Below are 288358 nucleotides of genomic sequence, written 5' to 3'. Positions count from 1 at the left end.
AACCAATGGGTCCAAAGTACATAAAATGTATTAATATAAAATGAAACACAAATTTGACTATGTCTCTAGAAAGAAAATGTGAATAACTTTATTAAATTGTTTGAATGAAATAAATGTACAGTATAAAAAAACCTGCAGCCTTTTCAGGTCACTGGAGTACAACTGGTTATGGTAGGAATGGTGCAGCAGGTCGGTTTTTATATCAGTTCCAAAATCCCCCATTATCAATTTCTGCTGGTGACGTTTTCAGCAAAACAACCTCTATTTTGAAAAACATCAGTTTTGGCCTGACTTGAACCCATGAAACTGGCACATTTAAGTTCGAAATTGTGCCTAAAGATTGTGTTTGAGCAAGGCAAGACGGAAAGATTGTGAATGAGTGACTGTTTTTAAGTGTGAGCTGAGGAGTGCTGGTCTAGGTGAGAGCAGTCGGTAATTGTAGTGATTATAGCCTTTGCTTCCTCTTCACCCTCTGATGCAGTAACAGCACAGCATTACCTTTTAAGAGTGAGATATCGTCCCAATTACAACCCTAACTTCGTTTCATTTTCTGTTTTACACACAAACACAATCTCTCCACAAGCGAGATGCAGGTCTACCGGCAGGAGGACCGTACCACGGAAAATAGGAGATATTGGATTAATCAGAACCTGTGGAGCACCTATTCCAGCACAGGCAAGTCAGTGCCTGCAGTGGGTCTGGCTGCAAAATTCCTCAACTGAGTTCGGAGCCAGAGGGCTAGAGAGGAAGGACACCCAGGGCCCGTGACTTGTGGACTTGACTGGGGGAGTAGAGAGCACGTCTTCACCTCAGGGGAGGGGCCAGCTGTTGTCACCGTATTACTGAATTCAACGTGTTCGGACCTGTCAAAACACAGGAAAAGATGGGCTCAACCCAGATATTGTAAGACCTTGTGAAGTTATTGGGTGTTGCCCAGCCCGCCGATCTGCAGATGTCTGCTAGTGAGGTGCCATGGCCAGTGCCCACGAGGATGCCACACTCCTTGTAGAGTGTGCTCGAACCCGAAGGGGGCACAATAGCATCCACGATCCCGTGGGCAAGCCTCTGTTGGAGACATTCCCTTTCCGCTGTCCACCAAAGCAGAAAAAGAGCTGCTCAGAGTGTCTAAAACGCGATCCAAGTAGGTGCACAAAGCACGCACCGGACACATCAACGCTAAGGCTGGGTCTGCCTCCTCCCAGGGCAGCGCTTGCGGTTTCACTACCTTAACCCTAAAAAAGGGGTCGAAGGAATCTTGGGCACGGTCAGGGTCTCAGGATGACTTGAGAGTCTGCCGGACCGGGCTCCAGACAAGGGTCGCTGACAGAGAACGCTTGCTGTTCCCCAACCCTCTTGATGGAAGTGAGCGCAAGGGAGGGAACAGGAAGGGAGCAGGCATGACCTAGGTGGGTTCAGCCTCCTGGCGCCTCTAAGGAACCTGATGATCAGGTCATGCTATCCAAATGACTTACCGTTCACTGCAGTGTGGTGAGCCGCTATGGTGGCTAGATAGACCTTCCGGTCCTCAGGAGCTCTGGCTTGAGTGATTGTGTCTAAGCTGGTTGGTGGTAGACCGTTTAGATCTTCCGCTTCCCATTCAAGGGCTAGAAATGGAGGTTCCAGAGGTCTGGGTACAGATGCCAGAGGGTAGAAGGTCCTTCCTTTTGGAAATTTGCCAGGGAGGTGCTGTTGCAAGGAGCGAGAGATCCAAGAACCAAGTCTGAGTGGGCCAGTCGGGGGCCACTAGAATGACTTGTTCCTTGTTGTCCCTGACCTTGCACAGGACTTGTATAAATAGGCTCACTGGGGGGAAATGCGTACTTGTGAAGCCTCCGGGTCCAGCTTTGTGCCAGCGCATCTGTGCCGAGGGGGGCTTCCTTCAGAGGGTACAAGAGCGGGCAGTGGGTGGAATCTCATGAGGTGAACAGATCTACCTGTTCTCTGCCGAACCAAGCACAAATCAGCTGGACTACCTGAGGGTGGAGTCTTCATTCTCCGCTGAGCATTACCTGTCATGACAACACGTCCGAGGTGGTGCTGTGGCGTGCAGCAACCTCAGTGACTGCTGACTCCAAAGGAGTAGATGGTGGGCAAGTAGCAGCATGCGACAAGATCAAATGCTGCCTTTTGCAACTTGGAGGCGTCTGTAGTAACTACGACACATCTGGACACCTGCTGGAGGGGGACTCCAGCCTGTAGAATACAGAGGTCTGTCCAAGGGCTGAATAATAGACGGCAAGAGGGGGTGAGGGTCACACGGTATGTGCCGCGGCACCATGCCCATCTCGAGACTCGAGTCTGAAGCCAGTGCTGAAGCGGTCTCATATGCATCAACCCAACCGTCACTGAGGATACTATATGCCCCAGGAGCCTCTGAAATTTTTTCAGTGGAACCACTGTGCCTCGCTTGTGAGGCGCAGTCATTGAGACTGAGTCTAACTCCATGCCGAGAAAACAGATGCTTTGAATCGGAGAGCGCTTGCTCTTTTTCCAGTTGACCCAAAGCCCTAAACAGCTGAGGTGCATGAGCATCAGGTCCCTGTGTGCACAGAGCTACTGTCGAGAGTGTTCTAAGATTAGCCAGTTGTTGAGGTAGTTGAGTATGTGAATGCCCACTTCCCTTAACAGGGCAAGAGCTGCCTTTGCGTCTTTCATGAAGACGCGAGGGGACAGGGACAGACCGAAGGGGAGGAACTTGTACTGATACGCCTGGTCATCGAAAGCTAACCGCAGAAAGGGTCTGTGACTTCAGGTCTACCACCGCAAACCAATGTTGATGCCGGACGCATGTCAGAATACGTTTCTGCGTCAGCACCTTGAACGGGAGTCTGTTTTAGGCCCCGTTCAGAAATCGCAGGTCCAAGATTGTCCGCAACCCACCGCCTTTCTTGGGTACAATGAGGTAAGGGCTGTAGAAACCCATCTCCATCAAGGGTCGCGACGCAGGGTGGAGGCGTTTTCGCCCTGCACCGAGGTAAAGCAGATGCCGCTGAAATGGGGTGGGCACCTGGTAAACTGAATCACGTAGCCGAGACGGATGTCCTGGCCAGCCACCGCGATGGTTGGAAAGCGTAAGCCATGCGTCCAAGCTCCGGGCGAGGGGCACACAGGGGATGATCAAGTGTGACATACCTGGAGGTGGGGCCTCGTGTCGGTGGGGAGCAGGCGACTTCACGTCGTGGAGCGTTGCTTCGTCCCGAGGTGGCTGTGCTGAGGAGAGGCTTGAAGCATTTACCTTGCTCCGCGTACCTGACCTGAGGTGGGTAGGTGACTGAGGAGTAGGTTCTGTAGTGACAACCTCTAGACTCAACACCACCTGCCGGCCTGAGGCGCGGGTGTGGTACAGTTGAGCACGTGAAGGTGGAGGGTCCGTGTTCATGGGGGCCTGACTGCAAGTGCTTGGTGTCTGATCGCCGTGAGAACAGCGGTTGTGGACACCGGCTAAGGGACACAGGGAGTGAGGAAACGGCTCTTTTTTTGACAATGTGAGAACCTGCAGCCTGTTGGTGGTGCAGCAAACAAAGAAAAGGAGCAAAAGATTCTCCACTCACCATCCACTGGGGGATGGAGTGGTCTGAACACCAGCTCTGTGGTAGACGTCTCTCTCCCTGGGTTGCCCGTCTCAGGAGCATTTGGGAGCCTTCTGTGGGGAGGTCTGTGAGAGGGGGGGCATCCACCTCCTGCGGGGAGCTCTATTCTGGTGCTGAGAACTGGGCCAGGGCTGGGTTGGAGCTGCCTGGGGAGCAGACGGGGTGCGGGATCTTGAGCCGCAGCAGGGCAAGATATGTTGGAAGGCCTCCATCTGCTTCTTTTCCGGAGAGAACTGCTGGGCAAAGTCCTCTACAGTGTCGCCTAATAGGCCGATCTGGGAGATGGGGTAGTTGAGAAAGCGAGCCTTGTCAGGGTCCCACATCTCGACCAGATTCAGCCACTGATGACATTCCTGGACCACGAGAGAGTGCATGCGACATGACCTTGGTGGCCTGGAGGGCGAGGTCAGTCGCCGAGAGCAGTTTCTACCCAAGTAAAGGAGGGCCATGGTGTGCAGAAGGGGTGCTTTTTAGGAGATGACGTCAACCTACAGGCCTTGGAGGAGAGTGACAGTCGATCCCATGGGGATTTACCCAGCGAAACCACGTGCGTTGAACTCCCGAAATCACCCTCAGCACCACCGGGCTGGCCCTAAACCCTTGGGTAGAAGGTGCGACGCGGGGTGGCTGGAGTGGCTTTCCCCTGGAAGAAGGAAAGCCATGACCGCAACATTGCCATGGCCATGTTCTCACAATGAGAACATGAACCATCCACAAATGCTGCCTCAATGTGTTCTCTGCCCAGATACGTGAGGCAGCACCTGAGGCAACATAAAATTTGTTTGACACCCCTGCTATAGGGTAAATTCAGTTTTCTGTAAGTTTCACTCAACATTAGTCTATTGACTCAAACATTTTTCAGGCCTTTAAAAAAAACTAAATCTAAACATACCTACCTCACCTTACAATCATTGCTCAGGGATGCTGGTTCGAGCCCCACAGCCACCACAATTGTGTCCTTGAGCAAGGCACTTAACTGCAGGTTGCTCCAGGGGGATTGTCCCTGTAATAAGGGCTCTGTAAGTCGCTTTGGATAAAAGCGTCTGCCAAATGCGTAAATGTAAATGTATGTGAGCAGGGGCCACTTCACAGAGTATAAGTCCATTTTTTAGTAGAGGAATGCAAGAATATAATACAAACAAGATCACATTTGCACATTAACGAGCTTTATAACATGACAAGGATATACAGTAAGTAAAAAAAAGTATATTCAGAGTATAGAGTCTATACGTATGCGTATTTGCTATGATAATGATCAAATTGCTTTCATGTACTTACTTTATATAATCTCCAGGTATGATATAAGATCCATAAAAAAAAATTCAAATAAATAAATGTTTCCATTCCAGAGTCCGATTACAGAAATTAACTGATTAAATCATTGTAAATGTGGGGTTATATCCTCAAGGTTTGAGTACGATGACTGGAGTGTCCACTCACGAGTCACGACCGAATGTAGTGTAAATAAAACATAGAGATGAAACTGTCCCTGTTTACAACTGTATTATATTCACAAACGGGAGACTGGGGGGAAATTACATTAAATGCTGTCTCTTCAGACTTGAGTTGAGCACAAAAATCATCTGGGAGTAAGCTGAACAGAGCACGCAGCTCCTTGTGAACTGGGAAAACTGCGCCGAAAATCGCCTTGCTCAGATACTATTACAGATTAAAGTGGTAGATAACACATGGTGAAGTACTGAGTTACTCGAAAGAAACGATTAAATTACTTATATTTACTACCAAGTGCATCCAATTCTGCTTAATTTATTTAGAAAATCTGTGATCCTCCATAGACCGATCGATGGGTGGATGTTTGGTTACGCTACTATTCGGGGCCATGTGTGAGGACACGCGGACTGTGAAAAAGGTCTATGGCTGTGTCCAAAACCAGGATAATGCTGCCTCAGGAGGCTGTGTACGGAGGCAGGAAGAAACCAAGGCATTCCAAATCCAATGTTCATGTCACATACTGTATACTGAGATACTTTCATCATAGATGTATCCTGTCACTTCTCGATCACTGCCTATGAAGTCCCACAATCCTGTGCGCAGATTCACAGCGGTTGAGTTGAAGAAAAAAATGGCAGCCGAATAGGTGGTTGATAGACAATTTGTGAAAACAATTAGGTTTTATTAACTTTTTCCAACTTTTGATTTCATTTCTAGTGAGAAAGTAATATTGTAGTTATTAAATATACACTTAGCTATCGCCAAAACTCTCCTGATTTTGTTTTAGATTATTAGACCATTCAGTCCAGCTGAACCACAGAGAAGCAGACGCATTGCCTTTAATGCACACCAGATGGCGATAATAAGTTGCTGGTATCCTAGCAACGATATAACCTTATGCTGCTTCAGTGGCTTGTCCAAAACCAATTTCTGGAGGTATCTTTGTACACGAACGCTGTCTGTTGGGTCATTGACTGATAGGGCAGCAAGGCAACAAGACAGCTACCTTTGGTTTCGGACACAGCCTATAGTCTTTTTACCTTTTTTAAAAGGGATCATTCACAAGCGCACGCTGTACTCTGTCGCATACGGGACTCATGCGCTCTGCTCTCACATGGTGATTAATAGGATGGACAGCATGTGAATAGTTGGCTGCGTCCGAAACCAAATTCTCTTCCCTATCAGGCAATGACTGAACAGACAGTGTTTACATATGAAGATACCTCCAGAAACTGGTTTTGGACAGGCTACTGAGGCAGCATAACACAGTTGCTAGGATACCAGCAACTGATTAACGTTATTTGATTTCCATTAAAGGAAATGCATTTGCTTCATTGTGATTCGATTGGACTGAATGGTCTAATAATCTAGAACAAAATCAAGAGAGATTTGTCGATAACCAAGTGTATATTTAATGACTACAATACTACCTTCTCGCTAGAAATGTAATTAAAAGTTGGAAAAAGTGAATAAAAGCATACATTATTCACAAATTAGCTATCAACTGCCTCTTTGGCCGGTGTTTTTTTTCATCAACTCAACCATACATCTATGCTGCCTTCAAAAAATTATCAGATGAAGGTATTTCAGTGGACAGGATGTGACATGACATTAGATTCAGACGTGCCTTGGTCCCTTCCTACCTCTGTATACATTTTCCTGGTTTCGGACGCAGCCCTTGAGGGTTGTGTCTGGAAGGTAACCTTCGGGTTCTCGTGAGAGCTCCGTGCAATGTTCACACAGTTCATTGTGTTTATTTGGAGTCCTGCTGAAACCCTACACCCACCCCTGTACCTAACCCTGACCCTAAACTTTACCATACCACTAAGGCTATGTTTCCACTGGTGCAGAGAAAATCCACTCGACTACCATAGAATTAAAAACACTTGCTCAACTTCGCTCAAAATGCGCCAGTGGAAACGTACCGTAAATCTTAACTTAACACTAACCGAATGAGACGTTCGCGAGGCTAAAGCTGCCGGGTGTTTACTTCTAGACCCAGCCATCACTGAGCGTCTCCAGCTAATTACTCGTCCCTTCATGTTAATGAACTGCGAGCAAAAAGCAGCAGGGAGGGACTAATTAACAGTGCTTAAAAACCACTGGATGACAAATAATTGTGCCGGTGTTGTGTTGAAGTCTGTTCCCCCCATGTTTAATGTTAAATGGCGCTGTCGAACTCTGTTCCACTATGTTTCCCCATAGGTTAGTGTTCCCCGTAGCGCTGTTAATCATTAAACATAGAGGGAACAGACTTCAACACTAACCTATGGGAAAACAAAGGTGGAACAGACTTCGACAGCACTGTTGAACATTAAACAAAGGGGGAACAGACTTCGACAGCACTGTTGAACATTAAACAAAGGGGGAACAGACTTCGACAGCACTGTTGAACATTAAACATAGGGGGAACAGACTTCGAAGGCAATACATATGGGGAACAGACTTTGACAGAACACCGGCCCGACTTGAAAAACAAAACGATGAGCTTTGTTTTGTCACAGGCAAGAGTACTCAACAAAATTCAACATCACTCATAACATATTTATGCTAGTAGCAAGATATGGTGAGTTTGTTGGACAGATGATTTGCCAGTAATCCTATATGTGTATATGAGATCATATTAACTTGACATTTTGAAAATTCTCTCTGGTAAATACCAGTATAGCACTTTTATCTGTCTATGCTAAACTCTTTATTCTGATGAATGACAAAGATCTTTCTCACTCTCTCTCTGTCTGTTTGTCTCTCTGTCTGCTGTGACAGCATTGTGGCACACGCTATGTTTTGTTCTCTTTATTAGAGAGCAGCCTCTGGTTCTAATGCCTGCTGGAAACCTGTATAGAACTGCCTGCGTAATCCATTCTGTAGAGGAAAACATCCTGGCTATTGTTTAAAGACTGACCAACCCATGTTCGGTGGCTCTGGTTTAGTCCGTTTTCAGCAGAATGATCAGCCTATTGTGCAAAGCTGATCCACAATAACAAGATACTCATTAACAAGCTCCCTTTTTAAATGTCTAGTTATAATTATTTTTGTATATTTTAATATTGTACTTTTTATTGTGGGGCTTTGGGTGCTATAGATTTATTTACAGTTGGATCAATTCTAAGGGTTAATTTCTACATCGCTAAACCAAATCAGTATACACTGATTAAACATGTAATTTACACACCAATATCACATTTCATAGATCTGTAAAGGAAAGAGAAAACATTGCTGAAGTGGTCTTAAAATGACAATCAGGAAAACATTGTCAGTAATTAGCCATATTTTGCACTGCAAATTTAATATGGAGCGATGTTCAACAATGGCACTATCATAGTTCCATGTATTGACCCCGGAGGCATATTAAGAGTTCTCCCATTCCAACACAGTCAAGTCATATTAATAGTATAAGATGGTGAAAGCATACAAGTCGTCTAAAATATGAATGAATTTACTGCCATAGAGTAGAAAGAAAAAAAACCCTAATGAATGATGTTATTGTGATTTTTAACCCCTAACCTAAAACGAATTAAGCGTAAAGTCAAAGCACTTATCCAAACTCTAAAAACCCAGTCAACCATAAATAAATATGGAACGACTAACCAAATTTGTTCATCAGGGGTGTGAAGTAATTGAGTAAAAATATATAAGTATTATACTTAAGTATTATTTTTGGGGATTTGTACTTTACTTGAGTGCAATTTTAAAGGAATACTTGTACTTTTACTTAAAAAATAGTACTTTTTACTCCTTATAATTTTATTTAAACTTGAAAAGTACTCATTACATTTTTGCATATAATTTTCTTTTCATCTTACTGGACAGAAGCTGCCTTTTCACTGCTGTCAGTTATTTTAAAAGTGAGTGTCGCACGGCGGCTGTGTGGAATTCCGACCATCGGCAGAGGCGGAATCTTGGATCTGATTTGAGCTTTGGATATTTTGAAATATTTGTGTGACTAGACCGTATGTGACTATACATATCTGAGTAAATATTAAGCGTAACATTTTTGCAAAATAAAAGTATGTGGTTTATTACATGTCTCAGGGCAATTCCGAAGTGAAATGTCCACTGTGTGGTGCTAAAAGAGGTTTTAAAAGTTCTATCAAGAGTTCACAACAAAACTGACCTCCCTACCATAAACCTTGAACCTAAACCTAACCAATAGTATAATAAAAAGCATATGTGAGATGAAAAACACAAATGCGGCATTTTATGGAGCTTCTATGACACTTTCGGCTCACTTGTCGACTAGCGTGCTCTTCAGGACTCGTGCCCTGGTCATTTGTATTGCAAGTGCAATGCTCTATCAGTTGAGCTACCGTGCAATTTGATCACTTAAACAAGCTTGTAAATGTAGTTGTTTATTTAATGCAAACATAAAAATGCATCATGCTCTATAGTAAACGTGTTTATATGTCATAAGATAGCATTGCATGAGGGACAGAGTGAAATATAAGTGTTTATGAACTGATAATCTGCCGTTTTACTTGTGATTTGAGTGAAAAGGGATACAAGTCATTGTTGTTTTAGGATTTCTAGTGTTCATTCAACCTGGAAATGGTCATGTTACATACAAAAGGCCACATAAAAATCATTTTGAAATCATGCATTTATTGTAATATGACCTGTGACCAGGTTGCGAATGACATTGGGGATGAGAGCAAATATGCCAGAGACAGTAAAAAGGCGACTTAACAAACCGATCGAATTTAACAACAGCCTCTCTCACATAATCTCCTCTCTTGATTTCATTCTAGCTAGGAAAAAAGTTACTTTTTACTTTGTTAATACTTATGTACAATTTAATGTGAATAATTTTTTACTTTCACTCAAGTACAATTTTGGCTAAATACTTGTAAAATGTTCGCTCAGTATACTTACTTTCACTTAAGTATTATTTCTGAATACTTTTTACACCCCTGTTCACTGACGTTCCCTTTCAAAAAAACAAAAAACAATAAAAATAAATTAAAAGGTTGGTAACAAAAGTCATGTGATATATTTTTATTTTTCCATCTTGGACAAACTATTATGATTTCTCATGAGACTATGTTGCCTATTCTACAGTACTTAATTCATTTTTGCCCAGTCTGTTACTGACCATTTATAATTAAAGGAGCAGTTCAGCAAAAATGAAAATTCTTTCATCGTTTACTCACCCTCATGCCATCCCAGATATGTATGATTTTCTTTCATCTGCTAAACATAAACAAAGATTTTTAGAAAAAATAGATCAGTTCTGTTGGTCCATTCAATGCAAGTGAATGTTGACCAGAACTTTGAATCTCCAAAAAACACAACACAAAAAGGCAGCATAAAAGTAATCCATGTCTTCAGAAGCGATATGATATATGTGGGTGAGAAACAGATCAACATAAAAATCATTTTATACAAAATATTCTCCTCCCTGCCTAGTAGGTAGAATGCAAATGGACAAAAACAAAAGAAGAACAATGTGAAAGTAAAAGTTATATTTTTTAAGGAATAGTTCACCAAAATATGAAAATTCTCTCATCATTTACTCACCCTCATGCCATCCCAGATGTGTATGACTTTCTTTCTTCAGCAGAACACAAACATAGATTTTTACATTTACATTTATGCATTTGGCAGACGCTTTTATCCAAAGCGACTTACAGTGCACTTATTACAGGGACAATCCCCCCAGAGCAACCTGGAGTTAAGTGCCTTGCTCAAGGGCCCAACAGTGGCATCTTGGTGGTGCTGGGGCTTGAACCCCCAACCTTCTGGTCAGTAACCCTGAGCCTCAACCACTGAGCCACCACTGCCCCATTTTTTAGAAAAATATCTAAAAGCAACTAAAGGCAGCATAAAAGTAATCCATAACACACCAGTGGTTAATCCATGTCTTCTGAAGTGATATAATAAGTGTTGGTGAGAAATATATAATAATTAACTACTTTTTACTCTAAATCTCCTCTTTCACTTTCACATTCACATTCTTCTTGTGTTTTTGGCGATTCACATTGTTTGTGTATATTGCCATCTACTGAGCAGGGAAGATAATCTATAGTAAAAAAGGACTTATGAATGTATCTGTTTCTCACCTACACCTATCATATTACTTCTGAAGACATGGATTGAACCACTGGAGTCATATGGATTACTTTTATGCGGCCTTTATGTGTGTGTGTGTGTGTGTGTGTGTGTGTGTGTGTGTGTGTGTGTGTGTGTGTGTTCAGCAGAAGAAAGTCATACACATCTGGGATGGCATGAGGGTGAGTAAATGATGAGAGAATTTTCATTTTTGGGTTTAATTCTTATTCTAGACTAGTCTAATGAATTCTGAAAAGTTTCAAAAATGATTTCATTCTGTGAGTCTTAGTGAACCAACCTTGTCTAAAAGCCACCAACTAAGTAAAAATTCAAGATTGAATTGTTTTTGAATCGCTGTGAAAATAATGAGGCTTAAATGATTCGATTAATACATTTCCATGATTTCACACACAAATGTACCTGAAAAGCACCAGACTTCTCTTGTCAGAGGTTTATTCTACATAATATAAGCATCTTGAATCTTTTTTAATACAAGGATCCTTAACAGAATCTATAGAGTGTATGTAAACATTCTACTCTTGTGTCAGGAGTTTGATTGACATCCCAGACAAACAGAATTCTGATATTCAAAGCCCAGCTCTTTTATGTGGCATAATGATATGTCTGCTTCTCTATGTGCATAGGGGCTTGTTTGTTTAGTGCTTGCATCGGCTGCAATGTGTGTGTTTGTATATGTGTTGAGCATGGGGAATATAATCTTGTGTAAACACTGAGCATGTCTCCCAGGTGGAGTCTTCATATGAATGAGACACTCGGTCTCAGAGAGCCATGTGAGTGTCTGTACACGTGAATGGGAGAGCTGTCTATCAGCAGAAGCAGGCTGTAATCAGGAGAACTCCAGTCTTTCAAACTTTACAGAAAAAGCAAAAGCCTGAATGTTACAATTGTGTTTCTATTACTCGTTTTGTGTGATGCATTTTCTGCAGTCCATTTGACAAGAATCTAACTTCAGTGTTGATCATTCCTCTGCATATGATCAGTGAGGTCTCTCAGATTGACTAGTTAAAAAAAAGTGCCAGAACTCTCAAACACAACAAACAAACCAGGTGATGAGACCAGAAAAATAGGTTTAGTCTGGTTTAAAGGAATAGTTCACCTAAAAATGAAAATTCTCTTATGCCATCCCAGATATGTATGACTTTCTTCTGCTGAACACAAACAAAGTTATTCAGTAGAATATATCCGCTCTGTCAGCCCATACAATGCAAGTGAATGTTGACCAAATCTTTGAAGCTCCAAAAGCACATAAAAGCAGCATAAAAGTAATCCATATGACTCCAGTGGTTCAAAGTCTTCAGAAGTGATACAAGTGTGGGTGAGAAACAGATCAATATTTAAGTCCTTTTTTTACTATAAATCTCCACTTTCACTTTCACATTCTTCTTGTGTTTTTGACGATTCACGTTCTTTGTGTATATCGCCATCTACAGGGCTGGGAGGAGAATCTATAGTAAAAAAAAGACTTTAATATTAATTTGTTTCTCACCCACTCCTATCATATCACTTCTGAATAAATGAATTGAACCACTGGAGTCGTATGGATTACTTTTATGCTTACTTAATGTGCTTTTTGGACCTTCAAAGTTCTGGCCACCGTTCACATGAATTATGAGGACCAAAAGAGCTCAGATGTTCTTCTAAAAATCTTCTGTAATGTTCTGCAGAAGAATGAAATGTATACACATCCGGAATGGCATGAGGGTGAGTAAATGAGAAATAAATATAAAACGATGAGACAATTTTCAGTTTTGGGTGAACTATTCCTTTAAAAAAAAATCTTCTTTTTTTCAGCAGGGCAGAGAGGATGTAGTGTTTTGCAACCCAAAAGAACCCCTCTAAACAAGCTATTTGAAATTCATCTCTGAAACACGTCTCTCCTATAACTCGCCTCTGTTTAAATACTCTACCGGCTTCTGTTATCTGATACAGCAGTGACAGAGAAGGGTCGGACCTACATTAGACAAAATCAACACGCTCTAACCCCATAATAATGCCGGACCTCTGGGGAATAAAGCTGCTCTCTTTTTCCCACATCCCGCCGTGCTCTGGGATGCCTTTTTGTTTACACTGCCCTCACAATGAGCGCTATAGTACCCACCAAACGACTTGTATGGGAGTGTTCTGGGCCTGAATGTACAGCCAGCCACCGGCCTGCTCTGAATAACCCCCTTTGAATATTGCCAAGACCCCCGCTTGTATTGTTCCGCATTATTCCCCATACAATAGATATCACACTTTGGAAGTAATTAAAAAAAAAAAGGCTTGGCTGAATCAAAATAGTGGTAGCTTTTAGCTTTTGTTTTCTCTCTCTCGCTTTTCTCTCACTCCACTCGCTCACTTTCTTTCTTTTGCTTCGCGCCAGCCCCGCATTCTTTCTTCTCTCTCACCAGTTGTTCCCCTGTGCCTCATTCGGAGTTCTCCATTATAGCGGCAAATTAAATAAACCACTCGCCTAAAGAGGCTGGGGCCCTGACTGAGCCAGGCTAGTCCGCAAGAACCAGGAGAGCGAGGCAGGCATGCACACTGGGAGAGAGAGCGCACCTTCTAGGCTTCCTCCACCTCTCTCCCACTTTCCTCCATAGTTCTTCAGGCAGAACGAACGAAACGTTTTGAGACGAAGCCGAGGACAGGGAGTGGATGGGAGGGGGAAATGAAGAGAGGGTCCCCACCCCTCCGTCTCCACTGGAGATGGGCAGAAGGACAAAGGATCCCTCTCTCCTTCCTCCAGCCCCCCTCCTCAAAAGGGCAGCAGGTACGGGGCATGGATTTTTTTTCTGAGGTGGGTCAAGGGATACTGGGGCAGTTGTAGGGGACAAAGGGGTTTATCAGAAGACCTCTTCTAGGGAAAGGTTAATTGTGCACCGGCATCACAGCAGGACGGAGGAAGATGAAATCAGATCAGGTGTAAGGAGGCAGCCATGGCAGAGGAAGAAAGAGAGTTCTGGCAAACTCAGAAATTCAAGTTGTATGCAAAAGCGGTGGAATATTGTAACTCTTCATGTTATGAAAGCATCTTTAAAGACTTTGGGGAAACAAGTTGATGGTGAAATTTCTTTTGCTTCATGTTTATTCAGATATCCAGCATGGATGCATTTAGATCTTGATTATAGGGGCTGAAATCATGTGAGGACTGAAGTGTATCTTTGTCTACTTTTGAATGGTGCTTATTTTTTTGTTATATGTTATATATTGTTTTTGGAATATTAATTTGGAATCAACAGGTGCAAGGACAGAGAAAAGTGAAGGGGTTTAAAAAGACACTTTGAACATGGTCTGCATTGTAAATAAGGGTGAAGAGGTGCACCATAACTGAAATAGCATACTTTTTGGTAACATTGTCATGCAATTTGAGTTATACTGTGTATATGGTTTGAGTGTAGCTATATCCAGAATGTGCTGTTTATATTGACTATTTAGTTATAGTTATTGAAATGTAAAAATTTAATATTTTCACATGACAATTAAAAAACAAACGAACGACATAAGTCCATGTGAAAAATTAAGCAAGTCCACCTGTTTTCAAGCTTCTTTTTTTCTTAGAAACATCTCAGAGTCCATTTAAGGTATCTTAAGAAATCATTTATGAAAAGAGAGTGAAAGAGCGATAGATTCCAAATAGAAGGCCAAAGGGACTAATAGACAGCCTCTAAGAGAGACAAAACAAAGACAAGGAAAGGCCAGGTAGAGCGAGGTTGGCTTTGAGCACCGTTGGGCATCAGCCTGGATGTAGCGTGAGAGATGACCTCATTTAGAACGTCTGGAGACTAAAGAGGAAAGAGGAAGAAGAGGGGAGTTTGAAGAGGGGCCGTCCCGCTGAGTGGCTCACACTTAACCCTGCTGGGATCCGATCAGGGCCCAAACTACTATCAGACAGGGGGTCTGGTCAACTCCCTCCTGCCCTTTCTGGCAGGAGAGAAAAGAAAGGGGTGCACTGAAAGTTCCACTCCAACTGGTTGAGAAGAAAGGAGAGTGAGGGGGTGGGAGGGGAAAAGAGGCCAACTAATGCGGCCCATGGGAGGACTGTAGGTGAAGTGGTTGAGAAATAGGGAGAGAAGGCAGGTTAAAGGGAGACCGAACAAGCGGACATGACAATGGGACAGAAAAAGAGAGGAAAGATAAAAACGAGAGCAAGACAGACTGTTGCAGACTGAAATTTTTAAAATGTTCTAACGATTTAGAGAATGTGTCTTAAATGGAGAGTAAAAGAGAGAGGGAGAGATTGACAGGAGGTCAGGGGCATTTGGACATTTTGAGGCTGAAGATTATTTTATGAGAGTTGTTAGCGTGTCAGGTCTGATTTGCTTGGCTAACAGGGCAGGGTTAAATGAGATTAGCAGCTTTACACACATTCACCGAATTGCACTTCTGCTGATGGCAGTGTTTCAGCACAGTTTAGTAGTCGGCTGTTTTTTCCTCTTTGCAGGGGGAATCTAAGTTTAGTTATTCTTAAAGGAATATTCCGGGTTTAATACAACTTATGCTGTATCGTCGGCATTTGTGGCATAGTGTTGATTACCACAAATGTTTTTTTGACATTTCCTTCCAATTCTTTAAAAAAGTAAATAAATGAAACTGTGGGTTACAGTGAATCCGGAAGCCAATCAGTAAACATTAAAATACTAACTGTTTCAAAAGTATAGAGACAAGATGTTAACAATATGCGTGTTAATAATATACTTATTAACCATTTCTGTGTAAAGTTATAGCCAATTTTAGAACTTCGTTGCCATGACGATATACACCATAAACCCTCAAATCCTAAAACGACTGTTAAAATGATGGTTCAAACAACTTTACAGCTTAAATAATACAATACGTTTTAACAGAAGAATTAACGTAAGTGCTTTTATAAAATTACAAGCTTCACATTTCTGCTGGTAGACCCTTCAAAATTTGGCCCCATTTACTTCCATTGTAAGTGCCTCACTATAACCTCGATTTAAGAATATTTTTTTGTGGAAATCAACATTATGCCACAAATGCTGTTGATTGAGCTTAACTTGTCTACCTTTAATAACTTTATTCTGTATATAATACAGTATGTTTATCTTTATGTAGCTTTAAATTTATTCACACTGAGGAAAACAAATGGGCCATCACGGGGCTAGTACCACTAGTTTGTAAATTGTTAATAGAATATTTATAACTCATTTTAGGTACACATTTGTACCCTAAGTGCCTATTAATTTTTTTCTGAGCATGTAGGACATTTGATGTGGTTTCACTTTGGTATAAATGGTATTTAATTTGGATAAATTCTTAATACTACTATGCAGTTACTGTCAGGCTATTCTTGGGTTTGGTAAAAATGGTTCTGTATATATACACTTAATTGAACACAAAGTAAATCATGTTTATATGCAATTTATTTACAGATACAGTGGCCTCCTAAAGTATTTGGACTCTTAAGCCACACTAAAAATGTATGAATGTCATTTCTTGACATGACAAAATATCAAACCAAATGGCATTTAATTATATAAAGATAATTTTTGTCTCCCATTTTTTGAGCATTACTGTTAAGATTGATAGATACAATTAAAAAGTATTTGGACAATTTCTGGTCATCAATCAGTGGAACATGGTTGATGTGATGGACTACATCTCTGGTTACTCTACTTGGACTCCTGTGGAAAATTGATAGAACCTACTACTAAAGTCATTGCAAAAATGGCTAAAAAGAGTATTTCATATGCAGATAACACTTGATTTGAAATGTTAATGTCTAGTAAAACAAAATTCATGCATTTGAAATTGGGTCCTAAGTGTCCAAATAATTTTTTGGGCCACTGTACATAAATACACAAATAAAAACAGGTGAATTAACGTACTACTAAAGTATTGTAACTATCACATCTCCAAATGACCGCAAGTGTCCAGTCTCCAGTACAATATCATCTCCCTCCTCCGTGCTCGGCCACAGTACTCATTATTGCTCTGGCTCATTTCTCTCTCACTGAACAGCGCAGTACCAGGGCAGCATCACATTTAATTTAATTAGCCCAGCTGCACTGGCACTTGCACCATTGGCTGGTATTGTCAGCACGTTTCGTTCCGTGGCACACACAATCGCTGATTGCTTTCCGATAGGGAGAAATATAATTAGGGTTTCGGAATGGCATGGAGAGAGAGAGGAGAGAGAAGGAGGGGTGGGAGGGGGTATATAAGAGCCTTATTAGTTTCATTTGAAATCTGTAGATAAATAGGAAAGTTTTATTTGAGGCGTAATGAGATTGTAGCTATTTGGACAAGGATGGGTGACCCTTGTACATGTATTACAGAGGGATTATGGGTAATAACATGGCACGGCTTTGAGAAGTGGGGTATTGATTTGAGGTTTCTTTGATGTTTTGTACTAAAGAACCACTGCTGATTTCACCTCTAGGTACATTTTTTAAAGTGTATACAAACTGCAATTTTAGGTGCTTAATGGGAGTGGGTCCTAAACCTTTTTTGTTTTATGAACCTCCACAAGGCTCAAGTACCTCATCATTGACACAAACCAGAAATTTTGGGTATATATAAACAGTTGATATATTATACATTCTATTATATATCAACTGTTTTATATATATATATATATATATATATATATATATATATATATATCAACTGTTTATTTAAACAGTTGATATATTTAATTTATATATATATATATATTTATATAAAACATGTACATTGTTTATATATATATATATATAATAACATGAGAGATAATGGATGTCACACACTTTTTATAACACACTTTTTTACATTTGGTAAGCGTCATAGGCAGTGTCAGGCACTTTTCCATTTATAAAATATCTGCCACTTGGTTTTGATTTAAAAGGGCATTTTATAATTTTTCGAAGCCAAATAAATAAATATACAGTGCCATCCTTTTATATCAAATACTTCCAATTGACTCTTCGCTAAACCCCAACTTAAAGACACTTCTGACCAATCATGTCTTGTTGCCCTGCTGCCATTACTCTGACAAGCATTTGCTGTTTTCCAATGACAGCCTATGGAAGTAACGTGAGTTAGAGTTTAAGCAGGATTTTATCAAAATAATAAAAAAAAAAAATCAAACACGTTGTTACAGTGATTTTCTTTCTTTTTTTAAATAATCTTTAAATAAATATGGAGAAGAGCATGTTGTGGATTAAACCAACATGATCACACGTAAAGTCGGCATGAAGTTTCCGATAGATTCGGTACCCTAGGATAACGACTGTATGCCGACGTGCTGACATGCAGCAACTCCTGGACATAGGAGAATGCCTATATGCCCTACAACACTTACCAGTTTGGCCACTGGGGGCAATGTTTAGAAATTTAGGTCAACGTATACCGATTTTGACGAAAGAAAAGTCGGTCTACTCTTTCTGATTGCTCCAAGGTAAATTAAATCCAATAACTGAACATTAATTAATTTATGTATTGATTCAAGTCTTGGTAAAAGTGATAATAAAGAGTTCACAGCATATAAATGAGTGTGTTATGAGATGTAATAAACAGCTCTGATCACTTAATCTACTGTTATTTGATGTGTAATTGCTATTAAATTACGACTGTAATAATAATTTGCCTTGATTCTGATTTGCAGTTTCCACAGTGTTTACTGTGTAATTTAATAATTTATTTTATAAAAAAACTGCAGATAAATATGCATTACAATGTAACTCTTCATACCAGCCCACGTAAAAATATTATCCGTTATGTTTATGAGAATATTTAGCCCAAAATGCGTCGTTCATGGCAATCTCCCATTCATTCCAATGGGGAGTTCTGCAGAGCTTGTCAGAGCGAGCGAGCGTAACCAAGGGGGCGGAGCTGAGCGATTTGAATTACTAGATTGAGAATGTATTACCTCTTACCCATAAAATCAATCAGCATAAACATGTACTTAATGCACATGTACAAGTATGCCTAAATAGAGGAATTCATTAGGGAGTTTTATTTTTTGTTGCTTGTCACGTGAGCACCCCTTTCTGACCTTGGTGGGAATACTACTTTTCTTTTTTTCTTTTTGAAGCACAACCCAATTGTCTTAATCTAGATTAGTTATTTAAATCTATTTTTATAAAATGTAACTAAATACAATGTTTAATATTTCCAAGTACCCCCCAGGGAATACTGGAAAATGAAATGACTGCTTTGTGGTGTACAAATTAAATTTAGCTGAAAGACAATGACCCCCTTTTTCTGTCAAGTTTTTTTTTTTTTTTTTTTTTTTACAGTTTACAGTCTCTTATTGAGTGTTTTCTGTGTTTCTCTTTCTGAAGGCATGACATATTTCAAATCAGCCCACCCTTTACTCATTCACCTGCAAGTCACAAAATATGCTCTTCTTTCATCACCAATGAATCCACCTCCAGCAAAACAAAGCCCTTTCCAATAGCAACAACAAACAAAAAGTACAACAACTAACAAGGCCCAGCTGTAAAGTGGTTAACCAGAGATACCTCTCTTTCTCCTTACTGGTGCATAGCAACAGCTGCACAGAGCAAAAAGCCTTCTCTGGGTGAGTCAGGGCACTAAAATCCTATGAAGAACACACTTGTGCTTTGTCAAACACCCATCAGAATTACACCATCATAACCCACTAATGATCCACATACTGTCAGCCACATCATAATTGTGTGAGATGCATGTAGACTTTGTTGAGTAGAGTAAGAAAAGGAAATCAACTGACTGCTCATTGGGTATCAACAAAAGATGTTGAATTACTGTGGAACAACTAGACAAACTGGTCAAATGTGAATTAAGTGTATGGCTTGCTGTGCTGGCTATTTGATTCTTTGATTCTTGATCCTATATTTTGTGGCAGAAATGTAAGGATCAGTATTTGTTATTTATTTTTTTTTGTATTTCAAATTAAAATCCGATTAGATTCTAGAAAATGTTGGAACACTCAAAACTGACATGGTTAATTATGGAATTATTGTTCTGAAGTTATAGATCTGACAACAGCAGAAATATAAAGAGCTGGAACATTTTAATTAATGTTACTTGTGAAATGTTTGCTTTCTTGTGGCTCTATTCTTCAAGAGCTATAATGTGCCTTTTTACTTCTAACAGTATATGATAATCTTGAGTTTTGTTGAAGAAACAGGATGTTTAAATGTCTACTTCAACAACAACTATCATTTATTCACTTACATTTATAAATACGTTGACTGTTCCGGGTTCATCCAAATTTTGCTCAATCAACAGTATTGTTTAAAATCATGTTTAAATGTATAATGTTTGTGGCAAAACAATGTGTATTTTAACATTTATTGACAGGCCCCATTCACTTCCATTGTAAGAGCCTTACTGTAATAGCAATATTTTTTTTCTTCTTTTTTTTTTTTTTTTGACAGTAGGTAATCAATTTTTTTAATTTTTGTGGTAATCAACACTATTCTTTAAAAGCTGTTGCTTATTCTTAACTGGTATTGGACTCAGAATATTCTTTTAAGGTAATGCAAGTTGTTATATAACTTTTAAATAGAAAAGTGTTTGTTAAATAATCATGGAGCTTTTGTGTTTAGCATGCTGAATTTAGCAACCAATCATCTGTTCATCTCTTGCATTTAGTCATCTACACCAGGAAGTGTGTGTTTACAAACTCAGCAGTGTTATTTAAAGGGATAGTTCACCACATCTCATCATTTATCCACCCTCATGGCATTCCAAACCCGTATGACGCAAAGCAGAACACAAAAGAAGATTTTTTAGAAGAATATCTGTGCTCTGTAGGTCCATACAGTGCAAGTGAATGGTGATCAGACCTTTGTAGCTCAAAAAAATCACATAAAGGAAACTCCAGTGGTTAGATCCATATATTCAGAAGCTATTCTATTGGTTTGGGTGAGAAACAGATCAAACTTTACGATCTTTAAGATCTGAAAGTGAAGCTGAACAGGCACCGTATGATATTTTCAGATGTAAAAGTGAAAGTGGAGATTTAGAGTAAAAAAAGGACTTAAATTTTGATCTGGTTCTCACCCAAACCAATTATATCACTTCTGAATATATGGAATTAACCACTGGAGTCATATGGATTACTTCTATGTTTCTTTATTTGATTTTATCTGCTGAAGAAAGAAAGTCATACATATCTGGGATGGCATGAGAGTGAGTAAATGATGAGATGTGGGTGAACTATCCCTTTAAACATCACATTCTCATAGGTGCCACTGGACAACTTCATCTTGTTCCTCTATGGTTTTCAGAAAGCCTCTTTATCACAGCAGTCTTGCCACTATACCAAGGCATGTTTCCTACACCATGTGGAGATCTAAATACAGTAGGAGCATAGTGATTTTATCTTCTGCGCATACAGTAGAGCTGACAACAGCTGTGACGGGCTGCTTAAGCAAGCCATCTGCTGTAAAAGAATGCCTCTGATACCATTAGCCCGCACGGTGCACTAACATGTTGTTTCTAGAAGCTTCAGCTGAACCTGTGAAGCTGGCTGAGGTGGGAGACGACTGTGGGCTTAGAGATTCCTGCACTAACAGCAGGGAGCTGTTCGCATGCAGGCAGAAACCCATACAGTGATCATAGTCTGTGTGCGTGTGCGTGTGTGTGTGTGTGAGGAACCTTTGAGCTTATGATGAGCTGCTAATTTGATCTCAAGGCCAGTCAGAAAGCAACGCTCTCTGTGTACATGTGTCTGTGTTTGTTTGTATCACCTGAGTGTAATGTTTTTTTCAAACACATACAGTATTTTGCGTTTGATAATTGAATAAAGGGGCTCTATTACTTGTAGGTTTTTTCTCTTACCTAGTTTTCTATGCAATGGTGCTTAAAGGAATATTCTGGGTTCAATACAAGTTAAGCTCAATCAACAGCATTTGTCGCATAATGTTGATTACCACAAATAATGATTTCAACTCGTCCCTCGTTTATTTAAAAAAAAGGCAAAAATTACGGTTACAGGGAGGCACTCAAAAATACCGTTGTACTAATTAAATTGTATATTCGCAAGCAGCAGCAGTGTGCAAGAGCTTTTTCTTGTTTGTTTACTTACAGTGAGGCACTTACAATGGAAGTGAATGGGGCCAGTCCTCCCTATTAAAATACTCACCTTTTTAAAGGTATAGCCACAAGACATAAACAATATGTGTTTGTTAACAATATTTTAGCATGATAAAATCAGGGATTTACAACATTACGTGCTAAACCAGATTACAGGGTGTATGGCATTAAGTTGTCATGACAACGAAGTTGTAACATTGGAGATAACTTTACACAGATAAGGTTAGTAAGTGATTTTTATCACACTAAAATCATATTAACACATACAAAGTTTACATTTTGTGAATATATGCTTTTAAAAAAGTGTGTATTTTTTTAGTTTATGGAATGGCCCCATTCACATCCATTGAAAATGCCTGTAACTGTGATTTGTTTTATATTTGTATTAATAAACGAGGGACAAGTAGAAAATATATTTTGTGATAATCAACATTATGCTACAAATGCTGTCGAATGAGCTTAGCTTGTATTGAATCTGGAATATTCTTTTAAGTTCTTTTGTTGATATTTCAGATTCTCACTTATAAGTTTTCTCTGCACCCTAGTAACATATCTGGTAAAATATCTACCGGTAGATGAAAAGGCAACAAAGATTTGTGTCTTGATAAGGGGTTAGATAAATAGCAAAGGGGTTATGTATTTGTGTGCTTAGTCACTTTGCTCATTGTATGAATGCCCCCCCCCACCCCCCAACCACCCCTCTTCAGCTCCCCATGGCTTCTGCTGTAGGGGCAGATTTCTGTGTCAAAACAGTAGTAACAGAGCTTTATTTCAGAGGGTTAATTTCTGAATGGAAGCTCCGAAGCTTTATAACATCTGTTTACTGGTGCAAAAAATGGGGAGAAATGTACATAACTTTGTTGAAATATGGTTTCAAGTGTTAAATACAGATGCACCGATGTATCAGCCAAACATTAATATTGTCCAATAAAAGCAAGTATAAAATTGAACATCGGCCAATTGTTTAAAAACAGCTGATGGACAGATTACTTCCTGTCAAAAAATGTCCGACAAATAGCCTACAACTTGTGCTGTGTGGGGGAAAAATGTCTCTTCTTTGATTTCAATGACAGCAGAGTTGCAATTTATAAGCTTTGCACTGCTAGAATTGCATGAAGTGGAGCTACCGTTAAATCTTTTAATACAACTGATTTGGGGGGTCTGAGTAGCTCAGCAAGTAAAGACGCTGACTACCACACCTGGAGTCGTAAGTCCGAATGAGTGACTCCAGTCAGATCTCCAAAGCAACCAATTGGCCCGGTTGCTAGGGAGGTTAGAGTAACATGGGGTAACCTCCTTGTGGTCACTATAATGTGGTTCTCTCTCTCTCTATGGGGCAGGTGGTGAGTTGTGCATGGATGCCGCGGAGAATAGCGTGAAGCCTCCACATGCGCTAGGTCTCTGCGGTAACACGCTCAACAAGGCACGTGATAAGACGATTGGATTGACTGTCTCAGAAGCAGAGGCAACTGACATTCGTCCTCCGCCACACGGATTGAGGCGAGTCACTACACCATCACGAGGACTTAGAGCGCATTGGGCATTCCAAATTGGGGAGGTTGCTTAAAAATAGCAGAGCCTCCAAACTATTAGTGTCAGTATTAAACAATTTACAAACAATCTGTATCATAAACATCAAAATCAAAAGACATCTGCGGAATGTCTTATTGACATCCGAGACGTACAAATTAACAAACGTCTTATAGATAAATTGGAGATGAGCAAACAATGTTAAAAGTACTCTTCCAGATGTAAACACACATCAAATAGATGTCTGGGTGATGTATGTTTGCTATACTGGTGACTTATGCTAGAAAGTAGAGATTTAGAGATGACCATGTGACCTTGATTTTTAAACTCTTTGTATAAAAAGCATTTGAGTCAATGAAATCTGTTACCAAAGTATGTTTGATACCAAAAACATCTCAGACCAAATAGGAATAAAGAAGTCTGTTATAGCTGGAGTAAATTTTGATTTTGTTGCATAATATTTTTAAAATCGTAGTATAATATCATCTGCAGTGATCGACTATTAGTGTTTGTGGCTTGTGTTACTGCCTTTTATTTTTTTATTTATTGTCTACAAGAGGTTAATATACATTCCTCTATGTTTCATTATGGGTCCCAGTATCTTTGTCCTGGGTAGAGTGCCATGGGAGATTTGGCACCTGAAATTGCTTGCTCGGATTATATTGATATGTTGTGTAAAATGAATGTCACACACATTTGTGTTGATGTGGTGAGGGTCATAGGTGTGCAAACTCCCTTCTTTTCCTGAGCACAACCCTATCATACTTCCCCCATCCCTTCATAATCCTCTTGCTCTGCGCTCAGTGTCGGTGTCAATGTGTAAATTACACCGAAATATAAAGTCTGAAAATGTAAAACTAGGCTTAAAATATGTGAGACACCCTCTTCTCCCCACATGCTGCCCTTGCTAGAACCCCCCCCCCCCATCCAATTATGTTTAAAACGCGGTGGAGAGCGAGAACAGGCGCACCTGACAGATGTTGACCATTTTTAAAGCCTGCTCGCTCTCACAAGTTCAAGAGACTCTCTAATTCACTTTGCAGTCGGGACATAACTGAGAGATGCCACTTACCGTGATCTCACAGGGAGCTTTTGGAACACAGAATAACATGCAGGATTTTAGTGCTACAAAGCTCAGATCAGGCTAGAGCAGCTACAGTATCCAGCAGTCCACTGAGGCTTATAGTACGCATTCTTGTTCATTCTTTATACTGCATTTGTTTGCTGTTTCCTTGCACCTTATTTTGTTCCTCCTACAGTAATTTACATGAAATCATACAAGGATTCTAGATCATCTTAAACATTATATATACCTAGTGTTTTGCTCATTTAAAACTCCTCTTTGAATAAATCAATAAACAAGTGATGTACATTAATTACTATTTTCATTATTTTAATTGTAGTCATCATAACTGCTGCTGTTGTCAGTTAAACTGGAAAATGAATGTACAATATAGACCTATTGTAAATGAATAAATACATTATCCCACTGACCCATATGGTTTGTACAGTATTTAACTATGTCATCTTAATTCTAACAGATTTTTCTCAGTTAATCTCAAAAACATGTGTTAACTACTACATATACACGTTTTTATTAATTAGCCTTTTAATAATAAACCATAAATCCTATTTATTATAATTAATGTTGAAGATATTACATTTTTCAAAGCACATCCCATTTGAACAGATTTACATTTTATCATTTAACCGATATTTGTTCTATAATGCATTTTATTTTATTTTTTTGGTATATGAAAATAATATTTGCTGTCCTCAAACAGATTTTTTCATGGACACTTGCAGCTTTTATACAGCTATTCCTTCACCTACAAGTACTGATTTACCGTATATAATCCGGATAGCATTGTTAAACCAACTGTGCAATCCAACAAATAATCAAATAACGCATAATGGTAACGCCCTTCCCAATTTGCCTCTTTTAACAATTAATGGAGATATTCCTAGCAAGTCTCCTGTGAAATCTGAGCGTTGTGTCTGCAACTCCCTCACAACGTCATTGTTTAATGGCATACACAACACATTTTAGAAAAATTCGTAACATATTTTATCCTATTTAACTTGTTGTCTTACGTTTTTCCTTTATAATAATAATTATTATTATTTAATTATAATTATATGACTCTTCTACACATTGTCTTGGGTTTCTCATTTACAGTAGTCTACATAGTCTATAATAATTTAAGGTAGTAGTAAAAGTGTTTGACAATACTGTGATAGAGTGTCCCCATATGATCACGTCCAGTAGACGGCGATCACACACTATAAATTAATGTAGGGCACGATATGTATTTTATATTATTATATTATTATTATTATTATTATTATTATTAATTAATTAGCCTACTGGTATTAATATTTTTTTATTTATGTATTTATTTATTCTCTTATTTATTTTTTTGTTGACAAAATAATTATGGTTCAGTCAAAACAAACCATGGGACAAGAAACGCGTGAGTGCTTGGAAAATTGGCGTTGAAAATCTGCTCTCCGTAATTCAAGTGTTTAGTGGATGTTCTTGTCATTTTACATTCAAGTGACGATCGTATTTAAAGGTGGTTATTTCACAGAAGTTTGAACTGGAGAATTGTGTAATTTTGTTTTAATTCGCTGAGACGAATTTAAGTCATTCAAGTTGAAAACACACTCAGATTTTTTTATTGGCTATTGCAAAGTTGAAAAATAATAAAAAGATAAGTCACACCAATAGGTTTTTGCACATAATAAGCCATTTCAGTGCTGTTATGCACTTTGCACTTTGATGATAAAGGCTCTGGGATGGCACGTGCACTAGGCGTGAATCACCTGTTTCTTAGCAACCATCACAACAGGGAAAACTTGTGGCATCAGTTTATTCAAAGCGACTTTTTAGCATTTAAAACTTCTTATTTGGGACTATATTTAATTTTTCGGAAGGATTTACGTCTTATTAGGGTGAAAAGTAGGAGAAACAGTACACAGACTGAATTATGTGTGGCTTAGTCCTATATAACGGACATTTTCTGAGAGAAGGATAACCTTGCGGATAAAAACGTTGGCATTTACGGCTGGTGTTGATTCTGAAGCTTTTAGTATAGCCTAAATACGCTTCTACTGCAAATAACTTGACTGGTGGATTGGTGGTTATTTTTGTTAAAAAGGGAGATAATTTGCCCAAAATAACATTTGTCAACAGAGATGTTCTAGCCAACTGTTTACCTTCCGCGCGTCGGAGAAAACCCCTTCAGCTGCGCCTGTGACTGTTGCGCGCTCTCGCCAGTGCGCGTCACCTGACCGTGAGCCATATGCAAATCAGTCCCGTCCTCCAATGCCATTGGCTGTCTCTCACTCATTTATTCCCTGTCAAAGCGCATCATATGGCCGCTCTCCCACTAACTTTTCTACCCCAACGCTGAAAGTAGCTCAAAGACAATTCTGCACAGGACGTGAGAATCCAACCAAGGGGAAGTTAGAATAAAACAAAGGGAGACGCAAAGTTGTCATTTATCATCTGTTTGGATTCTGTCTCTGTTCCAAGCGGCCTCTTGTTTTATTAGGAGGTTTTACGCGTGTGCGCCAAGGAACGGGGGCGCTGAAGGATTCTGTGTGTGAGCTGAGTAAGTTAAAGCCGAGTGAATGTATAGCATGATGATGGAAACGGACTTGCACTCTCCAGGACCCCAGACTAACACAAGCACGGGTCACACTGGACCCAACAGCGGTGGCAAAGTTAACCAAGACCGCGTTAAGAGACCCATGAACGCGTTCATGGTGTGGTCTCGGGGTCAGCGCAGAAAGATGGCACAGGAGAATCCCAAAATGCACAACTCGGAAATCAGCAAGCGGCTGGGAGCGGAGTGGAAGGTCATGTCCGAGGCGGAAAAGCGACCCTTCATTGACGAGGCGAAAAGATTACGTGCCATGCACATGAAAGAGCATCCGGATTACAAGTACCGGCCCCGGAGGAAGACCAAGACGCTGCTTAAGAAGGACAAATACTCCTTGGCCGGTGGCCTGCTTGCTGGATCTGGGGCCGGAGGTGGTATGGGTCTGGGAATGGGTGTCGCGGGGGTCGGGCAGAGGTTGGAGAGTCCGGTGGGTCACGGTGGGAGTACCGCGGCGAGCTACGCACACATGAACGGCTGGACAAACGGCACGTACTCGGGGCAGGTGGCAGCCGCCGCGGCTGCAGCTGCAATGATGCAAGAGGCTCAGCTCGCCTACAGTCAGCACCCGGGCAGCGGAGCGCATCACCACCACGGGCACCACCACCATCCGCACAATCCCCAGCCCATGCACCGCTACGAAATGTCCGCTTTCCAGTACAGCCCCATCTCAAACTCTCAGAGCTACATGAGCGCTTCACCTTCAGGCTATGGGGGAATATCCTACACGCAGCACCAAAACTCCAGCGTGGCTTCATCAGGGGCTATGCTGGGATCTCTGGTGAAATCAGAACCGAGCGTAAGCCCTCCCGTTACCACTCACCCCCGAGCCCCTTGTCCCGGCGACTTGCGTGAGATGATAAGCATGTATTTACCGACGCCGGAGACAGGGGACCCGTCAATCCAGAGCAGACTTCACGCTGTACCACAACACTATCAAAGTTCCACGACGAGCGTAAACGGAACCGTTCCACTGACACACATATGAAAAGGACGCATTCAGACTGAAATAACCAAATATTTACCTCTTTTAGAGCATAACTACCTTTTTGTACAGAATGTTTGTTCTTGTAAATTTGAAGGCGATATTATTTAAATATAAAACTTTAACAGAGGGATGGATTTCGTCTGAATAATGTGTCCATATTTCGACATGCGTGAGGTTTACACGTTTGAATTTTGTGTGCGCGCGCGTGTGTGTGTGTGTGTGAGAGAGAGAGAGAGAGATGGTATGTTAAAAACAGAAAAAAGTGTGCGTGTTAAAGTGTAAAATATAGTCAAAATGCAATGTTTTTGAAGTTTTCTAAGATTTTTCTCTATCCCATTTTGATTTGTCAATAAGTGAGTTACTGTATTTGATCCATTCCTTATTTGTTTGTTGTATTTTTCCTTGTACATTGTGAATATTTTCCAGAGACCATTGACACACATCTGTAAAAATAATTAGATTTTGCCAGGGGAAAAAAGGAAACATTTTGCGTTGATGTGAGAATAAATTTAACAGCTTTTGCTCTGATTCTGGAAAGTTCATCTTGCTCTGTTGTTTTGCCTTTTACTCCTTTGGCACCCGCAAACAAGTTATTTAAAATACATGTATTTTCAATGTAGCCTACTGTTTACATCTCTATATAGAGGTGAGGGATTTAGTCGTTTATAGTCATTTTAATCTCTTAAATATGGGGATAAAACACCGAATAAGAACAAAACAATTTTTTGAGCTCAGATTAATTTCAATCACAGGCCTGTAAGTGCAGCCTATATTCTTGTTTGAACATATTCTTGCAACATGGTGACGGACATTGTAAGAGAGAAGAAGAAGAAAGAAATCCATCCCATTTGTCAGGCTACAGATATAGAAAAATGGGCTATTTAAACAGAAATATATATGTCAAACATAAGCATTAGATATAAGCTATAGCTACTGAAAATCTTTTAATGAAGTCGAAAGTAACTGAAAATTTGATGGGGACTTCATACACACGTGTATTACTATTTCATGTTCATTGTTGTTGTATTAATTATTATAATTATCAATTCGCGTGTTTATATTGTCATATACACATTCTGAAGAAAAGTATCATTGTTATTACATGTACTCATGCATTACAAAATTATCCATTAAAATCTATACAAAATAATTTGCAAATGATTTAGATATTTCTCGTTTCTAAGGCACTGAACACATTGCAGTAATCGTGAAGAGGGAAAACGGGAAAGCATCCCGGCTAAACATATTTTGGACTCTCTATCACTGCGAAAAGTGAGTTGATTTTAGTGGTAAGAGGTTTCTAACTTGTCCTGCAGAAGACACCTCCAAACACTTACGAATTCTCCTCTTAATAATAACAGTTACGTCTGAAGCTTATGTGGTTATGTGTGTCCCAATGAAAGCAGTTTTTTAATAATTAGCCTTCTATTTATTTATCCACTATACTCTGTCATGCGTGATTCGCTGCACTGTTTTTGTGTTTGATCACCTGCCATCACATTGAAAAATGATCTGCAGACATATTAGTCCAATTTTAAACGCACAGGTGATGTTGTAAATAACAGTGAGGTTAAACAAAGTCCGTGAAGCCTAATATGCCCTTAGGCGTATAAACGTCATTGGCTGTAGTGGGAATTAAAAGGAGTGCGGTCGCACGATATCATACGAATTAGTCACATTTAGAAAAGTCGTTCGAATTCAGACGATTTCGCCGTGAGAGTGTGTTGCGCTTAAATGAGAAAACAAAAAGATATTTCTACAGTAAGCAAATTGTTTGTAATTATTATTATTAGTAGTATATGTATTTATTTAGGCCCTATGTATTTATTTTCATTTAGGAAGCCTTCCTAAGTGGTGTTGTCACTGTGTCTCATTGGATGGGAGGTCAAAGTTCAAAACCTCTCAAATAATGAATGTTCAATGAAAAACAGCAAAAAGAAAACGAACAACATTAATCATTGTCCAATGGACCAACCCCTGTTTTTTCCCTTTTGAGCTCCGATTTGGCAGACATATGCTTTAAATCCGCTCCACTTCAATTAAATCCGTCTGGGTACCCCGTGAGCCACTCTTGACTATTTAAAGGATGTGAAATAATACATCCTGAATGGAACTAATTTTTTTTTACTGTTTATTTCCACTTTTGATATGCACTTTAGGCAGAATTCTATTTTTTATTCATTGATTTATTTTATGCCTCCTGGCTTATTATTTTCTTTTACTAAAATTGACAGCATAATTTCCTTTATAATTGAGTCACTGTTTGGCCGTCAAGCAAATGTTGCTCGTACCATCCGTAGGGTGTCAGTGGGATTAAGATGAATTCAGAGTGCGTGGCAGAGATTTTTTTGTATCAGGGGAGAGAAGAGGATTAGACAGCCTTAAAAACTGAACCCCCGGGTCAGCGGCAAGTCTCAATGAATGACATCCACCGGAAGAGTGACGTGAAGCCGATTTCCCGCAACAAGTGCAGCATTGAGGGAGGTCTTTGAACCTCATTTTTAAAACTCTGCAGACGCGCGTGAAACAATCAGTTGAAATTTGTTATAGTTTTTAAAATAAAAGTAATATTTAAAAAAGAACTGAAAACTCAAAGTGACACGGTATTCATTTAAAATTCCACTTAGTATTTATAGTCATTTATATAATAAAAAAAAAAATAGGCCTAATAATTTCTTTTTTTTAAATTTTTTTTTAAAATTTTTTTTATCGTAGGCTATTTTTCACTGCAAGCGCTATCACCAAAATAACATTATAGTATTGGCATAATTTGGTTTCAGTTTTGTTTTTTTAAATCTTTGTATCAACAGTGAATGGGTTATTTAAACCAGGCCTATAGCACTCACTGTATTTTTCTACACATATTCCCCTAAAAACATATTTCAAATATTGAGCTCTGTCCTCCCGTGTTTACAGGGCAACTGCTCTTAGCAACATGGATTTGCATCCAGAAACACAGAGTGATGCCAACATGGGCACCAGTCCAACCTCATGTACCTTCATCTTCAGAAATGTCTTCACTGTCAATTGTAAAAAAAAATATAGCCTAATAATACATGTTTAATTAATTAATTAATTAAAATTCAACCAAAACACATTACCAATAAATATAATAGTCGGAGAGAATTTTATATCATGTAGACAACGGTGATATGACGGAAATCGTCTAAAGTGCCTGTATATTTTGTCAAAAACCCGTCGATCCTTTGCACTCATTGGCCTAAATTCTCCTAATTAGCATCGGGTTTATCATATCCCTGCATATTTTCTTGCCTCTTCAGAGAAAAAAGCTGGTTGCCGTTCTGCCAAGGAAGATTACGGAGACAGATTGCAAAGGACGAATGTGCGGAGCTAGATTAGCGGTGAATAGAAACAGCAACCGGGCCAATAAATTCCTAGCGCGGGCCTTATCGTGCAATTACACGTTGACATGTTGAACAATCGCGCGGTCTTTTTTCCTAATCCACGAACCCTCCAAGAGGCACGTGACATTTTGTGCTTTTTGTCGTTTCAGCATCAAGACGTGGTTAAATGTTTACTCAATAGAAACTAAAGAAATAGCCTGTTCAGCCATTCCACCGATGTGAAATTTAAGGTGACAATGTTTCTTTAAGAGATGTTAAAATGTATCAAAGACATTATATGTACTTTACGACTGTCTTCTGTACCTTTAGGTTACAGCTTTGCCAACCATTTGAACAAACAGGACTTATTACACACACACACACACACACACACACACACACACACACACACACACACACACACACACACACACACACACACACACACACACACACACACACACACACTCCCCCTGTTAACAGTGTCCGCCTGTGCGGAGGCCTGCGGCGAAGTGATTGTGAGAGACTGTTGGAATTTGGCAGCGTGGCGGCTTTGGAACGGCGCCCCGTGCTGACTGTCATTCAGCGGGCCTGCGCGACTCACTGTGCCGTTGGGAAGTGTCGCTCATCCGTGCACTCATTGGCTTTACAAAGCTGATTACAAGCATCAGCGAATTCCTGAAGGCAATGAGAGTCGATGCAGGTGCACGGGATAGGGGAAGTTCCTGGTTCGAACATGCGTAGAAGTTCGAGCCTCACCCAATCACACTTTGAATGTCCCTGAGCTGCAAATTAACTGTAAAACTGTAAAAACCTATCCGTCCGGAATGCAGTAAATAAATTACCATTTCTGAAACAAAACATTATTTTCTGGTTGAGAGATACTATAAAATGTTGGACACACTTGGACCAGATTAGATACTGTTTTTTGGAACATGAAAGCTGGTTTCTAGCTGCACTGTAAAAAAAAAAATCAGTAATTTTAACGGTAAAAAACTGTAAAAATATTACAGTAATAAAACGTTAATTGATTAACGAATATTAACTGTAAAATATACAGTAAAAAATTACAATACAGTAGTTTCTACAATAAAATTAGTAAAAATAAAATATTTTAGATGGTAAAAAAAAAATTACATTAAGTTTAACAAGAGAGTGCATAGTTTTTGCAATAAATTATTGTTAAAATTACAGTAAAAACAATAATCGGGCATTCCCAATTCCCTGCATGACCCATCATATTTCATTATATTTTATGGTAATAGTTGTTTCTTCTTATTTTTAACATCAGTTACGTACATCGGGGTGCTTTATAATGTAGATTAGTTGATATTTATTGCCTTATTTAAATTTCACATGTGTTACCCTGATGGTGTTTAGTGTTTGTGTGAGTGAATGTGAGCACTGTCACATTTATTGGTGATTGTTCCTTGCCACTGTTGGTGAACTTCATTACATCATGTGCTCTCCTGTAATTTTACAGTGATTAACAATAACTTATAATGTAAAATGCAGATCTTTACTGTTCCAGAAGGTTAATCTCAAGTTTACGACATTTTTACTGTAAATTTAACAGATTTGTTTTTACAGTGCCATCATGGTCATGTAAATTACAACAGATTTAAACTTTAAAATATACTGGTTGTTTTGACAGTATTTATTATTTTTTTTTTTACATAATTATTCTGACATCCACAGACAGTTTTTATTAACAGTGTGGTCATGAGCTGGTCTAACTGGTCATTAGCGGGTCCAAGCTGGTTTTTGGAAGATGGTTGCTGGTCGACCAGTTCATGACCAGCTTGGACCAGCTCAGGACTATAGCTTCGACCAGCTACCATGTTCCAAATCATACCAGCTGAAGCTGGATTTTCGGTTTGCACCATTTGATACATTATTTTGTAGGCTACCTTTTTTTTTTTTTACTTTGTTATTCACTTTATCTTGTGGTATCCACAAGAATGCGACTTGTAATTATGTGAATAAGTCTTTAAATACTAGATTGATATCAAAACGCTTTCAGAACCAAATAGTGTCACAAGTGTCAATTAAAACTAAGAGGAGCGCGAGAGCGATCACTATATCATTGGAATCTCTCGATTCCTCTTCTTCCTCACGTTCCTCAAAGGAAGATCCGTCACCTGAGTGCTGTCACCCCGCTGTCACTTGGTGATTAACGGACAAAAGCGGTCTCTCGGACGGTCTATGGCAGTCAGTCAACCAGAACGGACTATGCAAATGTTCCGGAACAGTGCTGTCAATTGTTCGTTGGATTTCACAGCTTTCCGTGTGCAGCTGCACCTCTGTAGTTAGCCGGGACACTATTTTGCATTCGCTTTCAGATGGGTCTAAACTAAAGACGCTTCTGAAAGAGTTTCCCCCGATATTAAAAATAATTGCGAATGATATCATAAACGGGGTTTATTTAGACGTGTTTTGCTTTTTTGTATTTAGCGGCAGAAATAGACATTTCTGAATATTTTTAACAACTTTATTTTTAAAGTATATAATTTATAAATGGTAAAAGGAGGAAAACCGACCAACCGTTTGCATATGGAGCTGTCCAGGTGCTGAAATCCAGCAGCTTGGCTGAAAGTGGTTGTTGACTCACCTTTCAGTATCTTCATTATTGGACTGTGCTGTTATTAAATATTTACAGTAGTCAATGATACATAAGTACAATTAACTATTTATTATGATACACATTAACCAGAATGAAAATTTTGTTAGTAACTATGTTAGTGTCTCATTATGTTATGTTGAGATTTAAAATAATTTGGGTTATGTTTCTTTTTTTAGGGGTTGCTATCATGGAGAAGAGTGGAGCTTGTTGAGGATCAATACATGTTGAGTATTCTGCATATTGCTTTATCCATTGAGCAATTGCCGTGTTAACCATAGCATGGTGACCAAGTTGTGTTCAGCATGCTTACATTTCCGGTCACTGCAAGCATAAAAGAGTTTTCTTTGAGTTATTTTGACAAGTTACATTTTGTTGTGGTTACTTGATTCAGTTATGTTTCCTCTACTTGAAGTATTTAAGTTGAAATTACTTTGTCATTTTAATGTAATAAAACTCATTTTAAACATGTGTTACCACTGTCCATGACTAAATCAAGTTCAGCCAAAAAGTGTATTTTTTAATACATGCTCGTATTATATACAATGTGATCACAGCACAATTTAAAGTTATGTTTGTAGGCTTTTCAATTTTTTTTTTTCTTGTGACGATGAACTGACTATATTATATATATATTACACATTATAGCAATACTGCTATAAGTAAGTGCTCACTCTCTTTCTCTATCACCCCTACACATTTTCAATTGAGCACAATTTGCAGTAGGCTGGTGGGTAAAATGTCACCTCAAATCTGACTCTTGGCTTTCTTAAGTCAGAGCTCCCAAAATATAAAAGGCTGTAAATTAGCCCCATTTGTGATGCTTACTGTGTAATTTAGTGGCATTTAGCATTAGGTGCCACTGGGTGAGGGTCCAGAAAAAGAGCCGGAACCTTCTGTTGCACTTTGGGGCATTTATGTTAGCACATAACAACTTCTTCATCATGGGATGAAGTCAAAGTCTTCCTATCGTGTAATGGGAGGGGGCCCCATTTGGTCTTGTCTAGGCTGGGATGGTGTTCAAGATGACACATAACACACTGTGGCCAAAGCACATATGTTTGCATGTTTCCTGATTGTGTCTTGCGTGTGTAAATCCTCAGCATGGATTTTATAAACCACATAGCCATGATTGTTTTTGAAATTCTCCCTATTAAAGGGAGAGAATTAAGGATTAATACCACATTAAACTGTGAATCTCATGCAGTCTTTAGGTAGTAATTCTTAATTTGAATCAGATCAATAGATCTGCTATATCCTTTACAGATTCAACAAGAGTGGTAAATAAAATATAAAACAAATAAATAAATAAATGCATACAATTAATTCACAGCAATTACGTAAAAATAAATCAGTCTATCCATAAAGTACTTTGATGTAGAACTGCAGTAAAACAGAGTTAAATTGTAATCGGGTGGAGCTTATGAGGTTGTAGTGTGGTTCTTACTCTAATCAGTGAAGTATATGGCTAAGTTTTTGCTTTCGTGCAGGTCGAAATTGTAATATAAATTGTGTCGTTAAAATGGTTTGGGAAGGGATTAAGCAAAGCTTGACGATGTTCCCACCAGTGACAAAGAAAAAGAGAGAGTGGAAAAAGCAATCAACGGAGGCGAAGCGAGGAAGAGTGGGAAGGGAAGAGTGTTCAAATAGTGAGTGTGACCTATAGGTATAAGAAGATATAAATATATAAATCATCTCTGAGATAAAGGTCTATCCACAACATGTCCAACCATGAGAGAGTTGCCATAAAGTTAAACGCATCTATACCTATACAAACACTTTATACTTTGTTTTCCTTGTCTATGTTGCTTCCTTTCTCCCTATGCTTTATTATGTATTACATTCTGTCTTTCACTCTCCTTTTGTTTTAATGAAGACAACTGAAGTTTGAACCCTCTTTTCTTGTCGTCCTCTGATAAAGCAATGGTGACCACATGAACAATGCATGAAAAATCTGTGTTGTTTGCATTCATAAAATCACAGAGGCCTTGTGCTTCAATTGAATGTTTGGTGATTAAACACAAGTCATGGTTTATCCTTGATCTGGGGTCAAGTCTCAATCTAAACCCTCTTTTATTCTTTAAACCACAAACCACGGGTCTTGTTTCAGAGTACTGGAACCATATCTGCACTGCTTGACACAATGAACTTGACAGACAACCAGATTTCCCTGCTGAGGGTCTGGTTAGGGTTACCCTGATCTTATTATGCTGTCTGAAAGAGAACAGGTAATAGAGTCGGAGGTTAGGTGGAGGACCGCAGACTGCGCCCTTTATTCAGGTCTACCTTGATTACCTGAAACTCAGGTAATTGCCACGGCTCTATTTCAGACATTGTTTACCCCTTCACAAATAATCATCTGATCAGTCTGCCCTCACCTGGGGCAAAAAGTGTTGGGCTGTCACATGCACTGAGCTACCCAACTCCCCTATCATTCTCGCTCCTCCATTGATTGCAAAATTTGGTTTAAAGTTTTCTACAGTATTCTGCTCTCTCAAAGGCTGCCACACCTGTGCCAAAACTGCTGTTTAAACATATTGGTCCCACATAGCAAACACCCATCACTGTATAATCACTTGGGTGACTGACATCTCTAACATTTGTGACAATTTGCCAGAGACTAAGTGCTGTTACAGTATGTTTAATCTGATTAGGAGGCTGAGAGCGAGGGATGGTGGAAAAAAGAAAAGAAACCCCTCTTCTAGACCATGGGGATAGCAGACCTCTTGTATTCTGGATCAGTATGCCTCTATTTGACTGTAACTATTTCCAGACCTCCTGCCTGCTTGGTTTGCCTATAGTGCAAAGCAAGCCACAATAGTGTCCCGTCACGCTGTTCTGGCTGCCTCCATGCTTTCAGGCAGAGCAGAGCCTTGCTGCCGTGGTGATTCATTATTCTGTTGCCCCCGGTGACTGGAAACAGGCCAAGCCCCTTCTTGCCAAACAGACCACTAAGTGGCGAGACACGAAATGAGTGACATTTCCTAAAAGTTCTGGCCTTTGTTTTCCCATCACGTAAACTACTAAATTAGAGAAAAATTAGCACACACTGAATGTAGTCTGACATGTTTAAAGGCACATATTTTTGCTTTTGGACTGCCTTTGTCAGGTGCTATTTGTCTTAATATTTAAAACATTGCAGATGAAAATCACATGAAGGTTTTTTGGACCTACCCCCTTCACTTGTCCGGATCATATTTAATCCCAGAAGGAATTAGAAAGAGTCTCATTCTTTAATAATAATAAATAATACATCTGAAATGTGAAAAAATTATTATGTAAAACATGTTAGGGATGTTGATTTGAATGCGAACAAAAATATTGAACATAAAAAACGTGTTAAAAATAAAATATATTGTTAAAATATTATTACAAGCTTGAATTGCTCCACCTGTTTTCAGCAGGGGGCAGTAAGCGAAACTCCAGCTGTATTGGACACATGCAGTTGCACAGTCAGCAAACCAAATGCAGTCTTGCAGTTTTGCACAAGAGCAGCATGCGTTCTTGCATTCAAACACAGCTGGATGGAGCACAATTCCGAAAGCAGGGATTTCCAGACATGTTTAACTTCACATATCAAACTAAAACTGCTCTTTATGATGCCATACAACCAAAGTGAGATGCTCCTAAAGCGTCTATCTGTCATGTTGATGCTTGCTTAGAAAAATCCTTATAATTAATCTATCTTGGACGGATTGAAAAATGGATTGCCAGTGTTAAGCTTATGTTCAATAATAAGCCTTAATAATAAGGAGGGTGTTTTCTTTAACCATCAGAGACCCAAGATGGATCATGTATTATGTGTTTCCTCCTTTAAAAAGCTGTATTTTAAAGCATATTTTGAATGGATTGATTTTTAATAAAAGCTCAGAAAACAATGTCAGTCTACATTTTTCAGCACATTATGCTTTCAATATGCTATTTTTATTCTACAAAGCTGTTATGATTCTGTTCAAAGAGTCACCTAGTGTCATGTGTATATATATATATATATATATATATATATATATATATATATATATATATATATATATATATATATTATAATAATAATAATACAAATATGTAGTCCAATTTATTAATTGTAATCTATCGTTGAAATTCTGCTATTCTGGGTCTCTGTGGGTTAAGCACAACATAGTTTTTCAGTGAGATTTATCCAAGGTATTTTATTAGCTTAAAAAAATGACATAATCGGCTGAATATTCAAAGTGAGGCTAATCCACTTTAAAAGTAGGTATATGACGTGAATTTTAAATGCACTTTTTGACGCGTGCTATTGTTCTTCGAGCTCTCGCGGCTGTGGACCCACATCTGCATTGCCCAACGTTAAATGGCGTTGATCTCGCGCGTACCGTACCCCCGCGCTGCGTGCGTCTCGAACCTTAACAACGGTCACCACTTTAAGCCACTGTCTGTCTCCATACCTCGATAATAATATCCTGACTACCCACTAGAGCCCCAACAATCAACCTGACAACGGACGCTACGGCTGTAACGGCTGCTCGGCGAGATCTGTCGGTCACTTTGAGCTGCGCACATGCCGCGCTCGGACCACCGCTAATTGGTTGAATTGAACTCGGCATGTGGCTGCCCTCTGTTCTCGGCAATCAACATGTGTTTCAGCTGCTGGAGACATTAGCTATTATATTTATATGGCTATTTCATACTCGCCCCCTTCCTCTCCACCCTAATGGACTTTAATAGCCTACTCATGTTTCATGAGATTTTGAAATTTTATGTCTTTATATATACATCAATATAAATATATAAATATATATATATATATATATATATATATATATATATATATATATATATATATATATATATATATATATGGCTTATTAGGCTATAAATTGAAACAACTAGGCTACTGCTAGTTTGGCTGTTCTCCTTTTGCTTAGTTATTTACTTCACTTGTCAAATGGTGCCCTCATCAGAATAAACTGACTGTATATATCTAGCCCAGCATTAGCGGTTTTCTTTTCTCAAGAATAGACATATCTAATATCTGTTGTTTTTATTATTTGATTTATTTCTCTGTATCTCTCTCGTTTATTCTGATAACTGGGGGCTCTGGGCAAAAATGCCACCAAAAATATATTTTCAAACTGTGAAATTCAAAATGCGTGGTAAAAAAAATAAAAGCCATCATAATGGATTTGTAAAGTAGATGTAGGCTGAGTAGAATCCATAAGCGGGTCTTTATTAAGGATCTGTGCAAAGAATCCAAACAACAGTCACAATTCGAGGTCAGGTCACAGGCATAGGTCAGAGCACATGTAAAACAATCCAAAGGCAGACAACTCCAGAAAACAGCAATCCAAAAGCATGAGTCAGGAAACAAAACAATGATCATAACAGTAACTCAAACAGGATAGTAGGATGCTTAGTAAGGCAGAGAACTGGCAATACTACGCAATAAGGCAGTGATAGCACAAGGCTTAAATACAGAGTAACAGGAAATGACAAGACAGGAACTGATGTGGCAGGAACAGGAAGTAACAGAGTTCAAAATTCAGGTGATGGTTCCCTCTGGTGGACTGGTGCCTGATTAAACGTTACAGATTCCTCTCCCTAGGAACACCTCCAGGTGTTCCTCTTCTAGGACGACCCCTTGGTCTGGGTGCTGGACGATTCGGGTGGGCTTGGTGGAAGTCTATGATGAGTGATGGATCCAAGATGCCCTTAGTTGCTACCCACGATCTCTCCTCCGAGCCATATCCCTCCCAATCTACAAGGTATTGCATCTGACCCCTTCTCCTGCGAGAATCTAGGATCTCCCGAACTAGGTAGGCAGGAGCTCCATCGATCTCGAGCGGTGGAGGAGGTTCTTCGTCAGTGGTCCTGGGGCTCGATGAGCCATGGGCCGGTTTCAGGAGGGACACATGAAAGGAAGGAGAGATGCGGTAGTTATTGGGCAACTGTAAACGGTATGTGACAGGATTAACTTGACGTATAATCTTAAAAGGGCCAACATACCTTGGACTTAATTTCTTGCAAGGGAGTTTCAGGCGTAGGTTGCGAGTGGAAAGCCACACCATTTGACCTGGCTGGTACGCCGGATGCGGACGTCTGTGTTGATCAGCTTGGATCTTTTGAGATCGAACAGCTCGCTGGAGATGGACATGAGCATTGTCCCAGACCTGTTCACTTCTCCTAATCCAATCATCCACAGCAGGTACTTCAGATGGTTCCCCAGACCAGGGGAACAGGGGAGGCTGGTATCCCAGGACACATTGGAAGGGGGTCAGACCAGTTGAAGAGTGCTTGAGGGAATTTTGAGCATACTCTGCCCATGGAAGGTATATGCTCCATTTTTCCTGTTCCTGGCTACAGTATGATCTCAAGAATCTACCAATCTCCTGATTAAGACGTTCTACTTGTCCATTAGCTTGAGGATGGTAGCCCGATGTAAGACTGACATTGATGTTTAAATGTTTGCAAAAGGCTCTCCAAACCCGTGAAGTAAACTGTGGCCCTCGATCCGTTACTGATATCATCAGGTAATCCATAAATTCTAAAAACCTGATTAAACAGAACTTGGGCAGTTTCCATGGCAGTGGGCAACCCTTTCAATGGAATGAGACGACAAGACTTAGAGAAGCGGTCTATGGAGACCATGATGGTGGTGAATCCTTGAGAGCATGGAAGGTCAGTGACAAAGTCAATAGAAAGGTGGGACCAGGGTCGTTGAGGAATGGGTAGTGGTTCTAGTAGTCCTGCAGGCAGTTGTCGAGATGCACGTGACTGAGCACAGATTAGACAAGCAGTTACATACCTATTAACATCTGCAGATAATGTAGACCACCAAAATGAATTTCTGACCAAAGCGATGGTGCGATTAATTCCAGGATGTCCAGAAGCTAGGGATGTGTGGACCCATTGAATGATTCTGTTGCGAAGACTGGTTGGAACATAGATTTTCCCAGCTGGACACTCTGGAGGGATGGTTTCCCTGTTGGACTTGCTGTATCTCATCCATAATATCCCACTGAATGGGTGCGATGATGACGGAACGTGGTAAGATAGTTTCTGGTCTCATGTGTGAATCAACAGAGTCGTGAATACGTGACAATGCATCTGCCTTGCTATTTTTGCTCCCTGGACGGTATGTGACTGAAAAATTGAAACGTGTAAAAAGAGTGCCCATCTTGCCTGGCGAGGATTCAAACGCTTGGCTTCCTTGATATACTCCAGGTTTTTGTGGTCTGTAATGACTTGAAAGGGATGAAGGGCACCTTCTAGCCAGTGTCTCCATTCTTCTACTGCGGCCTTGATAGATAATAATTCCTTGTTACCAATATCGTAATTAGCTTCTGCTGGAGTTAACTTTCGTGAGAAGAATGCACAGGGGTGTAACTTGCCTGGTGTTCCATGACGCTGGGAGAGGACAGCACCAATTCCACAGTCCGAGGCATCAACCTCTACGATAAAAGGAAGTCTTGGATCAGGATGCTTAAGAATAGGAGCTGTGGTGAAACTGGACTTGAGTTTGTTGAATGCTGAAGCAGCTACTTCTGACCACACTAACCTCCTGGGTTTTCCTTGAAGAAGTGAGGTGATAGGTGCAACTATGGTACTGAAGCCACGGATGAATCTACGGTAAAAATTTGCAAATCCTAGAAATCGTTGTAACCCCTTGACAGTGCTGGGTATGGGCCAGTCCATGACAGCTTTTACTTTGGTGTTGTCCATTTCAACTCCAGAATAACTAATATTGTATCCCAGGAATTTGGTTGAGGTAACATGAAACTCACACTTTTCGGCCTTGACAAACAGGTCATTCTGAAGCAAACGTGACAAAATAGTTCTTACATGACAGATATGTTCTTCCATGGAACGTGAATAGATCAGGATATCATCTATGTAGACGATCACATACTGATTCAAGAGATCTTTGAATACTTCATTAACGAAGGACTGGAAAACTGAAGGAGCATTAGCAAGCCCATAAGGCATAACCAAATACTCGTAATGCCCCCTAGTGGTGAGAAAAGCCGTCTTCCACTCGTCACCCTCACGGATTCTGATGAGATTGTAGGCAGACCTGAGGTCCAACTTGGTGAAATACTGGGCCTCTCGTAATTGTTCCAGAGAAGAAGGAATAAGAGGTAGGGGATGGCGATTCTTAACCGTGATTAGCGTTAAGAGCTCGATAGTCAATACAAGGTCTTAAGCTACCATCTTTCTTGTCAACAAAGAAAAACCCAGATGCTGCAGGAGAGGTGGATGGTCTAATAAATCCATAAGATAATGCTTCTTCAACATATTCTTCCATGGCCTTCGTTTCTGGTATGGACAATGGGTAAACCCGGCTTTTAGGTGGAGATGTGTTAGGAAGAAGATCGATTGCACAGTCTGAGAGGCGATGAGGTGGCAGCTTGGTGGCCCTGTCTTTACTAAAAACCTCAGCCAAGTCAGCATACTCCTTGGGAACATTATCTGGCAATGGAAAAGGATTCTTGGCTAGATGAGTGGTGCAGACAGTAAGTTTTGTGGGCAGTTCCAGACAGTGAGCGTAACAATGAGGTGACCAACGGACCAATTCCTTTTCCTTCCATGAAAATTGTGGATCGTGAGAAGACAACCAAGGATATCCAAGGATGACAGGGTTTCGTGGTGATGATATGACGTAGAAAGTGATTTCTTCAGTGTGAAGCAGGCCAACTCTGAGTTTTATGGGGAGAGTTTGATGAGTGATATGACCGGTACCGATGGGACCATCATCAACGGCAGTGACAGCAATAGGTGATTCACATTTGGTCGTAGGAATGTTCAGCTGCTTCACTAAATCTTCATGAATCACATTAGCAGCTGCTCCAGAATCTACTAACGCTGAGAAATGATGGTCTAGATTAGCAATGGACAAAATGATGGGAAGTGACAAACATAAACTGATTTGTAAAGTATTAAACATGTGACTCACTCGATCACTTGGAGAGGGGTTGGTCGTGGGTTTAACAGGACAGTTAGCACAACGATGACCTGATTCACCACAGTAGAAGCAGAGTTGATTGAGAAATCTTCTTCTCCGTTCATCAGGTGGTAAGTGAGTACGTCCTATTTGCATGGGTTCAGGTGGACAAGACTGATATGGCATCTGAGCAGTAGTTGCAGGCAGATAATAACCAGACTTGGGACTTGGTTGTGTTCAGTAAGAGATTGTCAATTTTGATAGCAAGGGTAACAAACTGGGAGAAGTCAAGAGAATCATCTTTACATAGCAATTCTGCTTGTAATTTAGCAGACAGACTTGAACGAAAAATGTGCTTCAAAGCAACATCATTAAACCCGCTCTGGGCTGCAAGGGTGCGAAACTGGATAGCGTAGTCTGAAGCAGATTTGTAACCTTGACGTATCTGAGTTAGTTGTGAAGCTGCGTCCATGCCCCCAGCAGGATATTGGAAGACATCACGAATCAATTGAACAAAGTAATTGTATGACTGTTTGATACGGGTGTCGTGATCCCAAACAGCTGTGGCCCACTCTAAGGCCTTCCCGGTAAGCAAAGTCATAATAAAGGAACACTTTGTATGATCTTGGCTAAATTTTTCAGTTTGATTGGAAAAATATATAGAACACTGTCGTAAAAAACCAGTGCAGGTGTCTGGAGAGCCATCAAACTTATCGGGTAAAGCTGAATCTTACCGGGTCAGGATGTGGGGAAGGAAGAGAATGAATATACTGTGTCAGATGTTCGTTTGAAGCTTGCAGTGTCCGTAGCTGGTGTTGAAAACCATTGAGCAGATCCTTTTGATACTCTATGGTAGAGAGGAGTTGAGCGACTTCCGCTGGATTCGCACGGGCGTAGTATTCTGTAAAGTAGATGTAGGCTGAGTAGAATCCATAAGCGGGTCTTTATTAAGGATCTGTGCAAAGAATCCAAACAACAGTCACAATTCGAGGTCAGGTCACAGGCATAGGTCAGAGCACATGTAAAACAATCCAAAGGCAGACAACTCCAGAAAACAGCAATCCAAAAGCATGAGTCAGGAAACAAAACAATGATCATAACAGTAACTCAAACAGGATAGTAGGATGCTTAGTAAGGCAGAGAACTGGCAATACTACGCAATAAGGCAGTGATAGCACAAGGCTTAAATACAGAGTAACAGGAAATGACAAGACAGGAACTGATGTGGCAGGAACAGGAAGTAACAGAGTTCAAAATTCAGGTGATGGTTCCCTCTGGTGGACTGGTGCCTGATTAAACGTTACAGGATTCTTCTGTTTTTTTATTTTATAATTATTATTAACATTATTTTTTATATCTGACATAGTTTTTATAATTTTATTATAGCTTTAATATGATATTAATATTATGGCATAAGATGATGTTCATTTAATTTATATCTTGAGAATTTGAGAATCTTGAGATAAGTGTATAACTGTATAAATCAATTGTATAAATTAATGCATTTACACATTTGGCATAAACAGTTGGCACAGTTTGTATTTGATGGTTAGAGAAAACAAATATGCCATCATAAAGGTGAAAAGAGCTCCTGAAAATCAAACCCAGGGGCAAATATGGTTCTGACACTGAAGCATAACAATGTAAAGAGGAAAGAAAAATCACAAATGGGATGTTTTCAATATCTCATTTCTCCTAGACAGAAACGAGTTTTAACAAAGAGCAAATTGAAACTTTAGCTTCTCAGATTTTTCTACTGAGAAACTAATTATAATAATCTGACACATCTCCTCAAGAGTTCAAGATGAAGAACTGAACAATGTCACAAACTGTGCTCATATTCCAGTATCATTCAATTCAGCATTCAGAAATCAGAGATCATAATATGAACATCAAAAACTCCCAAGATCAACCATCTGAGCAATCCTATTTGTTAATGACTATAAATTGTCTTATTAAGCCTTTAAGGCCTTATCTAAAGAAATATCCATAAGCAAAAATGATAACTAAGACCAAAAAATTATAACTGAGATCTCTATCAATCCTTGCTTTGTTTTTCTCCTTGCCTCTCTCGCTCTCTGTGTGTGTGTATGCAGGGCTCTATTGGCTTCGGCCAGTTAACAACCACCCATTGTGGTAGCAATCTGTTGTCTGTGATGATGGTCAATGACAGTTTTGATGGTAAAAAGGGAATTTCAGGGAATGACATTAAAGGGTTAGTTCACAAAAAATGAAAATCCTCTCATACTTACCTTTAAGTCATCCCAGATGTGTATTACTTCCCTCCAGCAGAACCGAATTGAAGATTTTTATAAACTCAGTTTGTTCATACAATACATGTAAATGGGTGCCATCAGGCCGCTGGCTGTTTGACGGTCTAAAAGGCATATTTAGGCAGCATAAAAGTAATCCACATGTCTCCAGTTGATCAATTAATGTCTTCAGAAGCATATCGATAGGTTTGTGTAAAAAATAAATAGATAATTAAAACTTTATTGACTTTTAAGAAATCGTGTCCTGCCAGCAGTCAAAGCATCAGTGATTTAAGCACAATGGTGCATGTGGATTATGAGTCATGTGGATTACTTTCTGCTGCCTAAATATGCCGTTTGGACCCTCAAACAGCCATCAGTCTGATGGCACCCATTTACATGCACTGTATGGACAAACTGAGCTAAAATGTGCTTATAAAAATCGTCACTTCAGTTCTACTGAAGAAGGAAAGTCTTTTACACATCTGGGATGTCTTAAAGGTAAGTAAATCAAGAGAGAATTTTCATTTTTGGGTGAACTAACCCTTTAAATGTCCAGTCAATGCCAATGGAAAATGAAAATCATGCCCTAATTTAAAGTTTCAATGGTGATTGCAGTTTTAAATGAAAGTTACAGTAACATGCCATCTTGCTCTTAATTTTTTACTTTAACAGTCATGCATAACATATACAGCCAACGGTCTCCTTAAAAGTTGTAAGGATAGTAAAATCCTCTAAATCTGAGGCCATGGTTCTCATCAGGAAACCGATGGAGTGCGTACTCCAGGTAGGGAAGGAGGTTTTGCCCCAAGTGAAGGAGTTCAAGTACCTCAGGGTCTTGTTCACGAGTGAGGGGACAATGGAGCGGGAGGTTGGCTGGAGAATCGGGGCAGCGGGGGCGGTATTGCACTCGCTCTATCGCACCATTGTCACGAAAAGAGAGCTGAGCCGAAAGAAGTTAGTTGAGGTGGTTTGGGCATCTGGTAAGGATGCCCCCTGGCCGCCTCCCTAGGGAGGTGTTTCAGGCACGTCCAGCTGGGAGGAGGCCTCGGGGAAGACCCAGGATTAGGTGGAGAGATTACATCTCCACACTGGCCTGGGAACGCCTCGGGGTCCCCCAGTCAGAGCTGGATAATGTGGCTCGGGATAGGGAAGTTTGGGGCCCCCTGCTGGAGCAGCTGCCCCCGCGACCTGACTTCGGATAAGCGGTTGAAGATGGATGGACGGATGGATGGATGGATGGAGGATAGTAAAATATGGTAGAAATCATAAAAAATAAATAAATAATACTTTTACCCCATAGAGAAAAATAAATGAACTACAGAATATTGTTATGAAAATTGTTACTATTCATTTTGATTATTTTATTATTACAAACAATTCCATTACGAATTTTAACCCCTAACCCAAAGCTAAACCTAACTGTAAAGCCTAACCCCTAGCCCAAAGCCTAAATCTAACCATGATTTTAACAGGAAAATACTTTTTGTGTACCACAAAAGAAAGAAAACACCAGGAACGAATGGAATGAATGGAGGGTTGCGTATAACAGGTTATTGACATTCATTAATCCTGTGAAATACATGCATAGATTTGGATTGAGTAACCACATTTGTTCACTGATATTTCCTTCTTTAAAATAAAGTGTTGGATTGGAGGCTTGCGAAAATTCGATGCCTGTATTGTATCGATTTGAAATTCTGTTTGTTGATTGGTTGGTCTTTATGGGAATAAAAGTTGTATGTTCTCGTACAAGCCAAGCTGTGGACACCATACCAATTATTACAATTTCTCTTGAGACTATGTTGGTTACAGCCTAGTCAGCGATTACTAATCTCTTCACTGGTACCAATGAACAGGTAATATATTAAAGATAATACTTACCCTAAAAGCATTTTTGGTCTTTAATATTAAAAAAAGAATATTAGGGGTTTGAGGGGCCTCCACAAAGAAGTTTGAGGATGGAAATATGGCCATCAAAATCTGTGGGACCAGTCACTAGAGCTTTCTCATGTTTCTTGAAAAGTTAGTTTAAGAGCAATAAATCAACTGAGTGAGCATAATCCACAAGGTCCTTTGAGGTTGTTATGAAAAGTACTGTTTAAAAAAAAAAAAAGTCAGTATTGCTGTAATGCCATAAGAAGTGGAAATTGCTTGTCATTGCTGAAAGGGCTTCATCGACCCTTTCTTCAGCTTCATTTTTCAAACAAAACAAAAAACACCCACTCTCCCTCTTACTGTCTTTTCCTTGACACCATCTATTCATCAATACCTTCCTCTGACCAGTGGGGATAAAAACAGTCAGACTGATCGGAAACAGTAGGTTGACTTTTCTTTTGTTAAAATCGGTCTGTGCTCACTGAAATTCGAAACACTGCCCCCAGTGGCCAAAGCGGTACATGTTGTTGGGCAAATGTCCATGGAGAGGCACTAAATTGACATTTGTGAAGCTAGTTGTTTTCAGCTGTACAGGATGTAACACAGTGATGAGGAATGCATATTTTACATACCGTACCCACTAACCCAATCCCCACACCTAAACCTAACCATCAGTGGAGTAGAAATGTAATGTTAGAGGGAAAAATGCAACCTTTGAATCACACTTGTCACTAATTATATGACCTTGATTACTTCCTGGTCTCATTGCAATACAGTAATAACACACTGATGGGCTTTTTGTATTTGCAAGTAGTAAGGTGGCCTGTAGGAAGCCATTTTCCTTCATAAGAATAGGAAATAGCTAAATGGACTAATAATGACTTAAATTCAAAGCAAAGACAATGACTGAACCTCTATTGTCTAGTAGTCCAATATCCAACCATTTACATTAATGGGATATGAGATACCCCAATTCAACCACCCGCCCTGTCAGATCAGAGCAATCAGCTTCTTAAACCACCTGCTCTCGGCTAGGACTCATTTCGTACCTTTTAATTTATTCTTGCTACCCAGGCTTGGATTTTAGTAAGAAAGACAAAGTGTGTAGGGAGTATCTAATGGAGAGTACCCAGCAGGGTGCAGGCAGCTTTTGGGACTGAGCCGTGGCCTAATGTCAGATGAACTGGAATATGCAAGGAGGCACAGAGGATGCTGTATATTTATAAATTTTTCTTTCCTGTCCTTAACCTTCTTTGACCTGCTTTTTGCATCTCTCACTGAGTCTGAAGCTTATATCTGCCATATGTGGAAGTCCATAGTACAGAGAGATTCAAAAGTGAAATTGCATTGTGAAATGCAATTGTCTTCTCTAGCAGCGGATTTGTTGGTTTCACACACCATTTTTTAAATAAGTATGAAAATATGAAAATTACCATATTAAGGGAAGGGTTCTTCCAGGGTTCTGAACTAAAGGATTCTTACCAATTGTGATTCTTTCTAAATCCTTTAAACAGTAGTCGTGAACTTGAATAGCCCTCTACCTCTACCTGAGAAGTGGTAAATAAAATTACACCTGAGATATTACTTCTCAGAGTGACTAAAATTGCAACAGATTAAAACTAGAAGGATGGAACCACTAGTCCTTTTCACCTAACAACATGTACTTAATGGCTGTTGTGGAATTACAGCTGAAGTGATTGACTTGGCAATAAAAATCATTTTTATACATGAATGTGTATGGCAGTGACATATTCATAATTCAGAAAGCTCCCTGATAATACTGTGTAATCTGTAATGCAGTAACAGTGCCCCCTTTTGAGACAAGAGGCCCTTGAACTGTAACCTTAAAATAGTCCATGAGTGTGTGGTTGTACACTTTCCTATATTTTCTGTAAGATGTTTATGAATCTTTAATATAAGCTCTAGTGGTCCCTTTGAAATTCCCAGCTGAGATATGTTCTTGTTTATTTCTATTTGTTTCTAATTATATCTGTCAGGAGAAAGAGGTAAACTATATGTTTCTTTTTTCCCTTCTTATATATATACATATACAGTATATCCAGAAAGTATTCACAGCACTTCACTTTTTCCACATTTAGTTATGTTACAGCCTTATTCCAAAATGGACTAAATTAATTATTTTCCTCAAAATTCTACAAACAATACCCCATAATGACAATGTGAAAGAAGTTTGTTTGAAATCTTTGCAAATTTATAAAAATAAAAAAATCACATATACATAAGTATTCACAGCCTTTGCTCAATACATTGTTGAAGCACCTTTGGCACCAATTACAGCCTCAAGTCTTTTTGTGTACGATGCTATGACCCGACTTCGGATAAGCGGTTGAAGATGGATTGATGGATGGATGCTACAAGCTTGGCACACCTATTTTTGGGCAGTTTCTCCCATTCTTCTTTGCAGGACCTCTCAAGCTCCATCAGGTTGAATGGGGAGCATCGGTGCACAGCCATTTTCAGATCTCTCCAAAGATGTTCAATTGGGTTCAAGTCTGGGTTCTGACTGGACCACTCAAGGACATTCACAGAGTTGTCCTGTAGCCACTCCTTTGTTATCTTGGCTGTGTGCTTAGGGTCGATGTCCTGTTGGAAGATGAACCTTCGCCCCAGTCTGAGGTCCAGAGCGCTCTGGAGCAGGTTTTCATCAACAATGTCTCTGTACATTGCTGCATTCATCTTTCGCTCGATCCTGACTAGTCTCCCAGTTCCTGCCGCTGAAAAACATCCCCACAGCATGATGCTGCCACCACCATGCTTCACTGTAGGGATGGTATTGGCCAGGTGATGAGGTTTCCTCCAGGCATGACCCTTGTCATTCAGGCCAAGGAGTTCATTCTTTGTTTCATCAGACCAGAGAATTTTGTTTCTCATGTTCTGCGAGTCCTTCAGGTGCCTTTTGGCAAACTCCAGGCAGGCTGTCATGTGTCTTTTACTGAGGAGTGGCTTCCATCTGGCCACTCTACCAGACAGGCCTGATTGGTGGAGTGCTGCAGAGATGGTTGTTCTTCTGGAAGGTTCTCCTCTTTCCACAGAAAAACATTGGAGCTCTGTCAGGGTTCCTGGTCACCTCCCTGACTAAGGTCCTTCTCCCCCGATCGCTCAGTTTGGCCAGGCGGCCAGCTCTCGGAAGAGTCCTGGTAGTTCCAAACTTCTTCCATTCATGGATGATGGAGGCCACTGTGCTCATTGGGACCTTCAATACTGCAGAAATGTTTCTGTACCCTTCCCTAGATCTGTTCCTCAATACAATCCTGTCTCGGAGGTCTACAGACAATTCCTTGGACTTTATGGCTTGGTTTGTGCTCTGACATGCACTGTTAACTGTGGGACCTTATATACCGGTGTGTGCCTTTCCAAATCATGTCCAATCAACTGAATTTACCACAGGTGGACTCCAATCAAGTTGTAGAAACATCTCAAGGATGATCAGTGGAAACAGGATGCACCTGAGCTCAATTTTGAGTGTCATGGCAAAGGCTGTGAATACTTATGTAGATGTTATATATGTATTATTTGTAATACATTTGCAAAGATTTCAAACAAACTTCTTTCACATTGTCATTATGGGGTATTGTTTGTAGAATTTTGAGGAAAATAATGAATTTAATCAATTTTGGAATAAGACTGTAACAACAAAATGTGGAAAAGGTGAAGCGCTGTGAATACTTTCTGGATGCACTGTATATACTGTAATATATAATATAATGAAACCAATCTGAATACACCCAAAATCATCATCTGTCAAATTAAAAGCAAATCACATTTAGAACACCAAACAGGGTTTTCTATTCGAACTGAAGACAATAGAGTTTCACATACTGTATGGGAAACTTACAAAACATTGAGCCTTTCATAATTATAATCTTGAACAATTTAAACAATCAACATATACAAGCTGTATCTTTTATCATCATAAAATGCTATGCTACACCTGTAGTGTAGTGTCCTGTATATTAAAGCTGCTTTGCCAAGCATGTAACTCTAATTAAGTGTGCATACATGCATGATCTTACACCTATTATGCTTAATAAGCTGACAATGTGTACGGTCATGTTAACTCTTTAAACAGTGTTAGTCTATTGGGGTAAGGACGTAAGTGGTTTAAGCAAAAACTGAATAACACAGGTAGATTTTTGCCCATTACCCAGGTTTGCATGTTGTAAGCATTACCCTGGCGACTACTAGGGGTCACTATGTATATTTATTGTTCTCTAGTCTTTCATTTGCTTATTTAGTTTGTAGTTCTTTTCCTTAGCTGTGTCTCATTTCAAAGGCTGTGTGCTAGGTAGGATGCTTCCTTTGAAGGCTGCAGTACATCGAGTGTCCTTTAAACAAGCCTTGTTTAAACGAGACGGCCTTCGTAGGACGAACAGAACTGTAACGTAACATGGTTGCTATGACAGCCCGCCACACTTGAGTGCTTCGAGTGAGAAGGTAACAAATTCCCTTTGGAAGGGAATGTATGAGGTACATTTTAGGAGAGTGTAACGGGGTTAAGATGGGCAAGGAGGAGGCGAGAACCGGCTTGTCCATCTTAACCCCGTTACATTGGTGCCGAAAACCCGGAAAGGAGGCAAGAACTGGCTTTACAATATAAATAATATTTTAATGAGAAACTTAAAAGACAACAAACACACATATGACAGACATGTACGTAAACTATCTCTCTCTCCCGCACAATCCTCCGCAGTCGGCCTTTATCCCTCTCGGAGGCTTGATTAGCCAAGGGAGCAGGTGTGTATGATCACGACCCGGCCCCGCCGGAATGTGTTGTTTATCGCCTCAAGGAATGCCATAGAAAGTGTCCATGTGCAGCTTTCAGTGAGTAAAGAAATTACAGTATGTTCAACAGACTGTCTCCACTTTCTGATTTCATTAGTGAAAATGATAAGAATTAGAGAAAAAACGCAGCTGTACGAACGAGTGCAATCGCAGCTGAAAACATTCAGATCAGCTTGATGTCTTGTCTTTAAGTAAAGTAGCTCATTGGTCACTTGACGAGAAGATTTTTCTATCATGTTGGATCTTATTTTCCATTGCTGGGAGCATTAACTAAGCAGGGAGTCCTGACGGTCAAGTCATGAATGACCTCCCATGGGCAGATGCTAATGTATGTTCATCTCCCTCCTCCTGGCTGGGGATTATGTTAATGAAGCTCACACCTGAAAATCACTGGAACAATTTGCTTGTGTGGTGTCGGCTTTACCGACAGTTTTGCAGAGATCTCAAACTCTTCAGTCGGACACATGCCAATTCAGAATGGTGGAGGGGTGAGAGACATAGCAAACGAGGCGTGCCATAGAATGGGTAGGTCCTTTGCATCTTTCAGTGAGTGAAGGATTTATGCTCAACAAAAACTGTTCTTCCTCCACTTTTTGATTTGACAAGTTATTTAAGTGTAAGAGAACCTCAGTATAAATGCTTGGTGACAGAATCACTTTGGATTACATTTGGCGTTTGTGATGATATGCGGCTGATTGTGATCAAAGATGAAAATGTTCAGATCAGCATGACATCTTGTCAGTTCTTGAGTAAAATAAGTTAATTGGTCACTAGACCACAAGAGGGTCAGACAAAATGTCTAACAAATTTGATCTGCTTTACCAGTACCATTTATTCAGCAGGGGGTCCAAATGGTCAAGGGATTAACAACCTCCCGCTGGCAGAGGCTAATTCAAGCTCCATCTCTTACGTACTGGATGGCGATTCTGAAAATTAATGTTACGCCTGAAAACCGCTGGAAAAATAGACTAGTGGGACGCTGACTTTACCAGTTTATCTTATGTGCGCGAGTGTTCTGTGTATGCCTGTTTACGTATTGACATCAAATGCAGAGAATAGAGCTGTTCAGCTATGACGTCAATTTGTAGGCGAACCCAGAAGGCTAATTCAGCATGGGTTCTCTTGAGAATTTCCTATGGGTTTTTATAATAGGGTTTTTCATTTATGAGTATAATAAGGTCTGTGGTAAACATTACTTTAATACTAATAGATGTTTTGTTCTTCAACATAAATAACACAGTCATACTGTACCTAAAGCGTGAATTTTGAAAACAAATTCAGAAGTTTAAAATTTCACATTTTGTGTATGACCTTATTTTACTCATAAATCCAAAACTGCCATATAAAAACCCATTGGAAAATCCCAAGGGAACCCATGGCTCAAATTGGTAATCCACTTCTTGGTTTTTGGACTACAACCTGAACAGCACTATAACCCGATGATTTTACGTCTCATGTAAATGCGGTTTTCTTGCATTGCCAAATTTTTGGGGCTGAAATGTGGCAGTTATCAGCATATTGGTGTGCATGTAAAAGCACTTGTTTCTTTGTTTAGCTGCATGGAATGAAAAAATAATACAAGAATACACAACAGATGAGAAATATGTAGGAGAGATTTGAAACCCATCTTATTTGAATACCTCTCCTTGTTAATAACAACAATTTAATGCTTATTGGATCAGTCTTGAGAAGGACAAAAACCCCATTAAATTAACTTCCCTTCTGTTGTATATGATTTATTCATGATAAGTGGCCTGTTTTAGCTAATCTTAACATTATTTGAGAACATTAAAGCCAAGTGGTGAATGATTAGCAATTTACATTGCTTATACTTCAGATACTGTAAATCATGTACCGTAGACTGAAAATCATATTTAACTACATGGAACCAAAAATAACAAGTGTATATGGGTCACATATACCTGGGATGTGCGACAAGTCACCTGCTTTAGCATCCCAGAAGTCCTAAAATCTTGGGAGCTTGCCAAGAGATGTCAATCATCTGTAAACCAATCCAACATGTGAGTGGGAGGGTTCCAGGGATCATGTTCTGCACGGCACCAAGCGGCCTTCAGCGTTTACTGAAGTCAAACATCAACAGTCTCACATTAACCTGCCTCTGATGGAAATGATAAAACCTTTCAGGGAGGCAATAATGAGAGAATAAGACTGAGAAAGCCTGCATTTTACAAACCTACCTGTGTTGGCAGCTCTGACAAATTTTAAATGCTGGATTGTCTCTCCCAACTTCTTTCTCGCAATCGCTAAACGTGTACTAAGGTTTGTAGAGTTTATCATTTCTAAACCTCTCATGAAATTTAATGATTTCAAACATTACACGATCTCATTGACATCCTGTAATACTCTATGAATTACAATGACCAGATTCAATTACAACAGCAATGGAAATGTTCTGTCTGCAGGTTACTCAGCATCTTATTGAAGTCTCTTGAGTCGATGTGTATCTGATGCGATATGATGTACCTCAGGGAGGGTACTTGGAGAGAGTCTCTCACAGATCAGTGATATCACTGATCCCATAATAATCCAATGATAATCCTACTGTGAGACAGCACTTAATCATCCTGTTTGTAATGTGATATGGATTAGGCCATTAGCTATCAGCATGGGCACCAGACTGACACGCCATAGGCACTAATACAACCCAACCAGCCTGGAATTGAGTCATTGACATGGGCCACAAAGCAGGTCCCAGTGAAACTACCTTTCTCAAATGCTCGTGCTAGGTTACATACCTCTCTAAAAACTAAAATCTCCAAATATTGTACATTTTGATAGAAAGTAAATGTTAGTATTAAAATAACTTACACTTTGTTTAAAAAAGTTCAATATCTAAATAGCAATATGCAATTTCCAAAATAATGCCGATATACACATAAAACAATTTCATCACAGGTAATCAGACATGTGCAAAATTGCTGAAATGAACACTTGTTTTTAAACAATACTTACCCAAAATGATTTTTTTTGCTAAAACATTGAAATTGACAGCAGATTTTGAAACTGATACATACTAATGAGTCTGCCAGATTGGTAAATCGGCCATTGGGACACAGCAGTCGTATGTTGCCAATATTTTCAAAAGTTTCCAAAGTAAATTGCCAAATTTCATATAATTAAAGATGCTGTGAGCAATATCAACCATTTTGCTAATTTCAACAACAAACCCTCTCTTCAAAATCCTGCCCTCTAAATCTGTTGTTAGCAAACCTGTATGCACATGAATGCACACATGATTGACATGCATCGAGCATTTCGGGCTTATACTGTTTAGAATGTTTAATATATATATCAAATGTATTTATTCCTGTCTTAAAATTATGCATTCTAAATGGACACAAACTGATGACACTGTGAATTTAACAACAGTGTGGCTGAAATAAGCAAGAAAAGTTTTGCTGCTGAAATCTGCCGGTGCTTACCGAAATTCAAATCACTGCCCCCGGTGGCCAAAGTTGGAAATGTTGTTGAATGGGTATGTGTGAGTTCCAGTTTCCAGGTGAAATATCCCCATAGTGGCACTAAAAGCGAGTTGTGTTATTAGTTGTAATCAGTGGCTTAGCCATTACTTGCGAAACACGCTATCAATGGTGCTAAAGGGAAATTTTAAGCTTGAACTGATGCAAATATGTCTGATGGGGATGATGCTTGTCAGTAATTCTGCTGAATGGTGTTGATTTCGTAGTACATGAAATGATTTTGTTTGTGATTCATGTTGATGAATTCACCATCAACATGCTTCACATGATATCCATAACCAGGTTTGTGTGTGTGTGTATCAATGACTTGTACTTTAAAAGCTTTTAATTTGGTCTGTATTGTTCTATTAAGTCACTACACACTCACGCTAGCGTGACTGCCCCTTTCTTCATGTCTGTCACACTGCCAAAGGGCAACTTTCATCTCAGATCAGGTGGCTGACTAAAGCTTCATCAGGTATGATCTCTGCTGCAGAGGGACCTAAGAGACTCTCCTCCACACACATACAAACACTGTTAAACACAAATTCAATAACACAACTAAGGTCACGCAATACATGAATACTCTCTGGACAACATATAAAAAATCAATAATTAAAGCATTGTGGTACAATCACGATATAATGCAAGGACACTGGTTTCCACAAATAACTACTGCTGCTCACCTTTAAACATCTCGCTCACCCACAGTTGTTTTCACATGTCGTGCTGGCCTGCAATACAAAATACTCCCTTGGGTCCTTCAGAAAAGTTCTTCAATATTATGTGGTACAGTGAGATCAGAGATCAATGTAAACCTCAGCAATAAAAGGAAAGTTTGTGTCCTTATGACATTGCTCTTTGGGTGACCTCCAGCAAGTGTGCTCAAATACATAAATTCTGCATATTGTGTTGATTAATTGAATTTGTCTTTGAAGAGCAAACCCGGTCGATAGTGTACAGAACTGTGGTCTGAATGCTGCTCAAGGCTATGTTCCCGCTCTAAATGAGAACAAGAAGTAGGGTCAATACGCACACATTTCTTTATGTATGTTGTGTCAATGTGAGATGGTACTTCTTTCACATAATGAGGAACCTCAGCCTTGGGTGATCTTAAAGGCTTCGCTCTTTTGATTTAAGAGGAAGATATTCTTGAACAAAGAACTGTTACCAATTTTGTCTTCCATTGGAATCTTGCCATGAAAAAAATTATTTGATTAAGAAAAGAATTCTCATGTCATTCAAAAATGAAAAACAGCAGCATTTCCAAGGTTAACACACATGGAAAAAAGTGCCGTTTCAAATGGAGAAACCCAATTTACTCAGATTGTTCTCATGGCTACTGTTTTTCTGAAAAGCGTATACGCAGTAGTTTGCTTACAGGGCTATGAAATTTACAAAACAAAAAAAATTTACAAATTCAAAACGTAATGGATCATCGCCTGTGGAAATGCAACATGGAGCCTTAAATGTCACTGTAAATGGAAATATGTTTCTCTCCTCCTCAAGTCAACACACTGCATCAGACAGTCATGTGGGATGTTCAAGGAGCTGTGAGTGCTATCCTGTTTACACTCTCTCAGATGGGACCCCGAGCACCTGGTAATTAAAATTGCTAATCATGCACAATTACCCATCCAAGCTCCCCACTCCGAAAGTGGCCTCTCATACTCTTTGGAAGTGTGGGGGGTAAAGAGGGAAGAATTTTAGTCATCTTTTGATTAGCGTTCTGTACCAGGAGCACCTCACGCAGCAGTTTTGTCCCACGGTGCACCCACCGCGAAGTCATGGACAAAAGAGAACCGAACATCTGCTAGAGGTTGTCCGATGTTGCCAAGACCACCAAGCCAGGTGCAGACTTTACTGAGAGAGCTTCTTCCAGGGAAAATAGCATGCAGCGACATCTTCGCAGGGCAAACATCTCTGCACCATCACCTGTTTCTTTGTGTGACACTAGCTGAGCTTGCAGGATCCACAGATGCCTCAACCCTAAAACCCTGCTTGTGATTGTTTTATCCCAATCCGAATGAGTCACCTATTTTAAACCGATCGCCTCTGGCTTGTTTGTAATGGAAACCATTATTTGATCAGAAATAATGATCTCTATGCTTAAATATGTGGGCCCCACATCTTATACAAGTCCCCCTCAGCAGGGCCCTGTGACTATGAGGGCCCTCAGTCATTTTATAGGACCCCTTTGCCTTCCTGTTTCTAATAAAAAAAATTTAGCCACTCTTTAATCTTATAATGCCGCCTGGTGAAAGTTTTCCTGCTTTTCTGGAAGTAGAAGACCTTGTAAAATAATTTCCAAAATAGCTACATTCATGTTTTAATGCACTCACCTTTTTATGTGAAATCTTTGCTGATTTAGAGAAAAAAGAAAATTAACAATAATGTTTATATTTTTACAGATATTTCAAAATTAGTATTTATTGAATTCGAGCAACATGTGCTTTAAATTTCATTATTTTCTAGAAAATTTGTTTTAAACATTTAAAAAAATAAAATAATTTAAATATAAATTTTTAATTTATATATATACAATTTTCTGACTTATTTCCTATGCTAAGCTTTATATGGTTAAGCTTTATTCTTTGTATAAAAGGTTATTTGTATAAATTATACTCTTCATTGCTACAACTGCATGTTTGCCCTACGGTTTAAAAATAACTGGTCTTAGGTGTTTGGTGAAATGGGGGCGTGGCCAATTCAACGGCTCAGTCAAGTGAAAGCTTCAGGGCATTAAAATCGCTTACAGCACCTTTAAAGGGCTTGTGTGTACGTTTTGACATCTGAAGTTTGAAATTACCGACATTCCAAATCAGACTCATATTTAAATATTGTGTCAATGTAATGTAGTCTAGGGGATGTTTGGATACTTTGAAAAGGCATAATTTAAGCCTTTAAAAGAAAAGAGAAAGAAAATTGGCCCTGGGCCCTTGCTAGTTATAAACCGCCCTGGATGAATGTAATAATGAGTTAAAAAGTCATAATCATGGAATAAAAATCCAAAATTATGAAATAGCAAATCAGAATTATTAGATTAAATTAAAATGATTAATAAATCGTACTTATGCGATTAGTCAAAATTATGAGATAGAATGTTTAAATTATTAAACAAATTATAATTATGACATATTAAGTTATAATTATGAGATACAAATATCTAATTAGTATTTTTTTATTATGACTTTTCTCTCATAATTATGATTTACTATCTCATCATTTTGACTTCTCATCATTTGGATTTTTATGTCATACACATGACTTTGAATCTAATAATTATGATTTTTAATCTCATAATTGTGATTTGTAATCTCATAACGTATGACGTCGTATATAGGCCTAATAATTAGGACTTACCACAGCACAATTTTTTCAGTCGGTCATATTTTAGTTCAAATTAGTTGTGGTGTTCAATGTCAGAAGGAAAGATTAGTTACGAGTAGTTGATGGAGTGATTAGCAACTGTAGTAGGAGGGGAGGGGTCCAGAAAACAATCGTCCTGCTGTTTTGCCGAAGTTCGAGCCCGTTGAACTGACCTAATTGGCCGTGTAATAATGTCGACCTGAGGAGGGCTTGCGTGAAAGGGCTGTCCCGGTTCCCACAAACCCCGGGGCCAGCGCCAATCTAGCTCCGCGCTGAAAGACTGAAGGGAAGAAAAGCGACTCCGTACAATGCCTCGCTCCGCGGATTTCACCGTCTAATTAGGCGCGTCCTGTTTCCAAAGCCACACAAGGCCCAGCAGGCCTGCTGCGCGCGGGCCATGCCGAGCACCATGGGTAGTCAAATTCAGACCGGTCGCTGATTAGGGCATTGTTCCCCTGTTTATAATCGGAGCTGGTAATTACCTCCAAGATTGATCGTTAGCTATTAATGAGTTTCACGCATATTAGGCGAAAAATCGATTTTTGGAAGCCTTTTAGTTGGACCAGTAATTAGAGGATTGGTTAATACAGGCCTACTCACTACAAACACGACTAGAACGACATATTTTGATACATCAAATTGGCTCACGGGGGCTTAACACAGTCACATAACGTATGTTTTCCTAAATAATTAATTAAGAAAAAAATGATGAATTAATTCGTATTATTGTACATGTAATTAGAGACATTCCTTGTTCAAAGGAAATGTGTCTACAATCATCTGCATGGATCATTCTGGACCATTCCAAAACAGACTAGACACACACATGATGGTTGGTTTTAAAGATAAACTCAGATTGTTAATGTGGAAATAAATTAATTGAATTTGTTGTCTGTAGCCTAAGTATGACATAGCCTATATGTTTCCCTGCATTTCTAGACAGATATTGAGCAATGAGCACATTTCTTTAAAAAATAATCATTTTAAAACTACAACAAACAAAAGGTTATCAAATCTTACTGTGCATATCAAACACGTCTTTCTATCTGCAGTCTGTATGTAATTGGTCTTTCAGTGACACACAGCGTCCTCTACTGGCAATGCTTGAAATCATCTATGAACAGGCTGAGAGAAACAAAATGTTTATGTTTTGTCAGATCAATAACAGGTTATCATTGTGATATTTACTGCAGGATTATATGGCTCGTGTATGTCTCGTAAGTGAACATAGAGAACACAATCAAGACATATTGCCATGAGAAAATCTGTCAAAAATGATAATAATAATGAAACAAATACATACATAAAAAATCTAATTTAATCACTCCATTCCAAAAAATGTAACAATTTTGATAATAATAATGAAAAAATGGCATACAGTGGCATACTTCTATATTGGTCTTTCAAACCATGTTTTGGTCCTTTAATATGATAAAAATAATAAATCAATCATTCTTTTCTTCTCAGGCGGTCGGGTCACAGGGTTGGTGGTTTGATTCCCGGCCCGAAGTGTCCTTGGGCAAGACACTGAACCCCAAGTTGCTCCCAATGGCAGGCTAGCACCTTGCATGGCAGCTCTGTCGCCATTGGTGTGTGAATGTGAGTGTGGATGGGTGATTTGGACACAGTGTAAAACGCTTTGGTAACCTCTAAGGTAAAAAAAAAAAGCGCTATATAAGTATAGACCATTTACCATATTCAATATTCTAAAGTCTGCTTATGCAAATAGTGGCTTTCAAATCAAAATGCCTTTCAACTTGATCTGCTATTTTTTTGAAAGTGATGTCAGTGTAATCCTCTGATGTGAGGAGGATGTGTGCCAGGTCTTTTGGAAAGAAAAGACTAGGAAAACTTCAGGCCCAGGCGGTGTCTCACCTGCCTGTCTGAATGTCTGCGTTGACCAGCTGGCCCCCATCTTCACACAGATCTTCAATAGATCACTGGAGCAGTGTGAAGTTCCCTGCTGCTCCAAATGCTCCACCGTCATTCCGGTCCCCAAAAAACCCCAAGGACTTAATGACTACAGACCTGTCATTCTCACATTTGTGGTCATGAAGTAATTTGAGAGGGTTCGGCCTACCTGAAGAGCATCACTGGATCCCTGCTAGACCCCTTTCAGTTTGCTTACCGCGCAAACAGGTCTGTGGATGATGCTATCAACATGGCACTGCATTATATCCTGCAACACCTCCACAGAACTGGGACTTATGCAAGGATCCTATTTGTGGACTTCAGTTCAGCCTTCAATACCATCAAGCCTTATCTTCTCTCAACCAAACTGACCCAGCTCTCCATGCCAACCACAATCTGTCGGTGGATCAACAGCTTTCTGATAGATAGGCAGCAGCTAGTGAGACTGGGGAAAATCACATTTGGGACACTCACTATTAGCACTGGTGCTCCTCAGGGATGCATTCTCTCTCCACTGCTCTTCTTCCTGTACACAAATGACTGCACTACAAAGGACCCCTCTATCAAGCTCCTGAAGTTTGCAGAGGACACCACGGTCATTGATGGCGACATGATGACGAGTCTGCATACAGACGGGAGGTTGAACAGCTGTCTGTCTGGTGTGATCACAACAACCTTGAGCTGAATACGCTCAAAAGAGTGGAGATGATAGTGGACTTCTGATATAATTCACTGTAAAACATGCATGTCTTTCCCCTGCTCTCTAATCATCAGATGTGTACACGCACACAGCGATTGAAGGCTATACAAGACACCAATTCAGGGTGTGCATTCCACTTAGACAAAAACATTGATTGAAGCATTTAAATGCAATAAACTGTTTTCTGGTTAAAAGTGTGCTGCATAATTATTGTATTACAGTGTATGCAATGTATGTAATTAGCTATTAATATTATCAGTCATTCATGTGTTTTGGAGAGTCATGGTGCATGGTAAAGGAAAAGTTCACCCAAAAATAATCATTTACCCACCCTTATGCAATCCCAAATGTGTATGACTTTCTTTCTTTAGCTGAACACAAACGAAGATTTTAAGAAGAATATTTAATCTGTGTAGGTCCTCACAATGCAAGTGAATGGGTACCAAATTCTTTAAGCTACAAAAGCACATAAAGGCATCATAAAAGTAATCCATACGACTCCAGTGGTTTAACATTTCTTCAGAAGCAATATGATAAACGTGGGTGTGAAACAGATAAATATTGAAGTCCTTTTTTTTACTATCAAGCTCCACTTTCACATTCTTCTTTTGTTTTTGGTGATTCATATTGTGCACATCACCACCTTCTGGGCAGGGAGGAGAATTTATAGTGAGAAAATAACTTATATATTGATCTGTTTCTCACCCACACCTATCATATAACTTCAAAGACATGGATTAAACCACTGGAGTCATATGGATTTCAATTATGCTGTCTTTATGTGATTTTTCGAGCTTCAAGATTTTCTCCACCATTCAATTGCATTGTGAGGATCTGAAGGGCTTAAATCTTTTCCTAAAAATCTTCGTTTGTGTTAAGCAGAAGAAAGAAAGGCATACATATCTGGCATGGTATGATGGTGAGTAAATGATGAGAGAGTTTTCATTTTTGGGTGAATTATCCCTTTAAGTGTGATGGAATGTATAACATCAGTGAGCTTTTTCAGTATCTCCATCAGTGCACTTCTAAACTAATGAGAGAAACTATGAACACTGCCAAATTAAATTTCAGTGTGCAGTTTGTTCTTTTGTAGTAAGAGGTTGAAAGGGGACCATTTATCAATTCACTTATTTCTTTCTATTTTTCTCTCTCTTGCTTTGCTCTTGCTGCATTCATTGCTCCAGGTCAGTGCTGGAGGCATCTGTGAGGTTAAGACTCTGACGGTAAGGTCAGAAGCTTCGCTGTTGTTTGACGTGTTCTGTCACAGAGATATAGAGATGAAGATGGGGTGAGTGCAATAGGCCTGTTACTAGTGTTCTGGCATTTTAAAATAGGTATGGAGAATGTTTTCACATTCCATGTCTGCCTTGGCATTTAAAGTATATTCAGTGTTGAAATTAACCAATGGCCTTATTCAGTAGCATGTTGTATGTGTACATTTATTTACACTGTTGAATGTTTGTGATGTGATATTGCTTTTATTTGATTGATGTAAATGTAGTGTATATGTACAGTATGGCTCTATAACAAAAGTGAGAAGCCTAAGCCTGTACACAGCATTGCTAAATGCTTGCGACGAGCTCAGTGAAAAAATCCCTGCAAGATTGTGGATTAAATTGTGTAAACATGGTATTTATCAGAAAATACAGACTAAACAAGTTATCCTTAAAATTTGAGTGTTTTACCCAATATTTTTGTGCACTATGTTTTTTTAAATGATTATTAAACTATTGCCAAAGTCTTTCTAACAAGTCAGTCCACTGTCAGTTATCTTTGGAATGCTCCCAGAAGGCTATTTCTAGTCATGCCGGTGCAGCTCCAGACTATTTGAATGGGGGAACACCGAAATCTCAAAAACAGTTGGTCAAGATTTCGATCAAAGAACATATTTTAAATCAGCAATAAAACCTTATTGTGCTTCTTTACCTCATATCACGCAAAAAAAATTCAATTTTCCTGGATTGCATAGCTAATGCGCATGTGTGTTCCCGAGTTGTTTGACGGCCAATGTCTCTATCTAAAAGGCGATTGGCTCTTTTAACTTTATTGCAGGACTTGCTTTCTACAACTGTTGGCCATTGGGCACTAGTGCTCCTTGGTTGGGTGTTCCAAATTTTCCCATTCTTTTTAATAGAAGTGGCCCATCTCTGCTAAATAGTCTCTGGTATTGCGTTGTTAGCGCAACATGTTAACACCAATCTCTAATGCAAATCAATTGCGAGTCGAGCCATCCATTCGCTTCATGCGAAGAGCATTATTTGTAATATGCTATAAATCAGTCACTTTCATAAATCAGGTTTCATTTCAGCTTCTGCCTTAGTGGCTGCTCACACCATACGTGTTTTCTGTTGTTTTTCTTCGTAAACATACTCTAGACAGACGTCTTTGTCTGTTGCACTGCGTAACGCAGTTATTTCAGCTTCTATTGCAGGAGTGGCAAGTTTTTTAGTCGCTGTGTCAAGCATAAAATAACTTCAACGTTTAAAAACGCATCACGAGAATCTGTCTCCTGTTCTGTTTGTTTTGTTGTGTGTAGCTTTTTTAAACATTCAGTCGGAACAGCCCCTTAAGGCAGCTGCCCATGTAAAAAAACAAGTTATTATTTCATCCAAATAGTTTATCCAAAACGAAAATGATCTTTTTCTCACCCACACCTATCATTTCACTTCTGAAAATATGGATTAAAACACTGGAGTCGGATGTATTACTTTTATGATGCCTTTATGTGCTTTTGAAGTGTAAATATTTTGGCACCCATTCACTTGCATTGTGAGGACCTACAGAGCTGAAATGTTCTTCTAAAAAATCATAATTTGTGTTCTGCAGAAGAAAGTCATACACATCTGGGATGGAATGAGGGTGAGTAAATGATGAGAGAATTAGAATTTTTGACTGAACTAAACCTTTAAGATGCTGCCTTAGAATTCAGCTGCCAATGTAGGCAGTGGACCGCATGGCAGAGTTTGGAACAGAGCCGATATGTGTAAAGGCTGTATTTCCTGCTAAAACAAATCTGTAAAAAGTAAGCAGATTTAGATTACGCAGTTTAAAATCCATTCATACCACCGATATAATGGATGAAACGTTTTCGGAAAAAGGTTGTGTTTAGCTAAATTCCCTCTATCTGGTATTCCCAGGCTTGTCATCACATCATCAGACTCACATCAAATAGTAAGAGGCCTTTAGAAGCACTTCAATGTGTTCTGAACCATTGAAAACTCATTTGAAATCAATAATGAACCTTCTAGCACTGCCAAAAATAAAAAAGAGAGAGAGAGAGCAAAAAGTTAAATGACTCGTATCTTAGCAAATAACAGCAATTTTAGATCTAATAGAGATTTCACAAGTCAATGAGCAAGCGTGTGCGACACACACACACACGGGAACACAACAAACTTACACTCCATTAAACATATTACAGTAAATGATGACTTGGTGAGAGAATTACAATTTAAAGAAGCCTCCAGCTGTGCCACAGTACTCATTTATCCTGATTAATCCTAATTTAATGATATACTGTAACATTATATTATGAGACTCGCCCATGGAGTGTATAACAGGAAGACTGGACTATAAACTCAGTAGTATGATGCAAACATAGCATAACATATTACAATAAACAATTATATAATTACAAACTCAGCTTAGGCAATACTTTCCAGTATCATTATGAAATCCTCCAGGTCTATACATTCCAATATATTCCAAATATTCATGACCTTTTTAGAGGCTATACATTCCAGAAATATAATACCATGATTAGCATGACTTCATCAGATGTATACATTATAATATCATTATGACCTCATTTGGGCCACACATTTGAATTATCATTATGACTTCATAAGAGCGACGGTATTCCATCATTATGAGCTAAAACATTATTTTAAGGAGATTTTAATATATGGAACATTGTAGCAGTCATTGCTTTATGCTGCTTTGGGCTAAGGATATTTGATTATATTATTAGATATAAATATATATATAAAAAATAACTATAGACTTACACTGCAAGTTGTTTCTCTCTCTCAAACAAGCTTAAGGTAGTGTTTGGATAAAGGGATGCCTGTCTCTATAATACTACTGCAATATTATACTTCTCTGTTATATAGTGTTAAATTATAATATTCTGAGTTGTTTTGAGTCCACATTAAATGCATTTATGCAAGCGTAAACCACAAGCAATAAATACCTACCTGTATTTATTAAAAACCTTTCTATTTTTCTACTTTATGTCACTGAGAAGCTGACTATGTTAAGTGTGGTGTAGTTTGTTGAGGTAGTCTCAATATGTTGCAATTTGCTGCCATCTTTTGGTCATAAAGTACAATTACACTGTTACATGCCCTTTATTATTTATGCCCATGACATGCCAAGTCAATGATTTTGGCACCAAAAGAAATGGACTTTTGAGATACAAACATCTGTAACTTGCAAAATTATGTTGTGAAAATATGATACTATTTTATGTAACTATATGTAACAACTTATTGGGAGCTCGTCCGGGATTTTATTTATTTTAAAAATGTTTGCAATGGTGGCATTGCACAGGGTTATAGGAGTTGATTTGCGTTGATACACATATATACAATACATTTTATGTGTATATTGTTAGTTTTATATTAAAAAAATTGGAAAACAAAGAAAGGCTCAAGGTGTTCAAACATTTGCATTTCTTTATTATAAGCAAATTGACTTTTTCTTGCTGTTAATGGCTACAGAAATAAATGGCAAAAATCCACATATCTACAGACCTTTTTAAAACTTTATACAAAAGGAGCCCAAACTGTACAATAATATTATTACATATAAGCAGTAAAGTGTACAGTAGTATACATATAATGAATTGATGAGCAAAATCACGCTTTGTGCAGATGAAACAAAAAAGTAAAGATATTGTGTTAATCTGAATAGGCTGGCACAGACTAAGCCCCACTACAGACAGTAAAGCCTTCAATTGTAGCATCTAATGAAATATTTGGTTACACCTGCCTTTAAAACAATGACTGTATTTCATTTGTCTTTCTAGTGTCGGTGTGAGCAATGACCATGCAAATGTCATTTTAAGAACTATCCCACACGTTTTGTTTATAATGATAACCCCCCACCCCCCACCCCAAAAAAACAACAAAAAACACAGACAGTTAAAGCTATTTATTTTTTGTTTTTTAACTTCTGTATTTACTGCAACTGATTTCTCCATTGACCTTTTGGTTGTTTTTAAAACAGTAACATTCTAACTCAGTGACAGTAAGTGCTCTTCACCCTCTAGATACAAAAGTAGCAAAAAGACATTTCCACAAGATATACAAAATACCTATATCATACAGCCATTTCAGATAGACAGAATACAGTGTTTGCCAGTGCCTGAATGCACCCGAGGCAGCTAGCGTTTAGAGATACAATTATTTCTACATTACAAAAAAATTGTTCTGATTCAAAACAATAGTTTATCGGACACACACACACACACACACACACACACACACACACACACACACACACACACACACACACACACACACACAAACAATTGTGAAGGGGGCATTTGTTCTAGAATAAACTTGAGCTGTGGTAATATGTAGCTTTTATTCTCGGCTACATGATTAACGCTATGCCATTTTTGTGGTGCACAGCAGTAACGTTTTTCTTTTTTGTTACATTCAGGAAGCCAGAGAGAGCTGCTGAGCAACAGCAATAGTTGATACAAGTGGTAAGAAATTCAGAAGAATGCAAAACAATAATATAAATACATTGACAGGCTGAAATTAATTAATCAGTTTACCCCTATTATTATTTGGGTATCTCAATAATATAATTCCAGCACATTCTTGTTTTCATTTAGATTTGCGAGAGTTGTATCGTTGATGTGTGTTACATGACTTAAACTGGACTCAGAGACACTTTAACAGAAGTTATAAAAATGGTTTATTAATTAAAATATGACACGACAATGCTTCATAAAGCTCAGTGGTTGGTCCATTACTACAGCGACATAGAACATGCAAATATTCAGATCTCGATAATCAATGAAACTGTTTTTTAGTTTGACTTCCAGATTTGACATTCGATGAGTAAAATTATACACTTTTGGACCAGAAATGAAATTTTTCCGTGAAAATATTAGATAAATATATTATTCATTCATCCACTTGCCCTTTGTAAACCTTGACATCAATATACTCTAGATTTAGATACATTATAATGTGTGCATGAAAAAGGACATTCCATTATTGCTATACTGACTGTGACTTTTCATCCAAATTAAATCTCTTTTAACCACAAAAATAAATGTCCAAAAGTGACCCTTACACCCCTTAACAAACTAATGTTACCCATATCAGCATTGTATAATTAGACATTCACTGTTGTAGGCCAACTGACGGGCAACATATGCATGTGCATGCTGGAGTTTCCCAGAATTCAACGCTTCACTGAACTGAATGCATGAACATACACTGAGGTGAAAAAGCACCAGAAGGCACCTACCCACAAGAAGCTTGGAGTACCAATCAAACCAGTGAACTTGAAAGACTTTGACATCACCTACTCTCTCTAACCAAAATCCTGACTCTAACATGGATGATGGTTAAAACGGTGAAATGGGCGTCTGGCCACGTGAGAACTGAATGATGATGAGGAAACACATGCAAGGAAATAGGTGGCGATTAGATGAAAGAGGACAGCTCCAGGAAAGCAACACTACATTCCAGAAAACAGAGACAAAGAAAAAACAGGCATGGAATGAGAAGGATAGCAGGAAAAACATGCAGACAAGCTTCTGAGAGATTTTGAAGATCAAATGCAAAATTTTTTGGTTCGGGTTTATATCAGTTTAATCAGTATTTCAATACAATCTGGTATTTCCACTGAACTGAACTGCTTTCACATTACATTTCAATTCAGATTCAGTTTGAATAAATATGAATGTGAATTAATAGATTGGACGGAAATAGCACTGAATGATGAGTAATCAAAAAGTAAATGCTTTTTATGGGAATGTTTTATAAAATGAATGTGAATTATTATACTTGACAAAGATGAAATCGAACTAAGAGTCATCACATTTCAATTCTTTGACTTTTTATGATAATTGTATCATATTAAACAGTTATTACACTGAACTGCTTTCACTTTGGATTTCAATTCAATTGAAATTAGTGTGAACATGAATTTATAAACTCAACAGAGATCAAACAACTATAAATGATCAAATAGCAATTTTTGACTTTATGATAACGTTATCTTATTAAACAGTTAAGACATGACTCTGAACTACAACCCCAGTTCCGAAAATGTTGCGACAGTATGAAAAATGCTAATTAAAAATCAAAAGGAGTGATTTGTTCATTATATTCACCCTTTGTTATATTGAAAGCACTACAACTACACATTATATGATGTTTTACCTTTAACAGTTTTTTTTAATGTGCAGTCATTTCAAATCAGATGATTGAAACACACTCCAAAAATGTTGGGACAGTCGAGTGTTTACCACTGTGAAACATCATTTCTTCTAATAGCACTTATTAAGAATTTAGAAACTAAAGACACAAGTTTGTTAAGTTTAAAAAGTTGCACAATTGTACGGGATCATTGTTGCCGTATCGTGCACTTCATAATGCACCACACATTCTCAATTGGAGATGGCCTGGATTGCAGGAGATGGTTGTCCTGCTGAAAATGCCAGGACGTCCCAGGAAAAGACGGTGCTGAATGGAAGTATACGCTGCTACAAAATTTGTACATATCTGTCTACATTCATGGTGTTCTTGCAGATGTGCAAGTTACCCATGCCATGGGCTCTGACACAACCCTGGTCCATACAGACACTGGCTTTTGGACCTGATGCTGATAACAGCTCTTTGGCCCAGAGAACACGACGGGTGTGTTTTTAAAAAACTATTTAAAATGTGGACTCGTCAGACTTAAAAATACCGTTCCACTGTTCTATATCCATCTAGGATGAGACCAAGACCAGAGAAGTCGGCAGTGCTTCTGGACAGTGTTGATGTTGGGCTTCTGCTTTGCATAGTAAAGTCTAAACATGCATCTGTGGATGCAGCGGCGAGTGGTGTTGACTAACAAAGATTTACTAAAGTAATCCCAAGCCCATATTCATGATATCCATTACAGATGAATGATGTCTTTTAATGTCTGAGGGATCAGAGATCACGTGTGTTCAGAAATGGTTTCCATCTTGCCCCGTACACACAGAGATTTGACCAGGTTCCTTAAATCTTTTAATTATATTGTGCAATGTAGAGAGTGAAATGCCCAAAATCCTTCCAATTTGTCTTTGTGGAACATTGTTCTCAAAATGCTGGACTATTTGCTGATTCATATGTTGACAAATTGACAAGTCTCGAATGATCCTTGCTCTTGAAGGACTAGGTTGTTTTTGGAGGCACCTTGTATGCCATGACGTGATAGCCTCACCTGTTTAACATTGCCTTGTTATTTTAACTCGTCAAATTGTTATTAGTCTTAAATTGCCCATCTCAACTTTTTTAGAGCATGTTGCAATCATCTGATTTGAAATTACTGTACATAAAAAAAACAATTAAATTCACAAGGTAAAACATTATATAATGTTTATTTGAGGTGCTGTCAATTTAGCAAAGGGTGAATATAATTTACAAATCACTCCTTTTTGTTTTTATTAGCATTTTTCATACTCTCCCAACTTTTTTGGACTTGGGGGTTGTACTTTCACAGTGGACTTCACTTAAAATGAATGTTAATGACACATCAAATAGCAATCATGTGTTAATAATAAAAATATAATAATATAATAATAAATAATAAAACTGTGTTTTATGAGAATGCTGTCTTCCTAAACAGGTAAGTCATATGGTGTGTGTGAGGCACGTTCTCTGGATACATTTTAAGAAGCTAATGTTCTATGTGATTTTCTATCAAAGTGCACAGGACAGTGAACAGAGGCCATCTATGATGCTGACCTTGCTTAGGCTGTTAGTTTAATGAGTTGTTTGTGATCAGTAGCACAGGCTTATTATATCTGACTTATAAGATGATGATGAATTAGTAATGTTCAACAAAGAAATGATACAAACAGCGCAGCACAGGGCTCCAAGAATTACAGACAAAATGCTTTGGGAACAGTCAAATAGGATGTTACAGTACAATCATGAAAATACAATGACACGCTAGTTTGTCTAGACTTTTGTGAGCATACAGACATTAGGACCAATGTCACTTTCTGACAACTTTTTCAGCTAATATGCAAGCTGTACGATAATTTTTTTCAGGAGCCCTGGGCTGTTTTGTTGCCGCTGGAAGATGTCGAGTACTACTTTTATTTGTCAACATCCTCAGCTGGTGCAATGTCAACTTAAGGCAGTGTGGTGGGATTCTTCTAATGCTATCAAATACTTTTACTTCATTTCTCTTTCAGCATAAGGCAACTAACACATTTGTATACAACCTTTGGTACCAAACTGGGGTGTACAAGATGGGAAACGTTGTATTAAGGCAGAACATTTATGCTAAGGTCACTAGTTGTGCTAGCATAGCCTTTAGCATTATGTTTCTAGCACTATACTAAAACTAAGCTATAGGAATATTTGATTAGGGGGTTGTAGAACTTAAAAGCAAATCGTTAAGCAGCTAAGTAACTGCCCGTCAATAACTTCAACAAGGGGCCCATTCACACAAAACACGTTTTTGCGTAATTCTGCACTGTTTTTCACATTATTTTTCTGTGTAAACATGCTAGATGGACATCTTTGAGAGTTGCGGCACATCTCGCTGTTTTTTTCAGCGTCTTGCAAAAGAAGTTCCGCAGTTTTTTAGACGCTGTGTCAAGTTAACCGAAATGTAAGAACCTACAACATTTAAAAACATGTCTCGAAACATCAGAATACTTTACCATTTGTTATGCTGCATCTAGCTTTTGTTACAGAACGTGTTCAGTCTGAATGGTCCCTTAGGCCACATCCACAATAATCCGTTTTTGTTTGAAAACTCAATTTTCAGTTTCCTAATGCCACCCTTTTCCAAAGTAATTTTCTAAATGCACCATTCAAAATGCATGAGGAAAATGCTGTTCTACTGTGGATGAGAGGCATAAAAGTAGCAAAAACAATGGGTTTTCAAACAAAAATGTATGAGTTTGGATGTTGCCTCAATCAATGGATTTAGAACTTCAGAGCCGTTGAATGTGAAATATCCACCAATCTTGAAGTAAAAGGGTTAAATATAATGACAGTCCAGTTACAACTTGTGTTCTTGTAGTTTTTTTAACAAATGCCAATGCAAACACCCACGGTAAACACACCAATGTTGCTCTAGTACAGTGCAGCAGAAATGGCCAAATTTAGCCACTTACAATGCAATCTGACAAAGACAATTTCAGTCTATGGAGTGTTCCTCGATAACATGCTTGCACAAAGGCAACACCAGTTTGTTCTATAAAAAAAGTAGGATGAGAAAAGAGAAGGAGCACAGGACAAAAGGGAGGGGTAACGACAGAGGAAAAAAAGAGAAAAGAAAAAAACAGGACAGTCAGATTTAAGAGCATCCAAGGCCATTTTAACTGTCATCCACAGGTTTATATTCAGACATGTTGTATCAGTGCTTGATAGGGAAAGATTTGTACTACTACTGTCGAGTGTATTTGTTTCAAGTAATTTTTCACATGACGGATTACGAGAGGGAGTAAGTGAACTAACACAAACACTCACAAACCACAGTGTAAAGGGAAAACACACTCGCGTTCAAACATCTACACACACTCTACATAAAGAAAACAAGGTAAATGGGTCCCAAGGCTGCTTAGCACAGTACCCCACACTTGCAGATGGTGCAGGCAATTTTGTTTGGCCTTCCATCAGCCTATAAATTAACACACAGCATCACTACCGCCCATGTGTTGCTTTAGTGTACAGTAAGTACACAACAAAAGTGTGCATTTCCGTGCTTTTGTTTTAGGCAATGACATGGATAACAAGTCATGATTGAACTAGATTTAGTCAAGATGCAATCCAAATCTTGAATTTGGGATAATCTAGGTCAAAATCAGAGCTCTGGACCAGTATAGACTAAACCGATTAAACTTTTGTTTTTCATTTAGAGACCATCATACAGAGGTCTCGGGCCCTGGTGCACTGTAAGCGTAAGCTGCCCCGGAAAATCTTGGGTTCTCCCCTATTCGGGGAAAGGAGTTGAAGGTGCAGTAGTCAGGCCTGCCCCCCCAGTAGGTACACATTAGTTTTTTGGAAGGGGAGGAGTCAGACCTGCAGTGGGCGTGGTTCAGGCTCTCATTGCCCTGTCTGTCGTGTTTCCGCGCAGGTGGAGCGTGGAGGGAGGAGAGGGGGCTGAACTCTGAGAGGTGGCCCTTATATAGTCTATCAGCATTCTGGAGAAAAGAATACAAAAAATACAGTGAAATACAGGCATGTATGTGCAGACATTGGACATCAACATGTCACAAATGCAGCTGAAACAACACACTTCCAAAGCGCCAGTTAGAAGCAGTGCAAACAATAACAAAGTATCACAATTAATATGAAATGACAACCCATGTTTACCACATGCAGTTGCAAAAGAGTGTGTGAGAGAACTCAGTCCTAGAAAATTCACCAATTAGACCACTTCAGAGTAAGCTAAATTTATTCATCAAATAGAGGTGGATTAATTGAGAGGCAGTTAGTGCCATTTTAAAAGGTTGAATGGAAGTTTCCAGATTAAGTGGTTTGATAAATACAGCTAGAGTGTTTTGAATTCAATGGTGGGTCTAGATTAAAATGACTTTCCAAGTCTTCGGTTACAATATTATTCTGGAAATGGCCTCAGTGGTGTCCCTAAAGGAATTGTTCACCTAAAAATGTTAATTTAATGTCTCATTTACACCCAATATTGTCATTCCAAACCCATATGACTTTTTCTAATGCAGGACGCAAAAGGAGATATTTTAAATAATATCATGATTGCTGATTTCCATACAACATTATATTCCAAATATAATAAAAATATATTAAAAAATGTCATAAAAGTAGTCCAAGTCGATTTATCTTTTAATGCTCCAAGAGTTACTCATTGTAATTTTATTTTTACTGGTAAATTAGATTAGATTTACATTTTAAATTAGAGTGCTATGTAATTAAAATCCGTACTAGTAAAAATTTAATTATGACGAGTTAATTTAATTTAGCCTTCCATTGTCCACACGACTTATGCATCATATCCGAGTCTTCTGAAGGCTTACGTTCACTTTGTATGGTGAACAGACATATAAAACAGATAAAAAATCACTCTCAAATCAAATCATGACTCAAATAATTTTGAGAGCCCATATCAAATATGGCGACACATCAATTACATCAAACCTCATTGGTTCCAATATGCTTTGATGTTATTTACATTTAGCTATATTTTATTTGGGCTCTGTATGCATACGTTGATCATTTGAGAGTAAATACCAACTTTAAGTCTGTTCATCATACAAAGTGATCGTATGGAATTTGATGCACAAGACTATCATGATATTATATGGAAATCCTTTTGTGTTCCGCATAAAAAATGTCTTTGGGTTTGAAACGTCATGAGGGTGAGTAAATAATTACAGAATTTTACATTAAGGGTAAACTATTCCTTTAAATTGTGCCTTAATTTTGCAAGTTGGTTTAGTAAATATCATGCCTCAAATCACTTATCATATGTAATAGAGTGTCCTGTGCATGTTTTAGATTAACAGAAGTGGTCATTTTCTAGGACAGAATAGACACTTAATGGCATTAAAATCTAAAGGGTTAATTCACGCAAAAATGAAAATTCTCTCATCATTAACTCATCCTCATGCCATCCCATTTGTGTTTGATTTTCTTTATTCTGCTGAACACAAATGAAGATTTTAAGAAGAATATTTCAGCTCTGTAGGTCCATACAATGCAAGTGAATGGGTGCCAAAATATTCAGGCTCCAAAATCCACATAAGGACAGCATAAAAGTACTCCAGACTAGTCTGGTGGTTAAATCCATATATTCTAAAGCGATATGATAGGTGTGGGTGAGAAACAGATCAATATTTAAGTCCTTTTCCTTCACTTTCAATTTCTCCTTCTGTTTTTGGTGATTCACATTCTCGTACACATCTCCCTCTACTGGGCAGATAGCAGAATTTATGATAAAAAAATTAGTTAAATATTGATCTGTTTCTCACCCACACCTATGATATTGCTTTAGAAGACATGGACTTAAACACTGGAGTCGTATGTATTACTTTTATGCCGTATTAATTTTGGCACCCATTCACTTGTATGGAGCAACAGAGTTCAAATATTCTTCTAAAAATTTTAATTTCTGTTCTGCAGAATAAAGAAAGTCATACACATCTGGGATGCCAGGAGGGTGAGTAAATCATGAGAGAATTTTCATTTTTAGGTGAACTATCCCTTTAAAAATATGTAAATACTGTATGTATTTTCACTTATTTAGTGACAATATACAGTAAGAGACAGAATCAAGAGAAGCAAGATAATCATGCATGTCAGGGGGTTAGATGGTAAGTTGTTTACTGTTTATACAGTATAATGTGTTTTTGTTTATATGTTTGTGTATGTTGGGAGCAAAGACTGTCCAGGTGACCTGTTGGCTGCACATGTTCCACACACCAAACTACATACCAATACTTTATAGCACACAATAGCTTAATCCTGAAGCTTCAAAACTACACCAAATTAGTCTGGAGGTTTCACACCAAGCAACAAACCCACACAGGTGTACCAAAGATCTTCCAAACTTTCACTGGTATGAGCCAATTAGTAGGATTCTAGAATTCTCAGATCACCTAAATTCTAGAACAGCACACTTCTTCTGAGAACTCTAGAGCTCCAGTTGAGATTGGATTAGTTCTGTCTGGCTTTAGCCTTGAACTCCACATACTCTTTACCATCAAGCTGCTAGGCCTCAGAGGTGTTCTGAACCCCATCTAGAAGAGAATCCTGACTGTGTGTTTCAACCCTTTCAAAGATCTTGTCAGCCCTCATTCTCTGTGAAATATCACATAGAAGCAAACTCAAATATTGCATAAAAGAACAATGTGCAGTTTCTAATTCTATAATTATATTGCCTTTGACATTTCTTGACTGAAGTAAGGGGGTGTTTACAGTAGTTCATTTCATGAAAAAAACTAAATAAAATAAAATAAAATGCATTTCTATTATTAAGTACATATTTAAGTACATATTACAGATTGTCACATCATCAACATAAAATACACATGCAATACAAACATACACATCCCCGCTGAACCAAAAGTTTAAACCAGCTTAAGCTGATTTGCTGGTCTGTTCTGCTGGTTTATTTTGGGTACTTGTCAGATGGTCAGGCTGGGAGACCAACTAGACTAGCTGAAGACCAGCTTAAACCAGTTTAGACTGGTTTTTACTCAGGGATTTTATGCATGCACACATGTAGCGTTATAATACGGCTTAGAACAGATACAAAGACACAAAAGAGTACTACAAGATCTGTTACTGGCCTGTTGAGGTACAAAGAGTCCTGTCATTCCTTATGTGTAAATAAACACATTCATTACCCTGTTGTGTCTTAATCACTCACTGACAAACACATACACATGCAGAGAGAGAGAGAGTGTGCAGAGGTTCACCTCCTGCTCAGTTTAGAAACTGACACTGCTGGAGGTTTGAGAGAGCATAAAGATGGTGGACTGCTCGGCAGTTAGACACTGCCGCTTTGTCTGCCGTTACCATGGGTCACAGGTCAAGGGTTAAACACACAGGGGAGGGGACAGGTCAAGGATCAAGGCCAAGCATCAGAAGAAAGGAGAAGAGAAAGAGAGAGACAGAGGAATAAAAAGACAGGGTTTAGAAAGGTTAACAACCTGATAGCTAAGAGATTAATAAGGGGTTAAGTGTTAGCTCCTTATTTATTTTAATATTTAAAGTGAACATGAAATAAAAATGTACCTCTTTCTTAAAAGAAGAATTCAGCCAAAAGGTTTTATTATCTTATAATTTACTCGCCCTCATGCCATCCCAGATGTGTATGACTTTCTTCTGCTTAACACAAATGAAGATTTTTAGAAGAATATCTCAGCTCAGTAGGTCCATTCAAAGCATGTGAATTGTGACCAAAACTTTGAAGCTCCAAAAATCACATAAAAGCATAAAATTAATGTGACTATAATACTCCAGTGGTTGAATCCATGTCTTCTGAAGCAATATGATTTTTGGGTGAGAACAGACCAAAATGTAACTCCTTTTTCACTATAAATCTTGATATCAGCAGTCTCCTTGGCAATCATGATTTCAAGCTCGATTACAATTCCTAGCCATTCCATCATCTACCGCTCTGCATCTAGCACTAGGAAGTGTAATCGAGCTTCAAATTATAATGGTGACAAGAGACTGCATTGCCAAGGTGTACAGTGAAAAAGGAGACACATTTTGGACTGTTCTTACCTTAAACTGATTGGATTGCTTCAGAAGACATGGATTAAACCACTAGAGTTTTATGGATTATTTTATGCTGCCTTTATGTGCTTTTTGGAGCTTCAAAGTGTTGGTCACAATTCACTTGCATTGTATGGACCTGCAGAGCTGAGATATTCTTCTAAAAATCTTAATTTGTGTTCTGCAGATAAAAAAGAAAGTCATACACATCTGGGATGGCATGAGGGTGAGTAAATGAAGAGATAATTTTTATTTTTGGGTGAACTATTCCTGGTCTTATTGCGTATGATTTATCAATGGACGCTATTCAAAAAGAAAATTATTTATGACTCGCTAAGCCTATTAAACGACTTGTTCTTTTAGTCGATGTCCCAAATCCCTCTTAGGCCCAATGCAAGCATTGACAATGTGTGGTATGCTTAAACATGCTTGACACGTTTCCTTGCGATACTGTGGCGGTAACAAACCGCAGTCCTCAAAGGGGCGATAGAGTTACCTTCGACAGTCTGTGACATTAAACTCGATGTATTATTTAGGCAAGTTATATATATAGATCAGTGGTCGTGCTATGATTAGCTGTCTGACACATTTTGGAATGCAACAACACATGAAATTGAGCTTGCGTAGCTAGAAGTGTCTGCGTTCATGTATTTATGCAGAGTATGCTTCGGCCCGTACTCAACCACCAACCTTTCACGATCTAGTCGATGCGTATAATCCCTTATGAATAAGTCACATTTTTTTTTTTAGCATGAAATATCCTTTAGCTCGTAAAAAACACAGAAGTAAAATGGGTTGCAAACAGCGTTCATGTTGGCTTTCATGTCTTGCAGCTTTATTACTTTTATTGTATTATTGGATTTACAGTTAAAACTTAATGTGAAGATAACAGTATAGCTCTGGAATATTCTACAGTTTAATAGGGAAGGTTAGTGAGAGAAAAGGAACACACAGGTTAAGTCAGTGGTAAGGCAGTATGTCACACATACAAATACATTAAAGGCTTTATTTTCATGAACACGAAAAGCGCAGTGCTACGCGCAACGTCTTTTTCAATTTTCATGAAAGCACTAATTAAACCGAAATCTCCTAAACGTTTGGCCAAGAGTACGATCAAAGGGACATACTTCAAATCAGTAAAATCTGAAAACACCTGTATCATATATTGTTAGCAATTTTCTAATCTTGAATAGCTAACGCGCATACGTGCCGTTGAGTTGATTGACAGGCTATGTCTGTATCTAAAAGTTGATTGGCTCTTTTACCCTTAAGGCGGGGCCTCTTTTCTACATCCGTTAACAGTTGGCTGCCGTTGGGCGTTCCAATTTCTCCCATTCATTTTAATAGAAGTTTTCCATCTCTGCTAAATAGTCTGTGGCCAAACCTATTTGCACCTAGATTTTAGCGCATACTTGCATGAAAATACCAAAACTTGATGGTCATGAGCACTGACTTTGTGCTTATGACTTATGGCAAAGTGCTGCACTTAACGCTAGTGCTCTTAAATAGGGCCCTAAATTTATACCATGTGTCTTGACACAAATACATACAAATAATTGAATACATTGTTTCACCTAGAGTCAACAAATTCAACATTAATTGAATGACTCAAAACTCAAGAGTAATCCAATGTGATGAAGAATCTACAAATGAAGGGAATCATGAACTGCACTCAGAATTCACTTACATCAAGCATACTGGTAACCAATCCGATGCAATTGTAAGTCTAAAGACCATTTTGTACCAATTATAAACAAACTATACAACTATTGACATGCTTCAGCTTGGCAATTATTTATACAATATAAATACTGTATATTATGATATATAACATATTCATTCCTAAGGAAATGTGCATTTCCTAAGGCAAAAACCAATGTTTACAAGGCCTGAATTGTATTAATGATTTAAGTTCAGGTTGAAATGAAAACCTGCATTTTAATTTAGTATACAAAAATGATGATGATATTTTTGTCGGGTACCTTTTTCTAATACTGGCAATGTGACATTATCAAAATGTAATCTTAAATGTTGACATTGTGAAATATATATACATATTTTTAAATCTAAATATTATTAAATATTGTAGATGTTTGGCATCTTAGATGTTAACTATTTGCAACATAGACTACACATACAGATACTTTATTGTAAATGGTAAGAGTTCTTACCTGTATTCTCTCTGTGGTTGTAGGCCATAGAGCTCTACACAACACTTTCTTCACCACATCAGGCAGAAGACTGACTATAATCAGCAGAATTATACTGAGCCATGCTGGACCACTGGACAACATCTGCATGAACACATAGTACATTCTCTGATAGTTCAGGAAAGGCCTACAGAGAACAAAGAGGAAGCATACGTAGACTGATAAACTATTCAGGTTTTTATGCAATATGCTTTGTAGATCATTAAGTTGTGACATTAGACCGTACCAAATGATGCCTCCCCACAGGAGAGAGAAGATCACGTAGAAAAGCAGAGACCCCCATATGACGAAGTGGTTAATCCACGTCCAGTAATGTGTGTCCAGGGCAAGCTAAAGCGTACACACACACACACACACACACACACACACACACACACACACACACACACACACACACACACACACACACACACACACACACAGAGAGAGATGGGAGGATACAGCAGTTTAAAGGAACAGTTCACCCAAAAAGGAAAATGTTCACATTATTTACTCACCGTCATGTTATCCCAGGTGTGTAATACTTTCTTTCTTCACCAGAACACATTTGAAGAAAAATAGAAAAATATCTTACCTCAGTAGGTCCTTAAAATGCAAGTGAATGGCGATTTCACAGACAATCAGCATAAACGTCATCCATACGACTCCAGCGGTTACATTAACGTCTTCTTAAGTGATACGATCACTTTTGGTGCAACAAATATTCATATCTAAATCATGCTTTCAGTCGGCAGCGGTACGCGTGTGACATAATCGCATTGGCATTTGAAACAGGAGAACTGACGCAAGTGGGTCACAGCGCTGTTTACAAGTGAGAAGGAGGAATGCTGTACAGAAGTTTGGTGGATTTTGGCATAGATCTTCATTGATCTGTTTCTTTACTCACGACGGTGCGTTTGCATGCTCATCCTGGATGTCTCAACCAAGTGGAGAATGTGAGATTGCCTATGTAACCATGGCAACGTGAATACATCACAAGAGAGACCGCTTGGACTCCACCATCTCCTGGATTGTTGGATTATAGTTAAAAAATACTTAAATATGGATCTTTTTTGCACAGAAGACATTAATTTAACAGCTGGTGTCATATGGATGACGTTTATGCTGACTTTCTGTGATTTTTGGAGCTTCAAAAGATAAATCCTCCATTCACTTGCATTTTAAGGACCTACTGAGCTAAAAAAAGAAGAAAGAAAGTCATACACACACCTGGGATATCATGAGGGTGAGTAAATAATTAGAGAATTTTTATTTTTGGGTGAACTAGTCCTTTAAGAGCCAAGATCAAGATACATATTCTTTCCAGCAGTAGATCTCATCCAGCTAATAAATTAAAGTTCTTTAAACATTTTCCAAGCATTTGTTTTTTTTGTGGTTGTGGGACCTATAACTACATTTTTTTTTATACAAGTAAAATGTTTTTTAAAGGCTCCAGAAAACTTAACATCTTTATCAGCTTTCACTTACAGAAAAAAATGAATGAAAACTAGTTTTAAGGACACGAACAATGTTGCACAAAGAATGTTTTCCCTGACATTGTGAGAACTTTCATTAAATAGAAATAACGTTATAAGCCAAGTTGTTGAGAAATTCCCATTTAGGTGGGCAACTTGCGACCCAGGGGCCGGATTAACTAAAAGCTTTTAATGGAAAAAAGATAAGAACCTTCTTAAGAAGTCTTTTCGGATATATAAAATATTCTTAACTTTTTGGAAAATAAGAGGAAAAAAGTAGAATGTTTCATGAATCTGGCCCAAGGTGCGCTCAGTAACGCGGTTCTGTGCTAAAGGGTAAAGGTGCGCTCAGTAACTTTTTGCTCATATCATCTAGGATTACAGTGACACCTAGTGGTGTGGATGCAGCATCATTCAAAATCAATAGTTTTCAGTTACTGATGCCATTGTAGAAATTCACTTTTCACAATCAGCCATGATTAATTTAATCCAAGAGTGAAAGAGTCCAATAACAAGACAGTTCCTGACATTAAATGAGTAGTACTCAGCTGGCCATGTGATTCTAAAATGGCAGCCCCCATGAGGGCGCCCCTGCCCCATGTAGAATAAAACAGCTTTTAAAAGGTTACTGATATGACTAAAGTCCTCATCTCATGTGAGTGTTCATGATTTTATACATATGTTTCAAATTTACAATTCATTTCTTTAGGAGTAAAACCTTTTAATGGAGAAAAAATTACCGAGTGCCCCTTTAAATGCAAACAATAAAATGCAACAAACCATACAGTATAATCATGCGTATTGTAGTTAAGAGAGCAAAATTAACAGGCTTATCATCTTTTGAAAAGGAGTATAAAAAGCTTCCCATATCTTCTGTGGTTAAAATGCATCCAATCATACCAAAATGATAATATTTTGTGTACAGTGTTTAGCATGGAACAATGTGTTTTGTGTGGTAAATTGTTGGCTGATGAAAGCATGAAACCATCCACACTCAAGAGATGAAACCAAACATTCACTTATTTTGTACATTGCTTGGCCTATTACAGTTCATGGCAATATTGATTAATTTACATCTTTGATTTGACATTTTTGTTCACTTTTTGTACAATAAAGAATTTCTGTACTATGTTGTGTTGCCACATTATGTCCAACATAAAATCTGGACCCTGAACACAACCAGTTGAAAACCACTGCATTAGAGTGTATGTGTGTTTATGTGTGTGTGTATCGATGCCCAGATGTATTACCTTTAACGTGACCGTGAACACCAAGACAGTGAACACAAGTGTTCCAAATGTCCAATTTCCAAACATCTGGAACAGAGAAATATTGACAAAAGCACAAATAGATTGTCACAGATCTGTAAAAAGGCACTTGAATGGGTGTTAGTGCACAGCTCACCCTCTTAGTTTTGCAAACCTGATCCACTGCAGGGTTGTGCATGTTAATGCTGTCAGTATAAAAGCCTGTTTTCCTCCCTTTAACTGTGCTGAACACTGACAAACAGGCCTCTTAGACTGAAAGAATTGAGTAGCACTAGGTAGACTAATGGAAACATGACAGAACATCTGACTTCTATGATAAGAAAACATTAAAGACATTAAATACTCCATGCAAATCTGACCGGGGTCACGTGATCACAACGGAGCATCATTATACATCACACATATCCTTAACACAGACTTGTTGAATAGTCGTTCAAACAACCATATAATGCCCTGAACTAAACTGCTTGTGCATAAATGTGGTTCGCTAAAGCATGTAAATATATGCTTAGGACATTCATGTAAATATATGTAAATGTAAATATATGCTTAGGATCAAGTGTTCATTAAAACATCTACTGTGAATAAATACCCGGAAAAGTGTCTGATCTGTAGCATTATATCGTCATTTTGATAGTGCTGTACAAGAAAGTTCACCTCTGTATCTTCCTACATTGTTTTATGGAGATCATTAACAATGTCTGAAAGACTTAGTGGTGTCACATTCATTATATATGTTTGTTAATAAAAGCCACATAAATGAATGTTGAGCTTAGAAAGTAATTTAAAATGTTATAATGGATTCAGCATTGCCATTAGGGCACAATAAAACCCTGTGCTTGTGATTTAAACTCTTTGTTTTGGGGGTGGGGGTTTGCTTCCTCATTGTTTACAGTCCTGGCAAACAGCTGAATTTAGACACAATGGATATCTCTTCTAGACCTTTCCTCTATCGGCACGGACTGTCTACGCTGTCAGTGACACAATGAAAAACAACATCAACTCTAGAAAGAGAGCGCTTCATTAAATCACTGGATCTTTAACTTTAAAAAGCACGAATCACAAAAGTCAACAAGTCACAGCAAAACACAACTAGGTCAAAGGATGTATGGCACCAAATGGTTTTAGTGAACTTCATAATGTCGATGAGTTGCTAGTAAAAAAAAAAAAATAACAGTACGAAAACACAACAGAAGCCAACAAGTTTTGAAGAAATGTGTTAACTTACCTGGGTGAGCAATCAAAATGAAATTAAGTGTTAAAAACCATGTCAAGGGCAAATGATATATAAGGATATTGCTAAAGTGAATCTTACTATTTCAGTAAAAAAAATAAGAGAGCGAGAGAGAGAGAGAGAGAGCAGAGAGAGAGAGAGAGAGAGAAGAGAAATTCTTAGTTTTCAGTTTTGTGTTCAATCTGATGATGCTTAAATGCCCAAAAATGCATAATTATTATTATTATTTTTTTTTTAAATTATGGGTTTATTTTTATTACGTGGAACACAAAAGGAGAAAAGTTGAAGAATGTACTGTACACTCTTTTCTATATAATTACAGTGAATGGGAACTCGGGCTGTCAAGCTACAAAATGACAAAAAACCCATTAAAAGTTTCATAAAAGTATGACTTGGCAATTCTTCTGAAATCATACGCTTGAATTTTAGTGAATATATATATATACAGGTTTGGGGAGTAACTAAATACATGTAACGGGATTACGTATATAAAATACAAAATATAAGAAACTGTTTTCCACTACAGATACAATTTAAATCATTGGTAATTAAAATACAGTTACATTCAAAAGTATTTTGATTACTGAAGAGATTATTTTGCAATTTATTGTCATTTGTTTAATTTAATATTTAGTCCTTTCAGATGGAAAACATTTATACATATTTGTGTGATCCAAAAATGATGTGATCCAAAGTGCATTTGAACAGCGGTGAAACTAAAAATGCTAAAATGCCAATTTACATGCACATGTTACCAGACACGATCATATTTTTTATCAAGAAAATTCAAGTTGGATCATAATTTCTGTTTTTCTAGTAAGACCTTTGATATTAGGGCAAAAATCATATTCTTGATAATCATTTTTGTATTGTTTTCCTGTAAAAATATCTATAAACCTTTAAAACAAGATCAATTTGAGAACGTATTTTTAACATGTGAATTTTGATTTACTGTACTGGCAGAGTTTTTATAGTCAAAACAAGTGAAAAAATCTACCAGTGTTGAAAAAGTAATCCAAAGTATTTAGAATAAGTTACTGACCTCGAGTAATCTAATGGAATATGTTACAAATTACATTTTACAGCATGTATTCTATAATCTGTAGTGGAATACATTTCAACAGTAATCCTCCCAACCCTGTGTGTATATATATATATATCACTACAGTTGAAGTCATAAGTTTACATACACCTCAGCCAAATACTTTTAAACTCAGATTTTTACCATTTTTGACATTTAATCATAGAAAACATTCCCTGTCTTAGGTCAGTTAGGATCAGTACTTTATTTTAAGAATGTGAAATGTCAGAATAATAGTAGATGGAATTATTTATTTCAGCTTTTATTTCTTTCATCACATTCCCAGTGGGACAGAAGTTCACATATACTGTTAGTATTTGGTAGCATTGCCTTTAAATTGTTTAACTTGGGTCAAACATTTTGGGTAGCCTTCAACAAGCTTCTCACAATAAGTTGCTGGAATTTTGTCTCATTCCTCCAGACAGAACTGGTGTAACTGAGTCAGGTTTTGTAGGCCTCCTTGCTCGCACACGCTTTTTCAGTTCTGCCTGATAAAACGTTGTTGTCCTTAAGCCATTTTGCCACAACTTTGGTGGTATGTATGGCTGATGTCTTAAGATGATGCTTCAATTTATCCACATCATTTTCCTTTCTTATGATGACAACTATTTTGTGAAGTGCACCAGTCCCTCCTGCAAGCAAAGCACCCCCACAACATGATGCTGCCACCCCATGCTTCACGGCTGGGATGGTGTTCTTCGGCTTGCAAGCATCACCCTTTTCCCTCCAAACATAATGATGATCATTATGGCCAAACAGTTACATTTTTGTTTCAACAGTCCAGAGGAAATTTCTCCAGAAAGTAAGATCTTTGTCCCTATGTGCACTTGGAAACTGTAGTCTGGCTTTTTTATGGTGGTTTTGGAGCAGTGGCTTCTTCCTTGCAGAGTAACCTTTCAGGTTATGTCGATATAGGTCTCGTTTTACTGTGGATATAGATACTTGTCTACATGTTTCATCCAGCACCTTCATAGGGTCCTTTGCTGTTGTTCTGGGATTGATTTGCACTTTTCACACCAAATTACGTTCATCTATAGGTGACAGAATACGACTCCATTCTGAGTTGTATGATGGCTGCATCATCCCATGCTGTTTATACTTGCACCACTAACGTGGTACCTTCAAGTGTTTAGAAAATGCTCCCAAGGATGAACCAGACTAGTGGAGGTCCACAGATTTTTTCTTGAGGTCTTGGCTGATTTCATTTGATTTCCCCATGCTGTCAAGCAAAGAGGCACTGAATTTGAAGGTAGGCCTTAAAATACATCCACAGGTACACATCCAATTCAGTACAAATCCTATCAGAATCTAATTGCCAAAAAGGCTTGACATAATTTTCTGGAATTTTCTAAACTGCTTAAAGGCACAGTTAACTTAGTGTATGTAAACTTCTGACACACTGGAATTGTGATATAGTCAATTAAAAGTGAATCAATCTTTATGTAAACAATTATTGGAAAAGTTTCTCATGTCATGCACAAAGTAGATGTCCCAAATGACTTGCGAAAACTAAAGTTTGCTAATGTGAAATCTGTGGAGTGGATAAAAAAATGAGTTTTAATGACTTAAGTGTAAGTGTATATGTATTTTTCTTTTAAATAATTTTGGACCTCCACAAGTCCCCATTCACTTTTATTATAAAAAAAGAGTGCTCTGCATATTCTTCTACATTTCTCCTTTTGTGTTCCTCAGAAGAAAGTCATATGGGTTTGGAGCAACATGAGGTTGAGTACATCATTTCAGAATTAAAATTCTTTGGTGAACTATTCAGAATAATCTCAATTATGTTAAAGTTAAATATTACATCTCCTCTTCACTCATTTGCCCTTGTGGTGAGTTATGTGAGGATTGATGTGTATCCAGTACAGGCCAATGAGAATGAGTATGACAACACATGGGATGGACACACTCCAACTCGATCACAAAATGATAGACAGAGGAAGATGAACGGGGGGTTGTTGCTACTCTACACCTACAGTGACTGGTCCTTTGGCACAGGGGACACTGGGATGTCGTAAGGTACTGTTTGAGAGCTACGATATGTAGTAAATGGTTAGTAGACACCATGTGAGTGAGGGAGTATTTAGGGTAAGGGGGGTGGAGGAGGGTAACAGTAAACTAAAACTAAAAATAGGATGAGAAACAGATAGGGACAGGCTTACCATCTGTGTGTTGGTGGCCATTAGCTGAAGAAAGGAAGAGAAGCAGGAAAAGAAAAGAAAGGCAAAAAAGGGAGAGGTAAGAAAGTGCAGAGACAAGAGAGAGGTTGAGATATAGAAAGAGTGAGAGAAAAAAAATAAAAGATCAGAGGGAGAGGGAGGGAGGGGATAAAGGAGCAAGAAAGTAAAGAAAAAATTAGGATGTTATAACTGAAAAAGGAAATCAAACAGGTAAAAAAGCAATTCAAAAAGGTTACTATGATTTAACTTAATGGCACAGAGAAAGATGTCTGGTCTGACTGATTAACCCAGCATGCTGTGTTGCATTAATGAATGGGGAAGCACCTGTAATGATTTCAAACATACGCAAAGGAGGACAGACTGAAGTCTGCATGCTGGATAAAGACCTCAGTTAACCACAAATACTGTAAGTACATTACGAGCATTGAAACTACTTTACCAAAAACAAGCAACGGCCACCCATTCAATCACTCTGATTGCTTTATTTGATTGAGAAAATAAACTAAAGGCAAAACAACGAGGCTGGTTGATTAAAAAACACACACTTATAAAATTGGAAAACAAAGCACTGGTTTAGATGGTCACTGAATTACCTGTCCATTGCTGGTGAAGGTTGTGTTGTCGAAAAGGAAGAAAGCACCAAAGAAGAAGACCATTGCATCAAAAACCCCCAGAAATGTCCAGTAGACGAAGATGGGCCATCTCAGGAGAGAGTTCTTCGCAATATCTCTGTAAAAATTTAAAAATTCAAAGTGAATTGATTCATATATTTTAACTAGCATTTTAAATTGCATTTTAGGATTCTCCACAACTCTGTACTACTTCACACTAGTACCTTACTATTATACACCAACTTCTATGCATCACAGTAGCAACATCAACTTAAATGGTCACGCTTTCTATTAAAAGGGTCATGACATGAGGAATAAAATTTTCCTTGATCTTTTGACATGCAAGAGGTCATTGTACTATAAAAATACTATATGTTTCAGAATTCAAAACTTCCTCCTCACTGCTAAAATAGCATTTGTTGAAACCAAGCTGCCAAAACGACTCGTTCTAAACTTCCTCCACATTGTGATGTCACTGCGGTAGACATTTGCATCTGACCAACTTCACAACAACACATCAATGCCTACTTTACCACATCAGCTCCATAGCCCCGCCCAGTTGCTGTTAGCAGTTAGATGGCAAAGAGAGAGCAGGTCAGTCCAGAGCAGAGAGCCAATCATAACAGTGGGCTTTACTGTCAAGTCTTTAAAGGAGAAGCAGCAACAAAACCAAGCGTTTCTGACAGATGGTAAGAATGAGGGTGGAAAATTATAATGTTTAACAAATATATGACTTATATTATAAGTGAATCTCAAGAAACATATAAAAATTATAAAAAAGGCATGTCATGACCCCTTTAAGTCCTGGTATACCGTAATTAAGTATTAGAGTATTTTACCGATTAATCGGTGCTGACAATTGCTTTTTAAAACTATCGGTTATTTGCCAAAAATGTATGCAACAATTTTTTTTTATCCATGAATAACGATCACGTGGGGATTTTCTAAATCATTCATCAATGACAATATTCATTCACATTTTTACCCTTTTTTTTATTTTTTATTTTTTTTATTAGTTAATCAAGAGTTCTAAATTGAAGCGATGACCTGCAAAGAAAAATTTGACTATATGGAAAGTGCCCTGTCAGCACACACATTGTGTCTCCAACTTCATATTTTGTGAATAATAATAAGCCTTATTCCTCATTAAACCTCCTCTGGTGACATATTTATATATAAAAAATTATATAGGCCATAAAAATCTTAATTTGGTAAATACATATTTATGGAACATTGTAACGGAGTCAAGCATCCGTCATTTCAAAATAAGAGTCCCTTGTGTGTTTTGGGCTTTTTTATAGTTAAAAGTCCTAAATGAAATCTGTGTAGAGTTATAATGTTCTACATATGCTCAATATGGCCTTGTTTTCTACTTCAAAGTATGGGGGAATATTTCTGTAAAAACATTTCCAAGTTACATTTTTGAGAATACAGAGGGGTGGATGTCAAGAACATGTCCAGGTAATTTTTCACCCCAAAATTATGTATATTTTATATATATATAAATTTCGATAATGAAAATGAAAATCTTTTGGGACTATTCAGATTTTTTGCAATGTGAAATAGTTTTCATAACAATTAGGCACATTTACCCAGAAAACATACCATACAAATGTTTCACTGTAAGAACACAAGTTAATTTATAAGTGGCTTCTCAAAAAACAACAGTTTAGCTTCAAACTAAAATGACGTTTGGATGGAGCATGTCAACTGGAAAAAAAAAAACTCAACATAAAAATACCAGATCAGCTCTTTTCTATTGAGAAAGTCCTTGGATTACAACAAGTGTTCTGAAGTTTGTCAGTAATACTCTGTATATGTATTGAACAAGCAATGCCAGGGCATTTGGTGATAAAATACAGAGAGTTTCTAACAGTATTTCTGCCCAGAGCTGTGTGTGGAACTTGAGTTTAGAGTAAGGGCATGTGCGCATATGTTTGCCAAATCTGATCGAACTGTCCAATCATTGCAGGGCTGAACTTGTGTGCCCATGTGATGAAGAGAGAATACCTAGAGGCCTAGGATGAAAAATGACTAAAGAGGCAAATACAGAGAAAGACATTGGGCAACATGTAAATATGTATAAACTTCCTAAAAAAAAAATCAGAAAAGAGAACAAAAGGTTTCAAATTAAGTGATCATATTAACTGAAAATGCAATGCCATTTTAAACAACTCAACTAATACTGTTGAAGTAAATCAACTCATTCTTTAAAAAGTGTTTTATGAATGACTACAAAGCTTCTCAAAGACAAAAGATGAAGAGACATTTAATATCTGGACATAAAAGTATAAATGTCAAAAACTGACCTACTTGTAATATGATTGACATGCATGTGTATGTGTGTGTGTGTGTGTGTGTGTGTGTGTGTGTGTGTGTGTGTGTGTGTGTGTGTGTGTGTGTGTGTGTGTGTGTGTGTGTGTGTGTGTGTGTATGTGTGTGTGTGTGAGCAGGTTTAAGTGGTTTACGAGGCCTTTTTTAGGTTACAAACTGGTAATTACAAGGATATAATGCTATAAATGTAGTTTATGAGGACATTTCTAGTGTTCCCATAATTCAAATCACTTCAAAAACATTATAAATTATGTTTTTTGAAAATGTAAAAATGCCGAAAGTTTTCTGTAAGGGTTAGGTTTAGGGGTAGGAGATAGAATATATAGTTTGTACAGTATAAAAACATTACGTCTATGGAAAGTCCCCTTAAAACATGGAAACACAACGTATGTGTGTGTGTGTGTGTGTGTGTGTGTGTGTGTGTGTGTGTGTGTGTGTGTGTGTGTGTGTGTGTGTGTGTGAGAAAGCAAGTCAGCAATCATGAAAAAAGGAGGCCAAAGTTAGTAATAAATAGCCAGTGTGTTGACAGGGATTGATCAGCAGGTCTCAAAGAGGAAACCAGAGATAGAAAATAGTGACCATGCCATCCTGAAATATCTTCCCCGTGTACCACATGCCAACTAGGATCTTTAAATATGTAGATTCTTTAAAAATCTTGCAAGTTTACTTTATTTTTTGTGAACTATTCATTTAAAAATTAGGCTGTTACAAAAATAAGAATGCTAAAATTGGTATTATAATGACATCATCACATTGTCAAATCAGAAAAACTTTGAGACAGCTCATGTTATAATGTACCCACAGAATCAGGTGACAAGAATTTTGGTGTGACCTGGATTTGAAACACCCTAAACTGGCCTCACCTGTAGAGAGAGGGGTCCCGTTTGAGGATGTCCATGTTAATGTGCTGCTCCATCAAGCTGTACAGGAGGATGGGTAATGACGTGAAGCTGATATTGTACAGGGTCAGATATGCCGTGTCGTATAGTGGCTGCACAGAGACAAAAACAATTAAAGGGAAAATTTAACCAAAAATGTTAATGATCTCATGATTTACTCAACCTCATGCCATCCCAGATGTATATGAATTTAATTTTGTTGTAGAACACAAATGAGTTTTTTTTTTTTTTTTAAGAATATCTCTTAGCTCTTTAGGTCTATTCAATGCAAGTGAATGGTGACTAGAAATTTGAAGCTCCAAAAAGCACAAAAGGAACCATAAAAGTAATCCCTACAATTCAAGTGGTTATATTCATCTATTCAAAATGATATGATAGATGGGTGAGAAACAAACCTATATTTAAGTCCTTCTTTACTATAAATCTACAACATTCATCAGCCCTGACCAGTAGGTGACAATATGCATGAAGAATACGAATCGCCAAAAAACAAAAGTAGAATGTGGAAGTGATAGTCTCCAAAAAAGAAATCTCTAAAAAAGAGATTTATAGTGAAAAAATATTTCTCACCCACATCTATCATATCACTTCTGAAGACATGGATTAAACCATTGGATCGTGTGGATTACTTTTATGCTGCCTTGATGTGCTTTATGAAGCTTCAAGGTTTTGGTCACCATTCACTCTCATTGTATGGACATAAAGAGCTGAGATTTTCTTCTAAAAATCTTAATTTGTGTTCTGCAAAAGAAAGAAAGTTATACACATCTGGGATGTCATGAGGGTGAGTAAATGATGAGAGAATTTTCATTTTTGGGTGAACTATCACTTTAAATATACTGTATAAAAACTTCTTTCATTCTGTAATTATTACTAAGGCTGAATACTTTAATGTGGTGTAAAATCTAGTAGTGATAAACCTTTATATGTTTTCAAAAATGGTTTACCTGCTGAGAGAAGCCACAGAAGAACTGATAGAGAAACTGAGGAAAAATAAAGCACACATTCTGTGGAGAAAAAACGCACAAATCTCAGTACCGATTCTCAGTACCTGATGAAATAAACAATTTAGTGTGTGCGTGTAGTTTGTGGCTATTAATAGCACTGCATTAGAGTTGCATTTTCAACAAGATTGTTTAGTGGTTTGGTCAGAACTCCAGGGAAAAAATAACATCCATAAGCAACTTTTTTTAACTGTGTTTACACCTGAAGAAATTTGGTGTATGTGTTGGAACCTGTCCATTAAACTAGCGATCTACTATTTCACTTGAAATGAAACAATTTAGAAACAATAATATGTTTAATTGTCAAAACACATTTATCTATAACAAAAAATAAAAAATAAAAAATCCTACATTTAAATTGTTTGTGTATTGACGTTTATACTATATTTGACTAAACATGTGTCTACCAAGGTTTTTCCCTCAAAATCTAAAAACACAGGAGTTATATAATCCATTATAACAACATCACAAAGACTTTATTACATATTAATGTAAAAAAAAAAAACCATCTGATTTATTCTTCTTTTCAATGAAAGAAAAATGAAATAAAACCATTTGAATAAACTGGAATGTGATTCACCTTATAGAAGAAGTACTGGACCAGCTCAGCGATTCTGATGTAATAGTAGTGCCCGTGAACCAGCAGCATCTTCTTCAGGTGTTTGAACTTGGTAATTGCATAGTCACTGTTACGGGCCGCCTGACGCCCCTCTTTACCCATGATCCCTAATGCAAAATAGTCAGTCAATAAAGAACCATAGAATAAAAATTGTTAAAGGGATAGTTCGTCCAAAAATGAAAATTCTCTCATCATTTACTCACCCTCACATCATCCCAGATGTGTATGACTTTCTTTTTTCAACAAAACACAAACGTAGATTATTTTGAAGAATATCTCAGCTCTGTAGGTCCATACAATGCAAGTGAATGGTAACCAGAACTTTGGTATGGTAACTTTAAAGCTACATAAATCACATAAAGACAACATAAAAGTAAGCCAAATGACTCCAGTGATTAAATCCATGTCTTCAGAAGCTATATGATAGGTGTGGGCGTGAAATGGATCAATATTTATTATACCTTTACCTTTTTATTATAAACCTCCACATGAACTTTTACCAGACCTGACCAGTAGGTGGCGATATGCAAGAAGAATGTGAATCGCCATAAAACAAAAAAGAATAAGGACGTGAAAGTGGAGATGCATAGTAAAAACGGACTTCAGTATTGATCTGTTTCTCACCCACACCTATATTATCACTTCTGAATATATGGATTAAAGCACTGTAATCTTATGGATTACTTTTATGCTGCCTTTATGTGCTTTATGAAGCTTAACATTTTGGTCACCATTCACTTGCATTGTATGGCCATACAGAGCTGAGATTTTCTTCTAAAAATCTTAATTTGTGTTCTGCAAAAGAAAGAATGTCCTACACATCTGGCCTGTGATTGAATGAGGGTGAGTAAATGATGAGAGAATTTTCATTTTTGGGTGAACTATCCTTTTAATATAATATATTTCTATAGTTTTGTTCTATAATTAAATCTAGCAGAATACATCACACATATCCTTAGTGGCCTAGTGAAGATACTGCACCAATTAGACTCTGAATAAGAGCATGAATTTACCTATTCCCACATGTGCTTCCAGGATCATGCTGACATCATTGGCTCCGTCGCCGATGGCCAGCGTGATTGGGTGTTCTTTTGATGTTTTTATCATCTTAACAATCTGGGGTAAAAAAATACAAAAGTTTCATTTATGGAGGTCACATTACAACAACTGAGCGATTCGATTATTAATCAGGAATTATGGCTGTTTGTGTGACTAAGGGGACAAATAATCTCAAGTGCTCCATATATCTTCCTTTCCTGAAATGGACTGACCCTGACATCAATCTGGCTTTTACTACATATGGATTACGCAGGATTTTACTGTGCATTTGCTTTGATGACATTGAGAATTCAATAACTGCCTTGTAATACTGAATTAACGTGCAATTCTCTCACTTCTTGACTTTACAGCCTCAGCAGCCCAACAGGCTGATTGACAGGTTAAGTGTGTTGTAAAAGATATTGAGAAAGAGACCAGTTTCATGTAACTCTGACTGAGAGATTGAAATAATGGAATGGAATGAGAATATGCTTGTTTCAGGGGGGTATTCAGGTTGAATTTGAAATTGGTCTGGGATCATTCTTCCTTGACGTGATCCGAATAGGGAAAGATTTGTGGCATCTGTTGTTTTGTTTCCTTTATACTTTTATTTCCCTGTAATATCTAAAGGATCATTTGTATTTGTCTTGTATCTTTCTAGGGAGCATCTCTTTACCCCTGTTGCCTTTGGCTTTAGTTGCCTTTAGAGGTTATAAGGCAATATTCTATATAAAGCTCAATAATAACACTGTTTATAATGCCCTTTATAAATATGCTTGAATTGAAATGAAAAAGTCAGGTTTATACATGTACTGTAACATAGCTCTAAAAGTGTGCAGGAAAAAGAAATGCTATTAAATTAAAATGAAAAAAAAAAAATATATAATATATATATATATATATATATATATATATATATATATATATATATATATATATATATTTGTATTAGAGTCAATAATTTCAAATTTGTAATCCAATTAATTAATTACATGCTATGCAGATGAATTAATCGAATAAATCACAATATTTAAAAACCTATAAATATTTTACGAGAAAGACCCCATATAACAAATTATTTAATATGTAACGTTTATTAAATGTATATATATATTCCAAAAATATTCAGAAAGCTATATATACATTATATACAGAATATTTATATACTGTATATATATATATATATATATGCCAGGAAACAAATCTGTGCCTATGTTCTTTGGCATTAAAGTGTCATATTACCTGTGCTTTTTGTAAGGGTGCCATACGGCAGCAGAGAACTGCGCTGCAATTTCTGCAGATTTCCAAGAAAATTTCCTTATAATTTCCTCCACTGCTGGTACCTTCCTGTGTCGGTTTCAGTACAGCTGACAATGTCGCCCCATCGATTATCAGACCGTAATCCTGGCAATCACCTGAGAGCCTGTGGGGACAGACATTTGTGTGAAGGTATCTGTCTGTGCGTGTGTGTGTGTATGTGTGTGTGTGTTTGTGTGTGTGTGTGTATGTCTGTGTACGGATTCCCCTGCACCCACCCTGAGAAAGTATCCCTGGTCATGTTGCCATGTTGTCTTAGGACAGTCCTGCTCAGATCAAACAGAACGTCATGGAGATTCTGCTCTTCTGTTCTTTTGGTTGTTAGTTCCAGGATCTGTGTATTGCGATGGAACAGCTTGCTAGCATAGCATGTGGCTGCTGCAGTCTCCATTTTGTCTCCTGTGAGGACCCATACCTTTATACCAGCTTTGTGTAGAGATTCAATGGTGTCTGCTGCTTTATCCTGAAGCCTGAAATTGAAAATGACAACCAAGAATATTTTATAAGCAGCTCATTTACACAACTAATGATTGTTCAGTGCAGGTACAGGAAGCCAATTTATTATTTCAAGTCATTCATTTTTCTGTTTGCAATCAACTTTAATTTATCTCATCAGACTTTCATGTAAACAGTCATCAAAGCACTACCTAAAAATATACTGTGCAATGTGATTTTTACACAGGTGTTAATTTAATAGCCCTGCAAAGCAAATAACACTGCAAAGAAAAAATAAAATAAAAAAATCAATCATTATTTTTAATGTTAAGAATACCAGTAAAAATATCTAAACATCCTTGAAACAAGATATATTTACTGGAGAAGAAACTTTTTCTGAGAATTAATAAAACGAGAGACAAATTAAAATACTTTTTTTGTGGTAATCAACATTTTGCCATACATTTTGGTAATGGAGCTTAACTTGTTTTGAACTTGGAACATTTCTTTAAAAATATTTTGCAGTGTAATAGCAGCAGAATTCGGCACAGATCTTAGCAGTCCGTGCTTTATTCTGTATGCAGTGCTGGAGTGAAAGTTAATGTACAGTGCTGGGAATGGCTCGGAGCTGGAGAGGTCTTACACCGCAGTGTGATGTCTCAGCCCACTTCACTCTGTAATTAAGCAGCCCAGCAGTCAGGATATACAGTGTCACACTACTGCCAGATAATTAAGACTCCACCCCCCACTGCACCTCGCTCACAACCCAGCCAAGGATGAAGTGACATTCTCACAAAGACTCCCAGGAAGAAGCTTCAAGACATTCCATTACACTCCATATTAAACACTCTAATAACACAAATAGGATTTCACTCGACAACATTCTGTTTAAATTAAACAGATTCTAACATTCTAATTGAGCCATTAACATTCATTTAAATGAATTTCCTCAACATTCTATTTGGCTCAAGAACATTCCAAAATTTTTCAATTGTGGCATTGTACTACATTCACATCCTGTCAGAAACCATCAGATTTAAACCAAAAATATGTGTAAACTACCTTTAACTGTCGAGGCCAATGCCATTGGATCATTTCTGAGTTTACAACTTGTAATAATGAGTTCTACGAAGACGCGAACAGTCGGAATCCCGTAATTACGGTAATTCTGGCGTGATGTGAACACACCATCAAAGTCTACATGAAAGCAAAACTAACCCCATTTGCTTTCTTAATACATGAGTTTTATGAAGACGTGAACAGTTTTTACAAGTCAGAATCCCGTAATTATGATAATTCTGGTGTGATTCGAACACATCATCAAAGTCTATATGACATAAAAATTGACCCTATTTGCTTTCTTAATGCACAAATTCTACAAAGATGTGAACGGTTCTATATTTCCGTCGGAATCTCATAATTACGGTAATTCCGACATTACGCAAACACACCATTAAAGTCTATATGAAAATTGACCCTATTTCATTTCTTAATAGACGAGTTCTACAAAAACATGAGCAGATTTTACAAGTCTACATTTTTTAATGCCGGTTTAGTACTTAAGTACCGGCATAACGCGGAAGTTCGTTTTAAAGTAAATAAAGGTGCACTCAGTTACTTTTTATGTATGTCTTCTTGGATTTGGACACTGACACCTAGTGGCATGGATGCTGCATCCTTCGAACGTAGTAGTTTTTCTTTATTTTACAATGCGTGTACTTTCAGCATACTTACAGTGTACTTACCCAAGAAAGAACTGAGTGGAATTAGGTAACTACATGTACTTAGTAGATTAGGTAATTACTGTAGCCTTTGTAATTGTATAGTATGCAAATGCAATGCTACCTAGCTTTCAGTTACCGATTACATTGTAAAAATTCACAGTCAGACATGATTAATTTAATCCATAAGTGAAAATGTCCAATATCAGGGAAGTTACTGAGATAATGCGAGTAGAATTCAGCTGGTCATGTGATCCCAACATGGCAGCCTCCATTAGGGGATCATCTCCATACAGAATAAAACAGCTTTTACAAGGTTACTGAGATGACTGGAGTGTTCACCTTATGTGAGAAGTCATAATTGAATACATACATGTAAGTTTCAACATTACTATCAATTTCTTTAGGAGTAAAACTTTATTAATTGGGTAAACAAATACTGAGTGCACCTTTAAGTCGACATAAAATCAAAATCGTACTTATTTGCTTTCTTAATACATGAGATCTACAAGGACATATATGGTTTTTATAATAACAAATCTTGTAATTATGGTATTCCGACATGACGTGATCAAACCATCAAAGTCTGCATAAAATAAAAATAGACCCTATTTACTTTTACAATATATGAGTTCTACAATGACATGAACAGTTTTTATCAATTAAAATTACGTAAATATGGTAACTCCGACATGAAACAAACACACCATCGATGTCTGCATGAAATCAAAATTGCCCTATTTGCTTTCTTAATACATGAGTTCTATGAAGCAGGAACAGTTTTTACAAGTTGAAATTCCATAATTACTGGAATTTTCCTTATAAATACAACATATGACAGAACAAAAAGAACTGTTTCTGGGAGCTCTTCTATCAGTATGCAAACTCCTGTTACAAACAGTCAACTCTAATTAAATTAGCTTCCTGTACATATATTTGCTCATAAGTTACACATGATCTTATAAAGCCTTCTTGAAGACACAAACAGGCTGCAACCAACATGGCACTGATTGCATCCAATCAACACAGCCTGGCAAAACAAGTTCCTGTCTGGTAATCACTATTTGTTTTGCTCTGCCATATTCATTAATGCAGTCGACACAGATTGATGTGTTTATCTATAACGTGGCATTGGACAGTTTCCATAAGTGCATAAGCCAAACAGTAGTTCGTCAGAACTGTGTCTGCCCAGCCACTGATTGATTCAAGAGGGGGTCTAATTACATTAGCTGCTCATTATCAGGTGATACTGGAGCCGAACGGATAGACTCTTATTGATTGGCTGTGCAATTACCATTAACCCACAGTGGTTCTGTCAGACCCAGGGATGGTCACGTCATCTACACAGTTGTTGGCAGATCAGAACCTTGGCATTCAGCAAGTTAAAAATGATAAATGAATATTACTAATGCACATCTACACTCAATTGCAGATGAAGTACCTAAATTGTTTACTTGGGCAAATGAGTTAAGGACTTTATGAGCAGCGTTGGTTAATTTGAACTAGTAGATGCATTTACTTGCGGAAACATACAGTATTAATCATGTTGACACAACTGGCTATCAAACACTTACTGAGCTTGTAAGCAAAGTTTACATAATTTCAGTACTACATCCAAATGACAAAGTCCAAATCATACTGTTCATGTGTTACACTTGCTATAGTTTACTTCCGCATTGCATAGCCATGTCAAACGTAAATCAAAACAATTACTGAAACATAAGTGCCACCTTGAATAAGAAATAGCATGTCATAATATGTACAGTATGTATACGTGCATATAAGATACTGATAATTCATCATTGTCTGACAGAAAATCAATGTGATATAGTAATTATTTCTATGAAAATACTACTCATTTGTCTTGCAATAAACAAAGATATAGATAATAGTAAACTTATGTAGATATGAAATAATCATATAAATATGACACTTTTACATATCACGTTGTGGTAGGGCGGAGGGCGGGGCAGGGTCGTGATTCCGCACACCTGGCCCGTAATCAGGCTAATCAAGCCTCCGAGAGGTGTAAAGGCCAACCGGAGACGGCAGTGCGACAGAGAGAGAGAGTTACGGGCAGCTGTTCGACACCTGTGTGTGTTTGTCTTTTTGGTTAAGTTCATTATTAAATAATCATTTATATTGTCAAGCTGGATCTTGCATCCTCCTTTCCCTTTTACCTTGTTACACATGGGTCTTTAATGACCCTATACACTTAAGCAGTTATAAAATATTTTTACAATTTTGTCTTTTTTTGTTGTTACACTATTCAGGAGTGAAAGAATGAGGAATACTAAAAATGTGTAAACATGGATGAGGTACTGGGGGTGGAATGAGTTCCCGGGTCACTAAAGACCCGAGGTATGCATTAAAGGGTTAACATAATTTAAGTAATCTGATATAAATATAATTTAATTACCTTTAAAATCTTTCAGAAACTTAGTGGAAGAGCTATTTCCATTCTGTATTTGACTAGGGAATGCGTAATACAAACAGATATAGAGCCGACTTCTCAGTTCAAAGTGAAAATGTATTTATGGTCAATTTGATTCTCTTCAACAGAAGAAAATGTAATTCTGGTTAATCAAATTAAAAATGGTCTTTAGACTTCAGGGGCTGTTATTCAGATTCATTGTAAATCTTTAAACAGTGATTCACCTGTCTTCTACAGCCGTGGCTCCCAGCAGGATGAAATCCTTCTCGATGACATCATAAGCCTCAGACAGTTTCTTGTCACGTTCCTGCAGAGCCAGTTTGGCACTGGTGAGGAGACGGCACACCTCCTCATACTCTATATGAGTCAGCTTCTTGTATGCCACACATAGAGTCCGTAAACCCTCCTATAGGGTAAAGATTTAAAACAAATGTTATAGTATAGCTATAGTATATAGCCTAGCCTGCCAGCTCCATTCATTTTCAAATATGGGGGATATAAGATTCAACACCAGAAATCTTTATTTGTGCTAAAAAAAAAAAAAACGATATATACAGTAGGTCTAACTAATGATATAAAGTATAGGCACTGCTCTTCTTTCCTTACTATTAAAGGGATATTTCACCCAAAAATGAAAATTCTGTCACCCCCATGTTGTTCCAAACCTTATATTATTTTCTTCTGTAAAACACAAAAGGAGATTATTTTGAATAATGCCATATGTTAGCTTTGCTTCAAGTCATTATTCACTGAAAACCTTCCCCTCTGCCAAAAAAACAATTAAAAATGTACGATTAAATAAGTGATTTTTACTAATTAGATCATGTATGGTGTTTTTTGACAGCCCCTGGTAACTGTATGCTGTATTTCATTATATGGAAAAGAGCAGCGTGAACATTCTGTCAAACTTTTTCTTTTCTGTTCCACAGAAGAAATAAAGTAATATGGGGTTGAAACAACATTAGGCTGAGTAAAGATAACATTTATGGTCAAACTATACTTTTAAAATATAGATAGACTATTGAATGCAAAAATTGACTTGCATTCATGCACTTTTTATTACTAATGTAATTAAATGTTTGCATTATTAAGTCATAAAACACTGCTCGCAGAAAAGTACGTTCAAACTCCTTCACACAGTCTTTAGAACAATTATTCTATCTTGTTTTTCTCTACAGAAACCTTTTCAGGGTGTCTGCCAAAGTCATGAATCTGCACTAATGCAGGTGCAATCAATCCCCTTTTTAAAGTAATGTCATTCCTGTCCGACATCTGTATGTAGCACAATGAAGTCACATTGACCGTAGTCGGTCAATGTGCTTATAGTCATTACCATACATGGGCCAGTATTACTGTATATTATTTTTCATTATAATACTTCTGATATGGATAATTAAATATTTTGGGAAATTGTCAGTGTGACATACTCTTTATTTACCACATATATACTCCAAGTGGTTACACTCATCTAAAATCATTTTAAACATGGTTTTGCTAATTATTATGTATATATATATATATATATATATATATTCTATGGACATGGTTATGTGTCAACTACCCATTATAAACAGCAAACGTGTAATCATCCCTGATATGAAAGCTACTGAGTTCAGGGTTGGGCTGCAACATAAAATGAAAAGAAATACATTATCTTTCTCTCTTTCTGTTTTTCTTTCTCTTTCTCTTTCTCAGGAAGGCTATAGGCATTCCTCAGATACTTTCACACTAACGGCTCTCTTTGAGGACAGCGTTGCTCAAGCAAACACATTTGAGAAGCCCTTTTTTCCGCCAAGATCTGCAAAGGTGCTTTGTGGCCTATAAATAGCACTGCTAAAATAAGAAAGGAGGAGATGAAGATGTTTCCAATTTCTGCTCACCACAGCGTTGTGCTCTACTCGCGCTCTGACTTGCTCCACCTTCCCAGAAACCACCCGTGGGAAAATAGAGGAATCTGCTCCTTTACAGAACAAGTAGTACTCTCCTAGAACAAACAAACAATTATGAACACAGAGACACACAAACAAAAAAAACAGCATGCCATGCTTACAATTCAGGAATTATTTCATAAAAATAATAATAACAATCTATTTATTGGCTATTTTTCCAAATTTACTCTTACAGCGTGTCCTAACCAGACTAACCAGTTGCAATGCACTAAATTTCCAGCTGCAAGCAATTTGTCCATCCACAATGAATGGAAAAATGCAGCGCAAAGAGGCAGAGTAACAACCAATATTTGATTTTTACTATATAGTTATGAGGAGCAGGATTTGGACCAATGAGAATTCAGTGTGGGTGAGGCTACCCAGTGCAATACCACAGCAAGAGAAACCAAAGGATCAACAAAACGTCCTCTCGCTTGTCGCAGCTGGTAAGAATAAAAAATGTATCTACTGTACATGGAAGAGGTAGCATTTATCACTTATGTATTCAAGAATCTTCTGATTGCATTTAAATGAGAAGATTGGTTAGCTAGTCAGTTCATTGATTTATGACTGAATATATTAAGATGTCTGACAGATGTCTGAATCTAGCTTTCATTTGCATGCTAGTGGCACACTGACCCACTTGCATTAACTGGCCTGGACTCCATTTGGGCACACATGGTGACTCAGACACATTTACTGGAATGTGTTACAGCCGCTTGCAGTTCCAGAATGTTTATGTGTGTTTACTTAGCTACTTACTTATTTTGGGGACAAAAACCCCCCATCAAAAAAAAAAAGAAAAAAAAAAGGAGTTTAATCTGGCAAATACTTTGGGGACGGCAGGGGCATCTTCAAAGGGAAAAATAATTAAGAAATAAAATAAATAATGTTTTTATTTCTATTCCTAAATACTAAAAGTTTTTTTTTAAGGTTAGGGTTTCATCTTTAGTACTTACAGTATAATTAGCTTTATATCAAAAACAACAGAAGTCTATACTACTGTGTGCCCCCATTTAGACAGCTAAATAACGTGTCGTGTCTGTGTGTTTGAGTGCACTTCACTATAGTTTGAGGACATTTTTGTCCACAAAAGAAAGCAATATCTGAATAACCTTTATTCAGTGATGTCCTTAAATTCATTTCAGTTCATTAAAAAAGGAAATTCTGTTTTTCTAAAAAATATTTACAAATAAAGTAAAAAAGATTTTAGAAATGTAAGACATTTTTAAAGAAACCTTAAATGTCCTACTTGACCTGATTCTATTTTCGGGAAACCACATCAAATAATGGAAATATAAAGGCCATCCATATGACTCCAGTGTTTAAATCCATATCTTCAGAAGCAATATTACAGGTGTTGGTGAGAAACGGATCAAAGTTGAAGTCCTTTTTACTCTAAATCTCCACTTTCACTTTCACTTTGCCTGTTTATTTTCATTTTCAAATCTGAAAGTGAAAGTGGATATTGTGGATATTGTTTTTCACCCAGACCTATTATATCACTTCTGAAGATATGCTTTAAACACTGGAGTCATAAGGATTACTTCTTGGATTGTTTCCTTTATGTGATTTTGGAGCTACAAAGGTCTGGTCACCATTCACTTGCATTGTATGGACCTACAGAGCTGAAATATTCTTCTAAAAATCAAAGAAAGTAAATCATGAATAAATGATTAGAGAATTTAATTTTTTTTGGTGAACTATACCTTTAAGGGTATGGGTAGGTTAGGGTTTATGTCATTCTATTAGATTTATACAATTAAAAATGTAAAAAGTCTTTAGTTTTTCCCCATTTAAATAACCATAAGTATTTAAATGGGGACATACCATAAATATATGTGCACTAAAAGTAATATTTTTGCATACTATTGAGATTTTCGCATTTCAATTTCAGGACAAAACGCCATCAAATTAAATTGTGTAATATAAAAAACAAATAATAAAAATAAGAAGAAGACGTTTAGATTTATTTACATTTATGCATTTGGCAGATGCTTTTATCCAAAGCGAATTACAGTGCACCTATTATAGGGAAAATCCCCTGGAGCAACCTGGAGTTAAGTGCCTTGCTCAAGGACACAATGGTGGTGGCTGTGGGGATTGAACCAGCAACCTTCTGATTACCAGTTTTGTGCTTTATCACCCACTACACCCCCACCACCCCTACGAGAATATTTAAGATCACTCAACTGAATTTAAAGGAATTTTGTTATGATGCTTCAATCTTTTTTTGAGTGCGTGTGTGTGTGTGTGTTCACCTTACCTGTGTTTGATCTTACGATTACACTCATTCTCCTCCTCACCGAATCAAAATTCAACACCTCCAACAGTTCAAATCTGTGAATACATAAACAGACACTTACACACACACAAATTGTCTTTCGATTCAAAAGGTTAATTAATCAACTAGCTCTACTAATTACACATAAATCAGTGGAATAGGGGGTGTTGTGTGGGTCCTGTGGGGTCTAGAGACAGACAGTTTTATGTGACTGGGCTCTCTGCTGCTGTCCCTCATGTTCTCGTCTGTAGGACAGCGTATAGCTGCACTAATTATGGCTGAACCTTGTCCTCCAAGTGCGTGCACGTACACGCGCACACACACACACACACACACACACACACACACTAATCCTCTCCATTGCAGGCACACCTGTCCCCTTTCTCTAAGCTCATCAACAGAGAAACAGGGGGTCTAAAATTCCTTGCTCCCCTTTCCATATAACAGTATTAATTTAATACACGTACTGAAACAGCATCACATTAATATGACAACCTGCTGAGTATGTACACTGATGATTATAGATAAGGCTGAGCAAACCTGGTGCTTTGCTGAGATTAATTTCTCAAACCATATGTGGCCAAATATGGACAGCATGACAAGAAAATCATAGCTACAGTCATCACACAGGTGTGTTAGCAGGCCTGGTAGTGGCTTGGAAAGAAGCAAAGGAATGTGAGTGTTGTGGGTACATAGTGAGTAGTTGTAGGGAGAACTGTAGACATCACTGCACATTGTGCATGACACTGCATCCACATCAAGTACCAAAAGATGTGAAAACTCTTCAAAGTGAACAATGATTAATTAAAAATAAAATAAAAAATGATTTTACGGTTGGGGTTAGTCTATCGTAAATATAATTAGTTTTATATAAAAACAATAGATATCTACGGTCCGTAAGCTCCCATTAAGATGACTTGCAAAAGTGATCAATATCTGACAAAACCTTCCTTTGGGGACATTATGGGATGTATGAATGTGGTTTGGATTGTTGTTGTTTTTTGCTGATGTCCAGATGGCTCACCTCTCCATCTCATCCTCTCTGTTAAGGATCTCCATGTGACTGTCCTTCAGACGCATATAGGTGAAGCCCAACCTGAGAAGATGTCAGAAAGAGAAAGTAAGCTCTGTCTGTTATCATGACTAATAAAGCATGTTTGATAACACATGCATGTGTATGTGTCTTGCCTCTTCATGCCCTCCACCAGCGCCACCTCGTCTGGAGAAGAGGAGATGTAGAAGGAGGTAGATTTGCCCTGATGTATTCCTTTCTTAATGCCATCCACCGTCTCTTCTTCCTTCACCTGGACTGTGTGACACAGACACAACGCACGGAAAAACAACTCCTCGCGCTCCTGAAGACACACACACACACACACACACACTGGTTATTTGACACTATATCTCCCTTTATCTAAGAGCAAGTCAATGTAGTGGCCCCGAATCATTCAACTGTCTCCTCACACACAAGATAAAGAGAGATAGAAACAAAACAGATTAAATGACAGAGAAACAGAGACAAAGGGAGAAAAGCTATCTGTGTGTTACTCTGAACAACACAGTCAATACCCGTGCATCCAGTAAATATTTGGATCCATTTGATACAAGCAGGAATTAAAAGTCTCACAGCAGTAACAATAATTAACTTTGATATCGTACTATATTATGCACACATACATATCATCTCTACAGAATCTGACTGAATGAATCCACTGAAAATCAATCACTTAAAAGAGAAAAAGACAGTTTTGGACTGAATCCTTGGTAAAGGGAATTTGAAGGGATTCATAAATATTACTTTCACAAAATGCAGTAGACAAGAGATTGGGGGTGAAATTCAATCTTATAAATACTTTGATGGATTTTTTTTTTTTTTCAGTTAATCTACTGAATTAATTTGTCATCACTCTGAACTAATTTATCAAATGTATTAAAATTAGAATCCATCCATCAGCCTTGCCATCTACAGCTAAAATACTCATCTGCAATAACTTGCCCTTATTTTAAAGTGATGGATTTGTGTAATGAAATGTAACTCACTGCTAATAATAACTCATTAATTTCTCTCATCTTATGCAAATAACTTAGTAGCAAGTACCATAAATGTGTTTCTACTGATGTACCATTACCAAAATAAAGTGAATACTAGGAATGTACAGATACCATTTTTTTGAGAACGAGTACGAGTTCTGATACTTCATTTTTGATACTCGTCGATACCAAGTCCAATTCCTGTTTTTTTGTTTTTTTTCTGAACTCCATTTTAAATTTGAATGAAACTCTGTTTCATTTCATCATCAAAATGGTGTACAAATAAATTAATTCATTAAAACTTAATTAATTTTCAACATAATATATTGTATTATTTTTCATCAAATTAAGTGCTTATACACAGAACCTCACAGCACAATCCAAAATACAACATTGGAGTTAAATTTTCTCAAATAACGTGCTGCATAACAGAGCATCACAGATGTTAAATATAATACAATTACTACTGATTTATTATTATTATTATTAGTAGTAGTATTAGTAGTAGTAATACAGTAAATATTACACAAATTTACAGTAGTGATAAATATCTTTTTTCCTATAAATGTAGCTTTTATTTTGACGGAGCTTTTATTTTGACAGAGCTTTTATTTTGAAGTGTTTCTGTGTTGTTTTGACAAAGGAGCTCTGACATTATTACGGCAGATTTCCACTCTGGATAAGCCGGTCGCTATGTGACGCTACAGTGTGAATTTGCACTCTGTTTACTGTCATCTGCTACAAACAGAGCACGCGATGCTCATGATGGTGTTTTCCCTGTATGAGACTTGGGAGGAGCCTTAAAAGGTATGAGCAGCAACACTGTCTCCACACATTCACAAGCGCTCACATTTGAATTATAAGTAAACTATATATTTATCTTATTAAATCGCAGTTTTGCAGTTAAATAATCTCACTAGGACATAACGTGATTTTAATTTGTGGGCTGAATGTTTCAGTAATGACATTTGCAGGTCTGATGGTATCGGTGTTTGGTAGCATTTTCACAAGTACGAGTACCAGTACATGAGTGTGGTATTGGAACATCTACCCTGATGGTAAAATCAAGTGTAATCTATTCATGGGATATTAATTCAATAAATAGAAACATAGTGCAAGTAGTACTTACAGCACATTCATGCTGTACAATACTAAACTGCAGACTGCTCACGATGGAATACTAGTGCACTGCTTACTGCATACTACACTGTATATGCACACTAGTTTGCATACTATACATGTGAAACAGTACAGAGAATGCAACTATACACATTTCAAACACCAGCATTTTACGTTTGTGTCACACAACCTCAATATAATAAATACTGGATTTTTTAAATATTTTTTTATCCATTTTAGAATAAAAACACCTTGACTTTTAAATAATGAGTATAAAAAAAATATATAAATTACAGTTGATATCACTACCAGTTTAAATGTTACACTTGGAATGGATAGGTCATCAGGGTATTCCATTCAGAACAGAAAATGTGGTCCCACTTTATATTAGGTAGCCTTAACTACTAAGTACTTAATCAATTGATACAATGTATTATTATGTATTTGCATGTTGTTGCATTGTAATTACATTTCAAGTACTTGCATTTAATCGCATTTGTAGTTACACTGTTAACTTTACCCCAAAACCTAACTCTAATCCCTAATCCTAACCCTAACCTTACCCTTACTCTTAAACCTACCCATACCTCAACCTCAGTAGCAGCAAATGTAGGCATTTTACAGAACAACATGTAGTTACACAGTAAATACATAGTCTTGTCTGTATTTAATGTTAGTACATAGTAGTTAAGGCCACCTAATATAAATGTGACTGAAAAATGTATACTGTGTGGAAAATATTAGTAGGATGGTAGTATACCACTCCGAACATAGCTTTAGACTACATAAAGTGATCACAACACTTTTAGCCTTACCTTTCCATCTACACCTGGAGAAGAGTCAATCATGTCCATGCCAGCGGCTCCAGGTAAGACCTGCCCATTGCAGATGGCATGTGGCACGTAAACATGCCCGTCCACACAACATTCCCTCAACTCCATGTTATTTTCTGTCAAAGTGCCTGTCTTGTCTGTGAAGACATATTCCACCTGTAACAGACAGAGAGAGACTCTGAAATATATACTGCACTGATCCAGACAGCTCAGCAGATTTTACGTTGACTGAAGAAGCTTTACTACTGTACCTGTCCCAGTTCTTCATTAAGGTCTGATGTATTGACGAGCGGTCTCTCTCCTAGCTCCTCGTCAAACATGTCATCATCCCACAGAATAAAGTACGAGCCCAGAAACTTCTGCATCTCCACGGTTACATACATGGATACTGGAATGATGTAGTTGAATAAAACCATAAAGGCCAGGAAATCAGTGAACGCTCGGATTAACTGAGGGAACAAAACAAAGGGAGAGTAATTTGTCACACGTGCATATTGAGAAATGCATTTGTTTGCTGGAGTGGTGGTGGCGTAGTGGCTAAAGCACAGGGCTGTTAATCAGAAGGTCGTTGGTTCAAACCACGGCCACCACCATTGTGCCCTTGAGCAAGGCACTTAACTCCAGATTGTCCCGGGGGGATTGTCCCTGTAATAATTGCACTGTAAGTCGCTTTGGATAAAAGCGTCTGCCAAATGCATAAATGTAAATGTAAATGTTTGCTTTGAATTTCTGAATGAAATAAGAAACTTGTTGTATTCCAGCTAAACCAAAGGCCTGTTCATACCAATGTAACTGAACAAAAAACAAAACATCGTTAATATAATATATAGTTGTACAAAGTTCAAAATATTTCAATGTACTAGGCGAAAGTCGAACTATTTTCATACAAATAAAATGTAAAAAAAAATATGGCGTCTGAAAATAAAAAAGTCAACAAATTGCTGCCGAATCATTTGCAATTCTCTAAAAACATTTGAGATGTATAAATACATTTCTCGTAATCTTACTTTGTAAGGATTAATTAACAAGTAAGGATTCCTAAAATAAAATACTCCATTTTTATTTATGACTTTTCAAGCTCAAGAGTACAACAAACTTATAATACAAGAACAAATATAACAAATGTAAAAATCTCAAAAGTAAAGAAAATTTCTTTTTTTTTAAATTGTAAAATAGAGTAAAATCTCAAGTCTATTTTACAGTGTAAATGATCTGCACTTATATAGCACCTTATTAACCTTAGCGATATTCAAAGCTCTTTACACTGTGACTCATTCACCCATTCATTCAAACACCAATGATGGCAGAACTGCCATGCAAGGCGCTAGCCTGCCATTGGGATTCAGTTACTTGCCCAAGGACACTTCGGCATGTGGAGTCGTGTGGGCAGGTAATCGAACCACCAACTCTGCGATTAGTGGCCAACTTGCTCTACCACCTGCCCACAGCCGCCGCAAAGTGTAAATGAGGAGACAAGCTGTATTCAGCAAGTATCGCAACAATGTTTTATAATGTACATACTACATGTCGTTGCCTCTCTGTCTCTGTTTTCTGGTTGTACCAGGGCTCATCTCTGTTCAGGTCGGCCTGCCAGGCGTACTTCAGTACAGTATTAATCAGAGCTTTACTTATCAGAATGCAGAGGTACACAATCAGGTAGGCATTCATAGATCTGCAAAAGAAACAGCATTGAGTTGATCCAAGACCTGGTTCATTCATTATGTGCATAATCATTTCTGAGCCTAATGGCAAAGACATGGACATGCATCAGGGTGACAAGTTCTATCCGCAGTAACCGGCCCTAAGTGTCATATTCTGTTTAATAATGCTCATATCCTGTTTAAAAAAATCTGTCTGAATGACATCTACTAGATTAAAATAAGGCCTAAAAATATCACATTTATTTGATTGAAAAATTCAATCATATCGGAGCACTGAAAGAGCAGAACTCACAAAATGCTCTCAAAAGTATACAGAGTTCAACATAAACCGATGTGGTGTATTTTCTTAATGACTGCATCCATCTGTCTGACAGAGCTGTCAGTACGACATATGTGAGTGTAACTTGATACAATTCGTGACATGAATTTCACAAACCCGATGAGCAAACAATTTGCTTTACAAACAGGACACTAAATACATTACGCCATACATGCTGACAATAAGATAATACGATCGCCACAGCCCATCACTGTGTCTTACTTTTCAACAGCTGAGCGTTTTTGAGACTTGGACTGGTAGTTGAGGGCCATCTTGGTTTCCATTCCTGTGTAGATGGCCACAGCTGAATGAAAGGAGAACAAGAAAAAGAATAGCATTATGAGATTACAATTCCCCTCTATGGCAGTCTTTGCACAGCCTCTTTGATGTATGTACATAACTGAGCTCTTTTATTCTACCATACGGTACCATTATGTCATAATGACTCCTTTGTAACAAAGTTTTTAGAGCCCTGCACTACAAGACCAATGCAGAAAGAATCCTCACGTGTAAAAATGTGACATTCATCACCCTCTCTCGCCCTTTCTCTCTCTCTCTTTATCTCCATCAATTAAGTACTTCACTGTGATCTCACAAGCTTCAGTGGCTCATTTAATTACAGTGGGAACAGAGTGACAGAACGACTCAATCAGCAACTTTCTCTCTCTCATTCTCTTGCCCTTTTACCTAAAACATACACTCTGATCACAAAACCATTTAATTAAGTTATAGTGATGGAGCTTGAATATGACATCATTGACTTCAAAAAGTGTAAAGACAGTGCAAACAGCATTATAAGAAGTATTGTTTTTCAGTTACCATATATGCATTCAGTGTTTTTCAGCGTGGCCCCTCGAAGCAGCAGGTTCTCAGAACCAAGAGGTCTACAATAAACAGATCCAGCATGAGAAAATTACAATTACACTTCATTTCTAGCGTTCACATTACAATTACAATGTATTTACAATGTAATTACATATAAAAAAATTACATTTAGAGTAAAATTAATGAACAACATTAAAGGTGTCATATCATTAAAAATCAAATGTTCCCTGATCTACTGAGATACACTATACACTATTTTACAGTGTCCATGTTTCAGATTACAAAGTAATTAAATGTAGAAACTGAGGAATATTAATTAACAAAATTAAAGAGGTCATATAAAGAAGAATCTAATGTTCCTTGATCTTCTGAGATAAAAGACTATGTGAATACACTATTTAATAATGTTTGTGCTACAAATTACAATGTAATTACAAAGTAATTAAATGTAGAAATTAAAGAATATATATTAACAAAATTAAAGAGGTCATATAATGAAGAATCTAATGTTCCTTGATCTTCTGAGATAAAAGACTATGTGAATACACTATTTAATAATGTTTGTGCTACAAATTACAATGTAATTACAAAGTAATTAAATGTAGAAATTAAAGAATATATATTAACAAAATTAAAGAGGTCATATAATGAAGAATCTAATGTTCCTTGATCTTCTGAGATAAAAGAGTATGGGAATACACTATTTAATAATGTTTGTGCCACAAATTACAATGTAATTACAAAGTAATTAAATTTAGAAATTGAAGAATATTTATTAACAAAATTAAAGAGGTCATATAATGAAGAATCTAATGTTCCTTGATCTTCTGAGATAAAATAGTATGGGAATACACTATTTAATAATGTTTGTGCTACAAATTACAATGTAATTACAAAGTAATTAAATGTAGAAATTGAAGAATATTTATTAACAAAATTAAAGAGGTCATATAAAGAAGAATCTAATGTTCCTTGATCTTCTGAGATAAAAGAGTATGGGAATACACTATTTAATAATGTTTGTGCCACAAATTACAATGTAATTACAAAGTAATTAAATGTAGAAATTGAAGAATATTTATTAACAAAATTAAAGAGGTCATATAAAGAAGAATCTAATGTTCCTTGATCTTCTGAGATAAAAGAGTATGGGAATACACTATTTAATAATGTTTGTGCTACAAATTACAATGTAATTACAAAGTAATTAAATGTAGAAATTGAAGAATATTTATTAACAAAATTAAAGAGGTCATATAAAGAAGAATCTAATGTTCCTTGATCTTCTGAGATAAAAGAGTATGGGAATACACTATTTAATAATGTTTGTGCTACAAATTACAATGTAATTACAAAGTAATTAAATGTAGAAACTGAGGAATATTAATTAACAAAATTAAAGAGGTCATATAAAGAAGAATCTAATGTTCCTTGATCTTCTGAGATGAAAGAACATGAAACTTCCTCCTCAGTCCAAAAGAAAGTGAAGCTGCAAAACAGCTTGTTCTGAAATCCTTGGATTTCTGGTTTAAGTAATCTGACACATTAAAGGGGTCATGACATGAGAAACCAAATTTGCCTTGATCTTTTGGTATATAAGAGGTCTTTGTATCATTAAAACGTCCTGCAAGTTTAATATTTTAAGACGTCCTCCCCATTCTAAACGAATCATTTATTTAATCAAGCTCAAAATACAGCTGGTTCTGGATTCATGGTTAGAAGTGACGTGTCGGTTAGAAGTGACGTAACAGCGTTTGCATATGACCGCCTCCAGCACAACATAACTACGCTATAAGCGCAAGACAACTACGCTCATTTCATATCGCCGTGCGCCTCACAAGTGTTCAGTCGATGGACAGCGAGCTCTGACAGAGACTACTTGTGCACAGGAAAATTACGATGCCACACAGATGTACTGTTCCTGGCTGTGGTCAAACAAAACCTCTGAATAAGCTGCCGAAAGATCCAGACGTCAGGGAAAAATGGATGCAGTTTATTTTTTGCGGACGACCCAGTCACGGCAGTGTTAACTTAAGCGTTTGTTCTGTACATTTTAAGGATGACTGTTTTGAGAACAAATCTCAATATGATGCTGGCTTTGCCAGAAAACTGTTGCTCAAAGATAAGTCCGTGCCGACTATTCTGGGAACAACGACGACGCAAACTGTAAGTAATCTATTTTAAACTTTAAACTACTTTTTAAAGCGCAATTTCATTCATTATGAATAATCACAGTGTTTTTACTTAGTTTACTTGCATATTGTTCTGGCTGGGGCGTCAATAATTGATACATAGGCACTGACGTTAGCCAATCAAAACAGTGGGCGTTAACACTGAAGTCTTAAATGGAAAACGCCCCCAAAACAGACTGTTTGAATCAGAGGATGAGAAACAGGGTGGGAAAAGGTCATAAATCACTAGATTTTAAAAGTTTTTCTTAAAAAAAAAATATATTAATACTATAATTGCACCTAAGGGAACATAATAATACAATAAAAAAAACCATGTCATGACCCCTTTAACATATGACCATCCACATTAAAATTATGCCTATTCGGTGTTAAGAAACTTGGCCCACATCGTAATAAGGATGCAGGATGGATATTACAGTATGCTTTTAATTAGCTTTTATTGTTAATATAATTAGTATTGTTACTATTGTATTTTATGTATTTACATATATCTTGGACACTACAGTGTTACAGTAACAATATTACAAACTTTACTGACATTTTACGTAGGAAGTCAAGCTAGAATTTACAACAAGGAAAACAATGCAATGCTAGAACCGTTTCTAAGGTAGGACAAAGTCCCGATCTATGAAAGTGATAAATTGTCCCTTCTGAATTCAATCTCTCACACACTGGCCCTTTAATTATGGGTCAATTTCCTGAGTATGGATTTACCTCGCGATGGGCTCGTCACGATCCAAATATATATTGATGCGTCCCACAAATCTACAGAGAGACAGGAAGAAAAGACAGAAATAAATGTCTAGTCTGGACTCAAGTGTCACTGATGTGTGTGTGTGTGTAGTTAGAACACCTTATGACGATATCTGTGTGTGTGTGTGTGTGTGTGTGTGGCATTCTGTTGTGAGGGTCCAACAATAGTTCTGTGTATGCATTTGTAAGAGAAAGAGCATTTGTTCATGTATTTACTGTTGATAAATGTGTAGACTCACTTGTACAGGTCTGGCTGGGGTTGTTCACATTCTATGATAGCATGTAGTGTGTCCACCTCCTCTGCTGTGTTGAATGCCTTTGTGTCCTGAACTGCATAATAGGTCTTTGTGTGGAGAGGAGAGCACGAGAAAAGCCAGTCAGCATTCCATGGTCACACACGCTCATATACACACAAACGTCTACTCTCACCCCCTCTAATAGGCAAAACTGGTAGTGCCCAGTTGTGCAGGCCAAAACATTTCAGTCACTATGCAACAGATTTAGCTTTATGTTTACTGCCATAGAAGTTAAAGGGTGAATATACTGTAGAATACAAAACAGAATGTAAAACGTCAAACAACAGCCAATAAGTTTAGGCAGCAAAAAACAGCAACAGGTAAAAAAAAGAAAAAAGAAAGACCCACTCTTGAAAGACCCGTCCCCTTTGTAGATATCGACCAATCACCTTATGACTGGACTCTCCGTCTAAGCTGGCTGTTGTGACAAAACATGTTCCGTCTTCTCGACAGGTGGACAGCAGTATGAGGTCACATGGAAATGTCTCATCCTCCTTTACCTGAACAATGTCACCCACCTGAAAGGTCAAAGGCAATAAAAAAAAAAAAAAGAGTCAAATTCCAACATGTCTCTCCAAAATGGCAGTTATGAAGCTGTTAGAACCATTCTGAAGAAAACGTCAGCGGAGCTTGGATGGCAATTTTACACCAATTTTTAATACCCAAGTTTGTGGCGACATTTGTGCAAAATCATATTATGTGGCTCATTATCGTAGCAGTTCTGAGGTGGAATGTCCACTGAGTGGCATTAAAAGGGAGCTTAATTATCTTCCAAATACAAAGGATTTTAAGGTTAATGTTCAATTGAGGTTTAAATCAACAAAGCCTACCCCCATACCCTAAACCTAAACCTAACCAATAGTGTCAGAAAAAGCAAATGTGAGATGAAAAACACAATTACTGAAGCAACCAGGTCATTTTGTGGTGCTTCTATGACACTTTCAACTCATGTGTCGACTTGAGTCCTCTTCAGGACTTGTATTATGGTATTTTGCACCGTAAGTGCGACGCTCAGTTGAGATATCATCCAATTTGATCTTGCTCGAGCAAGCTTGTATTTGCAGTTGGTTATGTAATGTAAACGTTACAATGTATAGCCTTATAAGTCATGCAGTATAGTAAAAGTTTATTTGTGTAAAAGTGCATGATTCTGCTTAGCTTAGCAAATTGGCAAGTACAATTGAGAACATTGATCCAACATTTATGAGTGTGTACTTTATTAAAGTGTGCTTATACTTTAATAAGAAAAGTGATAGTCACAATGCAAAAATCTTTTTATGTTCAGTATTTCCAGTAAAAATAGGTAAAAATCCTTAAAACAAGACAATTGTACTTTTTGTGTATTATTTAAACAAAATGTAAAAAAAAAAAAATAAATTGCTTTTACATTCAAACCTCACTAAATGTTGTTATATTTATGCTTAAAAAATAATATTGTTAGAAAAATAATCTTTATGCAATGTATATTCTCTAAAAACAAGACACAACACAATTTTGCTTCTCAAAAAAGGATCTTTAGATATTTTTACTGGAAACAAGACAAAAAATACATATAGGAATATTTCATATTCAATACAAGTTAAGTTCAGTCGACAGCATTTGTTTCATAATATTGATTACCACAAAATTCATTTTGATTTGCCCATTTTATTCTTTAAAAAAAGTTAAAATCTAGGTTGCAGTGAGGCACTTACAATGGAAGTGAATGGAATTTTTAAATATTAAAATACTCACTTTTTCCAAAAGTTTAGCCACAATATATAAACAATATCTGTGTTAACATGATTTAAGAGTGATAAAATGACTTACTAACCTTTTCTGTGTTAAGTTTTAGCCAATTATACAAATTTGTTGCCATGACGATTTAATGTAAACAAGCCTTACAATCCTAAAATTTCTGTAAAATTTACAATTTAAACAACTTTATAGCTCAAATATTACATGCGTTTTAACAAAAGAATGAATGTAAGTGCTTTTATAAATTATAAGCTTTACATTTCTGTTTAAATCCTCCAAAAATTGTCCACATTCACTTCCATTGTAAGTGCCTCACTGTAATCTATTTTGTTTTGTGCTTTTTTTAAGAAAAGGAGGAACGAGTCTAAATAACTTTTTGTGGTAATCAACACTGTGCCACAAATTCTGTTGATTGAGTTTAACTTGTATTGAATCCAGAATATTCCTTTAAGTAGGAAAAGCTGTAATGGTTAATGAAACGTCCACTGCCTTTTTATATCCCCCCAGTTGCTCTCTTTCTCTCTTATAATTTCACATTTTATTGCATGACACCATCATGCAGAATTAATTCCCTTCTCTGAATACCAGGAATCAAACCATAGAAAAAATATATTATGGGGAAATTGTAAAGTTACGGCAAATAAACACAAAATCTTTATTATTTTAGTGTTCATGTATCTCTATAAAGTCACTCTGAACCCAGAATATTCCTTAAAAAGTAAATAAATAAATAAATATATATATGTGTGTGTGTGTGTGTGTTTTATTCAAGCACAAATCAGAACATTTAAAAAGTCTTGCACTTAATTTTTTGGTATTATCATATTTTCCTCAGTCAATCTTATGTTAATTTAAAAATCTAAACACACGTTTGCACTGACCTAAAAAAAACTACTGATGGAAAATTATTTTAATAACTTCCCTGCATAGCTATTGTCAAAATAAAATATTCAAGCTCTGCATGACACCAATTTCTACAACTGAAAAAAAAAAAAAAAAACATACTCATGAATCTACATAAATGAAAATCCTGATCAGCACTAGTTGTTCCTGCTGGCCTGATAGCAAGTGTTGCGTAACGGATTACAGATGCTGGCCGGATTATCAGCGGAACAATCTGTAATGGTTAGTATTCAAGCTCATTCTCTATTTAATGTCCACTGCCTTTCTTTCTGTTCCTCTAGTTGCTCTCTTTCTCTCTTATAATTTCACTCTTTATTGCATGACATCATTATGCAGAATTAATTTCCTCATTTGAATACATGGAATCAAACCACAGTAAGTATATAATGGGGAAATTGGAAGGCTACAGAAAATAAACCAAAATTCTTTATTATTTTGGCATTCAAGCAGCTCAACATGTAGAATCATTCTTTTTCCTCATCCGTTTGATGACACCAGAGGCGCAAAAATTCCATACAGTATTTTTCACCTTAAACCTCTCTCAGACATTTAGAGTCATTTATCTTATAAATGTAATTCTGTGTGGTTACGCACCCGTAGCTTTTGACTCTGTTTTCGTATGACTTCGCCATGTTGGATGACGTGGACTGGACATTGGTTTATAGCGTTGTCTGCTTTGTGTCTGATCCAGTCCTCATAACCCTGCAGACCGAAAGAAGGGAAGTTAAAAAGTGACATTACAGTTATGACACCTTTAAGAGAGAGAAGTCATGAGTCTTTTCTCACCTGTTTAATGGCCGTGACGGTGATGACAAAGAAAAGTGGCAGACCGCTGGTCGTAGGACTGGTAGGGGTGTCAATGATCAGCTACAGAGAGAGACGGTGAGAGGGGAAATATCACATATCACTCTGTCACAAAAAGGTCAGCTCATGCTAAAAGGACAATTTCCATAAGCGACATCATCACACACCTGCACTAGAAAGATGATCAGGAAATAGAAATTGGCGATTCGTCTGAACTGCTCAAACAGATTCTTCGGTATAAAATTCCAAAAAGTATACTGTGGACAGAGACACAGAAATGTATGTTAATATCAACACAGCACAGTCCTCTTAAATGCTTGATTCTGATTGGCCAATCAAGGACCAAATTTGTATAATGACAACTAAAATGTAGAATTAATTTTCTTACATAGCTGTGTAGTCTATTTCATATAATAAAAAAACATTTAAACTCAAATCAATATGTAATCTCCATTTATTTATTTAAATGGATATGCAAAATGCCTAATATGCAAATAAACAATTTCAGGGATAAGAGTAAGACCCTTCTTTGCATATTGACCAGCTGACTGTACGTTATCCATTCCATTCATCTTTTTGGATCAGATCGACTCACCTTTGAGGAGACAATTCTGTTGTCGGGAAATCTCTGTGGAATGTACGCTTCAGTTCCTGGTGGAGGTTCTTTATGTCCAATATACACCGTTCTGCTGTCCACCCAGCTCTCCTCTCCTGTACACTAAAACACAGAGACAGTGCATTCATTTATTCATATAGGTTCATATATCCATGCATCATTCATACATGAACTGCAGTGAGATGAGCCTGACGTAAGCCTGAACGTGAGTTCACAAGTCAGATTCGCCCAATAGAGACAACAACTGCATAAACAAATGATCCAAAGGAAGCGACTTTGAGGTCCAATTATTGGGTGTGCTCTGATAGTACAGTTAGAGAGAGAGAGAAAGGGAGCTGATACAGAACTCATAGTTCTTGTCAAGCTTGATTTGGCTCTCAAAGGCAGAGAAAACGTTTCATAACACACACAGAAAGAGGGAGAGAGAGAGAGGTATCAGAGAGGATACAGAGAAAATTCAAATACTACGTTTGTATATTTTCTGAAGAAAATGTGAGTGGTGCTTGCCTGAGCAACAACTCGCCACCACAATGCTGCAGTAGGGTGTTGTGGGCGATTGCCAGTGCAATGCTTTGCAGTTGCTAGGATGTTCTGAGTGGCTGCTACGTGGTTGTTTTCAGGCCCAAGTCAAATGAACTCAGCCTTAAATGTCAATGATGTTCTGGAGCTAGATCCACAAAAATCTTCTTCAGAATAGTTTTCAGGATGAATTAAAAGAAGTTTGAATGAATGTTTCTTAACTTTTAGAAAAGTATAAAAGAAGAAGTATGAGTATTTTGTAGATATTCTCATGTAAAGTGTGGTTCTAGTACACGTATGTTTTCACAAGACAATGAAACGTACATTACTGACACATTGACATCATCTAAAATGCAATTCATTTTACATACGAACAATAACAGAGACATACAAATGTTTACAAATCCTTATTTAGCCTTAATCCCAAGCTCTCTGCAACCTTCATGAAAAATAATAAAATAATGAAAAATAATAAAAGATGTGAATGTAATAAATCCTAAAAATAAAACGTAATAAAATCCTAAAAATAATCATTAGGGAACGTAGTGCATAAGTCCTTATTAAGTTGTCACACAAAACCCTATTTGCAACGGTCTGGGAAGGTGGTTATAAAAATTATTTAACTAAAAATAACCATTAGAGAACGTTCTGTATGTTACTTTGAGGTTTGCACAAAAGAAAAACCTCCCTGCAACGTTATGGAAACGTTAGTGTATGGTAATAAAAATATAAAACATAAAATAACCATTAGAGAACATTCAGTATAAGTTGTTTTTAAGTTGCCCAACACAAACCTCCCTGCAATGTTCTGGGAACATTATATTATGGTTAAAAAAAAAACTAAAAATAACCATTAGAGCACATTCTGCATATGTTCTTTTTAGGTTGTCACACAAAAACCTAACTGCAATGTTAAGGGAATGTTAATTTATAGTTATTAAAAATAGAACCCAAAAATAACCATTAGAAATGCACTATATAAGTTCTTTTTAGGTTGTCACACAAAAACCTCCCTGCAATGTCATGGGAATGTTAAATTATAGTTATAAAAATAGAACCCAAAAATAACCATAAGAGAACATTCTGTATAAGTTATTTTAAGATTGTCACACAAAAACCTCCCTGCAACGTTATGGAACGTTAGTGTATGGTTATAAAAATAGAACCTACAAATAACCATTAGAGAACGTTCCTAGAACGTCAGGAATAAAAATCCCCAAATATTTCCAAATGGTAAACACGCTAAAATTAGGGGAATGTCCTGTGTTTGCTGGGAATATTGATCGAGAAGAGGAAGAGAGGACACTGGACTCTGTAGCTGTCATGCGCACTGCTACTGTAAATCTTTAATGTAAAATGCTTTATTTCCTGCTTAAGCATATTAACTAAAAGCAAAAAGCGGAAATAGATGTGGTAAATAAATGCAACAGCATGAAATACTAATCCTAACAGGTTTGCACATATCTTCATTTTCTGTTACTCATACTTTGATCAACACCGTTGCTCATTTCACTCTGGCTTCGTAATAGTCGAGTTCTGGATTATGCAATGAAAGCTGATCCTGGATCAGTGTGAAAGGTGTCACTTAACACGGTGTGTCTTTACATTCCAGTACAACAAGCAACCTGTCTGCAGCAGCTAGTGTCGGCGACTGTTGCGTGATTGGCTGGCAAGATGCTCCGCCCTCTCCCTCTCCTTCTCCATCAGGGTGAGAATAAATCCGCCCGAGCCTCTTAAACCCTTACGTAAGATGGGAAATGTGAGCTATTACAACTTCAAAGATAGGACTAGCATTTTTCTGTCTTAAAAAGATAATCAAGGGGCTAAAGGGATAGTGCACCCAAAAATAAAACTTAATTTGAATTTTTATAATAATGTACAAAAATCATCTGACTTTCTTTTTTGCATGGAATACACAAGGAGTTATAGTAGAATGGCCAAGAAACTCTTTTCCAAACAACGAATGTGAATGGTGACAACAGCTGTCCCTGGTCCAAATCCACTTACATTGTATGGAAAAGAGCAGCTGTGACATTCATCTAGATATTCTCCTTTGTCTATTTGGCATTCAAGCAGGATGTATTGAGGGGTTTAAACCAAAGTCATCTAAGGTTTTTGTCCACTGCTGTCACATGAAAAACATCAATTAAACAAATGAAATCCTAAACCTCTCAAAATGACGTCATAATGCGCAACAATGTCAAATTAGTCGTAGTTGGATCACCTTGTTCATGACAGTAATTCCTAAGAGACTCACAGGAAGTCAGTTTAAAGTTTCTCTTTGTGACTCATGCATCTCTCTCCATTGCGTATTTGTGTGTGATGTGTCTGTGCGACTTTGACCTTGTAGACTGAGTTCAGACACAATTCAACTACACAAATAACTCAGAGTCTTTCCACTCCTTTAAAGTGACATTACACAGTCAAACAAAACAAAGACAAGAGTGAATCTCACAGAACATTTTAGGTCAAGAAAATAATATTTCAATTAAAAGAAAGAAATAAGAAAACATCAACATATTACATACAATATTATAAAAATAAATATGATATTTTGTTTAGAAGAAAATTAAGACATTTTTTTATTATTATTTTTATGACAATTAAGCACCCCCAATCCCCTATTATAAATATCCTATTCTCATTTTGCTATTTATATATATATAAATATTTATATTAATGACAATTGTATTATGCTATTGATGTAAATTACACAATATTTATTTGTTTATTGGGAGTGACTTGATTTTGTGATGTTGTAGTGAGATTTAGGGCTGGGCAATATGACGATATATATTGTGACAAGGATATAAAGTGTCAATCGATAGAGGTTTTGCTATATCGTGTATATCGCGATATGTAAATATTAGGGCTGTCAATAGATTACATTTTTTAATCAAATTAATTACATGGTGTCCCGATTAATTAATCGCGATTAATCGTATATAAAAATATTTGCTGAGAAAGCCCCTCATATAACAATAACTCAATGTATAATGATGAAATAATTATACATGGTTATCTTTAAATATTTAAAAAATTATATATATATATATATATATAGAATACAATGTATTGTTTTCTACCATATTATTGATCATAAGTCAACCATTGGCATACAGTTCACAGCAATCCATTACACAAGCGAATTTGTCAATCAGTTTGAGATTTATTATGAGGGCTTGTTTAAGGACCCATCAATTTGAACAAGCATCAGACATGCTTGTGTAGTGCCTTGGGTGCACTGCGTCATAAACATACATTTTTAGGTCACTGTGTCAAGTTAAATATAGTTTAATACTTAAAAAACATCTTGAGATCCCTTAGTTCTGATTTGTGCTCCAAGTATTTTGAACACAAGAACGTAACGCATGTTTGTGTTGTTCTGCCAGTGCCTACTAAAGTGTTGTTTTCTTCACTGTATAAACTGCACGTTGCTCATACAGCTGAAGTTTCATTTACTGCCCTCTGGAGTGAACAGGTGGTACTACAAGCTTGCATTTCTCAGGAATCTTCCATATTACAGTCTGGGGGCATTGCGATTATTTGCGTTAATTTTTTTAACGCGTTATTTTTAATCAAATTAATCGCACTGAATTAACACTTTAAATCGACAGCCCTAGTAAATATCCATGTGCACAGTGTGGGCTTCTCTATCTCTGGACAGGGCTTCATGTGAGATTGAGAGAATTAAAGTAACATGGACAGGGTTTTTCCAGCATTGAACACCTCCACAGAACGGAACGACTCCAAAACAGGTCAAGAAAATGAAGAAGAGCTTGTTATTAAAACAGGTGCGACGTGTGTGTTGTGGGTTCACAAAAACTGGCACAGAGCAAAAACATTTAATCTGCAAACTGTGTCACACAACGATATAATCACTCGTAATACAAGCAATCTGTTTTATCGCCTCAAAATAAAGCACGCAAAAGTATATTATGAAAGCCAAAATATGAACTCTGCAATAATTTGGTCGTTTGTTTATTTTGCAAGATGTGATATTTATTTGAAAAAAAAATTATATTTTCATTGGATTTTTTATTTTATTTTGACTTATGTTTTATTTTCATTGTCACATTGCTTTGAGAAGATATTACGTTTCTTGAGGAAAGTTTATAATAATAATAATAATGGTCAACAACATTTCAAACTGAAACGTAGAATTTTGGTAAGGTTCATTTCTGAAAATAAGTTGATTTTCATTTTAATTATTATTTATTTATTTACCTTCTTTGACATTGTTTGTCTTTTTCCAAATAAAGAGGTAGTAGTTTTCATTGATAAAGTATTTAATTCACAGACTGGAGTATCGGTAATGATATATATCACTATATAGAAAAGGTTTTCTGTAAAATTAATACAAATGGTTTTATATATTAAATAACCTTATTGTAATGCCTATTTCTGGCCTTGTTACAATAAGGTTATTTCATATATAAATCCATTTGTATTAATTTTACAGAAAACTTTTACTATATCGTGATATATATCATTACCGTGATATAAAATTACTCATATCATGATATAAGATTTTGGTCATATCGCCCACCCCTAGTGAGATTTACCCTCAAAAAGAGGTCAGAGAAGTATTCTAGAGTGCAGGGATCTGAGGTTGCTTGACAGAATGCCCTAAAAATTCCAGAAATGTAAATTATTCAGTACTGTCAGACAAACAATACAGACTGACACACTGTGTTTTCTCTGTGTTTGAGAGGTGGCTTTAAGCAGACGGCACTGAGCAGCTGGTCAGAGGCTTGTTCAACCCTGAGCTCCTGTAATCACACCTAATCCACTCTGTCCTAAAACCCATACACACAGACACACTCATATCAACACCACACAGTAATGAATGAATCTGTTCTGTGTTCTTCTGATCACCTGATGTGTCCGGTATGACACATATATCTACCCAAGATCACCAACACCACACAGTTTTACAGATTTAGTTAACTGAACTCATTACAATCATCATATGGTTATTGTATTGCTGCAACAACTAACTTAATCAATGACTCTAATCGGTTGATAATGTGTTTGATTAATCAGATGACAAAGATTATTTGTTGAATCTTCCAAATTTATTGTAATATTATTTCTAAATTTTGATATAATTAAAAACATGTTATTGTTTTTATCATTATCCATTTTTTCCACTCGCTTCCTCTCCATCTTCTCATATCTCTCTGTACCAGCGTGCCCGTGACCTCCGCAGAACCTGGGTAATGAGTGAAACCAGTAAACCCTGGCATCCTGCCCAAGCATCTTTGTCTGAGCTATTGTTAAATCTCATGGGTGTCGGAGTCAATCCAAAAGTCCTGTTGTTTCAGCGCAATACAAAAGGAGAAAACAGAAGGATAGACTTCCTCTCCTGGGCCAAAACACAATAAAAACAAAAACTATTCCCATTCACAAAAAGAAGATGTACAAATTTCAACTGGGACAGCAGAATTTTTAAAGGACGTTTCAGATTTTAAAGAGATAATTGGGGCCTTGAGGATTTTAAAGGACAAACATCCACCAGATTTCTTTTGTAAATATAATGGAATAGGACGACATTTTTGCATTTCAAATAAGGTGTGGGAGGAATCAAATTTCCACTCCCCTCTCTCTCTCTGTCTTCCTTTCTTACTCATTCTGTAAAAAGGCAAAGAGCAACCTGTTGTCTTAAGCGGATGCCAGAAATAAACTCCCACACACACATTGCCTTTTCACTCCCCCACACACACACACACACACACACGGCAGATTTCTTTCTACAACACATACACAATCTCACACATCCGCTCCACAGGGGAAAACATGCCCTTTCAAGAAAATAACAGTGTAAAGACATTTTCATGGATGTGAAGAGGAGGAGAGCAGGTTTAACTTTGAGTGGTAAATGACTATAATTACTCTTAATGCTCTGTTGACATATGAACTCAAAACCTTTCTATTACCAACCTCAGCTGAGCCTCACTAAAACAACCCAGCAAGAACAACAAATCTTAACTATGCTGCAAAGATACTATGGTACTAGTTTCATAAAGGATAAAGCATAAAGTCTAGTCCACTTTGCAATCTGACTGGCAACCACAGTTTTTTCTTTTAAATAAAAAAAACAAAACAAAACAAAAGAAACAATAATTTCAAATATGTTGCAAATATACTACTAGCTTAGCTTTATAGCTTTGTATATCAGCATAAAGTCTGGTGCAATTTTCTTGACCAAAATCTGCATACTTAAAATTGAAGGGGCTGTCTAGTCTAACTACAGTTTATTTCTTTTTACGTGACATTTCGGGGCAAAATCTGAAATCGGTGTGATACGGCCCTGTTTACACCATGCGTTTTGTGTGATCCGATTACAAGCGGACAGGCGAGACACATCACCGTTTACACCTGGTTGTAATATTCATCTCAATGCATCTTTTTTAACCACTTGTGTTGAGGAGGGTGTCATGACAACATACATCAGTCACTATATACAGTGTGTGTATTACTGCATGGTAATAAAGCCCACAAGCATCAATAAAGACAAAAAATGCTGCACTGGTTGCGCATAATCTAAGCATAAGCATAACAATTATTTATTTGACAAAGTTTAAACTGACAGGTGTATAGGTGTCACTTGTCTTTAGTGTCATACCGTTTCAAACAGATCGACCTTAATGCAAGTACAAGGGCTTAGTATTACAGAATAATGTGCAATAAAGCGGCAGCTCTTTCAAATGAATGCACAGCAGTTTCCTTCACAGTTTGTAATGGCAAAAAAAAAAAAAAAAAAAACCTAGTAGAAACTTTGAGGTAAGAATTTCCATTTGAACAAAAGTACCTTTTTTCACGTAAATAACTTTAAAACAAAGTGGAATATAGTTTGGAGCTCAGGGATACCCTGTTTTCTTGCTAGCAAATGCTTCAAATAATAATCCTGAATGATTTGGCAAATCCAGCACTAGAACTTCCTCTGAATCTCTCAGTGTAGCATAGTGATACCTTGTAAAAATTACTTTGTTTCCCAGCGGACTGAAAAAGACTAAGACAGACAAAAGATCACATTGTGGTAAACTTATGTATCAATATATTCATATTTAAGATCCTGCATTCTGCACCGAGGTTCTGAGAGCAGGTGGTAGGGATATATGCTCAGTCTTAAAAGTAGCAGACAGATGGTGTTTCATTGTATCTATAAAGGATTAACTTTAAGACTAAGACACATGACGATGCGGAGAGTGAACTACTTATAGAAACTAGTTGAAACAAGCAACAAAAACAAACAGACAGGAAGAGCGATTGCATGCTTGTTAGTAAGAGAAAGAAAGAGCAAGGTAAATAGGAGATGGATGGATGGATGGAAATCAGAAATTTTTTCAGATAATTATTGATATATCAGCATGTTTTGTTCATATAAAAATATGGCTAATCATTGCACAATGGTTTTTGCCTCTTCATACAAATTTCTCAACAGTACTTTGGAAAAGTTTGAGTGGCAGGGTAACTTAAAGGGTGTCACACACTGGAAGAGTCTGGCGGCCAAAATGGCGCATTCTAAAATAAGAAATAATAATTTTCTATGAAGGTACGCACTTCACCACCATGGCAATGCTACATGCTGAGAAATAGCATAATAAACGTCTCCATTTATAATCGTTCAGTTTGAGCAGTTACGCCAGTTTCATACACTAACCTGCAAACTCATTGACAACACTTTGTTCATTCTTGTAGTACAAAATGCTTCGTAACATTTGTTTTGCGTGTATGTTGACTAGATTCACAACTTTGGACTGCCCCCTGCACCGCATGGATGCGTAATTTAGTATTAAGTACAGTAAATTATATATTACCTTGTGGTCTCACAAAGCTATTACGCCACCATACATTAAACGGAAGGCCAACTGACAGTGAATTGGAAAGCACGCAAATTAGGCTTATCATTTAAATGTTGCTTAATAATTATATATCAATGCCTCAAAAACATATAGAGAAACTAACATGCTGATCAATAATCAATTTATTGATATTTAATGACATTCCTACAATTTTGTCATCGAACAAATCAACAAATTGCCCATGTATCCCTGACCTTTTACTGAAGCAGTTCTGCTCTTGATTATGCTGTTAAGTAAACAGTGCTTGGAAATATGAATCCATTGAAAATGTTGCTATGTGCACGCAGACTAACCATAAAAATCCAGACATTTACACAATAAGCTACTCAGTTTATGCATCATTTTACATTCCTTCCTTCCTTCATTGCAAAAATAGACATATCAAATTTTACAAATCAATAAAATATAAGTGCAAAGTCCTGATTGCACAATAAAAGTACTGAGCTGTTTCAATTAAATCTTGTTTTAAAGTTTAAAATACGCATTTATTGTCTGTTTCATTTTTTATGTGGTTTGGAAACTTTTAAAAATTTTTAAAGAGCAGGCAGCAAGTATCCACATCTCAATTTGACTGTGTGGAATATAAAAACAATAATAGAGTGTTTATCAAAGAACATTCCATTATATGAAAGTTACAGCAGCGCTAGCAATGGAATCAGTACACAGCAGGTTATATAACCAAGAAAATCTGTAAGATTACATTATAGTTCCACAAACTTTTCAATTATTCAGAAGACCACTGCGATATGTTTCTAATTCAATGCAGGCTTTTTAATAGGGCATTTTATCAATGTCTGACACAACAAACAACAAAATACCAGGGAATGCATGTGCACCTTTATGCATCTGATTAATGCACATTAATGGTTTTGTTTGTGCCTACATGCTTTCAAGTAAATGCAATATGTATACAGTAAAAGCATTGTGTATTACAGACTTAGTGTTATAAAGAAACCAAGTCAGCAAATATGTGTTTTCAAGCAACAACGCCGCAAACACTCTTTCTGGTATATCAGAAAATCCATACCATTTAAATTAAGCAAGGCATACATTTAGTAAGACTAAAAGCAGTAGAACTTTGCATTTAGGCACAAATAAAACCACACTACTTAATTTCATTGCTGCTAAGTACTGTTAAAGAGCAGATAACCAAATGTGGTTCAGACATTGATTCAGTTTTAGCTTTTAAATACATCTACATTGAGGGTACATTACAGAGCTGTCTGTGTTTGATCAAATTAAACCATTTCTTTATTCACACAGGCAACTCAAGGCTATTTATAATATAAAAGTAACACATGGAGTTTCGACAAAGAACTTCAACGAAGACATTACCATTTTTTACTAGTAATTTGTACCTCGTAATTAAAGCGATTTTCAGCTTAATTCAGACACAAAATGAAATTTTAGTTGCAGCTCTGGTAATTGTAAGTAGTAGGCTGGTCTTGACCAAAGTCTTTCTAGCAAGTCAGTTCACTGTCAGCCATCTTTGGAACGCTCTTGGAAATCTATTTCCAGTCATATCAGTGCAGCTCCAATCTATTTGAATGGAGGGACACCGAAATCTCAAAAACGGTTGGTCAAGATTACGATCAAATAACATATTTCAAATCAGCAATTAAATTTGATTATATTGGAATAATAAACTGTGCTTCTATATCTAATATTACGCTAAAACACGCTATTTTCCTGGCTTGTATAGCTAATACGCATGTGCGTTAGTGAGTTGATGTCTTTATCGAAAAGGTGATTGGCTCTTTTACTTATAAGGCAGGACTTCGTTTCTACATCCATTGACCCTTGGGAGCTAGAGCTTCTTGGTTGGGCATTCCAATTTTATACATTAATTTAAATAGAAGTGGTCCATCTCTACTAAATAATCTCTGTCTTGACTCAACTCATGTCCAGACCACAAACAAACAAACCTGCTTGTGTTTTATCTCACCCACCGATAAGCAGTGCGAGAATGACTGAAATCTAGCCATTCAAACACACCCACACACATTGTGGTCATTTATTCAGTGGTAGCTCTGGTAGCATTTGTTTAACACTTGTGTATAATTCATGGATTGTTCACAATAGTAGCTTAGTGATAAGAGCTATCAGGCTTGTCCAGTCAGCTTGTCTTTAAGGTTAACAACATTTTACAACACAAAAGGCATTTGAAATATAGTTTGTTGGGAGAGGTGGACAGGCCCATACAGGACTGAGATAAATAGTGTTGTCAACAGCCAAACAACCAAATAACCAGTCCTTAGACAAGAAACAGGCTAACAGACAGATGTGTTTGGTAAATAGCTCCAGGTCGCTAGTATGATGCTAACAAAGAATGCTAACCAAGATTTTACAGTTTTTCAGTCTGTTCCTGACATAGAAAAAATTGTTGTACTCTCCTCTACTAAGTGGGGTCTTAATTTCTTTAATATATATAGATACTGCATACTGTGCTGATGACAAAATTTAAGTTGCATGGTGTGTGCGCGAGATGTAGCAGAAAAGTGTGAAAAGTGTCCATAATTGGTCAAATTTGATTAATTTACACATGTGAAACAGGGCTGGGTGATATATCAAACATTCACTATATCTCAATGATTTTGCTGGCGATAAAATGAAGCAATATTGCAATGATTGTGGTGTGCTTTTATGTCATGAAACTAATATCACGATCCTTCTGGTCTGCACAATTAATCAAAACAACATCAAAATCTCAGTATTGTTATGTGTGATTATTAAACCACAAAAGGCTGCGATTTAATTCAGGTTATGTGGTCTCTGTTGATATGCTGTTTTTTTCTTTACTTCATTTTGCACTAAACAATGCAAGTTTTTCAGATAGCTAATGCACATGTGCGTTCTTGGGTTGATTGACAAACAATCTCTGTATCTAAGAGGTGATTGTCTCTTTAACCTGTAAGGCGGGACTTCCTTTCTACATCCGTTGTAGACACTGTGACTTTCTACACACTGTTGGGCGCTCAGAGCTGCTTGGTTGGATGTTCCAATTTCTCCCATTCATTTTATTAGAAGTTGCCTGTCTCTGCTAATTAGCTAATCTCTCGCATGCATTATGAAGTAGCACAATTCCAAACAATTGTAACCGCTACAAGTTATTATACACATCTAAAATCAGGACACTGTGTCACAGAAAAGGAGGAGATGACAGTTTAAACAAAATTGAAATAAGCAACATTACAAACTGACAATTATTACATACTACACTTTCAGTGTGCCGCCAAAATAAAAGCTCCAGGTGAAGGTAAAGAAAATACGACAAAAATGTTTTATTATTATTCAAAAGAAATATATATACAATTAATTATAATCAATATAATAATTCAGTATTGTATTGTATTATAATAAAATGTAACTGTGCTCCAAAAAGTAATTGAGTGAACTTTTTGAAATGTTTTAGTACAAATATATGAAGGTAAATATTTCATTTTTTTAATGTAAAGCCACGTAAAAATAATTTTGCAATGTAAGTATAGTAACGTAATTCTATGAGACAGGTTGTCTTTAACTTTTACTTAGCTGAGGTACTATTTAAACCTTTCCAAACTGATTGCTATTAAGTCAAGCTGGCAAGCCAATTTATGTGATATTTAAAACAGAACCACTCTACAAGCTAACCTTGCAGAACAACACTGGCCATCTTTGGCAAACACAATACGCATCTTCTCAGACTGAAGTTCATGTTGTTGCTGGTGGAGGTGCCTCTATAATAAACGCTACATTTCTCTAAATAATGCTCCATCTGTTCGCTGTTTCTACACCTGGAAGGAAGCAGAGGAGTCTAGAAGCTACTAGCAATGAATGTCATCATGTTCCTCTGTTACCATACTTTATCACCACTGTCTTTACTCCAATGCCATTAACACGGTAGAACTAACTCACTGGTGTATGTTGCCTCAAAGGGAACGCCAAGCCAATGTGCTACATGTGCACATAAAATATTTAAGCACCTAGAGTTAGTATCCATTAGTGTAAAGTGTACCCATCCTTGTGTATTACAATATTTTGAAGCACAGTAAATGGAAAGCACAAAAAAAAGACATAAAAGGCAAACTGATGTTAGCAAATCTAAAGTCCTATTGTTTAAGATCGAATATAAAAAACCACCACACATGTGGTGTATTATGAACTCTACAGCAACTCCATGGGCAGTGTGTAAATCACAAGAACATTTAGTCCATAATGTAGAGACAAAAATATATGCATTCTTTTACCACAACATGGTTGAATGCTTAATTCTGATTGGTTGACAGGCATTTCAAGTTCCAAGTTCCATCTCAAAAACTGCCTGCCAAGGCCTACGTTTAAACGACATATTTCAAATCAGCAGTAAAATCTGAAAAAAACTGGTATCATAAATTGTGCTTCTTTACTTCATATTACACTAAACAATGCAATTTTTCCGGCTTGTATAGCTAATGCGCATGTGCGTTCTTGAGTTGATTGGCAAATTATGTCTGTATCTAAAAGGTGATTGGCTCATTTACCAGTAAGGCAAGACTTCCTTTCTACATCCGTTGACTGTGGGGCATATAGAGCTCCTTGGTTGGGTGTTCCAATTTCTCCCATTCATTTTAATAGAAGTGGCCCGTCTCTGCTAATATTCTCTGACGCATTATAGTTCCATATCACTTAGTTATGTTCTTTCTGAACATTTCAAAGTAATGGACCTTCAAAGAGCCATACAGCCCACCACAGCAAAAGAGCCAAAAAACAACAAAGACTGTTAAAGCAAATCTGAAAAAAAATGGCACTTTCCCCCCAACTTAAATATCTAAATGGGGATATTGTTATATAAATTGGAAATGGAGACATTCTCAAATGTTCCCAATGAGAAGTTTTGCCAAATATAACTCACTTTTGAGGACAGTTTTTATGCTTTCGAAGCAGGACCTTAAGCTGCTTAAACAGTGCTGTAAGAAAGCAATTCTAAACACAACTGTGTTTTTGGGTTGAAAACCTAAAAGATTCATGCAATAAAAAACAAACAAACTTGTAAATCATGGTAGAAGTACAATAATTCTGAAATGCTGCTGTGACCAAGATGACTTCGCAGCTCTGCAAGAGCCAAATCATAAAAACTCTCACACAGAAGAACATCTCCACATGACAAAACACACCCTACTGAGCAAGGACCATAAAATGCAATTCTCACCCACATCTGCCCCCCTTATTTACATACCTCACTTAAAGTAATTTTAGAGTCACCAAAAAAACTAAGTAATGACTTAGCCTGTTCTCTAATGCAAAAGGATTTTTTGATCATACATGTTTGGTATCATTTAAGCGATCTCAGTCCGACTGGTAATACCATCTCATTCCCTTTCAGCAAAGTCAAACCACAAGTAACATGTAAGAACTTAGTATAATACTGCATTCTGTCAGAAGCATAACCCCTCCCAGATCTCACAGAGTCCAGAAGCTGTATGCAGATTAGATGCATTCTTTGTAAACATCAAAAGACCTACTCAATCACAAGTTTCAAAGGTCCACCTTCAAACCCCTAAATTGTAAACCAAAACCTGGATAACATCAAACATACACATCTGAAATAACAATAGAATTGCTTGATATTTAAGGAGAGATGAAAAAGGAATCGGGGTCTCTCTGTAGCCAGATTGACCCACACAGAAAACATTGTGTGTAACTATCAGGTAATTGCAATTTGAATTTCATATGTTTGGTAAATGTTTGAATGGAATGCAACTTTAATTACATTATTATGCTTGGTTCATTGATAGATTTAATTTTGATTTATTATTTTCATTTGATTGTTTGAATGTATTACTTAATTGACTAGGGCTATCGGATCAAACTGAGAACCTATAGGGACTTAGTCTAAAACGTACTAATATCTGAATCTGATGAGTTTTGTAGTTAAAGGACCTGTGTCCAGCTGGCACAGGAACCAAATAACATTGAAATTACAAATGCAGTCTAGAAATAATACAAATAATACGATACAAAACTTCAAATTCAGAGCATAGATACATCAACAAGGTTTTTCATAATTGGAGTCAGATGAAATAAAGAAAATAATAAATTATAAGATTAATAAAACATGGAAGTCAAATCAAATAATCAAAGTATTATTTAATGCGCATGATAAGACCTTCAGCCACACTATTGGATGCCGCCATTGGACCAATAGGTGGGCTCCCCCTTCAATTCACTCTGATTAAGTGGTTAAATTATTGAAAAGTAATGCCCATCTGAGATTTGCATTGTGGCTGCATTGCCACCACAATATAGGGTGAGAATACATTTTCAATAATTCAACAGTCCATCACATATTCCACTGGTAATAATCAATAATCCAAAGCTCTAAAAGACCATGCACAAAATAAACAAAGATTGCAGCCCAAGCCCGAGGACACATAGGTGACATATGTTGGTCAAAACATATAATCCTTCAGTGGGCAAGCGTGGGAAAGCACAGAAGACATGTGTCACATCCTGTCTGTATGTGTACACATCAAACTGACACTTAGAGACAGCCAGCAGATTGCTCCAGATGTGCAACACTCTCTCTGGAGTCAGTGAGAGAATGGGGAGAATAAAAGGTAAGCTAGAGCTTTCCAGAATTATATAAGACTAATCACTTTACAGCTCTAACCCACTCTATCTTTCAAATCACAAGCAATATTCAATCTGCACAAGCATGTGATCAGCCTCAGGACTAGAATCATGCAACACAAACACACTCCAATCTGTCACGTTTTGAAAATGGGACCAAGAGAGGTGGAGTTGTAACACACACATCCATCACATGAGGGTTGTAGTTAATCTATAGCAGGAGCCAACAGATTGGATCAACAGACTGAAAAATGTCATAGACATTGTACTTGCAAAACATTGCCAAACAACCCAAATAATCAATATCAATATAGACTTCTCCGAAAGCTCAGTTTGATCATTCCATGTAGAATAGAGCCCTATTTTTACATAGAAAATTATATGAAGCATATGATTATATTCCTTGGAATCTCTAACTATAATAGGAAAAGCACATATTGAAGGAAACAAAGTGGAAGCAATATCACTTCTTGTTCACTTTGAAATCCATCAAATATGTCAAAAATAAAAAATAAAATAAAAAGAGAATAAATACATATTGGCTTATTACCAGCTAAATGTATTTTTTGCAACTACATTTTTCCATCTTGGAAAGCTAATCGCTAAACTATCTAGATTAGATACATTATCATTATGGTTAACATTTACATGATTAAATTATATTACAATTATATTAGTGTGGCAGGGCGGAGGGCGGGGCCAGGTCGTGATCCTACACACCCGGTCCCGTATTAGGCTAATTAAGCCACCGTGAGGGATAAAGGTCGACTGCAGGGGATCGTGCGGGAGAGAGATCGTTTACGGACATGTCCGTCGTGTGTGTTTATGGTGTCTTTTAAGTTTATCATTAAACCATTATTTATATTGTCAAGCCGGTTCTTGCCTCCTTTCCATTGATCACGTTACACTGGTGCCGAAGCCCGGGAAGGAGGAGTGATACGCCATAGTAGAGTTCTCGCCACTACCGTCCATCCCAACGGAGCAGCTGCGGCCATCTGCCGGGGGACGAGGAGCCCAGCCGCCTGAAAGAGGACGATGGCCGCCGACCGCGAGGGAAGAAGGGGCTCCTAACCGACCACCTTGTAAATATCAAGTAACTTACATTTTAGACCCAATATGACCAGCTATTTCAACTACCGTATTTTTGATCAGCTGTTGCATGTTGCCATGAAACACGTTAGCTTGCAAACGCGGTCAAGCATGATGCAAAGAGTGAAGCATTCCAGTGCTGTTATACTAAGTGTTATATCACTCTTGGAATGCCCCACATCCAATCAGATAAGATGAACTAAGTGTTTAATAATCATTCAGTAAGACTCCAAGGGTGCATATATGTCAGTTCTGAGGTTAAAATTGTTTACCGGGGATCAGTTACAACCTTTATATTGAATTGCCTGTGATAGACCAACAGGAGGGACCCTATCCTAGATCTGATTTGGGTGTCTGGGACATTTATCTATCTCTGGTAAGCCAGTCTGCATGTATAGTCACAAGGCCTCTGTGGTCCTGACCTGCAGGAAGAACTTACATTAAAACACATTTGCTCCTCTCTTCTGGGTCACTCTAATTAACCTATTTACCAAATCAGTCATACAGAAGCTCTGCAAGGCTTCACTTATCTGCAGCGTAATGCAGTTTTTAACACAGGCTCTAGAGTAATGAAGCCTTGAGCAATGTTATCATAATGTACAGGATTGTGTTTTATGTATTTAGCAGGCATCTACAGGGCTCCAGACTGGGACCAAAAATAATTGATTGCGACAATCATTTAAAATCGAATCGCCATTGGGGACAGTTTGGTTGTGTCTGTTCATGCGGTTTCATCAGATATCATCTTTTGAATTATTGAATAAATTTTTAGGGCACGCACCATCAGTGTGTCTTGTGCCACTTTTCACCCGTTCAGTTGTGATGAGCTCGCTGCACTGACGCAACAACGTCTCAAGTGCGAGAGAGTCGTGAACAAATAATTTTTCTGAACAGGGTTTTTTCATGAATCACTGGAAAAGAACTGAGGGTTTCAACTCAGGAGCTCAGGTTAGTTTGAACCAGATTCCCTTTCTCAGAGAATCACCGGTCAGTGAGTCACAACTGGGAGTGCATACATTTCAAAATAAGAGTCCCAAGTGTATCACAGGCTTCTTTATATTTAAAAGTCCCATATTGTTTACCAACTTTTCTCTTCTTCTACTAATGATTGATTGGGATTGGAGTAGCACAATAAACTGCATCTGGGATTTCATTCATTTTGCAATCTTGTAGTCTCTGTGTCTGGGCCATTAAGAAAGATTAAGGCACTATTTTAAAACAAAACAATTATATATATATATATATTGACACTTGAGGGACTTGTACACAATTATTACACAAGGTGCAAACATTCATTGATGCTCTACTATACTATACTTTATGTAAATATCTGTAATGTAGATTCTGAAGAGCAGTACTAAATAAAAAATCATTTATCTCTTATATTTGCATAAATTATGTAAAGGGGTGTGAACGTTTGAAACAATAGGGAATGCAAACTTACGTATCTTCTCAACTATATATACTGTTTATTAAACCTCTGATTAATGGGTTATCAGCTGTCTTCGGCTTTCTACCTTGTTTCTGTCTAAATCAAGTAATTCTGTGATTTGACAACTAAAAACAGCCATTTGGCTCCTTAATGTTTCAGTTTAGGAGCCACTTTTTGGAGTAAATCAATGTTTGAAGTGTGTAGGAAACCTGCTTGGAAACAATCATTACTTATGTAATTCCACTTGGTGCCACAAGTGGCGCTGGAATTTAAATTCTATAACTCAGAATTGTATATACATATCAAAAACCTAGCATGACATGATTGTTTTAAGCCTTATAGTTTCTGACATCATGTTGGCAGTTGACTTTACATGGTCACAAAGAAGATTCCAGAGTATTCAAACAATCTCAAGAAATTATTTGAATTATTTAAATTATTAAAAAGAAATCATGCATGCATGTTGGAGCAAAACATATCAGCGCGCAATGTGCAACTGAAGAAACATGAAGAACATTGGCGTCAATGTTTTATGAGCTACACAGCAAATGTGATCCAGACAAGGATCAATGAACCACTCTCACGGTCAGCTAGGGTTCCTGCGTTCCTGATAATTGAAAAATGGAGCCAATGGTTTGTAATTGACAGCACACTGCAGCAGAAAAACTCACTTTTGCCCCTACTGTGATCCCAACTGATCCCAACTGAAGAACCAGGCACAATTAAGAATGAGAGAGTAATTGGTTTGTCAATTACTTCAAACATTATCTCTTCACCAGTGATACAGACACTGAAACACTCTAACAATAAAGAAAGTGACTTGAAAGAAGAGAAAAAATATATGTATAAATGTACATTTTAGACAGAGTAACTTTTTTATGTTCTTTTTTTCATGATGGAACTTCCTTTCAAATGTTAAAGCTTTCAATCATTCCAAGATATACTGTAGCTAAGCCATCTTTAAGTGAGGTGTAAAGATATATAACAGGAATGTAAGAGAACCATGCAGATTTACAGTAAATTGCTGTTTAAGATCCATCGATTCAGTTGGCTCTCCAGTCACAATCTTCTAATCCATTATTTTTCTTTATTCACACTTTATGCACTTTAAAAGGGTTTTCATAGAAATCTGATAAAGATCCTTCCCAATGCCTGAGCTCTTTTACCTAACTGAACCCTGTCAGTATAATTCAGTTCTAGTGCTAAAATTCATTTTCACATTTCGGTCTTTAAATTCAAGAACTCAGGTTATGTACCACGAATGGAGATGAATTCTTGAATATTAACTGTATTGAATCTTTACTGTATTGTGATTGCTCAGCCCCTATTCCATTCAATTTCCATGCAATCAGTGATATAGCTTCAGCTTTTCTTTCAGCAAAAATGCATGTTACATAATCTGCCTGTTCTTTCCACCTGCCAGTAGCATTCAGTAAGCCCCTAATACGGCGGGACTCTGCCATGACACTGCAGTGTTTATCGTGTACTGCCGCAGACCATTCTCATGTGTCCATACACTAAGATAACAGACATCTGACTTACAGAATCTGGGAAAGTCGATGCATCCACACAAGGATGTTGAATAAAGCATGGTCCAATGTTAAGTCTCTGAAGAATACATATCTGAAAGTCGTAGGCAAACATTACATAAGCAGGGCATGCACCTTCAAGCAGAAAAGGCAGAGGAAATCTGAGATTTCAATGTTTGAGTTTTCTAGATTTCACCCTCAAGCCATTTAACTCCAAAATTATCCCACTTTGGGCACCAAATGCCTCCAAACATACTCAGTATATCAGAGTATTTAAAAAAAGAGAGTTTTCAATAGAACAATATAATAATGGCCCAGACTATTAAAATGAGATCAACTTTGGCTGGTCAATTTAAGCACATAATGGTGATAATGCTACTAAGCACAAAAACCGGCCAAGTTATTATAATTTTACAAGCTGATACTCGTAAAGATATTATGCTCTTTTATTTTACTATTACTCATTACACTGCTGTTCCCACTATGAAATACCCCCTCTTATTGTGAAACACAATTAGGGGCAAATTCTGCTCTCAGATTAATTTACAAAGTGGCTTAATCCTCCACTTCACAATGAAACTGCTTCAAACTCTTTGAAACTTACTCTCATTCACCAATCACCAGTTTAAAGAAACATTTTCATTGTCATGGTTTATCAACCAGTGAGGATTGTGGAGGTCGTATGAGGTCCAGGCTCACTGTTGTGCCCATTAACAGCTTTTCCCAGCATGATTTTAATGTTACACAACACTTGATCCTGCCGGTTGAACCAACCTCTTTTCAACTTTTCAGCTCAGCAAGTTCAGCTTAGGCTGCAATAATGAGTGTAACAGGTCAGAGATATTTCTGTGCAAGGTGCTCGCGCTTGTGTCGCAATGCAGAAGGTAGATTCCAAAATATGTATGATTTCTTCACAGCTAAATGAATGGGTAGCGTTTCAAATGGTCTATGCATAAGTCCATAGGTTTTCAGTATGTAGCTGTGAGAAGTCATGTGTGAAAATAGGCTGAATTACAACATAATAATTCACCAGAGGACCGAACATGGCTGGGTCTACGGAGGGCTGGGTGTGGGTCCTTGTCCCACTCTTAAAAACATTATTATATATTTAAATATGTTTTGAAGATATATATTTCATATATAAATATACAGTATTTATACTGTAAATACTGTATATAGTATAGTACAGGGCAATTGAAACATTTTACATAGTTAGGAAAATAATAAAACAAATTATGCCATAAATAGTTTTCATTCATATATTAACATCATACCAAGTCCAGTAAACATAAAAAGCTAAATCAATATTTAGTGTGAACAAACTCTACCTTCAAAACAGCACCAGTTCTCCTAGGTATACCTGGACACACTTGTTCTTGGTTGTTGGCAGATAGGATGTCCCAAGCTTCTTTGAGAACTTGCCACAGTTCTTCTATCTATTTAGTCTCAATTGCTTCTTCATGTAATCCCAGACTGACTCAATGATGTTCAGATCTGGGCTTTGTGGAGGCCATACCACCTGTTGTAGGCTCCTTGTTCTTCTTCGATTCAATTCTATTTGTATTTGGCATGTTGATATCTAAAATTTATATTTTTCCACTGATACACTAAAAGCATAATAAATAAAATATCTGTTTTAAGACTGTTTTGAAAAATATAATGCACCTAAGAATTTACATATATACAGTGTGCACATGCTGGTCGAGACCTCGCCCAACCCCCCTCCCTGCACTGCTGGCAATGGAGAGTAAGAGAGAAGGTGAGTCGGAAAATCCCACTAACATCTTCTTTGACCTGTTCCAACAGGTTTCAGCAGGAGGTTCCTTTGGCCAGGAACAAAGAGAGGATGAAAGGCTAAAGCACATCTGGAATCAATTCTGAGTGATTGAAGGAGTCCCCCAGCAACCTGCTCCTCACCCTTCTCCTCACTTCATTATTGAGAATGGGCAACTATATTGTGTGGCGGAAAGGCATGAAAAACAAAAGTGACTGTTTGTGGTGCCCCGAAGCAAAACAGAAACCATCTTGACCCTGGAACACAGACATCCTGTTACGATAAGAAGGCGGAGGCAGACGGGGAGTTTGGATCTACTTGCGGGTTTATTGAACAAAATGAAAATAAACAAGACAGGTACAAAGTAAACAACCACGATGGGAAAACGGGAACTACAACATGAAGACATCGAAGGAAAACGGACTGGAAAAACACGGCAGGATGCACACGGCTAGGACAGGAAACAGAGTAAACATAAGGACCTTCCAAAAACATCAAAACAGTGGGAACAACGAACGACAAGGGAATGGAGGAACAGCACGGTTTAAGTACACAGACACATGATGATAACAAACGACAATCAGGTGCGAACAATGACAGAGTGATGAGGGCCGGGAAACATGGGAAGTGTAGTTTGTGACGGTGACACGAAACACGGGGCAGACAACAGGGGATCGTGACACATCCGATGGCCGGACACCTGGGACCCCAAAATAACACCCAACGAATCCTCGACAGGTTCCACTGGCTGGGGCTAGAAGGCGAGGTGAAACTGTTCTGTCAACGGTGATAAGTCTGCCAGAGGACTGCCCCTCAGCAGCCTCCACGTAGCCCACTCATTCCATTGCCAATAATTGATGTGAGCACATTGGCATCGTGGGACCGCTGCCTAAGTCTACCAGGGGTCATGAATACATTCTAGTCATTTTGGACTATGCCACCACTTATCCCGGAGCCATCTCTTTGAAAAAAGCCACATCCAAGAACATTGCTAAGGAGCTGTTCCTTTTGATGAGCCATGTAGGAATCTGAAGGAGATTTTGACTGACCAAGGCACCCTTGTTGTTTCTCGGTTAACGGTGGTTCTCTGTAAGCTGCTGCGCGTCACCTACATCCACACCTCAGTCTACCACCTGATTCAACCAGACATTGAAGAGGATGCTGCAGCGGGTGGTCAGTGAGGTTGGCCGTGATTTGGACCTTATGATACTTTACGTGCTCTTCGGGCCCCTACACAGAACTGGAGCGGCTGGGTCCCGTCAGCTATCAAGTCCGCCAACCAGGATGCTGAAGAGTCGAACAAGTGTACCACGTCAAGCTCCTTAAGAAATGGATCGACCCAGAACCCCACCGACTCGTGGCTCTGACTCACAGGATGACCACAGTGATGGCTTGTGGAGAACATCTGAACCCAAACCAGTGGAAGGACATCGAACACCTCCTCCAAGGATTTTCAGACGTGTTCTTTGAGACCGCGGGCAGGACACCAGTCATCGCCCATGACATCCTTACTGCCAACCACACTATCATCAGGCAGCGGCCCTACAGAGTACCTGAGGCTCGGCGACAAACTATAGAGGCGGGAGTGGAGTGGATGTTGAAGCTGAGAGTCATAGAGGAATCGCACAGCACCTGGTCCAGCCTGATTATTCAGATGCTTCAGAACTATCCTTGAAGCTGTCCTTTCCCAAAATTTCCAGCTGAGTAGCACCCAGTCCTCTTCCTTAGCCGCAAACTCTCCCCAGCAGAAACCCGTTATTCAGCCATGAAACGGGATGCCATGGCCTGGAACTACAATACCACCCCCTGGGACGTTCGTTCACCCTTGTCACTGACCAAGCACCTCTTTAGTGGTTGGCAAAAGCTAAAGGGACCAACACCAGGGTGACACGATGGTTCTAGGCCGGTTCGGACACACAAGCACTTGGAGCACGGGAAGCCTGAAGAACACTGTGTGTTGTCTTTGCCTCACTATTCACCCTGCACCAAGCTCTAAACCAATATCACTGTGTGTGTGTGTGTGTGTGTGTGTGTGTGTGTAATACCCCTCTGGGGATGTTAAGTAATCCCTACTTGTCTGTGCCTCATTCACAACCTGCCACTATATATATATATATATATATATATATATATATATATATATATATATATTTACATTTACATTTATGCATTTGGCAGACGCTTTTATCCAAAGCGACTTACAGTGCAATTATTACAGGGACAATCCCCCCGGAGCAACCTGGAGTTAAGTGCCTTGCTCAAGGACACAATGGTGGTCCATTGTGTCATAAACATATATACATATATTTATATTATATTTTAATAAATGCTGTATTTTATCATAAAATATGAGTAATCCTTAATAAATTTATATTTTATTATGTTATTTTAAATAATAAATATAATTAATTTATCACATTTATTATGTATAATTTAATCATATAAATTTCCACAAGAGCGAACATAAGCAAATACCCACCATGTTAATATCTCTTACTATATATGGACCTTTCACTTCCCCTGGGGAACATTGTTAAAACAGTAATAAAACAAGTTTCTGCTGAGCCTTAAGACAAAGGATAACTTCGTACATTCATATGAATGTTTTTACTGGTGGGCTGATCCAGGATCAGTTTAGTAACAGTGCTGCATACTAGACTATTGCAAACGTGCTCTTAAGTTGGAATATTTTTCACCCATTTTATCAACCTCCTGGTGACAATCAGGTGAAAATCTGATTGCTTTGAAAAGTAATAGCACATGTCTTCACAAAATTAAACATGATTTGAAGTGTCATTTATGTTCATAGAACCTGTTCATGTTCATAGAAATAATGGTGCTGGACACATTAAAATGCACGTTTAAATACTTTAAATAGGTTTTGGGGATTTAAACAAATTCTAACCCCAAGCATGAGCAATCATAATAGTGATGTTTGCATTGGCAAACACTACTAAAACAAGATGCGAAGAGAGGATGTTGACAATCCAAAATTAGTTTATCAAGGTTACTGGAAAAACTAAAAAGGTTGCTCTTCTCCCATGAGTTGTCCAAGTCTAAAGTGGGTCAGAACGTTAAGGATATTAAATGTGGTGACCAGGACCCAGTACAAATGTATCCCCACCAGCATTAATATTCAATACAACAGAGGAATTAAGCTTCCTATTTAAACTGACAACAGGCTCTCTTATAATGATAGCCCCCTAATATTCTCATCCGGTACTACTTATCAAAACAATAAATGGCCACTAGAGAAAATGGAGTGTGTTTGCAAGAAACTGCATCATGTAGCAGCAAAGTTTATTTCCGAATATCCAGCAGAGAAAGAAGACATCATTAACAATAACACCAGCTAATTATGAGTAATGCTGAAATCTAAAAGATTCACTGAGAGTCACAGACAGACGCCACTATTATTCCTCTATTCATTATTGTGCGACACTGGCAAATGGAGCTGTTGAAAAAAGCCAGGTGTTCTCATGAGATTTAGTCCAGTATGCCAACTCTTAATAAATCAATGCTCCTGCTTCCCTTGTCTGAGTTCCTGGGCAGACACGGTCCACGGCATGTACTTAAATGAGGAGAGGTACATATAAGTAAATGCTAGAAAAAGATGTAGCACTCTCTTTTCCTTCTTCACAACCTCTTATCAGGCAGCGTAATAGGCAGTGGTGCAAGTTCAGTGGAAGCCACATATATTGTTAAGCCTTTACAAGACTTGTACATTTTGATTAATTAAAGGAGAATTTAGCAACAGTGGATGCCTCCAACAGTAATTATTGCTGCAAGCAATGGTGAAAATCTATAAGAAGCAGTAAACAATGGAAGGACAGAAAGAGATATAATGAGAATATCGATTAGAGAGTTTGATCACCTATGATGGAGCACAACCAGAAAAAGAACCAGAACGCAGGGTCTTGACATGTGTTTTTCAAAGTTCAAATATTTTTTACTAGACCAACTAGACTAACAATTAGAAAATAGCACAAACGGAACTTGCTAGAGTTCTTGAGTTGTCATAATATCCAGAATAATCCATATAAATTATTATTATTTTATTTATGGTTGTTATTGTGGATAAATGGTTCTTGCATAGTCGTAAATATATTTAGGAACATTTCCTTGGTTACAAGTAACTGTAATATTTCAATGCCCTTTGCATTTTTTCGTCAACAAACTTTATAGTTTTATAATCTTGAGATATACAAATGGATTAATGCAACAAGTGACACTGACTCTGCGATTAATTAATCAACTTTTCCTGTAGAGATCTCTAATAGGCAACATGGCGCCCTGCTAATTAGCTAGTTCTCATTAAGAAGCCTCCGTACAGGGAGTACTAAACTCGTAATATTGAGTTATGGACATATTATTAACATGACCTCATCTGTGACTTTGATCTCATGCATAATTAATCAAACTAGCAGGAAGGAAGGAAAACATGTTTGAATTCATAATCAGCCCTGATGGACTTGGAAATTTAAAGGGATCAGGCGGTAATTACAATGTTGATATGTTACAGTGTTTCTAAAACATGAATATAGTGGGGAGGGGAGGTGTGGTGTAGTGGGTAAACATATCTAGGATAGAAGCTGAAAAATTATAAGTATGAACCCATAAGAAATGATATACTTGAGTAAAATAAATATAATATAAATTACTTTACTTCCATACATAAATGTATTGGATGTATGGATGTATGGATGGAATGGATGGAATGGATGGGATGGAATGGATGGATGGATGGATAATGGATGGATGGATGGATGGAATGGATGGAATGGATGGGATGGATGGATGGGATGGAATGGATGGATGGATGGATGGATGGATGGATGGATGGATGGATGGATGGATGGATGGATGGGATGGGATGGAATGGATGGATGGAATGGATGGGATGGGATGGAATGGATGGATGGATGGGATGGATTGGATGGATGGGATGGATGGAATGGATGGGATGGGATGGAATGGATGGGATGGGATGGAATGGATGGATGGATGGATGGATGGATGGATGGATGGATGGATGGATGGATGGGATGGATGGATGGATGGGATGGATGGATGGATGGGATGGCATGGGATGCAATGGATGGTTTCCTTTTCTAAACAACAAAACTAAAAACAGCTTTCTGATGCAGTGCAGCACTTGTCACTCCGACCAGAAGAGAGAACATCTTATTATAGCTTTATACAGTTGTGATGTTTTGATGTGTATGATAGGGCTGTGGGTACATGAGTGAGTACAGATAGACTGTTTGGCTGTGGTGCAACTGTTATCTAGTTTCCTATTTTTCTCGCACCTGAATTAGGCAGGCTGTACATCATTCAACACGTAAATAGGCTTTGGGACAATCCCCTGGGAAGACTGTGCTACACAGTGTGACGTTTTGTTTCCTTTCTCATTATCGGAAGATATGGCACAGGTCTATGGGGAACTGTAAGTTACTGGGTCACACTGTTAAAGGGCTTCCAATTCATGCCTTTATTTGTAGTGGTCAACTGATATATCGGCGAAGCCAGTACATTTTTTCGTTTTTGACCAAGAAACGCCCACTCAGACGTTAAGGTAATGAGCTATCTGACTGACATGAAAAATAAACTACCAGTTTGTTTTGTAACATAACTAATAGTCTAAATGATACCACAAAGAGAGAGCTGAGTGCAACTGATGCGGATATCTAGAGATCATATTGTACATTATTTTTACAGAATATATGCTAAGAATATTTCTTGTGAGAATATTATGTAAATATAATGTACAATAAATGTTGTTTAGCGTTTAAATATTCTAATATTAAATTCTGTTTTATATATTGGCCAATTGGCTAGTAGTTTCAGACATAAAAAAAAAGCAAGATTGGTTGACCATTATTCAGTTGCCATCTCCTATGTTTGGTTTTTGTGAGAGGAGTGTAGATCCCCAGCACTATGTCACATGCTCAGCTTGTGAGGCACACCAACAAGGACTACTTTTGTCTGACTGAGACACACACATACACGCACAATGCCTGAAGAACAGCGAGATGATAACAGCTTTCTTGTATAACAGTTGATAACCATTTAATTTCTCCATTCTATACAAACAGCCCCACTGGAAGACAAAGACGATATCTTTCAGCTGAAGTACAAAAACACCTTGACATAACAACTTAATTAAGAACTAAAACAAATTAAACAAAAAATCTAACTAAAATGTACCATGAAAACCATCGTTTCCAAGTGTTTCTTTGACTTCAGACACGTTCATGTCCCAGGGGTTGTTCATATTACCTGATATAAAATGATTTCAAAATGTTTTCATTTTTTTATATTTAGGTCACATTAAAACTGATATGGAAACTTTTTACCAGGCCTTCATCGTTTATTTCTGTTTACTTTTCAAATTACTTTAATATATAGATTTTACGATTTTAGACCTTTTCCAGCCCAAGACTTTAAACTATAAATTAACATTAAACTATAAATATTCATAATAATAAAGCTAATTATTATCTAAATAAAGGATGAATTAAACATAAACTTTTTCAATATTTATTGTGTGAAAATAATTTCTTAACATTAAAAAAAAATACATTCAATACAGCTGTCCCAGAATTGTGGTGTTATTTTCACCACACCAAACATATTTTTGCCCCTAATAATATTTTTGTTTTTCACAAGTTAGTGAATTGTTTACCAAGTCAAAAAAATATCAGTGAAAGCATGCTTAAAACAAAATATGAGACATATTTCTCCAGTTTGAAGAAAACAAAGAAAAATCAAGGTAAATGCCACCTTATTTGGCATCATTTCCACTCAAGTTGTAATTTTGCCAGATTATGCAAAAAGTGCAAAAAAAATCATATGTTTAAAATTAATATTAAACTAAATAATATAAACTATTAATTCATTGTAATTTAAATAATGCATTAAATAAAAGTGGTGTATTTAGGATACATAAAATGCTACCTTTTAAATTACCCTAAGCAAGACAAAGAAGTCTGCCATTATATTGTAATTCAAAAACATAAAATTTAATTTCTATCAACATCATTTCCACAAAGGAATTCTATTAAATGCAATACAGAATTTAAGATGTGGTGGAAATGACACGTGGTAAAAATGTCATGACTTTCAGAATAAAATAAAATACAATTACAAAAATGATAAACCAAAAATGATATGTGCATACACGGTTAGACATTGTAAGCAGAAAAGTTTAATAAAATAATGTAAGTGTAAAAACTGGTTTATTGAAATTTTACTCTCAACAAGTCCACAGAGTAAAAAGTTCCTGACGTTGAAGAAACAAACTTCCAACCAAACGTTTACTACATTCATTGGTATTTAAATAAATCTGATATATTTTTTAAAAGAAACTTCTTATTGACCTCCAATATAATGGGAAAAAACAAACAGAATGATTCTGAAAGTTTCTCACACTGGAGATGATTTAACAGTAGCAAAATATTGTCGCAGCAGAGTAACAATAGTGTACTGTAGCTACGGCAATATATACATTATTATTAGCTATGTTATTTGCAGAAATGTACCATATTTAACATGGTTTACATTGTAAAGGACACTATGGTTGCTGTCCAATAAATATACAGCAGATTACACTCATATACTGTAATATTGTGACAATTATCATCACTATTTCAAGTACACTATCACATTCCCACACTGAGGGAAAAAAAGAAAACAGTAAGAATGTGAGTCTGTCTGATTGACTACAACAGGCGATACAAATGTTATTCCCTTCAGTTTCTTTCTGGCCTGGTTCTTACCACCTGGTGCCTTATGGGATCAGACAGGGGTGAGGTCACATGACCAGACTTTTGGCAGCTCAATCCGCTGAACACTCCTGTCGGGTTAATCCCCTTTAGAGCATTCCAGACAGAACACTAAGTGATGTTTTTTAGTGATGTGGGATGGGCTGAAAAGAAAAAGTGAATGAGAGGATGTGAAGGCTGTTTTTTTTAAAGGGTGGATTTTGATAGATTAAACAAAAGATTAAACCACTCTGTTTCTATACTTCGATATGGACACACCTGTGAAAGACAACTGTCCTTTACATACTAAATATAGACCTTTCAGCATAACAATACTTGTATTGTAAACTGATTTAGAGGTGTACCCGTGGATGTATTTTAAGGCCTCCCTTCAAACTCAGTGCCTCTTTGCTTGACATCATGTGAAAATCAAAAGAAATCAGCAAAAACATTTTTGGACCTCCACAAGTCTGGTTCATCTTTGGGAGCAATTTCCTAATGCCTGAAGGTACCACGTTCATCTGTATAAACAATTAATCCGGATCACGCAGCCTTCATACCACTCAGGAAGGAGATGCATTCGGTCTCCTAGAGATGAACGTAGTTTGGTGCGAAAAGTGCAAATCAATCCCAGAACAACAGCAAAGAACCTATTGAAGATGCTGGAGGAAACATGTAGACAAGTATCTATATCCACAGTAAAAGTCCTATAAAGACGCCTATATCGACATAACCTGAAAGGCTGCTCAGCAAGGAAGAAGCCACTGCTCCAAAACTGCAATAAAAAAGCCAGACAACAGTTTGCAAGTGCCCATTGGGAAAAAGGTCTTACTTTTTGTAAAAATGTCCTCTGGTCTAATGAAACAAAAAATGAACTGTTTGGCCATAATGATCATCGTTATGTTTGGAGGAAAAAGGGTGAGGCTTGCAAGCTGAAGAACACCATCCCAACCGTGAAGAATGGGGGTGGCAGCATCATGTTGTGGGGGTGCTTTGCTGCAGAAGGGACTGGTGTACTTCACAAAATAGATGACATCATGAGGAAGGAAAATTATGTGGATAAATTGAAGCAACATCTCAGGACATCAGCCAGGAATTTAAGCTTGGTTACAAATGGGTCTTCCAAATGGACATTGACCACAAGCATACCTCCAAATTTGTGGCAAAATGGCTTAAGGACAACAAAGTCAAGGTATTGGAGTGTCCATCACAAAGCCCTGACCTCAATCTGATAGAAAATTTGTGGGAAGAACTAAAAAAGCATGTGCGAGCAAGGAGGCCTACAAACCTGCCTCAGTTACCCAATCATGTCAACAACAAAAGAAACACTGAGATGTTAAAGGAAAAGTTCACCCAAAAATGAAAATTCTCGAATCATTTTCTCACCCTCATGCCATCTCAGATGTGTACTACATACTTTCGTCTGCTGAACACATACGTAGATTTTTTGAAGAATATCTCAGCTCTGTAGAACCTCACAAGTGAATAGTGACCAGAAGAGCAGCATAAAAGTAATCCATAAGACCTCAGTGGTTCAGTCCATGTCTTCAGAAGTGATATAAAAGGTGTGGGTGAGAAACAGATCAATATTTAAGTCTGTTTTTACTATAAATCTCCACCTTTGACCAGCCCTGAGCAGTAGATGGCAGAATGTTGAAGTGAAAGTGGAGATTTATAGTAAAAAATGACTTAAATATTGATCTATTTCTCACCCACACCAATCATATCACTTTTGAAGACGTAGATTTAACCAGTGGAGTCTTATGAATCACTTTTATGCTGCCTTTATGTGCTTTATGGACATTCTGCATTTTGGTCACATTCACTTGCTTTGTATGGACCTACAGAGCTGAAATTGTTATTTGTGTTCTGCAGAAGAATGAAAGTCACACACATCTGGGATGGCATGAGGATGAGTAAATGATGAGAGAATTTTCCATTTTGGGAGAACTATTCCTTTATTTCCAATGGCCAGCATGCAGGGACACCTGGATTAAGCAGCTGAGCCCTTGTAAGTGCTTCCATCGATCTATGTGAGTACACTGCATAAACTCAACAACCCTATATGATATAAAGACAGCCTGACTCAGCAAAGAATATCTGTTGAATAAATCAAACCAAATGTCAATTTTATATCTGTGCATATTTTTGTACACAAGAATGCACAATGCAGATGTATCTTAAGGGGCTGGGTGATACCCTTAAAACATCCCCATAAGCAGACTTTTATGTTACGAGGATGAATTTTTCATTCTTATTTATTGAATGGCAAGCCAGGTTTCCCACAATTTTGACCAATTAATTCCCACAACTTTTCCATGAAGTTTTCAGTGATTTGAGATTACTGGATAACTGGATTTTTAACAGTCATTTTGAATCAGATCAGTTCGCTAATAAATCATTCAGTCCAAATCATTTTGAAACAAGTTTGACGAATTCACTGTACAAGAATGACTTGCTCACGAATCAAACATCACTTTGGCTTGCAAACAAGTTTTAAACACAAGATAAAAGATATTTCCTGGTTTTCAATGACCGCTCGACACCTGAACAGCAGTGAAATATTCCCCAAATGGGAAAATACAGTAGAAAATCAGCGTCTTATGTGTCAACGATTGGACTGTTTTAAGTAGTTCAACTAATGCTCATGGTCTGTTTAACACAAATACCTCCATTCTCCCACCTCTCCCCTCTTAAAGTTGAATGTAGTGCCAAAAATCCTCTTAGAAAAATACATGCCACTCACTTGCATTTTGACTATTGCTGGGGAATGGATGGTCATGTGTTCTTTTACCAAGCTCAATTAACTTTCACAGACATCAATAGGCCATTATTCCTCTGACTGTTGCGTTAGGAGAGCAGTAGGCCCTCAAGAGCTACTGTATGTCATGGGATAAGAGTTTTTTCAAATGGTTCCCACTTCAACCTTATTATAAAGGGAATGTGTGGCAGATTTTAGCAATCCGAAAATGTTTAAATACTAAAAGCACGTTGGTCTTTCTAAGGACAGCTGAAGTTTATATAAAGGGATTACACCCATAAACTCCAACTCAAGGACGTTTGTCATTTTCAATATAAAGCTCTTTCAATGCTTCCTTTCTAACATGTAAATTCTAGAATACTGTCTCATCTTTACTCTCAAATAGAATTGACCTGTACTCAGCAGTCTTTTGCTAATTCGGCAGTCTTGAAACTATACTTCCAACTGCACTCTCACCCAGTTGTGGTCATATGATTCTCAAATGACTCTTTCCTTCAAGAAAAGATCAAATTAGAACAAGACAGAGATCAGGATAGTACTTCACTTTTCACTGTGCATTAAATGAAGCACTCTTATTGGATCACAAAGAGGAGAGATTGATATTTTGTATCATCCAGGGAGTGTGATTTCTTTCTGGGGAACATTAAACATCCCCAGAAAAAAATATTGCTAAGAGGTTGCTTTTTCACAGCTCACAAGGAGTTCTCAATTATGTTTAAGTTTTTATCTAACTTAATCACAGATGTGTAGGGGATAAATCTGAGAAGCAGGAAACATCGTACATTTAATCTAACCTAGGAAAAGTCATCAAGTCATCAAAAGAAAAGTTCATGGAAAAATGAAAATTATATTTTCATTATAAGTCATAATTTTCTCACCCTCGATGAATTTCAAACCTGTTTGACTTTCTTTCTAATGCGAGACACACAATTTGATACTTTAATGAATAAACTGATATGACTCACTTTAAAACCAAAAAAAAGGAACTAAAAGTAATAGAAAGTGGTCAATGAGACTCCTAAAGGTATACAATATTGTTTGGTGGAAACAACCCCAATTCGAAGTCATTTTCCAGTCAAAATCTTGACATCTGTTGCGTGACTCTATAAAGCTGAATAAAAAAGCCCCAAAACTATCATAAAAGTAATCCATACACCTTCTGAAAGCATGCAATAGCTTTTGGTGAGAAACAACCCAAAATGTAAGAAATGTTTCAGTGGCACATGTGAGACCTTATGTTGTTTTTAGCAATTAAACCTCCACTCTAAAATATTTTCATAATTTTAACAGTAAAATTTTGCAAAAATGCTACATTTAATAAAAAAGTGAATTGGTTAATGGGTGGCTACTTTTGCATATATAAAATTGATAGTAAAAAATTACAATATATTATCAAGACTATATAATTTAATGGTAATATAAATCTATACTCTATTTATTCTTTTTAATTATATAATTAACATATTTTTTTAATTTTATTTAGTTTTTTCCGATTTAAAAACTAGGATTTTACAGAATAATTAATGATACAAATGAATTTATGTTTAACAAGAGAATACATGTACAGGTGAAACTCGAAAAATTAGAATATCGTGCAAAAGTTCATTAATTTCAGAAATTCAACTTAAAAGGTGAAACTAATATATTATATAGACTCATTACAAGCAAAGTAAGATATTTCAAGCCTTTATTTGATATAATTTTGATGATTATGGCTTACAGCTTATGAAAACCCCAAATTCAGAATCTCAGAAAATTAGAATATTGTGAAAAGGTTCAGTATTGTAGGCTCAAAGTGTCACACTCTAATCAGCTAAACACCTGCAAAGGGTTCCTGAGCCTTTAAATGGTCTCTCAGTCTGGTTCAGTTGAATTCACAATCATGGGGAAGACTGCTGACCTGACAGTTGTGCAGAAAACCATCATTGACACCCTCCACAAGGAGGGAAAGCCTCAAAAGGTTATTGCAAAAGAAGTTGGATGTTCTCAAAGTGCTGTATCAAAGCACATTAATAGAAAGTTAAGTGGAAGAAAAAGGTGCACAAGCAGCAGGGATGACCGTAGCCTGGAGAGGATTGTCAGGAAAAGGCCATTCAAATGTGTGGGGGAGCTTCACAAGGAGTGGACTGAGGCTAGATTTACTGCATCAAGAGCCACCACACACAGACGGGTCCTGGACATGGGCTTCAAATGTTACCTGGGCTAAAGAAAAAAGGAACTGGTCTGTTGCTCAGTGGTCCAAAGTCCTCTTTTCTGATGAGAGCAAATTTTGCATCTCATTTGGAAACCAAGGTCCCAGAGTCTGGAGGAAGAATGGAGAGGCACACAATCCAAGATGCTTGAAGTCCAGTGTGAAGTTTCCACAGTCTGTGTCATCGGCTGGTGTTGGTCCACTGTGCTTTATTAAGTCCAGAGTCAACGCAGCCGTCTACCGGGACATTTTAGAGCACTTCATGCTTCCTTCAGCAGACAAGCTTTATGGAGATGCTGACTTCATTTTCCAGCAGGACTTGGCACCTGCCCACACTGCCAAAAGTACCAAAACCTGGTTCAATGACCATGGTATTACTGTGCTTGATTGGCCAGCAAACTCGCTTGACCTTAACCCCATAGAGAATCTATGGGGCATTGCTAAGAGAAAGATGAGAGACATGAGACCAAACAATGCAGAAGAGCTGAAGGCCGCTATTGAAGCATCTTGGTCTTCCATAACACCTCAGCAGTGCCACAGGCTGATAGCATCCATGCCACGCCGCATTGAGGCAGTAATTAATGCAAAAGGGGCCCAAACCAAGTACTGAGTACATATGCATGATTATACTTTTCAGAGGGCCGACATTTCTGTATTTAAAATCCTTTTTTTAGTGATTTCATGTAATATTCTAATTTTCTGAGATTCTGAATTTGGGGTTTTCATAAGCTGTAAGCCATAATCATCAAAATTATATCAAATAAAGGCTTGAAATATCTTACTTTGCTTGTAATGAGTCTATATAATATATTAGTTTCACCTTTTAAGTTGAATTACTGAAATTAATGAACTTTTGCACGATATTCTAATTTTTCGAGTTTCACCTGTATTTGTACGGTAAACTATTGTTTACATTACGGTGAAAAACTATAATCCGGGAAGTCCCTGCATGACCAGTTACATATTATTATATTTTATGGGAATAATTATGTGTCTTCTTATTTTATTATCAATTACAATACATTAGAGTTATCTGTGTTATATTTTATGTTGTTTAGTTAATTTTGATTAGTTAATGTTTATTGCATTATTTTAGCTGCCGGCACTTTACTGTAAATTTAAAGGAAATTTTTGTGTGCGTGTATTATACCTTCAGAAGACCTTGAGTATGTCACAAAAGTAGCATCGACTACTTTTATGAGACTTTTGGGTTCATTTTCAAGCTTTAAAGTCAGTTAAGTGCCATTGCAATTAAAGACAGACTGGAAAGTTCATTAAAAGTTTTATTTTTGTGTTTTACAGAAGCAAGAATATCATACGAGTTTGGAAATGAACTGCGAGTTTTGGAACAGTCTTTTTCTGTCTCTATCTTACTCTCGCTTTCTCACACACACACACTATGTATATCCACCCCAAAAGTAAAAAATTATTTCCTCAGTTTTATTTTTGTGCTTTTTGTTTTTAAACTCACATCCAGCCCCACAGACACTGGGGAACAAACATCAGCATTATTACATCATCTTTCACCACGGCAACTGTCATTAGATCATTCCACTCAGAATAGTCACATGGAGCTGCAGTCTAACAGACCCCAAGGGCCCTGGGCTCCACTGACAATTTGCTGTCACTTATCACTCGCTATGAATGGACTGCAGCTGACCGGTCGGCTGGGAAGTATAAATGAGAGTTTGAAAGAACTTATTTAGTATTTTGGTAGCCAAAGGTCTAGTATAGTTTCTTAACATAGCTCACAACTCTGTAAACACCGGCAAAGGCAATGAACTTCATTTGAACTATGATGGACACATCAAGCGTGAAGGTAATTATCATTTCATCACCCATATTGATTACCAGCAAGATCATTTATCATTGGAGGATACGGTTCATCGGGTCAGTGGCCATTGTCTACGGGATGAGCGATGAACCACTGTGCGTGCATGCATGTGTGTGTGCACATGTGCAGGGGCTACATTTCATCTGCAGCATATGAGCCATTAATGTTGTTAGGCAAACTGAAGGATGAACTGCTAGGCATGACTTCCCACTATGTTTCACTTTGTGACCAGCAGAACAATACTCTTGCTCATATAAGATGATTACCAAGAATGTCTTTCCTGATGCGGACAATAGACGATGAGATTACCTCTGCACACACAGTTCAAATTTCATCAGAACCTCCTGGGTCAGGATATGGCCAGTCAGGATACTTCGTGTACAAGCTTGGAAATTATTCAGAAGCTGTGATGGCTTTTAAAATGCCCTTTTTTCACCAATAGCTCTTACTTTTATTCTGTAAATCACTTGTAAATAAGAAAGCGGCAACTGATAAGATAACGTTAATATAATGTTGTACAAACATTAGGGTGTCAACTATTACATAACCAGACGGGAAATCGTTGTGACTCCCTTATTGTCCTCCTTTTCCCGGCCTGCTATTTCTGTTTCCCCTCTTTTCCCAGTGTTAATGGCATTAGTCATCATTGCATACTCATTTATCTTGGTAGTTTCCACTGGCAATCTGTAGACAGCAGTTGTTTCCCATAACATGCACTCCACCGCTGGTCACATGATTGAGGACAGAGATATTTTCTGTCATGTGGGATAATTATATCACTCATGTACGTTCTACAGTGTTGCTGTCCAGGCATTCAGATTTACCACCTAGCATGAACCACCTTTCAATTCAATTCAACACAAAAACATGACAGGATGGGCTGGGCTGGGCTGGGAAATAGAAGAGGAATGGTTGGGAGTGTAGAAATGAGAGAGAGAGAGAGAGAGAGAGAGAGAGAGAGAGAGAGAGAGAGGACTCGTCTTTTTTAACGAAAGAAGAATGACACTCTCACCAAGACAATGCAATTAAAAGTGATGACTTAAAAAATCATGTTCACTTGCTCTGTCACTCTTTCTGTATCACACACACTCAAAGATACATACTTACACATTTATAGTCTTATGCATGCTGTGCGTAATTTGTAGATGTTAAAATACTTTCAGCTTAATATTCAGAGACAACTATAAGTAAGCAATTTGTAGGTTCATTTGGCCAAAAATTTAAAATGCTGCTCTGTGGCACTATCAAAACATTGGTTGTTTGTTTGAGCATCCCGACTGGCCCTAACATGAGTTGGGGGAAGGACTTTCTGTTTTACAACCAATAGCAGAGAGGGGGAGTGTTTGGGAAACCTGTTTGGAAACAGTCAATCTGGTAATGCTAGTGCAAAAACACCAAAAGAGTGTGGAGTAACTACATAAGGGGCGGGGTTACTTCAGAAAGGGGTTGAGCCCATTGCTAGTGTCGCAGAAATTACCAGCCTGATCCCATGAAAATTATGTGACTGTGGTAACATTTTTGCAAAATGACATTACGTGGTCCATTACATGTATCGTAGCAGTTTCAAGCAAGTAGGTATATCTGCATCCCGAAGATGGGGTAGGGGAGGCAGAAACCCCAAAAGAGGGTGGAGTAACTACATAAGGGGCGGGGTTACTTCAGAAAGGGGTTGAGCCCATTTGAAAAGGGGGCAACACTTCCACACAAGTCTAGGTTTTGAGAAAGGGTTAGGTTAGGGTCTCTGTATACCTTTGCTGGCAAGCTCCTTCCCTGCCCTCGTACCCAGTACTACCGCACAATCAAATAAGTAAATGAATTGGTTATCTAATGCAAACGTTAAAATGTGTTGCCTTACAAGTCATGCACTATGGTAATAATATTTGTATTAATACAGCATTGTGTGAAGAACAGGGCTAAAAGTAAGCTTTTATAAGTTTACTGATATGACTAGAGTCCTCATCTTGTGAGTGGACATGATTTTATACATATGTTTCAAAATTACAATTAATTTCTTTAGGAGTAAAACATTTTTAATGGGGGAAAATGACTAAGTGCACCTTTAAGCAGATAAGAATAAGCATAGTTGAAATGCAACAGATATTCAAACAGAAAACACTTGTCTGGACTTCAAAGCAGACAACAACTTCATTATACTGTATTTAACTCATTATTCTATCTGAACACAAATAATGAACTTAACATTTTAAATGTTCAAACTGCATTTCAAATTGAAACAAAACAAAATGGGATTTACATTTGTTCTGGTAAAGGGGGTGGTCTTGTGCTGATTTGTCGTAGTGATCTATGGACCACCTAAGTGATCTGCTTTTGTTGCTTTTCTGACAGCAATATCTCCCATTCTAACTAATCTGTGTACTCTGTCCCCGAATATTATTTTAAAGGGAGATTTTTATATTCATTTTGATAACACCACCAGTACTCAATATAATGATTTTTATTCTGGTTTGGATAGTTTTGACTTTAGTCTGTTTGTTAATTTTCCAGCACATAATAAAGGTCATATTTTAGATTTAGTTTGCTGTTCTGGTGTTTTGCCTTTTAATCTTACTTCTATTGAACTTCCAGTTTCAGACCACAAGCCTGTCTTTTTTAATGTTTCTGTTCCCTTGTCAAATGTTAAACCAAATATTTGTATATCATTCCACAGTATTAAAAATGTCAATCTTAATGATCTTGATGGAATAATCAATCTCTCTGTTATTTACAGCTGTTCCTCTTCCTCCATGTCAGATTTGGTAAATTATTATAATGATTGTCTCTCTCTTGACACTCTGGCTCCTGTGAAAACCTGTACAGTTTAATTTGTTCATTCTTCTCCATGGTATTAATCTGAACTACGGCACCAAAAAGCTGTAAGTCATCGATTGGAGCGATTGTATAAAAGAACTGGACTTACTGTACCCAAACAGATGTACTCTGATCATTTGATCTCATGCAAGACTGCACTTAATGCTGCTAAATCCTCTTTTTACGCAAACATTATTAGTTCTCGACAGAGTAATACAAAGACTTTGTTTAGGACTTTAACAAATTACTGAAGCCTCCAGAAGCTGTTTCTTCTCACTTTATTTCCCCTAGTCAATATGTTCAGCCTTTGTGGAATTCTTTAGGTCTAAAATTGCTAATATCAATCAACAGCTGGCTTGTTCTGCATCAGTGTCTAGCAACTACCTAGTTTTGAATAGCCAAATATGGTTGCCCACAACTACTCTATTTACCTATGCACCTCCATCGGTAGAATATATTACTAAGCTTATTATGAAGTCTAAATCTTCCACTTGTTCACTTTACCCTTTGCCTACTACTTTTGTTATAAAGCCTGCATTCACTCAATATCCCCCATTATTACAGCTATAATAAACACTTCTTTATCTACTGCTACTGTTCCGTCATCATTAAAAGTGGCATCAATTACTCCTATCCTTATAAAATCTGGTGTAAATCCTAGTGATCTAAATAATTACTGGCCCATTTTCAATCTTCCCTTTATTTTGAAACTTCTTGAATGAACAGTAGCTACTCAAATGTACATTTACAGAGTAATAATCTTATGAGCCTATTCAGTCTGGTTTTTGCTCGAAACATTGTACTGAAAAGGTTCTTGTAAAAATTACGAATGACCTTCACCTTGCAGCTGACTCTGGCTTTCTGTCCATCCTTGTTCTCCTCGACCTCAGTGCTGCCTTTTACACTATACATTCATTAATACTGGATCGTTTGGCTAGCATTGGGGTACTGAATACTGTTTTCCGTGTCATTTTAACAATAGAAAACACTTAGTTCAGGTTAAGAATGTTCGATAAGAACCAATCCCAGTTATTCAGGGTGTTCCACAGGTGTCAGTGTTAGGACCGCTCCTATTCATAATTTAACTACTCCCTCTTGGTAATATTTTCCATCATCTTGGAATTAATTTCCATTTTTATGCCAATGATACCCAATGATATATACCTCCCTTCCCCCTCCTGAACTTGCCAAATGTCTGAAGAATATCAAAACCTGGATGACTAAGAATTTTTTCATGTTCAACGCTAATAAAAGTGAAGTTCTTCTTATTGGGTCTAAGTCAACTTTATCCAAAACTTCACCCTTCACTCTCATCATAGATGACTGTCCAGTTAAAACTTCCCCCCAAATAAAAAGCCTTGGTGTCATATTTGATGTAAATCTCTCTTATTTGGTATCCCTGACAAATCACTGCAGTGCCTCCAAATAATTCAAAATTCAGCTGCAAGGATTGCCACTCGTACAAAGACCACTGAACACATCACACCCATTCTTTTTCAACTTCAGTGGCTACCTGTTCAATATTGTATTCACAATAAAATTTTATTGCTAACTTTTAAAGCTACTCATAATTTGGCCCCACTTTATCTTTCAGACCTTCTCCAACCATGCATTCCATCACATTCCTTAAGATCCTCCTCTGCTGATTTACTGATTGTTCCAACATTTAAACTTAGTTGTATTGGTGCTAAAGGTTTTAGTTGCTCTGCACCAAAACTTTGGAACTCATTGCCACTCCATATTCGTCAGATGGATTCCATCTCAGTGTTTAAATCTAAACGTATTTGTTCAAATTGGCTTATTCATTACATAAATAATTTACTTGTGTTTAAGTTTACTTTTGTATTAGTTTTATTGATCTTATCTTGGAACGATTGTATGTTTTACTTCTTTTGTATCTTAACTTTCTTAATTGTTGCTTTTATGCTCTAAGGTGTCCTTGAGTGCTGTGAAAGGTACTGATAAATAAAATGTATTATTATTATTATTATTAAAACAGGTCTTTTCACATTTATCTCCCTACATTTCTGTTCAGCAGACAGACTCTTAGCATGGAAGTGAGTGCTACTACAGGTGGAAGCAGATAAGAGCAAACCAGCTAATTCCACTGTCATTTCCATTGTTGTGTGGGCCAGTCAAAACCACACAGGGACCTATTTGACATTCCTTTGACCCATCTCATTCTCCATCCTTCTTGTTTCCTCTCGCTCTATCTCTCCTCTCTTCTGCCTCTCTAATCTCACTCTGCCAACCTGCATTACCATGCATTAGATCAAAGAGCAGGGGGTTGACGGGGGAAGGAGTGACACTGTGCTTTTCACAGGCAATCTTACACACTCATGTGACAAACACACTCAGTCCGATCTCATGACCACAGCTCTCTCTAAATAACCGGTTAGGGAAGGATAAAAACAATGCTTTTTTCCCCCAAGCTAAGCTGACTTTTGTATTTGTCTAACTATCAAAAAGATCTGTACATACAAGGTTAGTTTGAAATCAATGTTTCAAACCTCACTCACTTCAAAATCATATTTGCATCAGTGAGGCTTGAGGACAATGCTTTGTTTAAAATGCAAAGCAATACAATGCAAGGCACTGTTTCCAGACTTTTAAATGATTTTATCCCAAGGCAAAGTTTAAACATTTAAAATTGTATTTGCCCTGTGCCAACATTTTCATTGGCTCTAGCACAAGAAAAAAAAGGGAACATTTTATAAACACATTGCTATGTGTCAGAAAAATAAATATATTAAACCAAAAGTGAAACAATTTATATAATCAAACAGTCTTTAATTTGCCATTTATTTGCCATCTTTGCCAGCTCTAAATACATTTAATCACACTTTTCCAACCATTCTAACTGATGCTTCCAAGACTATCATAAGTCATTCTAGCAGTTTTAAAAAAAACTATTTTCCATTATGTCAGCCATTTAGATGTTACCTTGGTGACACATTTGTAGAATCTACAACATCAAAATTCAGTGCATCAAAGAAAACCAAATGTTTGCAAGGCATAAAAACACACATGGCCAACGAACACAAAATCAACTCCCGAAACTTTGTTTATTGGGAACTGTGTGTGTTACATGATTTACCGTAAAACTGGTGCAAACAAAACACATACACACACACACAGAGACAGGTGAGAGGTGTTTGTGAAATGACAGTCATTATTGCTCATCGTGTTTATCCCATACTACTCCACATCATTTCATCGGGTATTCTAGACTGTCTAGACACACCAAGAGATTTTGCTCGTCTGTTCGCATGTGGGCTTGATTACGGCGACAGACAACAGAATAACAGATTAATATGGCCTTCAATGATGGAGGACTAAATGCTCATGTCCTTTTCATTGGCTTTTGCCATTCTAGCAACCAAGCAATCATACATCACCAACTGCGATAAACTTCATAGACAACTTAGGCTTAATATCTGCCTTATAATTGAAACTGTCAGATTGTAACATCGTAAAATGTTGTTCTATCACATCAAATATCAACATTATAACGTTTATTTATACTATATATTTAGTGATTTCCACAAGTATTATTTTTTTCTATTATTATTTAAATTGCATTTGTGTTTCTCTTCAGGTTTATACATCTAACATTACTCCAGCATAAGAAAGATACACTGTAAACTTATTAAGAATTAAATATTTTCCAGATAATATTTTAATAATTTCTTTTGGTTTTAATAGAATAGACAATATAAAAAACAATTATTTTATTTTGCAACATGAAGTCTTTATATCATGTTTACTACTTTTCTCACACAGGGGGTCCCTCACAAAATGTTCATCAAATTTGGGGGGTCCTGAGCAACACAAAGTCTCAGAACCTCTGTCTGATTAAAGGTGCACTCAGTCATTTTTGTAGGGGTGTAGGTGCAGCATCTTTCAAATGCAATGTTTTTAGTTACCGTTGCCACTGCAGAAATTCACAGTCTGCAAAGATTGATTTAATCTATGAGAGAAATGTTTCGATTAAATTGTGGTTACTGATATTTAGCAAGTAGTATTCTGATCTTAACATGGCTGCCCCCATGAGGAGACCCTCTCCATGTAGACTAAAACAGCTTTTATAAGATTACAGATTTGACTGGAGTCTTCATCTCATGTGAGTGCTCAATAAAAATACAATTAATTTGTTTATGAGTTAAACATTTTAAATGAGGAAAACTGAATGACTGCACCTTTAAATTCGGCTACTGAGCAAATCTATTCCTCTAATGTAGTTGCTCCTGTACTGAGCAGCTAAGTGGCTTACAAGCAGCTCTAATCTGTGTAGGAATGACATACAGTACTATCGACTCAACGCGTCTATGAAAACGATTGGATTGCGTAATACTAATATGATGTAGAAAGAGAATTATAAACAAGGTTACTTTGTTTCTGATGGAATTTGCGTGTCAGGAATCGAATGACGTAGAACAATGACAAATAATGCGTAATTTAGCCTTTTATTGGTCAAATAAAGTGTAATATGTAAGTTTGTTTATGTCGTGTAAGGGTAATATTGCCCGTGTCATGAAACTATTCGCATTATTTTTTTAATTGGCCCACACCTGTTCGCGCATGCGCAATACAACATTCATTTCAGTATTTTGTCCGATTTTAGTTGTTATAACCTAGTGTCTGTCGTGAGATACATCTGTGATTCTCTACCAGGAGCTCAGGGGGAACTGATCTCAGTCGGGGGTGTCAATACGCAATGAAATATACAATTATTGTCTTCAATTAAGAATTTAGGTCATTGCAGTGGAATTGATAGCCTAACTTCATTCGTGTTTTTGTTTTTATTAGTTACTATAATACCGGTCATTGTGCTGTGTAATTTGCTCGCACTTTCTACAATCACAAAGACACATGATGCGCCCATGATAAACGGAGAGATTAAGATCCAAACATGTCATCTACTGTATATACAGTGCATGCGCTTTATGGCATAGAAATCTGTATTACAGCATAACGGCTACACATTGGACACTGCAGCCTTTCCGAATGGAGCAATCAGACCAACAAGTTGGTGAGACTGCTCGCGGTCACCGTATAGCGGCTGTACTCACGCATCTAGTGACGAGGTTCCGAATGGTGCTGAAATCCATTCTGCCCGAGCCGCTTCAGGTGCGCTGTCTTCGGTTTCTCCTCGGATCTTGTAGAACAGCCACATAAAACGCTAGCTGATCATTCTATCAACTCTCTGATCCATGACTGTCTTCTGTGCGGTCTTCTTTTCGGCTTGACAACTGACAGTCCTACGACTACTGCGAATATTCCATCTAATGATCACCTTTAGAAATGAAGAAGGCTCCTATAAAGTCCAAACGCTGTCATTGTGCCATAGTCTTCGGTGTCACTTGCATACACACTGTGATGGAGAGGAAAACAACAAATTCTCGCTTTTCAAGGCTTAATATGTTAAGGGACTGGCTACTTCTTTCTTGTCAAGTGTACCTTCGGGCTCTACTGATGTACTCACTCTCCTTTGGTGTAGTAGAGCCCTTCCGACTCCCCCGTCTGCTCGCACCGGAGACGTCATGAGCATCGCGAGCGCACGCGCACTCTCGAGCATTTACACCCACCCGCCCACGGGGATTATTCAGTCATGCCTCCAGTTACTCCCAGTCCAGTGGCAATCAATCTCAAGCAACAAACCTGAAAAGGGTGATGACATGGCCAATCGCTAAGCAATGTAAAGTGGCAGCATTTTAGAAACAGCTACATTACGTGACAGAACATAGCTCATATTTTATTTTTTTTATTATTTTTTTCAGGGGGTCGATCAATCCCTAACAATAAACTAATCATATATATTTTTTTCTAAATTAAAGATATATATTTTAAATAGGCAAATAATATTAAAACAAGAATGCATTATTGTTTATGATAACAAATAATTATTAAGAATACCTATTAATTAACTTCTTAAAAATAGTCTACATATTATGGTGTTATAATTTTTAATTATTAATTCTTATAATTATTAATTAACTCAAGTATCTGGCAATTTCAAGATTATCGGCATAAGTCAATAACAGTACCCTCTTGAGCAATAACATAAGTGTTTTTTTTCCCCTTCTGTAACTTCCAAACTTTCTGGGAATTTTGTGGAAAAAATTTTTAGGTAAATAAGTGTTTTTTTTTTTGTTTGTTTGTTTGTTTTTTTCTTTATTGTTTAAGTCTCCTTTGCTTTTATTATTAAAATGTTATTAAGTGTCAAATACAATAATCTCCAGGGAGCAGTATGGTCGATCTTATTATTTGTAGGCCTGTATTGTTATTAGAAATATAATCAGATTTTTGTCATGCTTTCCTTTAGTTTAATTTTGTGTACAAATCTTTGTATTATAGTGATAACATGAATATTCAACGTTTCAGTTGAGTTAGTAGGCTACTTATTCATATGATTTTTATTTCTGGACACCTCTTAAACATTTTAATCCTGTGCTTTTACTAAATGTACATGTCAAAACCATTAATTTTTCCCTTTGTAGTGTTTATTTGTAATGCAGAGCGAGATGCCCAAACCACGGCCCACGGGACAAAGTTGGCCCGTATGACCTTTGATTTGGCCCGCTTTGCCAAGAGGGGGGAAACATTTATAGAGAGAAAAAATATGCCATTGACGCAGATCTTCATTGCTAAGCATGCTTTGTCCCACGGGCCGTATATATATATATATATATATATATATATATATATATATATATATATATATATATATATATATATATATATATATATATATATATATATATAATGAAATCATAAAGGAGGGAACCTGGGCAACTTTTATATTGTAATATGATGAATTTTTATATAATGCAATGTTTACTTCCGTCCCATGGCCCTCAAGACAAGTTTGCTTTTTGGCCTTTCGTTTTAAAATGTTTGGGCATCTCTGTTGTACTGAACTGAGTCGTTCAAATTAACGGATATTTCGCGTTTATTTGGGTAACAAATATGGATAGGAACATTTTCCGGGGTCTCATTTTCCAGTCGGCAGTGTTTTCGCTGCGCACCGTTGCTGTGTTTACCGTTCACTGTCCGACAGGGGGTGCCTTTCGGCGGGTTCCGTAAAAATGGCGCTGCTGTTGCCAGGAGCTGAAGCCCACCGGAGGAATAGAGATAGCGGATAAAATTACACCCCCGATACCGCTTCTGCTCGAACGGGAGGTGGATTTAACCGCATCATGGCGACGCTCGATCAGAAATCACCCAACGTGCTTCTGCAGAGTCTGTGCTGTAAGATCACGGGCAAGAGTGAAGGTAAAGAGACACAAAACACCCCATTCATTGCATCACTGTCAGACAGATGCTAAAACATGATTGTTTTGTGATGCAGTTGTGTGTAAATATGTGGTGTACTTCAACATCATGACTGCATTGTCATGATGTTGTGTGATGGAGAGTCAGATATTCACTGATGAGATGCTGGAAGAGGATCAGGGAGATGACAAATAAGCTTTTTATTATTGTAAGCTTCACAATTCGGCCTTTTAACCCTTCATAAATTGGCCCCATTAACTTTCATTGTAAAAGCCTCACTGTGACCTACATTTTTTGCTTTTATATTTAAAGATAAGGATGAAAGAGTGAGAACTGTCTTTTGTGGTAATCAACATTCTGCAACAAATGCTGTTGATTGAGCGTAACTTTTATTAAACCCGAAATATTCCTTTAAAATAGTTGTTAGTTCTTTGCCTCTTTTGTAGTTGATCCAAGAGTTCACTATAGACAAACAGATCAGACATAGACTTTTATTTTATTTTGGTATGTTCAATTCACTTCATTTTGTTTGTGTATTAGTTTTCACAATGCATTTTGTTGCATATTGCCTTACAAAAATCACAGTGAGCAACCCAAAAGCGACAGTGGAAAAACTCCATAAGGTCTTTGGTGGCAAAGAAAATGTAAGCACTTGATGTGGGAGAAACCTCGGGAGCTCCAGGACTCATTTAAACAATATTATTCAAGGCATACATACACATGAAAAATAGCCAAATTGATTAATTTGTTGTTTATTTAAAAAAATATATATATATATATAATAATTATTCCATGCAATATGTAATAGGAGTAATTGGCCTGATACATGAGTAATAAATCAGTGAACCTAGAAATGTCCGATTTATAGAGACCACAGACCTGCAAAATTCCTGCTTTCAGTTTCCTAAAAAGGCATTAATTCCTTTAATAAAACAAAATACCCATTTGTATCTGTATAGATGTGGGCTTTGATCTTAAAAGAATAGTTTGCCCAAAAATGTAAGACTTTCTTTCATCTGCTGATCTCAAATTAAGATTTTTAGAAGAACATTTCAGCTTTGTTGGTCCTCATAAAAGTAATACATAAGACTCCAGTGGTTAAATCCATGTCTTCAGAAGCGATATTATAGGTATGGGTGAGAAACAAATCAATATTTAAGTACATTTTTTACTATAAATTGTCCTCCCTCTTCAGTCAATCTCCACTTTAACTTTCACTTTCGCATTCTTACCCCCCTACTGGACAGTGAGAAGAATTTCTAGCAAAAAAAGCACTTAAATATTGATCTGTTTCTCAACCACGCCTATTATATCACGTCTGAAGTCATGGATTAAACCATTGGAGTCATATGGATTACTTTTTTGATGCCTTTATGTGCTTTTTGAAAGTCAAAAATGTGTCACCCATTCAGTTGCATTGAGAGGACCTACTGAGCTGAAATGTTCTTCTAAAAATCTTAATTTGTGTTCAGCAGAAGAAAAAAGTCATACATATCTGGGGTGAAATATACCTTAAAGAACTATTACTGAAATGATTCTTGCACATTATGAAATTAATACAGAAAATAAGCATGCGTTATCTTCTGTCGTTGTTCCCAGCCGAAGTAGCCCATCAGTTCCAGTACGCCGTCCGGGTCATTGGGAGTAATTATGCACCCACCATTGAGCGGGATGAGTTTCTGGTGTCGGAGAAAATTAAAAAGGAATGTGAGTAATCTGAAACCCTGAAATTCTTCCACCTGCTTTATTCAAGAGCAACTACTCATTCAGACTTTCATTGAATTTTCACTGTCAATATGTGTTCATCACAGTTGATAAAGCACTTTTGTAGTTATACATGTATTTCCAATTCAAAGTAACCATCATTTTGTTTGTGTGTTTGTTTATTTGTTTCAGTGTTGAAACAAAGGAGAGAGGCAGATGCCGCCCTTTTCTCTGAGCTGTACAGAAAGCTTCAGACCCAGGTAACCATACAACCATACCACTTAATGAGATTTGATTATTTACTATATGTAATGCTTAGAAAATACTTGATAATATGACCCCTAGAGGGGGCAGTGATATGACCAAAATCTTAATTATGTATTCTAGTTGAAAAAGGAACATTTACATTTTTTAATGATATATATAACCACGTTGTAATGTCTATTTTTTGATAATCTTAGTGTCTTAAATACTTTTAAAAGAAAAAAGAAAAGAAAAAAAATACGATTATCCATAACAAATAAATAAATCTGGTATCAGTGCAAAATATGCTTCATATTATGTAGGGCTCAATGAAACCCATTTTAATAATTCTTTCCAAATTCCATTAAATTTTCCCCCAAATTCTGTGTTTAACATTTTATTATTTATTATTTTATTTAAAAAAATTTTCATCACTGTCTAATTCAATTAATTGATAGAATATGAATCAAATCAAAACATACCATTGCATTATTTTTCGCTTTCATTCCTGTTAAAGATGGTTCTCATTTGTCTATTAATGAAAACACTTATTTAGTAAAACTACACTCTTGGTTGAGATATGTCTTAAATATAATGTAATTATTATTGATAGATTATTTGTATCATCATTATTATTATTACTACATTGAAATATAAATTTTACTCTACAGTAGTCATATATTTCTGTTTTTCAATTTCACACATCTACTGTACTTAAATTGCGCTTTTATTTTGGCGTAAAACCGAATTAACCCTTCTCAATTTTTTATGTTTGATGACTGCTTCACAACTTCGGATAAATCGCAAAAGGCTGTGAGTTAACTCTATAAATATATTGTGCATTTGCTGGGCTCCTCATTTATTTCACACCGTGTGTGCTTGATGCTCATGATGAGTGTTTGTGTATGAGCGGCCGGCTTCACACATTCACTTTGTAGTGCACAGCACATGCAGACTGTATATTTATTTATTTAAATTGCAGCCTTTTGTGGCTTAATAATCACACTAGGACACAACACAATTTCAATTTGATTAATCATGCATTCTATCCCAAAAATGTCAAATTCGGCATTGTATTATTAATTTTGCTTTTATGACTGTAATCCGTGATTCTGTCCATGTTTCTGCATCGTGGAAATCATAGGGCCCTAGTTATGTAACATTTAGGTTAAGACACAGTAATATATAACAGTAACAGTAATGTATTATACATTTTATTGGATGTGATGTTTCAAGCTGTTGTAAAATTGTCGAAATATGCATAATTGCACATCTGGGGCTGAATTCATGAAAGTCTTAAGAAGAAAAAGTTTTACATTTACATTTTATGCATTTGGCAGACGCTTTTATCCAAAGCGACTCACAATCCCCCTGGAGCAACCTGGAGTTAAGTGCCTTGCTCAAGGACACAATGGTGGTGGCTGTGGGGCTCGAACCAGTGTCCTTCTGATTACCAGATTACCAGTTATGTGCTTAGACCACTACACCACCACCACTCCATTAAGAAATGGAGTTTTTAGGAAAACATTTGTAAGAATTAAGGAAATAGAGCGTTCTTAATTATTTTTGGGAATACAACATTTTCCATAATTCTTTACTTAAGTTTGAAAATAAAAATAAAATAATTGTGACCGCACAACAATTAATTTGTATATTAATGTGTAAGTTAATTATGAATTATAATTATAGACAACCTAAAGATACACTGTGATTGCACCAAGCATGTCAAAACTAAATCGCTCCCATTATAATTATCAAAGCTGTTTACACTGAAAATGCCTGTCTGCGAAATTATATTATTTTTAATATTATGAACTATTATTGACTATGTATATTCTGTTGAACAGGGTGTGTTGAAACACAGATGGTCCATCTTATGCCTCCTACTCAGCCTCTGTGAGGACCCAAGGAAGCCATCAGGTCGTGTGCCTGTATGACATATTTCAACTATTCTTCATTTACACTTCACAACAGCACATTTGGGCAAGAAAAGGACCATTTTCAAGAGATAATTTAGCTCTGTATTGAACAAAATGAAAACAGATCAGGGAACATGATTTCAGCAGTGTCTACATATCTAATTGTCATTCCAAAAATTACTTAACCATCTCAGTGATACAGAATAAGTCAGAAGTTAAATCCTCTTTGCTCCCCAGGGGTGCATTTATGGAGCTCTGATCGGCCAGGCTTTGCCCCGTGATGTTCACTCCACCCCGTTCTACTACGCCCGTCCCCAGAGCCTCCCTCTCAGTTACCCGGAGCGCTCAGCTGCCGCCCACAACTCTAGCATAGCCACCAGTGGCATCAGCAGTATGGGGGCGTTTACGATCAACGGGCCTGGGCCTGGACCTACCCCTCCATCACTTCTTACTGGGTGAGTGAAACAGCAGCAACAGCCGGTGCACAGTGCATCAGAACACCACCACGACACATAATGCAATCAACCGAGACATGAAATAGTGCTGGCCTTTTAAAGGTGTAACAGCTCACATTTAGATCATGCCTGTTTATAGGTAAAATTTAGGTAGCATCGTTTGTCCAAAAAACACGTTTCCCAAATAAGATGAGTATTCCAATGAGAACTCTCCCATTTCTTTTTTTTCTTTCTGTTTATAGTTTCAAGGTCAATGCAACTAAACTTCAATATCAGTGATTTATCTCTTTGACCCCGTTTCAACCTGATATTAATATGCATTTTTGGTGATCTGATCACATGTGGTCAGTGTTAAAAACAGGACTAAACTGGATGAAATGTTTTGGGATCAGATCACTGGTGTGAAGTGCTATTCATACAACATGCGTCCCATACAGCGGTGAAGCATTTCCCCGCATTTGTCAATCAACCGCTGTGCTAAAACAAAACTTTAATTTATAGTAAAAAGGACTTAAATATTGATCTGTTTCTCACCCACACCTATCATATCACTTCTGAAGACATGGATTTAACCACTGGAGTCATCAATTGCTTTTATGCTGCATTTATGTGCTTTTTGGACCTTCTGAGTTCTGGTCACCATTCACTTGCATTGTGAGGACCTACAGAGCTGAATTTGGGTTCTGCAGAAGAAAGGAAGTCATATGCGTCTGGGATAACATGAGTACATTTTCATGTTTGGGTGAACTATCAATTTAATACCTGGTGTAATCAGGGCCTTTAGGTCTAGAGGAAATTTAATCAGTCTCATCTTCAAAATATTTATTTTCAATATTAGGTGTGGATTTAGCCTGAATTATTTCTTGTAATTTATCCTATCCGATTTTTCTTTCTTTTTTTTTTTTTTTAAGAAGATTTTTATGAATCCATCCCCAGATTTCTTGATCTCCATTAACCAAAATAATACAATCTGTGAAAAATAATTTTTGGTTTTTGGTTTTAAAAAAAAAATAAACTTGTTAATGTGGCTGCTGTATTTGTGGCATCTTTAATACACTAATAACACTTGGCCCACATCTATTATTAATGCGGCTCTCTAGCACCTACAGCACTTAATATATTTTAAATATAGCCATGTGCACAAAGCCTTAGATTAATTGATTACTGGATCCATTTCACAATAAATCTGTTGGACCAACAGCATCATTAAAGCATCTGCACTGCAATGTTGCTATTTAAGGCGCACCATTACGAGGTAATTAGTGAATTCCCACAGGTACTGAAAATGGGTAACGAAGACGCATCTCAAGAAAATAGTGTTTGAGGTGGAAATGTATGAAGTGAAAGAGCAATGCAAATATTGTTTTTGACCTGCCTCGAATTTGTCTGTTAAACAATGACGTATGGAGATTTTGTTTTTTAGACCTGGTACACAGGCAGTCAGTGAGTCTATGAGAGGGTCTCGGCTAGCCTGGAGTATCCCAGTCTCTAGTTCCCCCTCTGGGGCAGGTTCTGCTACATGTCCCACCAGTGGACCATCTGCCCATCTAGGCCCAGCACTTAGAGCCCCACAAAGACAGCGACGGGACGGCGATGGCAGCGGTGAGTTTCTGCAACCACAATAATTGACTATATTCAATTAAATCAGTTCTGACATTTCAGGCAAGAATTTTGTGTAAATACATCTTGTGTACTCAAAAGCTTGTATCTCAAGAACTTAATTTGGGGTTACTATTATTTTTATTATTACCTCGCCTATATCATTTTAAGGGTCAAATCTGAGGTATTTGCCTGAAAAGTAAGCTTCTAGATAGCCTAATCAGGGGATTAAATGCTTGTGATTTATAATAAAGCATTGCAGATAGTGTCACACTACAAGTGACTGGTTATATAGGTTTACTGAGCATCAATGGTGCTTAACATTTTACAATAGATTGTATGTTGTTTGCCAGATTATATATATATTTTTAACCTTTTTAAGTGTGTCAAGATTGCCTCTTTAAAATGTTCCTTTTTCAACTAGAATACAAGAAACTGAACTAGCATAGATTTCAGAGGCCTGAAGGGTTTTTTAAATAATATTCCAGGTTCATCACTATTTAAGCTTAATCGAAAATATTTGTGGCATAATATTGATTACCACAAAAATTATTTTTGACTTGTCCCTCCTTTTCTTTAAAAAAAAGTTAATATCTGTGTTCCAGTGAGGCATTTACAAGTGAATGGGCCAATTTGGAAACATTAAAGGTGCAATATGTAACAATTTTCATGTAATATTCACCCTTTATTTTGCCAATGTGTTAACGACTTGTAACGCAATTTAAAAAAATTAGCCCTTCCCGGACTTTCTAGGTTGCCTATTAAAGCCTGTAGACTGATTTACATGTGAAAGGAGCGGGTCGTTTTTGCTGGGAAAATCCAAAAGATGTGACGTGTATGCACGCTCCCAAAAGCCTTGCCTCAGTAATCGCATCTCTTCCGCTATTCAACAGCGACAACAAACTGCAACACTAGGTAACATTATCTTAGAGATGGAATCCAGCAAATGTCTGGCTAAGCTGGAACACGATCGTGGTCGAGTGAAAACTACAGTGAACATCGGCAGGGCATTTGATGCCTGGAGGGACATTTGTTTGGTTTTGGGGATCAAAACTGCCCCTGAATTGGTGTTCTTCTTACTGGACAAGTAATCTTACATAACTGCAAAGCATGTGAAATATAGTGCCATAAGGATCGATCTGTGTAACTTTAGCTAACTTGATCTTGCATGCTAACGCTGACGAATTGCAAGCTACCTTGCCTCGTAACTTTCAGATAATTTAAACGATCTTCTCTTTATGCTAAAAGTCATGTTAATGTTAATGTCAATCTGTAATTATTCAGCAAGATAAACTACAATAACACATGAAATTAATGCTAGACAGTGTCCAAGATAATGCAAAAAGACCCAGTCATTAGTGTAACGTATCTTGGTTATACAGAAAATATATACAGTGTATTATTATAAAACAATAGTGCATCAATATATCAAAATGACAGTTGTGATGGAATCACATCAATACTGATTTGCGTGTTTATAGCATAATTATAATGTACAGTCTATTTTATAAACGGCTACTGTCATCATCCACCAAATTAAGCTAACAGCTATTGATAAAGCTAGCTAGCTAATGCCGAAATAGGCTATCGTATAAATGCAGTCAATGTATCATGCAAAGAAAAGTGATGACTTCAAACTACAGTCTCGCATAGTCAGACCTGTATCCACACTTTGTTTTAGCCCTGTTCCAGCTGGAGAGTCAAATATAATATACAGTCTCAAAGTTTGTAGAAAAACAATCATAACTGTCATTTTAATTATGCTACCTCATCTGTCAGCATGATGTCGGTGAATCACATTGTCTCTATGTATGTTACGTCTTTGTTTTGGTCGATGCTTGTGTCCCTATGGAGTGTGAGCACGAGCAACAGGTAGCTGCAGTTCACATAATGGCCACAAGTGTCATTAATAACAAGTGTTTCTGAATCTTACATACGGCACCTTTAAAGTACTCACTTTTTCAAAAGTATAGCCAAAATATTTAAACAATATGCTTGTTTACATGTTTGTACAGTGATAAAATCACTAACCTTTTCTGTGTAGTTATAGCCAATTTGACAACTTTGCGATGTAGTCAACAAACCCTAAAACCACTTTAAAAATGATGATTTAAACAACTTGACTCAAATAATTCACCCGGTTTAACCAAGTAATGAATGCATGTGCTTTATAAAATGATAAACTTCACATTTCTGCTTTTAAACCCTCCAAATTTGGCCCCATTCACTTCCATTGTAAGTTCCTCACTGTAACCTCCACTTTTGTTTTTTAAGAAAAGGATGGACAAGTTGAAATTAACTTTTGCATGATGTCACAAATGCTGTCGATTTAAGCTTGGCTTTTACTGAACCTGGAAAATTCCTTTAAGATGCAGTCGACCACACGGAACCTTACTCTTCACATTCATGGCAGATAGACGAACGTGACATTTACAGCTTTGTCATTTAAATTCTGGTCTTTGGACACTTTCTTTCTGCCTTTCGCTCTGTGCAGCTGAGATCGGAGAGGCGGCTCTCATCCGAGACATTCTGTATGTTTTCCAGGGGATAGATGGAAAGTTCATCAAGATGTGCTGTCCAGAAAACTGCTACAAAATTGATTCAGAGGTGAGTAAAGGGATATTTCACACAAAATGAAAATTCAGTCATCATTCACTCATCCTCATATTGTTCCAAACCTGCATGACTTTCTTTCCTCTGTGGAACACAAAAGGAGATGATTGGCAGAATGTTAGACTCAGTCTCCATTCACTTGAATTGTATGGATATTAGATGCAATGAAAATGAATGGTGACTAAGACTGACATTCTGCCTAACATCTCTTTTGGTGTTTTACAGAAGAAAGTAGTCATATGAGTTAAGAACAACATTTGCCTGTCCTACCATGTTATTTATCTTACTCTTTCTGACCTTGTACTTTATTTCTTTATTACTTACTTATAAGGCTAAAACGATTCATTGATTTGCATTGATTTGCTGTGCTAACTTGATTACACAATGTTGCACCGCTACTAATTCTGGTTTCTCTCGATGTCAAGTGAGTTTTTAAAATACACATCAAACAACAACACATCTTTTTGAATGATGTTTGATATCAGGAAACAAACCAGCCATATTTAACTTTATATAAAGAACATATAAAAATGCCTAAAAAGAGCCTAATTAAGTGTTTTATTTATGGATAATTTTTTTATTTATGTTATTTAAGTTTTTGCATTGCTTTGAGATGTTAAGTTTCTTGAGGAAAGTTATAACAATAATCATAATAACAACAACAATAATAATAATAAATATAGCTGTAAGCAGCATTTGTCGGCTTTCAAGCCTTTTAAGAACGTTCAAAGTATGCATAAAAAATATGTATATGTACTTTGTAAGTTGCTAAATTTGCAAACTGGTGTTAAATTTGACTCTGATGACTCTGTTCAACGATCCTGAAACAGGATAATTGTTATGGTGGTCTTTTTTTTTTAACTTTTTAACTGTTATAAAGCAAAAAAGTACACAATCTCCAAAAAGGTTTTAGAAATTTGAATTATTGGCTTTTGGATACACCTGGTCAAACCCACATGATAAATGCAATAAATAAATAAAGTTCAACTTTTATTTGATAATTATTGACCTAGGGAGTCCTAGATGTAGTTCACAATAGCATATATTGGATAATATACAATAATTTACACACCATTCATACAGCCATTTTGTTGAAAATTTGATTGGCTGCTTACGGCCATGTTTTTTATTTGTCAGAGTCATATTGTAGAAAATGTTAGCTTTTGGCCCCTACAAGAAGCATACCAATTTTCAACTTAATTGATAATACAGTTGCGAAGTTATGAGCATTTCTTTTTGGGTTCTAGCACCCCCTGTAGGCGAAATGTTTTGTGACTTTGCATCCTCAGAATGTCCTGTTGTCTATGTGTATCAAGTTGCATAACATTTGGTGTTTTCGTTTGGTAGATATTGGTCAGTACGTACAAAATGGACGACGCCTAATCAATTTGTTGGCTTATATCTTCGCAACGCTTCGACGAATCAAAATTCCTTTGATAACTTTTTGTCAGGTGCGTTCATAGTAGACACACCCCAATTTTCATGTGAATTGGACATACAGACATAAGATTTTAGAGATGGAAGTATCTTTTATTACAAAAATATTTTGTAAGAATAACACTAGTTACATGTGCCAATGTGTGTATTATATCCATTCTGAATTTGCATTCATTAACAGTGCTTGCATTTTTTGGGGCAGCAAGTATTTCACACACAAAAAAACCCCATTATTATTTAATTTAATTATTGAATATTCCATCTCTATTTTTTGTCAGATAATATTCAGTCCATTATGTTTCTCTTAACAAAAGAGGAACATTTCTGCTTTTTTTCTTTTCTTTGTTTTGTGTTATTTTCACACTTGTTATGCTTGTAGAACAACAACCCAGTTCATGAGTTTTTTAAAAGTATCATAATTCAAAACCACTACCCAAAAATGATAAATAGCTGCAGCACTACTTATTTCTGTTTCATTATTTCTTTCTCTCTCAATGTCCATCACCCACATGCCCTAGCTGGTTATGAATACAGCTATATTAATAGAATAATATGGAAATAAAATTGCCATTTGATAATTAAAAGTAAATTGAATCAACCTTGCTTCTATAATTAGTCAAATCAGACAAACATAAAAACACAATACCGTCTTGACCAATAAACCAGAAACATAATTAACGTTTTATACCCACCGAGATCTTTGTAAATAATTACAAGAAAAGTGTTGTCATGTAGCATTTCTCATAAATGTGCATGTGTCACAGTGGTTAAACAAGCACATGATTCTTCACTTAAGTGAGTGCATTATGGGAAACGTGAAAGTTAATCTAACCATCAACTGCTTTTGTCTTGCTGTGAGGCCTCAAGAAGCTGTTTGCTTCTCATGGCTCCCAAAGCAGCTTTTTTTTTTTTTTTTAACTGCGAATCAATGATCATCAATCAGGTGTCCTTTTAAAGTGACACTGTTCAAATGGATAAAAAATTGTGTGTGGAATAGAACAGTGTGCTTTTACGTTTTATGTCAAGTGAGCTATCGCTCACCTTCTGACCTTCTGAGTGGCCAGATTCATTACATTATCACTGAGTTTCCTTGATGCCTATTAAGACCAGTCCATTTCAGTTCTGGACATCAACCCTTAGGAGACTGTAATGAGCTCCTAAGTACATACAAGAGTCCAGACACATAAAACTTTAAATACATTCTATATTAAAGAGATTTTTATATTTTTTTAAATTGTAATTTTGTACTTTCGTATTTTTGAAAATGTAATTCTCATAATTTACTCACCCTCATGCCATCCCAGATGTGTGACTTTCTTTCTTTTGCAGAACATGAACAAATATTTTTTAGAAGAATATCTCAGCTCTGTTGGTCCATACAATGCTAGTTAAAGGTGACCAGAACTTTGAAGCATGAAAAAGCACATAAATGCAGCATAAAAGTAATCCATATGTCTCCAGTGGTTAAATCTATATCTTCAGAAGTGATATGATAGGTGTGGGTGAGACACAGATCAATATTTAAGTCAGTTTTTACTATTAATCTTATATAAATCTTTAACTTTCACTTCCACATTCTTCTTTCTATGTATTTTGCTGATTTGCATTGTTTGTGCATATTGCCACCTACTGGTCAGGGCTGGTCAAAGGTGGAGATTTATAGAAAAAAAGGACTTTATTATTGATCTGTTTCTCACCTACAACTATCATATGATCTCTGAAGACATGGATTAAATCATTGGGGTTGTATTAATTACTTCTAATTGCTTCTATACTTCAATTTCCTTTATGTGCTTGTTGGAGCTTCAAAGTTCTGGCCACCATTCACTTGCATTTTGAGGACCTGCAGAGCTGAGATATTCTTCTAAAGATCTTTTGTTTTTCTGCAGAAAAAAGAAAGTCATACACATCCGGGATGGCATGAGGGTGAGTAAAAGATGAGAGAATTTTTTGGGGTGAATTATTCCTCAATACATGCATAGAATTGATTTGTAGGAACCCATTAATATGTATTAATATAGCATTTTAATATGTACAGTCCTGTGCAAAAGTTTTAGGCACTTGTGAAAAATGTTGCATAGTGAGGATGTCTTCTAAAGCCGTAAATAGTTTTCATGTATTAATTAGCATCATACAAAGTCCAGAAAACATTTAAAAAAAAAATAAAAAGTTAAATCAATGTTTGTTGTGACAACCTCTGCCTTCAAAACAGCAATTCTTTTAGGTATACTTGGACACCGTTTTCCTTGCTTGTTGGCAGATAGGATATTCCAAGCTTCTAGGAGAACTTGCCACTCTTCCTCTATCTATTTAAGCTGTCTCAATTGCTTCTGTCTCTTCATGTAATCCCAGACTGATTTTGAGATCCGGGCTCTGTGAAGGCTATACCATCAGTTGTAGGGCTCATTGTTCTTCTTTCATTCAATCCTATTTGTAAAGGGATTGGTGAAATCTAAAATGTATATTTCCTACTGATACACTAAATGCAGAATATATAAAATAACTGTTTAAAGATTGACGTTTCTGTGAGAACTGTAATGCACCTAAGACTTCTGCACAGTACTGTATAAAAAACTTTTAAAGCATATAAAGCATTTTATTCTTTCAGTGCCACAGTCCCCAGAAGTGTTCTATTCACCTCATGTTTGCATTATGAGGCAAAGAAATAAACCATTCCTAAAATTAATTTAGTTTGAAATGCTTGGAATTTATAGTATTGCTCTCTTGCTCTGTCTCTCTTTATGTGTAAAGGAGAAATCTGAAAGAACTGGGTGTCTGTTTTGTAACAGTTCACTTTGAAGGACTCTAGATGACCTTTACAAGTGAACACTTCATCAAAGGCTAAATTTGCCTTTTATTAAACGCTATTAAACTGTTTTAGTGTTGAGCAGAAGAGATGAGCCGAAAGTAGTACAACTAAAAATGGACTAGCGACACCTATTATACACTAAATTCCTAGACTTTACAATATGGAATGTAAGCATGGACTTCATCATATCCATGGAGAAATAGTTGGATTGTGAAAAAGTGCTTGTAACCATGACAAACGGGTTTAGTTTGTATGATGTGCAATGTCACATGTGGAATTAAATGGGGGTTAGTTTTGATTTCAGTTTTGTGATTTTCATTGAGGTAAGGTATTGTCAACATCATACTGTATACTCTGTGTGTGTGTGTGTGTGTGTGTGTGTGTGTGTGTGTGTGTGTGTGTGTGTGTGTGTGTGTGTGTGTGTGTGTGTTGTGTGTGTGTGTGTGTGTGTGTTTAGGTCCTACTATGTAAGTCTTTAAGAGACACTACCAGCAGACTGGCTGAGCTCGGATGGCTTCACAATAAAATCAGAAAATACACAGATTCTCACAGCTTGGACCGAGCCTTTGGCCTTGTCGGACAGGTAACATTTAGACACACATCATATGCAACTTTAAATATTATGCATAAACAGGGCTCAACAATAAGGATTTTCATGGCCGATGCCAGGATACTATTGGATCCACAAAAATGATACTTTATACTACTAAATATATATATATAATTTTTTTTTATCATGGACATATTTTATATGGATCAGAAAAAATATAAACTTAACGTTGTTTTCTTTACAAAAAAAAAGTCCAAAGTAATTTATTAGATTTTTAATTTTGCATTAGTAGCTATTCAATATTCAATACATTGCAAAAATAACTAATGGAAAAAATAACATAAAAATACATTTTCCGCCTACTGTCCCTAAACAATACAAATATACTATAAATATCCCTATGCATTTTAGTTGTTTAAGGAAGTTTTATTTCATTACACATATTTGACAGACCAGCTGGGACGGATTAACCAACGGGCCGATTGGCCCATTGCCCTGGGGCCTCTAAACCCAAAGGAGGACTTTAAAATGTTTAAGTACTGCATGCATATAATGATAAAGAGAAAGGTGCCTTAATATGCGCACGGTAACCTTTTGTAATACTTTGTTAACGTGAGAGTTCATGAATGGTTATTCTGTTATTTTTTTGGGACTCTGGAATAAAGAAAGTTTAATGACATGGATGCGTCAAACTGCACAGTGAGCTATGAGCCTAAATAGCACATTACATAGATCTTCAAATTATAAAATCACATTAAAGTCGAACGAAAATAATCTGTCACTGCTTGCAACATAGTAGCCATATTTCACCCAAAATGAATAGTTCACCCAAAAATGAAAATTGGCTGATAATTTACTCACCCTTAGACCATCCAAGATGTATATGACCTTCTTTCTTCATCAGAACAGGATTTAAGATTTTTAGTTAAGTATCCCAGGTTTTAGCTTCATCCAATGCAAGTGAATGGACACCAATTTTAATGGTCCAAAAAGCATATTTAGTCAGCATCAAAGTAACCCAAACGACTCCAGTTGATTAAGTAATGTCTTCTGAAGTTAATCGATACATTAGTGTGAAAAAACCTTAATCGCTAATTAAAACGTTAAATTGGCACTTCCACCAGGGCTGTTAATCAGAAGGTCACAGGTTCTAACCCCATGGCCACCACCATTGTGTCCTTGAGCAAGGCACTTAACTCCAGGTTGCTCCAGGGGGATTGTCCCTGTAATAAGTGCACTGTAAGTCGCTTTGGATAAAAGCGTCTGCCAAATGCATAAATGTAAATGTAAATGTGAAGACCGGAACTTCTCAATTCTTAAGAAGTCTTAATCCACCGCTCTTTTTTTCTCTTCTGGAAAGTCATTCAGATGTAATAGTGGATTTTTTCATTTGTTCTTGGAGCAAATGGGTAAGTAAAATAATATTTATGTGGTCTCCTTTTCACCCCCATTCACTGCTGTTGAAGTTTACCCTGCAAACGTTTAGTTCCGCGTTCCAAAAACCGGAGTGTGAAACAGGTCTATTGGCCGTTTAATTGCCTTTCTTTCAACACACCCTCGTATGAGCAAAATCCAATAATGGCTGTTGACCTCTAAATTGTGTTTATTTATATAATGGTACATAAACCAATTTTAATGTGATACATTTTTGGAAAACATGTTAGTATTATAAACTGTTTTTAGATTGTGATTTTAGTTGGTTTGTTTTGGTATGGGGATTCAGTATTAATTTGATCTGTTAAGGTCTTAAAGTCTTAAATTTGATTTTAAAAACTCTGCAGCAACCCTGTTTGAAAACCGTGCACATCCCTATTCATAACGCATGATTTTGGAACGGTTCGTAATTAAAAAGTACATATAATTGGCCGTAAGACATTGCTCCAAACTTTTCTTCCATCAGTTTGAAAAATCCAACCAAATCTGTCAAGCATCCTGTACCACATAAAGGCGAACATAGTCACGTTATGGGGGCCTCCATTGTGTATCGGCCCATGTGCCTCTTTGTTCTTAATCCGTCCTTGCTGACCAGTATTGTTTAAGCAACACTTCTGGTCCCCTCTCTCTTTATTCTCAGAGTTTTTGTGCTGCCTTGCATCAAGAGCTTAAGGAATACTACCGGCTGTTGTCTGTACTGCATGTACAGGTGAGTTGGGGACAGCACATCATACACTATATCTGTGTTTGACTGTGACATATTGATTTATATGTGTGTGTGTGTGTGTGTGTGTGTGTGTATGTGTGTTTAGCTGCAGGTGGAGGATGATCATGGTGTAAATGAGGCCGTTGACAACTGTCTGACTCTAAGAAGACTGCTGGTATGGACCCACGACCCCAAAGTTCGGCTGAAAACACTGGCGGCTCTTGTGGACTATTGCCAAGGTTAGAGTTGTGACTACTCAGGGCTAAAGACTGCAACCCAAGTGGCTGTAAATTCTTGAAATTAATAACATGTGACAGCAATACAAATGAAGGATAATACTCTTCTTCTTTCGGCTGCTTCCATTAGGGGTCACCACAGTAGACCATCCATGAGCCACAGGGTTTACGCCAGATGCTCTTCCTATATGAAGGATAATAATTGTAAAATATAAATATAATTGCCATTAGCGACAGACACCAAAGCTTTTATTTGTGTCATATGTGGATGCGACGGCAAATTTCATTTTGTGTTTATGTATTAGATTATGGCATCTTTCAGGTGCACGCCTTTGATACTTAATTAAAATATATATACAAAATACTGTATACACACAACACAGTCAACTGCAAACATGCCGCACAATAGTTATAAAACAACAATCAATGGCGAATAATCTTTTGGATGATCAGAATTCATTTTGAAAACAATGTGAGTATTGACGACAGTGTCTCTGAACAATCATGTAAATCATGCAATTCTTAAATTTGGTGTTTGAAAAGTCTGTCTTAATTTGGCTCACTATAGTTTTCTTTCTTCCTTTATTTTTGTATGTTTGCTTGAGCCCCTAAACCATGTTTCACAGGCAAAGAGGTGCTTTTAGCAGAAAGTTTTTTGATTTTCAACATCTCTCTAAACTTGGCTCTCAGGGCGTAAAGGAGGAGAGTTGGCCTCAGCAGTGCATGCTTATGGAAAGACGGGCGACCCCCATATGAGAGCATTGATCCAGCACATCCTTGGTCTGGTGTCCCACCCCATTCTCAACTTCCTGTATCGCTGGATCTATGACGGGGAGCTGGAGGATACGTACCATGAGGTCAGGACAAATATACACACTTCTGTCTTCGCAAACTCACTCCAAGATATCCTTAAATATGTTTGTTGCCAAGACTGCAATTGAACAATCATACTGGAGCAGTTACTTTAGAGACAGGAGTTTGCAACATTTACAGACCTGGTGGGGACGCCATCCAATATAAAAAAAGCTTGATTTTTTTTCATCTACACTATAGAGTAATTTGAGAGCCGCTATGGTTCCCCTGCTAATGATAAACCTAGAAATATTCATATTTATGTGTTTTACAATTAATTGGATTACAATCCTACTAAGCCACGGAAATTGGTACAATCCTAAAAAGTCATGGAGATTTCTAGAGTGAAAATAAAGGTTCAGCTCGGCCCTGAAATATTTAATAGGCTAGAAATTGCTTTTCACTTTTTGAGTGCAGTTTCTATCAAATTATTTTGTAAAAGCTTACTTTTCACACCAAAGGTAACTCAAAAGATCTAATTAGCACATTCCCCCCTTTACAATAGGTGGCGCTAATTGACAAGCAATTTCACCCCGGTATGGTGGGTGGCTCAAAGCACCTTTAAGCTGGTCTGCCCTCCGCCTATGACGCATTTGGAATGCAAAGATATTTATCCTGTAATCACGAATTATTGAAATTCGTTGGTTAAAGGTGTTGAAACCCTGTACCTGATCATTTAGTTAAAGGTGCACTCAGTATTTTATTTACTTCTAGAGTAATTTATTGTCAGTTTGAAACATCTGGGTAAAATCATGAGCACTTACAGGAGATGAAGACTCCAGTCATATCAGTAGTCTTATAAAAGCTGTTTTATTCTGCATGGAGGGGGTCCCCTCGTGTAGGCTGCCATGTTAAGATCACATGACAGGCCGAATACAGCTCGCTTCATCTCAGTAACTGCTCTGTTATTGGGCACTTTAACTCTTGGATTACATTAATCATGACGTTTACACATTCACCCTCATGTTCAAGTTATGTGGAGAGAAAAATCAGACATGTTTGGATGCTCACCCTTTCATTGTCCTCCTCAATGGTTCATTGTTGTATGACTGTGAAATACTGCTGCACTTGAATTTCATTTAGTTTTAGAAGCACAGTCTCCTGCACACAGATGCCCAGATGGGTGTGCTAATAGGCCCTTTTTTTTCCATTCCCTCTGCGGCACTTCCCCATCCCTCCTCCTACTTCTCCTTGTCCTTCTCTGCCATTACCAAATAGACTATGAATCTTTCTTCACTTAGTTTGTGCCCACTCAACTAAGTCTGAAGTCAGTGGATGTGAAAGAATTATCGCCCAATCAGCGGCCAGCTTCCCCTCCGCATGGGCACCAATCAGGCGCTCCTGCCTGTAATTACAGGTTTTAATCTTCCTGCCGCTGAAGTGTAACAGGCTTTTTCACTGTGTAAGCAGTGTTGAAATTGTGCTGGTGATGGAGCAGGTTTATATCGGTAATGTAAACATCAACGCTGCTCTCCTCCGAGGCCAAAGGTTTACGAACTCCTCTTTTTCACTCGGCAACATTATTCTCAGCAATTGTCATTTTAATAGATGCCAAGCTCAGAGTACTGGTGTACATTTAAACTTTCGTTCTCTTTCTGTAATTACCACAAAAAGGTAATTGAGTAGGGGTGTGATTCTTTGGGTTGAAAATGATTCGATTCACGATTCATTGGTTTTTGATTAAATTTTGTATTACAGTTCAATTTGACACACACTGGAAAACAATTTTTTTTAAATGCACTCATAGGATTCTTTAAATGCTCCTCCTCAGTGTCTTAGGCAAGAAAAATAGAGACAGAATACTTAAGATTATTAGGTTTATTGCTCCAAAGGCAGCTTGAAAGGAAATACTGCTTTGAGTGCGTTTCACTCGAGACTAGTGCTGCCTATGTGATAGTCAGTGGCCGTTCTAAAGAGAGATCAGGCAAGGGGTGCTGGAAAGCTGTTCGGAAAAGTTTCAGTGAGAGTTATGGATGGAAGTGCTGGGATCTCAGGGCGACAGAAGAGTGCGCTAAAGAATGACACCACACACATCTCCATTAAATTGCTTATGTAACTAATTAAATATTTATATATTATATTTTATATATTTTTATGTTCACTGTTTTGTCGAACCGACCTAGGTTTTGTAGCATTTTAAATCGATTATTGACCAACACTGATGATTCTTAATCCTATTTCAAGATCGATGCAAAGTAATTGTTGCATCGAGAAAATGAGTTAATTGCTACATCCCTATCATTGAGTGTAATGCAGTAATGGTTAACTAGTTGGTGGAGGTCATTTATTTGTCGTTATTGAGTTGCAGTGAAGTTTCACTGGTGTGTGTGTGTGTTTTCCAGACTGATCAAAATGTTAAAGGTGAAGACTGTACCAGATTAATATTTAGAGAGAAATGGAAGTAAGCTGTTTGTAGGTTAATTACCTAAAAAGTCTAAACATTGTGGCTCTATGGTGCTTTGAAAACATTTCTTTTTTCTTTTTTCTTTTTCCTTTTTCCCCCCAACCTGCCGGACATAGCACCATTGGCTCAATGACATGAGTTTACGGCTGTACTTTTTGTTTGGTCAACCAATGGCAAATGGGGGAGTGTTCTCAAAGACATCTTTGAAAATAATCATTATATTTGCATTTGCTGCTGCATTCTTCACCCTGAAGACAACTTAAAAGTAGTCCTGTGCATCACAAAATTCCTCCGACAAACAAAGTGTTTGTGTTTAGTTCTTTGTAGCTTCAGACCCAACTGTGAAGACGGACAGACTGTGGCATGATAAGTACTCTTTGAGAAAGAGTATGATCCCGTCCTTTATCACCATGGACCAGGCCAGGAAGGTACAGCACTCAAATCATTACAGTATATAATGCACTTTACATTGACTTTACAGTTGCAGTACATAGCCTAATGGCTGAAACAATGACATTATTGATCCAGGACTGATAGTTATGGCACAATACAGTGTAATATGGCCATGAGCTTCAAAGTCATTGAAGACATCAATCGCTCTATAACCAGTAAAAGAATTCAGGATTTATTTTAATTTTCAGTAGAAAATGCTAATTCAATTGCTGCCGCTGTGCTGGGGAGTTGTGGAATGTTGCTACGGTGTTCTGTGTTTATAGCGCATTGCTATGCATTTGCTAAGGTGTTGCTAGGTGCTTGGCCCAAATGTTCTTGTCCCTAGATATGACATAGTCCCCTCCTTCACTGTCAGTCAGTGGGACTTTTTCTCCCGTTTTATTACCTGCCATATGAATTAGTGTTAGACGGATATATTGGTTTTACCGTTTAATCTGTGCAGTTAATGGCAAAAATCTTTGCAGATAGTTTCTATTAGATTTAATCTTGTGAATGTAGGCTATAAAATGTAAATTTAGTAAATACTTATATTAAAAAGATTGTAAAGGAGCCAAGTCTCCAAAATTTTAATATAAGTAAGTGTATTCCTGGCTTGTTTATAAAGTACTGTGTTTTTCATGTTATTAGGGGATTTTGGATACACAATAAACTGCCGGGGTTGTATTAATTTTGGACTCTTGTAGCCTCAATATCTGTGCCTGTCATAGTAATGAAAGACTTGGATTTGCTTTTTTTTAATATTCTATAAATTCTATAAATCAATTTTAAAAACTGTCCTCTAATTAATCAGTTATCTTCCTTTTCCACCATCTTAGTTATCGTATTGGAAAAATCCACAATCAGTCGACCACTAACCACATCATAATTGCCAGTTGAATCATCTTTATCTCTTTGAAAAGTAGTAGCGCACCTAAACAAGCCCTCCGATTTAAGATATCCATGACGATGTCTGGAGCAGGATGAGCTACATGCCAAAGTTTAATACTAAACGTTAGGGGTTTGTTCAAGTCCCTAATCCGAAGTACAAGCAATATTAAATATGGTTGTTGCCTTATTGCTAACAACCACCGAGAACACAAGCAACCGCTTAGCAACACCCTAACAACCCCTCAGAATACCTTAGCAACCTTTTAGCAATGCATTATATAATCCTCAACACCCTAGCTTCAATGCTACAAGTTTTGCATGTGCCGGCACTTACAGTTTCTTTAGAAAATGTAAAAATGTAGTTGTGTTGCTTAATACAGAAAAACCTTTCTCTACTTCTCCAGGTGCTACTCATTGGCAAATCCATCAACTTCTTGCATCAGGTATGCCATGACAGAACATCACCGGGGAAGATCATACCTGCCTCCAAATCCACCGACTCGCCCAAAGACGGTAAGCTAACGCTAATGCAGTCGCTCAAAATAGGCGCGGATATTATGCTCAATAATGCAATATTCTTGGCCATACTGGCAGCTAATTGTGATAACCTGCTGAAATCGAGGGATGGAGAAAGAAAAGAGAAAAAGATTGATCTGTTATGGAGGAAAGTGCTGATTTTGACTGCCCTTCTCTGGAGTAGTTGTCCGTATCGACGCTGGCTGTATTTAGCGTCTTTGCTAGCAGGGCTAATCAATGCTTTTAGTGTACATCTCTGTCCTTCGAAGTGTTTCCAGAAGGTTCTTGATTTTATCTGCCTTTCACTGCCTCTTTCCTTCTCTACTTGTCTGTGTTTTACTTTTTTTTTAGATTTTCTTTTAACTCATACTAGAGTAAGGTCTTTCCAGTTGTTGGTTTGTATACCAGAGCAAAAAATTTGGTTTGCAACCAGCAATAGATTGAGAAGTCATGCTTACCAAAGGTAAACTGCTTTGCAAGTGTGCAACTATTTAAGCCTTTTTACAAATTCTACAGACACATTTTATGTGAAAATGTGTAAAATTGATGTAAAGGTTTACAACAGCGAATTTGCATGTGAACCTAGTAACTTTTTGTAAATTTGCAGTAATATACCAAATGTTCCAAGGGGTTGCCATAATGTATTTTATTAGGGGTTTCACAGTCATGGAAAACCTGGAAATACCAGGGAATTTTAAAATTGTGATTTCCAGTTCTCAAAATCATAAAATCGAAAAGTCATAGAAATGTCTATAGTGAATATACCTTTTCTAGTTATGCTCAGTTCTAAAATATTTCTCGGCTAGAAATGGCTTTTTGTGAAGGTAATCTCTGTAAAAATTACTGTTAAAAATAATTATCCACTAATCACAAACAACTGCAAGTCATGAAATTTCATTAGTCAAAAGGGTTTGGGATCCCAGATTTTTGTATTTTAAGACATACATTTTGCCTTTCCTATTTTTAATATTTATTTCCCCTAATTTATCACTTTTGTTTTCACTTGCCCACTTGTTTTCTCATTCTCTTGCGTTCATTCATTTTATTTACGCTTCTTTCAGCGACAGAGTTGTTCACTGATCTTGAAGGGGCCTTTCAGAGTAAGATAGATGTTGCATATTTTGAGACCAGTAAGTATCTGTTGGATGTGTTGAATAAGAACTACCAGTTACTGGAGCATCTTCAGGCCATGAGGAGATACCTGCTGCTGGGCCAGGGAGACTTCATCAGACACCTCATGGACCTCCTTAAGTGAGTGAAATTGAATTCTCATTCAAATGGATATTTCTGTTTTTTCTCTCTTTTTATTGCTGAAAGTAAATATTCATTATCATATTGTTTTGAGTTGTTACAGAAGTTCCAACTTCAAAAAGGCTTCAATAAAAGCATTATTTTTCTTTAGAGCTCGCCTGATAGTGGATTATGCAAATACCAATACCTTAGGTGGTGGAAAATTCTTCATAGAATGTAAAAAAAAAAAACATTCTTTCCTTATTATAACAAGCACAGACATGGAGGCTACAAAAGTGCAAAATGAGTAAAAGCCCAAAGACATTTTATTGTCCAACCAAAATCCTTCATGCATAACGCTGGACTTTTAACTATAAACATGCTCATAACACAGAAGGAATTCTTACTTTGAAATGACGGAAATTTGGATCTTCTTCAATGCTATATAATTAAGTATTGACCAACCAATCAACCGATATATTGTTTATACACAATCATCTGTGCTGATAGTTGCTTTTTGGAATGGTTATCAGCAAATAAGGATGCAGATAGATGCTGATAGTTTTCGCTCTGTGGCCAAATCCTTCTACAAATACTGTAGAGCATTGCAATGGAGCCAAGGCTTTGTCACCATCACTGTTTGTGGACTACTTCACAATTATTAATGCAAAATGTTATGTTGTAGAACCAAGCGATTTTAACTATAGAATTCCAATTGTAGAATTTTGTAGATCACCGATAGTGCAGAAAAGCACCTATCAGCATTGTTTAATCAGTTAAAATAATATATCGGTCTACCTCTATTTGCTTTTAATTATTCATCTCTCTCAGGCCAGAGTTGGTGAGGGCGGCCACCACTCTTTACCAACACAATCTAACTGGTATCCTGGAGACTGCTGTCAGGGCAACCAATGCCCAGTTTGACAGTCCAGAGATCCTGAAAAGACTTGATGTCCGACTGCTGGAGGTACTTGGGGGTGAGGGTGGGGATTGCTTTTACTCAAACCAAAGTTAAAAGAGAAAGGAAAAACAATGTTTACACTGCATAGTTTCTGTAAATGTTAAAAGCTGTGTGATGTGTACTTCAAATGTGGAACTTGGTTTGTCCAGGTATCTCCAGGGGACACCGGTTGGGATGTCTTCAGTTTGGACTATCATGTAGAGGGACCCATTGCCACGGTAACTAATAATCCATGTCATGGCTTGCACAACAAACAGCTTTGATACTGCAGTTCTGATTCATTTGCCGTTTTATTTGCTTACTGGATTCAAGTTTTATAAGCAACTACTATCGGTCGTATCTGCATCAGGTGTTCACCCGTGAGTGTATGAGTCACTACCTGCGGGTGTTTAACTTCCTGTGGAGGGCCAAAAGAATGGAGTATATTCTCACAGACATCTGGAAGGGCCAGATGTGCAATGCCAAACTACTGAAGAGCATGCCGGGTGAGTGCAGTACCACCCTCTGCCAGCAGAGGGAGACGGCAGCAAGAAAGTAGTTTCCAATTTTGCACAATACTTTATACAGAATATTATAAGTTTTGAGAGCGAGATCGAATACCTTTTTGCCTTTTATTTCCTTTTAAACATGATTTTATAGGTTTAATATTGATCATACATTTTTTTTTTTGCTTACCAAAAGATTTTTTTACCAAAATGCTGAAGTAGAGATAATTATGAGCCTTTTTAATCCATGTTGAATGTTATTAAATATAAATACCTGCTATTGAAAAGGAAGAGCTCTCTCTCATATTTGTAATGGCTTTCTCCACAAACTGTTGACGGTTGTGTTTGTGTATTTTCAGAGCTCTCTGGTGTGCTGCACCAGTGTCATGTTCTTGCCTCTGAGATGTTTCACTTCATCCACCAGATGCAGTACTACATCACATTTGAAGTGCGTCCTTTTTCTGTCTCTTTATCAAACAGTGGCTGGATTCGGCTGTATTACTAAATTGTTGTGTGTGTTTGCAGGTGTTGGAATGTTCTTGGGATGAGTTGTGGAATAAAGTTCAACAGGCTCGGGATCTGGATCACATCATAGCTGCTCATGAGGTTTTTCTGGACACCATCATCTCTCGCTGTCTGCTGGATGTAAACAACAGGGTATGACACACACACACACACACACACACACAGGGCATACCAGCTATAGTGTTTATTAGTGGCAACCCCTCATATAAACGATAAGGTATGACAGGCTGTGCTATTTTGTCAATATATTCAAGGTTGAAGGGCTTTCTTAATCATGATATGCAGAGGAGTGTCTGCGACCCCTTCAGCTGTGACTATATTTTCAATTTAACATATCATTGAATGCCTTTTTTTCCCACAAAAATGCTTACTACATAATGAAATATTAAGTACATATATCTGCAAGATATAGTCCCTGATATGTAAACGAATGTTAAATGTTGACCTGTCTGGGTGCTGTGCGGGGATATACATTGTAGCTAAATGTGTTTTGCATCATACTTGTTACTACTCTGTTATGTATTTTAGCACAGATGGAATGCTACAGTGAATCCAGAAAGTATTCACAGCACTTCACTTTTTCCACATTTTGTTATGTTACAGCCTTATTCCAATAATTCATTATTTTCCTAAAAATTCTGCAAACAATACCCAAACAACGTGAAAGAAATTTGTTTGAAATCTTTGCAAATTTCTTAAAAATAAAAAAAATCACAGCCTTTGCCATGACACTCAAAATTGAGCTCTGGTGCATCCTGTTTCCACTGATCATCCTTGAGATGTTTCTACAACTTGATTGGAGTCCACCTGTGGTAAATTCAGTTGATTGGACATGATTTGGAAAGGCACACACAGGCATATAAGGTCCCACAGTTAACAGTGCATGTCAGAGCACAAACCAAGCCATAAAGTCCAAGGAATTGTCTGTAGACCTCCGAGACAGGATTGTATCGAGGCACAGATCTGGGGAAGGGAACAGAAACATTTCTGCAACATTGAAGGTCCCAATGAGCACAGTGGCCTCCATCATCCATAAATGGAAGAAGTTTGGCCGCCCAGCCAAACTGAGCGATCGGGGGAGAAGGGCCTTAGTCAGTGAGGTGACCAAGAACCCGATGGCCACTCTGACAGAGCTTCAGCGTTTCTCTGTGGAGAGAGGAGAAACTTCTTGAAGAACAACCATCTCTGCAGCACTCCACCAATCAGGCCTCTATGGTAAAGTGGCCAGACGGAAGCCACTCCTCAGTAAAAGGCACATGACAGCCCACCTGGAGTTTGCCAAAAGGCACCTGAAGGACTCTCAGATCATGAGAAACAAAATTCTCTGGTCTGATGAAACAAAAAATGAACTATTTAGCCTGAATGGCAAGCGTCATGTCTGGAGGAAACCAGGAACCGCTCATCACCTGAACAATACCATCCCTACAGTGAAGCATGGTGGTGGCAGCATCATGCTGTGGGGATGTTTTTCAGCGGCAGGTACTGGGACTCTAGTCAGGATCGAGGGAAAGATGAATGCAGCAATGTACAGAGACATCCTTGATGAAAACCTGCTCCAGAGCGCTCTGGACCTCAGACTGGGGCGAAGGTTCATCTTCCAATAGGACAATGACCCTAAGCACACATCCAAGATAACAAAGGAGTGGCTACAGGACAACTCTGTGAATGTCCTTGAGTGGCCTAGCCAGAGCCCAGACATGAACCCAATTGATCATCTTTGGAGAGATCTGAAAATGGCTGTGCACCGACACTCCCCATCCAACCTGATGGAGCTTGAGAGGTCCTGAAAAGAAGAATGGGAGAAATTGCCCAAAAATAGGTGTGCCAAGGTTGTAGCATCATACACAAAAAGACTTGAGGCTGTAATTAGTGCCAAAGGTGCTTCAATATAGTATTGCGAGCAAAGGCTGTGAGAGCAAAGGCTTTTTTTTTTTAGATTTTTTTTAAATTATTTTTAATAAATTTGCTAAAATTTCAAACAATCTTCTTTCACGTTGTCATTATGGGGTATTGTTTGCCGAATTTTGAGGAAAATAATGAATTTAATCCATTTTGGAATAAGGCTTTAACATAACAAAATGTGGAAAAAGTGAAACGCTGTGAATACTTTCCGGATGCACTGTATATTGACCAGTCATGCCTCATACTTGTCCTCATTTCCGTAACTCTCTTGTCCTCTGTGTGTGTGTGTGTGTGTGTGTGTGTGTGTGTGTGTGTGTGTGTGTGTGTGTGTGTGTGTGCAGTCTCTGTTGAATCAGTTGCGTGCTGTGTTTGATCAGATCATCGAGTTCCAGAATGCTCAGGACACTCTGTACCGCTCCGCTCTAGAAGAGCTGCAGCTCCGCGTCCAGTATGAAGACAAGAAGAGACAGAGAGAGAAAATGGTACGTGCAGAGAGAAAGGAGATTAAACAAAAAACAGTGCTTTTCCACACATTCATATAAATTAAATGGAGACTGTATTACAGTCATTGTGCTTTCCCCCTGTGCACTGCATATAACAGAAATGTAGCAAATGTAAATTTGATTATGAGACTTCATTTTTTTTCTTCATTATGTTCAGATTTAGAGAGTGGAAAACTTATTTATAGACCAGAACAGGCCTAATGGACTAATAGTTCAGAAAGCATTACAGTAGACAACTGATTTCAATTTTCCATAGTAACAAGCGGTAGCCCGATATATCGGTTTTGCTATTAATCGTTGCCGATTAGTTGCTTTTTGTAACTAATCATTATCTGCAGAAATCAGTGCCGATGGTTGCCTATTGTGTTTTGTTTTTTCAGATAGGGTTTTTTTTTTAATGGCTTGGTTTTACAGTATAACAGTGGCCTCTAGAGGTGAAAAAAATACCAATCACTAACATCTTGTGGGGATTTGCTGTATCTAAATCTTTCATTATTGATTTGAGGTGAGGATAAAAATATTAATTAATATTTTTTCATCAGTGTATATTTTGTTATTTTGATTTAAATAATAAAGTGATACTATTTGAAAACGTGCCGTGTAGCACATACATTGTGTCTCCAACGTCATATCTTGTTAATAATAATGATCCCTTTTCCTACTGGAGATGTATTTTGGTTGAGAGCTTTATTAGGTCTATGCAATCTACCTATTCATGCGATTTATGTAATCAGCCAATCGTATGGCAGCTGTGCAGTGCATAAAATCATGCAGATACGAGTCAGGAGCTTCATTTAATGTTCACATGAACCATCAGAATGGGGAAAAAAAAATTATTTCGACCGCGGCATGATTGTTGATGTCAAATGGGCTGATTTGAGTATTTCTGTTTCTGCTGATCTCCTGGGATTTTCACGCACAACAGTCTCTAGAATTAACTCGAATGATGCCAAAAACAAAAATCATCCAGTGAGTGGCAATTCTGTGGACAGAAATGCCTTGTTGATGAGACGTCAACAGAGAATGGCCAGACTGGTTTGAGCTGACAGAACTACTACAGTAAACTTCAGATAACCACTATGTACAATTGTAGTGAGCGAAACTTGAACATTCTAGAGTAGAACCACATGCCTGGCCCCTGAAAACCAGCACAGTAAAGCTGTCCGATTAGCTGTACGCTCTGAAAATCATGATCCACTCCTTAATTTGAATGTGTCTGGAAAGTAGCCATAAGTTGAATGTGTGAGCGAACGAGAGTGGATGCTGCTTTTATCTAGATGGTGTTGGTTTTCTATTGCCATTGATTTGTCTTTTTTTAGTGCCAGCTAATGTGCTGTAAAAGCAAACAAACGTGAAGAGTCTGCCATAGTTTTAGTTTTGTGTTTGTTTGTTGATAGGTGTGTGTGTGTGTGTGTGTGTGTGTGTGTGTGTGTGTGTGTGTGTGTGTGTGTGTGTGTGTGTGTGTGTGTGTGTGTGTGTGTGTGTGTGTGTGTGTGTTTTTCAGGGCGAGTGGGGTGTAACAGCAGAGCAAGAGGCTGAAGAGAACAGACGTGTGCAGGAGTATAAAGACACCATTCCAAAAATGTGCTCCCAGCTCCGATTACTGACACACTTCTACCAGGTACACTGCACACCCAAATAAACATACACACCCTTTATAAGGCTTTGATATGTTAGCCCAATAAACCAATATTATTTAATACATGCATAAAAAAACTGAACCTCGAGCTTGCAGCAAACGAGAGCATTTTTAATGGTGTTTAGTAGTGTTTTATGCCGAATCATCACATTATATGAAGTAATCTAGACTTAATTACAGCAGAACTGTCATGAATGTCGATTTTATAAACCTATTCTGTTTTGTCTGTTTTTTTTAAAAAGTGTTTACATTGAAGCTCCAGTTTAACTTTGCATGCTTCGAGTAAAATATGGCAGCAAAACAAATTAAAGGGATAGTTCAGCCAAAATGGCAATTCTCTTATAATTTACTCATCCTCATGATATCCCAGATGTGTTTAACATTCTCCTGCAGAACATGAATGAAGATTTTTGAATAATATCTCAGCTCTGTAGGTCCATAAAATGCAAGCGAAGGGTAGCTAGAACTTTGAAGCTCCAAAAACAGCATAAACGTAATCCATAAGACTTCAGTGGTTTAATCCATGTCTTTATAAGCGATATGATAGGTGTGCGTGAGAAACAGATACAAATTTAAAAAAAAAAAGTATTTTTTACTGTAAAACTCCTCCTTTGACCAGCCGTGACAAGTAGGTGGCGAAATGCACGAAGAATGCCAATAAACAAAAGAAGAATGTGGAAGTGAAAGTAGAGATTTATAGTAAAAAAGAACTTCAATTTTTATCTGTTTCTCATCCACACCTATCATATTGCTTTTGAAGACATGGATTAAACCACTGCAGTCATATGTATAACTTTTATGCTGCCTTTATGTGCTTTTTGGAGCTTCAAGTTCTGGCCACCATTCAATTGCATTGTGAGGATCTGCAGAGCAGAGATATTCTTCTAAAATCTTAATTTGTGTTCTGCAGAAGAAAGTAAGTCTTACACACCTGGGATGGCATGAGGGTGACAAAATGACAAAAAAATTCATTTCACAGAACAATTCCTTTAATATACCTTAGGGAAAAATTATTAGGGAAGAAAATGAGCTCTGATACTATCTTCTAGAATAAATAACAAACCAATGACAAACCATTCATATTGGCTGATATCATACATAGAAAATGTCCTACCCTGTATTTACCTGTAAATGAAACCTAAATACAATTCAAGCGATTCATAAAATTATGTGCCGTGCATTGTTTGCCATAATGGCTGGTTAAGAGATGTGATTTACTGCATTGCACCCATTTAGATGTCTGGTAAAGAGAGATGTTCTCACTTCCATCCTCCAGGGCATCGTGCAGGAGTTTCTGCGGCTGCTAATGACCAGCTCTGATGAAAGTCTTCAGTTCTTCAGTTTCCGTCTGGACTTCAACGAGCATTATAAAGCCCGTGATCCACGTCTGCGACCCTCACTAGGTGCCACTAGAGGACGGCGAAGCTCCAACATCTGACCTTGTGGACCTAAATATGCGTGGTTGCTGTGTCAAGACACTGTTTGATGATAGGGCTACTCCGATCTCTTCTGGAGCTCTGTAAGGAAATCATATTTTGGGAATGAACATTTTGTTTTTAGAATATAATATTTCCATGACATCGCCAATTGATTTCAATCACACACAATCAACTATCCAGTGGAGTTAGAGCATAACTTTCAGTACCACAAGGTCACAGATCTGCTTGTGCAGTTAATGTGTGAAAATACTAGTGTTTTAATTTTTTTGTTTTGTAAAGATTTGTATTGGTTTATTTTGCTAATATTTAAGATTCCATTTCTTATTTCCTTTTGTTTTTTTTGTTTTGTTTTTTTTCCCTAGTGCCCTTTTTTTGATACATTAATGTCTGTTTGTCATCCTCAAAAAAAAAACCTCCAGGTGTCATGGACATACAAATAACCGATATATCTGATTGGCCATAATGTCTGTGTAATTTCTCCTTTTGTGCCTATCTTACATTTTGTAGCATCCCCTGTAATGGATCGGTTTGGTTTGGGTCCTGGAGCAGTTAATTTGAGCAGAGCAGAATGAGCAGAAAATTTAACTAATAATCTGTTTTTATTTTTTTAAGGCCATCTTCATGACTTTGTAATTCTTCTTGTTGTCTGTTCAGTTTGTAATTATTCAGGCTGAGACCTTTTGTACTGCGTGTAAAAAATATACAATAATATGAGAAACCTTAAATGTTGACAATTTCTTGAATTATATGAATGGACCTGTTAAATTACATGCACTACTCTTACTAGATCATTAACTACATGACCGTTATATGATCTAGTAAGTTCATTTCTCTTGTCATGTTAAATCAATTACCCACAATGCTGTGTAATTCGATCAGGCCTTAGGTTGAATCTGTGAAGATGGAGTTGCCGTACTGAAGTATTGGAACATTTTGGGCAAGATTGAGTAATATGGAGTTTGTACTTGGAGTCAGTGAAAATCATAATGAGGTGTTGTCACTGGTACTGTTTTTAATCTGAATTGTAATGTCAGGTGTCACTGGGACTAGAGGGTGAGGCAGAGTCTGACTGTCAAATTAAGATTGTCTGTTAAAGGGTTTAAAACTGATCTGTATAGCACGTGTACAGAGAATTCAAAAAGAACAAACATCCTGTCTTTTTTATTCTTGAATTAATAAACGTTTATATATATATAATGATTATGGTTCTCTCAATGGCAGTTTGGTTTAAACTTTTGGAGTAAATTAAGAGTAGTTTGTCACCAAACATACTCTTAATACAATATAATTTAAGACAGTACAATAACAATGTTGTATAAATACTTCACAAGTAATACTTCAGTTATTAGGGTAGCCTAACAAGAATGTCAACTCTGTAGGTTCATGCGTCTTGGAAGGCTTGAGGGTGAATAAATGATGAGAGAATTATCATTTTTGGAGGAACTATCACTTTAATGGTCCTTAAATAACCTCACTTTCCTTGGGCAAAACATAACTTCTCTTTTATTTTTGGGGTAAAATGTGATCTGAACATGACAGTTGTCTGAACATTTTCTCAGATTCAGATCTGAGGTAATGGTGAAAAAAGTAATGAAAGGCTTTAGGCCTACTGAAATGTAGATTCAGGATGAATAGCTTGAAGTCTTAAATTTTATTTGAAAAACTATAACTTTAGTGAAACGCTGAATATACTATTGAACTACAGTAGGCCTTCTATGTAGATAGAGTATCGACCAACAATATTCCCGCCTTTTTGAAGTTCGAACGTGATGCGAATTATGCCTTTCAGTTTAGGTAAGCTTTTTGTTTTTATTGCTTTAGAAGGTTTTATAATACATTAAAAAACACCTAGTCACACAGTAACACACACATTGTAACAGCTAAATAGATCATTGTGATGAAAAGATGCATTGTAATGTTTGTTGCGGTTATATTGAAATGGGCAAATATCGTTTCATTATATTTAGCTCATGTATATGGTAGGCCTATTACATTTTAGTTTATGCGGGTGTACTTGTGTTACATTAGTAAAGCGCAATACAGTATTTACATTGTTATTATGTGAGTTTATTATCGTTTATGTTGACCTTTAAAAGTGCCACCTGGTCTCCACTGAAACGCCATCGCCATACAATTCTGCTTCTTGAACACAAGGAGGCACTCATGTTCCAAAAAGCATATCTGGGCTTCTCTCCATGTAGACAGCCAAATGCGATGTCTGCAGCAGGGTGATTTTAGTGCAGTTATTTGCTGAGACTGTTCTAGTTGTTAGACAGAATACAGAATATATATAATAGAAATGACACATCACACATACACACACTCGCACTTATACACTGCTGCAGGGTCAAGTCCTGAGCCCCGAAGTTTGTCATGCAATCATGCATGTGTGTGTGTAGGAATGCATATGAGCACATGCATGCTCTATGTTTGTAGGTCAGGGTCTGTTTGTATTTGTGTGTGTGTGTGTGTGTGTGTGTGTGTGTGTGTGTGTGTGTGTGTGTGTGTGTGTGTGTGTCAGTGTGTTGCTGTCTCATCCCAGCTGCTTTGCTGAGACACCTCTCTCTCTCTCTCTCTCTCTCTCTCTCTCTCTCTCTCTCTCTCTCTCTCTCTCTGTCTCTCTCTTTCTTCTGCATCATCTCTTACAGCAACAGCACCATTTTGAGCAGCAGAGACGGCTTTCTCTCTCCCCCCATCAGATTCCCCCTCTCCTGAGCAGCAGTTCAGCATTTCTCCGCTGCTTCTGGTTCTCTGCGTCCTGCTCATCATGATCTTGTGGGTGAAGATGGGAGAGGATTCATTGGAGCAGCTCATCAGACGACTCTCCGTTATCATACACAATATTGGTAGGAGGAGCTGGGAGTGTGTTGAGTGTCTATGTGTGTTTGCAGTTTTTGTTTCTGTCTTTGCCTTTTAAAATATTTGCTGACACTCTTTTGTGTTGATTTTAGCTCTGAATACATGAATCCTTTCCAACAAGTGCAGCACGCAACACTAGATATTTCTAGTGTTGTGTGTAGTAAACCATATTTATTTGCTCGAAATAATTGCTGTTGATCACAGAGCTTTATAAGTGTGATAGGCTATATTAGACAATAACATATAATTCAGATCATTCAAAAACATTACATCATAAACAGATATTGTTCCAGCTGTCAAAGTTTTTAGAAAATACAAAAAAGGCATTAGAAGTCAAAACTTTGTTTTATTTTCTTATCATGGAACATATCTCTATTATTGGTCTATATCCTTCTGCACTATTTTTAATTGGTCTGTGTACTCCTGCATCAGATGGATGCTTTTGAAGCATCTGTTTAACTGCTTCGCATCTCTCTAGTTTTCAGCATCTCTAGTCATAAGTGCTGTGTTTTTAGGTATTTAGTTAGAAGTTAGTTAGAACTTTGAAAACACATCCTGAGAACATTTACATTTATGTATAAAAAAATAGCTCGAGGCAGCAGCGTGTTGAAACAGTTTTCACCCAGGGCGCCAAACAAGCTAGAACCGCTACTGTTTGGAGGTGTTACCCTAGCTGTGTTTTAATGATGTCTTCATCCACTCTTTCTCTGAGGACTACTGTATGCCCTGTTTTCCTACATTCAGAGCAGTCTGCCTGTGGCAAAGGGCTAAAACACACCGACACAATGCAACAGCAAACACATTATAATAAATACATCCTTTCTCAGATTCATGGTCTTAAAAAAGTATTATATGTGCAGAAGTGGGTCATCTGTTCATCGAGCTGGCCTTCAGCATTCTGATGTATAAAGATACACTTTGGCGTTTACACTGAGTTGAACACATGTTCAAACTTCCTGGCTGTTGATATGGCCATGCACACTTTTTCACAGAGGCTGTACTGAGTGGATTAACTCAAGGTGACATACAGATTTGCTTATCTTGCTTATATTCTGCATATTCTACATTATAAACAGTTAAATGTTTTGCCAATAGTTGATGCAGTAATTTAATGCAGCCTGTGTTTCAATTTCTCTTTCTTGAGTCAAGCCAAACCATTTTTGGTTTAGCAGGAATGTTCAAGGCTATTTTAGCTGTCATTATGCGAAGCCCTGCTTAATTCAATATCTGCTGATTAAGCAATCAGGAATCTCTGTTTATAGCATTGCACTGATGTTTGATGATGTTTGTTGTGTCCAAATTGGATGTATGTTGCAATTTGAGACTGTTCAGGAATGCGTGAGTCATATACAGAACTGGAAGTGAGCATCATTCTCATCATTCTGAGATGCTATTCTTCTCACCACAATTGTAGAGTGGCTATCCGTAGACTTTGTCAGTTCGAACAAGTCTGGCCATTCTCCGTTGATCTCTCTTACACCAAGGCATTTTCATCTGCAGAACTCCCCCTCACTGAATGTTTTTTTTTTTTTTTGGCACCATTCAGAGTAAATTCTAGAGACTGTTGTGTGTGAAAATCCCAGGATATCAGCAGTTACAGAAATACTCCAACCAGCCCATCTGGCACCAGTAATCATGCCATGGTCCAAATCACTGAGATCACATTGTTCCCCATTCTAATGGTTGATGTGAACATTAACTGAATCTCCTGACCCGTATATGCATAATTTTATGCACTGCACTGCTGCCACATTATTTGCTGATTAGATAATCGCATGGATGATTGTAGGTGCCAGGCGGGCTGGTTTGAGTAATTCTGTTTTGGTATTTATACAAAATTTCTTTACCAGTAATGGGAAACATACTGTGTAACCTCTTCCTTACAAAAGCATTCTAAAGTGCTAATTTTGTACTCATGAAAATGTTCTTATTATTACAGCAATTGAAAATGGTTGCTCTACCATGCGGAAATCACAATACAGTGAGTTTTTTCCCCATTTGAGGTATTGAGTTCTTAAAAGTTGATTTAAACTTGCAAGTCAAATTTAGTTTTTTTTTTTAAATAGGCACACATTTCTCCCAAAATTCAATTTTCTCCTAAAGTCTATTGTGAGAAATGAAGGCGATTCCACGCATTACTGTTTTGAAAAAATAATCTCTCACCAGGATAGAGAGGGAAGTGGATGGTGTAGATGCACAACAAAAAGACAAGTAAATCACAGTCTCTAGTTTGAGAAACTGACTCCTCAGAGGTCCTAAATGAGTTGCTTCAATACCAAAGAACTGCATTGCTGCAAGAGGTTTCTTAGACAAACAGAACATTTTAATAATGCAACATTTATTTAAATAGAAATAGACATTTGTAACATTCTAAATGTCTCTAAATCGGCTCTAAACTACATAATGTGCTTTGTGGCTGAACCACATTCCTATTTCAGGTTTATTCTCATTCACGTATGTCCAAGTATTTTGGCTTTTAAGTTAACATACCCTACAAAACCTATATAATGCAATATCATAGAGGAGGAAATCTTTCCTCTATGGTATTGCAGTAATCTACTAGATATGGAATGAGATTATTAAGCAAACTGTTATCAACTCCTTCATGCCAACTAAATAAAAAAGGCAAAAATAAACATTTCACACGTTGTTTAGTGGGAGATATGATTGATTGAGGTTCTGTGTATGTATTATTGTATTACAGTTCTAAAAATAAAGTTTTAATTAAAATTATGGTTATTTAACATATTGACATTATTATTTAGTAAATTGTAGCATTTGGTTACATTATGTTTTGTGAATTCTCATACCTTCTTTATATAACGTCCATCACTTGTGCACTTTTGGCATGAAGCAGGTGAGGCTTTTCAGACAGAGAAACAGCAGCACTGGGCAGGGAAGTACAGTACAGCACTGTGAGCGAGAGTTTTACCCGCTAGGACAGTTTATTTTGAATAAGAGGGGTGAACGGGTATGAAATTTAACACAGGTGTGCAATACCGAACTGATGCGGATTGATAGAAGTGGAGAGCCTTGGTGTGAGGAACCGGACAGTGGGAAAAAAATATTTTCAGTGAAAAGTCTAAAAAAGTCTTAATTGTAACTATATCAGATAGTATTAATAAAACACGGGCATGGGCATTTTTTGCCCCCATATTTTGAATTTCGTTTTTTTTTTGTTAATTTCTGTGTCATTTTTGCCCAGAGTACCTGTTAATTTCTGACACTATTGTCATTGTATCTTTCTAAGTTATTTAAAAAGTTAGTTATAGACATATAGTAGCAAGTAAACAAAAAATCCCCACATATACAAACTACATTATGTTAATATTTGACACAGTTCAAAAACTGCCTACCTTAAAAACAAGTGTTTGATCAGTTTGATCAGTGGTTAAAGGTGTTCAGATGGTTCTCTCTTACCTGTATGAACGGCTCCTTTCCAGAATAAAATTAAATATGCAGAAAATCACAGTATTACAGTTCTTGTTTAGTGACAGGGCAGAAAGTCTTGAAAAGCTAGAGAAGAGAGGACACTGGCAGCAGTTTATGCAAGCTGCTGTGCTCATGATGCTGTGCTCTGCGGGCTTCCATAGTGCTGCACACAGTGCGTCTTAGTTTATAAACAGATTTAGGGCTTATGTCTTACTGATTTCTTCTTCCCAAAAATCTTCTAAAAAATTCAGAAATATTATGTAATTTTTGTACTTTGTAATTGTGGTGAAAAATAACTGTAGTGAAGTTGAATACTTCACTATTTTTAATCAACAAAAGTAAAAGTTATATTATTTATTTGTACATAAAAAAAGTTGAAAAATGTTAAAATGTACTCAAGTACTGTAACGGGAGTAGTTACAGTTAAAGTCGTTACTTTCCACCTCTGAAAATATACAGTATAATTTTAAAATGAAATATTTAACCTGTTGATACGCACCCCCTTTTTGAGCACAAACCATGAAAATGACATACCTGAACTTAAATGGTAGTATTTACTGGACCATTTGGAGTATGGACACAGTTGTAGTATCTTTTGAAGAAGACACTTTGGGCTTTATTTCCCACGTTTCAGAATTAATATATGTTGTTAATTTTTTAAGTTAGAGAAGCTGAAATTTATAGTAATGGAAATATTTTGTGCTGAACATGTTTTATAATCTAAAAAACAATAATAAAAGTGCCAAGACAACCCAGAAATACAATGTTCTCAAAGCCACATGTCTAAAGAAGTTACGTTTAAAATTTGAAGATGATCGAACACAAAATGAGGTTCCTGCAGCTTTTTCTCTGTAAAATCACTGGAAGTGTACAGAGTAAAATTAAGGCTCCACATTTCAAGACTACACAAAATCTGACTGCACTCCTTGGCTATTATGAATAAAACTACATTGCATTTTTAAAAATAGACTTTTGAGACAGGCTCATTTTTTTTTATGAGACTCTAATATATAAGATAATATACAGTTTTACAACATGAATGCTGCTCAGATTGCATAGTTTGTTGAAGAACGATGGCGAAGGGTAATTCTTTCAGGTGAGATCTCATGTAAACAATGGGGAATATATCAATATTTCTCAGATTGATCACTTTATGGACAAAAAGTGCTATTGGATGTTTTTCAAAGAACGCTTGACATGGACAATTGACAAAAGTGTGGCGAACTGGATTTATATGGAGATCGCGTTTTCATAACAAAGGTATGAAGTCCCGTTTTGATATTGCATGTTTTCATTTGTACTCCTGGCACAAATAACTAAATTGCTGTTTCTGGAGCATTGCTATCGTGACTGAGAGATCGGATATCAATGTTGAACCCTTAGACCTCTGAAAAGATGTATAATTTGTTAACATTAATTACATTTATAGATGGTAAATTATATATTAAATGTGAGCAGAGTGATGTCACTACTGCGTGCGGGGGAACTGTGTATCAACACGTTAACAAAATACAGTATGGTTTATGGATAAAAAAAAATGCCAAGGGAGTTTAAAAATAAGCTTAATTCAAGATATATTCTATGAAAAATAGTGTTATTTCACATTTTAGCTAATCAACTACATTAATCTTGTTTTAAGGATGTTTAGATATTTGTATTGGAAAACAAGACAGAAATACGGATTAGGAAAATTATTTACACGTCTGACAATTTGTTTTGTTTTTTAAACCCACCTTAAAGTAACCCACCAGTGTTTATTAGGTGTTCAATACATAGTCTAGACAAAGAGCTAATGTTGGCCCACATCTGTCAACACGATCACACAGAAAGTCAGCATGTTGTTTCGAGAGTTCCAGTACCCTAGGATCTGACACATTTTGCTGACTCACTGACAAATGCCATCTCCAATCAGACATTTTTGCATCAGCTCAAGTGTGTTTATCTCCATGTGTTGCGTGACTGGTAAAGCGTCACCGGATCGTTTTGCATCAGAAGTGTGGAAGACCAGGGTTCGAATCCCACGTTGAAACCAGGAAGTAATCATGTTCGCACAATTACTGTTGAGCGCAATACCACTGATGGTTAGGTTTAGGTTTGGGTTGGAGGGTTCAGTTTATAAAATATGCATTCCTCTTCACTGTGTTAGCCTGTACAGCTGAAAACAACTCACTTATGGCACCCCTCTTTGGACATTCCACCCGGAAATTGGAGCTCACGTGTGCCCATGCGCCCAATAACACTTAGAATATTGCTTTAGCCACTGGGAGCAGCGAATTTTGGTTAGCACAGACCGATTTTAGCTAAAGAAAAGTCAACATGCTCATCTGCCATCTGAATGTCACCTTTTGTGCCTATCTGTAGCATATCACATCATTCAGATTTTATTTGCAGGTCTAAACTGGAGGTAAAATAAAGTGTCCTGATTTAGCATTGCATTGATATTCCTCAAACATTCTTGTTTTGGCCCAAACCCCTAAACCGAAGTATTAAACTTTTGCAGTTAATTTGGCCCAAACCGATCCACTTGCAGAAATAATTTTATTCTTAGGTGTAGTATCTATCTTTTTATTATTATTATTTTATTAAAGTTTAAAGGAATATTCCGGGTTCAGTATTAGTTAAGCTCAATCGACAGCATTTTATTTAGACTCTGTCCTTTTCTTTAAAAAAGCAACAATATAGGTTATAGTGAGGCACTTACGATGGAAGTGAATGTGGCCAATGAAAGTGAATGTGGCCAGTTTTTGGAGGGTTTAAAGGCAGAAATGTGAAGCTTATTATTTTACATTAACTCTTCTTTTAAAAATCATGTATTATTTTAGATGTAAAGTTGTTTCAGTCATTTTTGCAGTCACTTTAGGGATTTAGGGTTTGTAGACAGTACATTGTCATGGCAACAAAGTTGTAAAATTGGCTATAACCTACACATAAAAGGTTAGTAAGTGATTTTATCACACTAAAATCACGTTTACACGCATATTGTTTATGTCTTGTGGCTATAATTTTGAAAAAAGTGAGTGTTTTAACATTTAAAAAATGGCCCCATTCACTTCCAATGTAAGTGACGCACTGTAATCCAGATTTTTCCCCTTTTTTAGAAAAAAATGGGCAATTCATAATACATTTTTGTGGTAATCAATATTATGCCACAAATACTGTCGATTGAGCTTAACTTGTATTGAACCCGGAATATGCCTTTAAAAATCTCCCAGTTGCTTAGGCAATGTTTGTCATTCAAAATCTAACCAACAATGATGATGTAATTGTAATATTTGCATACTGAATTGTGATCAGTCTGTTCTTTCTTGCATCTATTTAAAGCATCTATTAATAACTGAATTCATCACTGGCAACACAGAGCATCATACTTTTAAACATTTCACCTCTTTTTTTAGCATGAATTATGTGTGTGTCTCACCAGCTTTCATCAGTTCTAAATTGAATTGCTGTGTTAACTGGGTTCCGTGGTTGACGTAAACTTAATTTGGGTCTTTTCTCCTCCTTTAAGAGTGAGAGAGAGTTCTGTTTTCTTCTGTTACTTTCACCGTGATAATATGATGAGAACTAGAGGACTAAATTACATGCTGTGGAGGCCTTTGCCCAAACCTTGGCAGGAAATCTCTCTCTCTCTCTCTCTCTCTCTCTCACACACTCTCTCTCTCACACACACACTCTCTCTCTTGTTCTCTCTTTCTTCTTTTCTCTGTGTTCCCTTAAGACAGTGCCAAGGGTGAAACAGGGAGAGTAACAAAGCAAAACAGAGAATAACTGTTTAAAAAAGAGACAGAAATTCTCTCTTCTAATAAATAACTTAGACATGTGATTTGTGGTGTGAGTGTGTGAATTTGTTCTGTAAACTACATTTTTACATTTTCTAAACAAATTGTAAGTGGTGCTGGCCCATGCAAAATTCGCCACCACGATGCTAGGGTGTTCTAAGTAGGCTTCACACTATTCTCCACCGCATCCATGCTCAACTCACCACGTGCCCCACCGAGAGCGAACCACATTACAGCAACCACGAGGAGGTTACCCCATGTGACTCTACCCTTCTAGCAACCGGGCAAATTTGTTTGCTTAGGAGATGTGGCTGGAGTCACTCAGCACGTCCTGGATTCGAACTTGCACTAAGGTGTTCTTAGTATTTTTTAGTGTGTAGCTGATGCAAGTCAAAAGAGCCTACCCCAAGGCTCTATGAAATTCTTGTTTCAATTCTTGTTTTTAACCCATATTATCATCCACCAGTTGAGATAGAAAGTTTCTAACCCTAAGTATGAGCAATAATAATAGTGATATTTGCCTTCTGCACGTTTCTGTGGATCAATTAACATGTATAATGTTATTAGTTTCATAACAATGGAGTCCTGTGATAAGAGGATGACGCTTTACTTAAACTGTGTATGGTCCATGTACATGCAAAACCATAGTCACATAAAGAAGAATAGTTATAATAGTAGTAAGTATCATGCATTACATCCACAATGATCTCGCTGTGAATTCAACTACAGTAGTTCGAAAGTTCTTCATCTGAAATTGACCTATGCTTATTGAAATTGGAACCACTAAAATGAGGTATATTTCAGGTTACTGTAACATTCGGTACAGTAGCAACATTTTGACTCCTGTGTGATCATGTTGGTCTATCACTACAGACCGTGCTCTGATCTATCTTGTCATACCTGGCTCAAAGATGCGATATTAAGGGGAGATGACATGGCCCAAAAATAATTTATTACAACAAGAATAAATGAAACTAAACAAAATATTCTCAAAACTGGAGCGTAGGTCTGGCAAACTGCCTTAGCAACAGCTTAGAAGCGGCCTCAATTCACGACTGCATGCTGTATTAAATAAGTTGCCATGAAGAGATTCAGGTGTGCTTGAGTCACGCCCCGGTCACCAATCAGACCTACAAAAAAGAAGAAACAACCAAATCTGTTTGGGATTAAAGAAATGTTTCAGATGTGCATATAGTACCTGTGTTTTACATTAAATCACATTAAACTCAGGGGATTCTGTTAATGCAAGTGCAACTGAATGATTTCAAAAGATACAGGTTAATATTTATTTATTTATCTCTTGTTTCTGTTTAGAGAAAGTTAGTCAGTTTGGCCCCTAAGTGGCGCACAAGAATGCTAGAGATTAGAGTTTAGATTGTGTGTGTGTGTGTGTGTGTGTGTGTGTGTGCGTGTGTGTGCGTGCGTGTGCGTAATTAGCAGAGCAGAAGGGGATTTGTGCTAAAACTCACCCTCCCCTCCCCTCTCCTCCACTCTTCCCTTCTCCTCTCCTCTGCAAGAATATGCATGTGTTTTCTGCACACTTGCGTGAATGCCGGTTTATTTCTGAACAAACAGGAGAGACAAGATGTGTCTGCAAGCAGCATTGCATTTGCTATCTCTCTGGGGGTCCCAACAGAGCGAAGAAGCCCTCTGAGACCAGTGCTGGGCTGCTGTAGTCTTCCCAGCGATCTCTCGAATCAGATCATCCTGGGTTGGCATTTCAATGGTCTTTTTTGGTTCAGACTGTTGTGCAGCTCTTTAGCATCGGTCTGGACCGAATGTGGATTAATCCAAATAGAATTTGGGCTGGTTCTGTGAGGTCAGGCCAAGCTGGGACTGGTTGGGACTGATTTGAATACGTGTGGGCTCCAGCTTTAATGTCACTGCATGAGTTTCTTCGGGAGGGCCAGGACGCCCCACAGCAGATCCTGTCCCGGCTCTCCCAACTTCTCTATAACCTATCAGCTACGGTCTTACAGGGAGTCCCGTTCTCTCCTTTCACAACCGCAAGCCGCAAGAGCTCCTGGAGGGACTGGAATGGTGAGAGAACTCAAGATCAATGTTATATGTGAGAAAAAGCGAGAGAGTGTTGGCAGTTTAGTTGCTGTCAGATGGATATGTTTTGCTGAGGGAACAGAACAGAAATTGCTGACTATCTCTGTTGATTTGTGAGTCATTTGTTTATAAGTAAATCTTAAGTCACACACATAATAATGTATGAATTAGGGCTGCTCGGTTCCAAAATTGTGTTCCAAAATCAGATTTCAGGTTTTCAGATTCGAAGAGTCGATTCCAGACTCAAACCACGTCCACACTCCACACTCATTCATTTTCATTTGAAAACATGCCTCTCATCTACACTACAATTTTGTTTTCCTTCACTGAAAATGGAGACTTTTGAAGCTCTCCATTACCATATAATTTGGGAAATGGTGATGTTAAGAAACAAAAAATTTTGTTTTCGAATGAAAATATATTAGTGTGGACACAGCCTAATTTTCCCTATTCTTAATGAAAATGGGAGGTGAAATTTATAATAAACATTGCAATATTAAACATACTTTACACAATTTATGATTAATAGTACTTTGAATGACAAAAGATCACATTGAATCGATTCCCCTGAGTGTAGTCCGAGACTATTTAGCAGAAACTAAATAGGGCCACTTTTATTAAAATGAATGTGAGAAATTGGAATGCCCAACCAAGAAGCTATAATGCCCAATGGTCAACAGATATAGAAAGGAAGTCCCACCTTACTGGTAAAAGAGCCAATCACCTTTTAGATATAGACATTGCCTGTCAATCAACTCAAGAACGAGCATGCGCATTAGCTATACAAGCTGGGAGAATTTTGTTTTTAGTGTAATCTAAGGTAAAGAAGCACAATTTATGATACAAGCGTTGTACTGCTGATTTGAAATACGTTCTTTGATTGTAATCTTGACCAGCCATTTTTAAGATTTCGGTGCTCCCCCATTCAAGTAGATAGGAGCTGCTCTGTTATGACTGGAAATCAAACCTTCTAAGAGGGTTCCAAAGATGGCCGACGGTGGACTGACTTGCAAGAAAGACTTTGGCGTAGTCCTTCTAAGGAGTCGACATTTGATTCCCAATGCCTCGAAACCGAAGAATCAATTATTTTTGGAATTAACTCCCAGCTCTAGAATGAATGTCATTGCATTAGATAACAAAATATCAAACCAAGTGGCATTTAATTTAAATAAATATAGCATAAGCACACTTTTTAAGAAGATAATTTCATAAAAAGAGGTTTATTAGGATTCCAATGCTAAAAAAAAGGTAAACTTTTCAAAATGAAGACGTGTTGAACATAGGACACCTGTGTAAATGTGAAGGGAACTGAGTTTATACATCCATTAAAAATTACCTTAGAGTCAGTTGGTTAAATGTAATTTCAAAAAAGGCTCAGATAAGTGAAGTTAGTTTATCATTTGTTTGCAGATGCCACTTGAAATTTTTAAGTGTGGTGTAAGTGTCCAAATACTTTTGGGGGCCATAATAAGTAAAGGTTACTTTAGTTATTCATACTTTAGGTGGTGTGTGTGTGTGTGTGTGTGTGTGTGTGTGTGTGTGTGTGTGTGTGTGTGTGTGTGTGTGTTAGAGGGGTTGAAAGGTGGTTTCCTCGTGGGATCTCTCTCATCATTGAGATGCATGTGGATGGCCTTGTGCCCAGATCACACTGACACACATCCTCTCTCTCTCTTTCTCACTCTCAGACATTTTATGCTAAAGTTTTAGTTTCACAGTAAACCAGTGCATCTCAGAACAGAGCTAGACTGGTGTATTTAAGGAACACATAGCACGAGAAACAAATAGGCATGGCAAATAAATTTTATCTTAGATTCTCAGAAAGATAATTAGCTAAAGAGATAAACAGATTAGATAAACAGTCATACACACACACACAACAATAACAAGCTGAGCAAGTGCATTTCTTTGCATTACACAGTGGACTGGTTAGGCAATACACACAATCTCACAGAAACAAGGCACAAAGACAATTGCGGCGGTATCCATTCTGGAGAGCAGATGTCTGAAGTCGTAAAATGTGAGTAAATCTTAAGCCTCTCTATTTTTGTATCTCTCACTCTTAACAGGTTGCTGCTTAAGTCTCTGTGTGTATTTGCACTTTGATGTTTGACTTTCTTTGTATGTAGTATGAAATAGTTCCCAGCAACTTTGAGATACCACTCTGTGTTGTTTTACATCTATGCTTTGCATGCAAGTTTAATTGGACTTCTTCATGTGTGATATTCAGTTTTGTGGCTCCACATCGTTTAGACTAATTATAGACAAGCTTTGATATAAAAAGTGCAAAGTCTTTATTATTGATCCAGAGCTGATGCTTTTGAATGTTAGAAAAAACCATGTATATGCCCCAATTTGTGCTGAGTGACCAAATATCTTCTGCTATCTATCACTAGGCTTAAGTATTTTGGATTAAAATTTGGATTGTATCTCATTCCACATGGTTTGCGCTATTGTCATAAATGGTACCTCAAATCAGCTGGCTTGAAAAAATCTAAGATACTTTCATTGTTGGAGGGACCTGAGCCATATCATAGAGACTTGGGGTAAGGCTCTTTTGACTTGGGCTAGTAATGATCCACCAAACAACTACCCAGATCACTCTAACAACTTCATATCTACCTGCTAAAAGCCACTTCCAATCAGACATTTTTGGATTTATTCAAATGTGTTAACATCAAATTCTCCAAAGAACAATTTATCTGATTTATTCAATCCACATAAAAAGTAAAGATCTTACTCTACATTATGTGATCAGTTGTCTCATTTGATTCTTTTTTATTTTTTCCTAATGCATTTAGTTGACACTCAATTTTACTGAGCAATTGAAAACAAATTCTAAGCAATTCATTTTCTCTTCTGTATAGATGTTGTTCATTTGTCTAATAAACAGATGATAAGTTAGATGGATCTGATCTCATGCAGACAGATGGATCTGACCTCATGCAGACAGATCAAAATTGAGCCGGGCGACAAATGTGCACGTAGAGCTTTGTTGTGTTGCGTTACCTGCGTTTGAGAGGGCGTGACTGAAAACAACAGTGTCACGTTCCAAACTGCAGCATTCACACCTGAGAGAAAGAGAGAGAGAGACGGCAGAGAAGAGACTCAGAGAGGGAGAGCCAGAAAGTGATATATTGAGTTTGTGAAAAGGGAGTGATTGTTTGCAAGGGTGAGTAAAAACAGGATGTGACAGTAAAAAGAGAATGACTGTGAGAAAGGTAAGTACATTAGTGTGGTTTGAGATGCTTGAGGGAAGGAGGTGAAGGTGAACGGAGCATCAGGGAATAATGTTGATGGAGGAGAATGGGGAGGATCTCCAGCCTCTGGAGAACCGCAGGAGCTTGGTGAAGATCTCTTTAGAGGAAGTGGAGAGCTTCTACAGATTTACTGTCTCCTGTGACGGGCTGATCTGCGCCAAAAGCGAGTTGAAAAGTGAGTTGTTTTTTAGTTGTAAATGAGTCAACAAGAATGCATGTTTTTATAACCATATGCCCTTAACTGAATCTCAAATTTAAGGGTGCTTACACACTAGGGAAAGCTCAGATGGAGCGTTTGGTGCACGGAAGTACATAAGGTCTGTTTGGAAGGTGCGTACCACAAAGGGAAGGTATATTAATTTTAAATATTTATCTTTTTTACAATGTTCCAGTAAACATTGAAACTCTTCTCCGGGCTCTCTTTCCATAATTACTATCTTTTTAGTCTGAGAGAAAGATAATAGAGAACAGGGAATGAATACACCGCATTTTTTTGTTTGTCCGCCATGTTGGGTTTTTTTCCTATTTCACAGCACAACTAGTCCCACCTCTCTGAGATTCCCATTGGTCAACAGATGCTTACACCAGAGTGTGTTGGTGCAAAAGTTTAAATGTTCTCAACTTTGGGCCTGGGAAGCTCAGCAGGTAAATACTTTGACTACCACCCAAGTTCAAATCCAGGACGTGCTGAGGGACTCCAGCCAGGTCTCCTGTGCAACCAAATTGGCCTGGATGCTAGGGAGAGTAGAGACACATGGGAAAACCTCCTCATGGTCGCTATAATGTGGTTCTCGTTCTCGGTGTGGCGTGTGGTGAGTTGTGCGTGGATGTCGCGGAGAATAGCGTGAAGCCTCCACACGCGCTATGTCTCTGCGGTAACATGCTCATCAAGCCACATGATAAGATGTGTGGATTGACGGTCTCAGATGTAAAGGCAACTGACATTCATCCTATGCCACCCGGACTGAGTCACTACATCACCACAAGGACTTGGAGCGCATTGGGAATTTGGCATTCCAAACTGGGAATTTGGGGAGAAAAATAAAATAAAAAATGTTCTCAACCTTTGGTCAAATGATGGAGCTTCCTTGCGTTTTCCCTCTCTGTCCTTCCGATGCACCACCCCATTTAAATCAATGCATTTGCATCATTCTCTGACACAACGTTAACTCTAGTGTGTAGGGACCCTAAACCAAATCGTGAGTGCAGTAAAAATGTTATCTTAGAGAGAAAATGCAACCTCCGAATCAGCCCAATCATTGATTATGTGAACACGATTACTTCCTGGTTTCAATGGGAGTAGTCTAGCACCTGTGTCTCTGAGGCTGTTTGCGCACCACAAGAAAAGGTAAACACATTTGAATTGATGCAAAGGTGACTGTTGGGTGATGCAGCTTGTCAGTAATTCAGCAGAATGGTATCAATATCAGAGCGACGGAACATTTGGTAGCAACAGATCGACTTCCTGTGTGATCATGTTGTCTGGTTAGGGTTTGTTCTAAACCCCTAAACCAAAGTATTAAACTTTTGCAATTATGCAATTAATTCAGCCTGTATCGCTTAACCCTACTATTGTTTAAAAACAAAATAGGTCCTCCCTTCGTATTAGGGGTCAAATTGACCCATATTGTTTTCCATGCTATTTGCCAGAATTTAAAAGAATCAGGTAAAAACAGAAAAACTTTATTGTAGCTTGCCAAAGACTAAACAAAAATGAAATATATGAGAACTTATGAAAATTAAACCGTTTAACCGCCATTTTAGTATTTTATTGAGGAGTTTAATTTTCACAAGTTGTGACTATAAACCAACTATAACAACTATTTTTTAACATGTTATAATTTAATTGAATATTTCACAAACTTTAACTATCAACTTAATTTAAATTTAAAAAGCTGATTGTATGTCATGGACTCAGTTGACAGCAAATTGTGTTGGGCCTGGAGCCATTTTGATAACACTGGAGGATGACAGTCTGCCTCAGCTTTGTTTTGGTGCAGATGACCATTCTATTTTAGAATCTTTAGTTTTCCATGCCCCACACTTCTTGATTATTGCTGTGTTACTTTATTGCTATCTGATCATTTTAAGGCAGACCCTTCCTCTGAATCATCCAAGGAGAATTCAGTTTCTGAATTTTCAGCTTCGGAATTTTCAGCTACATTGCCCTCTTTCTCTGAAGCATCCTCTGTTTCTGAAACCTCTTCATCCATTGAAATATGGGGATGTAGATCTCCGACAACATGTCCCTCTGTCTCTGAAGTATCCTATGTCTCTGTTTCTTCACCTATTTGAGTTTCACAGTCACAATCTGTGAAAGGACATCTTTGGTTGTAAACCTTTTGGAGCTCATTTTATCATCTTTCTATGACAAAGTCTGTTGCAGCACTGAAAAGTAGTGTGAGAAAGCCCGTTTTACCCTCACAGGGAGGTGAGAACCAGACATAACAAAACAAAAAAAACATCAAATAAATGGAGTCATCGTAATAGTTGCACACTGTTATGTATACCCTGTCTTGTTTCACTGTTGCCCTTTTGTTTGCCATTTTTGTCACTTTTGCATTTCTTAGTTTTCACTTTAGTCCCTTATGTAACTCCATAGTCTCTTTGTTAGCGTTCGTGTTTTCTGTCATTGTTTTCACCTGCCCTCATTAGTTTGCCTTTTGCTTCTGTTAATCACCTTGTTATCTTGTTTGAGTTCTGTTCGTTCATTGGCCCCTTTTTCCCATGTTTATGTATTTATACCCTGTTTCTTTGTTCAGTCATTGTCTATCGTTGTTTAATGTTAGCCTGGTGTGTGTTTCCTTCCCAAGTCCTCTGTTTGTTTGCGTCGTGTTTAGTTAACTGTTTTTATGTTTTATTTCCCCATTGTGGGTTGTTCCTTTGTGTTTACCTGTTTGTTTATTAAATAAAGTTTAAACTGCGTTTGGATCCGCATCTCCTCGTTGCTCAAGCGTTACACATACTGAATTGTGATTAGTCTTCTTTCTCACCTCGATTTGCATACAGAATTGATATTGATCTTGTCTTCCTTGCATATATTTAACCATTTATAGCTGCCTTTACTGCACAGTGACTGTTTATTCTTGTTTGCACCCAACTGAAAACAATACACATGCTGAGTGTCATGACAATGGCAAAGTGGCTGTTATGCGACATTACATTTACACGAAACCAAAGCTTAAAACCTGTTTACCTAAAATATATCATTAATTTGCTGTCTTACAAACATTGGTATTTCCATATGGAAATGCAAATCTAGTTACAGTGTCTTTTATATTCTAGAATTCCATGGAAGCATTTGAAATTCTAGCTTTGATAAGAACTTCATGTAGAAGAATGGACTATAATTAGATACACCTGCTGACATATTCCTCTGTTGGTGTGGTTGACTAGCATGGGCTTCTGACTTGTGCTGTTTGAGAGTTTTGCATAGCCTTTGCAGTGGAATAGTGCGATGAAAATCAAACAAGGAAAGACTGAACTCTCCTGACACGCATGCATCACTGAAGTGATAAGAGAATACGAGAGCATGTCTTTATTTGCGAATGGGGCTGGTGAGGTTTACTTATGGTTGATCTTAAACCACTCTGTAGGTTTGATCTACACTTTATTTCTTTAGGATCAGCTTGGTTTATGCAGACTGACATTAAGTTTATCAACACAGGTTAAACAGAGTGAGCCATTTTGGCTCTGAGCATCCAGCATATGGTTGTTGTAGAGTTTTGCTGTTTCTGCCACTCAGGCTTCATATGCTGTATGCAAAAATGTTAATTAGTACTGCTGATCACCAGAGCGTCTGAAGCTATGGTGTCATCCCTCAGGGGAGCAGAGGCAATGCAGTAACAGACTGAAATGCTTAGCAGAGAGCTTAAGCTGCATGCATACAAGACCATACTTTGTTACATCAACCACTGCAGAATTTTATACATGTATATGGACCAGGGGTGTAAAGTAATGAATTACAAATACTCACGTTACTGTAATTAACTACTTCTTCCCAAGAATTGTACTTTTTTAAGTAGTTTAAAAATGGTATACTTTTACTTGAGTACATTTTAAGTGCTGTAACTGTACTTTTACTGCGCTATTTTTCCACCATCTGTGTTCGTAACTTCCTTGTCCTGATTTAATTTTTATCTATCAACATGATTGCTAGTGACAGTCTCGTGACTCCCATCAAATCAAATCACACGTAAAAAACTTGAACGGCAGCTGCAAATCTGCCGCCAACTTTAGAGAATGCCTCAAGAACAGTTTACTGCTGAACATCGCAGCACCTGAAATTGCTTTTTGCAGCGGAAAAGGCCAATTGCTTGATCGTGTCATGTGAGTTTAACTTGCTCAAGCCAGATATCAGCATTAATCCTGCCTCTAATTTGAAGAAACATATCGAGGTAAATTTCATATTTCTGTTTATTAGATTCTGTGTGTCAATAACGTAGCCTGTAATTTAACTATCTATCACTGAGATTATTGGGCTGCTGTGAGAGACTAATGCAATGTTATAAATATGGCTGAGCAATAATATTATCTAAATGTTTATCGGAAAAAAGAGAGATGTGCTCGATCAAACTTTTGAGTAGTTTTCTATATATCACACAGGAGTGGTCATTACATCAATTGCGATAGCACTACTGCTTGATTGATCTAGATAAAAGAGTGACTTTTTTTTCCTGACGACTCTAGCTGCGTGCTATTTGATTGACAGGTGGCTAATGTTTGAGCGCTAATGCGGCTAAACAGTTAAATACACTTTATAATTCTGCCAATGCCCATCTTGATGAGGATTTCATGTAAACGCAGTCATTTATGTCTAAAGTGAACTTAAACAGTGGGACAAAATGCGTATTTGTATCAAAATGTTGGACTTGAGGTGTACATGTTACCGAATTGAGCACTGTCTAGTAGGCTATGTCATATAAAGGCTATTAATCATAAAAAAATAACAAAGAAACGAGAAAACCACTCACTACTTTTGGCTGAATAACTTTAGTAGCTTTAAAAGTATTCATGTATTAGAACAAAACAGTGGCATTTTTAATAACAATATTTGTAAAAAATATGTTTTAATAATACCGGCCCTTAATGTAAAAAGTGTGTCAATTTGTATAATAAATTAGCAGGACAGTAGAGATGATAAAATATTTTATAATTATGCTTAGCCTTTATAAAGATTGAAAAGTATCAACATTTGTAGAGCAATACTTCACCAGAACATTCCACTTGTCACAAACTTCAGAAAATTGGGCATCATGCATAAGAATGAGAACACAACTATTTCTTGTCTTAAAAGATACAAGAACTAAATCAAGGTTGAACATTGTATCTCAAAAGGAGGACAATGTGGCCCCCCATATGCTACTTAAAGAAATAATTCACACAAAAATGATCTTATCATTTACTCACCCTCATGCCATCTGTCTATGACGTTCTTTATTCAGAACACAAATTAAGATTTTTAGAAGAATATTTCAGCTCTGTATGTCCATTCAATGTAAGTGTAGGGGTGCCAAAATTTTGATGCTCCAAAAAGCATGTAAAAGCAGCATAAAGGTAATACATATAACTCCAGTGGTTTAATCCATGACTTCAGAATTTATGTGACAGGTGTGGGAGAGAAACAGATCAATATTTAAATAAATGTTTGCTAGAAATTAATCTCTTCCCAGTAGGTGGCGATATGCATGAAGAAAGTGAATCACCAAAAACACAAGAAAGTGAAAGTTAAAGTGGAGATTGACTGAGCAGGGAAGATAATTAATAGTAAAAAAGGAGTTAAATATTGATCTGTTTCTCACCACATTTATTTTCTTCTGAAGACATGGATTAGACTACTTTTATGCTGATTTATGTGATTTTTGAAGCTTCAATATTTTAGCACCATACACTTTCATTGTATGGATCAAGATATTAAGATATTCTTCTAAAAATTGTAATTTGTGTTCTGCAACAAATTCATACACATCCAGGATGGCATGAGGGTGAGTAAATGATGAGAGAATTTTCTTTTTTGGGCGAATTATTCCTTTTTAAGCGTGATGTAGCCCCTGTACCAAACAAAAAAGCAGCATTTTTTTTGCATTCTTTGCATTGTTTGAACATGTTTTATGCACAACAATAACGCTCTGTCGGCATTAAGGGAAATTTAGACCCTACACATGAACTGATTTTAATGTAATTGTTTCATACATTACGATTTAAAATGGTGATCAGTGTATTGAAAATAACTTTGTATTTCTCCTTTTATTTTTTGGAATCAGATTCATGTAGTGTTTATCATAGATAAGTGATGTATTTTAAAGTTGGCATACAGTGTTCATTATAATGGGGCATAGGTTTTGCAACTCGGTACTCAATACTCACTACTAATGAGTACTTTTAAATGAGCTACTCTTTTACTTTTTCTTGAGTAGTTTTTAGAATAGCTACTTTTTCTCTACAGTGTTTTTTGATAAGTAACAGTTCTTCTTCTTGTGTATGATTTTTCAGTACTCTTTCCACCACTGATATGGACTGATCATGTTAAAGCTGATTTTATTTATTTATTTTGTACATCCATCAATGATAGATATCAATACGTATACACTAGGACTATGCCATATTGTAAAATGTATAAAGTCAACATGAAATAAGAAATTATTTCATAATGTAAGTCCCTGGTCATATTATGCATGATATATTGTGCATATTATTCCAAATAAAAAAACTTTTGTCCACGTAATAACTTGCTCTGCCTCTGAAATGCTTCTTTCAACCCCTCCTCCAATCACCTGGCTCCATTCTGGTATGTAACATCCACTTTTCTTGATCCAACAAATTCCCAATGGGTACAAACAAGTCATGTCCTATTTTTTTTCTCTCTCTCTCTCTTTGAAAATCCTGAGTACATGATTATGGAAGTAAAATGGATTCTGAATTTTCATGTTGACTTTAAAGCATTTAAGTACATGACAACAAAATGTAGCTACCTATGATACATCTTGGCCTTATGTCTGTCTCCCCCTTTGACTTTGCTATCAGAATGTATTAAAGCAATCGTCCTCCACTTGCTCACATTTATTTGCTCTGAGTAAATGTCTGCCCTTGCGGAGTTCATGTATACTCAGCAATACTTTGTTTTGTAGAAACAGCCAATGGTGTAGTGTTTGTGTGCTCAAGCAAATCTCATTATGTGGTTTTTAATATTTCCAGAGGCCAGCATTCACAATCCAAATACAGACTCAAAAACGTATTTACAGCATTCAGAGATTGGAGCATTCACCATAGCAGTTTAATGTTCTTTAATTTTGGCTTTGAAATTAACTGATTTGACACACTGTGTTCATATCATTTAGAGGGAGTTATCCTCAAAGATGACGGTTTAATTTCAGCTTGAATTAAAGGGAAATGCCACTTTGATCCCATGTCTGGTTTCATGATGCTGATGAGGATACTATATGCTTGTGGTCTGGCTGACATGAGCTAGTTTTGTTTAAGGATTTCCCTTTATAAATGGACTTAGTGTGTGCATGTTCTGTTTGTGTAATCCTGTTTTTCATTCAATCAAATATGAATATAAAAAGATAAAAATAATAAAAAAGAATGTGTTCTGTCTGAACATTCACTTTGAACTCCCTTCGATTTAATGCAACTCTGCAAATTGTGTTTGTTTTCTGCAGAAATATGTGATTATTCTGTGGAAATCTGCATGCACAGATCGCATATGGGCTTAATGCCCCCATTATTTTACCCCCATTATTTAATATTAGTATGTCATTTTTCATTGGCCGTATGACCATCACCTGCCCTCCTTTGTCTTTACTGTCAGTGTTTCCTCGTGGTTGCTACCCTTCTTACCCTAGTATATAGTCAAAAATACTTTGTTTTGCATCTGTACTCAACCAAGTGTCTTTGGGTTTTACCATTTTCAGAGTCTGGCATTCACAGACTATGATAGACTCATTCATGTATTTAGAGGCACCAGTGTAATTTGATCTTCAGTTGAGTGATACGTTTAGAGGATATTATCGAAGGATGTTTCCTCTTGCTATTGTCTTTGTTTGCAGAATCACATATGTTTGATGAGCCAACAGTTTCCCCAATCATTTGCTAATCATCATTTCTGCATTTGCTCAATTCAAAACTCTCTTCCTCTTGTGTCCTTTCATGTAGTTTTATATCATCTAGTGTGTATATATATATATATATATATATATATATATATATATATATATATATATATATATGTGTGTGTGTGTGTGTGTGTGTGTGTGTGTGTGTGTGTGTGTGTGTGTGTATGTGTGTGTATATATATATATATATAACATATTTGAATGGTATTTTTACATTATTTACTCATTAAGAAATAATTTTCCTCGTGAAGTTAGGATTATCGATTTCACGCATTTTATGATAATTGTTGGAACATCTGGCCCCAACAAGAATAGATGAATAAGACCACACAATCTCTAATCCCTCAAGTCTACATGTTTGGTAAAATTGCAATATATAAACTGCATTAGCTGCTTGCAATAAATTTGATACTCTGTGAAACAGACTGTGATTCTGTTTGGGTGTCTGTGCTGATTAAATCTGCATGATAAAGGGGGTGTGGTGACATGAATGTCCTCTGAGTGCAGCTAACTGCTACTGCTAACTGCCTGTCCAGACATCCATCATCCCCCCACAAGCCAGAGAACATTGTGGACAGATATGTGGGTTAATGTCCGAAGATTTAAAAAGAGAAGCACATTCCCAGTGGTTAACAATTTAGTATGTTATTAAAAGGAAATGCCAGATTTTACTTAATTATAAAGAGGACATTTTCTCTCTCTCCTTTTAGGTACATAGGCTTCACAGGATGTTCTTGTACCGTTGTTGTTGTTGTTGTTGTTGTTGTTTGTTTTGTAATAAACCAGATGTGTTTTCATAGTAATATCCTGTGGAGCAAGGATGAGATGGTATTCATGTTGTTCCTGGGACTTCGGACACATTTGTTTTCTTTTGAGGTGCCTGTCCTAAATCTACCTTTTGTTTTTCAGGCTTATTAAAGTCTGTTTGCTTTTCATTAGTGGTATGGAAAGATCAAAAGAGCAAACAAAAATGACATGATATGAACAGCAGTTCGGCTCTTCTCCATGTGCATGTTTTGTCTGTATGTGTAATCTATACGGTTTGGACAAACCAACAAATCCTTTATTTTTATTATTTTCCGCAGTTTGGAATAATAGTAAAGTCATCAAAACTGTCAAATAACACAAATGGAGGTATGGGAATATTTTAGTGGCCAAAACATTTTAAAAATCTACATAAAACTATCTTATATTTTAGTTTCTTCATAGTAGCCGCTCTTGGCTAACCAACATGATCTCATGAGAATTTGTATGTTTTCTTACATAAAGTTTGGTTCTAGTATCTATATTTTCTTACATATGCACAGATACCGAAACATACAATATTGGCGTATTGACAGAATTTAAAACGTCATAATTTTATGTATCAACACCTTTAGAAATGTACAAATGTTTACATCTGCTGATTAAATAGATGAATATTGAATGAATGGAATTAATCAGTTCATTTAATTGCATTTATAATCAATGAGATTAGTTGAATGTTAAATGCCGTCACATTTACACAGTTGATGCATTTACCTAATTTGATGGTTTCATTCGGTTCTGTGATTTCTGATGCCCATTATCAGCATTTTAAATCAAAATTTCACTTTAACCAAGACTAAACATAAAAATGTTAAAATTACAAACAATTCTGCAATTGTTTAATAATTAATTAAGCTTTTAATTTGTATTTTGTTTGCCATGGGACACACACGTTTTCAGAATTTAAACAGAAAATAAAAATAAACCACAAAAGCACCATAAAACAATCATACACATAGTCAGTTTTATTTGTTCACTGTGATCCAAATCTTTGTGTGAGGAATAAACCCAAATGCACGCCACAGCGCCCTCTGTAACCGTCGGAGTAGCGGCTGTAAAATATATATAAATGAATATATTGTAACAAATTATTGTCACTGTACATTAATCTGCCTGTTACATATTTGTATGTGGTTGAAAAGTGGTTATGTTTAGGGGTTGGCGTAGGATCTAACAGGGATCTAAAATATCTATAAAACAGTCAATAAAAATATATTTATTGTTTTAGTGTATAATAGATCATCTTTACAAATATATTTATAATGGATTTTGAAATATTTAATGTTTCTAAAGCTGTAAATACGTATTCAAAACATCGTTTAATCTAAAATAATAACATCTAAAAATAAACAAATGTAGGTTTAAATGTTACAATGATTAACCTACAACCAATCAACTTTGAGGTACTTGGGATGCTATTTTCAAATTGTTGGAGTTCCCATGTATGCTGGACATTTCTTGGCTGCTTTTTTCATTATCCATTATTTTAAATAATCCATTAAAAGTAAAATATAATAAATAGTTCATTAAAATATTAGTTTTATCAAGAGATTCCTTTGTAACCACAATTTATATTTTGTGTCAACTCAACCAGATGTCCCCAGCTCAAAAGTTTTTGGATGAAAAAAAAAAATAATAAAATAAAAATCATGTGAAAGAAAAAAGATAGTCAAAGCCAAAGTATATTATTTTTTTTAAATAATTTTGGATTTAAAAAAAATAAAATAAAGTTATAAAAGTGGACAGGTCATTATTTTATTTGTACACAGTGATTGGTTTGAGTATAACTTTAAGAAATGTTTTGTTGCATTATATGCCAAAGGCGTGACTTGTTGTTTCAACTTGAATGCATTGGCGCCAATGGTTGCTTCAATCAACTTAAGCTTGCGATGCTTTTGGGAGACGCAGCCCAGGGCAGTTATTCTAACTCTGCATTTTAAATTATGATAACTAAAACGCAATTATTTTTTTTTTTTTTACAGTGATGTAGTTCTTATTACTCCGAGGTATTAAAGGTATCTTAATATCCTTCTAGATTCTGGTTCACAACAAACTTTTTATCTTAAATTTTTTTAAGGCCCTATATGGTTCCCAGAGATATGGGGCTTTCAATGTGGCTCCATGCATAAATTGTTATATTTATTAATTGATCGAAAATGTGGGTCACATGGCATAAAGCTATTTTATTTTTATTGCAAATAATGTTGAAACTAGAACTGTACCTTTATTTATTCTGATCAAGAGGGTAGTTATGGGTCTATTTAAGCATAAGCCTTTAAATCAAAAATCAAAAGACTTTTAAGATCATTAGAAATGTAAATTCAGGCAAGTGTCCAAAGGTTGGCTGGTATATGTACCATCCCTAAACAAACATGTATGTCTGTAAACAGACATGAGTTTCCAGTGGTTCGGTGTTTGATTTGAAACTCATTTGAGAATGCTGCTGTGCTTATCGCCTGAAACTGGTCTGTGTTGTATTCTGCGTGGACTGAGGGTTTGATTGGTTGCTGTAAATCTTAGATGTCCTGCTCTGACCAAACCCATGCAAATACCCACCAAAGAGAATGATCATGTGACCAGCCCGTGCATGTGCGACATTCTCCACCCAAATCATCTGAAGGGGTATTTTGGTTGGTCAGATGACCACTGCATTGCACAAATCACATCCTCAAGTGATTTGAAAATTCCAGCATTCTAGTGAAGACGTATTTCTGCAGCAATTCAAGATTTACAGGAAAACAGCTAATATGAAAGACCATTTCCTCCTAACATACGAGGAATCATGTGCTATCCCAAAAGTGGCACTCAGTAAAAATTCAGTCCTCCCATGTGACTCAACTGAGCACAAGATTTAGTTTGAAAGACTTTCGTAAACACTCAAACATCTAAAATGTTACAGTTATATTAAAGCGAATGAACTAAATCAGTCAGTCTACCTTAAAAACTTTAGAAAAAGAATACATATTAAACAACGTTAAAGATTTAGAAAATGTATTTAATACATTTACATAGCCTAACCAAGAAACAATATTATAGATATTAATATATAAATCTTAAGGGGTTTGGACTCAAACTTGTTGAAGTCTTTTTTGCTGTTCTAAAGTGAATTATCCTTTTATGGGTTACAAAAAAACCTGTAAGGGGAACTTTTCGTGGCATGATCACTTTGTTCTTCTTTTTTGCTTTTAAAAAGAAAATGACAGTTTTTACGAGATATTTTGTGGGATTGTAATTTTATAGGGCTGTATTTGTCTTCTTGTGATGTAGGATTAATTTATGTTGATTAAAAGGGCTGGTCACCTACAACAGCAAATGCAATGTCAGTTAATCCATCATCAAACTCGTTCCTCATCCTGTTCTGATCATCTGTTTGATATACAGCATGTTACATAATTTACACACTGTCTTGTTATTCATTTTAGATTTGAAAGTATTGGTTTCATGTTCTGCTGAGTGGAAGAATTAGACTCTGCCAGAAACAGGATGTCTAACAGAATTTACAGAAACAGACTCCTGTTTTTCCTATTAAACTGCTGCAGCGCTGTAGAATTATGTAGGACAGCCATATGTATCCTGTTCAACTGGACACCACATCTATTAGAATGAATGAACCTTGAATCTATTTTTACTTTATGCCAGCTGGATGTTCGGCAGCTTTATGGTTTTTGGTTGAAATTGAACTAGTTGAAATGTAGTTTAGGAGTAAGTGCGACTGTTAATAATGCAGCTCGTCTTCAAAGACATTGGAAATTCAATTGCAATGCATGAATTTCAGCGTTTCCATTCACTTTTGCGATTGCATTTGAATTATGTCACAATATATACACCCACAAATAGAAAACTCTATTTCAGAAAATATGAATAAAAAATTAAGTTCCATTTAAAAAAGCATAGAGTTTAGAATTTGCTACTATAGTAAATGTGACAGCATGTTTTGCAGTTTGGTAGGCAGATATCACATATAGACGATGTCATTTGAGCAGGGCTGCGTTTCCCAAAAGCATTGAACTATTGGTGCCAATGGTCTCCATGATCAACTTAAGCTTGCGATACTTTTGAGAAACGCAGCCCAGGGCCGTTTCTAGGTGAACTAGGGGGTCACCTTGGGCGCCACCTGATGGGGGTGTCAATGAATAATCCAAATACACAGAACTTTCGAGCTGCTGTTGCCGAATTCATGTTGTGTTCAGTTTGGGCTTTGTATTTCTTAGATTAAAACTTAAATAATTGTTTCAATCTTTGATGTTTTTATGACCCAATACCTCAGATTCATTAAGAGACTACAAGAAAAGTCTGTACTTAAAAAAAGTCTGCTGGGGAAATGTAGGGGAATATAGTGAACTACTGAGGCAAGAATGTGATTTAAATGTTGGAAAAACTTAAAAGAAATGGTCCCCAGGCTAAGCACCTAAAATATACTTTCCCTTATGCATTCATATACATTCATAACCTCAAATCTTGAAGTTGAACTAAAAAGGGATGGTAATGTCTCATTGAAAAGTGTGAATAACAATCAGTTTTTTCCTTTACTGGATTTAGAAGCTTCCAAGTTTGTTTTACAAAACAACACTGGAGCCTAGCGGATCTTGCTAACTGGCTGAATGTTACTGATGCAGCCTAGAAAGGGCCATTGTGTTTGTCTTTGTAACAGTGTACCCCAGCCCTGCTTAAATCATCTCTAGTGTGTGACTGTCTCAGATGAGCATGGAGAGGGTATATATAGACGGACACATGATCAGTGTGGAGAGAGCCAGGGAATTTCCAGAGTACTTGTGTGTCTAGAACTTGACCTGCATTTTAAAGTCCTCCTGTTGTTTACGGCCATTGACCTTCAGACTATGAGAGAGCCTTGAGGTGAAGACTGCATATGAGTTACAGTGAAAGTATACTTTCCCAGACAGCACCGATACAGGTCCACTTTTCTGGAAACGTACCTGTGATATTGTGTGTAGCACATTAAAATGCATGGGATAGTGTTGTTTAGTAAGATCTGAAAATTAAAAACAATGCTTTTGAATATTTTTAGTAAAGTTTACTTCGATGTGATAAAAAAAAAAAAACATTATTCAAAGAAATTAAGTTATTTTGAGGTTCTAAGTCTATTTTGTCACCATTAATATCTTGAATTTCACCACTGACAATTTCCAAATACTTTATTGGTGTGTTTGTTTAATATACAATATTGCAAAATCATCCATTAAAGTGAAGAAAAAATCAAATCGGGTGACCGTAATGATGATGATGATAATAATAATAATAATAACAATAATATACCGTAATATACAATAAAATATACATTAATTAACATTAATGCACATTAAGAATACTGTAACAGAGATCACACAGGATTTTAAGTTCCATCAAAGGCGGTCTGTTCCAGCCACAAACAGGTGGTTTAGTGTGTGTGTGTGTGTGTGTGTGTGTGTGTGTGTGTGTGTGTGTGTGTGTGTGTGTGTGTGTGTGTGTGTGTGTGTGTGTGTGTGTGTGTGTGTGTCTTTCCCAGGCTCTTTGTGAATACAGAATCGACATACTGCTCCATTCACTCTAGTCCTATGGAATCTCCCTGTCAAACACTATAAAGGTTTCTCTGTTCTAAAAGCTGTGTGTGTTTCTCCATGTGTTACCACTTGATGTTTTTGGAAGTAGCCACTACGATTTATCAAGCACACTTGCTCTCTCTTGGTCATATTTTACTGTCGCCCTTTTTTCTTTCACTCTTTCTTTCACTCTTATTATTTCGCACTTCAGCTCTTTAGTTCTTTCTTTCGCTCCTTTCATTCTTTCATTTTTTTCTTTATTTTGCTCTTTCTTTCATGCTTTCGCTCTTTCCTTTCTTTCACTCTTTTTTCTTTCTTTCTTCAGCTCTTTAGTTCTTTGACTTCTTCGTTCTCTTTTTTCCGTTTACCATAAAGATAAAAAAAAGACTGCATATGGCAATAATTGTAATTATAAATATACACTGTAACTCTGAATTTCTTTTTTACCCCTTCAGTTTATTGTACTTTATTAGCATGACACTACACTTGCATTGCTATAGCAGTGCAAAAATAATACAAATGAAGTAAAATAATACAAATGTAAATTAAATTTGAGTTAACAAGTGTTAACAAATCAATTAGAACAATACTTTAAAAATACAATTAAAATTGAACTGAGAAAATTTGACAAAGGAATAAATTACACACCTTACTTTATTTACCTTAATTATTAAAAGGATAAATATATAAAATATATATATACAATTTTAAATATTCCAGTAATTGTAATAAACATTTGTAATGAATACTGTGTGTGTTCGTTACAAATGTTTATTACAATTACTGGAATATTTTGTTTTTTATATTTATTTTATATATTACAGTACAGTAATCACTCACTTTCACTCTAATAGACTGAGTAATATACTAGATGTTCATGGAGTTATGTAGACAGCTGTGCTTTTATATGCTCCATCCCCTGTATTTTGATTGGCTGTCTATTATTAATCCACTGAGACCTGGCACGGTAATAAACAGTGAAAACTGGTCCCATGTCATCCTCCATCTCTCTCTCTCTCTCTCTCTCTCTCTCTCTCTCTCTCTCTCACACACACAAACACTCACACACACACTCACTCACTACCCCTCCCTCTTTCACTCTCAAACCTGTCAGAGGCAGAGCTATGTGTGTGTGCCCATGCAAGAGCTTTTCCTCTCCCCCCACACACACATACACTGCTACAGAATTTCATTCTAGTCTAAGCGGCTGCCCCGAAGATTTTACTCATTTTAACTTTATCGTCTGTTGCTTCCACCTGTACGTATGTGTGTGAGCGAGTGTTGCTGAGCAACGAGGGGAGTAACCTGATGCCGGGAGAGTTCATGTATGTGCCTGTCCATGTGTGTTGCAAGATGAGGATATGTGAAGTGCGTTGACAGACAGTTTATCCTCGTTAAATGCACAGCAACTTATGTGAATCCCGTCGTAGGATGAAGCCCCAGAGATAGAGGCACCTGAGACAGGAGAGTGACCAGGAAAGGTGCACTCTGAGCGGGATGGAAATCAACCGAATATCCCTGCTCTGCCAGGATATCACCAGACTATGGCTACAACTCAAAGTGATGACAGGTATGAGACTGGATTGGTCTTTAAAGCCAGTGAGACATATAGTGGTAAATCTGTTGAACCGGTTCAAAAGCGTCCAGTTCAAAGTTGATGTTGGTCTTTGGCTGTGTTGAGTGTAGACTGCAGTTTTTTTCAGGGAATTAACATTAGGAGATGTTACTAAGTGAGTTTTTAACTACATTTGGACAAAACATTCCTGCAGTAGTTATGTTTGCATATTTTGCTTAGAGTTTTGTGTTTGGGGGGTTTTGATTGTTTAATTTCTGTCATGAGGTTTGTAATTTGAGATTGGGTAGTTGATGCTCCTTTTTTATTAACATCAAGATTGTAGGTTAAATTAATGTAAATTGTTTTTTCAAACTTTTTGCCCTCACTTGTTAATTTTAAATGGTCCTACATTGAGACAAATTAAACTGCATGCATAGTAATATAAAAAGAGATGCTGTTTAAAATAATTTAGTTAATAAGTTATTTAAGTTTAACATGTTGCACAGCAGGACATGGCAACTTCCCAAAATAATTTCATGTCTATTTCCCTAATATTCTATTTGTTGTAATTCTGGGAGTCTCTATTATTGTTTTTTACTGTACTTTGATCTCAGAGCTGTATGTATTTTGGGTTATACGTTAAACTTTAATTAGCTAACAAGTTAAAAGAAATTCAAATTTTAATTTGTACCCCTCCCCTTCCTTTTCACTCTCTGAGCGTGAGATGCATATCTGTCGGTGTCAACGGTTGGTAATAGTTTCATTCTAGTTCATTGGTTGCTCTGGCCATAAGGTTAACCTTTGACTCTGGTCAGGGTTTGCTTCCAAGAACCCACTTGGACTGGGGCCAAAGGTGTCATTTCAGATTCAGAGCTTTGCTAACCTGCCAGTCTGCTCAGTGGTGGTCTTGCCATGGGGTTTGTTTCTGTCTTAGCTTCAAATGATCTCTATGGATTCAAAAGTGTGACTTCACTGCTTTCAAGTAACAGCACATCAGAGGATATTTCCTTATTGAATCTAGACTGGCATGCTCTCGTTGTAACTATGACCTCAGGCTGTATATATAAACGCTGTAAATTAAGTTCTATTCAATTTAGCTTAGCGTGAATGGAAATATTTTTACAGTCAGAAGCATTTGCTGAAATATCACATGGTGTCGGCAGAGCGTTGCACCAGGTTTTAAGTTTGGCTTTATTTAGTTGATTATTTCACATACTATGGTTTAGATCACTTTTGGCTCGCCTTTAATAAGAGAAATTCCAAACCGGTACATACACAGATACCTGAGCACTGCAGGGTGTATTTTCCACCATTTGTAGAGTGGCATCCAAGAACACACTGTCTTTCTTTAAGTGTGAGAGGGGTGTGAATGGGTGAACAAATGTAGTGAGTTGTGTAACTCTATTTCTGTTCAAGAAGGGTTTAATTGGGTGTTCTGGATGAATGAATACTGGGCCAAGTCAAAAGTCTCAGTGATATTTTGGTCTTCTTTCAGTGTAATTCTATGGGATTTTTATCGTTCCATTCTGCTTGAAGTAATTGCACAACTATTCACATTAAACCATATACCATTTAAGGTATCATTCATGTCCGTTGCACAAATGATGCACCAAAGATTAATGTTTATGGCTTGAGATGTGAACATACCCCTAAACCGAAATGATGAGCTTTAGTAATTGTGATGCTTGCAAACACCTCTAAATATCTCCTTTTTACAAGTTTGCACAATCAGTATGCTACATTACTTTCTTACTGTTCTTTTTAGTACAGTTTCACTCACTTTTAGGCCTGATTTATACTATGGAAAACGTTTTTTCTCCTGGATGGACTAAAGTACCCTTGGCGAATGAAGCCAGCGTTTATACCACGTGTGGCGTCACTTTGAAATAATTTAATTTAGGGTGTTGTCACGATGTTTAACGTAATTTTCCTGACACAAGTTAAGCCAATAATGAAGGTTTTTCTCTCCATGGACTGCCGCTTTTAGCGCTGTGTTGCTTCTTTGTTTTATTAAACTTGTCACAGAGCCCCTTCCACTTTTCAAAAATCCAATCGCTCCCTGCTCATTTGTCTTGGCCATGATGTTTTTGTAGAATTTGTGTTGCAAATCATGTAAAAAGTATACTTCTGCACAATCTCTTAGAGACCGGCTTCAAAGTTATCCATTTTAATGACAGTAATCTAGGTTATCAACTCCTTAGCTGGCAATTGTAGCAATTATAAATAAAAATGTTTTTACGTCCAAACCACACCCACTATTGGTTTTAACCAATCATCAATGCTCTTTGACCAGCCTAGCTCTCCAAGGTCAAGAATTTCAGAGATGTGTGCGAACAGGAGAAATCTCACCAAACGAACACCTTGGTAGAACAAAAACGTCACTGCACTTTGTCATCATTTGTATGCAAACCAAGCAAAGCCTGTTCACCCAGTAAGTATAAATTAGCCTTTAGCAAATAGCTGTGTTAGATGACCATCCTGTGATCTCTCCTCATTTTTTATGTTTAGTGTGGCTGTTGGCTCGTGTGGCCAACTACTTTGGTTTTCCTGGCCACCATGGCCAGAAACCTTTTACTTACAATTATCATTATAACCGAGACAGAAAATAGAACACGTACAATTATACCCATTAATCATACTCCAATCTGTAACACTCTAGAATTCTGTGATCAGTGTGTGCATTTAAAACTGAATCTTTTTTAAACACTCTTTTTTTAAAGGGATAGTTCACCTTAATTTAAATTCTCTCATCGTTTACTATGAACTATGAACCTCTTAGGGCTGGGCAATATGCAAAAAATATTTTATCGATAATCACCTTAAAATATTGCGATATTCAATTACATCGTCAACCCCCCTGCCGGGGGTCAGTGAATAGTTTTGCTTTATTGATTTTGCTTTTAAAATTAAGTTCATTTATTGAAACAAAAGGCATTTCTAATTCAAAATGCACTTTAGACGAAAGGAAAAAAGCTATTAAAATAACAAAGTGATCATAAAATCTTATAACCACCTCCCCAAATCCAAACATTTCCTGTCTCCAACGACCCCATTTGCCATCACGCAACTTTCTGTCAGCGACAACAGGTTGAAAATTACTTATAGCCTAACATTTTTTTTACATTTAAATATATTAAATAAGCTTAATAAATTCCCAAAATAATGCTGCCAGATCTATGTTGTTATTGAATTTGTGTTTGTACTGCATTTTGTTATAGTTAATGCTGCCTAAGAAACATTTTATATAACAACATTTTAGGTTCAAGGTGAATGTGTCTTGTATTATTTTATGATTTAATCACTTTCGTCGTTGTTTCTTTAATACAAAGATATCTATTACTGAGCCTGCAGAATTGCATTCACAATGCATCTAACTCCGTGGAAGTAAAGCGAACTAAATTCACAGCACCTCCTGAGATGATCAGAGATCATTTTCAGCATTCTCATAGACAACATTATTCTTGCAAACAGTTTTCAGACAAATTAAAAGTTTAAAATTAAAAAAAAGTGTGATAACTCTTTATATGCGCCTGTTCCACGAGACGGGCTCTTGCTGCATGCCTCTGAACAAACAGTGAATCCGACATGAGCATTAGCGGCTTTTCTTTTGTCTGTTCTTAAAAATATGATAAAGTGTGTTTCTTAAAGCGCACGTCTTTGTGACTAACAACATTTCTTGTCATGTGTCACTCCGAGCTCGCGAACTGGCTTCAGCCTCATCACATCTGGTGGGTAGCAGATGCTAGTTTCACACCCTGGGCTACTATTTAATATATAACTATATATACTATATTATTATACTTATACTGTTTAATATATAACTTCCCAGATCCATGGTTTAGTGATTTCCAGATATTGTCAGTCATTGCCTGTCAATGTCCATGTACATGCTACCAAATAATCAATTTCAGATCTGACTGATAGCTCAATCGGATTGAAAGGTTTTCATGTAAACACAAAAATTATCCGATTGAGCGGGATTGGAATGACATTTCCATCCGATTGAAGGGGTTGGTGTAGACCTAAAATAATCTGGTTAAAAAAAAAATATTAGCCATATAAACTTTTGAATCCGACTACTTTCTCAATCGTTTTCTAAAATACCTTGCACTCATGTGCAGAGATGTGGTGCGTAAGTATTGCATGTTTATACATACTGCTCTTCATGGGGAAATGGAAGTGCAGCGTAGTTCTAGCGGGAAGACTAGCAGGTGTACATCATCACATCATTAGCTGGTAACTCCTAGCCAATCGCACGTAAGCCATTTGCTTTATAAGTCCTCTCACAATCGATCACATTGCTGCTTCGGTGTGCTAACACTGCAACCTCCACCTCCCCACCACCACCAGTTGAGCCCTGTCCCGCTGGGGGGTAGGCTCCTCGCCCCTGCCTCCTATCTGCGGCAAGACATGACGGTTCCGTGTACAACTCCCTCGGACTGCCGGACGGGGCCTACGCCAAAGAGAGAGACATTACCTCCCATTTTACATCTATCAAATAAATGGCATCTCAAACTTCACTCAAGCCTGCATGTCTTCCCGATAGAACCTAATTTATACAAAGCAATGACGAAACTTTAGCATTATTACGGGTATGTGGGCTCACACTGAATATTCTGTAGGGCATATATGTTCTTTCATATAAAGCAAAAAAGAACATTGTGTCATTCTTTATAGGGCAAGCAGCAGGTGCCGTTATTAGCCAGCCTATTAATAATAATATCTAGGTTTTAGACGTAGGTTATTTATATTGTACAAGAGTAAAACTCTTCTTCTGACAGTTATTTAACACTGCAAGCATCCTTTCTCTTGCTGTTTTAAATAGCCTACCTTTTTTTTCTTGAACGATTAAATGGTCCATTCTGCCGTCATTATTGCTTAGTGATTTCTGCGTAGCGTCCCGTCCGCAACAGTTACTTAAAGTCCCTATTATTTTGTTTCCATTCCACAGCTGTAAACTTCTTTGTACTCGCATCCAGAGATGTCTGCAGTTAGATTGCAGCAGGAATGGGCATGAGGCAAATACATAGTAAAGTCAGACAGGGTATTAGATGCTGCTTCTAATTCTTCATTTGACGAGTAGTGTGAGAAGAAAGGTTTTCTGGCATATTTTTTTAGATATCTCAATGAAGCAAAAACACAATTACACTATTACAGACTTTGGTTCCATTCTCACTTTCTCAGCCTTTCTCTGCTTCTTCAGAACGCAACGTCTGATGTTTTTCGCATGTGAAGAAGTTCGGTTTGGAACACTTGTAATGCACATGTAAATTAATATTTGTTTCGGACTGCAAAGTTTATGGTACATATAAACAGAGCATTCGGAATCTGCAATCGGATTGAATTTATTCTAATTGACGAAAATTAGTGCATGTAATCCTAGCCAATGAGTGTTGCAATCGGCATAATATTTGTAAGATATCAGCAATATCTGATTGCTTTGTCCAATCGCCCAGACCTTGAAATTCTATGTGTGTCCTTGCACCAGCACTTTTTAGCCTCATGTTTTCCGCCATGCTGACTGATGCCTTCAGGGACGGCGACATAGGAATCGGCTTCAAGTACCGCACAGACGCATTCACTTCGTCCCACAGTGTCATAATAGATGATGAAATAAGTGTGAGGATAGCAAAGGCCAGTGCAACCTTCGGGAGACTGCATGATAATGTATGGAGCAGAAGGGGCATCAGTATTCGGACAAAGCTTAAGGTGTACCGGGCAATCGCCGTACCCATGCTGCTGTTCACCTATGAGACATGGGCAGTCTACCAGCGCCTTACCAAAAAGCTCAGCCACTTCCACACCACCTGCCTCAGAAGAGTCTTGGACATCAGGTGGTAAAAAAAGAGGTTATTGCATGTGCAGGCCTGCCTAGCATCCACACCATATTGATGCAGACCCAGTTGTGATGGGCAGGCCATGTCGTTCGCATGGCAGACCACAGGCTGCCAAAGTGTCTCTTCTATGGAGAGTTACTGCAGGGCCGACGATTCCAGGGAGGTCAGAAGAAGCGCTTCAAGGTTTCACTGAAGTCCTCCCTGACTGCGTTCAGCATCGACCCAGACAGCTGGGAGGAGACAGCCCAGTACAGAACCAATTGGTGCTCCGCAGTCCACAACGGCTCTGTGACCTGTCAAGCCGGCAGGTCTGCTGCAGCAGAGAAACTTCGGCAGGCCAGGAAAGCTAGAGCTAGCAACCCCCATTGGCCAGCAACCATTCCCTGTCCTCACTGCCAGAGATCTTTCTGTGCGCAGATTGGCTTCATCAGCCGTCTGCGCACTCACAGACTTGCCTTACTCCCTCAACCCCTGGCTGACTAAGCTGGTCCTCATCGATTACGATAGACATGGCTGTTTATTTTTGTAAGTTCATTAGGAACCACACTGCGATCTAATATACATTAAATTACATTGTTAAAGGGATGGGTTCTGGAATGTGAAGAATCTGACCCACTTGTTGTCCATTTGTTGTTAGGGGGTATGTGAATGTTTTCTTGTTATTTTAATGGACTGACAGATGAAGGTCTCTCTAAACTGCAGTTGTAACATCAAATGTTAGAACATAAGACATTATTTAGCATGTTTATTGAACTATTTGCCTCATGCGGACCAGTTGTTAGTCCACACATTATTTGTGATTTCAGGTTTTACTTTTGGCCAAATCTGAACCACACACATCACAGTCTATTCTCTGATAGCACACACCGCTGCCCATTTTGCCAGCAGTTGGTGTGATTGTATAATTGATATGTCCCTGTTCACCTATGTCCATATAGCTGGAGCCAGACCACATGTCTGAGTACATTCATTACACACACACAGAGATACAGCATCCTCATGACACTCAACCATGTGCACTGTTAATGAACCATTCGGGACAAAACTCATTAAGTTGTTTGTGTGTGGTGTGAGTGTGTTAAATAATGAGCTGTTTTGCAGAGATGCAACCGTTAAGAAAAAATATTGTCGGTGAGCATCATAGTACTGTAGTAACCTAATGGCTATGTTCAACCCAGAGTCTACTGAGTTATCTTAGTTCCACATGAGAAAAAAAGCCATACAGGTTTGGAACGATATGATATAAGATTAAATAAATGTTGACAACATTTTCATTATCGGTTGAACTATCCCTTTAAGTGTCACCATGTAACCAGATTTAGTTCTAGGATGGTTGTTCAACTCTGTATTGTATTCTCTCAACATCGCTATGTTTTGGGCACATAATAAAACATAAAGTCATCATCAAAACCACAATGAGCTGTATGTTTGATTCCCACATAATGAAGTCACATTTATAGTGTGTGCATTTGTTTTTAAGTGACTCACTCTTTGCTGTGTTACCTCCCCTTAATTGTCAAGTATGACTGCAATGGTCTTTGGAATACACTCCTGTATGTTTTACCTGTCCTCGTGTCTTTGTGGTTCAGACAGGCTTGGACAAGACATAACTATATAGGTCTTTTACAGAAACTGCAACATGTGTTTAACCTGGGCTACTTGCACAGGCATGAAGAAGTTTTCCTTGCATGCTAACATTGAGTGCATGTCTTGTAATCTCTTTGTGTATTAATGAGGTTTTTAAGCCACTGTACCCAACAGTTACCTCTAAATAATCCAAAGAGTGGAGACAACAAAAAAAAAATGTCCTTGTTCTTCTGCACCACCAAATAGAGTTCCACGAGAGGTGAGATCCTGTCAAGGTTCACAATTTCTATTAATCATAGATGAATCTTAAAAATAGCAAAGATTTTGGATCCTTCTTATTGTAAACTACAATATTGGAGCTAGGGGGTGTTTTTGAGGGAGAAAATAAGATTATTTGTTGTTATTTGTTGTTCTACAAGAGGACTTTTGTCCTTGGATGAGAATTAATTTGCTGAGAAAAACAGCCTAAACTGGTTTGCTGGACTTAGATGTCTACTCGCTTGTTCAGGCTGATCTGATTTGAAGGTTTTAGAGGGGTTTGGGGCACTTGGTTAGATGAGGTGAAGACCAGCTTGGCCAGGCTCGGAGACCAGATAAACCAGTTGAAGACCAGCTTTACTAGGCGGAGAGACCAGCTAAACCAATTAAAGACCAGCTTGGCCAGGCTGGGAGATCAGCTAGAACAGTTGAAGACCAGCTTGGCTTGGCTGGGAGACCAGCTAAACCAGTTAAAGACCAGCTTGGCCAGGCTGGGAGACCAGCTAGGACAGTTGAAGACCAGCTTGGCTAGGCTGGGAGACCAGCTAGAACAGTTGAAGACCAACTTGGCAAGGCTGGGATCCCAGCTCAACCAGTTGAAGACCAGCTTGGCCAGGCTGGGATCCCAGCTCAACCAGTTTAAGACCAGCTTGGCCAGGCTGGGATAACAGCTAGAACAGTTGAAGACCAGGTTGGCCAGGCTGGGATCCTAGCTAGAACTGTTGAAGACCAGCTTAGCCAGGCTGGGAGACCAGTTAAACCAGTTGAAGGCCAGCTTGGCCAGGCTGGGAGACCAGCTAAATCAGTTGAAGGCCAGCTTTAGAGTTAAACCAGTTTGTGACCAGCTTGGCCAGACGTGGCTCCCAGCTAAACCAGTTGAAGACCAGCTTGGCCAGGCCGGGGAACCAGCTAGAACAGTTGAAGACCAGCTTGGCAGGTTAGGAGTCCAGCTAAAATATTTTATACTGTCTAGACCAGTGATTCCTAACCAGGGTTTGCGAAAATTGGATTTTGCTTACCTACCTAAACCTATAAAACTAAATGTATGACTTAAAAATAATAGGGGCTGGGACTAGATAGGAATATGTATTTTGATTGATTTATTGTTATCTTCATTTTAACTTTTAAATATCTGAAACTTAAATTCCCACTATCTATCTTTAATTATGTGAATTTCCGTTCACAGCATATATATATATTTCGAAATGTTCCAAGTTAGGTCACCTGTATCATCAACAGCATAAGTCTAATTGTTCTAATTGCGAGTTTTACGGCTCATATGGCCTGTTTTGTTTTTGTACTGTATTGCTGGCAACTTCATCTTTTCATTTTGTAAATCAGGGATATTAGAATTTGAATGATAACTTTTTAAATGATATTTAGCCTTTGGTCCACATCTTTAGTTTTGTGACAATTAAGGGGTACTTGAGCCTTACTGATGGTGCTGTGAGGGTGATTACAGCAAAGAAGGTTTGGAAACACTGATCTAGACCATCTTAAGTGAGCTAGACCAGCTTAAACCAGCTTATGCTTGTTTGAGGGTTTTTTTTTTTAGCAGAGGAGTCTTCCATCAGGATCTTTTAGGCTACGATCTAAGGCAAGATCTTGAATCACATTGATGGGGCCAGTCACGCCTCAACCCATCCGAGTGGCATTAAAAATGTAAGGCCTTGTAAAGAATAATCATCTATCTGTTGAATGAGTGTCGGCCCTTCCCCCGCTCCTTCTGAATGCCAGCACCCTGTGCTCCGATGCCGAATCGCTTTGTCAGTGCATGGCTGGCGTTCTTGGCCACCATGCAGGTCTCAGGGTGGTTTCTATAGCGCTGTTATTTCTGCTTTGGTTTTTGCGAATGTGTGAGGGAATTTTTTTTATATTGAGCGGAGGCTCTGAGTCATAGCTTTGTTGATTAAACACCAAGAGATGAGATGTGTTGATTGAAATGTTGGACTTTACTCAAACTTCTGTTTGTCATGAGCCCAGCTGAGGAGACAGCGACAAGACTGAACGCATCCCCACTCTCTCTCACGTCCTTCTGTTATTGTTTAACAGGAGCAGTGGGATAATTGTAAATGAGAAAGACCTCATCCCATGATTGGGTAGAGGATAAAATAACAAAAGTTTTATTTATCCCATGGGTTGTTGTGACTTGTTTGCCTTATAAAGGGATTTGATCCTAACGTGTAATTTTTGTACTTTCAAATTTTGTAATTCCAAATTTTCGAGTTTGGAGAACGGAAGAAAACTAAGAAATACCCCCAATAGCTATCTACTGCTATGCATGGGAAATCAAAGCAAATATTGCTTTTGCTACTGTAGCAGAGTGGGGGGCAGAGCACAATGACTAATTGAGGTTTTAATTTAGAAAAGAAAGTTAGACTATGCCACCTTGGGACTTTCACACTTCTTAAGTCAGCAAACCAGTATAACATTGTTAAACTATCACCTCAAACAGTGAAACAAAGAGGCTAAAATATCCAGCAATCAGCTTCCCTGGGGCAGGCAGCAACACTTCCTAAACACAATAAATAGTCAAATTAGATACGCAAAAGGCAATAATTCAAATATGATGCTAAATTGACTCCAGAAAAAGCAATACTCACTGGGACCAGCAGAGAATAACAAAAATACAAAGAAAGGATAGACAGGGGCAAGAAAGAATAACAACTCAACCAAAACAAAACACCAAACATAAAACCAAATAAAACAAAATCAACACCCAACAAAACAGCAGCGCAGCTGTCCACGTCCATCTGCTTGCAACACCATTTGGTTCTGGACAGGCGGACAGGCATACAAGCCATCAAGTTACACAGTGCCAGAACCACACAAGCAAATAAACTAAACACTGTCGAACAGAAATGCAATCATATGCAAGTATGAGGCAAGACTCAGATTGCACAACTCCAAAAAGGGGACAGGAAAAAGGAGCACACAAGTGTGAGCGCCACCAATACTGGTAAGCTTGAACATTCTGAATTTTATTACCTACTAATTCAGACATTCTAGTGGCCAGGTGGCAGCAATATGAAGGCAAACGCTAAGTAAAGGACAAACCATTGAAGCTATCTGCGGGCTGCTACACAACCTAGTCTCATAGAATGAACGTTTATATGCCATGTTCTACGTTTCACTACAGTTTCCTGGTGAAAATAACAAATGTATTTTTTCTAATTAATTATCTAATTAATTGGCGTGCATCATCTGGAGACACTCAGGACAAAAAGTTATAAAAAAAAATGTTGATAGACTAAACGTTTTTTGAATGCCGCTTCAACAAATTCAACGAAGGATGTGCGGGTGGGCTCAGACAATGCAAAAGTTTCACCAGAATAGCGGAGACCTCAAGGCCTCGATACTGATTGATAAAATACGTTTTATAATCAATATTTTATTGATAATAGACATTTTAATTTATGTGATGATGCAAGCAAAGGATGATCAATACATTTTTTTCCCTCAATTTTCGCTGTTTTGGATAAAATGGTTGAGTCTACTTTCAATCATGGACATTTACCATGGATTGTATGCTTCAGTTTCCTGCCATAATCTGATCGGATCAAAACCAGAAGATTAGTAATACCGCTCACTTGTTGAATGTTTTCAAATCCACTCTTTCAGCATTTTAATGCATTACTGTAATGATGTCATTCAGATTGCAAAACAGAGAGCATATTTCGAAACTAGTGACTTGTAGTTTTCAAACTATTTAAGGTTTGTCAAGATTAATGTCGGATATGAAGGTAATATAGTCCAGTAAGCATTAAAACACTAAAAAAGCAGAAAAAGTCCCATATATGGGACAGTGCCAGTTAACGGGCTAAACTAGCTCTTCAGTGTACTTACTGTCTAATTGTTCATATGACAACTAAAGAATAAAACTTTTGTAACATTTTGTAAGGAATTTATTTCCATTTTTATTTATTGTATTTAAATATTTTATCAATTTTATGATGAAAAGATTTATCAAGAGGTATTCAAATACATATCTATCTGAGTGTGTATTTTGATTAAATAATTGAAATACGCTAAAATGTATCATGCCGTATCAAGTCTTATTTTATAATCAAATCATAATGTTTCTAAAAATGCTTTTGTCATTAATAGACTCCTTGGCTGATACCAAGAACAATGTATATTAAATTACAAGTGATTCTATTAATTGCTTTTTGAGCAATTTGCCTAAAATCTTCACAAAAATGCTATTTTCACTAATTTTTGCCATTCCTGTGCTTGGCCCTGGTAATTGCTGCTTGCCACTATATTTTCACTTGTTTTTGGTGCCACCGCTGGACATTTCACTAGGAAACTGCAAGCAAATGTGTAATACAGCATTCTGGTTTGTAAAAATGTAGCCATGGTCATACACATTTTATGAGATCAGGTTGTATTTGTGCATTCACATTTGCTCTAACAGCAAAAGCAAAAAATCCACAATGAAGTTTCCATGACTTTCCATACGAGGAAAAAATATAGAGATGATTTATGACAGAAAAGAGAAAAATGCCAAATTTAATGTCACTCCTACAGCAGATGTTTTTGAAACTGCATCGCAGCAGTGTTGACTATTATATTTATATATATTTTAATTAATACCAGGGTAATATAACAAACAATGATAGGATAATGTACATTTACAATAAATAATAATTTTTAAAAAATCTTAAAAAAGGTTAAGGGTCAGGTTTAGGCCTCTTGTCATATTGATAGCATTTGTTTGGTCACTATATATGGCACTTTTCCACTGTACGTTATGGTTCGACTCGCCTCAACTCTACTCTCTTTACATTTCTGAGCTTGCATTTCCATTGCAGTTTAGTGCCACCTTTAAATTGGCCTGGTTTTTTTTTTTAGAACCAAGCTTCCAGTAGCTGGTCAACTAAATAAAGTGAAGCTTTCAAGCTGAGTATAGAGTTAATATAACAAAACATACCATCCTCCATCGTGGATCAAAACCAATCCAGGGCACTCTCACTCCCATTGCTCGCTGGTTTAGATAGCATCCATTTGGTCGAACCACTTCCACGTTTCCTTGATAGTTCTATAGTCACTTTTTTTTTACTTTTTCCTACACTGTTGGTAGGTTCTGGTGGTAGCCGTGTGCAGCCAACAGCTGATACACTTCCTGAGAGACTTTATTGGTTCACTCATCACTAATGAGTGACGACTATCCACAGTAGAAAACCCCCAAAAAGGGGGGAGTCGAGTTGTATCGTGCAGTGGAAAAGCCCCATTTGTTCCCATACTTCCATTGTGTTATTGCATAGTTTTGTTGATTTGACTATTATTCTAAAATGTAGAAAATTATAATAATAAAGAATGAGTGTGTCAAAACTTTTGAGGCCATCTATTAATCTTATTTACCTTTCACAACATAGCGCAGCCTTTTGTTCATTATTGCTTAAAAGTTTATTAGTGATACGCAATCCAATTTTTAATTGAGAGAAACCTATCATGGAGTGCTTGCCCATAAAATTCCTTAACCTTTTTTTTTTTTTTAAAGGAAGTCTATTTTTATATTTTCTCTCCTTTTCAAATGTTTCACATTTGATCTTGGACCAGCAATTCCATCTTAATCTATAACATGATGGAGTATGTGAATCTTCCCTGTGATCAGTGCACAGACTTTTACCAATAGAATTCAGTTTATAAAAGCTTGAGCCTCGTCTGTTTTGCCAGGGTAGATTAGGTATTAACAGATCTTTCACAGATCATTGAGCACCTGGCTGATGCTCACTGCAGCTCGTGACTTGGTATTGCAAACAGTGAAAAAGCCGCTGCTGTTTTCTGATTAGTGACGTCATGGAGTAAAAGTAGTGGGGAAGGATGGGATATTTTGAAGCTAGCAGTCTGCTAGGATGTGCATAATTTTTTTCAGTGTTAAAATGATTGCTCTTATCCCAGTTTAATGTGCAGAGATAACTTCAAATAAGGCATTTGTAACTCTCCCTGAAATGTGTAAATACTAGCTCTGAGGTGCTTCCAACATATATTTGTTTGAGATACTGACCAGCCCAATATAACAATATCTGTTTGTTCGATCATTGGTAGGAGGAGTGTTTCTTTGCAATGGATCTGTTCAGGTTGTAGTCCAAAAACCCATAAGACAATAAGCATTTTTAAGACAACCTAGTCTCAAATGAACTGCATTTTATGCTAGCAAATTTTTACATGTTGCTTTTTAAGTTTCGTCACAGTTTCCTGGTGAAATTAACTCTAGAGGCACTACAACTGCTGTGCGTTTTATTAATGTTCACACAAATCACAACTAAAAAGGCTGATTATGACATTGTAAACACTTATTTTTCACACTATGTTATGATATCAAAATACTTTTACTACAACACATAATTTGAAAAACTATGCATTTTAACTCTTGTATTACAGACCCATCTATATTTACACACTTATTCCAACGTGATTCATTTCTGCGCTAGCTCACCTGATAGAGTGTTGAACTCTGGACTCGGAAGTACATGGTGGGATCCCAGCCAAGCATGCAAGCTGACACGTGATACAAAAGTATCATAGAAGCGACATAAAATGATGTGCTTGCTTCAGAAAATGTGCTTTTCATTTACATTTTGGGGCAATTTGGCCAGGACACACAGGGTTACACCCCTACACTTTATGAGAAGTGCCCTGGGATTTTTAATGGCCACAGAGTGGCACTTTTGGTTAGGTTTAAGTTAAAGTTTTAGGTTAGGTTAGGGACTTATGTTTTCTTCATTAAAACTTCCATCTAATATTCACCTTAAAAACCTCATCTGATTATGACACAATTTCACTTGCTTTTGGCGCCCACCTCTGTACATTTCACTGGGAAACTGAAGCGAAACGTGTAATAAGGCACATAATTTACTTTTGCAAAAAAGGTTGCCTAATGTTCGCATAATGTTCATGAGAACAGGTTGGGTAAAAATTACTTTTTGTTTTGTTCTAAAAACAAATTACTATTCAAATTATTATTTGTAAATTACTCAGTCATACCTCAAGCATAAAACCTAAAGCCATTGTTTTTTTTTTTAAATGCATGTTGCTATAACAATTCTTATTTAAGGACTGCTACTGCCATGATTATGTCAACTTCCATGCTTTACGAAATTGAAGACTTGTTGTTGTCCTTTAGCGACAGGTCAGTAACATGCATTTTTAAAAGACAACAGCTTTAAATCCATGATGGAGGCATGTCTGTGTGTAATTTATGTTCAAAAACTAAACATGAAAGAATCTTTAACTCATTTTCACCACAAATCGAAGATCCCTGTTATAAAAACCCATAAGTAATTCCTGAGGGAACCCATGGCAATCTAGTTTACCAGAGCCTGTTTTGTTTTCATATGATATTGACCTTTAGGTGGTTGAACTTTGAAGGGAAACTAAACTTAATTACAGGGTTATAAGCCAGAGTGTTTTCCTGTAATGGTATAATGTGTCTTATGCACCTACAACATAATGTACGTCACCATCTGACAGGGTTCGAAGAGACCATATCCTGCTCTGATTGCTTCTACACTGTACTATTGACTATGTTTTGGAATGGAGAACAAGCCTGCTACTTACTGCCTGCTTTGTACTATAAACTTTATTATGTCAAAAAACTGTATATATTATGCAATACTAAACATTTCAAATAGTAGTAAGCTTGCAATATGGTAATTAGAATTTTTATTCAAAATTTTGTCAAATTGTTTAAACATTTTGCCAATCTGGTCTAATAATGAGTCGAGATTATACATATTACAATGCCATGACTGAAATTGAAAGTCAAGGATTGCATTTTGGTACCCAATGTTGTTTATTTTGTTGTGTATTGCACATTTTGCCAAAATTAGTAGGTTATCAGGGTATTTCATTCATAAAATGTCCATACTATACACAGAAAGCATACTATTCTTCAAAAATAGTGTGAGTTCTATCAAGTCAAGTCATTTTCATTTGCTTAGCACTTTTCACAACACACATTGCTGCCATGCAGCTTTACAGAACATTATGCTATCATGTCTATACTGTCTTACTGTCTTCATGGAGCAGTTTAAATGATAAACATGATTGGACACACAGAGTTAAACCCCAACACTTTACGAGAAGTGCCCTGGGATTTTTAATGGCCACAGAGTGTCAGGATTTTGTTTTAATGTCTCATCTGAAAAAAGTGCCTTTTCTACAGTATATTTCTATAGTATTAGGTCCCACACGGATCACAGGGTGAGAACCCTTGCTGGCCTCACGAACTCCTCTTCCAGCAGCAACCAGGAAGTCTCCCATCCAGCTACTGACCAGACTCAACACTACTTAGCTTCAGTGGGCAACTAGTATAGAGCTATAAGGCAATATGGCTTCTGGCAAACTTTAAGGCTTTAAGAGAGCGTAGTCCATCCTGTGGCCAAGATTATTCAGGTAGAGGTCAGTGAGGTGTGCCCCACAGTCAGGCAAGAAGCTTGTAGCAATTCTTTTCTGGTGAATTCCATCCTAATTCCAAAGTGCAGGCAGTGGCCAGTGAAGTGTCGCTTGTTGTACGGTTGGAATTTGCAACAGTTCATCCTCTGTGATAGATTCAATGGTCTATCCTAATAGGTTGAAGTGATGCAAACAGTGATCTAAGCACCCCTCTGGTTGGCACATGCTGCAGTTAGTTGTTATGAGTCATTGCTCAGCAACACAAAGTGGTGGAACTGGGACATCGATGTTTGGTATGCTATAGTAGTATGCTATGCCGGACATAGCCCAAGGAGATGCCATCATACGGTCCTTTTCATTTTTGGGGAGACTTGTTCTTTTAGATGATAATGAAATCTGTAAACACACTTACTGTATTTTATTTGTGTGTGCTACATTTAACATGCAAGATTAAATTGTTTTTTATGCTTTATTTGTGACCTAGTTTTATACCCATATGCTGCTAAGTTGAGGATCCCTAAAAGGGATTCCTTTAAGGTCTCAAATTACGTCCATAACAGCAGGAAAGATGTATAGGTTTGTGTGTGTGTGTGAGGACCTTTTAGCTGGTCCTCACAAGCAAAAAAGGCTCATAAATCAGCTAAATTATGTGTGTATGTGTATTTGTGTATGTGTGTGTGTGTGTGTGTGTGTGTGTGTGTGTGTGTGTGTGTGTGTGTGTGTGTGTGTGTGTGTGTGTGTGAGCATGTATTTATTACTTTGTGGGGACCAAATGTCCCCATAAGGATAGTAAAACCCGAAATCTTTGACCTTGTGGGGACATTTTGTCGGTCATAAATCATACTAAATTATGTTTTTTGAAAATGTAAAAATGCAGAAAGTTTTCTGTGAGGGTTAGGTTTGGGGGTAGGGTTAGGTTTAGGGGATAGAATATAAAGTTTGTACAGTATAAAAACCATTATGTCTATGGAAAGTCCCCATGAAACATGGAAACACAACGTGTGTGTGTGTGTGTGTGTGTGTGTGTGTGTGTGTGTGTGTGTGTGTGTGTGTGTGTGTGTGTGTGTGTGTGTGTGTGTGTGTGTTTCCGACTGTCATCCAGTGAAGTTGTACATGCCGATAGGCTCTATGCCTGAGATGTGTCAGGATGGAGGACTGACTAGGTTTGTTTGTTCACAGTAGCGTGTTTTCGCCTTTATTCATACCAGCACATGTTTGTCCACATTGTGAGCGGCACCATCACCACTCATATAACCTAAACATTGATAGACCTTAAGTTGCACCTTTGAGAGAGGGCTGCACCACAACGGTGACTCAAACAAACACAACAGCAGCTGTAGCATTCCCAAAGCTGCTTAGAATAATCCATCGTCTCCTGATGCACAGAGAAAACCATACTGTTTACTGCTCTTTATATTTCTTCTTTCCCATCCATCCATCCATCACTCTTTCTTTTCATCTCTTTTGCTACCTAATGTTCCTGTACCCTGATCTTGACCCCATTCTGCCAAGTGCCTTCTCCCATCAGACATCTTAGCATTAATTCAAGTGTGTGTGATTTTTATTTTTTACCTTTTTTTTTCTGTGGCATTACTAATGCTGCATTGTGTGAGCAGGCTTAGGTTCTGGTCCCACAGAAAAGAGGATGTAATCACGTTCCAATATTCACAACAAGTGCTATTCGGAGGTTGCATTTTCCCTCAAAGATTGCATTTTTTCACCACTTATGGTTAGGTTTAGGGTTGGGATTTGGGTTAGGGTGTACGCTTAATAAAACATGCAATCCCATTGACTGTATTACATCATTTACATTAATAAATACAACTTGCTTTTGGCACCTCTCTGTGGACATTTTACCTCAAATCTGGAGCTCATATATGAGCATGTTGCCTTCATAAGAAAAGCTCTTTCATGCTTCCTCACATTTGATGCATGTGCAGAGTGCTTTACATGGTCTGGTCATCCTGGACTAAACCATCTGCACTGTGAGGATAGAATTCTTTTGCAAGTTATTTTATGTCTTTGAAACAGTGTGGTGTTGCTTTTGAGAATGTGAAGTGCTGATTTTAAAGATGTAAGAGTAGGTATGTCTTACTATTTTAAATGTGTAGTACCTACCATGTTTTCCATGTTCATAGTAATTTTATTGTGCTGTGAACTGATGGAATCTCTTTATTTCTTCCACAGATGAGATTATGCAGCAGGATAGCATTCCTCTGTGTGCTGCAGACATCAGTTCTGACCTCAGGAAACAGTTCGCCTTCCTGTCAGGTGAGTCTGATAACCTATCAATCCCAGAATGTTTTGAGACTGAAGCTGACTGTATTCATGTGGTCATTCAACCTCAACATCAAATGCTGAAAGCTTTAGTAATATGACAGTCATTGTTCACACTCTCAACTGTAGTACTTACAAACGTCTTAAGGCTAGTTTATGCTTACTGGGCAAGCAGTGTTCTTTTATTTCGCCTAAGAATTATAATGAAATGCACTGACATTTTTGTTCTGCTAAGATGTTTTTTTGGTGAAATTTCTCCTGTATATCCCTGTAAATTCTTGACCTAGAAGAACTGTATATACTGTAAACGGCATACTACTTTTTAATGGCATGGACAACGCATAAAAAAAGTTAAACACAAAAGGATAATGCAACAATAAATGTTATTTAGCATTTTTAAAAGAATTTTGTGTAGTCTGGTTAATTTGGTATTCTGATCAACCAGTCAACAAAGAAATAAATGTTGATGTGTCTTCTGCAGGTCTAGTCGAGTGCATTGCATTTTGAGATACAGTATTCTGCGCGGTAAGGGGTCATTCATTGCCATTCATTGTGTTAAGCTAGAAGCAGGCAGCGCAACAAAATAACTGAACACAAGTGTCTCGAGACATGATTTTGAAGGCACAATGTTTAAAAAAGTGCTGTGCCAGATACTGAAAAAACAGCAAAAACATCCGTTTAGTGCCTGTTTATGCAATGCAGACGGACACAAAATTGCCTATGGTGTGAACAGCCCCTAGCCCTTTTGTATACTGCTCATTGTCCCGTTCGAGGCCTTCTAGCTGGCCTTGAGTGACACAATCACGCTTTAAGTGATGTATGTAATTTGAAAGCGAAAAGTGGGAGATCTGTCTGATGAGTCGGCTGTCAACACTGCTGGTATTGCCGTTGAGAAAGACTTATGGATTTAAAAACACGAGATGTTCTGCATGACCGTGTGATTGCTTAATTTATTAAACAGGAAAGGAGGACTGATTTTCACATCAAGTAAATTGGTAAGTGCTTTCTGCATTGTTATAGCAACATCAGGAGTTTTCTAAATAAATCTTATAAGTAAATTAGGCTGCTTGAGTATTCAGTGTCGGATCATGTTTTGAAAAGTAGTGCTGCATTCCATTCAACTCGGAAAGTCGGATTTTCCAACTTTCTACTAAGAAAAGTGCAATGGAAAGCATCTTTAAGTCAGAATTACAACTTGTAGGCTCGTGCATAAATTCTCAACTCCGATTTTGAAAAGATGCAGGGGCATGATGTCATACAAACATGTCAACACTCTGGGAGATATACAAAGTAGAAACAGGTGTATAAAACATTATGATCTCTTTTGATAATCGTACACCTTTAGCACAAATGCTAAAGTTGCAGTATTGTTTATATCATTTGGTTTGCTAGGAGACATCTCTAATGAGAGTCAAACCCCCTGCTAAGCTAACGGGAGCGCTGCAGTTTTGTTTCCTTAAACGTCATCTTCCGAATATCGGGGAATGGAATGCATTTATGGTCGGAGATATCAAGTAGGAATATCCCACAACCAACGTGAATGGAGCGCAGCATAACCGCGTACCCTGACGAAACAAAATGTATTGCAAGCAACAATTAAATCACAAAGATTATTAGATATATGTTTCCAGGTATTATAGACCTCCTTGGTAGACTCCTTGATGATTTTTGAATGTCTGTTCGGGAGATGTTTATTTCACAAAACAGTCATGCTGCAGTTCAAATTAGGCTTGCTTAAACATTAAGTGTCATTTTAAGTTCTGGCTTTCGTGCGTGGACGTGTTTTTAAAATATCAATTGGCATCGCTAGTTACCTGCGACATAATGTATGATACCCAAAGGCATAGGGTGTATTATTCATTGTGAAACTGTGTTTTCATGAATGGCATGAATCACATTGAAGACCTAGACTTTAAATGCACGGCCCTCCACTGCTCTGTTGTATACTGCTCATTATAAAATGGACAGTTCTGACTCTAAATTCTGATTTAATGAGCCTTGTACAGAAAATGTGCAAGTTATGCACATTATATATACACACAGTATATACTGCAGCAATAGTAGTATGGTAGTGGCTATTCCAATGACTGAGGCATTCAGTGTATTGATGTCACTGCAGTGTTTACGACAGGAAGTGAATAAGACTTTTAAGCCATATTGGGATATATTTATAGCATTTGCCATGATAGTGAGAATGTATCCTGTTTTACATGCAGTGTGGTGTGTGAGACAGATGTGGACACTCAGTAGCGGTTATTTATAAATGTCTGCTTTCACAGTGTCAGAGGCAGATAGAACAAAAGTAATTCACATGCACAGATTACACACACACACATACATACACAATTTCTTTCCAACACTACACAAACTCTCTCCAGTCTCTGTAAATAACCCAGTTAGGACCTAGCTCAGGTTGTTCAGTATAGTGCTTGACTGGAGGCAGCCTTTTAATTATTCAAATGTTGCCATGGTGCTGCGCTTGACAACAGAGTTCTGAGCCGATGTGCTTTGCGAAGAGATTTGATTGACAGTTTGGCTGTATGTGAGGCCTACAGAAGAGTTTAATAGTGAATGAGAGGATTAGATTGGGATTCAAATATTCTATAAAAACACCTCATGCTCAAATCTATGCAAGACTGTGTCTGAATATTCACAAACATTACTTTAAACTCATGCATTATACATGTCATGAAACATTTACAACAACACTGGTAGAAGAGTGAAAAATTACCAAGTTTCTTTTGCCCCTTTTCATGGAAGAAGTACCAGCCAGTTGAAAAAACAAAGGTTGTTTTGTAGCACTTTGCAACAAGGATATATAAATGTTAACTTTAGTTAATGCATTAGTAATCATGAACTAACTATTAACTATTTTTTACAGCATTCATTTATCTTTGTTAGTTTTTAAATATACAGTTGTTTATTTTTAGTTCAGGTTAGTTCCTAATGCATTAACTCATTTTTAGGTTTACAACTTCAATTTTAAAAATGTATTGAGTATTGTAGACATTGGCATTAACCAAGATTAATAAATGCTGTAAATGTACTGTTCATTGTTAGTTCATCTTGACTGTAGGTTTATCTTGACTAATGTTAACATATGCAACCTTATTTTAAATTATTACCAATTATTCTTTTCAAAGAAAGGAAATACAAAGAATTGACAAAGAAATATATATATATATATATATATATATATATATATATATATATATATATATATATATATATATATATATATATATATATAATGCTTAATTTTAATTTGTCTTTTACTACTCCATTTCAAATACTCATAGCAGAGAGAGGGAGAGATTTGTGTCTGCATAATGGTGCAGTTATAATTCAGGGTTTAAAACTCTTTAATTTTTTATGTGCTATTAATGACAGTACTGTATTTAAAGAAGTGGTCACTATGGTTACTAGGTTCAGCGTGTTCAATGCACTTCAGTTTCTCTTAACTGGTCTTAAGTCTTCTGACTTTGTGTGTGTGTGTGTGTGTGTGTGTGTGTGTGTGTGTGTGTGTGTGTGTGTGTGTGTGTGTGTGTGTGTGTGTGTGTGTGTGTGTGTGTGCATGTATTTATCACTTTGTGGGGACCAAATGTCCCCATAAGGATAGTAAAACCCCAAATTTTGGACGTTGTGGGGACATTTTGTCAGTCCCCATGAGGAAAACAGCTTATAAATCATTATTTATAATAAATTATGTTTTTTTTAAATGTCAAAATGCAGAAAGTTTTCTGTCAGATTTAGGGGTAGGGTTAGGATTTGGGGATAGAATATATAGTTTGTACAGAATAAAAAGAATTATGTCTATGGAAAGTCCCCTATGGAAACGCAACGTGTGTGTGTGTGTGTGTTCCTTTTGTGAATTTGTTCCTCTGGTCTCTGATGGTCTCATGCCTCAGTTCTCCACCTATATTTAATGACAGACCTCCACAGGCATCATCTTTTTATTTTGCGCTTTTATTTCCAATATTTATAATACTCACTGTAGCTTTAATCCTGTTCTGTGCACACACTGTTTGGTTATTTCTGAGAGTGATAACCACATTCTACAACCAAATTCACTCATGTAGTGACGACCAAATTTTCATGTAATCCACATAGCTTGGACATAGTTTCAGAACTGAACGGCTAGCCACTTTAATTTGAACAAATTCTGCAAAACTTAAATTCTGTAACTTAAGCCTGTTCACACCGCGGGCAGCATGTCACTAGACTTTGCGACCTGTGATGCTGGTGGGCGTTCCTACTGATGCCGCCACTCTTACGCTATTGGTGGACTGCACAAATGGCCATATTAGCATTTGTTTACAGATGATACTGCTGATAAAACTAAGATACTAATTTGACATGGAATTAGTTATTTTGCCTCTAAAAATGCACATTCTACAGGTGCTTAATGCATCATATCATTAAACAAGACTAACGGTATATAAATATATGAATCAAACTCAGAATGCTGACACTGTTTTCCATGTATCATTTTATTTGGCCATAAACATGTATGTGGTTTCAGACAAATTATATAGAACAGTGAATTCGCTCTCAGAAATTGTTAACTTCTCCTCCGTCTTGCCTGCATTCTAGTCGACTCCTGTATTTCACACTCACCCTGCCTGGAGACGGATGATGTAAGCTCCTCTGTCTTCACTCTCATTGGTAGTCACTCATGAATGTCGCTTGTCATTTGCATAAAGTTGAAATTTGCCCAACTTGTCTTGTTGCTCCCCACGACGATCTCTGTCGCCAGTGGTCGTATTCTATATATTCTGTATTCTATTCCATAATTTTTTAAATGTACTCTATCCTATGCTGTTGCACTTTATCCTTCTTTACTGTACTACTGCTGTGCTTCTCAGACTATTTAGGCCAAGTACCACCTTCGAACAAATCAGAACATTGAAGTACCACCAGTAGTCACCACCAATGTTCACTCAAATATTTTTCAGCATTCGGCAGATATACATTTATAACATAGTCTTAAGGATTGTGAGCATCATACACAATGCCATGTTTTATTAATATTAATATTTCTGTAGTTTACACAATCAGCAAGAGCGTGTTTCTAAAATCAAACATACAATATTAACATTTATACGTTTTGCAATCCAGTTCAAACAAAGTACTATTTATATATATATATATAATTTGGAGCTTAGGTGTTACTAGACCCTGTTTTTCATCTCAGCCCCCCTAAAATGATGCAGCTAGCATCACCCTTAAAAATATGTGATAATGTGCATGTGATCTATGAAAACCGCAGCTGCAGTAAGCTATCTGAGGTTTATTTTACTCTGAATCATGAATTTTCCTTCCCTCTAGTCATAGGCGGACTCTGCCATAGATGACATAGCGGCAATGTCACAGACTTTAACAGGGTACCCGCATGCCCTTAAAAATTCTTACATTTACTTTTTAAAATTTAAGGCTAAAAAAAGTCTTAAATAAATTACAAGAAGTCTTACATTTAATTTGCTGAGGTCTTAATTTTTGGGGCGTGAAAAGAGGAGATGATTAAAACAGCAGAATCTGAGTCAGAATCATCATCATCATCTCTCTCTCTCTTGTCCATCCATCATTTAGCAGATGACGCTTGAGTTTAGTGTTAGTGTGTGCAGTGAAGTGCATTTTTACCGAATTTACGATGTTACACATGTATAAACCTTGTTAATACCGTTAATCTGAAATGCAAATGCCGTTATTCTGTGTCTCTACAAGTGAGCGATGAGTTTTGACTTTTACTTGAGGCTTCCTTATTTTAGTGGATATCTAAAGGAGATATTAGGGAGTTTCAGTCACCATTCACTTTCTTTCAATGAAAAAAAGATGCAGTGACAGTGAATGAGACTAAACGTTTTGCTTAACATCTCCTTTTTTGTTGCACAGCAGAGAAAAATTCATACAGACTTGAAGGTGACCAGTGATGACTGAAATTTTATTTTTAATTTAACTGCCCTTTAACTACCTGTTAAAGTATTTATTAAAGGTATCTGCCAAGAAAAATGTATAAATGTTATTCAGCACATGCAGAATTCACAGCAGTGGCATCTTTGATTTTTAATGGGAATGACAACGAGGCTGTGAGGGATAGACGTACAGTCTCTTCAATGGGCTGTACTGCAGTTTAAAGTGTTTTTGGATCATTTCGTGAACAAAACAGAAAAAATATCTTTCCAAGTATACTCAGGAGACAAAAAACTCAAGACAAAATGAACTCTGGAGCTTTTTACAGCTTTATACCATGCATGCCATTGAAGAGATTTTATTCCTCACAGCTTCGTTTCCATTCCCATTAAAAATCTAACAGTGAATAACGTCTATAGACCAATCCTCTTGTTTACAAAAATGTCAGCGCATGCACAGTAAGTGGTGGCAGAAAGCCTGTTTACTTGTGTTAGATTTGACAGATTAGATGATTAAAAGAAAGTATGACACAAATTTGGCCTTAAAAAGTCTTAAATCGTAAAATGTATTCCTTCAAACCTGCAGATACCCTGTTTAAGGAAGTCTGAGAATGTGTAAAATAAACAGAATGATGTCTTACCTCATTCGTGTCAGTTTTTGCTGTTCTGTTTTCTGCATGGGATTAATATTGTGGTTTTGAGACATCAGCGCAGCTACGCGCAACGAGAATGTTACCTATACACATCCTGCACTGCCGATGTTAAAACAAAAAGGTGGGCTATCTTAAACTAAAAAAATATTACAATTGCAATCATACATTATAAATAAAACATAGAAAATATTTGAATCAAATTTGTATTTGTATTTCTTTATGTAAATATCCTGGGTCGTGCTGCGTGCCACCTTAGAGCAATCTGCATACCACAGTTTGAGAACCACTGTACTACTGTATTCTATTCTACTCTGTTTTCCATAGTATGTTGTATTCTACTATATTCTTTTCCACTCTATTCTGCTCTTCTATTCTATTCTGTTTAGAGTGTGTATGTCTCAGTGATTTTGTATAGTGCTTGTTTGGTAATGGCGTATGCCTCTTTGTCTTTTTGGAGGGCATGTCTTAGCATTAGCAGAGAATGACCTTCTTTCTCCCACATGGGCCAGATGGACTGGAGCACTTTGGTTTTGCTCTACTGCTGATGATTGCAAATGCGACAGCAGTGACCTTTTCACCTTGTGTGTGTGTGTGTGTGCACACCTGTGTATGTGTGCCTATGTGTGACGGTCAGGTGTTAATATAAGTGCATTCTGCAGTTTATCCATCCTGCTCTATTAATCACAGACTGTAACATCCAAAAGCACATTTGATCACATGACCCCTGGCCAAACACGCACTGCACCAAACATGTCCTTCTCCCTCTTCCCCTCTCTCTCAAACACTTACAGTATATACACAAACGCACACACTCGGAACCCGAAAGCCCCATTGAAGATGCTTAATCTGTCCATGTAATCGAATGGCAAGATCTCTATTTGCAATGCAAAGCTCAATTAAAAGAAAATAGATTTTGTTGTGGCCTTTGTTTAGTGTACTGAATCTATATGCCCTTGATGTGTCTCAGTGCATTCAGGAATAACTGAGATTTGTATTGTACTGTGCATGTGTTGAGCAATGGTGAAATAATATGGGTTTTTCAGTGGCCAATACTACAGATAAGTAGTGGCTGATGACATATACAGTATAAACAGTTCTGGAAAAAATTAAGAGACCACTGCAAAAATGATCAATTTCTCTGGATTTACTATTTATAGGTATGTGATTGAGTAAAATTAAATGTTTTGTTTTACTCTATAAAGTACTGACAAAATTTCTCCCAAATTCCAAATAAAAATATTGTCATTTAGAGCATTTATTTTCATTAAATGACAACTGGTCAATATAACAAAATGTCTCGGGTTACATGTGTAACCCTTGTTCCCTGAAAAAGGCGGAACGAGATGTTGCGCTGCTAAGCGCTACGGGGAACAATCTTGCATTGTGAGCAGCTGTGAATTTGTGTGAAACACGTTAATGAACATTGACCTGAATTTATAGCCTCGGCTGGTGAAGATCATTAGATGCACCTGTGGCCAGGCTATAAAATAGAGGCGTCACCAGCGTGTCGACAGATACCTTTTTCTGAAGAGCAGTCCTGGGACGTCCCAGTGCGGCAAAGCAGCGCAACATCTCGTTCCGCCTTTTTCAGGGAACAAGGGTTACACATGTAACCCGAGACGTTCCCTTTACAAAAGGCTTCACTCACGATGTTGCGCTGCTAAGCGCTACGGGGAACGCAATACCCACGCCGCCGCACTTGGGGCTGTCCTGACCCCTACGGTTGTGCAGTGTACTCACAAAAACGCGAGAGGTCTCAGACATGAGCTTGAGATGTCGACTCAAGGGCATAAGAGCCCGGAGTAGCATAAACATCTAAACCATTCAATTTTGATGAATGTGTGCGGAGAGGACCAGCCTGCCGCATCACAAACTTGTTCAGGCATGAGCTGAGATGTCGACTCAAGGGCATAGGAGCCCGGAGTAGCATGAACATCCAAACTATAAAATCTGATGAATGTGTGTGGAGAGGACCAGCCTGCCGCATTACAAACTTGTTCAGGCATGAGCCTGTCATAAAAACTGAAGAATGTGCACGGAGAGGACCAGCCTGCCGCGTCACAAACTTGGGTTTGGGATGTCGACTCAAGGACGTAAGAATCCGGAGTAGCAGAAACATCTAACCCATGAAGATTGATGAACGTGTGCGGAAAGGACCAGCCTGCCGCATCACGAATGTGTTCAGGCAGGAGCCTGCCATAAAAAACTGAAGAATGTGCGCTGAGAGGACCAGCCTGCCGCGTCACAAACCCATTCAGGCATGAGCTTGGGATGTTGACTCAAGGACGTAAGAGCCCGGAGTAGCATGAACATCCAAACTATAAAATCTGATGAATGTGTGCAGAGAGGACCAGCCTGCCGCATCACAAACCTGCTGCAGAGGGACCCCTCTAGCCAAGGCTTTAGAGGCGGCGACCCCTCTGGTGGAGTGAGCCCTGACACCTACTGGCGAAGCTTCACCACGTGCCTCATAGGCCAGGGCAGTAGCATCCCTCACCCAATGTGACATAGTCTGCTTGGTAGCGGCTGCCCCCCTGTTGCGGCCCCCAAAGCAGACAAACAATTGCCCAGACTTACGCCACTGGCTAGTACTGTGGACATAAGTTTGAAGGGCACGGACTGGGCAGAGTCCATGAAGACTTTCCGGTCTCGATAACTTCAGGCGACAGCCCTGTGTTCCTCAGTTGGTACCCTTCAGGGGCCAAACATGAAGTTTCCACAATTCGGGCCGGGGATGAAATATCGTCCCCTGTGCCTGAGACAGAAGGTCCCTCCTGTCCGGAATCGCCCAAGGCGAGCCGTCGAGGAGAGATATAATTTCTGAGAACCAAATCCTGTTCGGCCAGTGAGGCGCTATCAGTAAGAGGCAAGACCCTTGCTGGTGAACTCTGGCTAAGACTCCCGGGAGCAGAGAAACCGGGGGAGAAGCATACAGACACATTCTGGGCCATGTATGCACCAACGCGTCCAGACCCAGGGGGGCTGGGTGACTCAGAGAGAAGTAGAGGGGACATTGCGCAGTCTCTTGAGAGGCGAAGAGGTCCACTTCTGCTCTGTAAAATCTCTCCCAAATTTGTTGTACTACCTCGGGGTGGAGTTTCCACTCGCCCCTCGGTATGTTTTGTCTGGACAGCAAATCTGCTCCCACATTTAGGCGTCCAGGGATGTAAATTGTCCTGAGTGACAGGAGCTTGCCCTGGGCCCAAAGGAGAATCCGACGTGCCAGCAAATTCAGGTGGTGAGAGTGTAGACCTCCTTGACGGTTTATGTAGGAGACTGCTGCTGTGTTGTCCACCCGCACAAGGACATGGCAGCCTCTCAGATGTCGCAGGAAGTATTTCAGGGCCAGAAACACCGCCATCAGCTCGAGGTAGTTGATGTGCCAATCGAGCTGATGACCCTCCCATTCCCCTTGGGCTGGACGACCACTTAAGATCGCACCCCAACCCGTCAGGGAGGCGTCTGTCGTTAGCATCCTGCGACGACATGACGCACCGAGAGTGGGACCCAAGGTAAGGAACCGGGGTCTGAGCCACATGGAAAGGGAACGAAGTGCTCGGCACGTAACCCTTATTGGCCTTAGGGGACTGGCCCTTGGATGAAATCCCCTGGCTTTTAGCCAACGGTCTCATATGGAGAAGGCCCAGAGGAATCACCGTGGACGCAGACGCCATGAGACCTAGTATTCGTTGATACTGATGAACAGTGCAACTTTGACCTAGCCTGAGATTGCTCAGGGAGTTCTGGATGGAGCTGACACGAGCGGGAGACAACTGTGCCCGCATCGTGAACGAGTTCCATATAATCCCTAGATAGGTAATTTCCTGGGTTGGAGCAAGAACGCTCTTCTGGACGTTGAGTCTCAGACCCAGAGAACCTAGATGAGCCAAGACGATATCCCTGTGCTGAACTGCCAGTTCTTGAGATTGTGCTAGTATCAGCCAGTCGTCTAAATAATTCAGAATGCGGATGCCCTGGAGTCGCAAAGGAGCCAGTGCTGCATCCATGCATTTCGTGAATGTGCAGGGTGATAGGGCTAGGCCGAATGGAAGAACCCGATACTGGAAGGCTTCGTCCCCGAAAGCGAACCTCAGGAACTTCCTGTGCTGTGGCAGAATTCCAATATGGAAATATGCGTCCATGAGATCGATCGTGACCAGCCAATCGAGATGTTGGATCTGAGACACAACCGACTTGACAGTTAGCATCTTGAACTTGAACACCCTGACCGAGCAGTTCAAGCCTCAAAGATCTAGAATCGGACGCAACCCCCCACCCTTCTTGAGAACCAGGAAGTATCTGCTGTAATAGCCTGACTGTTTCTCTGGAAGGGGAACATGTTCTATGGCCCCTTTTGCCAAGAGATTTTGCAGTTCTTTCCACAGTAAACATGCCTGCTCTGGTCTTACGGTAGTGGGAACCACGCCGTTGAAACGCGGAGGGCGGCGAGCGAATTGAATTCCGTAGCCTCTTTCTACTGTCTTTAGAACCCACATAGAAATACCTGGCAGAAGTTTCCACGCTGCCAGGTTCTCTGAGATGGGTACTAATTTCAACACTTCCTGTTGAGGGGGTGTTGAGTGTTCCGTGTCCTGGACTAAGGCAGGAAGCAACGGTACACCCAACTCTTTGTTGGAAGCCTCTATCACCCGAAACACCAAAGGCGGCGGGAGTGAAGAGGTTTCGTGAGGGTATCGGGAGGGCCGAAGTGGGTGATACACGCGCCCCGTCCCGAAGGGAACTACCCTCACAAAGTTGGGTACAAGAACGTCAGGGCTTCTTTCTTTTAGAGATCACAGCCCTGAGGTCCTCCTTGGGCGGCTGCTGAGGGCGACTAGCCTGTCCCCAGTCCCTACGAGGGGGAGCACGACTCGCCACGCTCTGTTTTTGAGCCTCTCTCCTAGCAGAGGTGGGGCGAGACTGGGTGGCCGACGGCCCCGCCCCCTGAGTGCGGCGAGGAAGAAACTGCCTAAAGGTTTCCTCATGGCTTTTCGCCTCCTGGAATCTGGAGATAACCGTATTCATGGCGTCTCCGAAGAGACCAGAAGGCGAAACCGGGGCATCGATTAAGAAAACTCTGTCCCTATCTCGGATGCCTGACAGGTTAAGCCATAAATGCCACTCCGTACTGACTAAAGCGGACATAGCTGCTTGGTCGCGCGGAGAGACAAATCCGTAGCTCGACGAAGCTCTGAAAAGGCCTCTTCGTCGAGAGTTTCACCCGCACTCAGATCTTTTAGCAGGTCAGCCTGGTACGCCTGTAACACAGCCATGGTGTGCAGCACAGCACCAGCCTGACCTGCCGCTTGATAAGCCCTCCCCACTAGCATGGAGGTAGTCCTGCATGGCTTAGAGGGGAGAGCAGGTTTTTTCAAGGACGATGCCGAACCCGGCGAGAGATAACCCGCAAGTGTCTCTTCGACCAGCGGCATCCTCGAATACCCTCGCACCTCAGCACCCACGATAGTCGAATATAACGACGTCGAGGACACGTGAACGCACGAGGTATAACGGTTCCTCCACGAACGAGCAAGCTCATCGTGGAGGTCATCAAAGAAGGGAAGGGACTGATGAGGTGTTCCCTTCCCTTGGCCATCAGACAGAAATCTATCCTCTAATTTGGAGCGTTTGGGGGTTTCTTGGTCACGTGGCCAGTCTAATTGAAGTCTGGCCACAGCACGAGTCACCACATCGAGTAACTCCTCAGAGGATTTTGCATCATGTTTTGAGTGCTCTGATGTGGGTAACTCGAAATCTATAGACCCAAGGGAATCGAGGTCCCCCTCCTGAACTGAAAAGGCGCCGGAGTGCGCTTCAAGAACACGAGAAGGACCAGCCGGATCTGGGGAGAGAGCGAGCGAAAGGGACGCACCCGTCTCTCGCTCCTCAGCCAGATCCATACGAGAGCCCCACGAATGAAGTGCGGGTGCTGGCTGAAGTAAGCGAGGCGAGCGCGAAGCATCCCGACCGAAAGAAGGTCACAATGCGCGCACCCGCCCCGCCCCAATGCGAGAGCTGCGTGCTCTTCCCCCAAACAAACAAAGCAAAACTCATGCGTGTCCTTGTCCGTCATGAGACGTTGACAAGGAAACACGCATCGTTTGCTCTGTTTCTCCGTCATTCTCTCTTTTTTCTTCTTTTTTTTTATATATATATATATAAATATATATACTCTTACAGATCAGAGAGAGAAAGAAAGAAAGTTCTGCGCACTGCCTAACAATTTCTAACTCCTAACAAAGAGGGAAGAAAGTTTTCTAGCAGGTTGTGAGACACACAGCATAGTATGCTCTGAATGAAAAATATCTGCCGACACGCTGGTGACGCCTCTATTTTATAGCCTGGCCAGAGGTGCATCTAATGATCTTCACCAGCCGAGGATATAAATTCAGGTCAATGTTCATTGACGTGTTTCACACAAATTCACAGCTGCTCACAATGCAAGATTGTTCCCCGTAGCGCTTAGCAGCGCAAAATCGTAGTGAAGCCTTTTGTAAAGGGAACAAGATGCAGTGTTTTCAGACCTCGAATAATGCAAAGAAAACAAGATCTTATTCATTTATAAACAAAACAACACTAATGTTTTAACTTGGAAGACTTCAGAAATCAATATTTGATGGAATAACCTTTATTTTCAATCACAGCTTTTATGCACCTTGGCATGCTCTCTACCAGCCTTTCACCTTGCTGTTGGGTGACTTGATTCATGCATCCTTCACAAAGACGAATCTGCCCTATTCCAGCCTTGCTGAAGCACACCCAGATCATCACCGATTCTCCACCTGGTCTTATAATAGTTAGACGGAGACCTGAAGAGGCCTTCAAGCCACAGTGCCTCACACCCACTGTGAAATTTGGTGGAGGATCGGTGATGATGTGTGTGTATATATATATATATATATATATATATATATATATATATATATATATATATATATACAGGGTTGGGAGGGTTACTTTTGAAATGTATTCCACTACAGATTACAGAATACATGCTGTAAAATGTCATTTGTAACGTATTCCATTAGATTACTCGAGGTCAGTAACTTATTCTAAATACTTTGGATTACTTCTTCAGCACTGGTAGATTTTCACTTGTTTTGACTATAAAAACTCTGTCAGTACAGTAAATCAAAATACACATGTTAAAAATACATTCTCTGAAAAACTTGTTTCTAAAACAAGATCAATCAAATTGATCTTGTTTTAAGGATTTTAGATATTTTTACAGGAAAAAATAAAAAAAATTATTATCAAGAATATGATATTATCAAAGGACTTACTAGAAAAAAAATTATTATGATTCAACTTGAAATTTCTTGATTAAAAATATGATCGTGTCTGGTAACATGTGCATGTAAAATGGCTAGAAATGCATTTTAGCTTAGCGTAAAGCTGACAATTTGCACAAGGTTTATTTCTATTTCTTCTGCTCCAAACTTACTTCAAACGTACTTCTCTGTCTGCTCGTATGAATGTAACACATCATAAGAAAGTTTCACCGCTGTTCAAATGCACTTTGGATCGCTTTGAGCAATTGAGATATGCACACGTACTGCAAACTGAAGTTGAACTAACAATTTTTTTATGCAATATTTACTTAATTTAACAAAATTATGAGAAAACATAATATGCATTATAAATTGACTGGGCTAATATCTGATTTTAGAATAGACCTTCTACTCTGACATACTACTGTATATTTAATTCTATTCATTTCTTGTAATTTGTCTCTGTGATTTTTGTGTGATGTGTTTTATAAGGATAATATAATTGTATCACACAGTAGCTCTTGAAATGTAGAATAGACTGAAATTGAAAAAAAAAATGTTACACAGTATTTGCATAGTTAACTAAATATATATAGAATCTGAATCAGAATGAGCTTTATTGCCAAGTATACTTACATATACAAGGACTTTGTCTTGGTGACAGAAGCTTCTAGCTCACAAAACAGAGATAATAAATAAAAAATATATAATTTTATTTTTCAATTAAAATAGAATGCAATAAACATTTATTAGAAAATAAAGTATATATAGAATTCACAATAAGACAGTATATATATATATATATATATATATATATATATATATATATATATATATATATATATACATATATACATACATATACATACATATATATCTATACATATATACACACATACATACATACACACACACACACACATACATACATATATATATATATATACATACATACATACACATACATATATACATATTCACACAAACACACATACATTATATATATATATATATATAAAAAGCACATTTTCCATTATACTGATTTTAAAATTGACACAAGGGAGAGCTAATGCTTCTACTAATCGGTCAAGCAGGCAAGGTTATCACTAGGATTGAGTCTTCCAGGACCTCTCTCTGTCTTGCTCTGTTTGTGCACAGTAAGAGATGGAAGTACCCCCTTGTGGGTAGCAGACTCTTTAAAGACCCAATGTGTTATGAAGTGAGGACAAGGCAGACGGGAGGTGCGGATCCAACTGCGGTACTTTATTTACAAGCAAGATTATCAGACAAACACAGGAACAAAATAAAGATCCACGAGGGGAAAAAGGAACTAAAACACGAGATAACATCAAAACATACACGAAGGGCAGGGAAACCACGAACGAATAGACTAACATCCGGGAACATGAACCAGGAACATACATGTGCAGTGCACACATGAACATTGAGCAATCGACAGGGAGTGAACAAAAAGCAGGGCTTAAATACACAGGGAGTGATGACTGGATTAGACACAGGTGAGAACCATGATGAGTGCAGGCAGTGAGGGAGGCCGAGAATTGTGGGAAATGTAGTTTTAGACAAGGACAGTGAAACACGGGGCGGACAACAAGGAAAACGTGACATGGAGCGTGAACGGTGACGGGTGAAATGGAAAACACGGAGCAGACAAGGAAACATGACATGAACGTGAATAGTGAGACACAGAACACAGGGTGGACAACAGAGGAACGTGACACAATGAAATAACTTTTTGAACCCAGTTTTCTTTCCTGTTTTGACGTATTTCCTTTTGAAATGGGAATTTTAAGTGGGACGTATTGAAGGGCTCATTCCTTTTTTAAATAGCTAATAGGCTTTAGGTACAATGCAGTCATATGATAATGATTTGCTGCTTGCCAGTCAGTTGTGGATGATATAAGGAAGTATTTGATTGGACAAAAATCTGTGTAGGTGCGAGTTTTTTGGTCCGTTTTCCTGGAAGAACATTTTAGATTTAGTATAAAAGCACATATTTGTTAGAAGTTAATTTTGTCAATTTCTGGGATCATAAACATTGCCTCAAGAGGCTAAATGAGCTAAAAGCCACAAAGCTCCAATTACGGTATCATTGAATCCAAAAGTGTTGTGTGATGTGACTAGGGATTATATATATCCTGTTCAAATATATCAGATTGGTTTGGCTGTCTATCAGTTGAGATAAGTTCAGGAGGTGCATGCTGCTTTCAGTTTCTGCTTTTCACTGATTATGGACAATTTCCCCTATTAATCTGCAGGGTTTAATGTATTGTGACAGTGCTTATGTGCATCAAAAGGCTAAATGGGATAAAATTGTGTTTTTCATGCTGTATGTTTAAGAGGATTGCTAACAGCTGCTTTCTTCTAAATCTGCATGTTTCCAGGTGGTCGAGGACAGAACAGCAGCCCCATCATTATTTTCCCAGAGTACCCAACATTTGGTGAGCTGGAAGAACAGGAGTTTCACAACGTCCTGACATACCTGACCAGCGTTCCTAGGTGAGAAAACAGCAGAAGGATTAATCATGTCTGGCATTTCTAGTCAATGAAAAAGTGGAAATTTGGGTTTTCAGGTCTTGAAAAGTCATGGAAATGCCAATATTGACAAAAAATATTTTCTAGTTTTGCTCTGCTTTAAAATATTTCATTTGGCTAGATATTGCTCTTTGTTACAGCTTGCGTAAAGTATAAAAAATCCCCAGCTAACCAGAATGATCACATCAGCACATCAGTTTGTCTGTTGACATAATTATTGGTGACATTTCTAGTGTGAAATCGATTAAATCTATTAATTCAAAAGATTTGTACCTCACATACAAAGGGAAATCCACATTAATCTCTATAAAATTATATTTTAAAAAAAAATGTAGTCCAGTGATCATAACTGACTGGAAATGTCATGATAAAGTCCATGTAGGTTGATTGATCAAATAGTTTGGGAAACCTAAAAAAAATATTTTTTTTCAATATAAAACATAGTATTTATCAAAATGTTTGTAATATCTTTTCATTCATCTGTCTTGCTAACATCAGTGTAGATGAGATCAATTTGGAAATATTGGTGAATTCACCAGTAGAGGACACTCTAACACTTCCTTCATAATGCAGCATGTGGTTGTAGAGAGATACATTTGGAAATATTGGTGAATTCACCAGTAGAGGACACTCTAACACTTCCTTCATAATGCAGCATGTGGTTGTAGATGAGATCAATTTGGAAATATTGGTGAATTCACCAGTAGAGGACACTCTAACACTTCCTTCATAATGCAGCATGTGGTTGTAGAGAGATACATTTGGAAATATTGGTGAATTCACCAGTAGAGGACACTCTAACACTTCCTTCATAATGCAGCATGTGGTTTAGAATAAGTGAGACAACTGTATGCTTTTGTGTGTGTGACTGCTGCTACCTCATTAATATTCATCATGCATATTAAATTAGAATATGTTATTATTTCTTGTACACGGTTAACAAGGTGATCTCAATACCCCCTTGTTTTACATGTGTATTCTTAGTTTGTGAATCATTTCAATTCATGATATTTAAAGGAAAGTACATTATTGTTGGCTTTTTATTAGTGACCTTGAATACATTTGCATGTTTTATTCTCCTTTAAATTTGAATTCCCCAAAAGTTTACCAGTGCATTGGTCCATTCACTGATCCCATGGAATCACCTGTTAATATTTTAATGAATAATTGATTCTGGTCCTTTGCTTCAACCTCTTCTCTCGTTTCCCCATTATTCCCATAAGAAACAAAGAGAAAGGGGCAAATGAGTAATTGGATGGATTTCTTCATGGTCAAAATGACTGATGCGGTTTTAATTTGGTTCTGTTTGGTAAATTAATCTTTAGGTCTAAGCCAGAGGAGTTCAGAATTATATTTTGCCTATAAAATGAAGCATATTTTGAGGGCCACATTACAGTAATGCATAAAATTCTATATTTTTGTGGTAGTAATCTTTTACTTATCCAAATAGGGAAATTTTGTTTCAGTGAATTTCTTAACATGGGCTTTCTTGACAATAAACAAGCAACTGGATAACATAAAAACACATACGACATCTCTAAATAATTTGTAGAAAATTGTTTTTTTACACATTGCACTAGATCCCAGGAACACTCAGTGAGAACACCGATATAGATATTTCTCATAATACTGTAATAACAAAGAAATGTAAATGGTATCATGTTATTTTGTACTAACTTATTTAATAATTTTTATGTAATATTAAAATGAATATCTATCTATCTATAACTTTCCTTATTAACCATGAAAATGCGAATGCTCTGCATTGTCTCTTCACCTCATTGTTCCCTCAAAGCCAATAGCATTCTGCTACAATAATTAAAAGAAAATGAATAAAATAGAAAATGCAATCCGCTAATCACACCAAACAATAATTAAAAGCAATAATAAGCTATGTCTCAATATGAATATAAATCATGTGCATTGAACCACCCAAAGGCTTTACAATCCAACAGCCTTTGAATGGAATGTTATAATTACTGTGATGATTTTAATCAAATTTATGATCTTTATTAGATACAGACACTCAAGGTCATTAGTCATTGTGTCACTGCAGAGCTGAACTGGGGCTCTTGCAGCTGATAGGACCCCAGCATCACTCTCCTTCTCCTTTCTTCTCCTTCCCTCCTCTTTGAAAGCAGCAGAGAACAAATGCTCAAGAAAAAAAGGTGGTAGCATCAGAGAAGGGGGACAGGGGAGGAGGGACTGAGAGAAGAAAAAAGAAATGCGAGTGTGAAATTCAGAAGAGAGGGAGGGAGCGGTAACGTGCCAGAGAAAGAAAGAGACAATCTGTGTGTCACTATAATGGTGGCACATTTGATACACAGCTATCTGCAGTGCCAGTTTTGGGTAGGCAGAGCTTTCATTATCAATCAACACTATGTCCTGCCCACAGTCTATATTAGTAATTCAAGCTAGATTCTGAACTCGGCTGTCATTCAGGCTTCTTCTTAGCTCTGATTGGCTAAGAGGGAGCACCTGATGCAGCACCATTGGTCGCTTTAGAGGGGATGCAGACTGTAGCTGCTCTCAGGTTCTGTGCCTACAGTGGCACTCATTCAAATGGAACCATAAACAGAATGGCTGGACGCAAAGGTGTACTGCAGGGGAGAACACAATCGGTATGGACTGAAATCTCCAGCAATCTCCATCGCATCTGCTGAAGAAAATTTGGAATATAAGGATTAGGTGTGGATTCTGCAGAATCAAGGTGTTTTTTTTTTTGTATATTGGAAGTGTGTGATTGGATTTTCCAGCTGCCTCGGTAACCAGAAAGCAACTTGATTCTGCTGCTGCGAAGAGCTGCCGTCCTCTGTGGTGATGGACATAGCAACCAGCTCAGCATCTCTGCACTATGTTGCCATGGTTGCTTTCTGGACTAGTGCATTTCATCATGCGTGTATGTTTTGCTTTTGGATGCATTTGACATGGTCATGGTTAGGCGGCAATTGCAGATTTCTTTCTGTTTAGAAATAGCGGTTTGCGCTAGAGTGCTGGTTAATTTACCAGTCTCATGTGCAAGGATGACTGCAGTGTGATAGTAGTTGCGTAATGATGCAGACAGGGAATGTAGAGTTGTTTCAAAATGCACTGGAGCGAGATTTGGCTTATGGCATCTCTGGGTTGTCAATGTTTATGATTTTTGGAGGTGTGTATGTGTGTGTGCTGACATGGTGATGGTGTCTCTCTTATTTCAGTCTCAGCTCAACAGGGGTGGGCTTCATCCTGATCATTGACCGCCGGCAAGACAGATGGGCATCAGTGAAGGGGACGTTGCTGCGGATTGCGGTGAGTACAAGATGTGCATGTACTGTATATATTTTGAATCTAAAGAGGGGAACATCTTATTAGGGGAGACTGGGGTAAGTTGTCACATGTGAAGGTATCACAAGGGCTATTTCTCAGTAACTTTAAGGTTTTGAGTAGAAAGTCCAAATACTAAATTTATTGTATGTTGGTTTCAAACACCAGGTTCAAACCCTTTTCTTATTCTACCTTCCTAACTAAAATAATACTGTTTTTGTAATAGCTGTTGGTAAACACAACTAAACCACTCTTACATGAATACAAGGGGTAAAGTAAATAATGAAAGTAGATTTTAATCAAACAGTTGAAGTTGTCGCATTATTATTGGGGCAAGTTGTAACATGTTTTAAATATTTTAAATGTATTAATTTCAATATTTGTTGGCCAAATCAAAAGATTGATATTTTTGTATATTACCCGCTGTTGGGGCATTTTGTCACAAAAGATAACGTGTTTAATGAATTGATCTATTAACCTGGGCAATATCCTGTTGTAAACGTTCAGTATCTTTTTTGTTTGTTTGTTTGTTTGTTTGTTTTGTAGTCAAGACCTTAAGATATGTACCTATGCAGAAATTAACATTTATTAATAAACATACCCTTTCAAATTTGATTAGGAATAAAAAGTGACAATTAGCCCTGGTTTTTCCTTTTTATTTAATAGTGCTCTGAAATGTGGGTCCTTGTTTCAGCAGTCCAATATAAAATGTCTTGTGTGTCTCTGTGAATGAGGAAACGTTTATCGTAAGTTCACGTGTGTTGTTTTTTTCCATGGGTGCATGTTTGAAGAATAGGAGTTGACAGGCAGGTGCCTTAGGGTGTGTGTGTGTGTGTGTGTGTGTGTGTGTGTGTGTGTGTGTGTGTGTCTGTGTGTGTGTGTGTGTGTGTGTGGATTAGTCAGAATTTCAGCGTTATTCCACATCTGAGGGCATCTAAACAAGGCCCTCGCTTCTTTTCATAGAAACCCTAAATATTTAATCCACTGCCTGCACCACAGTCTAGCACACCACATGACCAAATGTAAACAAAGCAATTTATTGACAAGGAATTTTCAAAAATTAGCGAATATGATCCAGTTAAAAGGTTAGTTCAACCAAAAATGAAAAATCTGTCATCACCCTCATGTTCTTCCTAACCCATATGACTTTCTGTCTTCCATGGAACACAAAAAGAGATTGAATGACAGTCTCTTTCATTGGCAGGTTACCTTCATTGTATGGAAAAGGATGCAATGAAAGTGAATGGTGAGTGAGGCTACCATTCTTCTTAGCATCTAATGTACTTTTTGTTTTCCTCAGAAGAAAGTCAATCGTACGGGTTTTGGAACAACATGACAGAATTTTCATTTTTGGGTGAACTGTTCTTTTGAGTCCTGTTTACTGCTAAATAAGAGCTGTAATAATGATCAGTTCTTGTCATCAGCTGGTGTTCATTGTGGCCTGCAGCCATCATCAGTTCTATTATGCTTGCAGTAAACTCATCAGACTGTCAACAAGTGTGGTGACCACAGGGGGGTATGAGACTTTGTGATTGTGTATGTGTGCTGGCCAGTGGAGGATTGTTTAATGGGCCAATCAGATTAACAGTGTTTAATTAGGACTACTCTTGAAAGTACTTCTGCTGTCAAATAAGTAATCAAGATATCAATGTATCTTGTTGTCAACAGCTATAGATATACTGTATTTTTCCCACCCAAGCATAAGGCAGAAATAAAACTAACAGCAATATAGATTATTTATTTATTTGTTGTTCAATATTGTCATAACTGTATTGCCCTTGTATAGATATAATGTAGGAGTGGGGATGGATGATGGATGGATGGATGGATGGATGGATGGATGGATGGATGGATGGATGGACGGATAGATGGATGGATGGGCCATTTAGGGAAGTGTATGTCAATGGGACATTTTATTGTCCGCTTTGGGGAAAGTTTAGGATGATTTACAGTCAGAATGTTTTGATCTTGGAATATGGATTTTGAATTAAAAAAAAACTTAAACCTAAGTCTAGAATAACAGTATTGTAATGAATGAGGCAGCGAAGGCAGACGAGGAGGTGCGGATCCAAACGCAGTTATCTTTTTGAATAAGTAAACAAACAAAACACAAAGGAAAAACCCTCAGTGGGGAAACAAACATAAAACTAGAAAACTCGGGCAGGGGAAACATACCAGGCTAACAACGATAGACAAGGACTGAACCAAAAACCAGGGTATAAATACATGAACATAGGAAAAAGGGGCCAATGAACAAACAGAACTCAAACAAGATAACAAGGTGATAAACAGAAGCAAAATGGCAAATTAATGAGGGCAGGTGCAAACAATGAACGTGAACACGAAAGCTAACAGAGAGACTATGGAGTTACACAAGGGACAAAAGTGAAAACTAAGGAATGCAAAAGTGACAAAAATGGCAAACAAAAGGGCAACAGTGAAACAAGACAAGGTAGACATAACAGAGCCCCCCCTCAAAGGATCGGATTCCAGACGATCCTAAGGAACAAAAAACGAAGGACAGAAAACCCACAAAAAACAAAATGAGGGCACAAGGGGCAGACAGGCAGACCGGGAGGGTACAAGAACAAGAAGGCAGTCCAAGGAGCACAGAGGGCAGGCAGGAAGTCCAAGGGGGCAACGAGGGGCAGACAGGCAGTCCAAGGGGGCAACGAGGGGCAATGTGACGGTCCACGAGGGCACAAAGGGAAATGAGACAGTCCACGGGGCCAATTAGGCAGTCCCTGGGGGCACAAAGGGACAGATTTAGGGGGCCAGGGAGGTATCGACCGGGCAGGGACAGGTTTAGATGGCCCGGGGGCTGGACATAAGGCAAGGGCCGGCTCAGGGGGCCTAGGAGGAGGCCACAGGACAGAGGCCGGTTTAGGGACAGTCGAGGCTACAGGCGCTGGCTCGGGGACGGTCGAGGCTACAGGTGCTGGCTCAGGGACGGTCGAGGCTACAGACGCTGGCTCACTGACTTCTGAGGCGACAGGCACTGGCTCACTGACCTCTGAGGCGACAGGCTCTGGCTGGGTTACCGTGGTATGCGTCGGCTTGGGTTCGCTGGGCACTGAGGGCAGAGCCAAGGGGGTTTTAGGGCACGGGGCTGCGGCAGGCGGAGGCTGGAGAGCAGAGACCTTTCCCCTTCTCCTCTTCCTCCGGGCTGATGTGACTGGCGAAGCTGGGACGCTGTTCCTGGTCAGCGTGGCTTCAGGCTCGCTGGCCGTGGCTGGCAAGGGCTCAGGCTCGCTGACCATGGCTGACGAGGGTTCAGGCTCGCTGACGGTAGAGGCCGTAGGCGCTGGCTCGCTCACAGTGACATGCGTGGGCGCTGGCTCGCTCACAGTGACATGCGTGGGCGCTGGCTCGCTCACCGTGACAGGCGTGGGCGCAGGCACGCTCACCGTGACAGGCGTAGGCGCTGGCTCGCTCACAGTGACATGCGTAGGCGCTGGCTCGCAGACCGGGGCAGGCGTGGGCTCTGGCTCGCAGACCGGGGCAGGCGTGGCCTCTGGCTCGCAGACCGGGGCAGGCGTGGGCCGGGAGGCGGAAGCCTGTCTTCTCCTCCTCCTCAGGGCGGACGAAGTTGACCGTGCTGGTTCAAGGGAAGCCACTGGCGTGGGGGGTTGCTCGCTGACAGGTGAGGCTGGTGTGACAGGGAGCGGTGAGCTGCACGCTAGTAGAGTCGTCTCCAGATAGTCGCGGAGAGTGCAGCCGGGCGTTGCCTGTGGCACCCGCTCCCTCAGCGAGGGGTTTAAGCTGTTCTTAAAAAAAAAACCACCAATGCTGAGTCCGGGAAGTCCGTAAAGCTCGCCAGGAGGAGGAAGTAGAGAGCGTGGTCTACTAAAGGATGGTCTTCTTGCTGCAAGTTGAGCAGCCGGCATTTGGCCCGTATAGCTGCTGGATCCATGTGTGGTCTATCGTTCTGTAATGAATGAGGCAGCGAAGTCAGACGAGGAGGTGCGGATCCAAACGCAGTTATCCTTATTGAGTAAGTAAACAAACAAAACACAAAGGAAAAACCCTCAATGGGGAAACAAACATAAAACTAGAAAACTCGGGCAGAGGAAACATACCAGGCTAACAACATACAACGATAGACAAGGACTGAACCAAAAACCAGGGTATAAATACATGAACATAGGAAAAAGGGGCCAATGAATAAACAGAACTCAAACAAGATAGCAAGGTGATAAACAGAAGCAAAATGGCAAATTAACGAGGGCAGGTGCAAACAATGAACGTGAACACGAAAGCTAACAGAAAGACTATGGAGTTACACAAGGGACAAAAGTGAAAACTAAGGAATGCAAAAATGACAAAAATGGCAAACAAAAGGGCAACAGTGAAACAAGACAAGGTAAACATAACAAGTATATTGGCTTTGACAAGTCTACATAATCAAAACATGCAAAAATGTTGCGTGTGCTAGTGTTTTGTGAGGATTGCAGATCTTGGTGTTGACAATGAGGCCTGAAGATTGCAAAAGTGTTCGATGGCTGTTTGTCTCCTCAGCGAATTGAGATGAACCTGAAATCATACGAGTCATTTCCAACTGCACTGTGACAAAATGTAGTTGTTTCACCAACAGAAATGTCTCAAATGGAAAAACAATGACATTTACTCTGGGAAAGCATGTGTTGTGTTTGGAGATTATATTTCATTTGGTTCGAAAGATGGTTGAACTTTTGTTGCAATAGGTTGACTTTCTTTGTTTGCCATCTCATCAGTAATGTAATATGCGATTTTATCTGTACATTCTGAGAGATAAGAGCTACTCTAATCTGAAGTCGCTACAGGAGACTAAATAAATTATTTAGATGTTTGGGTCACACTTTACATTATAAGTGCAAGTTCTTAGTTATAGTCATTATTAACTTGTTTTTAATATTTAATAATGTTGTGGAACAGCCTGAAGATGCACATTGTTAGTTGTGGTGCTTGCTAAGGCAGGCTCTTACTTATGGTTTGTTCTATACCACTAACCTTTATTATTAAAACTTAACTCACCTCACACCGTGCTATGAACATGAATGATACCTCAAATCTCATCAAATCTATCTCAAATGTGAAAATATATTGTAATAAATTCCATTAACACCATAAGTAACATGTATGACACTGTAATGTTACAGCAATACCACATCTCAAGTACTTCTGCATAATTAGCTTTAGTTATATTAGTGACATGTACTGGATCACATCTGCAACAGTGTATCATGTTTTCTGTATTCACTGTTTGCGCTGATGCCGATTTTTCTACATAGCCCACAAACCTACTTCCGACTGGAAATTAGATGACACATTCTGGCTGATTATCTTTCACCCAGGGGGAGAAAGAAAAAACATTTCCTCCATGTTTCATTTCCTTTCTTTCTTTAAGACAAAATGGATGTTGCTGTAGAAGTTATTGCTAAAAGTTAGACAATAATAAACTAACAGGAGTATATATCTATCTTCATCTCTAATTACTCTCTTTCTCTTCATTTTGCTTTTGTTGTTTTTCTTCCATTTACCTTCTCTCCTTGGTTGGTTGCAGGTGTTCTGTGTAATACATATTTTCTAGGCATAATGTCTCTCTTCCTCCCCCTTTTTTCTAATTCTCTCTCTCTCTCTCTCTCTCTCTCTCTCTTCCTCTCCACACAATACACAAACACTTAATTCACCTCTCTCTTTCTTTCTCTCTCTTCTCCGTCACAGCACATATGGCTGATTGGTAATGGTTATTAGCAGTGCAGCTGGTGTGGAATGGCCGAAGGAGATTTTCCTACACGTGTTCTACAAGTCCTTTTAAAAAAAACATTAAAACTGATCCTAAATGAAGATAATTGTGTTGTGGGATCCTCATACATGTAAACGTCCAATGCACATATCTGAACTTGACTCTTAGAAAAATTAGTGATCGTGTCTGTCAAAATAACACATTTATTCCTGCAGTTATTGTTAGTAATGTAAAACTATCATTAATTAATATGGAATCAGCTTCAAACTGTGTTATGGTATTTTGAAACTACGATTTGTAAGAGCATATAAATGAGAGCCACAAATATGTGTGTGGCACAATTATTGGCACCCTTTTATTCAATATTTTGTGCAACCTCACTTAAGATAACAGCTCTTCTCCTTTAATACCTAATGAGGATGGAGAACACATGGCAAGGGATATGAGACCATTCCTCCATACAAAATCTCTTCAGATCCTTCAAATTCAGAGGTCCACATTGGTGGACCCTCCTCTTCAGTTCACCCCATAGGTTTTCTATGGGGTTCAGGTCAGGGGACTGGGATGGCCATGGCAGAACCTTGATTTTGTGGTCAGTGAACCATTTTTTGTGTTTACTTTGATGTTTGTTTTGGATTGTCCTGCTGGAAGATCCTACCATGGCCCATTTTAAGCTTTCTGGCAGAGGCAGCCAGATTTAGATTTTTTTTAATTATTTTTTTGATAGTCCATGATGTCATGTATCCGAACAAGAACAGGACCTCTGACAGAAAAACAGCCCTACAATGTAAAAAATCCACCACCATATTTAACACTTAAATGAAAATGTATGGTTATCATGCACAGCGGAGAAAATGTCTGAGAGAAGTGAGGCGAAGTGGTTCTGACATGAGTTTGTGTGTGAGTTAAAACAGTGTTTCTCAACTGGTCTAGTTGGACTGGGTCGTGGACAGCAGGGAAAGAGCAATGCCATGGTTCTCCCATTGAAGATATTTTGGCGGCCGCCCAAGTGATAGACTATTTAGGACTGCTGATGCAGATTTAATGATAATCTCGCAAACAGCTAAAGCAGACATGGGCAACATAAGGTCCGCGGCTCATTTATCGTAAAAGCGTTTTTATTTTTCATTGGATATTTAAGTTAACTTGCATTGGGACCTAACGCGTCTCCACAAGCATTTAACATGCTCAACCCCAGTTTGAGATTTATACTTGCGCAAATTGGAAATATTCCGCCTAATGTTATACTTATTTTGTGCAATCTGGCAACCATAGAAAAATATAGAGCAATACAATACTTTAGGCAATTGCAGAATAGTCCCATTAGTCACAGATACACTTTTGAGAAAATTGAGTACACAACTATTTCTGGGCTTAAAAGATACAAAAACCAAATCAATGCAGAACATTGTATCTCAAAAGCATTACAATGTGACCCCCCATGCACGACTTAAAGCCCGATGTGGCCCCTTTACCAAAATAGTTAAAAATATTAATAATTACACACATCACCTTTACAAATTTGTTTCAGGATTTTACATGAGTAAAAGTAACTGTTATATTTTGACAAAATGTTTCAGTTTCATATGAAATAATCTAAAGGTAGAATCTATTAGACCTCATTTTATATCAACAGTGGCAGTTTTAGTTAAAGTTTCAAGATGTGTTTCAGCTAGTATTTATTTTTCATAAATACATTAATTTATTATTATTATGACTACTATTATTTAAGACTAGCACACTGACCATGGTAATGAGGAGCCTTTCCTTCTGTGTAATATGTGTATAAATATGTAATATTAGGTAACAAATGGGATAGTAATGGGCTCATATAAGTAAATATGCTCTTCAATTTTTAAAAGTGGAAGAGACAACTTTCTGTAGGTTTTGTTGTTGACATCAACAACAAAAATAATGACACTTGATGCATGTCCTTGTACTGGAAATCCATGAACAAAACTATGCAACATAAAAGGAAATGCAACCCAGGATATATTAAATACAGGTTATGTTTAATCTATGGCAGGTCGACACTTGATTTCCAATGTAAAATCTGTTATATAAGTAAACTTTAGTTATATAACATGTTATAGTTACATGATGTTTATAATTCTGTTTATTATAATTCTGTTAGCTTTCTTATTTTTTCTATTTATTTTATTTTCAATAGGGAGACTTTTTTTTACACATACTTCAATAAAATAAATGGTTTCAAGTTTCAATTATAATAAAGTGTTTGCTCAAAAATAAATAAATAAATAAAATGACCCTTCTGTTTTCACTGATAATAGTAATTGTGTAAATAACGTATACTGTGATACCATGATACCGTGATGTTTTCTGAGACGGTTATCATACCGTGAAAATCTCATACCGTTGCAACCCTGGTTGTATTGCTTTGGGAAGATTTCTTGAAGAAAATTTCCAAAATAATGTAACCCTTCTTGCAGAAATAAATAAATAGAAAACTTATAGCCAAATTGTGGCACATGTATATAAGCTTTCATAATATTCTTTTGCTGGCTTCATTTTAAGGTACATCAAATGGCTTTTATTACGAGTGATTATCGTCGTGTGACACAGTTTGCATATGATATTTTTCTTCTCCATGTTGGGTTATGTGAACCTTCACCACAGATGTCATACTTGTTTTTATTAGCAAGCTCCTCTTCATTTTCTTGACTTGTTTGGGAGTCGTCCTGTTCTGTGGAGATGTTTTTATCAGGGTTTTTCCAGTAAATATCAGGAACCGTGCTGGACTCGTGTGTACTTGCACCCTCCAGAGATTACGCACTTGACGCTCACATGAAACACAGATGTGCGCGTCCGATGAGAAGCATATTAAGCACTTATGAAATGGCGAACGTGAGATACGTGTAATTGATGCAGCTTGGATGGCCGCCGAATATTCTTTTAAACCCTGTCCATGTTACTTTAATTTCTCTCAGTCTCATGTGAAGCCCTACCCATTGATGGATAAGGCCATGCTGCAAACATGAATATTTAAGTATCACGATAGAGCAAAATCTCTATTGATTAACACTTTATATCGTAGCCATGATATATATTGTCATATCGCCCAGTCCTACCTAGAAGCACCCTTGTAACTACTAAGAACACCTTAGCAACGGCATAGCAACCACCTGGAACAGCTTAAAAACTGCCTTGCAACCCAACAGAACATGCTAGCAACCACCTAGGAACGCCCTAGCAAGCACACAGAAGACTTTTGCCACCTCTTAGTAACACCTTAACAACTACTGTTCCTAGTAACTGCTTAGAAACCCCCTAGAAATTCCATAGCAGCCACCGAACTCCTTAGCAACTGCCTAGCATCCACCTATTAAACACCCTGGCAACCACCAAGAACACCTTGGCAACCACCTGGAACACATTAGTAACTGCCTATCAACCACACAGAACATGCTAGCAACCACCTAGGAACGCAATAGTAACCTTTTAGAACATCCTAGAAACTGCTTAGCAATGTCCCTGAACTTTCAAACAACAAACCTATATTTAAACTACAAATGGCCTAAAATAAACTTTGAATGTCAATTTTTTTTAAAGCTGTTTTCAACTTTCAAGCAACAATCAAGCGAATGTTCAAAGTCTGTGTTGACAAACTCACTTCTCTAGTTGTAATATTGCCTCTGTTATGTTGCCTTTGCCATACAAGCAAAGTTATCTCAGTAGCATGCCAGACACGGCAAGTGTGTTTCAATACATGTGAACTACTATCTCACCAAACTCTCTTACTTTATCATTGTCTCATACCCTGAGAGTTTGATTAAATGCTCATGATGTCTAGATACACCTCATTGGGTTCTTCACATTCACCCAGGACAAGGTGGTTATTAAGAGTGAAAGTGCTGATGAGGGGGCGTATTCAGCTGTTATGTTGACAGGGCACGGAGGGTAGTTTGAGGTGAAAGTTCAGGGAGATGAGCTTTGTGTCCACTGGCATTAAAGCTCCAGACATTTATTGGAACATTTCTGGTTTTGTTGAAAATAACGGGACTTTTTGAGAATTTAATATGTAAAAAAGGAAACATGCAGATGATAGCGTAAAGAGCCATTTCTAACTAACTTAACCATTAAAAAAAGCTTTCAAAAGCTTTTCCTAACCCTAACCCAAAATAGTCCTATAATAGATTGATACTGTCATATTAACTAATGTTTTGGACTTCAATGTAATCAGTTACAACATGAAGCAAATTTTTTAGGTTACCTGACAAACATTTTAAAGTGTATTATTTCTGTCATGTGTGTCTCATTTGACTATCTAATTGAAAAAGAAATGGAATTAATTTGATTAGGAAATTATGTGTGTATTTGAACTGGAGATGCGTGCGTACGTGCGTGTGTGTGTGTGTGTGTGTGTGTGCGTGCGTGCGTGCGTGCGTGCGTGCATGTGTGTGTGTATTAATTGAATTCCACGTGCATGCGCGTGTGTGTGTGTGTGTATCAGTGTGTCTGATTAGAGTGTGGTGTATCAGTGTGGTGGCAGCTGCTCCCTGGAGACTCAGTTTCTCCACCTCCTTACACACACACACACACACACACAGTTCTCCCTGGAGAGAGCTACATCAAGTTACACCCCCTTAAACACAGTAGCTCAATTCTCCATCTGAATCCCGTAATTTAAACTGTAAACTGTGTCTGTGTACAGTATTTGTGTGTGAGAGAGACCCAGCACAATGTTTTGCAATTTGGCTTTGGGCGGACAGACCCTACTGCAGTCCTTTTGTCCCTCGAACACCCTTAACACACACTCCAATTATAATGCAGCTAGCATACGTGGGAATGGGGGCGGGGAAGGGAGGATGAAAGAACACATTTGGTAAAATGGTGAAATGGCCATCATATTAATGACAGATTGTGTGTTTATTCATCTTGTTTTTCATGCTACATCATATTTGGGGAAACTGTGTGTCATTAAGCACTCTTTTTGCTTCAGGACCCAGATTTTGTACAAGTGGTGACTGAATTTAGAACCAAATTATCACTTTAGTACATGTTTTTCCATTAATTTTCTGAATGAAATATCTTATATTTGTAAGTGATCATGTAATCCAATCACATGCTCACACAGCGGTTTACCTAAGCTATCAAAAAGAGTGGTTTTAATAGAGGACTCAATAATGCGGTGTGTTTCTCTTGGTTACTGTTGTGCTCGGGGCCGACCCCTGTGACTTCGGTTATTGCTGGCATGTGGGGGCCAAGCATGGCCATTTCTGCCTCAGAGGAACAGGATATTGTCATGGTAATATGAAGTTGTGGTTCAATTTGAGGCAGATCCTATGTCAACAATCAAACATGAGGTTTTAATGTGTAGTTGATGGAACCAAGTATGTCTTTTTGGGCATTATGAATGTTAAATCCTTTGCTCAGTTTGTATTGATTAGTCATTGGATACAAAGAGTACAAAGGATTAGATGTTTACATTTTTAGAAAATCTGAGTGGTTCTTTCCCATGCAAAACTTGCCACCATGGTTCAAGGTTGTTCTTTATGGTTGTTGCCAGGTGGTTGTTTTGTGATTGCTAGGGTGTTCTTGGTGGTTGCATACAGAGGAAGACTTTACTGATTATCATCATCAATGATCATCTGGTGAACCTGCCAAGGTTTGTTTAGGATAAAACGAACTCTGGTGCGATTGCTCTGTTAGTGCAGTTCATTTGAGCAAGTGCAAACGCTGTCACCTGAACCTTGGTGCGCACCAAACAAGCGGACCGAGACTGCCTGAATAGTGGGTCTCGGTCCGCTTCCAAACGAACTCTGATGTGGTTCGATTGATATATGAATGCAACATGGACCAAAGACGCCTAAACAGACCAGTAACAGGAAGTAATTTGCCTTATACTGACCTCAAGCATACTTGGCTCTTCTCATCATAGGAGCTATGTTGCCCAATATAGTTCAGGTGTCGGCACCACCGTCAGCCGTCATTGCAGCTTAGCTTCATTTGTGTATGCAATGGAGGAATTCCTGGTGCTGTTTTGACTCCTTTACACATTTTATTAGCCCTTTATTTGTTCTCAGCTGGTAAAAATACCACCATATATACGTACATATATAAATCTAACGAGCGCATTTCGCCATGCAGCCAGAATTGTTTTGGGTGTTTAGCAAGTTCCGTCATAATATACATCATAAAAGCTGTCCAATCAGGTTGTGACCTTATCACAGGCCTGATGCAGTTTGTTTTGTACCTTTAAGTTCTGTGTTAAAAATGCCAGTGTGAACGCTAAGCGAACCAGGACTAAATGTATCATTTTCTTTTTTGGTCCGGACCAAGAGAACCAAACTGCAATTATGAACACACCCGGAATAAGTTACATGAAATAAAAAGTTTAAGGTGTGAGTAAATTAATCATATCCATATTCTGTTTGTTTTCAGGTCCACTTTGGAACCAAACTGTTGTCCAAACTACTTCCGTGTCAATTAGCCCTTGAATCCCACTCTCTCCTATTTGTTAAATGAGAGCAAAAATAAACAATGACACTGTCCAAGAAAATAAGGGGGGGGTGAACAAATTTCCCTCGAAACCCAGAGCTGGAGGAATTTCAGCATGGCAGAATGTGAGATCAGCCCACTGTAGGATTATCTCGTGTTGGCGGATTACTGCAGAGCTGTAAGGACATGATTGCGATTCTTTGGACAACCCAAGTGTTTATAACTAATCTCAGTTGTGATTATTGCAACTTGACACCCCCTTTAAATATGCTCTGTGGTCAGAATGACTGAGCAATTAGAAATATTTAAATGCAGAGACTCTGCAGTTGAAATGCAGTAATGAAACTTGATCTTTTATTAGTGGTGCTTCAATTATGCAACATATCCCTTATCAACAGACATTTTTGGTGGTTGGTTGTTGGCTCTTTGGGGGTAGTTGTCAGCTAGTTGGTTTCTACAAATAACAAGCAAGATGCAAATTAATCACCATTGTAAAAAATGCATACAAACTTATACAGATACTTAAACAGATAAACATTCGAACCTATTCAACTTGCTTTGGCATGTACTGCACAGAATAATTGACAGCTTCCCTGCTGAATGCTTGCAGTTATTATGGGGATATAAACTACTTGTGGACAAAAATACAAAGTTTAGTTCAATCAGCAGCATTTGTGGCATAATGTTGCTCACAATCTTTTTTTTATTATTATTAAACTCAGCCCTCCTTTTCTTCAAGAAATGCAATAGTTCAATAATCAGGTTTTCAGTGAGGCACTTCCAATGGAAGTAAACGAGGCCAATTTTTAGAGAGATTAAAGGCACTAATGTAAGGCTTATACTTTCATAAAAGCACATTTTAATTCTTCTGTTAAAACTAAAGTTGTTTAAGTTCTTGAAGTCATAATTTTTATGGTCGTTTTAGGGTTTACAGTGTTATATCTTTATGGCAACAAAGTTATAAAATTGGCTAAAAGTTTACTGTTTACTTTTACTTCAGATAAAAGTTGAATGATGGCAGAGCTGCCATGCAAGGCGCTAGCCTGACATTGGGAGCAACTTGGGGTTCAGTGTCTTGCCCAAGGACACTTTGGCATGTGAAGTCGTGTGGGCCGGGAAATTAAATGTCAACACTGCGATTAGTGGACAACCCGCTCTAGCACCTGAGCCATATATAGTATGTTTTTATAGTACAATGACATCTTGCATGTCAAAAGATCAAGGAAAATTGTATTCCTCATGTCATGACCCATTTAAAACAAAACATTAAACCAATTAGAGTGGAATTGGATACTGTTTATGACTTCAAATTTTGCAGAATTGCTTCGCTGTAAACAAATGTCTACCTAAAGAATTAAACTAATGTGACATCATGTACATTAGCTGGTTAAGGGGCAGTAGTGGCTTGGTGATCATGGCTGTGGGTTGCTGACCTAAAGGTCGGGGGTTCAAGCCCCAGCACTGTCAAGACACCACTGTTGGGCCCTTGAGCAAGGCCCTTTACCCCATCTGCTCCAGGGGTGCCGTACCATGGCTGACCCTGCGCTCTGACCCCAGCTTACTTGGTATATGCGAAAACTTTGGTGCCAGTGGTAGCTCAGCAGTTAAGTCTCTGGGTTACTGACCGAAATGTCGAGGGTTCAAGCCCCAGCACTGTCAAGATACCACTGTTGGGCCCTTGAGCAAGGCCCTTGACCCTATCTGCTCCAGGGGCGCTGTTTCATGGCTGACCCTGCACTCTGACACCAGCTTACAGGTAGTTGGGATATGCTAAAACAACTGCATTTCATTGGCTCTGTACCTGTACTCTGCACAATGACAATAAAATTGAATCTTAATCTTTAGTTTTTTTATAAAATATTGCGATGCTGGGTTTCGCCGATTTAAATAATTGTTAAGGGTCAAATTACAAATATTTTTTTATTTTATACCATAATATCAGAGTTACTTTTTAAAATACTTTTGTACTTCTCTACTGTCCCTGTATTGTGAGAAATCAGGAGTATGAGGAGTACATGATGGGCATTGTAGTTCTATCGAGTCTGAGGCCGGAGACTATTTAGCAGAGAGAGACAAGTCACTTCTATTTAAATGAATGGGAGAAATTGGAACACCCAACCAAGATGCTCTAGAACCCAACAGTAAGTAGATGTAGAAAGGAAGTCCCACGTTGCAGGTAAAAGATCCAAGCACCTTTAAGATACAGACAATTGCCTGTCAATCAACTCGCTAACGCGCATGCACATTTTGTGTTATAGCGTAATATGAGGTCAATATTTGGTTTAGTGAAACGCGGTTGATTCATGTGTTAATACACACTGCATTTTAAAATCAGTAAACGCATTTAGGCAGAGGGATTATAAGATTAGTTTACCACTGGCCACGGCATGATATACAGGGTGAAATACTCAATTCACTGACTTATGCAGCCATACTGCTCCGTGTTCCAACTCCCTGTAACTGGGAGAATGGGATGAGACTAGACTCTGGATCAGTGTCTCCGAGCAAAGTTCTTCATCGATTGTGTACACAGAGAAAATGTCTTGGTTTCTAAAAATATTCTACATTTTTGTTTTATAATATACAAGTAGTTTGATTCATGAAACCATCAGTTTTTATGACATTTTGGTAGCATTAAAAATGATTCCATTCAAGTTGTATCAACGTGCACTTTTGAAGTTGTGGCATCTGCACACACAGTGGGTCAACTCAAAACAAGCGTGCACTGAGATGACTTAAGTGAAAAATATTAATTTATTCATCAGACTTATTCCTTGAACATGTTAGGCTGGCATTGCCAATGGGCACATTATATGATGACATATATGATGCAGGTTCAAGTGTTGGACTTTGCTGCTTTACTCAACTCAACTCAACTCAACTTTATTTATAGAGCACTTTCAAAACCACAAGTGGAACCAAAGTGCTGTACAGAAGGTATAAAAGTAAAAACAAAAACATAAAAACAATGCAAACATATGACAAAAAAAAAAAAAAAAAACTTACAAAGCATTGTCAAAAGCTAAAGTGAACAAGTAAGTTTTAAGCGCACTCTGAAAAGCACCCAATGAAGGACAAGTTTTTACAGACAGAGGAAGGTCATTCCAGAGCCTAGGAGCTGCAACAGAGAATGCCCGATCACCTTTACATCTTAAACATGATCGCGGAACCATGAGAAGCAATTGATAGTTAGAGCGCAGAGATCTAATTGATTGACAGCGGCTGATTAAATCAGTAACATACTCAGGTGCTAGGCCATGCAGAGACTTAAAAACATACAACAAAGCTTTGTATTGGATTCTGTATCGTATGGGTAACCAATGTAATTTAATTAAAACCGAGTAATGTGCTCTCTCTTCTTAGTGCCCGTTAAAAGTCTGGCAGCTGAATTCTGAACGAGCTGCAAGCGAAAGAGAGAAGCCTGACTCACACCCAGATACAATACATTACAATAATCCAAATGGGATGACACAAAGGCATGAACAACCTTCTCCATATCGTCAAAAGAAAGGATAGATTTCAATTTAGAAACTGATCTAAGATGGAAAAAACTATTCTTAACGACAGCATTGATTTGCCGGTCAAATTTAAGCTCAGAGTCAAAAATGACACCAAGGTTCCTCACGCTAGACAATTTTTTCCCAGGAAACAACCCCAGGCAGTCATCATCCACACAGCCCTTATTTCCAAATAAAATCATCTCGGTCTTATCCTCATTTAATTGGAGAAAGTTATTCGCAAGCCAACACTTAACTTCGGCCAAACATGCACGAAGAGACTGAATGGCACATCTATGGCCATGTTTCAGTGGTAAGTAAATTTGAGAATCATCCGCATACAGGTGATACTGAATCCCAAATTTCTCAAAAATCGAGCCTAGAGGGAGCATATAAAGGGAAAATAAAATTGGTCCCAGTATAGAGCCCTGTGGAACCCCACACACAAGAGGGGCAACAGAAGAAAAATAATCCCCTAAACTGACTGAAAAAGTCCTATCCTTCAAATAGGAAGAGAACCATTTCAGGGCTAAGCCCTGAATACCAACCTGATTCCTAAGACGACCAATGAGAATGTTATGATCAACTGTATCAAATGCCGCTGTAAGATCTAACAAAAGCAGAACAACACGGTTTCCAGAATCAACACCTCGTAGGATATCATTAGAGACCCTCAAAAGAGCAGATTCTGTACTATGACCAGCTCTAAAACCTGACTGGAATCTATCGGCGATGTTATTCCTCATTAAAAAGTCATTAAGCTGTGCATGCACAATTTTTTCCAGTATCTTCGAAATAAAAGGCAATTTTGAAATCGGATCGAAAACTACTCATGTCAAAAGGGTCTAAGCCGTTTCTTTTAGAAGGGGCTGAATAACCGCATGCTTAAAACTAACCGAACAACACCAGATGACAAACTAGTATTCATAATAGACAGAATACTTGGGCCAATGGAATCAAGTACCTTCTTAAACAGAGAAGAAGGGAGCACATCACCAGGGGACCTGGTGGGCTTCATATGAGCAGTTATATCATTAAGCTGCTGCAAAGAAACAGGCATAAAACAGGTTAATTGATTCGTAGGGTCAACACGAGTAAAACAAACATTGACAACAGATGAAATCTGAGATCTAATTCCATCAACTTTACCAATAAAAAAGTTTAAGAACTCTTCACACATCTTAGCAGAAGGAGTGAATGAAGGAGTAGTATTCGGATGAAGAACAGCATTTATAGTCGAGAAAAGTACTCTAGAATTATTACAGTTTCTGGAGATGATATCAGAAAAATAATTTGATCTAGCCAATTTAACAGCTCTTTGAAATTCGTTCAAATGGTTCTTCAAAATCTCATAAGAGACTTGTAATTTATCTTTGAGCCATTTGCGTTCAGCCCTCCTACACTCCTGCTTTAGTTAAGACAGTGGTTACTGTTCATTATTCACATTGTCTGCCTTGTTGATGCCATGTTTTTTTTATTAGTTCTCTGTTCCAGTGCCTTATTCCCTCCTCTCTGCTTCACTGCTTACTGACCGACACACTGTCAGTTATGCTGAGACACAGGCAGGCTTCTGTGTATTCTGCTGTCAGAAGCCCCTCAACACAGACCACACAAACACCACTGCTCTGTATTGATCTGCTAACATATTTCTGATATGACAACACTGCCAAGTGGGAGGCATTTTCATGAAGAGACCATAAACATTGGCACTCTGGGAGGGGCACGTGTGTTCATACATTCACTCATGAGAGAGAGAGAGAGAGAGAGAGAGAGGCATATGTATGACCATTGTTACCCTTTCTGGTCTCTCAAGGAATGGGGTTGTCATGGCAACAGAATGTAGATTTTGTGTGTGTGTGTGTGTGTGTGTGTGTGTGTGTGTGTGTGTGTGTGTGTGTGTGTGTGTGTGTGTGTGTGTGTGTGTGGAGGGACAGAGGGAAGGAGAGAAGTTGTACCAGTTAAATGCAATAGCTCTCTAACATGAACCCGGGTAATTAAAATGTTTTTTTATCCATGTTATGTTTTTGTGTTCTTCAGGGCTCTTTCCCAGGCAACCTGCAGCTTGTGCTGGTACTGAGACCCACAACATTCTTCCAGCGGACCATCTCAGACATACTATTTAAGTTGAACAAGGATGAGTTTAAAATGAAGGTGCCGGTTAGTACACACACACATTCCCATATACATTATGTGTACATATACAAACTGTCACACTGACTGAGTGTGTGACTGTGTGTCATGTGGTTAATGATGAGCATAATGACATTGATTATATGGTGTCATAAGAGAAGGAATACATTATGAACTGTGTGTGTAGGTGATTATGCTCAGCTCTGTGACTGAGCTCCACAGTTACATCGATCGCACACAGCTCACTCAAGAACTGGGTGGCACGCAGGAGTACTGCCACGAGAAATGGATTTCACACCGCACTGTGAGTACCGAACCATTCTCCACTACAATACGCAGGATTGGTTACATTTATAAACTACACAGTGAATGGATTAATGAATGTATACTGTGCACACAGTATACTGCATTCTTAATATTAGTATGGCAGTATGTCATTCCAGATGTGGCTCTTAATCACTGTAATTATGTATAAATTAGTCCTCCATCCTCAGAAAGAGGAGGATGTTGGTCTTGACTTAAAACAAATGTTTTGATTTCCTTCCTGTTCCACTTGTGGACTTACTTTTATGTAATCACTAATTGATTTACATCATGTCCGTATTGATCTGTGGCTACTGTGTTTTAAGTACTACACACTTGTTTGTAGTATGCATGAACTCTTGGCAGCCATTAGTGTGATTGTTTAGAGTTGGTGTTATATTGATTGTGCTTAGGTAGCTTGCGTTATGTGCATTGTACATAACATATATGTTGTGATTTTGCATGTTGTGCATGCAGGCCATAGAAGGTTTTGCTCTGATGGTGAAAAAAACAGCACAGACTCTTCAGTCATTTGGGACAGAACTGGCAGAAACAGAGCTGCCCAATGATGTAGAGGCCACATCCAAACTTCTGACCATCCATACGGAGAAGAAGGACAAGATGAAGGTCAGAAAACAACTGTGTTACTTTAAAAAGAATATTCTGTGTTAAATACAATTTAGTTAAAGCTGATGTATGTAATTTGTCATTTCTTCTACGTAAAAATGTTTCTATCCCAGCTTAATATGCAGAGACAACTATGAGTTATTCATTCGGCAATTTCCCGACAAATTGTAAACATTGTGGCTCTGTAGAAATGTCAAAACATTGCTCTGTTTGTTAGCGTATCCGTACTAGCCCCTGTTGCAAGAGTTGATCTGGCACACCTTGACCCACTCACAAGGTGCATTGATTAAATCAACAGGAATGAAGCAGAGGAATCTAGCAACACTTGTAGTAAAAAAACTTGAATGAATTTAAAGGTGCTCTTTTTGCTCTCATCATCTTGGTCTTACAGTGACACCTAGTGGTGTAGATGCAGCATCATTCAGAATCAAATGCTTTCACAGATCCAAGGGTGAAAGTGTCAAATAACAATATGGTAACTGAGATTAAGCTAGTAGTATTCAGTTGGTCATGTGATTCTAAAATGGCAGCCCCCATGAGGGCGCCCCTGACACATGTAGAATAAAACAGCTTTTAATAGGTTGCTGATATGACCAGAGTCTCATGTGAGTGTTCATGATTTTATACATGTTTCAAAATTACAATTAATTTCTTTAGGAGAAAACTTTTTTTTAATGGGGAAAAAAATCACTGCGTGCACATTTAAGGTTTTCTTTTTCATATAATATACGCATAAAGTGTTTTTTACCACAAGTTTTGCTGGATTCTTCTGCTTTTATCCATATTAGACCAACATTAAAGTAAGTTAAAGTAACTTTAACTTTCCTTTAAGTGAAAAAAGGAAACCCTTAGGGGCCGTTCACACGAATATGATTTTTGCATCCGTTTGCACAATTTTCTTCAATCTAAACATACGGTAAACCGTATTTATTAAACACTGTGTCAAGTTATAAACAACTTTAAGTTTCTAAAATGTGTCTCAGGACACCTTTTAATAGGACAGCATTCTGTTCTATTTGTAGCGCTTCATCTAGATTTTTTAGCACAAGATTGTGTTCGGTCTGAATTGCCCCTTATTTCGGATCTCTTGTGTGCAGATAAATAAAGATAATATAATGCACTACAGCTGAAAATTGGGTATCATTTTCTGTGACAATGGAGGCGTTAAGAACATAAATAATGATTAATAAATTATTTAACATGGACCATAAGCAATAAACAAACCTTAAATAGGATTCGATAAATAATTCATAACGAATAGCATGTTTATTTCATATTCGTGTGTGTGTGTGTGTGTGTGTGTGCGCATGCAGGAGGACTTGAGGATTGCTCTCTGTCAGGGAGGACGTTTACTGGAGAGCATCAATGAGCCATTGGTGAAAGATCCAGATTACACCATGAACCAGGATGAACTGGAGAACCTGGCGACTGTTCAGAGGTGTGTGCATGTGTGTCATCAGCTACTGTGCTGGAATGCAAAAAAAGGAGAGGGCAGACGTTACAATACAACAGCAAATTTTGCATATTCTTGCTGAGCTGAGTCCGGTTTCTCTCCGGATTAAGCTGTTCTGGTCAGCTGTGTTTGTGCAAATGAAAACAAGATGACCCACCTGGTTAATATTATTCATTAATACACAGGTACATGCATTGAAAATAAGCATAAACTTGACAGTAACATATTGAGATACAGTTCTACTCACATGATCTTAGTGATGAAGCATTCTGGGGTCTGGAAGCTTGTCTGTGTGTGTTAGTTTCCATAGGCTTCAACTGTCAGCCTTCCTTATCACATGTGGCTAGATTTGTTTGAGGTTTTTGTTTTAAGTATATTTGGTGATGGAGAGTGGAAAGACACAAAAGAGACATTAGGCAGAATGACAGCCTCAGTCCCCATTCACTTTCATTGTTTTGAAAACAGATGCAAAGAAATTTTTTGGGGGGTGAACTATCCCTTTTTTCTTTTGCTGCATACTGTATGTGAACATGAACATAACACTATCTACTTTCCTCTACCTCTTTTTTTCTCTTCATTCACTCTTTCTCTTTTTTCATAGGCTGCTCAGTCAGTTAGATGAGACTGAAATGGCATTTGATGATTTCTGGGACAAACATCAGACCAAGCTAGAGCAATGTCTGCAACTGCGGCTTTTTGAACAGAACTTCAGGGAGGTGAGATACACAGACTGTTCATTCTTAATGTAGATAGGAACTCTTCATTTTAGATATCCATCAGAATTTATTACACAGTTCTCTAGAACAGGGGTTGCCAAGGAATTTCTGCTCAGTTCAATATTTTGTATAACCACCAATGTTAATAGTACCGGCATTAACGTGTACTGTATCTCGTGGTGAATGCAGCTGCACACATAAACAGTCAAATGCGCTTCTTCGTCAAAATTCCACTCTTGATTCGATATTAATGTAAACACAGCTATTAATGTATAATTGCAAGAGTGTAAGCAGATGGGACAAAAATCTTATATCTCAAAATATTCTATCAGTGTGATATGTATGCCGATTAATTGATCAAATTAATTGCAATTAATCGCATAAATATTTGCTGAGAAAGGCACAATAATAACAATAATTCTCTATATAATGATTAAATAATTATAAATAATTATATTTAAATAATTATAATATATATTATAAATAATTTTGATGATTAAATGCATTAGATAATTGTGGCAGACGAGTAAAGCATTGATAAAACAAAAAGATGTCCATATATAATTTAATTCATAGTATTGAACATAAGCCTATCATTGGCCTACAGTCCATAGCTGTAGGCCAATGGTTGTGGTTGGGGTGCTGTCATGGGGATACTTTAAAAGGGTGTTCTAGTTTAAAAAATGTGGGGTCTACTGCTCTAGAATACTTGATTCTGATTGGTTAAATTATTGCATTCTGCAATCAGATTCCTTCATTGTTCTGTTGGTTTCATGTCTCTAGTATCACTTTGCTGTTGCCTTCTTATATACAGTCATTTTAATGTACATTCAGACAGTTATTATCACAAAATAAACCCTGCATGGTGATACATGCGGGTCTGTTTAGGCAGTAAATGTAATGGGAGTTTATCTCTGTGTTTCAGATCAGAGCTCATTTAGATCTGACGTATGACAGATTATCAGGCTTCTCGGAAGTAGGAATAAGCCCCGCCCATGCTGAACATATGCTCAATGAGCTGACCAAGCATGAGGAGAGAACATGTGTAAGTATAACTTTGCTGTCATATGATGTTTTTATTTCATTTGAGATTCTCAAGACATTATTATTATTTTTAAATGCAATATGGTTGAGATGACAAAAGGCATTATACAGCAAAAAAGACCACAAGTGACACCCTCCATTCAGAAATCCATCCAGATTTCAAAATCCTTTTCGAAGCCAGCAATCATTAATTTGTCTTTATTATGTTCTAGTGCCACATGTACTTCATACAACATTTACTGTAAATCTCTTCCTCCTTAATGAAATTGCTGAGTACAGCAGTTTGATGCCATTTCTGAAATTACCCAAATGTCCTCATCCTGCGATGAGGAGGGAGGGGGGTGCTCTAACCAATGTGATAAATCACCCATCACTGTGCTGGAATCATTCTACTGACACGGAGGGATTGTTGGACGTTTTCAGAATGGCCGCAAAGCAGTAAACTTCAGCAGTACTGTAGAAAAAAGTACTCAGAAGAAAAAACATTGAAAGGAATGTTCTGGGTTCAGAACAAGTTAAGCTCAATCGAGAGCTTTTATAGTATAATGTTATTTACTACAAAAATTATTTTGACTCGTCTCTCATTTATATTAAACAAAGCGAAAACTGTGTGTGCATTATGGCACTTGCATACAATTGAAATTAATTGGGCCAGTCCGTAAACATTCAAATACACACTGTGTCACAAGTATAGCCACAAGACACAAACATAATGTGTTAACATGATTTTAGTGTAATAAAATCTCTGTTTTACATGATTATTATATAATTGGAATATTACAGTATAGTAATATTGATCTCTCTCTGTCTGTCTGTAGGATGTTTTGGACCAGGCTCTGTCTCTAGCTAGTGATGGAGACAGTTTGATTGAAGCATCTCATTACGCTGTGGACTCCATCCTGCCCAAATGCTCTGACCTGCGGGCTCTCTCTGAGGAGATCAGTGGTGTACTGAAGGCCAAGAAAGCACATCTTCTCAAAGCCATGGAGCTAAAACAATGTCTAGAGAAGGTACTGACACCCCTTTTATTCCATCATCATCCATCATTTTAATAACAATCTCTCATCCAATCACTAACTCTCTCACCCTCTTGTTGTCTCTCTCTCTCTCTCTCTCTCTCTCTCTCTCTCTCTGTCTCTGTCTCTCAGGCTACTAAATGGTGTGATGATGGAATTTACCTCCTGGCATCTCAGCCTATAGATAAGTGTCAATCCCAGGATGGAGCGGAGTCAGCACTGCTGGAGATTGAGCATTACATGGAGACAGCCAATCAGCACAAGCTGACAGATTTGAGCGGAATTTGGAGGGACTATGAGTCCGTGCTCACGCAAGATTTCAGGGTAAAGAGACAAAACAATACAACAAACATCAGAATTAAAACTGCTGCATATATTTAAAAAGCTCTTACATTTATTGAAAAGATCACCTTACGCACATACAGTGGACTAATTGCAAAAACAGTGCATAAATTATACTGTATATGTTTACAATCATATGATAAATATATACTGTATATTTTAACCTGTATTTGAAAGCTTCTGATTCTGGTTATTTTGCTCTATGTCCCTGCAAATGTGTTTGCAATGTACAGATCTGAAATGTAGAAGCACTTGCAATGTGCTCGTCCATAGGCATTCAGTTTATTTTATGATCCTACTCACCTTCCTCACTGTTTTGTCGAATATCATGTCCTCTGAGTGAACTAGAAACGTCATATAAATGTCGTTGGGAAGTGCAGATCCTCGATTTTACAATGTTGTGTATAGTATTTAATTATCGAAAGTTTAGAACATATTTTACCAATGAAGTTTTTAGCACACTTTTTCTGTTGGACTGCATATTTTGTTCTGGACATTTGAGACAAAGTTTAAGGGGTAAAAAACTATCACTTAATAACTGACAAGCAGAGCTAGTATTAACCCAACTGAAACAACACGTGAGAACTTGCATTGTTTGAAAAAAGATTTTTATTTGGACTTTTATTGTGCCATTTATAGTTTTTAGACTATTATTTACAATGTTATAGAGCAGTGTTTCCCAAACACTGTGCCACAAATATTGCCAGGTGTGCCGTGGAAAATTCTCAAATTCCACAAAATAAATAAATGCATGAAAAATAACATTTCTAGGGATCCAAACTCCTCACCTTTCGGAGAAATTCGCCATTTTGAAACCACAATCAGTCACTTTTGTGATTGTGAAGAGCAATGATTACTGTGACTGATATATTTATACACGTTAAGGGTCTTTCACATGACTCACATCAGCACTGCAGAATACATCGAAGTCTATGAAGTGACGTCACTTTACACCAAAGTGTTTTTCTCACACATGTTTTTGCTTCACCAATAATGTCTTTGAGAGTACTAAGCAACAAGAAACATTTAAAAACTGACCAAATTTGTGAAGAGACATTGAATGTCTCATAATTTCTTTTAATTAAATATTACGTACAAATATCAGAGACCCCAGTTATTGAACTAATTTAAATTCACCAAGAAAACGCTTAGACTTAAACATAAACGAGTCCTTTTATTACTTTCTGCTATCAAAGCAACTGCAAGCTTTTTTCTCTCTTCCAAATACATGTTTTCAATGTTTATTGTGCACACCTCCCGCTTTTTTATGTGGCAAACTCATAAAATCGCCCCTCTGTGATGCCTTCTGCAACTCTTGTCATGTGGAGGGCAATGCGGCGCTTGACACCCCGACTCAACTCCATGCTCAGCAGTTTAAATAGGCTACTGTATGAAAATGATTCCATAGACCTGCTTTGTGTTTATAATTCTTATACTGAAGTCAGTAGATTTGTAGCAATGCAAGTTTTAATAAAGGAGAAGGACGTTATTGAAACTCACTATTATTAGACTATTATTGTTGTCTTTTTGGATGAAAGACTGAAGGAAGACTGTAGATCTGCTTTGTTCTTTTAATGCTTAAACACTATAAAGTCTCTTGGTAGATTTCAGTCATGAATGACTTAAAATGATTCACTGACTCACTCATAGCACATAAGATGCTCATTTGTCGCCACCTAGTGACATTTCCAGAAATTTTTGAAACAGAAGCAAGCCACACCAATATATTTTTATTTTGCAACTAATTCTGCATAATTGTAAACTTGAATAAACTTGAATCACTAATATAGCTGGAATTTGTGCTTTTAGCTTATTCTTTAAAAACAAATATCCCCAGAAAATGTTTTCGTGGACCAGTGATGGTCTTACCTTTTTCACCCCTCATGAGTTTGCACCCCTCTAATTTATTGTGGCATTGCAAGAACAAATCTACAAATTAGAAAAGAAGCAAATTTGTAGTTTTTTCATTACCCATTTAGTGCTTTAGCCACCTGTGACCTCACACAATGTAGCCTACCTATGTGACTTTTATTTATTTATTTTTTTGCATAGCTGAAATTCAAACATTACATGTAAAACACACTACTAAGTTCTTGAAAAGGACAAATATTGATGATGGTTAGCCTATGTGGGATAGTGGTGTGCCGTAGAATTTTTTCATTGTAAAAAGTGTGCTGTGGCAGAAAATATTTTGGGAAACACTGTTATAGAGGATATTAATATACAGTAGCCAATTGTCATGCGTGATATACTATATAGTTTCTGTTTCTGACAGTTTTAGTTGAATGAATATTTTTTACTCAAACAGGATCAGGTGAACAGAATGTTTCAGAAGCAGCTGTCCATGCAGGAAATGTTTGAGAAGAGGAGAGTCAGTCTGAAGAAGTTAGCAGCCAAACAGACAAGACCTGTGCAGCCAGTTGCCCCTCGTCCAGAAGCCATCATCAAAACACCCCTCTCCTCTCCAGGTAAACCCTATTGTGTGTTAGTGTTAAAGCTTATTTTATTCTGCTTTTTGAGTAATTCAAACATTCAGACTCAGGTCAGAATTTTGATTTGATTTAATTTAATTTAAGATAAATGTAATGGGACTGGCGACCTGTCCAGGGTGTCCCCCGCCTTTCGCCCAATGTTAGCTGGGATAGGCTCCAGCCCCCCGCGACCCTGTACACAGGATAAGCGGTTGACGATGGATGGATGGATGGATGGATAAATGTAATGGACATATACATCTATATTTGTTACAATTTACCCACCTTCAAAAGGTCCACTTTGGTCCAGTCGTTCCACTTGAATATCTGAAATAATTAAATATCTAAATTATTTAGCAGACTGTATTCAATCAAAATTAACTACCTAATAAACCATGATAAATATTATATGAGTGGTGTATTTAATGCAGATATGGAAATACTCTCAGTACAACAGTATTCTAAAGAGCAATTTAGCGGTGCCTTTTCTCTGCAGTGTCCTGTCAATGTCATCCCCTAACCCCCCTCTACACACACACACACACACACACTGTCATGCTTAGCTGTTTTTGGTCACTCATCCACTTAATGGCAATACTGTAGAACCCCAGTTTTGATGGATCTGCTGCCCTCAAGTGTTAAAATAGAGAACTTCAGATTTTCCATTTTGTCTGGGGGTTTATGGTTTTCTAATTTTTTAAATCTTTATATGTTTTTTTTAACCTAGCTCATAGAGAGAAGACTACAGAGGGTGATATCATCAATGGAAACATCAGAAAGGTAGGTATCACCTATGTCTCCAAGAAGTATTTTGTTGCATGCATAATCTAAAGTCCTAACCATTGAGCTTTGATATTGTTAATTGAACTTGTGCATTTGTTGTACTTATTTGTATTGCTCTTAATTTTCATTTTCTCAAATAATTTTGTAAATGGGAAGAGTCTAAATACCTTTGCATGACACTGCATGCAGAAATTGACACATTGTTGACTTTGTTTTGACAGGGAGAAACACACTTGCAGAATGACAGCAGCAGACACCCGTCTGTCTCAGATGAAGAGGA

At 37.7% G+C, this 288358-nt stretch overlaps 4 protein-coding genes across 13 annotated transcripts in view; 3 read left to right on the top strand and 1 right to left on the bottom strand.

The window, feature by feature from the left end:
• Positions 1–27047: 27047 nt before the first annotated feature.
• LOC127651969 (transcription factor Sox-1b-like) lies at positions 27048–29375 on the top strand. Its single transcript, XM_052138033.1, has one exon. It carries the CDS (start codon positions 27288–27290, stop codon positions 28302–28304), a length of 1017 nt encoding a protein of 338 aa, XP_051993993.1. The 5' UTR covers positions 27048–27287; the 3' UTR covers positions 28305–29375.
• Positions 29376–66249: 36874 nt separating this feature from the next.
• On the bottom strand, positions 66250–160785 carry LOC127651617 (phospholipid-transporting ATPase IH-like). 3 transcript variants are annotated; one of them, XM_052137539.1, is made up of 32 exons: positions 160386–160785; positions 117137–117259; positions 116709–116798; positions 116524–116604; positions 116332–116439; positions 113487–113615; positions 113041–113144; positions 112763–112813; positions 109851–109915; positions 109254–109335; positions 108573–108723; positions 107303–107500; positions 107034–107207; positions 104257–104423; positions 104093–104164; positions 103051–103124; positions 100737–100840; positions 99081–99262; positions 94485–94736; positions 94192–94372; positions 92925–93027; positions 91873–92018; positions 91236–91295; positions 90253–90380; positions 87038–87173; positions 86427–86450; positions 81932–81997; positions 79454–79557; positions 79189–79354; positions 72839–72960; positions 71932–72011; positions 66250–68282 (listed from the first exon to the last, which is right to left on the bottom strand). In XM_052137539.1, exons 1-31 carry the CDS (start codon positions 160422–160424, stop codon positions 71960–71962), a joined length of 3534 nt encoding a protein of 1177 aa, XP_051993499.1. In that variant the 5' UTR covers positions 160425–160785; the 3' UTR covers positions 66250–68282; positions 71932–71959. The 3 variants fall into 3 exon arrangements, with proteins under 3 accessions (XP_051993499.1, XP_051993498.1, XP_051993500.1); XM_052137540.1 differs by lacking the exons at positions 66250–68282; positions 71932–72011 and adding an exon at positions 75493–75592; XM_052137538.1 differs by lacking the exon at positions 66250–68282 and having other exon boundaries at positions 71978–72960.
• A 1566-nt stretch (positions 160786–162351) lies between these two features.
• On the top strand, positions 162352–193244 carry LOC127651610 (gamma-tubulin complex component 3 homolog). The gene is made up of 22 exons (XM_052137528.1): positions 162352–162588; positions 164188–164295; positions 164485–164552; positions 166383–166466; positions 166692–166909; positions 168333–168511; positions 171003–171115; positions 175825–175950; positions 177992–178060; positions 178164–178296; positions 178984–179150; positions 181867–181977; positions 183274–183382; positions 184447–184636; positions 185447–185582; positions 185726–185794; positions 185926–186061; positions 186421–186509; positions 186587–186718; positions 188830–188970; positions 190496–190612; positions 191907–193244. The coding sequence occupies exons 1-22, from the start codon at positions 162513–162515 to the stop codon at positions 192066–192068; spliced, it is 2733 nt and encodes a 910-aa protein (XP_051993488.1). The 5' UTR covers positions 162352–162512; the 3' UTR covers positions 192069–193244.
• A 1489-nt stretch (positions 193245–194733) lies between these two features.
• LOC127651607 (guanine nucleotide exchange factor DBS-like) overlaps positions 194734–288358 on the top strand; it is a 108034-nt gene continuing 14409 nt past the window's right edge. For 3 of the 8 annotated variants that reach the window (XM_052137525.1, XM_052137523.1, XM_052137519.1), the window contains exons 1-15: positions 207455–207626; positions 241734–241817; positions 258059–258173; positions 261407–261497; positions 279231–279350; positions 279511–279627; positions 280104–280253; positions 281567–281691; positions 282308–282422; positions 283348–283467; positions 284285–284476; positions 284615–284806; positions 287133–287292; positions 288023–288075; positions 288300–288358. The exon at positions 288300–288358 is cut by the window's right edge and continues 21 nt beyond it. In XM_052137525.1, coding sequence (XP_051993485.1) covers positions 207482–207626; positions 241734–241817; positions 258059–258173; positions 261407–261497; positions 279231–279350; positions 279511–279627; positions 280104–280253; positions 281567–281691; positions 282308–282422; positions 283348–283467; positions 284285–284476; positions 284615–284806; positions 287133–287292; positions 288023–288075; positions 288300–288358 — 1838 coding nt within the window. In that variant the 5' untranslated portion in view covers positions 207455–207481. Of the gene's footprint in view, positions 194916–204016; positions 204180–207454; positions 207627–223029; positions 223480–241733; positions 241818–258058; positions 258174–260768; positions 260920–261406; positions 261498–279230; positions 279351–279510; positions 279628–280103; positions 280254–281566; positions 281692–282307; positions 282423–283347; positions 283468–284284; positions 284477–284614; positions 284807–287132; positions 287293–288022; positions 288076–288299 lie in introns of those variants that run through there. The other 5 variants (XM_052137520.1, XM_052137518.1, XM_052137521.1 and 2 more) reach the window with 4 other exon arrangements.

Source organism: Xyrauchen texanus, chromosome 11, assembly GCF_025860055.1.
Source record: "Xyrauchen texanus isolate HMW12.3.18 chromosome 11, RBS_HiC_50CHRs, whole genome shotgun sequence".
Lineage (NCBI taxonomy): Eukaryota > Metazoa > Chordata > Actinopteri > Cypriniformes > Catostomidae > Xyrauchen > Xyrauchen texanus.
The sequence above is the reverse complement of the archived record's forward strand: the minus strand, read 5'-3'. Positions and strand labels throughout refer to the sequence as shown.

Excerpts from the sequence above, each read along its gene's own strand:
- LOC127651969 (XM_052138033.1), top strand. The coding sequence starts at position 27,288 with ATGTATAGCATGATGATGGAAACGGACTTGCACTCTCCAGGACCCCAG.
- LOC127651617 (XM_052137538.1), bottom strand. The coding sequence starts at position 160,424 with ATGGATTTCAGCACCATTCGGAACCTCGTCACTAGATGC. Across the intron at positions 100,841-103,050 it reads AATCGTAAGATCAAACACAG|GAGAGTACTACTTGTTCTGT; the intron begins GTAAGGTGAACA and ends TGTTTGTTCTAG. Across the intron at positions 91,296-91,872 it reads TCCAGTACTTCTTCTATAAG|AATGTGTGCTTTATTTTTCC; the intron begins GTGAATCACATT and ends TTTTCTCCACAG.
- LOC127651610 (XM_052137528.1), top strand. The coding sequence starts at position 162,513 with ATGGCGACGCTCGATCAGAAATCACCCAACGTGCTTCTGCAGAGTCTG. Across the intron at positions 179,151-181,866 it reads TGGAGGATACGTACCATGAG|TTCTTTGTAGCTTCAGACCC; the intron begins GTCAGGACAAAT and ends GTTTGTGTTTAG. Across the intron at positions 181,978-183,273 it reads CCATGGACCAGGCCAGGAAG|GTGCTACTCATTGGCAAATC; the intron begins GTACAGCACTCA and ends CTACTTCTCCAG.